General features: G+C 38.4%; 4 protein-coding genes and 2 long non-coding RNA genes across 13 annotated transcripts; 2 read left to right on the top strand and 4 right to left on the bottom strand.

Annotated features, from left to right (window-relative positions):
- Positions 1–96,938: 96,938 nt before the first annotated feature.
- On the bottom strand, positions 96,939–118,181 carry NSUN3 (NOP2/Sun RNA methyltransferase 3). 2 transcript variants are annotated; one of them, XM_048958496.1, is made up of 7 exons: positions 118,051–118,162; positions 115,251–115,360; positions 113,900–113,922; positions 113,476–113,819; positions 111,815–111,969; positions 110,892–111,013; positions 96,939–98,294 (listed from the first exon to the last, which is right to left on the bottom strand). In XM_048958496.1, the coding sequence occupies exons 2-7, from the start codon at positions 115,263–115,265 to the stop codon at positions 98,033–98,035; spliced, it is 921 nt and encodes a 306-aa protein (XP_048814453.1). In that variant the 5' UTR covers positions 115,266–115,360; positions 118,051–118,162; the 3' UTR covers positions 96,939–98,032. The 2 variants fall into 2 exon arrangements, with proteins under 2 accessions (XP_048814453.1, XP_048814444.1); XM_048958487.1 differs by lacking the exon at positions 113,900–113,922 and having other exon boundaries at positions 118,051–118,181.
- A 3,150-nt stretch (positions 118,182–121,331) lies between these two features.
- On the bottom strand, positions 121,332–168,627 carry ARL13B (ADP ribosylation factor like GTPase 13B). Of its 5 annotated transcripts, XM_048937071.1 has the most exons (12): positions 168,497–168,627; positions 164,274–164,364; positions 162,139–162,209; positions 157,886–158,135; positions 135,153–135,258; positions 131,967–132,169; positions 130,186–130,282; positions 129,145–129,373; positions 128,295–128,411; positions 127,787–127,855; positions 126,883–126,926; positions 121,332–122,136 (listed from the first exon to the last, which is right to left on the bottom strand). In XM_048937071.1, the coding sequence occupies exons 2-11, from the start codon at positions 164,330–164,332 to the stop codon at positions 126,919–126,921; spliced, it is 1,209 nt and encodes a 402-aa protein (XP_048793028.1). In that variant the 5' UTR covers positions 164,333–164,364; positions 168,497–168,627; the 3' UTR covers positions 121,332–122,136; positions 126,883–126,918. The 5 variants fall into 5 exon arrangements, with proteins under 5 accessions (XP_048793028.1, XP_048793010.1, XP_048793018.1 ...); XM_048937053.1 differs by lacking the exon at positions 126,883–126,926; XM_048937061.1 differs by lacking the exon at positions 126,883–126,926 and having other exon boundaries at positions 164,274–164,444; positions 168,497–168,610.
- Positions 137,201–155,517, top strand: STX19 (syntaxin 19). Of its 2 annotated transcripts, XM_048937100.1 has the most exons (3): positions 137,201–138,444; positions 153,012–153,121; positions 154,128–155,517. In XM_048937100.1, the coding sequence occupies exon 3, from the start codon at positions 154,215–154,217 to the stop codon at positions 155,088–155,090; it is 876 nt and encodes a 291-aa protein (XP_048793057.1). In that variant the 5' UTR covers positions 137,201–138,444; positions 153,012–153,121; positions 154,128–154,214; the 3' UTR covers positions 155,091–155,517. The 2 variants fall into 2 exon arrangements, with proteins under 2 accessions (XP_048793057.1, XP_048793065.1); XM_048937108.1 differs by having other exon boundaries at positions 153,012–155,517.
- A 522-nt stretch (positions 168,628–169,149) lies between the features above and the next one.
- On the top strand, positions 169,150–201,396 carry PROS1 (protein S). Its single transcript, XM_048937044.1, has 15 exons — positions 169,150–169,315; positions 173,904–174,061; positions 175,203–175,227; positions 175,556–175,642; positions 179,030–179,152; positions 179,311–179,433; positions 181,504–181,629; positions 186,478–186,599; positions 189,350–189,468; positions 191,775–191,964; positions 192,913–193,080; positions 194,119–194,287; positions 195,850–195,998; positions 196,732–196,945; positions 199,081–201,396. The coding sequence occupies exons 1-15, from the start codon at positions 169,237–169,239 to the stop codon at positions 199,224–199,226; spliced, it is 1,998 nt and encodes a 665-aa protein (XP_048793001.1). The 5' UTR covers positions 169,150–169,236; the 3' UTR covers positions 199,227–201,396.
- Positions 201,397–211,924: 10,528 nt separating this feature from the next.
- LOC125689659 (uncharacterized) lies at positions 211,925–280,836 on the bottom strand. Of its 2 annotated transcripts, XR_007375383.1 has the most exons (7): positions 280,683–280,836; positions 218,766–218,859; positions 216,309–216,480; positions 215,876–216,031; positions 214,964–215,044; positions 214,264–214,384; positions 211,925–213,024 (listed from the first exon to the last, which is right to left on the bottom strand). It is a non-coding gene; the product is annotated as an uncharacterized LOC125689659 (long non-coding RNA). The 2 variants fall into 2 exon arrangements; XR_007375384.1 differs by lacking the exons at positions 218,766–218,859; positions 280,683–280,836 and adding an exon at positions 216,671–216,844.
- Positions 218,918–233,019, bottom strand: LOC125689662 (uncharacterized). The gene is made up of 3 exons (XR_007375387.1): positions 232,958–233,019; positions 222,921–222,964; positions 218,918–219,925 (listed from the first exon to the last, which is right to left on the bottom strand). It is a non-coding gene; the product is annotated as an uncharacterized LOC125689662 (long non-coding RNA).
- Positions 280,837–288,358: the final 7,522 nt, after the last annotated feature.

Here is a 288,358-nt window from a genome sequence, read left to right as displayed (position 1 = left end):
AGCAGCTTCTGAGTCAGTACACTGCTAACAACATTTTGTGCTGCTTTAAGTTTTCTCATCCATCTCGGTTCCCGAAATGAGAGGGCTGACTATTCAAGTAGTAATTTATTGCCATGACCAGAGATCTTTATAAGGAATGAAAAGTGTGAAGAGCAAACATAAAGTACATTCAACTGTACAAAATCCAGTAAAATAGCTGGGATTTTCCATTATTTCAATTCAATTTACTCAAAAAATAATGAACGCTTAAGAGAGACACTTAGGACCAAACAAAGCTGTGGAGACCACACGTTACAGGTTAAATTCAACAACCAGCTGAGTTCCACATAGACACACAACCACTTCAGCCGATGAGGAAGAGAATCAGAAGGGCAAAAGGTAGAAAACTCATGTGTTGAAATAAAGACAGTTTGTTGGTTTTTTTTAAGCTGGGGAAAATAAAATGAAAGACAAGTGATGCAAAATGGACCTGCTCACCACCTGCTGACTGATGCCCAGCCAGTCCCAAAGCAACAGCAACCATCATGATGTTTATTGTCCAACATGTTGCCATACAGCACAATGTATCCTTTAGGTCAGTTGTTCTAGCTGTGACCTCTCCCAGCTTCTTGTGCCAGCTTCGTGTTGGCAGAGCAGCATGAGAAAAGGCTTTGATGCTGAGTAAGCACTACTGACAGTAATTTAAATATTGGTGCTGATTAATGGTGTTTTCATCACAAATCCAGTATAGCACCCTAAAAGCTACTATAAAGAAAATTAATTCTATCCCAGCCAAAGAACAGCACACCATCACAGAAAAGCAAACAGAAGCCATCATTCAGGTCACCTGGTAAGAACAGGGCTTTAGCTGGCACAATTTAACACTAGCATAACACACACAACCTACTCAAGAAACAGAATGAGAAACTATGTCTGGAGCATCTCTACAATCATTTGATTTCTTGGGTTCCTCAAAATTCTTCACGTGATGGGACTGTATTCCTGCTCCAATAGTTACTCTTCAAACTCAGTCACATATCCCTTCCACATCAACTTCTCATAGTTCCCTCAGGACTAGTATCAGACAAACATGGAACAGCTTCCTTAAGCTAAATGCAAGCAGCAAAATCTCATACAGCACATCCCAAGCCATCCCAAGCTCCCATCTCCTTAGCCATCCCAAGCAGAACAAGCACTTGATCTTCTGTTAGATACGTCATTGCTCTCACCTTGGATCCAGCACTGCTCTGTCTTGCTCCAGCTCTTGAAGGCATGTCATTGTCTATTGCTTCTCTAGTGGACTCTCACAGTTCTCTTCCCAGAAGTTTTCCTTTCCAGCTGCAACACAAAAACTTTTGTGAGCCTTTTCTACTTAAAGAGGCTGGGGCAGTATCTGCTGGCAGTTTTAGGCACAACTGGTACATCAGATTGCGGTAGTACACATTACTTCATATTGCACAAGTCTGAACCTGAACACAGAATGGAATTTGTACATATTTGCAATGGTTTATCTGATATAAAAACATAAAACAGTTGATGTCACCTTGAGCAAGACAAGTATGCAGTACTTCGTAAGGGAAAAAAAAAAAAAAAAGAGTGACTAAAGAATCAAGAGATCCCTTGATATTTAGATGGTGCAAGTGAAATCAGAAGCTCTTCTAAATCCAAGTCAACATGCACCAGGGATATACGTGTCTCCAAAATACATCTCTGCAATTAACCTGAAAAAAGATCAGGAGTCTGTGGGTCTTGGTTTTTAATTCATTTGCACTAGAAACAAAAGGTAGTTGGGCTCCTTTGTAACATTCCATTAACTCATGATGTTGCTAAAGGCTGAAAGATTTAGGAAGACACAAAAGGGAATGTAAAAAAAAGTAAAAAGCAGAAGTTAAACAGTGAAAGAATATCTTTAGAGGCGTAATAGCTAAAGTCTCCGTAATACTTTGAAAATAGCTGACACCACTTTCTCTATGTCTTTCTTACAACAGAAGACAAACAGCAGCATAATGATGGCATTGTATTAGCATCATTGACAAATATATTAATATTATTGACAAATCTCTCTGCAATGAAGAAAGCACCTATACTTAGATTTTCAGCTGTGTAAGCCCTGAAGAGACACAGATGTCGCAAAGCTTTGCTGAATTTTGTAAGGTAATTTTTTCTTTTCTGAAAACATTACTAGTAGATTTATTCTGTAGAGGACAGAAAAGGACAAAGGGAGAGGTTCCTGCTTTGGTAGGCTCAAACAAAACAAGAAGCGGGCATTCTTCCTGCTGCCTTTTTCACTTGCTCCAATTTTTATTCTCACCTAGAAATGCTTGTGCTTGCACTCCAAGAGGCTGTTTGGAAAGTGAGGTTAGCTTCATACTGTAAGAAGTATGATGCTAAGCACACATGAATCAACAATGCAGGCCCTCTTAATAATTTTGAAGAGAAGGAAGTTGCCTGTAGATTTCCTAAACATTTGAAGTACCTTGCTGAATGTGTTACAACAGAAATGACCATGTGGAAGATGACCACATTTTTGCAATGATTTTTTTATTATTGTTTTTTTTTTTTTTTTTTTTTTTTTTTTTTTTTTTTTTTTTTTTAATGTCTTGTGCATGCAGGATATAAGATGTAAGTGCTCCAGGAGTAAACCAGGAACTCCATCTATTTAAACTTCTGTACAGTCATAGCTTGCCTATAAACATTATGTTTGGGGAACAATCTCCAGTTAGCTCAAACAGGAGTCAGCAGGTGATCAGTCCAGATGAAGCTAAAGGAGGCTAATGAGAAGGGGAAGAAAAGAGCTGAGCAGGCAGAAAGAATTCAGCAATACAGAAGAGAAGGTGGCTAAAGCAGAGTTGCCTGACACACACACATAGTACAACAATCTTCAGTAACAACAGTAACACTGGATGCATTTTTAGGAATTTTACTGAAGTTAAAAGAATGCATCATATGTAAAATGGCACAAAAGTACAGTCAGCTGCATCTTTCAGCATCCCTTTTCTACTAACTTAAAACACAGAATGGGAGGAAAAGGAATCCTCTGCTTTCCTTCACAGAACAGTATCTCTGAACACAGCTGACATGAAGCAGTCAGCTGTCTGCCTGATTGCTGTCACTCTGAGGATTGATTTGATACAGGTGACACCTGTATGGCTGATAGCTGCAGCTGCAGGTTCAGCCAGACATCCATGACACACACCTCTCCTGGAAGCATTTTAAATACACTGCTGTTTTAAGTCCCACACTGGCTAACAAGGTCACAGATGATAAAGGAGCCAACCTGAGGGCGCTGTGCATATGTGTGGTATGTTATGGTCAGAAAGAGCCACGCTCTCACCAGACATAAAGAACCACAAGCTCATGGACTTTTACAGTCTCTAATTTGAAGACTCCAAGTAAGTTTCCGGCCAGGAGCCAGACACTGCAATCCCTGCTGAGAGCTACAGATCCTGGATTTATGGCTGCCTTACATCACCACAACAGCCATTAATGGTTGTGAGTTACCAGCAAATTTGGTCTTGAAGAGTTATTTAATGTACTTACTTCCTAAATCATAGTGAAATGTGGAATAATGGAAATCTTCCAATCCACCTTAGTCTCTACCACACTATCTCCAACTATTTGGTGTACCTGGGAAAAAGTAACTGCCCATATATAGTAATATAGCTCACAGGGCCAATTTTCACCTTTTTACTACCATTTATGCTTCTTCATAGCAACTGTATCCTGGACAGCCATGTGATTTGCAGTTTTTATATGCAACTGTAAATCAGGCTGCATTTACTACTGGGAATGAGAAAGGCAGAGGAGAAATGAGCACTCAGATATAAAAGAAGCCATCCATTTTAATAATAAAGGCAATTACACCAAATTTTCTAAGAACAACAATCTATAGCACCTTCTGTTCAGGTACTCTATTGACTTACATTTTGCTTAATAGGTATTGCAAATACTTTGCTTAGCAGAGTATGCCCCCAGTGCACTTGATATTTCCACATTCATCTTATTGCCATTTCATTAAAACAGCTGCCTAATCTGCCTCCTGTAATAATGGCAGCACATCACACATGACATTGAAGACTAGCCTCTGAAATGAAAACTAGGTTGTGGAATATCTGTTAGCTTCTACTTATCCTTCCTACACGAAAAGACAACATAAGGTTAACTCAGCATAGATAGAAACTTTTGAAACATCTGATCATTTGTTGGAACTTCCTAATTTTATAGCAATAAATAATAAATGATCTTTAATTGAGCACGTACATGCCTTGAGCAACCTGGACTTTTTAGATATTCGTAGGATTTTGTTTTGTTTTCTTTTAAGGGTACGTGTCTTGTTATTAACAAAGAGTAAAACAGCACTGAACAAAAGCTGTGTATTTATTCTCAGTACAGCAGAGCTTTGAGGATGGCATAATCTTCCACTCAAATTGCCTCAGTGTTTTTGACATAAAAACATGAATAATTAAACATTCTCTAATATCATGACTTATACAGCCTCTGGATATAGCTCTCAGGATTACTCAGATTGTATGCAGTTCTTACACCTGCTTTAATATCTACTGAAAGAAATGATTCTCCAAGTGATTACACTGGGCATAGGATCAGATGTTAAGACTTCTATCTCCATTAAGACAACATGTGTGAAAAGGAAGCCAAACTGATGTATTTATTTCAATGACATAGGCCACACTTCCACAGACAGTGGTCTGGACTTGCCAAGTCCGTTCCATTCCATGTCCTGTACAATCAACAAAGAATAACAACTGATGATCTTTGCCAGGTTGGACCTGATTTAAACTGATAGCCTGGAGCTGACAGACTTATGCACCCATTAGAGCATTTCACAGTGCAGACAAATGGTTACAAAAGCATGCAAAAGTAAATGAATTTAATTTGATGAAAACACCTTCTTACCCCCCGCTGATGTTGATTCCTTCAACTATGCAGAAAGAAATCTGCTGCCTGCTGATGAAAGATAATATATAAAGCAACAGAAGAAAAAAAAGAAAAAAAAAAAGAATTCTAATGACACAGGCTCTCAACTCGCTGCGTGGGGTTTTATGGTCACAAATCCAATTAGCATTAATCAGCGTATGGTGATGGGCTTTCTAACGTGTTTGGTCTGGCAGACAGAACCTGCCCAAAGCTGAAAATTGGAACTTCGCAGAGCAGAGAAGAAGAAGGAAGCACAGGTGAAGACCTCTCCTATCTACCAAAATACCACAGCGTAATTTGGAAAATACTGAAGAGCTCATTTCCTATGCTGACTTGTCTAAAGCACTGCACACTAATAAGCAGCTGTCACAGAGGTGGGTAGAGCAATAAAATCCCAACAGTCAAGCTGAACTGATGCAGTCCATTACCTATTGAATCGTGTCCACACAGGTCTCTCAACTGAATGATTATAGCAGTACCAATGGTCTGTGCACTGCAGTGTTGTATTACAGCTCTGGTTCATAAATTTTTACAATGTATAAGTAAAAAATTAGATGCTACTGAAGACATAGGCATTTCTCTTTCACCCATGCAGCAGACACATCCAACGATGGCTGATGAATTTCTAGGAAACTGGCCAAAATCTAATACAATACAGCCACATGGATCTCCTAAAAAGACATCCAGTGAAAGTCTTGCTTTTGAGTATTTGCAGCTGATATTACAATTATGTGCTTATGGCTGAACTACTGTTTATCCTTATTCTTTATTTTGGAAATAGTTCAATGAATTTATAGGCAGATGAGCCAGAACCAAAATGCACACTTGCTGGCCTGCGTTTTCATACAATCAACACAGAAATGAAAATTCCAGCCAGAGCTACTTAACTAGAAAACTACACAACACATATAATTCTGAGCATGCACAAAATCTAAACACTTCCTTTAATGACACAGGATATCTTTTCCTTAAACACGCTTCTGTTCAAATAATATCAATGATTACTTTTGTTAGAGCTGATCAAATAGTATTCCTCAAATACTGACTCTGGTAAATCTGAGTGTGCTTTTAAATGTGAAATATTCACAAACCATCACCATCTGTTTGCAAATCTTCTTGGAAATACGTGAAGAAAATGACAAGCAAGCCATCTTGTCTGTGACTATGCAGAAAGTATTAGGAATTAGTATTTGCTTCTTGAAGCTTAACCTTCTAAATCAGTAATCAGCCAGAAGTACATCACACCAAAATACCCAGATTTTTCAAACTGTGCTCCTTACTCTTAAGGCTTGTTTTGAAAAAAATCAAGTATGGTTAAACAACATTGCATGTCTACCACTCTTGCAGTATTTATGCAGCAATATGAGGCCAGCCTGATAAAATGAACTCTAGCACATACTCATATTTGCTCATCACCTCAAATCCTAGATCACACTTCCAGCTGGTATAAGCGGACTTAATCTAACAGTTTTCACTCATTTATCACAGCAAATACTTTGGCTATGGCAGGTAAAAATTTAAAAAATTAAAAAAAAAAAAACAAATTAGGTGTGCTCTGATGTGCTCTTAAAACTTTGTTCTTCATTTGTTCCTGTTGAGAAGAACATTTGCCAAATGTTGATATTCCATTAAAATATTTGAATCAGAGAGATTTAAGCACCTAATTTAATTCACTGGGCTTCTGAAAAAAAATTGAAAAAAGGAACTCTTTGATAACTTTTGCTAAGAAAGATCTTAAAGAAAACATAAGTAGTTTTACAGCAATAGGAAATACTCATATCAACAACTAATTTTCTGTTGTTGTATTTGCTTAAATGTAAAATGAGCTGGGCAACGAGAAATCATACTCCTGAAAATTAAACATGCATCTATTCTTGTATCAATCCTCTTGCTAGGCTGTAATACCCAGACATTTTGCATACAAAAACTGAACTATTATGATCACACACATCCTAATTGCCACAAAGCTCAGCAGAAGTAGATAGAGCAGATCTCTCTTCACCTGGATACTCTTGCCTCAATTCATCAAACCAGCTGGATTTGAAAGCTGAAGTCTGCACAGACATCAGAATATGCTGCAAACCACATGCATCAATTAACTCTTGTGAAAAGGTACACTCTGGAATCATAATGTTAGTCAGCTTTGTCAGGTCCAACTCTGGGAAGTCTTTGACTATTTTGGATGAAGTCACTATGCACACCAGTATTCACTCCAAAATAAGTTGCATAGCTCATCACTCATAGACTACACATATTTATTACTAGAGTCTTCCAAGTACATTATCCATATGTCCTTAAGTAATTTCTCTGCCTTTATGGGCTTACACCAATTAAGCATAGAAGTGTTGTTGACATAATTCTGCTTGAAGTGGTATCAGTTGTCAAAATTTGGCATTAACCTATTGTTAGCTATGTATGAAAATCATACTGTAATTATTTAGAAACTGTGTCCAAAACTATTACACATTGAAAAACAACAACAAAAACTCCTAAAAGCTGCAGTTGTTACAACTGAGCTTTTTGTTTCTGCTTTTGTAACTTTATATTTAAAACAGTAAATGGTACACACAGAAAATACAGAAATTGACTCCTATTATGAATTCTCCAGAGAAATTAAACAATTTTTAAACAAAAGTTAGATTTCCTTGCAATATCAAATAGAATATTTAGCTTTTAAGTAAAGAAAATAGTGAAATAGAGACATCCGCTCTCTTCAGATGGTTGCATCCATGCTGACATTGCTTTTACAACTGCTTTCAGTCACTCACTGATTTTCTGAGTTGCATCAAATTCCACCTACTCCCCTCTGGTTCCTTTTATAACCCGTTAAGATTGCTGTTATTCAGTTTCTCAACCTACATCAGCTCCTTGAAGTACTCAGGAAATTCCTGCCCTTGTCACACTCAGTACTCGTTCCAGGGAAAACCTGTTCAAGCTCCAGGGAAATCTGGTAAGACAAAACCTGTGTGTAGGCTAATTAGACATGGTTTGTCTAATTGTCTAATAAACTTGCATTTATTTATATAACAAATGCTTTGTACAACAGACTGCTGTTTCTGTAATTAAGTTATTTCCCGACTTTTTGATTAGTAAAGGATTAAAGTTGTGAAATGAAAGCAATGCAACAGGTTCCAGCACACTCTTTCTGAAAAAAAGTTGTCCTCACCTCACAGGAAAAAAAAGCCCATTTTGAAACATGCTGTCAGTTGATTGATAGGACTAAACTGTTTATGTGAGTGTAGAAACAACACTGAACAGCTGTGTTTCCAGAGAGATCCCTACAAGGACTGTTTCAATGCTAATTAACTTTATCAGCAGTGACCTTATTTTCTTCCAGATCACTGATAACAGAGTTGGTAAAGGAGAAAGATGGAGAGTAGATAGTGAGAAGGTGAAGATGCTGATTCACAGCAACTGAGATAACTTTGTAAACTGGGACACAATCAAAGGGTACGGACTGTAAATGTCAGGTTAAATATCTGGGTACTAAGAGAAGGCATTTCAAGAGGCTGCCATTACCTCAGGGAGACTCATGCACACTATACTTCTACAGCAAGTGGAGAAAGATGCTTCCACAAGGGAGGATTCAGAATAATTAAGAAGTTTTCATTCTCCTTCTGACACATCTCCAGTTTCCCATTCATTTTCTTCACTCCTCAGTGGAAGATTAGTGAGCAAAGATCAAAGGGGCCTGGAAGGCTCAGAGCAATACTAGGTCTGAAGAGCTACATCTGTATCCGCTTGTTCAACTCCACATGGTCGCTGGAAGTCACGAGTGGTGGGAATACACTGCAGAAAGTAGGCTTTCACAGAATCACAGGGGTTGGAAGGGATTTCAAAAGATCATCGAGTCCTTCTAGCCACAGAAAACCCTGAATTATCTGTCTCTCATATCCAAAATCTCCTTCTTGCTACATTCTTCTCAGTCTACCTAAGCTGACCTATGCTGTTACTCATATATGCTAAACAATGACTCACAATTGCGTTCTATACTTGATGGTCCTTGTTCAGTACTTCCTATATAGTTTTACATACACAAGCATTCTGAAAGAGTTGGGATTAAACTGGCACCGAGCCTTCAATACAGATAATGAACAGTGGGAGGAGGTTCAGAGAACCATGAAAAGAAATGGATATTAAAAACATGAGATCAGGGTAATGTAATTTATTTTGCTTTTCAAAGATAAAAACAGAGATTAATATGGGAACTTTTGTGTTACAGTGTTAGTCATCTTTTTTTGTCTAAAAAACATAACATAACATAACATAACATAACATAACATAACATAACATAACATAACATAACATAACATAACATAACATAACATAACATAACAATGTTAAAGGCTTCAAGTGCAAACCAGATAAATGCAGATGAGAAATAAGGCTCAAATCTCAAGCTGCAAGCACAATCAATCAATCACAACAAATTACTGTTTAAAGCAGCTTTTCTTTCACTGCAAATCTTTGAATCAATATCAGGTTTTAGAGGTTTTGAGGGTGTTTTGCTCTCTCCTGTTGACTTTTTTTTTTTTTTTTTTCCTACCTTCAAAGATCACCTAATTTAGCCAATATGCTGGGCTCAAAAGCAGGCCACAGGACTTCAGAGACACAGCTGCAAAACTACACACAAAGTCAGACCAGCTAATTTCGGGTCTGAGCTCTGACATTTACAAACTAACCAATCCACAGGTTGTATATTCCTGCTCATGGTGATCTAAGCCAAGCAAGATCTAAGACCAGGTAATCTACATAAATTTTGGAAGGAAAGGCCCTGACTAAAACAAATAACATTTTCCAATGGTAAAATACATTTCATGTTGTAGGGATACAAACATGCAAAAAAGAGAGCTTGACCAGTTCCAGCATTGACCAGTAGTTCCAGCTTTCCCCAGATGCAGATCATCCCAAAATATAAATTGTCTCTCAACACTGATGTTGCAATAACTCTTGATTTATCAGAATTAATTAACAGAAAACCATAGACTGTGGTCAACTGAATCAGTGCTGGGCAAGGGCAACAAAACATTCTAAAGCCCTTTTGTATCACAGCTTTACCTATATGGCAAAGAAAAAAGAAACCAATACATGCTTAATTACAGTGTATACATGGAAATAATTCCTTCAACTCAGATTCCCTATTTCTGTGTTAACAGATGAAACATCTCCATTATGTTCCATATGCAATAGTTATCATTTCCAGATATCACCTTCCAGAAGCTGTCCCAGAATTTATGTGACAACGTCTAAGCAAGCTCCATGCACCCACTTCATTCCAGACAATTAAAAATACAAAACAAAACACACACACACAGACTCCTTTTAACAGAGCTTTACAGTTTTCAAGCCACACCTTGGAAAACCCAAGGGCCAATAGTTTCAAAAGTTGAATTAACTAACAAAGTATTGATTGAGAAGTATATTTTACCCTATGATCTTACATTGTCAAAAGTCATATCTCTATCATTGTGTGAAAACTAGCACAGTCAGCAGATACCACTTGGAATAGATTATTGCCCTGGGATGTCCAAGGACAGTGGATGTATTGTCTTCTGGGTCAACAGCCTGCATATTTCCTTTCCTACTCTTAAGTCAACAGTAGAAATTAACGATTTATTTCTCTTTGAAAACATTTATTTTCACAGTCAGGGAAAAAAGATTTGTGTGCCAAAGGCCCAACAGCATAGTATAAATATATTTATATGTTCTTGTAATTATATTTATACTGTACCTAAGGGATTCTAACTCAACAAATAAATCTTATTTTCTACACTATGCAAATAAACTTACTACAGTAGAAATAAATCATTTCTCCCACGACAGAATTATTTTCTCCGAAAGCAGATTGCTGGTTTTGATAACAAAAGTTCCTATCAGACAGCGGTGGTCAAGTCCCACCAAACTGTGCCAAGTTGTAGCTTCCACAAGTTGGAAGCCACAGCTCACTTCCACAGGAAAGACCAGGAAAACAAACAAACAAAGAAAAATTCAATGTGCAGTGGGACTGGTTAGCTGTGTGTAGGCTCCTAACAGTACTCCGCTGGGACATGTGCAGGGAATTGCCCACATGCATGTTGTGGCTTCAGAGCCCTGCTGTTCGTTCTACTTAGGCTGCTTTTCCTCCATGGCTCAGTGCAAATATGGCCCTGATCCAGAAGGGACAAGATAGCACTGTATCTGTAGATAACAGAGGTGGGGTAAACAAGGCAGTTTACTTCTACTCAGATCAGGGGGCAAACAGGTTTGGGGAATGTTGATTTTCTGCCAAGCAGCATTAATCTTAATCAGCAAGGCAACTCTCAAATTTGAACATTTATAAACTGTGAGAAGAATTAACCCTGAGTTTAATTCAGTTTCTTCAGTGGAACCATTTCAATAGCATCCAAGCATCCTGCACTGTTTAATTGCATTTATATTCACTACAGCCTTGCAAATGGGAAAACACTATTACTGGTTTGATAAGTGGAGATCTGAGGCACAGAGAAACGAAGTGACTTGCTCAAGGTCACGTGGAAGTCTGTTTCAACATAAGCATTAAATCCTGAGTGTTTTGACATTACAACCCAGAAAGAAAGTCTGCCTATGCCATTCTCCCCTCACTTAGTACCTCACTTAGGGTACTAAGTATTTCCCTTGTAATCGTTTAAGCAATTTCTTAAAGTTTCAAAAGAAGTTAGGCATGTGGGACAAATAAAAAATAAACTAGAAAACAGAACTTGACCTCAGTGATACTCTACGTAAGTCTCTAAGTGGTCTTTTTTTTTTTTTTTTTTTTAAAGGGAAAAAAAAAATCACTTTTCTACTTCACAGAGGCAGTATTTTCTTCTTTTCAAATATATTCTTTCTGATGACAGCAATGCAGCATGAAACAGCACGCCTTACATTCTGTAGAAAATTCTTTTCCTTCTTTTTTTTCTTTATACATATTTCATCTTTCCTCTTCTTGATTCTCCTCTTCCTTTCCACTAAGGAAGATAAGTGAAGTTACAGACAACTGTTTTCCAGTTAATTGCTAGAAAAGGCACTTTTACTATTTCCCTAAGGGTGACGCAGCTCAGAATAAAAATACTTTATGTTCAAATAGGTAGGCCTGGCTCTACAGTTACTGAGCGGCACCTTGCTCAGGGCTAGCCCGTCTCCTAAAGGATCTCTGTTAACAGAGTAGTACAGATTCCAGGTAGGATGCTGAGACTCACTTGAGTTATGCTTTTTAGGAAAAGTAATGTGAATAGCAAATAAGGTAATTGAAAAGGTAACCAGACATATGTCTCACAGAAGACAAGCACAAAGAGGTAAGTTAACTTACTGAAAGGTCAGAACAGAGTAAGACTCTTGTTCTCCCAACACAAGCACAAGGGAAGCAGATACAGGGAGAAATGCACAAGCCAACTAAATAATCCCCACAATGATTGCCATAAGGAACTGGCAACTTGTACAAAACACAGTGCAGAGAGGGTAAGGAGGGCAAAAGTGAAGAGGTAGGTGAATGAAGCATCAGTTTGAATTCAGGAGATACAGATTATATTCACATTTGCCAGTGATTGCTACGCTAGTTTCAACAGTGTCCCCCATCCACTCTTCAGCATCCATACTTGTTAAATACAGCACAATTATTATCACAATAATTGCAAAGTAATAAATATGCTGTGGCAGTGGAGCTCCATGCGGTGGAGCACTTGGATTTTTGCCATCAAAAAAGCTAAATATTACTTATCAAGGAATATGTTTAGGCATCTTAAAATTTAATTTTACTTCAATAGCAAAGAAAAAAAAATAATATTTAAAAAATAACCAAACAAAAACACTAATTAGTGTTTTTTCTGGCAAAGTTTCACGCATAATGTCAGCTCACACCAGCACTACAGTCCTCAATGTCAGCTCTTCTGTGACCCTCCTAAGAAGGAAGCTCCTGAACACTGCCCATGGTGAAGCAGGTGCAGCTGCAAGACCAGCTTGTGATCCCTGCTTGTGATCCCTGCTTCAGCCCAGGTTAGGAACCAGCTGGCAAGGCTGCAGCCACTACAGAAATTAACTCAACCCACTGGCTTTTGACAAATGGCCTCTTCAGGACTACTGGCAGCTGCTACTGCTTAGCATTTTGAAGCTGCTCTAATCAAGCAGTCAACCAGTCAAAGAACTGGCCTTAGGGTCAGAGAGATACAGCCTATCCTCCAATCTCCCCAGTGATACTCAGGGTACAGTTTTCCTTTGTATCTTACTGGGTAGCACTTATTTTTCTGTAACCGCTTCAAAGATCATTTACTGATCTGATTGATTCAAAATAGCCAACATTCAGATGAGCAAGATTAGCTAAAAGACCTGACCATTTACCTGATTTTTTTATTTTTTTTTGACAGCTGATGATATTCTATATTATATGATGGACCATCAGATCCATTCTATTTTTAGGAGTTTGCTACATGGTGACAGCCCATCAGAAACAGCTCCAGCCTGTTCTCCTTATTCATTTTTCAGTGCCCCATCTCTTCCAAGGCAATTGTACAGTCCTCCCCAACCAGCTCTTCTGACCTAAGTAGCATCGCTCACACAGACAGTGCCCACAGGTGCTCCATATGGACTAGAGTTGGTGACTTTTTTTGACATTACTCTTCACCATAGGCCATCAATAAACTAGCTGAATCAGAAGCATACTCCAATCAGAATCAGAACCTATTCCACCTTATGAGACTGGTCAGCAGTAAGCAAGGTTGTTTGATTTACAGATTTCCAGAAGTTTTCCAGTGGAAGTATGGAACCAGAACAGTAGATTAAAACTTTCTTTTAACAGACCTGATTTCTTAGACTCCTTTTATGACTGGCTTAGAAATAGTTCACAGATTGAGGAATTCACATATAATCCTGAAAATTAAGAAATCCTAAAATACACCTCGACAATATTAGTCTTACCAAAAGAGTGGAGCTAATAATCTTTCCAAGCAAATTAGACTTGCAATTATATGGTTCAGTTTCCAAAAAGGAGAATATAAATCTCTGTAGTATATGGGACATCCATATTAGTTCATTTCACACTGCATATTTTCATTAGCTGGCACCATGGAACACGTTCCCTGTCTCCATATGCTCAAATTTCCAAACTGCCTGCTGATTTATGCAACTTCGGCAGGTGAGTGATTCAGACCCAAATTTGGTACATCTTTGTTCTGTCGTGGCATCTTGGTAATAATTCATCTCAATTGCTTTTGCAAGCAGTTTCCTCTGGGGCCAAAAGAGATACCCCCGCTGTTGTTGCATAACACTCTGGCATGTGATTTTTTCTTAAGTCATGCAAAAGCCTGTTTGTGCCTAGGTAAGGATACTACAGTTATTACTGCATTCATCCTTGTGATGACCTTTAAGCTTATCTTGTTGCAGTACACATAGTATTTCTGCTCAGTGAGCCTTCGTTTTGAATTAAAAGGTGAAATTTTATGTTAGAGGTTGACCATCTATGTCAGCTTTTGTAAAAAGAAAACATAACATTTACTTTTTGTTTTGGAGCAATGAACTTGGGAAACAGCCATCACACTTGAAATATGAAATTCTGTTTGTTCAAAATGCTGCTTTTGAGCTAGAAAAGAATACAGAAGAATTGAAAGACCATAATAAATGTTTTGTGATCTCATTTTTTGTGAATCAAAGTCATCATTACTAGCTTTCATTTTCAAACTGGTAATCCAGAAAAAAAAAAAAAAGAAAAAAAAACTGATTACATTTAACTTTAAGCTAATTCTTAGTATAATAACACTGTATTTAACAGAAAACAATAGCAAGGCATAATTACCACATGGGCCAATCAAGGAAGAACAAGCCTAGGAATTAGTCAACAGAATAGGTGACAGGCCACAATAGAAATGACCACGCAGAAAACACCAGTGCTGGTCCATGGTTTAGTCACTGTTAACTACTGCTCTAGGTTTGAAGGCCACTTAACACGGCCTTGTCAAGACTTGGTCACTAAAGCCTTCTAGCTGGAAATTTTGCTGAAATAAATATATTCCCCATTATTACTTCATTTTGACATCACATATTTTTGCAAAGTAAAAGTCTTGCCAGCACTACCTTTCACACCAGATGTGTCTTAGAGAGAGTTGTCTCATTTCATCACTTCAGCTTAGGTCTTTGATCCATTCTTGTGTAATCCAGTTTTTTAGCAAGGTAAACAGGACTATACAGCACACAATGCAGGATTAGTCACACTGGAAGTCTTAGAAAGCAACACTGCATTAGAAGAGTCTAAAAAAGAACTAGAAAAGCTTTTCCCAAAAACCCACAATAACATATGGATTTTGAAAATTCTCATTTTCAGTAGCACTGATGATACTTGAGTGACAGGAAAGCAGTCTCCAGTACAACGAGCTTATTTCTTCTGAGGTTATCCCTTCATTTCTGGTAGTTGTTCTGCTATATTTAGATGAAAGCTGGTTCAATCTAACCACTAATTCCATATGTAACTACTTCCAGGGCTGTCCTCACATGTACCTTGAATGCTACTGGTCATCTACGACCTGAGAAACCTGAACAACTATAAGTCTATGGATCCCAATGAGATGAATCCCAGAGTCCCAAAGGAACTGTTTACTGTAGCCGCCAAGCCATATTCAGTGATATTTGAATCGTCAAGGCAGTCAGTTGATGTCCCTGGTAACTGGAAAAAAGGTAATGTCACAAAGCCCTGTTAAAGAAGACCTGGGGGTACTGGTGGATGGCAAACAGGACATGAGCCAGCAATATGTCCTCATAGTCCAGAAAGCCAACCATATCCTGGGCTACATCAAAAGAAGTGTGGTCAGCGGGTTGAGAGAGGTGATAACAACCCCTCTATTCTGCACTGGTGAGACCTCACCTGGAGGGTTGAGTCCACGTGCACACTCATGTCAGTATAGAACAGACATGAACCTGCTGAAGTGTGTCCAGAAAAGGGGCATGAAAATGGTCTAGGGGATTCACATAGCTCCCCTACAAGGAAGGCTGAGAGAGTTGGGGCTGTTCAGTCCAGAGATGAGAAGGCATCAGGGAGACCTGTGGTTTTTCAGTATCTAAAGGGGGCTATAAGAAAGGACATAGACTCTTTAGCAAGGGTCTTTTGTGACAGGACAAGTGGAAAAGAGGGAAGATTTAAGTTGGATATAAGGAAAGAGGGTTTTCTATGATAAAGGTAGTGAAGCACTGGAACCCAGAGAGGTGGTAGATTCCTCATTCCTGGAGACTTTTAAGACAAGGCTGGACAGAGCTCTGAGAAACCTGATCTAGCTGTAGGTTTCCCTGTTCATTGCAGGGGAGTTGGACTAGATGACCTTTAAGGGTCCCTATCAACTCAAATGATTCTCTGATTCTATGACTTTGAAGTTAAGGGGAGAAAATTTACTCTCCCAGGCTCTCACAGCATCCAGCCTCAGCAGTTTGCAACACAGGATACTGCTGGGCAGCACATGCTTTCTGTTACATCACCTCAAGTTTCTGCAATAAAGCAGAGAAGTATTCTTGAGGTACAAAAATCTCTCCAAACTGATAACATTGGTTTGGCATCAGTATCTATATGTACTCCCCTTGCAACCTTCAGTCCTCCAATTGTTATTTAGACAGGCAAAAAGAGGGAGGGAAAAGAAACAAACATCATCATCATCACCACCACCACACACACACAAAAAAAAAAAAAAAAAGAGCAGAAAAAAAACAGCTAAAAAGACACAAGAATCTGTCTGGCACCTTATTAATTCCTCTTCAAAGTAGCCAAACACATGTATCAATAAATCTCAACCATTCTGGAGGATGGTATTTTTCAGCCTTATTATTTCCAATATTTTGCCTGTCATTTCTGAATGGCTTCTCAAAAATAAAAGCTTGTCCTTGAGAAGCCAGAAAAAGTTACTATATTTTCAGTCTGAATCACCTCGTAATATAAGCACTGAAATGCTAGGAATAATGTAAACTCTACAGTAAAATACAATGATATAGTATACCTAGAAATACCTCAGCTTAATAGGTGTTGTGCCATTAACACTGAATTTTATGGAAGCTAGTAGATGTAAATCTGTCAGGTAGACAAAGATTTACAGTAATATCCACTGCAGTGGATGATTTTTATCACATTTAGGACAGTCAGGCAACTAGTGTGTTTTCTTCGGTTCCTTTAGCCATGAAGGCCCCTTCATTTTATTTAAAGGCTTGTACTTTCACCTTCAGGAATTTAGCACTGATGAACAGAGCTCCCCTATGCCCTGTCCCTTTCCATGGATATAGCCTAGAGCTGAGGTGATTTTGTACATTCATGCCACTCTTTTCCAGAGAAGAGCCATGGTCCCAAGCACTGGACATTGTCACTCATTCAAAAGGTGAGACCCAAATTTATGGCATATGCATTTGCAAAAAAACTATAACAGGATTGACTAGGGCACTCTGCTGATTCAGATTCAACTTGTCGGTCAGAACCACAAGATCCCTTTCCATAGGACTGCTCTCCAACCTCTGTCCCCCAGTCCTTACATACAACCAGAGTTGTCCTGTCCTAGTTGCAGAATCCAGCACTTATTCTTGTTAAATTTAATATGCTTGGTGATTGCCCAGCCCTCCAATTTGTCAAGATCTCCCAGTGTGACCACTCTATCCTCAAAGGAAATTAAACACCCAAATGTTTATCCTAGTTCAGTTGCTGACAAACTACTTAAGATACCTTCAACTCCTGCACTCAAATAATTGATGGAAATGTTAAAGAGAACTGGTCCTAAAATTAAGCCCTATGGAATCCTACTAGTGACAGGCCACCAGTCTGCTGAAACCTTATTTGCTAGTGGGTCAACGGGTTATTGTAAACTGTTCACTCATCAAATTCTGTCTTTGTCTAGTTGTGTGCTGGATGTTTTGCACAGAAGGATAGTGTGAGAAACAATATTGAAAGCTTTGCTGGAATCCAAATGGTCACATCAGCTGCCTTTCCTTGGTTGACTAGATGGGTGGCCTAGTCATAAAAGGAGAGTAAGCCTGTTAAACAGAATGCTTTCCTCATGCACACACATTGGCTGTGACCAATAACTGCATTTTCTTTTAGATGTTTTTCAATTACTCCTAGCATAATCTTCTCCATAATTTTGTTGGGAAGTGAGAATGATAGGCCAGGAATGATCTTCTTGCCTGCCTTTCTTGAAACCTGGAACAACATTTATTAGCTTTCAGTTGACTGGGATACTTTCCAGATACTCAAGACCATTGAAAAATAATTGAGAGATCTTGCCATGACAACAGTCAAGATGGCTCCCAACAGCCCTTTCTCCCATGAGACCCTTGCTGTTTATAAGTTACAAATCTTGGACAGCACCTCACCTCATCAGCTCCCTAAGTACCTGTACCAGTAAGTTATCTCCAAGATGTTTGAAGGAATCTCCTGGATCTTTATGCATCAGCTGTGTGGTACTCTTAGTTAATATCTGGCAAGTAAAAATCACCCTTAGGACAAGGACAGCTGATTAGCGGTATCTCTTAATTCCTTAAAGAACAATTCATTGGTGTCACTATCCTGGCTGGGCAGCCTATCGTAGAATTCCATGAGGACAGATTCTTTATTTGCTTGTCACTTGTTCCTAACCCAGAGGCTTTCAACTGCATCATTGCCAACTGCAAGCTCTGTACAGCTCAGCCCCCCCCAGACAAGAAAGACGACTCTGGTAATTATAGGCCTGTCAGTCTCACTTTCGTGGATGGCAAAATTATGGCCAAACATACCCTGGAGTGTCTCAGATCCACCACTGCCAGACAGGTTAGGGATTATTCTGTTCTGCTCTATGCAACCTCACCTCCAGCACTGTGTGCGTTTTTGAGCACCACATAGTTTTAGGTCCTTCCTAGAACTAGAGGAGGGCTACAAGGATTCAAAGGAGGGCTACAAAGCTGGGGCAGGGTCTGGAGAGCAAGGAGTTTGAGGAGTGGCTGAGGTCCCCTGGTTGGTTCAGCACAGAGCAGAGGAGCTGAGGGGAGGCCTCATGGCGGCAGCAGCCCCTCACGAGGGAAGCAGAGGGGCAGCGCTGTGTGACAGCGACAGGGCCTGAGGGAACGGCATGGAGCTGTGTCAAAGCCCCAGACTGCTGCTCCTCGGAGCATTGCTACTGTGCAGCTTCAGTCTTAAGGCCAGATTCTGCACATGGGATGGTTGGTAGCAGACAGAAATACCTGGAGTAAAGAGTCTGCAAACCCCGACAAGACTTTCATGTTGCTCCTGGCTCAGTGTAAGGAAACTATTGGTAAACCCTAGTAAACTAGGGCTATTCAGCCTGGAGAAGAGAAGGCTCCAAGGACACTTTACAGCCACCTTGTCCAGTACCTGAAGGGGGTCTAGAGAAAAGCTGAGATGGGACTTTTTATAAAGGCAGGTAACAACAGGATGAGGGAAAATGGCTATAAACCAGAAGAGGGTAGATTTAGACTAAATACTATGAAGAAATTATTTACTGTGAGATTGGTGAAACACTGGAACAGGTTGCCTAGTGAGGCTGTGAATGCCCCTTCCCCGGAAGCATTCAAGGCCAGGCTGGATGGGGCTTTGAGCAGCCTGGTCTAGTGGGAGATGTTTCTACCTATAGTAGGGGAGCTGGAACTAGGTGATCTTAAAGGTCCCTAGCAACACGAACCATTCTGTGATTCTACATCCACATAAAAACAGTGTATTGGAAGGAACAGTGGCATATGGGAAGTTGGGAAATTACAGCGCTCAGGTCTAGAGCCGCAATTGCTCCTTCTTTCTGCACGCTTCACTCAGTCACGCATGTATTGTGATGAAAAAAAAAAAAAAATGCTATTGAAAGATTTAATTTCTTCTGTTATGGTTTACCTTTTACACAAATACCCAAATAAACACATCCAAATTTCTGCCTTATCAAACATAACAAGAAGCATTTTTGCTGGGATGAAAGAAGTTTCACAGGAGTGAAACTACAATAACAAAGCATATCATACTTTTAATTATACTTCACCATTTCCACAGTCCTAACTGTCATCAGTGCTACAACAGCACAATTATGTGACACACCATAGGCTACCTAACTATTCAATGCTTGCAGAGCATATTCTGAAAGGGGAGACCTCCGGCAATCACTGCTAAATACAGTCTAACTGTGCTAATAATGGAGGTGAAATATCTTCATACTGCAACACTCCAAATGCAGGAAATCTTTTGCCAACAAACTCCTCAAAAGCTGAGCAATTACAAGTTAAATCTACTTCCAATCAAGAACTGCAAAAGCACCTGATATCCAAAAGGAAGCCTGCCATTTGCTTCCTGCAGAGAACCCCCTATCTTCTTCAATTCTAATTAATCTTTCAAGCTGCTTCATTTCCAGCTGGAAAGCAGCAGCAACAAAATACCTACATCTTGCAGGCTAAGAGCTGGAACAGCATTTCCCTGAACCAGTCAGTGTCACTGTTATCCCTATAGCCTCTGAGTTTTGGCGGAAAAGCCCCATACATCATCCCCTAGCAGTGCATCCTAAATAATGCTTAGGGAAACATGCAGTACACTCAGTTGTATCCTATGGTAATGAAACTAATAACAATGCAATCTCTATAGTATCTACTAGATAAATTCAAATACATAGAAACAGTAGCCTATAAATTAAATTAAAAGGCTTCAAAGCTTTATTTCTCACCACATGCATTCTAGTGTATATTCTGTTTACAGGCTTATCCGTACTAAAATTTCACCGTTTAAAATTCTGTTTTGACCTTGGTCTGTCAAGTGTCTCCTATCACCTTCACAGCATGTTTTAATGGTATTGAGTTATGATTTTTACAGTTTACTAGATCAGAAGTGTTCCTTACAATCTCTAGTCTTGCCTTCTGCACAAGATGGCTGAAATCAAAGGCAGAGAATGGTGACAGCTTTGCTGTATCCCTAGACAGATAGCTCCAGCAGTTTATTACACTCAGAATTAAAAGTCCATTCTTTATTTTGATTTTTCTAACTGTCCTAATTGCATTCCTAGAATCCTATAACACCTTTGTCATCCAAGAGGCCTCTGGAGAAAAGCAGCCTTTTTTCATAGCCTCACCAATCATGTTTCCTCTTTCTTCCCTGAACATAGTTTTAGGAAAATGTTTAGGAATTAATTTCCCCATCTTTCTTGTTTTATGAGTACTTCATTTGAAGCATCAAATATGCTAGAAGATAATTAGATGTCATTTCCTAAAGATTTCTTAAAGTAGTGGCATTGATTACAGAAGGAAGAAGTTTTTGACCAGTCCTAACATTTCAGAAACTGTTAATTGATAATTCACTCAAAAACAATGAGAAAAGAAAAAAAGGACACACATAAACAATCACATAAACATGGATATTCCATAAATGTTGTTCATAATGTATGTTTCCTCCTCCACATTTTTCCTGGGATGTAATTTCGGCCATTTTTTTTTTTGTTAGGAAAAAGAGCAGAAAATATGAGTAAGTCTAGCCATAACTAAAACATTTTTCTTAAAACATTTTGAGATAAATTTTGCTCTGGAATAAGCAAAGATAGGATATCAGCTGTAAAGGAGACTACTTCCAAGGGCTTAAAAAAAAAAAAAAGAAAAAAAAAAACCCTCACTTCTGAAGATAGATTTACAGTAATGCTCTCCACATAGTGCCAGAAACCCACACTGAGCTTTGCTTTTCAAAACAGCACCACTTAAATCAGCAGATCCATCCACGGGTAAAGTGCAGATCCAAGATGAAGCCACATGGGATGAACTAGAAACCAGGTCAGCATTTTCTGAGCTATAAATACATATGTATTTTTACTAGCACAAGTAATTAAAAGTATCTGTGCTAGTATTCCCTCTTATTAAACTTACCTGCATTTTTTATATTGACAATCTTGTTTTTCTGGCATCCACAGAGTCTAAAACACTGAAAAGTTCAGCCAGACAGACATTTCAATGCAGGAAGTATCAAATTTAAAGGTACACAAATTTAGGCCAAATCATAAGTGTTCTGAGAATAATGGATGGTTTATCCCCAGAAAGGACATGCTTTCACAGCTAAAACATTCAAGGAGGCAAGCTTTGCATTTGAAACTCGTACAACCTTACTAGAGTGTGAGCACTACCACCTCATCACAGCAGAGGAACTGGCTGTACCCTTTCTAGCTCTGAATAACTGTATGAATGTTTGCACAAGGACAGTTTGTTAATCACTAGAACCATAAAGCTTAATAAATGGCCCATGGCATATTTATATGCAGGAACTGCACATCACGTGAAGACGCTGGACTTATCCACTGCTACATGTTATTTAAGGAAAAGGGATATTGAAAATGTATATTGAAACCTTTTATCACTCATCACTTCTCGATAATTAATTCCTTCTCTGAGTCTATGAATATTTCTAATGTTTAGGGGAGACTCTCCAAAAGAAATATGGTTTTCACATTCTTGAAAATTAATATATAAATTAATTTATACACTGTCAATAAATTAACACTACAGGTTGTGTTCATGATTCATCTCCACACTTAAAATATCTGTGATATTTTATATGACCCTGACTGGATCACCACAGAACAAATAGGAGTGGAGCTCCTTCAACTTGGCGTATGTGTATTTGCAGAAATTCTTCATGTAGGTATTAACGTCAAGTAACAATTTCCTGAACTACAGTGTAGTTGAATTGCTTTCTTTATTGGTCTGAAAAACTCCAAAGGATGTGGGGGAAGAAGGAGGGGGTAAAAAAACTGTAAGGAGAAGAGGAAAAAAAAAAAAAGGAAACAAACAGAACAATAACAAAAGAAAAGAACAACAAAGCACCATGATCCTTTCTATTCCTTTGTATTAACTGTTCATAGAAGGAAAGGTTGTTGCCCTGTTAAGGCTGAACTTTGCAGGTAAATTCTCTTATGGAATTTTTGTCTGCGATTATATCCCCTGGAGCATATATTATAGAATAAATACATGGGAGCTGCTGGGATTTAGCATCATTTGTTGCAATGACTGGGTGGCTCACTCCATTGGAAAACTACAGGAACATGTAGCTCTGTATATTGCCCTTTAGGAATTGCAATTTCACAGTTTGATTCCCAGCACTGCCTTGCGGGGCTGCTACCATAATGAGTTTCTGGATCTTCACACACCATGTGAAAGATTCTCTTTGCTGAAGTTTCCCAATAGGGCATGCAAAAAGCAGTAGCAGAAAAGGTAGTTGAGGCAAAGCATTTCTACACCAAGAGGACATGACAGAATGCTCCAAACACTTCACCAAAGGACTTGTTTTTTTCTTTGCTGCACTGTCATTGTCTTTTTCACTTCTTCATGGTTTTTTCAGAGCACCAACAGTTGCTTTTAAACAGCAGAAGTTCAGGGATCACAGGAGGAATGTTGTATTTCTGCATGGGTCATGAGCACTAAGTGCAAACTGTGGTTTTAGGCACTGGCATGAACAACTAAGTTGAAAGAGTCAGGAATAAGTGAACCAAGAAAACATAAATGAGGAAAAAAGTGATTTTGTGAACATAAGCTTTACAATAACTTGGTTATCAAACCATTCACATTTCTTTTCACAGTACTCCAAACATGATTTTTATAAGTGCCCTTTGATCAGAGGAAGAAACATCACACTTGCTACAACCTCTTTCATTAACTGCTTGTCTTATACATTTTAAGTTTTTAGACAGTAAAGTGACATCTTAATAAAACAGGACTGTAAACCCCAGTCACCTTTCCTAATGGTTGCTAAAATACCAGTTTCAAGAGCATTTGTCCAGGACAACTATATTTTTTATGTAGACAGCAGTGTGTTTACCTTCAAAGCTTTTACTCTCCAGGAAAAAAATCTATATATAAAAAAGATAAAGAAACCTATGCATGAATTTAAGGAAGATGATGAGCAGACATTTCATTCTTATATTCTGGGAGCTGTTGTAAGTTGTTGTTTCGAAAGCACTTTCATTATTTGGAAAAATAAATCCCATTTTTGGACTTGTCTACAAATGACAGCTGAAGAGCATAAGCAATTCATTCAGTAAGATTAAAATACGAAGGTGGATTCACAAAAGAGTGACTGCAGTTAAAATGTGCAAAACTGTCCATAAAAGATTCCTCCCACACAGGAAAGGTAGAATAAATCCAGTAGGGATTACTATGAACTGTTTAACTGTGCTGATAAAAGTTAAATGGGTAGGAGAGAAGAGCAACCATACTCCTCAGAGAAACAACTATACCAGCAGAAAAACATATATCTGTGTGTATATATATATATATATATATATATATATATATATATATATATACACAGATTAAGGCTCCAAACCAAACACTACTCTCAGGGAACATTTTTAGAAATGCAATTAAAAAACAAAAATCCTCAAATCTCCAGCACCTTAGTGCCTGTTGTTCTGAGGAGCTCCAGAATGGTCATGAGACTCCAGGTGCAGTCTCACCAATGCCAAACAGAGGAAAGGATCACTGCTCTTAGCCTGTTGCCCACACTCCTGCTAATGCAGCCCCAGGACAACGTTGGGTTGTTTTTTTTTTTTTCCCCTCCAGAAAGTTTCTCTTGCTAAGCTGCATGAGGCTCCTGCTTCCCCATTCCAGCCTCTGAAAGGTAGCCCAGCACATCTAACCACCCCCCGGTTTAGGACTGCAGATCAATTTCCTGAGTGTACTGTACTTCATCATCCTGTTTGTTAATAGAGAGATAAACAGTATTGGAATCAGTTTTGATACTTTGGGGAGATCACTCATACCCTGCAAAATTTCCACTTCATGTTACTGACCATCACCATTCAAGCCTGATAATATAGCCAAATTTTATCCACTGCTCTAAACATTTGTACAATCCATATCCTACCAACACAGCTGTAATGGTCCTGTCTGCTCCAATTACATGAGATGGTTTGCCACATTTGAGCCAGATGTGATATTCCCTTGATATCTCTGCACTGGCTGTTTCCATTCACCTTCTCATTCTTCATGTGTCTGGAAATGCCTTCCAAGTGGATTTGCTCCACAATCTTGCCCAAGGCCAAAGGCAAGGCTGACCAGCATGTAACTCACCATACCCGTATAATTCTTGCTCTTTCACAACTGGCATGAAATTTGCTTTTCTCTAGCAAACAGGAACCTCCACTGCTCACTGTGACTTTTCCAAGATAGTAAATAGCACTCCTCAGCAACCTTGGGAGTGTCTTAATTAGTGCCCATAGGCTTGTGTGCATCTAACTTTCTTCAATAGGTATTACTGTTAGGATTGGAAATGGCACCTCCAGAAGAAAAGGGCTTTGCAGTATGAGCTTTTTTTCCACTGGCAATTCTAGAAAACAACTAAGCTTTCCTGGAAATCAAGGTATAGCAGTATTTTTTTAAATTGCTCCTCAATTTGGTCAAATCAATACAGCAGGGCAGATAGATGGAGATAATGCAGAAGAATGGATTAAATTCCTCACTTAGCGAGCAGTGCAATAACATTTTTTTCTCCCTATATTTGTCATGAAGAAAATCCAGAGGACTTGAAACAAACACTGCCATTTTAGAAACATTGGTATCTCAAAATAAAGGTATGAAGAACTCCCAAAGGAATATATTAGGATCTTGTTCAAAATCTTCATCTCCATTTCACTGCTTTTTCAAAGGATGATCTCTTTCACACTCTAACTTCCAAGCACAGCAGACTTGGGATTAGAAACAGCAGGAACAGCACTGGGGAGAAAGGTGAAGAAAAAAATTATGAAAATAGAGCTTGCTCCTGCTGTGACCAGGTAATATTCTGCCCATTTCACCAACTGTATCACATACACAGTATTCTGTATGGACTTAAGACATTTTTAGTCTCCGATTTCAAATTACACAGCACAGAATGGTTTGTGTTGGAAGGTACCTTTAAGATCACCTAGTTCCAACCCCCCTGCTGTAGGGAGGGACACCTCCCTCTAAACCAGCCTTCTCAAAGCCCCATCCAGCCTGGCCTTGAATGCTTTCAGGGAGGGGGCATTCACAACCTCACTGAACAACTTGTTCCGGTGTCTCACCACCCTCACAGTAAATAATTTCTTCATAATATTTAGTCTAAATCTACCCTCTTCCAGTTTATAGCCATTTTCCCTCATCTTGTTACCTGCCCTTATAAAAAGCCCCATCTCAGCTTTCCCATAGGAGTACCTGTGTTAGCCTTCAGGTACTGGAAGGCCGCTATAAGGTCTGTTGAGAGCCTTCTCTTCTCTAGGCTGAAGAGCCCCCCTCTTTCAGCCTGTTCTCACAGGGCAGGGAATGTGCTCCAGCCCTCCGATCACCTTCGTGGCCCTCCTCTGGACCTTATCCAACAATTCCATTTCCTTCTTATGTTGAGGGCCCCAGAACTGGACATGGTACTCCAGGTGGGGTCTCACAAGGGCAGAAGGACAGGATCACCTCCCTCCAACTTCTGGTCACTTTTCCCTTGATGCAGCCCAGGATACAGATGGCCTTCTGGGCTGCAAGTGCACAATGCTGGCTCACGTTGAATCTTTCATCAATCAATATTCCCAAATTCTTCTCTTTAGGGCTGCTCTTAAGCTATTCTCTACAAAGCCTGTATCTGTGCTTGGGTTTGTCCTGACCCAGATGCAGGATCTTGCACTTGCCCATGCTGAACTTCTTGAGGTTGGCATGGACCCACATCTCAAGCCTGTCCAGTCCTTCTGAATAGCATCCCTTCCCTCTCTCCGCTGTATCACTCAGCTTGTTGTCGTCTGCAAACTTGCTAAGGGTGTATTCAATCCCACTGTCCATGTTGCTACAACGATGTTAAATAACACTGGTCCCAATGCCAACTCCTGAGGAACGCCAGTCCTTACTGGTCTCCACTTGGTCGTTGAGCCATTGACCACAACTCTCTGTCCTATAAGGGCCCACCCTCACTTTAAGAAATGCAATATAATTAATTGTCTGAAGTTATATTTGAAGAGGCATCATCCCTTTAAGGATAAAAGTGCTGTCCAAAGGAGAGACTAGAAGAAAAACAGAACGTTAAAAGCCTAATTACAGCTTTGTGTATTGTGCAGTGAACAAAGCAGCTGAAGACATGCTGGTCCACCAGCTTTACAGGATTACATATCTTATTCTTCATTAATGTCACTCTGAACTGCCTCAGCATCTCTAAAATTTGCAACTTAAATTGCAGCATGCTGCTTGTACTAGTTTTGCCAACTACACTGGGAAGATTCCTGATTCTCTTTATTCACAAAGTTGAGGATGGAAGTTTTGGTGAGGATAACATATGAAGAGGTCAAAAGAGAAAAACTCCAGGCAGACAGACACCTGCAGCATATCCCTTGCACTGTAAGGAAATGTCATTTTCCAAACAAGTCTGGACACTGGCATTGAGAGTATGATATCCAGCCTGCCTAACACTTGGCATCACTTAATTCATACTCCATAGTCTACAGTTATTTAGGTTTTCAAATCTGATCTGGATTTTACTACTCCAAAATCATTAAAGCACCTCATGAAATATTCAGAAGATCACTAAGCCATCAGTCTACTGTAGGAGTCAAAACTGCGTTTACTTTCTTTTCTTTAATCTCCTGGACCTTAATTGCCATATTGACAGTAAAGAAACACTTGTTTACCTTCCAAAGTCTCAGGAGTGCCTGCCAAATTAATCCTTTTAAGCAGTGTTTCTTTGGCTCCAGAAACAACTAAGCAGCATGCAAAGCAGGAGATAGTCCCTTAAGAGGCAGTAAACAAATGCACTGCTTCAGAATTAACCTTGACTATTACAACTTGTCAAAGGTTCATTCTTCTCCATTTCATATAGTCTAGAGGTTCTAAAAGGTGGGGGTGGTTTCTTAGAGTACAACCAGGAAGTTTTGAAAATTGTATTCAAAAGCTTTGTTACCTAGATAGGTGCAGTGGTCAAAATGCACAGGGGAGTATGGAGGAGAGGTATTACCTAAAGAGTGAGCTCACAGAAACTGAAAGCACCAAAAGGAGAAAAAATGTTTAGAAACTGGCTCCTGGAAAACATGAAAACAAGCTGCACATTGCAAAGCTGAGCAATGTGTAAAGGCTATGAAAGAGTGCATAGCACTATTAGTCTGTGACAGTACGTCCTACAGTCAGTACTGTGCATTTTAGGACATAATTATTTTTCCTCCTGCAAACTGACATGCCACCCCTTCTGTTGATAAATTTGACAAAGCTGGAATTTGCTATAAGAATTGACTCTGGCTTGATAACAGAAACAAAACAAATGAAAAAAAATATCTCTTTTTTTAGTATTATTCTTAGATAATGCTTATACTTCATTTTCAAAAGAAATGGAAACTCCAGAAGAAACAGCAACAAGCAATTCTCAAGATAAGACCAGGAGCACACATATAGGCTTCTGCTAAAATCAGCACCTAACTGAAGCATTCTGAATGATTTGCCACTGTTCTCCTCACATGTCCTTTACTTGCCATGTCCCTTGGGGAAGAGCCTTTCTTACTATGTCTGTGGCGGCATGTAAACCCAAAACGGTTCTGCCAGAACTGAAGGAGCTGGCCAATGGAAGACTGTTTAAACCAAGAGGGCAGCTCCACTCTTAAATGTACTTCAGCACACAGAATGTAACACAGTTTCTTTATAGCTGAAGGATCTCAGCAGAGGCTTTATATGCTCCCCTGTTGCCACCTCTAAATTTCATTGTTGTTCTCTCAAGAATTATTTCAGCTTGGGAAATTTAAGAGCATGTTTGCAATGATGAGGCTATAACCAAGGCAAAAGGATAGCAAATTTAAGAGGAAATAGGGCAGAAAGGAGTCTCACGATGCTAGCTAAGTTCTGAGTAAAATCAGTGGGAATATAAGGGTGCCAAATCTTATACAAGATGTCACAAAACCTTACGTGGTTGTAGCCAACACAATGGAATCGCTGCTCATTTTTAGAAGTACTGCTGCTCTTAATGTAGTTGGTCTTACAGTAATCACAGCATTGTTCTAGATCCAGCAGTCACAAGTGTGGCATGATTGATGTCAGGACTGAAAAAGGGCATGTTTTTGAAGTGCCCTGCTTTGTTTAAACAGGTATGCTCAGTCATGGAATGTGCTATTGAAGAGCTGAAAAAACCTTCCCCCACATTCTTAACTCTCTCAAAATACACAAAAAGATGCACTGAACATAAAGATAGAGTCTCTCATCTTCTTCTCATGATGAAAATGGAAGCTGCATCTCTCTTTCATTCTGAGGTTTGCTACATATTGTACAGAACTTCGCTAAAACTATACTGATTAGTGTAGAGTGCCGTAGAACAACTTCTTAAAATTAGGTTTTTCATTTTTCATATTTATCATGCCACTCCTTGAGATTATTAACAGAAAAATGAGCTGTTTTGGAAAAATAATTTGGGATGGCATTTCATTTTCACATCTACTCCTTAGCTGTTCATTGGTAACGCTTATATGAAAGAGTATGACATTCCCGCCCCGCTACTCAATATTAATCTTTACTTACATTGACAAACAGTAGAATTGATTGTGCTACTTCTACTTTGGATGGGCTAATGTTTACAAGGAGAGTGTCCAACTGCATCCACATTAAAAAAAAAAAAAAAATCAGCAGTAGCCAAAAGCCCATATCCACGGTGGCTTCAAGTATTGTTAATAGCAAGTAGGTTGAACATGAGGCAGTAGCGAAGGGAAAAAAAATCCTCATTGAGGACAGGCAGAGCACAATTTCTCACTATGGAATGTAACTTTTCCTTCTTTATGGACTTCTGCACCTTCAAAGAACACACAGCCATTTGCACTCTAACTCAGAAAGCAATTGGCTAAGAATCCACTCTGTGGATACTGAATGGTACTCCAGAAACCCTATAAGTTAAGCCTTCCTTTTTTTTTTTTCCTAGCAATTATATGCAATGTTCAAGAAAAAACAGAAGAAAAAAAAAAAAAAGGCTTATCATTCTCTGTAGAGGAGGTGGTTGCTTTTGCAAGAGAAACCATGCATCTCCCATACATATTAATGCATCGGCGTGCCAGTGCATATTCACTTCATATTCTTAGTAGCCTTCCTGCCTTGATATCTATCCTTCAGTCAGAAAACAAAAAGAAAAAATGAATAGAAAGTAGACATGCAGTTGCAGAGATCTTCAATGAAGACTGCTCCTCAGTATTTCTTAAGCCCCAGGTACAACCATTTCTGAATGTAATTCCTTCTATAAGAACCCGTTTTGCATAATGCATTGTGATAATTATGCATTGAGATAGATGCATAAATAAGCACTGTGCGAAATAGCTTTACATAAGCACAGAGAAGTTCACAAATCCAAATGCAAGGTACAAATGGGAAATAAGATCAGTTTGGCATGACTGACAATGGAAAGTCTATCAGTAAGCGAGATGTGCATAGAAGCTAAAGCCATCAGTCAGAACTACAGACTGTTCTGCAAACGCACTCCTCAAATAACCTATGCTCATTCGAAATGTTTATGTTTAATGCACAGGACAAATGGTGCAGCACATAATGACATGGAAGTTATGGCTAAGCTCCCTAACATAAACCAGAAATATTCCCTCTTTTCAGTGCCACCAACGTCTTAAGGAAATAAGGCTGTTCTCCCCTCCATCTCTCAGCAGAGGAGTCGTTTTCCTGAAAAGATCAAGATCAGTGTCGTATTTGGTTGTTTCTATCTGCCACAAAGAGAAGAACACAATCCTGAAGATACCATCAACGCTGCTATGCAGCAATGGAGCTAGAGTTTAAAGTGCAGATGATACAAGAGGACCAGTTCCAGTTTTACCAACAATTCTCATTGGCTGGCAGAAAAACTTTAAGGTCTATCCATCAGGGCAACCTGAATGCAAGTTTGATAAAATTTATAACACTCCCACCATAAAACACTTTCTGACAGCAATTCCCATGCACCTGCAGCATTTCTGTCATTCTTACAGGAAACCCTCAACTTGGGAGTCAGTAGGGGCAAGAAAGGTCAACTTTTCTTTATTTGCCCGAACCCTGCATCTGGTGGTGCTGAGGAAGACAAGCTTCCCACCATCACTGTGGCAGAGACTGGTGAAGCAAGCAGCTCTTAATGTTCTGTGAGTTTCAGAGCAGAAAATAGGAAGTAACTAATCTTACAGAAAGAAGATCGTGTTTTGTGTCACTTACTGAAGACTTTCAAAACATTGTACTCCGAAGCAGAACCAAAACCACTCAGAAACCAAACCAAAATCCAACTCATCAGTAATGTAGCAACTAGAAAATAGTTAGGGCTAAGGCTCAATCTGAAGGAGAAACAGCCACGTCATGTCAGCTAGAAAAAGATCCTATGATGCCCTCTGTAAAAAGCAGTGGATAGACTGAACATCCCAGCAGCAAAAAAGGTTTGTAGTAGTAGTGCAACTGTTCAGTTTTCTGTAGAGAGGTTTTGTTTGCCTGGATGCTACACTATAAGCACTTAACTAGTTACTCTGTAAGCACTTTGGACTAAAGGCCTCAGGCATGAAAGGAACTTGTCCAATCCAATTATTATATGTACAGTCTGTTACTTTGCCCCACCACATTGCCATATTACCAGCTATTTCCTCATATATTTGTGCTTCTAGCTGTGCTTCCAGAAAACAAATCCCTTGCAAGACTAGTCCTGTATTTAGTTTCATCAAAGAAGCCATCTGCTTGATGCAGCTCAACAGTTACATTCACTTTCAGTGACCAGGCATCCTTTCTCTCTGCCTTCCTGTGATTACATCTTAGCAAAAGCAAAACAAATAATCTCAAACAAGTTCCACAACTACAATCCTCAAAATGCCTTTCACCACTTATGATCCATTGAATGTGCTGCTCTTGCCCTCTCCTTTTCAGAAAGGACAACAACCATTTATGAGCACCTAGCTAGATGTACTGTCTCCCAGAAAACCAAATCTCTCATAGCAGACAGCTCTCCTTTGGGAAAGCTTGTTGCTAAATATTAGTTCAAACAGCAGTGCTATATTAGGTTCAAAAATATCACCCTTTCCTGAGATTCAACACCTATTCAGATCTCAGTGACACTCTAAAGTCAAGCCATCATACCAGCACTGAAATATTGTTCTTTTCTGTGTCTCTTAGCTATAAACATTGTTTTAGTTACCTTTGTCAAAATATATTATTAAACTTTACTGCAAAGTGATTGAAAGGTTAACAATATATTATTATTATTTTAGAAGAGTTAAGAAAAACTCTTAAGTATTAGCTCATTAACAAAGTTTATACTGGGGGTTGAATCTCCTGAGAAGATTGATTCAAGTACATGCAAGTGGACAGTGGTATATCTCTGCTAGTTCCAATGATCATCAGTTTTTCCATTTGTACTGATTATCTCTGTAAGAGCTGACTCCTTATATCTCAACTAAACATTTTAAGTTACAGGAAGCAAACCCACCAAGTACATTAAGTTGCCACTGCTAGAACAAAATACTAATATAGTGCCAAAAGAGTCATTCTTACAGCAGAACTGTGGTAGAAAAGGGCATGTTCCGTTTTCTTCTTCTGTACTAGTTACTTCTTAACCTATCTGACATCAAATAGGAATGTATTAAACTTTTCCAAGAGGAACAATGTCTGTGCCAGCGTCCTGAGGAGTGCCATAAAGAAGAGAACAGGAAATGTCTACAGTATATGACATGTTTTTGTTTTCTTCATGCTCCAAAGCTACATCTCTTTTATTTTTGTCACCAACAGAGACAGGAAGACTTATCTATGCTGTTGTGCTGAGCCATTTCCAGAACTAGAAAGGAGGGCACATGGCAGACCAGAAATTTCCCATTTCCTCCCCAGATGAAACATTAATATGAGAGACGAGGTGCCATGCGAAATTACAACTCCACAACTGATTTCCTAACACATCACATCAGAATTTACAAACTTGAAGTTTTTTTGAGCTCTTCTGAAATCAGCAGGTTAAGAGACCAGATAGCAGGGCACTTTTAGAGTAGCATATCTTAATTCACTGATATTGACCGAAACAATTTAAAAACTTCATTAAGCCATGGGCACACAGCTAATTCTGCAAATTTGAGACAACTAATTTAGAACACTTACAGATGTCTGGCAAATCATAAGGTCAGATTAGCTTGTCTGTCACAACCTGATGATCTTTAGAAAGGCAGATGCATACCATGCAATGACTTTGCTTTGAATCTACTAGCTAGAAACCATTCCTTCCATACAAATTATTTAATGTAAAGTAAAATATACTTTTATTCCTCTGTTCATACAGTACACTAGAGAATTTTAACTAGTCCCCTAACAGAAACAGCCCCATCAGGAAAGGGAGAGAGGAAAAGGGAAGACTTAAAAAAAAAAAAAAATCCCTTTTATTTTTAAAAGCATGATGACAGTGGTACGAGTATTCCTAACAATGAATTTTTCTGCAAAACAGAATGAAAAACAAAAACAAAGCTATAAACACTAAAACAGACTGTATAGCATTAATGGTTTCCTCTGTCCTTTTAAAGATTTACTGTCTTTGAAGATATTGCCTCTCAACAGTCTGCCACAGTAATATTGTATAATGCTGAGGAGCCAGCCAAGGCTCAGAGTAGAAATAAATATGAGAGTAAAGTTCTTGAAACAGAGTTGACAAACCAAAACTCCCTTGACTTTACAGTTAATTCCTCCACAAGGATCCTTATTTCTCTTTCTGGGAATCATGTGACATTAGAACATATTGTGGAACCTGTAGATCTGTTGGTCTGTATGTAATACTTTCTGTTTTATTCATTATGCCATTGATGACCTTGCTGGTCCAAATGTACCCAGATATTAAACATCTTGCTAAATAATCACAAACTCATGGATTCATAGAATATCTTGGGTTGTAAGTGACAGGCTGTAATATCAAAATGAAACCACATCCTTCTGAAAACATTTCATGAACGTGGCCACACTGGAACAAGAGGATCAACAAACAGTACAGCATCTTCCACTTAAAAAGAAAGTAATAAAAGAAGTGGTATGTGTATTCCCCATTTCATAACACAGACTGAATCTCCAGGAGGAATGAACTGTTCTATTGGTGATTTGACATCCAGCTCTTTTCCTGCTAGGAGATTCAAATCATCTCACTGGTAATTGGAAGATGAAGCAAAGAAGAATACATGTCAGTTAAGGCTGAAATGCTCAGCCAGCCTATATCCCACATTAGACTTCCAGGTGAGATATTTTTCCCCCATGTTTCTCCTACATATGAGCCTGAAAAGAAGTTGGATGGATAAAGTCAGAAAGCAAAATCACCCTCTTAACTGAATCAAAATATTAACTGCTTCCCAGTATCTCTTCTCCTTCCCCATCCTATATTGCTGCACATAGCATACCAGTAAAGAACTGATTTTGTGAACAAAGATCTCTCTTCAATCTTTTCTTAAGTCTACTACAGACTTTGGTCCTGACATAACATGGGGTATACCTAGGAGAGTTTGTTTGTTGTGTCCTCCAGTTCCTCAGAGAAATAAAAATATATGTAAAAAACAAAAGGAAGAGTTAAAAAATGTATATATTACATACGATATGAAAGAATCTTGAAGCTGAATCAATTAATACTTGTATTAATCGATTTTTTTTCTTATTCTTTTTTAATAAATCACCGTGGAGATCTTTGGAATGAAAATTATATAAGAAAAAACTCCATACAACTGGCCTTTTAAACAGATTAAAGTGAACAGCACCTGAATAGTGTCCACTGGAAAGAAAAAAAAATAAGTACAGCACAGATATGGGGAAAAAGCATTAATATGATGGCTCATCAGGGAGCTATGGAAAGTGAGAAACAAATATTGAAGTAGCTAGCACAGCTGGCTCAAGAGCTTTCTCTCCTTTCGCCCCTGTGGTCTCAGGGTTCATCAGTACGTTTCTAAGGATGTCTCCTCTTCGGGGAAGCCAACAATATAGTAACAGGCCCTCTTACACCCTCTTCAGCCTATAACATATAACTGCAACTAAAGGTTAGAACATAATTAACATAAAGAGGATTTGGTGAGCCTGTGCTAGTTCATAGACAAGGGTAGGTAACGTACCTGGGCTTCGGAAGACCAGCATTCATGAACAGCGTAAGTGGGAGGGTGAAAGCGCACTCTGAAAATGAGCTGCATGTCTTACAAATTCAAGGAAGGGGAACTTCGCATGCCTAACCATGACTACTCCAAGCTCTGGTTGCAGGAAATGCCTGAGCCTGTTGCTGCCAGTAAAAGGCAGCAGGGATTCCACCTGTGTGGGGTGTGAGCAGGTGGATGATCTGCTCAGTATGGTGGCAGGGCTCAAGGAGGAAGTGGAGAGATTAAGGAGTATCAGGGACTGTGAGCAGGAGATAGAATGGTGAAGTAACTCTGTGAGAAATACACCAGGGTGATACCCCCTAAACAGTGGTGGACCCTCTTCCCTGTCATAGTGGAGCAGAGGGAGCCAATTTGAGAGAAAAGGAGAAATGGAAACAGGTCCCAGCTCAGTGACACAGGCAACTCCCATCCCAACCTACCTTGGTTCCCCAGGTGTCTCTACATAATAGGCTTGAGGCCCTGGAACCCAAGAGAAAGGTGAGTGAGGATGCAATGGGAGGTCCACCTTAGAGGCTGTCTAGTGTGAAGTCATCAACCTCACGCCTCAAAACTACATCTGCCAAGAGGGACAGGAGAGCGATTGTCGTAGGTATCTCCCTTCCAAAAGGAATGGAGGGCCCTATATGTCAGCCCAACCCTGCCTGTGGGGAGGTCTGCTGCCTCCTTGGGGCCCAGGTCAGGAATATTTCTAGAAAACTCCCTAGTCTGATCCACCCTTCTGATTATTACCCTTTCTTAATAGTTCAGGCCAGCAGTGATGAAGTCACTGATAGAAACCTGTGGATTATCAATAATGACTTCAGGGGACTGAGGTGGTTAGCTGATGGAGCAGGCATACAGGCAGCATTTTCCTCTATTCTTTCAATGGCAGGGAAAGACACTGAGAAGAGCAGGAAAACCCATCTTATAAACATGTGGCTGAGAGGCTGGTGCAAATGCAAGAATTTGGGGTTCTTTGATAATGGGGCAGTTTACCCAGCACCTGGCCTGTGGTCTGCAAATGGACCTCACCTGTCTCAAAGGGGAAATGGATCCTTTCCCAGGAGCTGGCAGGGCTTGTGGAGAGGACTTCAAACTAGATATGAATTGGGACTGGAATAAAAGCAGGCCAGGTAGAGATGAGCCTGGGTGAACGATAACAGGATTAGGGGTGAGGCAAGGGGCTTAGCTGAAGTGCATCTACACCAACGCACGCATGGGCAGCACAATGCAGCATGGGCAACAAACAGGAGGAGCTGGAAGCCACTGTGCCACTATATAATAGCTGCTATCATTCTAGCTTTCCTTTAGAGCAATCAGTTCATGTAACCATGTCCCGCAATACATTTCGTTATTATTACTGCCATTCAAGGCAGTGCAGCATTGCAAAATTTCTTTGACTGTAATTAAACAGATCATTTCCTTTTATTTAATATTGAAAAGCAATAAGATGTTATTAGAAGGTGGAAGCTTTAATGCCAGTTTATTAGTAGCAGTGACTTGGTGCCTGCTGATAGTTACCGTAAAGTTCAAAAGGTTAACAAGAGTTGGCTGGGATCAAGTAGTTGCCAGGTGTTTTCCTTGTGGTTGATGGAGTAAAGCCAATTGAAATTATCAGTTTGAAAACTAGCCACTAGCAACTCTTCATTTCAGCATGGAAACATCATTTCATGGGAAAAAAAAATATCATTTTTCCTCTTTCTAAAATAACTCTCACATAATTTGTAATAATTAGAACCAACAGCAGCCAGCTTTCTTTCAGACTAAAACAGCTTCCTCACAAAAAAAAAAAAAAGAAAAAAAAAAAGAAAAAAAGAAAAAAACCAATAAAAGTGTAATGCTTTGCATTAAAATAATAACAATCTTTTCAGAAAAATAAAGTCATACAGCTTTTGGAATTTAGTGAGCAATATTTAAGGTGTAGAACAGGTGTTAATCTCCCCCCTCCCCCTCCCCCTCCCCAGAGGACTTTTAATTACCTAATTTGTATCTGTAAAAGGTTATAATAATATAAAAATATGCTTAAATATGAGTCAGACAGAATGGATAGTTAAAGAAATGCACATTGTTGATTTGGACTGAACATACATGTATTTGGTCCAAAATAAAGCAGATGGCAAACCAAACAGGAAAGCATCCACTTCATCTTGCAAATCCTGTGGTTCTCTGATTACTGTTATTTATTTGGGGGTACATCAATATATCTGTAAAATTAGACAGACAAAAAAGATGACATTCATGTTGCACAAATTCATTGCCAGAAGATAAAAAGACAAAAATTGCCAGATGTGTTAGAAAACACAGCAGTCAAACCCAGAAGATACTGCCTGAGTTGCTAGGTTATTCCCTTGCAATTTGTCCTGCGTAGGGCTGTATCCTAACCAGAGCTTACTGAACCATGAATTCAGTCTTTTAGGGCAGCCCTTTGAACATCTATGTTAACCTGTTAGATAGGTATGTGAGCATGCACATAGCTATATACACACACCACATACTCGTTTTTATCAGTTTTTAGCTTCAATGACCTTTTACCACAACAACACAAATAGGAATTGTGATGCACGTTTTAACTGCTTGTAACTTCATCTCATTTTTAGAAATATTTCAAAACTTCCTAAAGGCAGAATTAATTTCTGCCTACATTGAAATCAAAAGTGGTTTTGATCAAAGCAGGGTTTTACCCTTGATAGCTAATTCTGAATAAAAATAATAATATTTCCAATTGGGAGGTAGGAGGGGAGAGGGGGAAACAGGGAGTTTCTGTGCAGCAAGTACATTAGAGAACTATTTTTCTAGGTGAATTCTACTAAGGAGGAACTTCTATATTTAGGGACTCGCCTTTCCTCCATCACACAGCATTTCAGGCAATTTGTTTGAAAATTCTTATATTAAACTGTTCAGCCTCATTCCCTGCCTGTCCATTCTACTGCATTTTCTGTTCAGAACCCTATCATTCTTATAGTGCTGCTAATGACAACAAAATGCTCCATTCCATGTTGAAATTTCAGAAAGATGAAGCTGAAGTATTCTGCAAGGACAAAGGGTACATTAAAATGAGCTGTGGAGTGTATGGTAATCACGACATGAAGAAAATATCCTCTCTGGCAACTTGTTCTAGTATTTGTCCTTCTCTGTGGCAATAAATAAATAAATAAATCCTAATATTGAGTTCACATTTTCCACGTTCCCCCTTCTGTCTCTTGTCTCTTGTCCTGTCACTGTGCCCCTCAATAGAGAGCCTGCCTCCACCTCCTCCTCCTCTTTTCATCAGACAGCACACCAAGGACTCCCTGCCCTCAGCCCGCTGGCTGCATTCCTGTGAACGCAGCCCAGGATGCGGCTGGCATTTTTGCTGCAAAGACACATTGCTAACTTGTACAGCCTGCTGTCCACAGGGACTCCAAGTTTTTTTCTTATTTTCTCTGCTGTGGGCTCAGACCATGGTTTTGCATGGGGCTCACCCTAGCTCAGGGGCTGGATATCAGACTTTCATGTGCTGAATTCCTGGAGGTAGCAGTCAGACCACTTACCAGCATGCTAAGGTACCTCCAAAAGGCAGTCATGCCCTTCAGCAAAGCAAACACTTCCCATAACTTAATATCATACATTTACTGAGAGTGTGTTGTATTTCATTATTCAGTTTGTGAACAGGGAGGTAAAACATTGTTAGCATCATTATTGGTGCCTGAGAGATGCCACTAATGATCAGCCGTGAATTTGTGTCATCAATCACAATGTTTTGAGTCTAACAATCCAGCCAGTTTTCAAACACCTTATCATTCTACACTTGTGTAGGCTGTATCTCACCAGTTTATTTACAAGAACACTAGAGCTTTTGCCAAAGGCTTTGCTAATGTAAGGTAAACAACACAACCATTTATCTCATTGCAGGACACATTTGGGCTAGACAGGAGTTGCTCTAGTTCAGTCTGCACTCTGTTTGGAGTCACATTCTCATTCTTCACATGCCTAGAAATGGCTTCAAGGAAGATTTGCTCCATAATCTTCCAAGGGCCTGCAGCGAGACTGATCAGCCCAGAACTCCATAGACCCTCATCTTTCTTACCTCACTCTTCTTGACAACGTATATGAGGTTTAGTTTCCTGAAGCAAACAGGAAGTTTCCTTGATCACTATGACCCTTCCACAGTAATATACAGCATCCTCCCCATGTAACTGGTCAACTCTTTCAACCACCTCAGATGCAACCTGTCTGGTGACATGGACTTCTATACATTCTGTCGCATATAACCATGGGCAGTGAGGTCAGACAGTGTGGGAGGACTACTTATGGAGATAGTTTACTGTTGAAGAGGGAAAATTTGTGCAGTCGAAGCTCAGAGTTAAAGCAGGCCAACACTGAGAGAGGACAACAAAAAGGGCTTTTTAAAACTTGTTAACAACACAGGGATATTGTTGACATTGTTGAGTATCTTTATGAGGATAGTAACCTCACAAATAGGGATGGAGACAAAAGAAGAGACATTAAATGCACTCTGTTTCTGTCTTCAACACTAGTGATGAGCATTGGGAACCCAGGAGCCCTGAGTTCGAGTACAGTGACTATGGCAGCTCCTAAATTTTGACAGATTTGCTGCTCCAGCTAGATGCATGTAAGTTGAGGAAGCCCAATGGAATTCATCCCAAGGTATTGTATGGACTGACTGATGTCATCACAAGAACTCTCTCAATTACTGTTCAACCGTCTCAGGAATCTGGAGAGGTCCATTTGACTGGAGGGTGGAAAACATTGCTCCAGTTTTCAAGAAGAGCAAGAAAGAGGGCCTTAGTAATTACAGGCCTGTCAGTCTTACTTCAGTGCCTGGTAAAATTATGGAGATGATGATGATGAGAGTTATTGAAAAATACCTGAAAGAAAATGGAGTGACTTATCATAGCCAATGTGGGATTCTGAGGCGAAAGTCCTGCTTCACAAATTTCATCTCCTTTTACAAGGTTACTCACCTATCTGACCAAGGGAAGCCAGTTGATGCAATACTTCTGGATTCCAGCAAAGCTTTCTGTACTAAAATTATCCATTTTGGCAAAAAAAAAAAAAATAAATAAAATAAAAAAATTAAAAAAAAAAAAATCAAACAACTACATTTTTAAAAATTATTTTTAAGGAGATAAATTAGACTTCTTGGATTCTTTCTCTTCTCCTCCACTGCCTTCTTTCCTAACCAGACGTAAGCATAATGGACACTCTCTAGTTTGACCAGTCAGAAGAGCAGATAATCTCACCAATGCCAAGTATCTTTTTCTGTGCTTTCTCTAACTATTTAGGCTCGGTAATACATATTAATACTCTCCATATCTAAATCCGACTTTAAGTTAAGAAGTATTTGCCTCCTATATGCCTCATTCTCCTCTAGTAAAACACTAAAGCCTTTGTAATGTTTCCTTCAGATTAGCAAATACAATTAAGGTCCAATTTGTTGCTATCATAATTGCAATCATATATCCATCTTGAGGATGAATCCCTTTTGTTTCTCATGAAGCAACTGTTTGTTATTAAATTGGTTGAAATACAGCATTAGCACTATACACTGCATTTTTATTAGCACACTAGCCAAGAAATGATTAAAGAACATAACGGCATTTCTGAACTGGATCTAAATTACCATCGATCTTCAATAAACTGCAACAAGATTTCCCTTTCTTGCACGTTTTGTCAAACACCACTGCATGTTTTCCTGACTAACGTCTATGGTGGCAAAAGGCATCTCTCAGAAGAACACAGTGTTGGACACACAGGACACAATATATGCTTTAAAAGATGAAACTACATGTGTAATTTATCCCTTTCTCCCATTATTTCATTCTTTTTCAGTACTGCAGTCTTCACAAGAGTGGCATATTGTCATCTTTCAAAATGTGTTTTGACATACTTCTCAAGTAATCACAGCAACGGTTTTCGCAATTTACTGGCATATATATTTTTATTTTTCTCACTATTCTTTCATGTTCCGCTGCTCAGTTTAATCTACTGGTTTTTTTTTTCTTTGCTCTTTAATGTAATCCAACCCCATAATAGCTTTCTTTACATGCAAAAACAATTTTTGTTTGAATTGCCCAGGAATCCAATTGAATGTGCAGTAATCCTATAATTACACGATAGAAACACACCACTTTCCCTAGCTAATCCAGAAACAGTCCTCCTCCATAAAGTTATCAATAAGCAGAGCACACTTACATGTGGTTTCCAACTGATTCATTTCAGGTAAATGCTAAAATAGCCAAATCTATATCTGCTCTGTAGCTACAGAAAGTGCAGGACAGTCCAAAAAGGCAAGTCTGAGGGATTTGACAAGTCATTACTTACTCTGCTTTAAAGTAATTCTAGCTAATTTTGATATGCCAAATCCAGACACATTCAGTAATCCTGAATTAACATCAGTTACTGTGTCATTTCAGGGCACAAAACCATCTTTTCCTATAATTCTTCACATAAGAAAGACAGAAAGAAATGCAGATTATTCACAAACATTTTAATTATATATAACTCAGTCTGTTTCCTCAGGCATTTAAAAGTTAGCACCTGGACCCATTTCTGTTTGACAATAGTCAAATGCTTACGGCTGAGTGCAGCCTCACATGGTAAAATAAATTATGTTAAATAAATAAATTATGTTTAATAATATAGCACAGGCCATACAGGCCAGAAGAATGCATTTCAAAAAAATTGTATTTATATTCTGTGAGAAGATGATATCTAACTGCTTCACAAGTAAGCAGCAATACAAAGGCCAAGTCCTGTTCATAGCAGTGGAGAAAATACACTCTGCTTCCAGATCAGGAGGTATTTTGGAATTTCCTTTGCCATCCAGGCATGTTGTTTGCATTTTTTAGTCCAGTTAGATTCTCTTGAGAGAAACTAATTACATAGAAACATTTTTTTGACTGCAGACATTTTAATTTCCAACTATTATATGATTCTCTCAGTGTCCAGAAACCACATATTCTCTTTAGAATCATAGAATCATAGAATCACCAAGGTTGTAAAAGACCTAACAGATCATCCAGTCCAACTGTTCACCTATTACCAATAGCTCCCACTAAACCATGTCCCTCAACACAACATCCAGTCTTTCCTTGAACACCCCCAGGGTCGGTGACTCCACCACCTCCCTGGGCAGTCCTTGCATCTTACAAGACAGACAGGAGTGGGACATAAAGAGTGTGAAGATGTTGTGATATGCAGATTAAACACTGCTAGTGTGAGGAGCAAAGTGTATGCCAGTAAAGCTCATTCTGCTCCAAAAGCTCTGAGAGAACTCAAGATTCCCAGGTCAAAAGCAGTTCAGCACACACTATCCCAGAACTATGTAAGTGAACACTGTCACAACATATGCAGAGTACAGGGAAGCAGTTATGCCTGTACACAAACCTTAACATAGGAATATCCAGGAGTACGGCCTGAGACCCCCCAGTGTTCTTTTAGATGTTTGTTAGTGTCTCCATGCACATGGACATATATGTAAAAAGTTTGTTTATGTGATTAAAAAAAAACAAAACACCCTTAATATCCTATTAGCACTTGTGTGGTGTTTTTGTTTTGTTTTTAAAAGATATATTTGTATCACTGTATAACCAGGATGAGACATTCAAAAGCAGTCAACAGAAATAAGATGCTTAAATCTGTTCTTATTGTAATTGGTGGCACTGGTCTTCCAGAGAAAATGGTTACACAAATTAGTTTACTGATTTAAAACTCCTCACTGGTAAGAGGCAAGAAACCATGAACAGCATCAAGGATGAGTTAGTTGAAGAAGGTTGGTGGGGGAGGAAAGAAAAAAAAAATATCTTTCCAAAGAAGCCCAATTACAAAAGCAATGGAGAGGACAGATACAGTACGGTTGGATTTGAGTAATGAATTTCACAGAGTGCTTCATAAACATCTTACAAGAAAGAACTGGTTCAAGCTTGAATATGAATGCTGAGGCATAGAAAGTCTACTTAAAGAGTATGGTCCAGAGGTAACAGTGCAGTCTAGTAGGGAATTCCCTTCATTTTTTTCAATAGTTTCTAAAGTTTCCCAGTTACAAAAATAATATAATAATAAAGCTTAACAGTTTAACAGCCCAGGTAAAGAAGATGAAATTACTGAGCAAGATCTAGAATCAACATGGCAGTAAACTGTGCAAGAAAATTAAGCAGCGCACAGGGTCTGTACAGCACTATAAAGATGCAACTATCATTTGTATCTTTCCAATCCTTTTTGTTGGTCTTTTCAATTGGTACATCTTGTTTTCTAGATAGTCTTATCTTCAGAACAAGACTTGTTATTTTGCGAGGTGCTTTATTTAGTGCTTAACAAAATAGGCCCCTGAATGGCTAAGATTCCTTGCAGTATTACTTCAGTATAAATGTTAAGCAACAATATTATTGTTATGCTACATAGCTGATCCACATCAAAGGATTTGGAGTTGATTCATTCATCATTGTCAGACAGGCAGTTTAAATTCCATTTGAGCCCATAAGCAACAACTTGAGAATAATGTGATCACTTTTTAAGGTTATTGAAGGGAAAGGGAGTCTTGGGAACAATTCGAAATGAAGAAAGTTCACGTAATAACTGCAGCCAAACTGGAGCTCAACAACTTGATGCAGCCCATAACGTACAGTAGTATGAATCTGTGAGGCTCCATGAGACTTCTGCAAGACCCTTCTCAAGCTGATTTACTCATGTGCTAGTAATTCCTGGGAGTGAAACACCAGGGACAGAGTTCCCCATGGTCTCCTGGACCTACTTATACGAAAATAGCTTAAGTTGTGATGCCACCTAACTGGTTACAGAGAGACAAGATGACGCATTCCCAAAAGCATACTTGCCACTTGCCACAGCGATCAGAGACATTTTGTAGGCTCTTGGCACTTGGGTTCTTCACAAGCTGTTCCAGTCTTTCCTGCCTTGCAATCCAGCAACACCCAGTAGGCCCAACGCAGCAACAGAAGCATTGCCTCATCAGATGGGACATCAGAGGTAACATTTTATGTCTGAGTTAGATATTAAGACTAAAAAAGTTCAAATAATACTTTCTAGAAACCAAAGGCTTTCTTTGGTGTTTAGACACTCTTCCTACACTCACAGTAAAGCTTCTGGGCACTCCTGACCTCAGTATTACATCTTCTCTCCTGCAAGAATATGTATAGTCAAGCTTTTCCTTTTGCATTCTTGTATCATTTCCAACTTGATTAAATGTTTCAGAAAGTCCTGCTTTACTCCATCATCATACTTCTATCTGAAGTGACAGGTCTTCCATCAAACTCAAATATAGCAAACCGCATTAGGCTCCTACGCCAACATCAGATCTGAAACGTCCAGATTCTAGATATTCTGAAGCAAGAAGATATACCTTGATCTAGCTTCAGTTTCACTCTATTCATTCTTTATGTTATGCAAGTAACATAGGTGCAAACCTCAGAATATACTACATGATGATATCACAGAATCACACAGACTCACAGAATGGCCAGGGTTGGAAGGGACCTCAAGGATCATCAAGATCCAAACCCACTGCTGCATGCAGGGCCATCAACCTCCACAACTAATACTAGACCAGGTTGCTCAGGGCTCCATCCAACCTGGCCTTGAACACCTCCAGGGATGGGGCATCCACAGCCTCTCTGGGCAGCCTGTTCCAGCACCTCACCACTCTCTCTGTAAAGAAATTCCCCCTGACATCCAACCTAAATCTTCCCTCCTTCAGCTTAAAACCATTTCCCCTTGTCCTGTTGTTATTTACCTTTTCAAAGAGTTGATTCCTCTCCTGTTTGTAGGCTCCCTTTAGGTACTGAAATGCTGCAATGAGGTCACTCCGCAGCCTTCTTTTCTCCAGGCTGAACAAACCCAGCTCCCTCAGCCTGTCTTTATAGGGGAGGTTTCCAGACCCCTGATCATCTTTGTGGCTCTCCTCTGGACCCTCTCCAACAGCTCTCTCTCTTTCTTGTACTGAGAGCTCCAGACTTGGACACAGTACTCCAGATGGGGCCTCACAAGGGCAGGGTAGAGAGGGACAATCACCTTCCTGTCCCTGTTGACCACCGCTCTTCTGATGGAGCTCAGGATACCATTTGCTTGATATCAAGAAACTTAGTTCCTGTTCTTAACAGTGGATTTCAAAATCAATAGCAGAGAGAACTGCATTAGGATAATATGTATATATTTTCTTTGAATATAGGTAAATGGAATACCTTTGCATGGCAGCCAGAGATCCAAGAGAGTTTAATTAGAAAAGATACAAAACCAAGGTCTTGACCATCTGCATTCAGTGAAAATCTCAAGGGGTTATCACATGTTTAAGCATTTAGCGTTTGTTTCTCCAAATGACAAATCAGTCTCCGAACCTAAATCATTTTGGGTTATCTGAACAGGTGACTTGCACTGTACTTCTCATTTGGAAAACTATTTTGATTGTATTCCAGGCAAAAAACAGAAGTATGGAAAACCTGCTGGATTATTTACAAAACCCTTCACAAGGAAAGGCATGACAAATGCAAATTAAGATTTACCACTAGAAATCATAATGTTATTGTTAAAACTCCTTTCTAATAACATTTCTCTATTTTTAAAAAACTTAGAAAGGTCATATTTAAAAGCATGAGTTCAAGATGGGAGTGTTCTCTTTGCATGATACGATGAATTTAATGGAGGAAAGCATATATGCTCCTTTACAAAAAGATCTCTCAATAGAGAGATTTTTTTTTTTTCCTTCCCATTTTAAGTAACAGCTGTGAGGTCAACAAATGTTCCCTGCAGAAAAAAAAAAAAAAATGTTTTCTTTTACTTCTAATTGCTGCACTTGCTCGCTAGTTGCCTTCACTTAAGAAAGTGCAGCATCTAAGCACTCAGCAGTCCGTGAACTCTTGCATCTTTCACATTGCGTGACTGGCTACCCAAGGGCAAGAAAGCAATCCTCTCAGATGCCGAACAAGTGCACTCGAGGGGAAAGAGGCATGAGTGTTGTCATCAGCCTCTGGAATCAGCTTGCCAGCTATGGGGGCAGGAGGAGAAGAGAAACAAGCACAAGGAGAAGGAGAGCGAGACAGAACACGCTGTACCCTAACTCAGTGTCACAATAAATGCAGTGTTTGTTTACTAACAAAGATGTCAAATGCTTTTGTGAAGCTTGGGAATTTTCCTGTTCGCTTCAGGTGTCTGGCTGCATTTTGTCTTATGAATGAGGAACTTGCTGAGGGTTGTTTTGTTCGTTTGTTTGTTTTCCATTTTGATGATATGCTTAAAAACATCCATGAAATTGTGATATTATTAATCTCTGTAATTACCTGTATTAAGGCACAGTACTGCTCAAAACTGGCCAGAGAGAATTCTCCCCATGGCTATGCACAGCCTCTGTGTGTTTTGGATGACCACACAGAAACCAAGCCTGCAAAAGGCAGGCAGCAGGGCCAGGATGTCATTCTATTTCACCATTGCAAGAAGTGAACTGGAAGTTAAGAGATTCAGTCTTTCTGTTGAGACACATTTAGGGCAGAATTTTAAAGCTGGGTGATAGGAGGTGGAGAACAACATTGCTGAGAACAGGAGCTAGTTCTCAGCAATTAGCCTAACTTTCTGAATATCTCAGTCCAAGTCTTACTTCAGATTCATGTGTCCTTATCCTTGTCAAGCCGGGTAACACACTGCAGAAAAAAAACTGTGAATAGAAAATGAAGGGCTTCCTTACAGTAATCTCTGCAAATTTCCAAATTACTCATTCACATTCATCTCATTGCTATTATCCTCTTATTTGCAGCTCAGCAAAGTGTGAAAGCCCACAGAGCTTTCTACAGATCGTGCATTTATTTCCTACATCCCTAGGGATGTTTGGTCTTCAACTCCAAGCATTTTGGAACCGAGACTGTAATACTTGTTGTATGTTTATGCAGCATTGCTCCATGGCCTACTGGCCTTCAGTTGCTACCTTCAGGATTAACATGAAACACACTTCCACATACTCCATGCAACTTACATTTCTCCTTAGAGCAAATTATGCTTCCTCCCCCCAACACACACTTTTTTCCTTAAAGATTAACTGGTTTAAGAGCTAAGATAACAGTAAGGTTGGGTTGTTTTATTAGTAATGACAGACAGTAGAAACAAATGCAAGATATGAGAAGTAACAGCACTGACACTGAAATAAGTATAAATTTCATAGCAATGTTTTGAGGCTGATTACTGGTATATGCTCGTTGGCTTAGTGAAAACATGCAACACCACTTTGATCCTGTAGATGTTCTCACCAGCCACCTCCGCAGCAAGGGATAAATAACATCAGGGAGGCAAAGAACATTATCCAGTGGAAGATCATTTAGAAAAAAAAATCCCCTATCTGACATCTCACAGAACAAATACAACACATTATATCTCATCTATATGTTGGAGAAATAACAAAGTTTTCCTTATTCCTAGATGTCTGAAGAGAAAACCAAGCCAACACAAACAGAAAAAGACAAGCTTTTGTCAGCAGTCCTTCTGGAAAGATAGGTTTTTTAAAAGCTTGTGGCTGAGTCACAACCACTGTCCCTCACTGACGATGGTAAACTGTGAATCAAAGCAGCAGTGAGGGATCACAAACCCTGAGCACAGGAGCCCTGAATACCAGCTTTAATTCCTCTCCATTCGCAGCTCTTCAGATGGTACTGCAACGTTGATTTGACTGATGTGTGCCATCATGTGGCAAAACTCAGCAGTACGCAAGCAACGCAAGTCTTACTTCTTTCAGTGCCGCAATTTTAAGCACAAGATGAAAGTGAAATAGAAAGAGACATGATTGCAAAAATGTATTCATTCGGGCCTGCTTCTCCATCAGACATTTGAGATTCTTCAAGTGACACTGCTCTTTCTATTCCTGAAACGGTTGCTAGCAAGTTGAATAAGGATTATAATCCTTGCACCCCTGGTAGGAATATTGCTGCCACAAAAATTAAACCCTAATGCATCTTCAGAAAGTTCTGCATTTTCTAGTAAATGTTATCATATCCTTGCAAATCAGCGAGGAGCTCAATCCTGCTTTGCAGCTGCAGAGAAGGTGCTGACTGACCCCCCTGCCAAATGAATCAAGCTGATGAGCTGTCTGCAGCCAACTGCCGGGGGCCCAAAACGGAGAGGTCACCTTTACACATAACAGCACAAGAAAATTACAATTTCAAAAACATTTAGACACTTACACTAAAATAGCAAATCCAGTCATTTTCATGAGTGTTGCTTAACGCAATTTCATGGCCTTGCAGCCTTGCTGAGCAGCGTTTTCTGCTCCTTCCTCTTCACAAGGCTAAAGTGAGTGATTAAAGCTGGCAGAGCTGACTTGCCCCAAACACAGCAGGCTGGGCTGCGTGGCACTTAAAGCCACAGCATTGGGTATTGTCTGAAGGCAACAAGGACAAACCAGTCCTTGAACAAGCAGTCACAGGTCAGGCTGTCCTCATCACAAACGCAAGCCACAATGTGCTTCAGGGATGAGCAACTGCAGAGTCACCTCTCCTCAATTCTTGTATATAAATATTGGAGGCAATAAAGCAAGGCTTGTACTAGAGAATAAAATGGAATTCAAACAACCTATCGTAGTCTACAGAATGAAGGATGAGAGCTTGAGTTTAACTTAAACATTTATTGATAGAGCTTAAAGGCAAACAAGACCATTACAATCATTTTGAGTGACCTCCTGTATACTACGCACCACTAAATTTTACCCAGTTGCCCATGAAACAAGTCCAGTAACTTCTGTACAGCTAAAGAATGTTTTCCAGTGTAGCACTGAATCTTGATTTGAAACATAGCACCTAAAATCACTTCCCTTGGGAGCTTGTACCAGAGGTTACAAAGTTAAAACTTTGTCCCATTACTACATTAGTTTGTCCAACATGAATTTACAGCCACTGATTTCCCGCATCCTTCTATGCTGGGCTGAAGAGCCCATTAGTACCCAGTATTTTCTCTCCTCGAAGACACTTAAGTTTTGCAATCAAATCATCTTAGGGTAATCTTTCTGATGCCTACATAGATTTAACTGTTTTTGTATTTCTCATTGCTGAGAGTCTTCCAGGATGACTTCAGAGCCTGTTTTCTAAACTGGCCTTAATTTTTAACATCAGATCATAAGATAATTACCAAAATTAAGCAAACTGCTTCAACAGACACTTTACCAGTGCCCCACAGAAATAAAATTCTGTCTTTTTTCCTCTGTTTCTTAGTTCCTTTTCACCAAGTGTTCTGACAACTGTTTTCACACCTTGCAAATTCCTAATAAGTTAAAGGTACAGTGACAAACCCAAAGAGTGCTACATCTTTAGGCAACCATAATATTACAAACTGTTGATCAAGGTCTATTATATCTTCATAGATATCAAAGTGCTTAATCAGTAACACCTGTTTTGACTGACATTCTTCAAAGCTCATATCTATTAGCATTTACTTTTATGTAAATCCATCAATTCTTTATAAAATAAATCTATATCATTTGCCTAATATAGTCTGAGATAGACATTATGCTAACAGGATTTTTACAGTCCATATCACCAAGTTTATCTTGAAACAGCGATTGTAAAACTTCCAAAATCCACAATGTATGGAGAATAATAAATTCAATTTCATGCAACTCTTTTTTGTCATTGATGAAAGTCACCTTAAATCAGGAAGTCTGGGTGTTCCTCTCTAAGAGATATCATTCAACAACCTCCTCAAAATTATCATTGGATTAAAAAGTACCTCAACAACCTCATACAGTATGAGCATATTATTTCATTTCTTTCTCTACATGGAGAAGATTTAAATCAAATACATCTGCCATTCCTGCATCAGTTATTGACATCTTCCCTTCCACTTACTAACAGGTGTGGTGGGTTTGCCTTGGCTAACAGCAAGATTTCTACTTAAAACAACTGCTCTGTATCATTTTCCTAATTTTATTTCTAATACTCTTTAAAATTTATTGTAGATATTAACCTGTGAAACTCTGTTGATATAACATAGATTTCTCCTAGTAAGCAAAAAGTCTCCTCCCAGTTTTCTGAACTTTGTAGTGTCTTTGATTGCTTTGACTGCCATGTTGCCTCCTTTTATCTTGTGCATATTAGCACTTTCTCTTCATTCTAAAATAGGTTTTTAACTAAAATTCCATTTTACTGTAGAATCAAGGTACTATTCAAACAAGCATCTCTTTCAATAGTTAACAGTTGTCAGTGACTATGTACTCAACATCTTCCAGGCCAAAAATTAATATTTACAGAATCACAAAATCACAGAATTGTAGGCGTTGGAAGGGACCTCCAGAGATCATCGAGTCCAACCCCCCTGCCAAAGCAGGTTCCCTAATATGCAATCCTGAAGTACAAAAATACAATTAGTAGATCCTGAACACCACACATATGACATAGGAATATTTTAAACTCTTATTTCAGAAATTCTAACAAAATTGCACTATTGTTTGCATGACACATTCAGTATATGTCTCTTAAATTGAAGCTGGCTATAAACTATCTGTATTGCAGAAAGAAGCTTAGGCAGTCATGAGTGGTATTCTATGAATTGATAAAGTAAGCTAAAAGGGAGAATTTTGCAAGTTAGAACACCAGTGCTTGTGTGTTTGAAGATCCTGCACTTAAGTTACTAGTCATATTACTACTACTACAAAAAAAAAAAAAAAAAAAAAAAACCAAGAAAAACAATCTGACCCTGTATTCCCTGTATTGCAACTAAACAGGCCCTAGTCAGTCATCTTAATGTGCGTTATCGTTATCTCAGTTTTCAGAAATCCCTCATGGACTAAATTTTACATCCTAGTCATTACTCATCATCAGGGCTTCAACAATCAAACACAATAAACACAGAATGCACCTAAACACACAAGCTCAAAACTTAGGGTTTAGCTGAGCTGAAGTCAGTCCCAAGAGAGAGAAAAGTTATGGTTTATGCACCCTCACCACTATTCAGACATTTGAAGTTGCTCTAAATTATTCTTGTGTTTTGGCACTTCCTGCTACCAATGCTCCATGTAGTCCTGAGACCAAGTGACATAAAATAGCTGGATGGACTGTAAAGCCTCAAGTTTCCTCGCTCTGAGAAGACCTTGAGCCAGGCAGTTTCAGACAGTCTTTACAGCCTCCTCAAACCTCTGAAGCACAGATAATCACTGGAGAATAGAGACCATGCCAACATAACAGGATTTATTTCCTCTAACACATAAAACCTTTTCCTCATATACAAAAGAAATAAAATTTACACAAACCACTGACCAACGGAGCTGTAAGCAATGCAGCACTGGTCATCAGATATAGTCTTGGACAAAAAAAAAAGTCACATTCAGAGAAAATGAACTCCAGAACTGGAGACCTTTATCACATGAAAATTAAGAACTCACTAGCAAAGAAATATGCCCCACCTCTGGATGTCTGGAATCTATTCACAACTAAAAAGGTACCATAAATAACTCTTCAACTACATAGAAAGGGCTTCAGAACTAAGGGATTCCAATTAATGCTTTAGGGGGTAAAATAATAGGTTTGTCAAAGTGCTCATTAAAAAAAAAAAGGCAGATGGATATCAAATTAACACATGAAAAAACACTAGAAATGGATTCACAAGGAAGGATTTGCTATCTATTCATCAAAGGAACAAAATGTTAACTTACATGGAGAAAAATGCATGGCACAAATTCACAGTACAATACAGCAAGAAGGGCCCTTAAGAAATCATTAACTCCATCCTCCACAATCCTGACACAGGACAACTTTCTTCACAAACCTTACCTTAAACACACACACACACAAAAGCAAACACCAAATAAAAAATAGTAAAATAAAATAAATCAAACATCTCTCCCCCCCTCCACACACAAATAGTTCTGGTGCGTAAACCAATCTTTTTTGATAAAGCATAAATCTCAGCACTTCCTGTTCTATCTACCAGGAGTACAAAAGATTGACCATTACTTCCCTCCTCATAACGATTTTTATACCTCTGAAGTCTTAATGCGGTCCTTCCTTTTTTCTTCAATGTCCCTTCTCATTGCTAAATAAACTTATTTTACAATAGGATAGAATTTCTAAATAAAGGCAATTCTGCAGCCTGGGTTTTGTAGAAGCAAGAAGCTAACTTTTCCACTGAAGATCTCCAGAATCTCAATGAGTGAAACAACAAAGCTATGAAGATTATATCATGTTTATTACATTATGTTTATTACAGTATTGTCTGTTTTGCTATCATATATTTAACTGGTCAGTTTCTGCAGCTGTTATTTTCCACAGAAAGTCACAGTATCCAACCTTTCATCAGGAAGAGTCAAAACAACAAAAAATCATCCTACTCCTAATTGAGTAAACGACATGGAAAGTCATGTTGCAGACAGTATCTGACAGAGTGAAGAATGTCTTTTGCATTTCTGTTAAGTTTCAGCATATCAGGTTGCAATACTCTCACAGTATATCCAATTTAGAGTGTGATTTTTGTCCATGAAATATCCCATATTTGTCATCTGTCGCGGGCCATTTTGCTCAGACAGGATGATTTTAATAGGAGGAAAATGCAGAGAAAAAGAATGTTTATGAGTCATCATGTTGACAGTGAAGGACAGAAGACATGTTATTTTGTTTCATCTTTCACCATAAGATAATTCTTCAGACTTTGTGCTTTGTCAGGTTTAGGATATTTCAGTAGACTTAAAGATAAGGGTGGCAGCACCATGGCCATACCCATACCTTCTACTCAAGTTTAATATCACATTTATGGGACAACCACTGAATCCAAATCAAACTTATTCATGAAAAAGATGAGGAGACCTTTCCATGCTTTAATATACATTTACTCTTATAAATGCGTACATTTCACACTGTTATATACAAATATTGAGCTTTTTTGTCTTCATTGGCTTTACACATTTGGGGATGTGTTCCTTTTATGATACAAGCCAAAGTGAGGAGAAACAAAACATTGGCTTGTATGGATCCAAGTTGATGAGACACGTTTATCTTAATCCTTAGTTTTAATACCACCATTTCCACTAGTGGGATCAAATCCTATGCATATTTATATACATATTTATTAGCCTTTCCTCACTGAATGATCAACAGTAGTTTAAGAACTAGTTCAGCTAAGACTTTAGCTACTTTTTCTGTTGTAATCAGATATTTATTTGATCATCAAAATTGGCCAGCTTCAGAGGTAACATCCTACAGAACTTTGAGGCACGGTTAAGAGCTATACTATATGAATCCTTTAAGGTCTTAGAGTAAGTCATATCTGACATTCCATTTGTCATCCCAAAATCCTGAGAACAGAAGACAAATGGCCCTCAATGTTGAAGGGAATCCTTCAGACAGACAGAAATCACTTTAAAAGTAATAAGTTAATAAAGTGTAGAGATGCTTATGCAGAATAGTCATCAGGCTCACGGGCTGGGGTTTTGCTCAGATCTCTTTGAATAACTTCCTAGATAAAGAAGAGGATTTAATTTTCCTGATAAAATTAGACCAATTAATCAAGCAGCATAGCAAAGATGTACTTCCCTTCTTTAAGGGAAAAACCAGCTAAGTTATGATAAAGAATTTATTAGTAAGAAGCGTTCTCCTTAGACTTCTTCGGGAAATGAAGGGCAAGCCAATAGTAAAATATTTTAAAGCTCATTGTGGGCTTTTGGAGCACTGGTGAAATGTGCACCATCTATCAAGATTATTAAGATGAAACTATTAACCCTTTGACAGTTTAATAACCATTCTTTATGTTATAATAACACAGGGCCCCTTTGGGATCAGAGTTCCAATTTTGGAGGTAGTGTCCATCATTTGTCAAGGAAATTGAACCTTTGTGTTGAACAATACAGCAACAGGACTAGCCTCCCTCCCACCTTTTCCTCCCAAAACAATACAGCTGTGCAGATTCAGGTTGAGGTTTTTCTCTTTACAAGCTTTTTTTCCTGTAAATATTGTCATTTGGTCTTTACACTTCTTGGGGGAGTCACAAATCACTGGACTATAAGAACAAAAAAAAAAAAAAAAAAAAAAAAAAAGAACTTAAGAAGATTGGTTTTACAAACCTGAACACTCCTGAAGCTCATAAGGCTTTACACCTCTTACAGCATTGACATGTTATGGTACCACATAAATGCCAAATCCCAAGCGACTTGTATCAGTTACTCATCATAATGTACAAAACAACACCTCAATGCAGCAACTAGAAAAAGACCTTGCACCTTCTTTTACACACACTTTGCAGTTGGATTCAAAAATAAAAGCCAGGACTATTAACATTTATACCATGCACGGCTGATACCATGTATATCTGCATTCCTAATCTGTCAGCTTTAACATTCACACACTTGTTGGCACACATGGGCATTCTGGAAGTCACATGAAAACATTTAAAGAACAAAAAACACCATAACACAACAACAAAACAAATATTAACAAAAAAACTTTACTAGACAACACTGCAGCACATCAGTCAACACCAAGGACTGTAAGATCCAAACAATGCCAATTCTAGTGCCAGCTGAGGGTTTGCTGTTACTTTGAGAGACACCTGTCCCATTTTTGGCTTTGATTTTTCAGTGGTCCATTTTCAATAACTTTACTTCCTTGGACTCGCTCCCACATCATGTATGAGGATAACACACATAAAGATGCAAAAGAGTTTCCCCATGTACAGTTATACCTCAGGGTACGACTCAACCGAGTGCACTCAACCTTGCTATTAACCTGTACTTTTTTACACATTAGTAAATGATATGTCATAGGTAATAGCATTTCAGCCAAAATGCAGTCAAAGCCAGGTTGGATGGGGCCCTGGGCAGCCTGGTCTAGTATTAAATGTGGAGGGGGAGAGGGGAGGGGGTGTTGAAGATTCATGATCCTTCAGGTCCCTTCCAACCCTGGACATTCTGTGATTCTGTGAAGCTACCTTCAAGCAGAATACTCTTTCACTATGTCTTTAGGTTGGCTCACCCTAACTTACAAATATGAGAGCTTCTATCCTACTGCTTGTGCACTTTAGCTGAAAACAAGCTTCCTGTAATACTGTTATTAAAGCCATTACACTGTGGTACAGTGCAGCTCTTGTTGATTAAGACTATTATGGGACTCAAGACTTTTAAGCTCACTATTGGGCACCTTCCCAGAGTTGCTACATGACTGTAGGCAAACCACCAGGGAAATAACTTGCTAAGGTACGTGAATTAGGAATTAGGAAAGGGCTTCAGTTCCTTGCAAGACTTGCACAGTACCTTGAAGAGGCTTCCTGTTAACTGCTTCTGTTTTGAGTTTTCTTGTCATTTACAACATGGCTTTGGTGAAAAGCCGAAGTACAAATGCCTTTGAAGGGAAAACTGCATGCTGTAAAATTGTTGCCCAAAAGTACCAAAATCTAGGAAAGAATACTCTCACATGCTAGTCAGCCACTTATTAATGGGAACAAAACACTTAAGTATGCTATAAAACTAAGCCATGAAGTATTACTTCTTAACAGAATCACAGAATTGTAGGGGTTGGAAGGGACCTCCAGAGATCATTGAGTCCAACCCCCCTGCCAAAGCAGGTTCCCTACACCAAGTCACACAGGTAGGCATCCAGGCAGGTCTTGAACATCTCCAGAGAAGGAGACTCCATGACCTCCCTGGGCAGCCTGTTCCAGTGACCAATAATGACAATTAAATTGACAATTAAAACTAAATATATATACACACATATGGATACATCATATAAATACTGAATACATGCTTGCAGAAATGTTTTCTTACACACTTACCAATCATTTTGAGTACTTATGGCTGATTTTGGAAGCCACAGAAACTTCTCATTTCTGAATTAATTTTGTAGGAATTTATTACTCTATATTTGATTTGTCTTCCATTGTATTTTGAAGACTAAAGTTCTATTTATCCTTGAAACTTCACCTATATATTTATTTATTTATTTACATAAAGTTGAAGACCTATTGGACTTGCTCGATTCTAAACAATAAGGATCGAGAGCTTCTTGGTCCATCCAGTTCCCAGTGACTTCACCAAACTTTTCAGAAGTAATTGAAATTGCAATTGGAATCGTATGGACAAAATAAGCCAGCCATTCCAGAATAACACAATAGCAAGAATTAAGCTCCCAAGTCACATCAGAAAATTCTTTGGTTTTGTAAAGCTGGAAGATCACTGAAATCTGTAAGAGTACTTATATGTAGTTTTCAGAGATCATTTGTAATATTCAGCACTTAGAATTTCAACAAAATCTCAGAAAGCTAGCACAGCCAACTTCAGAGTAACATGCTGATATCCCCAAAAGCCTTGACATACTGTGACCAAGAAGTAAGCATTTTCTCCAGAAAGTGAATAACTAGTCTTGACATAAAGAGAACATTACACAGAAATCTCACTTAGAATCTCACTCCTCCTAATATACCTATTATAGCTATTCCATACCCACATTATAATCTATATAATCTACATTTTTTTGCACTACTCTTGTGAGTATAAACGTTTGTAAGGTAGCCAAGTATTCTGCATCCCCATGTTTTAGGGAATCACAATCACCTAGTGAGGAGTCTTTTGCAGAAATAATGTATGTAGCCACAATGGGGTTAGCTAGACAGAATTTCAAGGTGTTCTTGTATCAAAACAACGTGCACTGTTATCAGCATAGCTTTCTTATCCACTTCATCCTCAGCTACAACAGCCCAACATTTGTAGTATAGTATTTTGAAGGGACAACTGCCCAGTTCCTGTTTCCCCACAATGCTGGTGATTCAAATCTGAAGTTTGCCAGAGCCCATAGTAAAGACAGCTCTCAGATCTGAAGGTTGTGTCAGATGCTTCACTTCCCCAAAATGGGCAGGTGCTCAGATCTGTGCCTTGGCTCAGGCACAATGAACTGCACACACCTCTCTGGTGATGAATTGTAGTGCTGTAAACAACAGACCGGATCAGAAGGCTAAGATTAATTAACCAGGAAGAACAATTTAAAAGACTATGAACAAAGACAAACAAAAACAAACAAACAAACAAAATACCAAAAAAAAAATCACAGACTATTTTGCTCAAACATCCAAACATCATAGCTTTCTTTTTCCTCCCTTCCCGGAATTTCATTTTCTGTGTCAGGTTGTACAGGGAACATTCATTCAACACTCCACAGAGGTCTGTTTGTGAAACACTTTCTACCACATTTTGCAGACCAATTCTTAGACAGGCAGGTCCTCAACTGGTATGCGAAGAATACTATGATAACACAGAAGTCAGTGTACCAAAACCATAACATTTTAATGAATTTATCATCGACTGCGAGGTATTTTCCTAGTCCCTGTGAGCAACACTCTCCAGCAAGTCATCAGCAAAGCCTACGCTAGCAGTCTGGTCAAGAGGTGGTAACAACAAACATCAAGAAACAAAAGAAGAATCATACCCATGGACTGAGTATTCTCGAATGCAGAAAATGACACTTTACATGGGTTGACGGCAATAGGACAAGGAGGAATGGATTTAAATTGAAACAGGGGAGGTTTAGGTTAGATATTAGGAGGAAGTTTTTCACACAGAAGGTGATGAGGCACTGAACAGGTTGGCCAAGGAGGCTGTGGATGCCCCATCCCTGGAGGCATTCAAGGCCAGGCTGGATGTGGTTCCGGGCAGCCTGGTCCGTGACCCTGCAGACCGCAGGGGTTGAAACTAAGTGATCGTTATGGTCCTTTTCAACCCAGGCCATTCCATGATTCTATGACAAAGGAAATCAGACAGTATGCTAAAGACAGAAGTCTCAATAAACAGAGGTGGTTATATTCACTGTCTACTGGAGACCATTGATTGGCATTTCCTTCAAAAGATGGTACACTAACACACTAACTTTTTGCCTTGTAAATTTTGCTGACACTTCATGTTTAAAGTCAGAAAATATATAGATTTTTATAAGTATGCCCATTTGAGCATATTTATATTATTACATATTTATATATTTCTAACATACACTTTTGGTCCTGTGCCTAATTTGATAAAGTTCACATCTGCAACCTTGCTACTTTTCAAGAATTCAACTCTGATTTTCAACCATTCCTTCTCCTACACAGCTCTGTTCATCCTATCCCAAACTTGGCAAAATTGACTTTGCATTAGCGACTGACAGTCTTACCGGATGTCTTTGAGTGACCTCAGTACCCTTCATCAATTGTCAACTCTCCCAAGTTTCTAATTTGAAACATCTCCTCCCAAATCTCATCAGTGTTCTGTGTCAGCACTCTAGTAAGGAAGAAAAAAAACAAAACAAAACAAAACTGATTTGCATTACCTTTTTCTTCTACAAGTGAGGGACTAATAATACACTGAAAGTTTTCATTATGTCATCTTCTCTCCCCAGCTTAGGCAAGGTCAAGCTTGGCTTTTGTACAGAACTGGAATCATTTAGAAGATGTTGATGCTTCTTCTCCTCCTTTCCACCCTTGGGAATTACGTGCATCTCCCCATAACTCTCATCACCTTACCAGCTTAACTCACTAATTCTAGTCAGAACTTGTTATGTCCCATACAGATGTTGAGATTTTTCTTTTCTCTGCAATTACTGAAATCACAGACACAAGACAAATGCATGTCAGCCCTGACGTTGCAGGGAAAGTCATCTACACCACCCTAGAGGAATGCATATTCAATTTAATAATTTATATTGAAATATCAATATTGAATATTTCATATTCAATTTGAATATTAACTTTGTGAGCTTTTGAATGCTGCCCTGTTTTTACCCGAGTATTCCAGTTTCTGTCTATTGACACCAATGTAAAATGTGCCAGTGCATCACACACTGAATGATGCTGCTGAAGAAAATACCACTGTGTTTCCTACAGTTCCTAGTATCAGAGGTGAAGCTATCTGACACAGTCACTGCCTGCTTCTTCTGTACTGGAAGATTAGAAATCCTCTTCTAGTACCCTTACAATGTTTGATGATTTGCCACTAGATTTAGACTAAGGAAAGAGAAAGTATTTTTTAGTATTTAAATTTTTGACAGTGTTAGCTGTGTATAGAATTCTTTACTTGAGCTCGGTCACTGCGAGTTCATGCTTTATACTCTTTTCAACTTGCATTCAATTAAGCTGCTTGAGAGCTCTGTGATGAACTCAGGCATTTATTTCCAATTTCTCGTTATTCAAATTTCTTTCTTTTAAAGATGTTTAATTTCAAGCATGCATTTAAGTTACAGGGAACTCAATGGCTCTTAAGAACATACTTAGTACTCAGTAACTTACTGAATACAAAAGGATTTGAAAGCAAATTTAATTACCCAGATGAAATTGGAGCTGGAAAGAATATACTACTTTAAACTGCAGCCCTCCAAGAGCATTTGTAGTTAGTAGAGCGTACACTTTTCAGTAGAGGCACAGGAACCTTGCCCTATAGAACCCCTTCACCATTTGCTGTCATATGTCTTTTATACTGTCATAATATATGAAGTATCCTTAGAGTAGGAAACTAGAATTAGCTTTTGCAGTGGTTTAAAAATAAATCAATTAATTAATTAAAAAAAAAAAAAAGTATTTTGCAGAGTATAAAACATTATGGAGAGAAGTAGCATCCACGTTGTAACGACACCACGGGTAAGAGTGCCAGCAATTTGTTTACATTACTTCCTTAGCACTGCCAATGGCTATTGTCAAGTTTCCCAAAGCAATTCTATATTAAAAGTGAGTCCTTGGTCTTTACAACTTACTGCAAATTTGTGTTGAAAATCTGATATTTCTGTAAAGTTTAGAAAATTATTTCCAGCCTTTTGAGAATAAGGACAGGAAAAAATAGAAGAAAATCACACACTCCACATAGATCAAAGGCCTGTGTTTCACCTATTTCATGGGTTGTTACCAGTCCCTGAAACTGTTCAAAACTAAGTTATTTGTTGCAGTATCACACTGAGAAAAAATAAAAAAAGCTTCCCTGTTTCTTGAGTCAGTGGATGCCAAGATCGCTGATGCTCAGACAGAAAATCCACAGATGAAGTGCAGCTAGATCAACAGACTCTCAGTCTGTGCTCTATGGATTAGGCCAATCTTCTCCTTATAAAGATAACTATTATTTGGCAGTATGATGTAGTCTTATAGCCACAGTGATAAATAACAACTAAACCCTCTATAACTCTACAGAGTCCACGCAGCATTTTCTGTAGAGTGGTACTACTACAGACTAAAAGGCACTGTCTGTATACTTCTTGACATGTGGGAAAAATAAATCCCTCCCTTCTTAAAAAAAAACCCTCAGAAGTTTACTATATATATTTCATTAAAAAGAATAAAATAATTTGATAAAGGGCAAAAAAATTCTAATTATCAGCCTAACACAATAAACATCAAAATTAGCCTGATTTTACAAAATAATAATTTGCAGCAAACTCCATCAAAGCATTTCATTTCCCGTGGAAACTTTCAAATTGCCTAAAGGCACTCTTTGACCAGCTGTACAACACATTAACTAAATATCCTCTGAGTAAAAAGATTCCCACATCAGAGGCACCTGCACAATATGCAACAACACATTTCTTTTTTCTTTTTCATATTTGTTGAAGGCAGCTATGCAGTTCCACTGGATCATCATTTACATTCACAATGGACAGCTGGCATCATCTAAATGAAACATTAAACTTGTTTATGCTTTCAGTAAATAAATAAATATCAAAAAGAAAAAAAAAAAAGAAAAAAATCAGAGCTGCAACAGCAAAAAAAGGAAAGGAATGACTTCAAAAGTTCTTTCAGATTCAGAAATGTTTAATTGCACTTTCAACTGGCAACCAATCAAAATATGCTTCTTCTCATATATTACGAACACTAAAGAAAGCAAAACAAAACAGAAAAAAAAAACCAAAAGCACCCCAATTTTGCAATCCCCCAAAATACTTCTAGATCTCTGCCAAATCAGGATGATGGGAGAAAGAAGTGTAATTATTGCAAACAATCCAACAGAAAATTTAACCATAGATTGTACTTCGCTATGGAAGTAGTAAGAACAAACCAGAAAGCCTTATAGTTAAGCCCTCTAAAAATGTATCTATTTGCTGAATTCTGCCTGGTGAAATCCTACCCTTGCTTATGCTAGCAGAAACATTTTTGCTGATTTTAGATGAAGCCCTGGCATTTAATTACCCAAGTCAATGCCTCTTGTCTGAGCTCACCTGTTTATGATGTTTCAGCAGGTTCCCACTCACCTGAAGTTCTGTTGGTCCACAAAACTTCACATCAATTACTGCTTTTATTATTCCTGCTGGAAAATTTCTTAAGCAGAGAAAATATTTCTTCACAGATTAGCTTCAAGATACAACTGCTTCTAGCTTCTTACCAGCTGAGCACAATCTTCCTCAAACTCTTACTTCCTACTCACTGTGTTTTACCTCACCAGGCTACAGTGAGAGCTACTGCTTTATCGAGGAAGCAGAGTTGAGTGCTGAGACCCAATAAGTAAGTGCCCATTCACATAGCACTCAAATGAGGTGAGCAGAGTAAGTCCATAGACTGTAACTAAAATCAGCTGATCCCAGATATCAGCAAGCAAGTCTGTAGGTCAAGCTGATAACTCACATTTGCAAGTTAAGGTTGGGATCAACAACCTGGACACAGGAATACCTGTAGTGTGGCTCAGACAAGCAGAAAGTTAATGCAGCTCCCAGGCACTGTACAGGAGGTCCCTAAGAATGCCTCAGCAAGCTTTTCCCCAGGGCTTAGCACCTAAGTGCTCAGTTATTCTTCCTTTAGAAAATTCAATAGTCACAGTCGTGGAAGACTACCAGAACAACTGAACATAATTCCCTATCTTAGATTCCCTATCCTTTTTGAAACTCTTGCAGACTCTTGAAGTGTTGCCAAATCCATCCCTTTCACATTGAAATTCACAATTTCTCTATCTAGGTCTCACAGGGGCCATTGTCCTTGCCTGTCTAGGGCTCTCAGTTTGTAAGCTTCAGGATCTATTCAATGTTTTCACTGCTCTGCTGGCAACGCACCAGAACAAACTTTTCTGAGACAGTGCCCCTTCTATTTACCATTTTTGTTAATCTTGAACGTTCAGTATGAACTGGGAAAAAGATGGTTAGGAAGTCTACTTTCACCATGAGAAAGATTTTTTAATGGACAGGCTAGTATATAAAGCTTATGCAAGTCTATAGTAGCACATATACACAAACGACTAATACGTAGGCCACTCCAAAAGTAACACTTCCTATTTCTTTCTATGGAAACTACAACAGATACAAAAACATAATAACACTATTTGATAGAACAAATTCTCAGCTACAAAACACTGCTCTCCAACATATTTACCACCATTAACTAATTCACACAGATGAGCTGATCGAGACATTCCTGGCAATCCGGAACATGGCTTGTCTTTCATGTCACTGTCACCACTGCTGAAATGCACCACCCACTGCCTCACTGGGCTCACATGTGCTGGTTGGTCTCTATAAACGTTCAGCAAGTATCAGTGAATGTTAGTGGGTGCCATTTTTTCTTCATGGAGGAATTCAGTGATGCATCTTTGCTCTGTATGCACTTCCATGTTAGATGCCATTCTATCAGGCTGCCCCTCTGCTGCCATCTGTCACACGGCAACAAAATATTATAGAATATTGTCAGGAAGGTTCAACCTCTACTGCCATACCACCAATATCTGCCTCTGATATCTGGGGCACTACTTTCTGAGCAGCCCTCAGAATTTGAGAAATTATATATAAAGAAGGTGTAGAAGCTCTCACTGACTCCAGCATCATCACTTCCAGAGCTCGCATTGTGGTAAGCATGCTTGCAGCACAAGGGATCCCAGTCAGCTGCTCTAAATTACCTTGAATTGTTCTCCTGTCTGACAGCAGCTGCCTGACAAATTTCAACCCTAAACCTTCTGGAATGATTTTGACATTGGAGAACAGTTCTCGGCTGGGAAACAGCAGAGACTTCTTTAGGATGTTTCCAATGAAAAGTCTTCATTTCCATAATAAGTTGCATCTCCTGTTTGTACGACAAGCCTTTACCATTAAGTGTGCTCCAATAAGAATGGCCCCATTTTGTACAATCCTTATGTTGCTGAATTCCCAATAGTCCTACTAATTCCATGGTGCTTTTCTCAGCACTTTGTACAGCAGCTAAAGTGAGCTAGTTAAAAACTATTTCCTATGGATTTTTGTGTGTGTTTTTGTTTTTGTTTTTTTATTTTTTTCCTTCAGTACAAAAGAAGTTTCAGTTGGAGAGACTGATGTAAAGGGTTGCAGTGTCTTGATGAGAAGTGTAAAAAGGGATTGGAGTTTTAACCTATTCCCTCAGAAGGTCAAACAGTGCAAATTAAAAGTACTACTGTGTTTGAGTTATGGAGATTTGTGCAGAATCTGAGTTAAGAGACACACTTGCAACTCCATCAACTTTTGCATTAAAGGCAAGTCCTACAACGGGTCATTTACAATTTTCACCACAAACATTGGTTCATCCATCATGCCTGCATATCGTGCCACTCTGCTTTGAGAGAGCTACCATAACAGGACACATTAGTTTGCCACTCCATTAAATTCCTTCTTTGCCAACAAAAGAGTAAGATTTTTCTCCAAGATACTGTGATGGAAGAAAGCCAGATGAATGTAAAGCATTTTACAAGCTTAACTGATTAAACAAGCAATGCAGCCTTCGTACAGTGGAGATGTTATCGTTCTCCTTGATGGAGAGAGGGACAGTGAAACAATAAGAGATTTACAAGGCATGTAAATCTCATAAAATTACATATTTGCTTGGACAAATAAGGAGGAAAAAAATGATCTCTGAACTCATGAGTCCCATAACTACTTTTACAGGTTTGTCTTTCACACAAATGTGATGTTGCTTTATGTGATTTGGATACCGATCCTCAAAGAAATGAACTCAAGCTTCTTAATGTTGGGGTGGATAGTCAGTAATAGGGAACCTACTGAGTGGATTTATTGCTTTAATGTTGCTGTTGGTCAGAGTGACTGAATTTTCAAAAACCCATCACAATATATGACTACACCCTATCTCTCCCAAAAATAGTTATGATGTATTCATGTGGACATTTAATATTCTCACTGTATTTAGTAGCCCAAGTCTTAGAATGGCTTAATTAGATGAATGTGCAAAGAAAATGCAACCTTAAATAGATGGGCTAATTATTGTGCTGTAAATGCAAATTTCCAACCAGACAGGAAAGTAAACCTACAATTTCATTCAAAAGAATATCTGTGAACGTCTCTTGCTCACTATTACTTGAAAGCTCTTCATTAGACCAAATCTAAGATTTGCTTGAGTCTAAAACTTGAAGCTTAACTCTTTGTTTGCCAGTACTGATCCTTTGAACTTCATATTTACCCCTCTTACTTAAAAGTACATCAAAAATAATAGGGGAAAAATAACTGAATCTAACGTTAGACAGTACCTGTTGAAGGCAAATTTAATGATGTTATGCTTCAGGAAAGAAAACTTCACCATTTGTTTGGAACTTCTGTCAAGCCTTTTAAGCACCTATGCAATTAATGAAAAGTCCATGCAGGAAATATTTAATATCATACTGATAGCTACACTTTCTTCCTCTGAGTTTTCAGTGGAGTGTGGAATCCAGATTAGTTTTGTTTCTTGAATAAAGACCTCTGAGATCAGTGCAAATCTTTGCACTTCTTTGTTTCACTTTTCATGACTACAGTGGCTAAACATACTTGTGCTTTCATGGAACTGGAAATTTTCAGTCTATTAATGCAGATCTGATTTCTGTGAAGAACTGCTAATTATTATCATCTTTCCCTTTGGTGTTATAAACAAAGGTTTTAAAAAGTTTAAAACTTCTGGAAAAGTGAATCTATCTTAAACGCCACTAATTTTATCCTGGAGACAGCAGAGAGTGCTATCAAAATAAATACTGTATTCCAGTTTCCAATCTGTAGCTATTTCTAATGTCAACTGCCAAGAACTTGTTCAACAGTGGGAGCCTATTTATCTGCACAATGCATATTCTTGTTTACACATTATCACTTGTTAAGCTTAATGGCTGTAGACAAAAAGAAAAGCTGTACTGAAACTGCATGAGTCTAACAGGGGAACGCTCCTGACAGAATAGAACAGACTACTGATTATGGTTTTTAAACGCATCATTTTATGAATTGCCAAGTGATAACAATGGTCAGAATTTGGATAAGGTTTATAACCAGCACTGCCTGCACTCCCTGGTTTTAAGAAAGATGGTGTAATCATTTCCGTAATTGATACAGAATTCTAGGCAGGTTAATTCTCACAATAATCGAGTTGTTTTATTTTAGGAAAAAAAAAAAGAAAAGAAAAGAAATAAAATCCCAAGCTTCCTTCCAGTGTGAGAGGAAGCACTGAAGGTAAAAACCATAATTTTACAGAATCAGTTAAGCCTGTTCAACCTTGAATTGGTCATGAAATTTTTGGAATAGGACTTCACAGCGTGTTTACTACTGACAAAGTTCTGTTGCCTTTAGAATCAACGTTTGACTTGCTTGACTTAATCAACATTTCACCTATATTCAATAACAGATTTTTCACTTTCTCTGAAGGCCACTTACACCTGGATCCAGACACAGCGCTTTCATTACCCTTCATCACTGTGATAGATCACTTCCACTGACACCTTTAACTGGATGATTCTGATGACTACCTGTAAGATGTAACTCCTTGTTTCCTTCAGATTTAATGGCTCAGATACTGGCTCAAGATTAAAGATCTGACCTTAAGCTCAAAAAGAGAAGTTTAATTTATGAGAGTTCTTCTCCAAATAGAAAGCATGTTTTAACACACACATAGGGATAAGTTTTCATTGTGTATTTTGCTACGTTACTGTAGCATAGGATAAAACTCACTGTAAGGCTTTACTAACCATTTGGTAAACACCATCAATATTCATATGTCATTTTTTCACCACTAAACAAAATCCAAAGCTGAAGTGATTGGTAGTGAAATTTTCTGGTAAAATTGACAACACTGTTTCAAATATTGTATTAAATATATATATATATATATATATACATATATATACGTTGTTGTTTTTTTTAATGTATGTGTAGCATTTTTGTTCACAATGCAATAAGTCAGAAAGCAAGTTTTTTGTTTGCCCATACTATTTCTTTCCAATATACAGGAAATATACATAATCCTCTAATTTTGCTCTGAGCAAGAACTGTGTAGCCCAGTTTTGTGTGATACTGCAAATGTATCTTGAAAGAAGAATCTGAATGTATTTGTATAAATGGCCAACTTCACCATGAACTGAAACTTGACAGGGTTATGATCTTCAAATTTTGTACTTCCCTTCCTTTAAGTGCAGCTATCCTGAGCTCCTTGTCATGTCAGAAGTGATAGATAGAGCCAGAAAACAAGATCAGAGCAATTTCTGCACCAGCTACTCCATTTAACACAAAAAGACTCTCTTAAATGACAAAGAAAGACAAATGGACATCAAATTGATGTCCTTCAGGTGCTAGTTCAGCCAATGACTTCTAATAGAGACGTTTTCTCTACATGGAGAGGGCATTCAATATTTAAAACTATTCTTCAAGGAGGCCTGAGTCTGCTAAACAGCAGATCTTCTTGGCTTATGCCTAAAAAACCAAAAAGTTGAAAACCTTCTTTTTTTTTTTTGGATCAATTATCCCAAAAGTTGTACTAGTGAGTGTATTTATCTCTGTTTAGAAATCCTATGTTAGCAATTGCATCACATTAAGCATGTAAGTGCCTGTTAAAAACAACTACCACCATCCTGCAGTCATTGGCGCATCCGTTACAGCTTTCATCTGTGTTAATGCCACAGTGTGGAACATTACCATAGAGCGCAACATTTCTGTGTGAGGGAGCAGATGGGAGCTCAGCGCTGCGTATTTCCTGTTCCCAAGTGGATTTTTGAGATCAGTCTGTTCTCTCTAGGGAATCCCACAAATGACCTGTATAAATGAAAAGCCTGTACACAGAGACTGTACCAAAAGCAGAGACCAGAGGGACAGAACTACTAGAGAACATCCAAAGGAGGGCTATGAAGACGGTGGAAGGGTCTGGAGGGCAAGACGTATTAGGAGGAACTGAGATCCCTAGACTGTTCAGCACAGAGCAGAGGAGCTGAGGGGAGGCCTGATGGGGCTGCAGCTCCTCGCAGGGAGCAGAGGGGCAGCTCTGAACTCTGCTCTGGGTGACAGCGACAGGGCTTGAGGGAATGGGATGGAGCTGTGTCAGGGGAGGGGCAGGACAAGGTTCTTCCCAGAGAGTGGTGGTACATGGAACAGCTTCCCAAGAGCAGTGGGCATGGCCTCAAGATATTGATGTTCAAGGAGACAATGCTTTCAGACATGGGGTTTGGATTTTGGGTGGTCCTGTGTGGAGCCAGGAGTTGGATTTCATGTACCTTGTGGGTCCCTTCTAGCTAGGGATATTCTGTGATTCTGTGACCATTTAAGCCAGCGATACTGAGGTGAAAAACCTCATCATCTTGATTCATCCCACGTTATTAGATTCTTTTCAGTTTTATTGATTGAACAGATTTTTTTCATATAGATTAATTGGAAGAGATGTTTATTGTTTCTTCTGCCTTGATTAGCATTTGAGAGACATTTGATGATGATAAAGTGTTATTAAATCCATCAGAGAACATTCAAAATCTGGCATTTTCTAATGTGTGAATCAGATGGAAATTACCTTCTGAGTTATACTATAACAGACCATGTGTATCTAATATTAATCTGATATGCCTGTGGATATTAGTTCTGCACATGCCTCTTTTGAAATCAGTAGATTTGCATGAATTCAGCCAGAGCAAAATCTGGCCTTCACCAATTGCCTCACTAAGGACATAAGGGCTGAGGGTCTTTCCAGATGACCATTTCAAGCATGAAAGATGGTACTCAGCCCCTCACGCTTTCCAGTCGTTGTGTTTCATATGTGCAACAGGGTGCCACCACCTGTCTAGATTCCAGGATCCCACATGTGCAGAGATACAGCTAACCTGTGACCAAACAGACACACTGTGCTGGGAACACAAAAGACAGAGAAACTCCACCAGCACTGAACTCTGCAGCTAGAAAGCCTAGTTCCCAAAGAGTCCAGCTCCACACAAGAGCTCTGCCAGCTGGTAGATCTGAGGGTCTCACTCAACAAGGAGCATGTGGGTAGCTGTTACCATCTGGTGGACATGAGCATGTAAAATCTTGCCACTGCCTGCAGCAGCCCTGAACAGCATTCAAAGATGGCAGAATGGTTTGTGCTTCATTCTTTGCTTTCAGAATTGTCAGTGCAATTCCCATCTGCTTTTTTTTTTATACAAATATTTTACTTTCAGGAAAGCAAACTTGTTTGTTTTTCTTGAGCAAAACAGTTTTAATCTAGAATCTTGCTGATTTTGTTGAGTCAAAATACATAGGTACAGACACCTACTTTAGATGATCTATATTAGATGAGCTGTATTAGATATGATTGATTCAAGAAATGCTATGCATGAAATACTACTGTCAAGTTTAGCTAGATTATGCTCTTTATGTTTTTTAAAAAACATTCTTTTTTAAAAAAATAGCTGGAGAGGAGTTCTGCAGAGAAGGGCCTGGGTGTCCTGGTGGACAACAGACTGGCCATGAGGCAGCAGGGTGCCCTTATAGCCAAGAAGGCCACTGTTATCCTGGGGTGCATTAAAAAGAGTATGGACAACAGGTTGAGGGAGGTTCTCCCCTCCCTCTACTCTGCCCTTGTGAGGCCACATCTGGAGTACTGTTTCCAGTCCTGGGCTCCTCAGATCAAAAAGACAGAGATCTTCCAGAGAGAGTCCAGCAAAGAGCCACAGAGATGTCTTTCCTCAATACGAGGAAAGGCTGAGAGACATAGGACTCTTCAGCCTGGAGAAGGGAAGGCTGTGGGGAAATGTTATCAATGCTTACAAATATCTAATGGGAAGGTACCATGGATGGAGCTACGCTCTTTTCAAAGCACCCAGTGACACTACTGGGCAAGGGGCGAGGGACACAAATTGGAACACAGGAAGTTCTATGCAAATATGAGAAATATATTATTTACTGTGAGGGTGACAGATCACTAAATAAGCTGCCCAGGGTCATTTTTGGAGTCCCCTTCTCTGGAGATATACAGAATCTACTTTCCTGTTTAAACTACTCTAGGGAACTTACTTTAGTGAATAATGTTCAGAGGTCCCTTCCAATGCCTAAGATTCTGTGATAAAATTGAGTCTGTGGAAACACATAAAGCATTAAAGCAGTTACTATAGCACAGAACAATGGAAAAGCAAAAATGCAATTATCAGGTTGCTTGTTTTGACACATGCTTGAGAAATACCTAATGCCATCATACCACAAAATTTTAAATAGCAAAACCCAACATTAAATGAAAACACAAGAAATATCTAGCATCAGTTTCAATAACTACTGTTGCTGTGCAAACATGTACATGCAGAAACACGCAAATTATTTAGGCAACATTACCCTCAAGATACTATTTTAGTCCTAAAAGTACTCCTACATTTGAAAACCAATACATCAACACCAAAAAAAATCACAGAACTTCAGCTACAGAATCGACTGAAATAAACACAGAAATGAATGTCACTGTAAAATTATCTTCATGAATTATCAGTGTATGGATTGTGATTTATTTATTTATTTTAATTTACAGATTCTCCAAATCTGTTATTCTCTGTGTTTGGAATTGGGAAGTCAACACACATATTTGAACTCAGCCAAAGCACTTTGGCAAACCAAAAGAGAATTCTTAGTAATTGGCTTCCATTCATCCAAAGTCCTTGGGCTAGGTTGGCAGGGAAGATGTGCCAGCATGTAACCCTACTCACCTGCCTCAGTCTCTTTTCCACACACACTAGGAAGCCTTCAGAGGAAAGAAAAGAGAGAGAAGAAAGGGCAAGCAAGCATTAAACCATTATGGTTACATAACCTGCTCCTTTTGTTTTCTGTAAGCTGCAGAGGAATGGGACTCACAGTGGATGGCACAAGGCGTCAAAGATCAGGACCAAGGAAAAAAAGATGGAGAAAAATGAGAAGACAGAAGGGCATAAAAGTGGAGTCACGGAACTGTTGAAGAAGAATCAAAAAATAAAGAAATGTGGAGCATAGAGATTTTTTGAAAATCTCCTTCTTGCTTGGCAATGTGTTTTTAGATAAAGAAAGAAAAAAAGAAAAACTTTATGAAAGAGTTACTGCTATGTATAAGTAAAAATGAGTGTTAGATACAGCTCTAGATCTTGTAAATTAGACACTAGCCTTGGCCTAATTAATTCACCCTTTTCCTCCTCAATTTAAGCAGGACATAAGATTAAAGAAACTTGCCTCACAATAGTTCAGTCAAAAGGTTTATGAAATATTTGGAGATCTCAGTGGATATGTCAGCACATAAGAGGAGAATATTTTTATGGCAATGGTAAGGATATTTTATCACCTGCTGGATGAATTGGTGTGCAAGGGATTAAAGAAAGTGCATCAAAAGAAAACTCCTCATGTCCGTCAGCTGCAGTCTATGTAAATGTATCAAGCTACAGTCTCCTCACGCCTCAGCTACTTAATAAAAGGTACGCAAAGAAGCCACCACTCTGAGCTGAATGCTTCTAGCTTATTAATTCCTCACGGACAAGATAAGGAGATAGGAAGCCTCTGAAGCATGTAAATTTCATTGTTCATAAGTGTGAGCTCTTCTAAAGTGTAAGCTCTTTTAACCCTGCATAGTCATGCCAGGCGTTTGAAGCACTGTCACCACCCAAATGTCACACAGCCTCCTGATTTTGCTGTTTTACCTCAGTTTAATTTGTATTGAGCAGAGGAACAGCTCTATCCCAAAAGCCAGCTAAATGGCTCAGTGGTGAAGATAGGGAAGAAAAATCCCCAGGCAAGGCTCCACACTCTGGTAATGGAAGAGAATGGGTAGAACAGAGGGCAGCCTTGTCAGTTACTGATAGGCAACAGAACAGGTACTTACAATAATGAGACTTTCATAACTTCTGCCAGAAACGAGCCTGCAGAGGCACCCAGCTTTTTCAGATTAACTGGGAGCATAATGGGTCTGCAATCCATTATTATGGCAGCCAGTTTTTCCAGAAACACCAAAGACTCCTCAAAGCCTGGAGAAACTGTTTTCCGTCCCCTGACCTCCAACAATATCTTCAGAGAAACTCTAAAACTTGGAATAATCTTGGTTCTTCCTCAGTAGTGCTTTTTAATTAGCAAAGCTACTTAAATAAATTTTCACTCAAGCTGCAGTTTGATTTGTGGTTTGACAGAGTTCTAAAAACAACAGAAGATGTGTGTTTCTGAACAGTATTTCCTGAATACTTGACCAGGCTTTGCTGAAAGCAGTATTTGACCCCCTTAGATTGTAAGAACAGAAGCAGGAATTCACCCAGAAATATGAGTTTGTTGCTGGTAGCTAGCGAGACTGTGAATTAAGCACAATTCTCTCCTCAGCTGTAGTGGTACTGCTCAGCTCCGGTAAGAAGTTCAGTGTAACAGCTTCTGATTTACAATGGCTGGGAAAAGAGGCAAAAATGTTTACAGGATGCCATGGTCACCACTAAGTGCAATTAATAGGGCAGTTTTGCTGTACAGAAGCAAAACAGGGATAAATCACACTCAGCTTCTGGATCTTAACAGAAAAACACCCCGATCTGCTCCAGGACATCTCCCCATCAAGGTTCATTGTAGATGAGTTTCACTGATACTCATCAGCTCTAGCAAGCTGCTCCAAGCAAAGGTAATAACAATTATTTGAGGGGTGTTGCTTTTTTTTCTTCCTTATGTCTCCTTAATTTTCAGTAGCAGTTACGTTACCAATTCAACAGCTATTGCTGAGATGAAGTGGTTGTTGAGTGGAGAGACTGGAGAGAGAGCGTACTGCTTACCAAGCTGCAATCAATTCTGGTGAATCAATGTTACCAGAATAAAATATTGAGTTGTAATTAGATGCTCTTTCTTCAGAATGGTAGATCAAGTGCTGATTATACTTGTTAAGCTCATTCTTTGGACACTGACAATTTTAGCTTGTGCCAGAAGGGAGTATATAAAGGCGCTCACCTGCCAGAATTTATACAACATGGAGAGGAAGTAAAACCTGACTGAAATCCCCTCACTATAAGCAGCCAATTCAGTGAGTCCATTAGTGTCCCCAGAAAGGAAGGAAAAGGCATAGAGAAGAAAAACAATGTATGTTTCCAGGCACATCACAAGCTGTTGAAAGCAAAACACCATCTTTGACACTATTGTGTTCTGGAAGGCTTTGGTATTTCTATTATTCTGTGAAGCTGGAATCACTCAGCTCATTTTGACTGATAAAAGTCTAATGTCCCAAAGAGGAGAAAATTTTAACACATTAAAAAAAATGCAGAAAATACACAGATGAATGCAGAGAAGGAAGCAGATGCCAGACGAGGTAAAGTAATGGTGCCAAAATATCAACAAAGTCTTGTGGACAGGATAACTGGGGCACACATGAAGGTCTTCAGTGAGTTTGCATCAGTATGACTTCACTAATATTACGTTCCAATGGCAAAGCCTCATCTGAAGCTGATCATCAGTTTCTTTTAAGAAAGAGGTTACTCATTCAGCTCTCGCTATCTCAGAATAGACATCTTTCCTTCCAATACACGGGGTCTATGTGAATATTTAAAAATAGGTAGCAGAATGACATGCCATTGCATATGGCAACTCTTCAAGCAACATTTCCCTCTGCAGAAAAAAAAAAAAAAAAGTGATAAGAGATACATCAGTATTTCTGTGGGATCAGCAGAGAACACTGGAAAGTTTTCTGAAAGCAGATTTTATAACAGAAAAGAAATTTACAAAACATCCCAGGAATACCATCAGGAGCCTCAGTGCTGTTCTTCCTACCAAATATTCACTGTAACAGGTGACAAAGGCCACACAGCCTCCTTTTTTTTCTGCTAAGAGTCAGGAAGCACCCAAAAAGAGATGGAAATAATATTCTCCAGCTCCCAAAATACGAGCAGTGACATCACCAAGAGTTATTCCAGAGTTATTCCCTGCACTAGCTATTCCCAAGTAGTCAGTGCAAACACAGTATCTTTAAATCTTTTTTTTTTTTTGCTAGTACAATATAAATGTCTCAACTCTCTTCTTTGCTTGTGTCCTAAAGTTGAACCTGACCAGAATAATTGACTCTCAATCTTCCTGATATAGCTACTGAAAATAACTTCATCTAATGTAATCTCTTTATTACTACTGTAAAACACTTTTTCTCTTACTTCAGGTCACAGGCAGACGGATAAGCTGGTTGAATGCCTAAGCCGGTCCCGGGAATGCAGAACTCCAGCAAACATTGTCAGAGCTTCATATATAATCAGCACTCTTTTCAGCTGCAAGGAAATCTGATTTACATCAAGCTGTGGCTGCAGCAAAGGCAAGAAGGGTCCTTCCGAGATGCACAGTTCTAATAAATCTAGGAGCCATATCAGAAATTAAACTGAGGGTCACATTCTGCTCCTGGTTATGCCAGAGTAACAGCCCTGCAATCAGTGGAATTATTCTTGATTGATATCATACCTGATAGCAAAAATCTGTCCATAAGCCTCCAGTACCAGGCTCTGCTCTCTAGAGAGCTTTGAAATATTTCTAAGCCTGCTGTTTTTAAGCTTCCAATTACAACCAACAGCATAAAGGCTTTTGGAAGCAAAATACAACTCCTCACCTCAGCAAGGGTATTAAAAGCAGATCTCGCTTTTGTGGTTCTCAAGAACATCCAAGAGCATGCTGGAAAAAAAAAAAAAAAAAAAAAAAAAAAAAGTACAATCTCCAGAAGATTGATGGGCCATGAAACATCTTTTTCTTTTTTTTTTTCTTTTTTTTTTTTTTTTTTTTCCAGGTAATTGATCAACCTTGATCACTGAGGTTAAGAGAAAAACAAAAACAAAAACAAGAAGTAAAACAACAACAAACACCCAAACTCACATCATATTATCACCGACACAGACACTTTGGATTGTGTATGAAGTGCCCAGGGTCACAGGAGCATAAGGAGGCAGAATACAGGAGTATCGCAAAGGCTGAACTGATCTTTTATGTTAATTCCTAAGCTCAGTTTATGGTCTGAGGTAACAGATGAGAGCTGCTTTCACAAATAGCAAGCCTCATCTTTTCTCTTACAGCAACACTCTGCTGGTTGCCATCTATTTATTTATTATACTAGCTAGCACCTTACAAATGCATTAGTTAGATTCAGGCAAAAACCACCAGGCAGAGCTATTAAAATAAATACAAAATCAACGCGCAGACACAGCAAAAAGCCTGTTCAAACTCAACTTTCTTGTGGAATGAGTAGAGCAATAAAAGAAAACCAAATTGCTTTCTGGAGAGCACTGGTGTAGAGGAGTTTTATGTCAGCATCCCAGCCTGATCTCTTGCTTTCCAGGAAAAGGAGATAAGTCTGTGTTCTCCATTGGTGCTGGGAACTTAAGCACTCTTACAGGGATTGCCTGCAGCAAAACAAGATGAAAGCTGCATCAAGATTGATTCAAGCTATTCTGTCTGTTCAACTGTTATGACTTCTTCCAATTTCTTGAGCCATTTGGATGGTTTCATCCATCCCTTTGTTGGAAAGGCAAACCTTTTTTTCCAGCCACTGCAATCTGCTAAATTTCTCCCCGAGGAGAAACTCATCTTCAGACATTCAGGGCTTACAATGATGAGTCCCATCTTTGAATCACAGACAAAACAATCCCAAAGTCAAACAAGCAAGCAGAAACAACAGCTCTGAGGTCAAAGCACATCCAATAAACAAGGGAAACTAAAGCTCCAGAAAGAGTGACTCACTCCAAGTAAGTTGACTTCTCTCCTGAAGAGTCTATCTCCAGGTGATGTTGGACTGTCTCTAATATTGATTTGTGCAGGACATTTTGATCTTACCCCATTACTCAGTGGAACAAATGCCTACTTTTGTACCAGAGGCTGCAGAGCAGCAGACCTCTATTTGGATGTGGGATTTAAAGCAACGCTGTGCTACAAATCATTATGCAATTAAAGTAATCCATCATAAGTGACTGTCAAGATTTTACTGCAGAACACTATGAAATAAAAATAGAAGTACTTGCATGCGGAGACTAGAGAATTGCTGTGCCAGGACTCACACATTTTGAACAGTAGTGTGTTTTAATCAATATTTAACGTTTACAATTTTATGGTAAAAATATATCTAATGCAAATGTAGGGCCAGTGCTGAGAAGAGATATATGAAACTCACAAAATACTACATCAGGGGTTCAATTTAAGCTCAAATATCTTTATCCCTATGATGGGGCATTAGTAGATGCCGTATAAAGCAAAATAATAATAATAATAATAATAATAAAAAACAAAATGTAGTCAAAATGCAGACTGTGTAAGCAAAGACCTGAATACAGTCTAAAAGGTATTAAAACAACTGATCCTAAAAACATTCCTTCCAAAAAATATGCAGTGATGAAACAAAGCACGGAACAGTAAAGTAATAAAAAGGGAACAATTACAACAGTATTTGTCTGAAATTACTGGCTAAGAAGAATCAACCAGGAGAATATAATCCTGACAGTGAAATTTATACAGCATGTATACTCCAAGAGACTAAATGGCAAACTTGGGCTATTTTGATCACCTTCATATACTGATACAGATAGGGTGACAGAACTGACTCCTTTGCAACTGTTCAGCATACTACCATAATGTAAATTGCAGCAATGTTGAAGCCTCTTAGAATCATAGAATGGTTTAGGTTGGAAGGGACTTTTAAGATCACCTAGTTCCAACCCCTCTGCTGCAGGCAGGGACATCCCCCTTTAGACCAGGTTGCTCAAAGCTCTGTCCAGCCTGGTATAACAGGATTTCCTTTCAGATGCTGTGAAAAGGAGGCAGTGCTCCATCTTGGAATGCCTCCATCATAACAGAACCACTCACTGCAAGCACAGAGATGAGAGCCTATTGGGTCACGGTTGGTGTAAGTGGGAGGAAAGTAGGAAAATAAACTACAGGCTAATTTTAATGGGAAACAGACAACTGGAGATACTTTTCACTACTACTAATGTCAGCAGACATTCAGCAAGATCTGTATTCCACTTCTTATATGGCCAATTCTAAGGTGATTACTGAGAAACTATCAGTTACTGAGCATGCCCAGGTATGCTGGCTGGTAAAAAAATAAGATAAAACGTTTCAGAACCAAGCCAGTGAAGCTTTATTTCTACTGCAATTTGCCACTGATAAAACAAGAAGAGAGGGAGTAGGTATGAACAGAAAATGAAAGTAATATGAAAGAAGAAAAATATGTAAAATCGGGAGTAAAGCAAACCTAATAGGAAAATTATCCAATAGAGCAGAAATCTTCCTGTATTTCATCAACTAAGTTTCAAGAAGCATTTTGAAACTACAAGTAGGAGCCTCTCCAACCACAGAGTTTCAAGGACAAAGCACTATTATTATGATGCCAAATCTGCCTTTTATTACGTATATCTCGTTATTTTAATTAACCATATATTGATCCACATGAAGAAAATCTTACATTTATTGGTGACCTAGCTGTCAAGATCTTTCTTCTGACCTTTTTGATCATGGAAAGGTACAACTGTCTGTCACCTCCAGTACTTCCTTATCCTGTAGCTTTCACACAGCCTACAGAAAAGTTGATCTAAAATGCATAAAACAGTTGCCAATAGCTACCAAGCTTCTATTAATAATTTTATGCCATGTGAAAGAGTAAGGATTAAATGGAGGGAGTCACTGATGCTAAGTAAGCTTCTTTTGATCACATTGGATATTACAAACTGCACAGAACTCTTTCAAACCAATCTGTCATATTGGAGTAGGCACAGGTTTTATTTCTCTCCAACGAGTAAGTACTCACTGTACTTGGAGCCATCTGCCTCATTCCTTGTAGAAGCAATTCCCCCATTCTGTCTTTCAAAACAGGGGAATTCATGCCAACACTGGGGTGACTTTGTCCTGTGGGCTTGAGAAAAGTGGCTCTGTGCAGTCTCATACTATCTATACTAATCATTTGTACAGGAAAAGTGGTCTAGTGTGGAAAACTGGTGGATCTCAGTGAGAAGAAATGGTTAAGTAAGAATGGCAGACAGCATGAGTTTTAGGAGAGAAGCAGTGAGTAATTTAGGAAATAACACTAAGCTGGGAAGGAGTGCAGCCATGTGAAAAAGAAGAGGGCAAGTTTTCCATTTGTGACCATGAGAGAAGACCAGGTCACAGGCAGAGGGGATACAAACTGGAGAAGGAGCACTGGGAAGACAGAGCAAAGCTCTAGACTGCAAAGGAAGAGAGAAGGACATCATATTACTCCTTTCTCATAGTGCTCCAGGAGGCAGTTACAGGTACTTGGTATTCCAATCAGTATTAAAGCAACTCTAGTTCAGTGTATGTGAGACTACTACCTTCTGATCTTGATTTAGTATAATGTTTCTAAAACAGAAAGCAGATGTTTCCTAGCTTAATTCTCTGACAAAAGCAGAACCTTTAAAATGATGCCACAAATGATGCTGTCATTTCTAAGCACTTACCTAAATAGGACTCCTCATTATTTGGAAAAAAAAATAGCATTTGTGGACTCTTCTCACCTTTCAATGATAAAGCATATGCTGTAGTCAAGCTTCTCATTATTATGGCTCCATTATTTCTGCAGACATAGGACACAATATTGACAAGTAGGCTATGAAGCATCATAAACAATTACAGGAATACTAACACTGATGAAAACGAGAAATAGAACATGTTTCCTGAAACAGAAGCTGTCCTTGTAGAATGGCTTACTTGCTAGCACACAAAATTCATTGATGTACAGTTTTTTTTCACTCACTAGAGCAGATCAGCAGAGATTTATTGGTCTGATGAATGAAATGAAAATTTTGCAGAGTATTAAAAGCCAAAGGAAAAGCTTTTCCTTCCAAAAATGCCCCAACATTTTAATATCAAAAACACATCAGTGTAGATATTTCCCCAGTTCAGCCATTTCTAGAGCACACATTATGTGTTTGGTTTACTGAAATGCAAAGCACACATGCATCATCATACATAAAGCATATATCGTACATGAAGCACATACATGTGTGTATAAAACGAGATGAAGAGCTTCAGGTCAGAGAGAGGTAGTATCTCAGTCTGTAGTCTGTATACCTGATGCAATTCACCCAGTTGCAGATAATTATATACAATAACCAGCTATAAGATCCACAAAGTAAGATTTCATAACCTGCACTGCAAATTCTTGTATTAAAAAGTTGATTCCTTCAATGATGGGCTGTTCTAACAATTAGAGTGTTTCCATCCACACATTTATGCTCATGGATTTGAAAAGCAGGAGATGTGTACATAAATTTATTATTGATTGCTTTCATTGTCTTTTGACTTCTTATCTTCTGCTTACACATTTTCTGACAAGAAGTTCTAGTAGTAAAACCTTATTCTAATTTGGCAAATGGATTATCCATTATCACGCTTGAGCACAGTAGACCAAATACTAAGCTAACAGCCTGTAAGTAACTCTTCCACAAAACTAATAATCATTTTTCCTAATTTGCTTTTTCCAGGTTAGCTCAGAATATGGTAGCAAATTACACAAAGACAAATCTTGATACATGGAGTATCTGTGTATACCCACGCTCTCTCCAGTTCCTGCTAGGGAAACTGTGTTACAATCTGTATTTAGAAGCTTCTGTGGGCAGTTAGAAAAACTGAAGGCTGGAAGAAAAGTGACAAATTCTAAGAGGCCCCACACTATTTACCATGGTTCTCATTATGAAATATAGTCAAATCAGGAAAGGGTCAGGAATGATTCACTATAAACTGTTGAATTACCTTGATGTAGAACTAGTGGGTAAAGACAAGAAGAAGATGTTAAACAATAAAGAAGTAAACCAAGCTCTATGTCTACACATGTTATCAGAAAAATGGTCTGTCTCTTACCAAGCATCTGTTTTCAGGAGCATGTGAAATGAAGTGCAGAACTGAAGTGCATTCATCATACTGTTATTAAACTTCATTACCTATCTAAAATCAATTGTTCAAATCACCAGGAGGTGTGTGAGGAGGGGAAAAGGTTAATTCTTTCTCTGAACTTACTTAAAAGGCTTCCTATATTTAGAGACCAACCATTTAGCTGACTACTTTCATCATCAAACCTGAAATATCAGAGACCTACAGAAGATGCCAGGGGAATTTCTATTAGACCACGTACACCGTAAAGCTTGAAAATACAAACCTCAGAGATCTGAAAGTCCTCCAAGGAACCAGGGACTCAAATAAACTGCTGAGTCCTCAGCTCTTACTGCACACATCTTCTTCTGTTAAATGTACCATTTGGGAATGCATGACCATGAAGCCTGCTTCTCTGACATTGAGGTTCTTCACATTTCCTGTGTCTTCTGAGCTAGACTTCCCACTTTCACCATGCATGAGTTTCACTCCTCATCTGAAAGCGCGTTATTAGCGCTTAACACTGCTGTGTTTTGCTGCAGCTCCACAGTGGATTAGAAACCATCCACCCACAGGTGGCCACAGGTTCAAAGCCTGTATATTAGCAGGGAGTTCTGGTTTTCCAAACCCTTCAAGTTTTCTGTTCTCTGACGCGTAAGTGCAGCACTGCATCATAAAATAGCATGAGATTATTTTGTTAAAACACAAAATCTGTAGAAGTCTTGTGCTATGCCATAGAAGCCTAAGACACGGTTCCACTTTAAGCGTATGCAAAGTACTCATTTGCACATCTCTCCTAAAACAGTGTCCTGTTCCCAGAAGAGTTTTTGCTTATGGTCTCAATCTGTAACACTTAGGACAGGTTACTTGAATGAAAACAGGGCAGGGGTGGTTAGGGGAAATAAGCTACAATGAGGAAAAATAAAAAGTTCCTAGGAACGAGTAGGAGATTTAAGTTTGAAACTTGTCCACTTCTGCTAAGCCCTGGATAATCAACAAACTCTATGGCAGTGTGACAGCATTTCATACAACAGGTCTGGACTGTGGTTTGCAGCTGTAAAAAAAACAAGGATATTTAACCAAAGTCTGAAACAAGCACAACTGAACATGGGAGAAGCATGCTCCAAAACAAAGGGCAGAACAGGCAGTTTTTCAGAGAAAGATTTCTTAAACATGACAAAGGGATGGATTTGGGGGTGCTGATTGATGAAAGACTCAACTTGAGCCAGCAGTGTGGACTTGCAGCCCAGAAGGACAACTGTATCCCGGGTTGCATCAAGTGTGACCAGCAGGTTGAGGGAGGTGATTCTGCCCCTCTACTCTGCTCTTGTGAGACCCCACCTGGAGCACTGCATCCAGAACTGGGGCCCCCAACACAGGGACGTGGAGCTGTTGGAGCAGGTGCAGAGGAAGGCCACAAAGATGAGCACCACAAAGAGTACCTCCCCTATGAAGACAGGCTGAGAGAGCTGGGGCTCTTTAGCCTTGAGAAGACTCTGGGGAGACCTTATAGTGGCCTTCCAGTACCTGGAGGGGGAACAGGAAAGCTGGGGAGGGGCTTTTTATAAGGGCACATAATGACAGGACGAGGGAAAATATCTTTAAACTGGAAAGGGTTATTAGGAGAAAATTCTTAACTGTGAAGGTGGTGAGATGCTGGAACAGGTTACTGAGCAAAATTGTGGATGCCCCCTCCCTGGAAGCATTCAAGGACAGGCTGGATGTGGCTTTGAGCAACTTGGTCTAGTGGGAGATGTCTCCACCTATAGCAGTGGGTTGGAACGAGGTGATCTTAAAGGTCCCTTCCAGTTCTAACTATTCCATAGTTCTATGAAGTCCTCTTCCTCTTCCTCCTTCCTTGTTTATTCTGTTGCTCAAAACATTTTCCTAGCTTTCACAATAGATAAATAATCTACTCCCTCTTCTCAACCCTACTGCCTGGACTTGAAATTATCCTGCTTTTTTTTGTTTGTTTTGCAAAATAACTTTTGTCCTTGCAAAATAACTCTTCCTTCTACATCATCTTTTCCACTCACTTGACATAAACAAAACATTTTAAATGTAAGCTATAAATCCAATATCCATAAAAATGTTGCTACTTCAAGTGTTGGCAAACAACCTATGTTGTGCAGGAAGTCAGATCATATTACTTTCTGGCCTTTGTGTATAACAAAAACACTTGGCTCTTTCCTACTCACCCCCACAATTAGCAGGCAGAGCATCAATCAACAACTTACACGTATAGAAGGCTCGGTGCTAAACCTGCTGAATTCCTGTCTGTGCTCAACTCTCAGAGAAGCTTAGGAGAAAACATGATTTTAAGCCGCATCAAAATAACTTTATGAAATCACTCTTTGCTTTCAGATCCAAAACCTATTTCGTATACTGACAGAGTATAAAAATCCTGGAGGGCTTTCTTTTCCTTCAGTAAAATAATAGCCTTACCTTTAAGAGAAAAAGGAAATCTTATATTAGGCTGGTGGTTGTCACGGTATGAAAAGTTAGCTTGTCTAACTGAAATCTGATTCAAATGGCTTCAATTCTGGAGATACGATATGTTGCATCCTTAACTATAGATATAACAAAGTTTTTATGCACAGATTTATCTAAGGTGTGTGATTATTTGTGTGCAGAAGTGAGTGAAGATGAAGCAGATTACAACACTGCTCAGCTAGCTCAACATTAACATGGGTCAAGGGTGCACGTTTCATTTATGTGTGTAGTATTTCAAAATATATGAGGGCTGCACCAAAAGTAATGCCTCTATTTTATTATGTTGGTTCAGAACGTCAGAGGCAGTTGTTGGTGGTATGGCACTAGAGGTTGAACCTTCCCACCAATATTCTCTTACACCTTGTTGCTGTGTGATAGATGGCAGCAGAGGGGCAGTCTGACAGAATGTCTTCTGACATGAAAGCGTAGATGAAGAAAAAACATGTCATTGGATGTTTCAGTGCAGAAAAAAATGGTACCCACTGACATTCATCAACACTTACGGAGCATTTCTGGAGATGAAACAGTGGATGTGAGCACAGCGAGGCAGCAGGTGGTGTGCTTCATCAGCAGTGACAGCAACATGAAAGACAAGTCATGTTCCAGAGAGTCACGTACAGCTGTTACACCTTGAAATGAAGAATATCTTGACCAGTTCTGCATGAGCCAGCTAATGGTGGCCACCAAGTTGAAAAAGTGCTTCATTGCTGAGAATTTCCTCTATGAAACAGTCTTACTGTGCTTCGTATTTGTTGCAAATTCCATGGATATAAATAAGGAGCATTATTTTTGGAGCAACCTACATGTATTTAGGAGTATCTATAGGCCAGTACCCAATGTTAGACCCTGCAGAAGCACATGGAAATGAGGATAAGATAGCAATTGGCCTAGACATCCTTCTAATATAAATGAAGTGGTTTGACCACAAAACCAGCTTACATATGCATTGGAGTATGTGATTTTACTAGCTACGATGGTTTGCTGCTGCTACAGTCTACCATGAGAGCTTTCCTTTTGTATAGGGAAAACATAATGGCTTCTTTGAACAGTGCCACCATCTTAATGTTCTAAGGACTCAAACTGGCAGCACTTCATGCACTGTAGCTTTGTTCCGTGCAGCCTGATCGGACGATCAAGGCTATAACAGGCACTTCATCACCCTGCTTAGATCACTTGTCTGATGATCCTGAGACAAAATAGGAGACAAATCTACGACTATCTTATTGTTGGCCAATGCAGCAAGCGAGTGAAATATATCTCAGGAAACAAGGCAGATGAGCCATATCTGAACGTCAGGGTTTGCACCCACATTGTCACCTTCAGCTCTTGTCCAGGTCCTTGTTCCATTACATGCTCGCAGGACAGAGAACTTGCATTTGACCTGATTTGAGCTGACCTGGAACTGAGGTTGAACATATTTCCATATTTGTGTTATCTTTTTTTTTTTTTTTTTTTTAATAAACTTAGATTTAAAAATGTACCCCTTGCTATAAAATTCTTGGATTAAGGTAAATAAGGCTATAACTCAAAATATTTTGCCCAGCAATCTGCAGTGAAAAAAGAACTGTAGATTTCTGGTAGTGATGACTGGATGTACTAATAATGGTATTATTTTTTATTCATGTCTAAAACACACAAGAGTTATTAACTTCAGCAAACACAAGTCAGAAACATAAGCACATAGAAAATGGAATACAGAAACTCAGCACTAAGAGCAATTTTATATTAAAATGAAGACTGTCATGCTTTAACCACAAAACTAGAAAAAAAAAACCAACAGTTTATACATCTCAGCCTACCCAAAACAAATAAACACCAACAAATGCAGCTCAGCTCTGATCTCCTCTGGACCTTTTAGATTTCTCTATTTTGTACCAATCAATATACTGCCATTATATGACAAGTAGGCCTGCTAATTAAAGAAAATAACCTGCACCACCAAAAATACAATAGCACTGAATATTCATGTGAGTGTGAAAGCTACTTCATGCACTGCTTGTATTACTTGTGCCTGCTCACAGCCCAGAAGGCCAAATACATCCTGGTCTGCATAAGAAGAGGGGCTGCCAGCAGAGAAGGAGGGGATTGTTCCTTTCTACTCTGCCCTTATGTGGCCCCATCTAGAGTACTACAACCAGATCTGGGGCCCCCAGCACAAGAAAAGCACACAAATGTTGGAGTGGCTCCAAAGAAGGTCACAAAGATGATCAGAGGGCTGGAGTATCTCCTCTATGAAGACAGGCCGAAGGAGTTGGGCTTGTTCAGCCTGGAGAAGAGAAGGCTGCGCGGAAATCTCAGCTGCAGCCTTTCAGTGCTAAAAGGGAGCTTATAAGCAGGAAGGAGACTGACTTTCTATGTGATCAGGTGGTGACAGGACAAGGGGAATGGTTTTGAGCTTAAAGAGAACTAAAGATTTAGATTAGATGTTAGGATGTTAGATGTTATTACTCATTAGCAGTCTGCACATAGTTATTATTGTGTGTTATTGTTTTAGCAGCAGACCAAGAAGGTATTCAACATACGTGTGCCATAAGCAATAGAAACAATTTCTTGAATTAAGGTGAATGAATTGATATATATGTGTAATAAATAATGTTCAATAAACATAGACCTAATCCTGTCAAGAGCAAATTGCTTTTGCATTTTGTACCACAAGTTGCTTTCAGACTTTAGCAAATCATAAATACAAGATACAGAACTACATTATGGGAAATTTTTATGCAACCTAAAAAAAAGAGTAATTGAAACAATAAAATCCCATAAATATGTCATGGATTTATATAAAAATTGTCATGAATATGACAATAACCCGTGGAATTTGTTAGAATCTTTTTTTTTTTTTTTTTTTTTAATTGTATTGAAGTATCCTATATAAATTAATGTTACAGACATTACTTTTAATTATAGCATGATCCAATTTCAGGTTGAAGCTTTCCCATTAATAAAATTCTTCCAGAAGACTAATCTGCTAAATCACTGCATACCATATGAAACACTATATATTTTTACTTATGGTTTACCTGTATGTTTTACATATATTACAGATATGCTCTAAATAATATGTGTATATATTTATACTCCCATATTTTGGGCTGCTTTGCAACACAATATCCAACAGCAATTACTGGTATGCAAACAGGTTTACATCAGAAGGCAACATGTCATTAAGCTATTTCCTACAGTAGATGAAGCACTTTTTAGCAATCCTAAATTTTGTCTGATTCAAAGAATGCATTAAGAAGCAGAGAAAATAAAGGAAAGGAAAGAAGGTGAGGAGGAAGGACAGGACTCCTTATCCTATGAAAAGTTGAAGTTCCAGTCTGTGATATAAATTGTCATCCTGAGATTACCTGGATGGTAGGAAGAAAGGAGGTAAGAAAGATTCACGTTATCATCAATGCGAGAGAACAAATGTTAATGGTAGAGAACTGAGTTGCATCCAGAGAAATGAATCAAACCCTATTAAATAGCAATGAAAACATATAGAAATACAATACCAGATCTTAAATAATGTCATTTATAGAACAATATTTGTTGCAGATTTCCAACCCACTGTAGCAGGAAAATTCATGAATAATAATAGTGGCATTTACATGATCCACTTTCTACCTGTACAATATTTGTCTAATCTAATGAGATCCGGGCTGGCTGAATATAATAAAAATTTTAGAATGTTACACCTGAAATTGATCATGCATGTATTAGAAAAGAGAAGAAAAAAGAAAAAAAGGAAAAGTGAACATTTTTAATCCCTGCAATACTGTGTTAATATTGACACTCTACTGTACTAATATAGGAAGTTATTGCAACTGAATTAGTAGTGCTCAAAAATTAACATTGCTAGGAGCCCCACTAATTACATGAACATCTGTACAAATCTAGTTTTTTCATTCCTGCTCAGGTCAAGGCCATGATGTTCTAATTTCACTTGAACAATTCAATTTTTATTCTACTAGGCAGACAATGTGGGAGAAGTATGACCGACAGAAGACAGATTTGCTATATTTACTGAAATTGAGGTGAAAATTACTTTTGTGTCACTACATCCTAATTCACTCTCCTATGAATATCCACACCAGATAGATGCCACTTACTACTGTACAAGAAACAAAAAGCTGTGTCATATCGTAAGTCATACTGACAACTCCACAAATTCAAAAATAATTAGACGAAAAAGTTCCACTTTTGTTTGCAAGCACTGCATAACTGTGTACATACCATAGTTTATGTCTAGAAGAAAGTACATTTTGTGAATAAAGCCAAAAAATTTAGGCAGGATAGAACTGGGCTTGCTTCAGTATAAATTAGAGAGAACTATGTTTAACAAGTCAGCAGCTTGCTAAATGTTGTCTAACATTTCCCTTCCCTTGAGTCTTGTTTTCCAAGTTTTTACTTTTTGTCTACTTCAGCCACCTTTTGAATAGGCAGCCAAATTCCTAGTAGCTACAAGTATGTTCATACCACCTGAAAGTTTCCATTTGCAAGGCAATCCAAGGGACCACATTCCCTTTCCTCTGATGAAACTGGCCATCACAGTTCACTGCTCACAGCACACTGCTTACACCTGCTCAGGTTTGTACATCCAGGTGGTCTAGGGATTACAGTCCTAAACCGATCGCCAGGACAAGGCAACATGAAAGCCCAAGTGTTGTGATCGAAAGCTTTGGGACCAGATTGCTGCTGAGATCAGCCACCACTGCTCTGTTGAAGCTATAAGAATTTATTCCAGCAGAGCACCTGTTCACAGGCAGTATCTCTGACAAGGATTTGCTCCAGAATTCTGCTATGTGTCACAGTCCCAGTGACTGCAATCCCAGGAAAGTTGTCTTGCTTAACATATAAAGGATCTATGCATTTTTCTCAGTTTTTCAAGCACTGCCTTTTTGCCATCTCCTTTGTAAGGGGAAAACTCCAGCTGACGTGTTTATATTTGCATCAGGCACAATGGTCTCCAGGTAATTTCTTAACAAATCATTTATAAGCCTGCAAGCTACACCTGCCAAACTCGATACTAGAAATACAGCATGCAAGGTACAATGGGCCTGTAGGGAAAAAAATACAGAGCAAAGCATCTCTTGACACAGGCAGGAGAAAATGTTTTCAGTGTGCAAATTCAGAACAACAGAGACTACTACAAGGTAACAGCAGTCAGGAAGTCTTTAAGCCTAACATACATATTGACATCCTCTAATGAATTAGGTTTGCGAGATAAATGTGTTATAATACAGGTGGAGGGCCATAGCTGTGAGTTGAAAGGAGTTGACAGGTCTGTACAAGAGGTAAAACAGATTGATTCATCCAGAAATATAGAAATTAAACTAAGAGGGATTAGAACAGACCCCATATCCAAATGTGGTAACAGTCATAACACCTCCATTATAACAATGGCTGCAGTAGCTCAGATCCAATAAAAATTAAGCTAATGAACTGATGACAGATTTCATTTTTACTCCAGTTTGCATGCACTCTTAGCAATAAATGACTACTTTAACTGTTCTCCCTCCTTCTCCAGCATACTTATGGACTGACTGACATTCATAGTAGACATGCTTTGCATTTGAGTGCAAGCGTAACACAATTTGGAAGAGATGGGGAAAAATCAGCTATTCAGCTGAATAATATTTAAATGCTGCTCTCTTTTGAGTAGAAAATTACTCGACCTGAAGCCCCAGAGAGACATCAGGTACACATGTCCTGACCTGAGTAAAAGAGCATGAGTTCAAAAATATCATTGCAGACCTGTCATTACAGAATGAGCTGAAGAAAACAAGGAGATAGAATCGTATCGCACTCTCACTGTATTACAGTCATGGAACAAACAGCTACAAAAAAGGTAAGGAAGCTTTAACAGCGATACTCAAATATTTTCACATTTGCTAACTTTTTCCAATAGAATATGCCAAACCGATCGCTCCTCAGACAGCATTTTTCACATTTTCACATTTCATAATGCTCTGAAACAATGATTCTGAAAAGGGAGAGCACACCAAGGAAAGAAGAGCAAAGATTCAATCTTCTGAAATCCTCCTGTTTACTTTTTACCCACAGAGAGTTGAATATCAAAAGAAGCCTGAAATCATGAGATTACTGCATATTCAGTAAGAGTTGTTTTTTGAAGAATCACTTAATTTTCGTTAACTGCTGCCTTTTGTAGGGAGAAGCTTAAATGAGCCATCCCCACTGTAGGAACTCCTAAAACCACCACGTGTTTATAAAGACAGACAGATAGCTACGCAAATAGCTTGCCCAGTACAGCTGCTAATGGGAGAAGAAGAGCAGAGAGAACCAAGTAATATGCTTTTCATCTTTCCTAAAAATCAAGAGAGTAAGCTTTACCAGTGCTTCTGATTGAAATTATTTTAGATACTGATTTAGATTCTTAAGTACTCATTCTCTTCCCCCTAGTACGAAACCAACCTGCTGGTTCCTCTTTCCAGAACTGTTTTTGCCTCTCCTGCAGTTCTTCATAGCATCATAGAATGGCCTTGGTTGAAAAAGACCACAGTGATCATCTAGTTTCAACCCCCCCGCTATGTGCACGGTCACCAACCACCAGACCATTTTTCTTTTTACCTTCTCTAAAAGTTAGTACAGAAAAAAACCAAAATGCTTCTCTTTACAAATGTCAGGATCTATCTAAGTGCAGAGAAGTAAGAAACAGAAGTAACAGCAAAGGGAGGGGGGTAACCCAAGGTGCTGGGCTTCCCTATACACTCAGTCCAGTAGGGCGATGGAGTGCCCCGCAGGAGTGACTGACCATTCTGATGAGTTACATTTAGCAGAGCACAAGGAGAAAATTACAGATAAGCTTACATTTTTTCTGAAGGTGAAACCCATTTGTTTGCTTGTATGGGCTTAACCTCACCAAGACCTAAACATTCATCTTTAAATACATTCTGGAGCCTGAATGGAGATATCAGCTGCAACCTCTGAGACAGACTTAACCCAAGTAAGGATTTGCAGTCTGAAATTATCTTTGTCACTCCAGCGTCAGGAATTTGCACACTGATGTCTTTCTGTTTGTGTCCTCTTTATAATGCCCTGTCATATCACTTGAGTTAAACACGAGCATGCAGGATGTTAAAGATGAACTAGTATGATGACATTTTAAGCTCTGCCTACATCACTGCTGCAAAATTTCACATGCAGGAGAGTGAAATGCAGTTTGCGTGCCTGATCCCACTTTATTCATCCTAACAATCATCAGTTAAATGGCATAAACCAGTTGCAGGTATTCCAACAGAAGTTCACCCTTTCCAAACTAAGTCTACACAATGTTTTGATTGAAATCCCCTATGGAAAAATCAAATGCACTTTCCCATTTACTATCAGCAACAGCAGTTGTGTACCTGAAGTAAACATTGGGAAAATGAAAAGTTGTACACAACTGACTGAAATCTAGTCCATTTTGACCTTTAAGTTAACATTTTCAAAGAGCTGAAATGTTTTTGAAAGCCCAAATCTCCAAGGAAGTGAATATGACTTTGACACCAAGGTCACTTAGCTACTGTCAACCTTACTGCATTTCCGACAGATTAAAGTCAGTGTGTAAAGAGTGAAAGACAGTGTTCTAATTTTCCTTTTAATGTAGGACTCAACAGAGAATGTGCTGCCTTAGAAAACCTTTCACAGTCTCGTTCTCTTATATCCAATTTCAGAAAGAGCAATTTTTTTTTTTTTTTAAATGGGAATAAAATCTTTAGAAAACTTTAGATTAAGACACTTATCTCTAGTTTTTTCCTACTGCTTATTCAAAATCATACATCAACAGTGCAACAAGTTCAATAAAAACAAAGCGCTGTCTATTGCACATTATCTGTGATCCTGAGAACCAAATCACACTCTAGCCATCTCTAAGCCCTTTCAGGTAGAAGAATTTAAAGAAGCCTCTCAGCGTATGTACCGAGGCATTAAAAACGAAACACAAAGAAAATCAAATCTCTTCAGACTTTTTCCCTACCCTTCATTCCCCATAGGAACACAGATATTTCCATCTAGCATAAAAAATATTCATAATACCTGATCTTGAATCTCCGCAGAATCATTGCAGAGAAGACAAAGAACCTCTCCACATCAAGAACTTGAGCTAAGCATGGATCCATTCAGTTGCCTCGACAGAATAATCTCACACACGCCTTCCAGTGCAATGCATCTATTCTTCCTCATACATTCTTTCACCAGGACTATTATCTAATTTCCCTTTCTGGAAAAAAACAAACCAAAAAACAAACAAACAACAAAAAAAAAAAAACAAGCAAACTTATACACAAAATCCAAAGGCCTATTACAGTACTCCTTTAAGTAGCAGTGTAGCCTTCAGTATGTTAACTTCAATAATATCCTCCCTTTGATATCTTCTGCACTTGCAACCCAAGTAAAACTGTAATTATTTTTTTTTTTCAAAACACCTTCAGTTCTGCATTGAGAATCAATTTGTATGATGCAATTTGAAGAAAAATAAAACTTGTTTTGTGTTTCTTGGTCAAGCATTAATAATTTAAAAAAGCCATGTTCCTCAGAATAAAGCAAAGCTGAGCTTAGAAACTACAGCATTTTGTACTCTGCAAGAAGGCTAGAAGAAAGCATAAGGGGACAGATTATATATATATATATATATATATATATATATATATATATATATATATATATATATATATTTCGCCTAAGAAAGAACTCTTAAGAGAGGATATAGGAAGAAAAACTCTGGTGGAAAAGCTGTTCCCCATCTTCTGTTGTTAAAGCTTTGCATTTTTTTCAGCAAAAGCAATGAAATTTTTCATCAAAAAATTGGCCACATAATTTAAAGAAATCAAGTCCCAGGCCAACTTATGTCTGGAAACTGGTGGAGTAAGTAGTGCGACATTTATAAATAAGTAAATGCTACTGGAGCAAGCTTCGCTTTTGTTGACAGATGGAAAAACGAGACCCAGAGAGTTTAAAGACAAAGCAATTTATGCACTTCATTGTATCTTAACTCTGTTCTCAGACAAACCAACAGGAATGTTTGATATGGATTGGAGAGTTAGTCCTCTACGGAGCGCTTCTAAAAATCAAAACAGAAGAAAATTGCCCAAGGTAAAAACTGCAAACTGAACTCTGGCCTCCTGAACTTCAGGCTAGTGCTATAACAACAACAGTATCCTCTCCACAAAGCCATACTTATGGCATACGATCCAACACATGGTGGAATATAGCTCTGCGTGATCCTTTCAGCACTTGAAGTGAAGGTCAGCATGTCCTTGAGAACAAGGTAAGAATATGTATCACCGCCTAAGAGTTCAAGTCAACTTTGTATCTAGAATTAAAAAAACAAACAAAAAAGCAACAACACCATGACTACTTATGTATTTAAACAAGGTTAAAAAATAAAAGGCAATGAAAACCAACTGAATCAGATAATTCCTGTTTGTCTTGGGTGACAACTGCTTTACATGAGTTGCTATGTAAAGGACTGCATGAAAATTGACTGCTTGGATGGTTAGATGACATTAACATGCTTCCGGGTGGTGGTATTTTCCTGTGTCACCCCACCACAACACAGCTACTTAAATTCATTAAAGACACACTCTTCAGTGTTACAGCCCTAACCAAAAAGAGGCCTACTTCAAAAGGTGCATATACTCTTGCATACAGCCCAGTCAAAGAGATCATAAGTCTTTGCATACTCCAGTTCCAGAAGGAGTAGCATATGCTAAGTGAAAGAGCATGTTGTACAGAAAGTCACCTGCAGTAGAGTTTGCTGAATGATATCGTCTCTATTAGTACATGACTCACAACTATGCTGTAAGGCTAAGCAACACTGCAAGCTTCTCATTTGGGTCCTTTACAAACTCTGTTATCTCATTAAGCTAGGAATGTGAATGCTACCCAACATACATACGTACATACAAAACTGTGAAAGAAGGAAGATGCTCAAGTGAAGACACAGGTCTATCAGATAGCTTTATTTCTATCACACCCATGCTGAATGCTGTTATGAATCCACATTTTTCAAAGCAAAAGCAGCAAGAGTTTAGAGTTACTAAAACACAGCTCATACATTGCACATTTATTTCGAACAGGCTCAAGGATGATGGGTTCTGGAAGGAGTATGTACCTCACCACTGTCTAATGTGTTTCTCAGTTAAGAACGCTAAGATAGCCGAAGAGTCAATAATGACCTTTTTATTTATTTGTACCCTGTTAATTAAGTGAATCTATTCCATTCACACAGGTGATATCCAAAAGGGACCTTTCTAAGCCTCTGGAGCTGCAGACTACCAATAATGTACAAACCCAGTGATCCATGCTGCCTTCATTTCTCCTTGATGCTTCCTATTTTTCGGTGTTGAAGCATAATGGTAACCTTGCAAGTACGACATGCATTTCCAATCTAGTTACCTCCAGCAACTCATTCATGGAAATTTTCCAAAGATGGCCCTTCACACATGGAGACCTTCTAAGTGCATACTGTGCCTAAAATAAATAAATAACCAAATGCCAACTTCTAAATCTCCTTCTGAAGATTGATCACATTATCAGTTGGAGGCGACATGAATGGTTTTGAATTAACCGCTTTGTAAAACATTCTCAGAGCCTCAGATGAGAGACACATTATACACGGAAAGTAGTGTGTGCAGGAAATATACATTGTATATCTACAAAATGGGCCATATCCCACTGCCATTAAAATTGATGGGAGTTTTGCCATTCACTTCAATGGGATCAGCAGCAGTATATAAAGATGAATTGGCTATAAGCACACACACTGGCGCTTTATGGGCGTGACAATATAAAAGCCTTGTGTGAAGTAATGAAATGAATTATAACAGCTCTGGGTATGTCAATCTTCCTTCTCCTACCTTCAGATGCTGTATCAGGAACATTAAACTTTTCCCCAGTTAGCCATAGATTCATAAAAATTACAGATAAAAAGTACTATTAAGTCTATTTCCTGCCAACACAAAATTATTCCTCCCTGTACCTTTTATAATCCTCTGTGCACTCTAGATTTAAACGACTCAATGTTCTGACTTCTCCTTCCTATAAGGAATTATTCCATCACTTGATCACAGATTCAACCAATCTAGTTTTTTTTTCCTAGAAAACACATCAACAAAGCTAAAACCATTACAAAACACACCACGCATTGCTCCCAACTCTTATCTTGTTCCACAGAGAGACAACTAGAAAAACACTTGAGAATTCTATCAGTTACATATTTGCTTACTTTTCATAGCCCATCATACCCAAATGAAGGCACAGCAATAGCTGCTCACTTGTTCCCAGTGTGACAGCAAACACAAAAACGGGCAGGGATGTGAACTGCTCATTTGATGTCCTAGATTTTGAGTAATGCAACTTGATTCCATCGTTTAATTCTCAGTAACGCATTACATGCTTGTCTTATAGTTTCCAGCAAAACTGAAAAATTTTAAAAAGTTACTTTCACATTGTTGCTTACCCACTCATTCCCACCTGCCTCAACACATTTACCTTGTTTTAGGTAAGTAGAGAGCACCAGACCTTCCTCTTTTTGGGCAGAATATTTAATATACATACATACACACACAATTTATAACTTATAGTTACTGCCTGTAGATTTAGGGGAGCACAATCTGTTTCTTTTTCCTCTGTGACTCTGAGAGTTTACACCACCACAGCACGCTGACAAGTGACCAGGTCCACAGAACTACCACTAAGTGAAACAGCGAGGAAGCACTTACGTAAGTGACCAACCTAAACACAGCTGCATAGAGTAGAAATTCTTCAGTGAAACATACAAACCATCATAAAAACCATATTTATGTTCTACCCTTTCCTTTCAAGAGCAGTTGTCACTTTTTGAACAGTGTTTTATTTCCACACCACCTGCCTTTTTTTTTTAAATGAAGCCAGGGGAGTTCTGTGATGCTTCTCTCTGCAGAAGACCACATACTCTGTCAAATAAAATTCAACCCCTCCCAAAGCTATTAGACCCTGACTTTAAATCCCAGGGCACTGAGGAAGATCAGACAGGAAAGGCATTTTCAGACAAATGTGTTGCTATGATCAGCCTTATAAAATCCTACCTTTAGTCAAATATCACATGGTGGGGGCACAGCAGAGCTATCTAAAGCCTGAGATCAGTGACTGCGTACACTCCAGGCTCTCTGATTCAAGTTTGACAAAAACAGTAATTGAAAACTTAAGAGTTTCATCTTTAGCTGAGTTTTATCTGGAAGTTGACTACCAATATGCAGTGCTCAAGTTTCCTCTAGAAATAGAAAAAAAAGTCTCATTTATAGACAATATTGCATGAGTTACCTAACAGGCCAAAGCAATTTTACCAACAAGAACACAACACCAACACAATCATCCATTCTGCTAAAACAGGTAGTCAGGTTCTATTTAAATGCTCATAGCTGATTTAAATACTTGATTAATTTAAAGCAAAACCCCATCGCTTTCCTGGCAACATCCTCAAAATAAATTTTCCTACTGATAGTATTGTGATAGCCAAATGAGCTAGGCAGGTCCTCCCCCCCCCCCCAGCACACAACTGTGGCCCCAAGTAATTTTTATTTTTTACCCCTCTCATCCCAGGAATTCTCTGTTCCCCATCACTCACTCACTCACGGGTCATCTGCACAGGATTCAGCATCACTGCTGTTCCATTCAGTTCAGAACTGCAGAAAGCCATGGTATCTTTCCTCCCATATTTTACATTATACTTCCATTGCTTTTCACACATCTTAGTGAGGAAGTCAAGAGGTTGCTAGTCCCTGAGTTGACTGTAACAGCCCAGTGTCATTTGTGTGTAATTTGTTTTTCCACTCTGCTCCACAGTGGAGAATGCTTTTGACAAGCTGTAATTGAACTGTGTAAGATGTCATTGATAAAGGATAAGATCTGCCAAATACTGAAGCTTCCTCTATAAGAACATCTTATTGTACCGTGTGTGTATATATATATATATATATAGACATATATACACACACATACTCAGACACTAAAAAAAGTCCAAACATCTAAACAGAGAAAATATTTCCTCTGTGTTTGAAAAAGGAATGGCAGAAAAGCACAACCAGTTGAGTACCAGTTACCTCTACTGTCTCTGAAATCTTCTGCACCGATATTTGCTATATGAGATACATTTGCAATGAGATGAGTCATTAAACAAGCGCAATCTTAATTGTCTGCCATGAAGATAAAACAGATTTTTCTGGCTACTCAAACACACAACAGAAGTGGCCACTTTCTTGCCCTCAGCTTACTCACCTGCCTGTTCCTGAGGCTGCCACTTCCATTAAGATGGAGAGGCCAACTTATTTGCCACCTCATTTCCAACAGTGTTGCATGTTAAAGAGGAGGCAAGATATAGTACACCTCAGGGAAATGGATGTAAAAAACAGAAAAGTATTGCTGCTTTGCCCTGAAGGTGAGCAAAGGAAATTCTAAAGAATCACAGAATGGCCTGGGTTGAAAAGGACCACAATGATCATCTAGTTTCAACCCCCCTGCTATGTGCAGGGTTGCCAACCAGCAGACCAGGCTGCCCAGAGCCACATCCAGCCTGGCCTTGAATGCTTCCAGGGATGGGGCATCCCTCCTTGGGCAACCTGTTCCAGTGCATCACTACGCTCTGAATGAAAAACTTCCTCCTAATATCTAACCTACACCTCCCCTGTCTCAGCTTAAAACCATTACCCCTTGTTCTATCACTATCTACCCTCATAAACAGTCGCCCCCTCCTCCTGTTTATAAGCTCCCTTCAAGTATTGGAAGGCCACAGTGAGATCTCCCCATAGCTTGGAGAAAAGAAGGCTAAACGAGCCCAGTTTCCTCAACCTTTCCTCATAGGAGAGGTGCTCCAGCTCTCTGATCATCTTAGCGGCCCTCCTCTGGACCCGCTGTAACAGAAAATACTTCTAAAGACATTGGAAGTAACCAAGAAATATCTGAACAGGCACACGAGCTTTCTAAGTACCCTTGCTTTTGGAAGCTACTTCATGGTGTATGCAAACGATCCCCCTTACCTCCATAGGAATGTTTTCTCCTTCTTTTCCTCCCTCTCCCACCACACGTGCTTACCAAATCCCTGTCAGCAGCCAGAACTAATTAGAACATAAAAAAAATTCTCCACAGTACTCTGAACAAGCACTCGTCTGTTACAAAGCAAAATAAGTATCACTTCACAGTGAGCCTCTTTTCCTCCTGTCGTTTTGCTGCCTTTGTAAGCTAGCTGCAAAGAAACTCCAGAAGAACAGCAAAGGGTGCTGCAGAACTCAGTGCAGCTTTTATATAAATCAGGAGGCCTTGCTGCATAATTTAGATCTAATGCAATGCGGTTCACAGGGACTCGCCCATATATTGAGACTGAGCAGAGTTCAGTTTTCAAGCATTCCTTTATTCATTGTGTGATTACCTAGCTCACGTTTTCCTCAACTATTCAGTTTAATCACATATTTTAATTCCATTCCTGAATGTTACATTCTAGGCTTTCCATTTCAATTTCCACAGGGCAAATAAAACTGATGGAAAGCGTTTTGACTAGGGTATTGTTATTTCATCCAGTCGCCTGAGATGACTCCAAATTCAGATATTACATTTAATGTTTCTGGGGCAGATGCTGTTAGTTTTTTTTTCAAAGGAACACAGTCTCATCATCTGCACACATTAGTGACTTCTCTGCCTCAAGTTGCATATGCTTCATACAGTCCTAAGCTTTCAGAGAGACTGCTGAAAATTTAATACTACTGGGGCCTCAAACATTTTTCCTCACAAAGTAAAGGAGAGGATAACTGTGGAAATTCATGTATCAAAGGAGAAGAGTACTTCATGCATTTATTTGCTTCAGCAGCAGGAACAGCAGCGAGATTCTATTTGAGGGCAAACTGCCCCAACCATTTTTCTTCTCGGTCACAGGAGCCTAAAGAACTAAAGCTACTGTTTATGATCAGCATCTGTTTTTAAGCAACAAAGATTTTTCTACAGTTTAGCTTCCGTGGTTTTGAACATTGCCATCTCACTGCTTGAGATACTAGGTCCAGGAGGCTCCCAGTAAACATACAGCTCAGAGTGGGGACAGACATTAAGCAATCTATGACAGGACTGCTGTGAAGAGTTAAAGGCCATCAATATAACAAGGTGAGCAAAGAATAAAAGCATTAAAAACAAAATTCATTCCAGAGACAAAAGGTAGTTTACTCATAATGGTAACAAGCATTTTTCAGCTTGGCACAACAGAATTACTAGAGAAACTGAAGCAGAACTACTGCATTTCCAATGGAACTTCTGACAGAAGACCTCACATCATCAACATTCTTCTCACCTTTGTTAATGAGGTGCTGAATCAATAATCATTTTAACTATTTTTTTCCAGTATTTATGAGCCAATGTCCTTCTGTTTTCAAGAAGAAAAAAAATCTGCATTAGTCTTGGTTTTGATTGGGATTGATTGTACATGCATGTACACAAATACGTACACACAAAATATGACATCCATATCTACGCAATGACGCAAACTTGAGACATGTGCCATACACCCCCAAAAAAATCTCCACTCTTGACAACAGCATTCCTTAAAAATTCACTATAAGTTTCAGTCAGGGAAACGACTTAATTTCTTTGCTAAGAGTGGCACAGGAGGACTCCATTCTATTTTAACACAGGCATCCAACCAAACAGATACACTGTTACATGATTTATTCAGAGGCAAAAGCCAAGCACTGACAAATCGGTGCTTTATACACTCAGTCCATCGACAGTATACGTGAAAATACAGTTTGCATGTGTATATATGCATGAACATGTACATACCTGCCTATACTGCCATATTTCTCTACAGCACTGCACAGCAGAACTGCGGAAACCTAAGAGAACATTAATACGTATTCTTCTCACTGAATCTCCTGTACACACCACAGATGTACCATCACAAATTCATTTAAAATTCCTCAACTTGGGATATAAGCCACCTCTTCAGATTGTTTTGTTCATAATTACTGCAATCACGTAATAGAACTGTCTGAATACGATACCACTACTGCAGTTATTAATCATTCCGGTTCTATGTGCCTCATAGCCAGCTCGATATACTGCATTATGTCACAAACTAAGTATTAAAGCTAAGCACATCTAAGTCAACTGTTACAGAGACCTTTCAAAAATATAAATTATTTTTGCAAGCTAAAAAAGGCTGGTGCCGATATACAGATGCAAAGGTCAGCAGCTAAACATAAGACAGTTTTCAACCATTAAACAACCTAACTAATATTAAACCTGTTTTGCCACTGCTAGGAATAGTCAGAGCTTAAGATGACCAACTTTGCATACAAAGCAGCTCTTACAAGAAAACACATTTCAAGATAACACATTTCAAGGTACCTTCAAGAATGAATGCAGGATTTCCGAGACTTCAGAAGCAGGCACCATTCAAACCATTTTTGAAAAATATACTCTATTTCATCAGAATTAGTAATTTAAAAACAGTACAAAAAGAACCACACAGGCCTCTATTCAGGAATACAAATCCATTTAAGAGCATCACCTGGAAAATACTGCCAGGCTCTGATTTTGCCCACACGCCCACGTTAAAAAACACATTTTGTATTTTTAGGTAACCAGGTTACATTTCATTTACATTTTATTAGGGAGCTCCATACACAAAACAGCGAAACTCGAAATTCAATTGACTTGGACATGTGCGTGTTCAAACACACACACAGTAGAAATAAATGCAGTTTCGTTGATTAGTGAATAAACTAACGGGCATCAAGCGGACTACATTTTCCTTAATTTAGCTACATACATTGGACCCCACGCTCTCCCTTTCTCTGGCAGAACCAGAAGTTCATGCTGTTGTGTAGCACTGTGAAAAGTGAATTCCTGGGAAACAGCTTTGGCAATTTCACTTATATTTACAGGAATAACATTAGTGCAGGAGTTCAGAATGAGATTTATTACATTGCTGTTCTCTTCCTTTGAGAGAGTGCAAGTAGAGTAGACCAATGATCCACCAGGACGCAGTGCTTTAATAGCAGACCTGCAAATAATGAAAAAAAGTTAAGCATACATAGTGAAATACTGAGGGATAGAATAGGGGAGGCGAAAAGGAGGAAAGGTGTGAGAGCTGTAAATCTAGATTTACAAATAGGTACACAAATAGGAAAAAATAACATCATGAAATATTAATAGAATAATTGACAGTTCAGGAGAACACCTGCATCACAGTTTTGCCTCCTCATTCATTATTGTATTATCAGTTAATTAAGAGTGTGTTGGTTTTTTTAATGTAAGAATGACAAGTAGATAACAGCATTCATTCAGAGTTGCAGAATATACTTTGGATCATTTATATGCACAGCATAACTGTGAAAATGCTGCAACTGTGCATACAAAATGGGTGAATACCACATCAAAAGTGCTAGTTAGATACTTAGCTGGCTGCTGGAGTGAACAAATAGCAGAATGTACTGTTGCAGTAATAGCCTGGACTAATTGCTCTGCTCTGCTCTAATTAGTGCAATTTCAGCAACTTATTCAGCATATATCAGGGCTGGAGATTTCACTTAGACACTACTTCTCAATCTGATTTCCTAAGGAAATATGATTTGTTGCATTATATCATCTACCTGTGTCTACGTGTTTATATACCCTTATTACCCTGTCGACAAATACTGGCTAAATAAGGGCAATATTTCACGACTACTGATGGACAGTACACGGTATTCCCTCCCCTCTCGCCCCTCCTTAATTCCCCACTGAAACTGAGACTGAACAAACTGCTTACTTTCCATTAAACCAGATTCCCAAGATCCTTCTCATAAAGAAAGAAAGACTATAACTTGTAAGAGTAAGAAAATGAGATATGCAATTCATAGACTTACAGCAAATTAAAAAAAGAAAATAAAACCTTGTACCACAGAAGACTACTGAATTATTAGATTGGCAGGCATCACTGAGATGACTGCATTGACCAAGAAGAAACAAAACCAGCAACACGAAGACACTAAGTGGAAACGAAAAACCCCAATCCTCAAATCAGGTGAGCAGCCCCCCGAAGCAGTGAGCCTGGTTTCAGGCTCAGATGAATAAACACAATGCCACTGAAATAGCAATTCCTCCAGAGGCAAGCTGAGGATCTGCTAAGCATGATACCAGAATGAGAAAAAAGAAAGAAAGAGTGAAGGAGGGAGAAACCTCAAGTCCCTTCTTTCTTTTATAAAAACAAGATTGGGCCTTTTCAGTACGAGAATCAATAATAAAAGCTTTATCATAAGCAGGATCAAAGCAACTCTGAAAGTCCTATAAATAATAGGGAAACACCCGGACAAATGACTGAGATAATACATCATTGTTAACCTTCCCAGGTGAAAACACCTTTGTAATATACTCTATACTCTTTTCATTATACCATTAAACTTTGTATTGTATTTCTCTGAGGAGTGTAAGATCATCTTGCTCATTTCTATTAGTCTCAGTAAGGTTCATCAACAAGCCAAGTACATAGTTAGTGTAACTACACTACTCCAGTTTTACTTAGCATAAGGGAACAGACCTCTGACAACAGATGATGCTAAAAAAAAATTAAAAGTCAGTGTTTAATGCCTTTGTTGTATCAGTTCAATAAAAAGATGGTGAGTGAGCAGATGGCTCACATTTAGCATAAGTGAGAGAACAGGTCAAGATCAGCCTGTTATAGGTAAAGAACAGGTTACAGGAAACTTAAGTAGTCTGAATACTTTCAATTTAACTGAGCCTAATGGACTCATTCTAGGACACTTCCAAACTTAGCTAAAGCCTGTGAAAGAGCAAGCTTATCTCAGACTTCTGAGTAGTTTCTGAGGATCTGTGAAAGTGTTTAAGAATACTGTAGATACAGTCTGATAACAGATGGCATTAACCACATCACTTTGAGACAGTAAATACAGAATGGTTGTCATACCAACATTTTTCCACGTGATCACAGAATGATTTATGTTGGAAGGGAACCCTGAAGGTCACATTGTCCAACCCAGACCTTACTTTCCAAATCTGCAACTGATGGGTTGACAGTTGGATTAGATGATCACAGTGGTCTGCTCCAACCTTAATGACTCTGTGATTCTAATTACCAGCATTCACTTCAATTACTCAGTCCTGGATAGTCCCTTCTCTTCCTCCTGCACCCCAATACACATACACCTTATAGCAGGGTTCAAAAAGTATTGGAGCAGAGAGCCTCAGCTGTCTGTCCAAATAATTTTTTGTTTGCCACTCTTGCGCTATGGTGACAGCCGTCCATTTTAATGGGCAGAGTTAATGCTACTTCTGCCTGGCTTGTCTAACCAACCAAAACACACCCAGATGCACGGAAGACAGTCACTGTAAAGCAGAGCACGAAGCCACAGTATGCACATCACAAAATATTTGCAAGAAATTCAGTAATATTCCATTGTTTCACAACAAACAAAAGTTTTAAGATGTCTTGAATTGGCTGCCTTTTTATTTAGATTTCAAATGCTAGAGTGAAAGCAATCTTTATGAAATTATCTTCTTAAGGCATAATTAATTGCACCATTTTCTAGTTCAGAAATTTTGCAGTAAAGCATCTCTTCAGAATTTTGGTGTAACGCTCATTGCCATTTTGCTGTGTCTTGGTATGAAACAGCCCAGTGCCCAAAGTGTTACCTGTTCATAGTTTCTAGTAAGGAATCACAGGGCACATTGCAAATCCTGCACTTTTAAACATATGAACAAAACAGTTAAGTGCCACAATGAGTCACTATCAGGAAGCAAGACAACATACCCACTTTCTTTGACAAACGTAGACACTGATAAAACAGCTGTAAGTGTAGTTCATGGGCAGTTCCTCATTCATATACAAAGTTGATTATACGTATCCAAATTTAACATGTAAAACATGATGTATGAAACATGAGCAACACTTCACAGAATTGAAAAGGTCACTGAAATACGCAATTTTGCCACAGGCATAATTGTTTCTGCTACTACAAGAAAGGAAAAAAAAAAAAATGTTCACAGTTCAGTTACTCTTTCTAAAAGTATGTAGCTTTATAGGTGTGCTATAGCAGTATCTGAAGATCTAAGACCTTAGTAACGACAGCGTACCTAAGTACTGTTCCGAAAGGCCATTCTGTGAGGCCATTCCTGAAGAGTGTTCTGTGTTTAATCACAAACAAATACAAAACTATTAAAGAAACAGGAAAGTATATTCTTATTCTGAAGATGAACAACAAACAAGGATCAGTGCACAGTTCTCTGTTTCCTTAGGGTTCTGGAAATCATAAAAGCATTTTTCCCACATCTAATAGTTGCTCATTTTCTAGCTTTTTATCAGAACTTACTGAGAAGAAATCTAAACAGTGTCTTAAAGTGTAGCACATCTTCATAATATTATAAGAAACCAAATAGTTTTCTCATTTTCATATTTTCTCCTTCAATTTTACACCTTCTCTATATATCCAGGAATGCTGAGCCACAGAAAAAACAGCCAGTCAAAAATGTGAAAATATTTCTGCACAACAATCAAGATGTACTTTTAGTACACCTGATAAAACTGTATTCAGAGTTGATAACCACAGCTGCATTCCTATAACGCATATACTATATGAGAACTCAAACAAGTGAGAAGACATTTTTACTGTTAAAAATTGGAAAAGTTAAGAGGTAAGTACTGAAAAAGGAGGCCAGCCTAAACACCGCTAAATGCTTTTCTCCTATGAAGTAACAAACATTCTATTTGTTACTTCACTATTAGGCACTAATAGGCACTATTTCCAAAGGCACCACGCTCCTACCATGAAGACCCTGGTGCAGGATTCAGAGGAAGGAGCAACACAATTTCCAGAAGAAAATCAGAAAACCTCACAACAAAAACCCAAGACTCCTTGACAATTTTCACTACCCCGTAACCCAAAAAAGTTGGGCTGCTGAATGCAAAGTCATCTTTACTCTGAACCTATGTCATGAATTAAAATACCTAAGGGAGATTACTTGACACTGCAAGGTTAAATCGCTGTATCTATCCATCTTGACAAGCTCAGCAACAGCTGTTTCAGCAGCAGCGTTCAATGTCAACCAACCGCCATCCTTGATTAAGCTGCGCCTGGCTTCTGAAAAACCTTCAAAGAGCTGCAAAATTCAAAGTGAAAAAGAGCTGGGCTCAAAGTCACAGAGGGATAATGTGGTGGGTTAAGCTGATTCAGAGAATCAGATCCCCTCATCGTCAGCATGATAGAGAATTCATTCATAAGAAAGCATGCACAAATACATTTAGGAAACTAATCTTCCATAAACAAGGGAGGGAAACAAGTCCCATTAAAGGGGCATATCAGAGCTGGACCATAACATACTGACACCCCGCAGAACCCACTATCGCTGCTGTGACTACACAGTTCAAGGATGTACAGTTCCTCTTACACAAGGTGTTATCACTCTGATTCTTATTCAAAGCTTGACTCTCAACAAAGCAATCCAGTGCTTGTCATGAGGTACTTGGTAACTTCCAAACATGAGCTCCAAATGTGGATAACTAAAAAAGACATGAGGGCAGAAGACACTGATGGTTTTTTCACCTTTCTTTTATAATAATGTGTTGCTTAAACATAAAATATATTAGGTAATTAAACCACAGTGATTCTTCTCTTAGTGCTACAGATGTTCTTCTTCCAACTTATTAAAGAAGTAGCAAAACTTAGTTGAAATATGAATAGAGTTACAGTTAATTTGATAAACTTGAAGATAGCCGTTTACCATACTGAATTTTACATGTGACATGCACTAACACTGCAGTTTCAAGCTTCTCATGAGAATACATATTAGAAGGACAGGAAACTTTTCCTGGAGCCTCCTATGTACAGTTTTCCATACAACCAATTTTGTTTTACTATCCTGTCAACAGCTGATGTGTGTAACTCAGCTTGTGTTGCACCCTATCATATTGCACCATTGCAGAAGTGTGAGGTTGTTGTTTTAGTTCTGTAACCTGGCCAACACACAGCAGAACAAAAGAAGAATAAAACTGGTAAAACACAAAGCAATCAATTAACACGCACCATTCATCATATAAGGCCTGAATCCAAAGGTTCCACTCTTCCAGGATGCAATATAAAACAGCATGCAAAAAGAAGTATATTATAGAACTGCAATTACTACTGCACGTTTGTGAGAAAACTCACATGTTAAACTAAAGGAAAAAAAGTCAATATTTTCTGAGATAGTTAATGCAACTTAGGAGATATCAGTTTCGTACAATTAGAGAAACTCACTACAATATAAAAATAGTCAAATCATTGTAATTACAATAGCTAGAAAATTACAGGTTATACTGAGATTAACTGGCACATTATTCTGTAGAAATTTGCTTGATGCTTCTCCTGTCTGCCTCAGCTTACTGACATTATTACTTTCCAGTCACTGAATTTGCACTTATATCTTTCCAGTACATAAGTCTAAGCCATAATCCAAATATAAGTTGCACCTCTTCTCATTCTAAATGAGTTTTGTCAACGAAAAAGTTTTGCTCTTTGCAAGATGTTTTTTGGATACAGGTTCAGTAGCACTCATCATACCACAAAGTCAGAGGTCCAAATGGTGCATCAGTCTCTTTCAATCCCTCATAAATCTTGAATACTGGATAACATTTTATTTTAAAGAATACACTATTTCGGAACATTTTCGTTTAAGTTTACTTCTCAAGAATTTTACTTTACTTTAAAACTAGAAATAGAGATGATGCTATTAGAGGAAACAGTAGTATGATTATTTAATACCTCTGGAAATAAAGGCAGCTCTAGAGCCAACTCTAAAAGCACTAAAATACAGTTAAGCAAGAACCCTAAATTAAGATTTTTCACATTAAAAGAAAATTAAACATGATAAGCTGACATTTTAGTTGTTTTAAAAGTCTTGGCATTGCCAATTCTCTTTTAAAAACAGGCAGACAATAAGTTTGTAATTCAAAATTACAGCTAACACCTGTATGTTCAGCCCACTCCTCCTATGCTTAGGTGTATGTTGCATGCCACTGGAAGGGTCAGCATTAATTACATTACTCATTTAACCTTTTTCAGTGTTTAAAGAAAAAGATAGGGTATATTTTAGGGTATTTTAAAAATAATAACACTTCAACAGTGCCATCTTTTGGTAACCGGAATGTATTTCTGCTCAATATGCATGACCATGATCAGAATGAAACCTGCTAACACATACAAACTATTCTAGAATTAGAGTATTTGAAGTTAAGCTTGCTTTTATCCTCAATTCTATTCTTTTTGTTGACAAAAGATATCAGGCATTTCTTTCTTTCTCTTACAGTAGTCCAGGTGCATCATGGTAATATGGACTGCACGTTAAAGGTTTTGCTTAGCTTTTCCTCAGATAAAGCCAAGATGATAAGGAAATCCCTCTTGTGATGACATGCCCAGTTTATAATAATTTGTGAAGAGCAGTGACAGAGGTGTACAGGAGAGAGACAACTTCAAGTATCACCACACAGTATGGTAAGAAACAGCTATTTTGCAGAATTAAACTAAACAGCCTTCAAAAAAGGAAACCAAACACACCTGCTCCAATATCTTCCTCTGAAAATTCCGATCAATAATGTTTCTACAGCAAATATTTTCAAGTTCTTCTGATAAGTAAATATTAAGACCTCAAGAATATTAGACCTCAATTTAACATTATTGAGCTTCCTCCTGTGATGCACACTGAGTCCTAGAACAATCACTATGTTAACACAAGGCTACGAGATATCCTTTGCTATACTAAAATTGCCTTACTAAAATTACTAAAAGTACCCTGACAAGGACAACAGATTAGGTTATTTCTATACATATATTTAAGAGTCGAATGTGTCAACGCAATACCCATCAACTTTTCCCCCACTTTCAAACGTTGCAGCTGCCTCATACACATACATGCTGTGCCTCCACTGACAGTAAGGCTAGGTGTAGTTACCCTGCAGCAGCCAAAGTCAGCTCACTTCAAATCAGAACTTCAGTCATTTCAGTCATAGCAGGATTAATGCTTGCAGAGGTCCATTCCTCTTCCAAACTTCACAGTTTTATTTGAGAAATTATTAACGTAGTCAGCCCAAATAGTTTCTATGAAAAGTTTCTTTTCAACTAGAGAAGGCAGACCAGTAAACTTTTGAAGCCTACTGTGACTTTACCACACAGGTTCTGAAGTAGTAATTTTCATTACAACTTACGAATCACGCATATATAGAAAAGAATGAAGACAGAAGTAATTTTTTTGTCTTCATTTGTTCAGATTTGTGAACCCAAGTATCTAGCCACTGAATAGATTTTTTTCTGTTTATTGATTCCAGACTTTTTTTTGCAACCCACTACTTGATATGTAAATTACATAAATATCAGGGACTTGTTAAGTAAGTTATGAACAGAACACTCAAAAGGCTTTAGGAACTAGGCAGTACATAAATTCAGAAATTATTTCATCTCTGAAGAAAGATGAAATTGGGCCACAACAGCAGCCTCTGAAGACTGAAAAAATGGAAACCAGTCATAATTCCAAAAAACCAACCAGAGTCTATTCTAAAATAAATAAAGGCATTCTTTTGTTCCCTGCTACAGGTGTTACCTACCGATGAAAGACTGACTTTTAATACGAACAAAGAGGCAGTATGTCTCTCACACTCATTCAGACACTTACTGATACTCAATTTTCAAACATTAAGTGTTTTAGTTAACAGCTATTTATATAAAACAGATTCTGGTCTGGTTTTCCAGGGACTGACTGCTCCCACCTTCCCTACGCTCAAACATTGTGCTCCCTTTTGCTGACACATCCCTACTTTTGTCTCATGGCAGTCTCAACGGAAAGGAATAAGACTGACTTGTACTTCTAGCAGTGTAACCAACAGTCTCTTGAGGAATAGCATGGAATAAATACTGACATATGCATAATTAGAACAAAATGTAAAAGCTCACTGTCCAGCCAACAGCTACCAAACCACTTTCAACCAAAGGGACAAGACAGTACAGAAAAGGAACCTGGTTTTGCTCAGTGAAATGCCCTGAAGAGCACACCTGATATGAAGCCTTGGGCAATCACTCTACATAAATTACTCAATTTTTCAGAGACGGAAAGCGGTTAAGGAAAGAACCATCTACAGAATCTGCCAGAACAATAGTTACAATTCTAACAGATTCTCAGTGGAGGTGAGTAGATGATTACGGAAAACAAGAGGGAGTACATAAGGAGGAACAGGAAAAACTCCAGGGAACAAGCCAAAAAACAGTACAGATCAGCAATCCTGCACATGACATACCCCTCACTTTCCTACATGTCTTCTCTTCCATTCTCCACAGAACACAGCATTCATTTCCTCTCTCAATTCACCACTGCATCACTGACACCTCAGTTAAGCATTTCCTCAGATCATTTGAAAATGCTACATAACTAACCCAAAGAGCTCTGATGTAGGAGTCTAGTACTCTCAGTCAAGGCTGCCATATATCATTACATGTCCACGTGTCATAAAGGCTCTTGTCTTAACAAAAAAAAAAACAACCAACCATAGAGTATGGTGGTATCCTACCCTGATACCTCAGTCATATGATTGCATACTACCTACTTAAAATAAATAATAAACCAGAATTTGCCTTCACTTTACAACAAAATAAGCAATTTGCAGCACACATACATCAAAAAAAGGGTAAAAGAAACATTGCAATTCTTCACTGAAGTACATGTGGAAAACTCTTCAGTGAAAACACAGAAGACACATCCAAAATCAAAGGATTAATAGTGGAGTTGCTGTATTTTTTCAGTAATTCAGAATATTGAATACACTTTTTTTTCCAATTCTGTTAATAAAAAAAAAATCTATGATGAAATTCTATGAGCACATTTATTCTATGAATCTATGTCGCAGATTTAATTACAGAGAGCAGCTTGTAACTTCAATTGTTTGCATCCTAAGTTTTCATGAGAAGCTTTATTATTCACTTAATTTTCAAAAGACTGGGCTTCAGAAAATAATGCTGGTCTGCTGGTAAGCAGGTTAGCCTTTAGAGACTTAGGCTGCCAATTTTACTGGTGACTTAAGGGAAAATGTCAATCTTATTTTACAGGCGACTAAAGCGTGCCATGCACATTGACTCTGGTGTTCAAGAGGGAAGACAAGACATTGGACATTCTGCTAAAAGGTATGTGGAGTGTTTAGAGGCTGTTCTCGTGGATAGTTATCAAACAGTCAGGAAAAAAAGTTCCTTGTTTGATTGCAGTGAGTTGCTGACATGCTTTAACAAACCATGGTGATGCTGGGACATGCTCATTGTCTTGATGGAAGCATTTCATTAACTAAGGGCAATAAAGCCTTTTTCTGACTCCTTAATCTAGATACAATGCTTCATTTTGAATTCTGAAAAACAAGAACCCATACAACCCAAAAGATCAACTAGTAAAACAAGTATTTTGTATTACTGACTTTGCCACCAGTAATCAGAAGAACGGAATAGTCGTGTCTCTTCAAACCTCATACACTCAAAATTCTCTCAAACCTTTTAGCTTTGTGCATGCTTGCCTTACACGCTCAAAACTAACACATCCTCTTGTAGTTATTAACTACTTTCAAAGAAAACTAGGTGAAAAAAAGTCAGCTACATCTTTTAAAGTCAGTTTGAGTTCCTCTGGACCAGAACTGTATGAGACACCAATTACAGCTGTTTAACTCCTGCAAGATGTCGTGTACAGAATTAAAGTAGTCTGAATGCCTTTGCTGCATTTTCTGAAGTGCATCCTGTTTGGATTTATTTTCAGCTGAATCCTAACAGTTTATTTCAGCTGCAATAAGTGATTCAGAAATAATTACAACATCTGTAACAGTTTCACCATCAAGTTATTACGCACTCGACCTTAACCCCCCAGTTTAATTTTCATCTGAGAACTGATAAGATTGGTAAATTCATTTGTGGGAACCACTGCCTTTCACGCTAGCATTCACTATCAGGAAATGAACATTCCTTACTTTGCAATTTGTTTTCTGCATGAACACTCCAAATAATAACAAGATTTGCAGCATGTTCTTGGATTATAGCACTCCGCAGGGATGCTTTGGTTTTGATATTAACAATCACTATAGTCTCAATTTCCTTCCAATCAGTGATGCCCTTGTTGCTTATAAAATTTGCTGTTCAACATCTACGCTATTCATTTACATTTCAGATTTTGTTCAGACTGGTGGAGGAAGAACATTACATCAGTTTCAACTTTTTTTTTTTTTTTTTTTAATAGAAAGATTTTTTACTCCCTGAAGCCTTCAAGCACTTTGTACAACGTATTACAAAAACTTTTTCTTCCTCACTGATGTCCCCAATTCCCCCTCCTGCAAAGAATGATTTGCTTTAGCCAAAACCCCAAAACAGGCTGACAAAATTCAGAACAGGATTACGGGTGAGGCATCACCATAAATAAAAAGAAAGTAGAAATCACAAATTATGTGCTGAATGCCACTCAAAATAAACAAAGATTGCACTCCCTTTCACATTTTATAATTCTCATTTGTAGGTAACCTCTTTTGCTGTCTTCCTTATACAACAAAATTATTGCTATTCTGAAGTCACACTTGGCTTTTATATTTTATCTACAAATCACACCATTTCTTCCACTACTTTCAACAAAATTGCTGACATCTAGCTTTATATTTATTTTTGTTTTACAGATAGAGCAACTGAGTTGAGAGATACCCATGAACATAAAGCACAAGGCAGCCTGAATAAGTAACCCAGAGCCAGCGCTGCGTGAGCTGACTCAAAGAAAGTGATTTAGCATACGTTCAGCCTTCCTGGATATTACTGGAAGGTATCTATTACCAGAAAGTATCAGAGACTGAATTCAAACTGAGTTTTTAATTTATAATTACGTACCCTGGCTATAAAACAAAGGCTCAAGTAGGTAATATTCTAAATCTTAGTTTTGCAAAAATTCTAATGCACTTGCATGAATCATTTAGCCTTTCCTGCTCTCATTTTATAATTTCCTTTTTCTCCTTTCACGTACAATCTGATATGCCATTAATATTGGAAATCCTTTCTAAAATAATCAGAAGGAGCAATAAAAATCCACCAGACACATACAATGCTTCCAAGTACATTATTAGATTAAGTGTGCAATCTTTACAGCATGAAACTCACCATTTAATTATTGTGCCCCAAAATCTTTTAGAGGAGAAAAATAATATCCAGCGTGCATAACAATACTATTCAATCTACAGAACTGCTCAGATATATCTGAATGATAAAATGTAAGTCAAAGTAAAAGGATTTTAAACCCCATATCAAAACTGTTCTAGTCCTTACAAAGCTTATTCTTGTTGCTACTGTGAAGTATGCTCTCAACAGACAAAATTCTTTCCTCAATTTAGGAATAATTCAATTAAACCCTATTTGGGGGTGACAGGTGCGTATTTCTGGTTTGTTTTGTTCCTAAAAAAAAGTTCCTGTCGTCACAAGTCCTTCACTTCAGCATTACAAATTCCAATGATTTATGCAAATTCTCCAAATTTCACTGCATGATATATGCTTTCTTTTGGTTGGGAATCACAAATTGGATTTTGTATGTCAAATATTGAAAAGAAAAAAACTGAAATAGGTCAGTGTTTTAAATATGATCGATTTCTTCAAAGGAAATAGATGACATGATGCATTACTGCAATAAGATACTCATATTTCTGCTATAAATCACAGGCTTCTGATAGGTCTTTTTCAGCCAGAACTTGTGCAAGACTACCTGGAAATGCTGCAAAGGGAACTTTCCGTAACGACTACTTTTTTTTTTTTTTTTTTTTTTTTTTTTTTTTTTTAAATATGTTATATTTCCCCTCAAGTTGCTTTGACAGATAGACTTCAGGCATGGTTGTTTCTTAGTTAAAAACACTGAAGACTAGAAGGAATTACCGAGAAGTCACAGGACAGTTTTTCCTCATTGGAGAAAAATGAGTTTCAACAGTTTCACAAATGCTAGCCAGCCTATTTCTGGTATTATTAAAAAAATGTAATACATGACAACTTTGATTTAAGCTACAAGGTGGAAGCTCCTGAAAAATAGCCTCCCCCAGCCTGATGCCCCCATAAACCAGCATTCTCTAACTTTTTTTTTTTTCTTTTACCCAATTAGTTATGCTAAGTTGTATTTTTGGGCTAACAGTAATCAAAGGGGTATACACACACACACACACACACACACACACACACACACAAAAATAAGACTACTCTCACAGTTTAAGACAAAGAAGCAAACCAGGAATACTGTGCAAGTTTTTTCACTTCAGATAAAGAACATTTATGAAATCAATTTAGCTTTATTCACTAAAGATATACCAGACTGATCTGAATCATCTGAAAATAGACATAGATACAAGTTAGTTAAAGAGCACCATGCAGAAGCAGCACAGCAAAGGACCCAGACCTCACCACTTATGTTACACCATGCAAATTTCCATATTCAAATTAATTTTTTCATCTAAACAATAATTGCAACAACATACTCTTACGGTTTTTTTTCCTCATGCAGTGAAACTTAGGTTTGGATTCTAAACATGACACATCTTGACCTCATATAATTTTCATTAACTACAAAAGCTCCTTCAACAGCTCCTCTTCACACTTCTCACCTTAGCAGCTGGAACTGCAGAACAGGTAACTGATTCCTTTGTAGTAACCTAAGTGTAGCTTGCTGAATATCAGAAGAGAATAACCAACTTCTGTCATTTGAACAAGGAGCATCAACCAGTATCTATACAAAAAAGAGCAAAGAAGACAGTTCACAATGCAGATATTCACTTTCTGAGAACTGTCTATCAAAGTACTTTTGCAAGCACTGATAAGACCATATTTTACTTTCCATCTTGTATGTGGGAACAATCTAACTACTATGCTGAGATGTGGCATTCTTAAGGAATCACCAGGTAGGAAAACAAAACATAAGAAGGTGCTGCTCCAAAACTACCCTCTACCTGGATGGATCTTTCTTGTTCCTCACGGTAACATGATGGAAGGTGCAACAATGGCAGAGTAGCAAGACTCCAAGCTGCAGTGAGTGAGGATCTGCTCAAACATGACAGCAATAGGCAAAGAAACAAAGGAAAGAATGTACTTATCTTCAGAAGGCCTCAGGTAGACAGGGATGTCTGGCAAAAGATACCCTCATCTCCACCTTCAACCCTTAAATGAGGTCTGGGAAGGGGTGGGTGCTGGTTCCATCTCTTCTAATCGCTCAAGTGCATTGCTTGCAACTGAGCTCCCCTGGGTTGGCCCTGCCTACCCACCAGGTGCTCAATCACTGGCTCAAGCCGTGACTTTGCACTTCCACTACACACCTGAAGCCACAAGCTCTTCGTTATCAAGGCTCCTTGTCAAGACTAACTGGATAACATCATCTAGCACATGAACAAACATGCAGTAAGGTTCATCAAATGATTTCTGAGGCTCTGCAGATGTTTATATAACAAAGCTACAAGGTTGTGCGAATGTTCTTCTGAACCCAACAAAGTAAGAAAACAAAGGGAGCAGCATAGGAAAAGTAGTGGAATGTTACCTTGTCATAGAACTCAGGCTTCAGTTCTCCAATCTGTCTACCGTCTAGGTTAGAGACAGTTATTAAGTTAAACAGAGGATCTGGGATGAAGGATTCCATTGTCTGTTTCAACCATCTTGATCTCAACTCATCATACTCGTTACAGTGAAATTGACCTTAAAATAATGAAAAGAAAGTAAATGTTCTTTAAAAAAAAAGTTACACAATTCTCAGAAATTCTACAGATACTTTTTGTGAAAGCCACTGAGCTTATAAACTATGTGCTTATGTTATCACACGTTTTATAGCACTGCTTGTTTTTTATAAACCCTCACAAATTTCAACACGTTCCTATAAAGCAATCCATGAATATTTACTAGGAAAAAAATAAAATACTGAAGTTAGCAATAGACTTCCACAGTAAAACAAACTTTAAACATAAGTCACATCCAATGTGCTATCTGAAGATTATTCTAGGCTCCTTCCGTCATTGTGCTTAGATAACCAAGTATATATCTCTTATAAATTAACTGCCTTTTAACTGAATGAAAGCTCAGCTGACTGCACCCCACGCTGCAACGTGTCAGAGCAGTCAGAGCTTTTGAAGAAAAGTCACTTGTATTTATCAAGCGCAACAATACATTTTCTCTTACTTCCTGTTGCTATTTTATTAAAGTTTTTCCTTTCCCAACTCTGGACACCCATCTGTAGTTCATCCTAAATTCTATGTCTGCTATAGACAGCAGAATACATCTCAGCATCCAGCCACTCACATAGAGCCACAGTCAACTTTCCTTGAACCCTACTTTCTCAGCAACAAACTGATACCTTTAGAAGCAGAGGTAAAAATCAACAAACGTTCCCCCTTAGCAAATTTTTGAAAGGGTAACCCACATTTCATTTAGCTCATCAGCAGGATTCCTCTAAGTGAGAGAGAATGAGAACCAGCTGTAATCAGTGAGACAGGTGGTTCTAATTAACATTCTCATCTGTAAGAACTTAAGTTGCTGCAAACATTTTGAGATAATTACCCAAACTAACGGACAAACTTGGAAACAGCAACCAAGGCTTAGTTGAAACCCCCAGCCTAGCAAAACTGGGCAACATCAAGCAGCAGCTTTCTAACATGTTAGGGTTATCTCAGAGCTCTCTTCTGCAACATGTAGGTAAATCAAGACTGGAACTTATTAAATACTGGTATAGACCAATTTCTTGCCATAAGCTTTCTTCCCCTGCCTAGATCTAGCATTTAATCTATATTCTATTTTACACTGGTTCATTTATTTACTTACGCTATTTGCATAGCACTGCCCAGAATGGAAGCAGGGGGGAAAAAAGTACAAACATTCTAGAGTTGTAAATTACTTAACTTCATGGGTCAACAAATCTACAAAGGACTTGAAGTAAAATTCAGTTCTTAGAAGTAATATAAAGAAATTAGTAGGAAAAAAAAAGAAAAACGAAGCTACTCTGCATCTGTCTGCCAGCATGCAGTAACCTACATTTAAATAACTTCTGCCATTTTTATCAGTTTTAGGTAAATAGAATTCAAAAGAATGTTAGCAAACAGCACCGAACTAAAAACTTTTATTAAATACCCACCACCCCATTTCCAACTCTCATATAGAAACACATACACAACTCAAATAGCCCAGATGCAAATCAGCTTCTTGATACAGTACCTGGACGGGCACACTGTAGGATCACTACTGATTTACCCCCTGGCGCAGCACAGAGATCCAAAACATCTTCCCCATCCTTCACCTCTAAAGCCAGCACTGGTAACACAGAAGCAGCGTTGAGTAGATAATATTCTTTCAGTTTACCAGTCTGGTGTTTTTGTGAAGGGAACCTCCTAGGAGTTCTACTGACATAACACTTCAGTGATCTTGGAAGATAGGGCAAAGTTCCTCTGAAGGCAGGATGATATCCCTGTGCATTCAAGGTGTCCTCCAGGTCAGCAGTGTGGCTGAATTTGTTGAGCAGGACGGCGTACTGCCAGTACGATGGGTATGTGAGTACCTCTCTAGGTTGGAAAAAGAAAAATCTATTTAATAACTTGACAAGTAAGATGAACTTCCCACCACACAAGAAGCCTCTTCTTACATATGGATAACGAGATGATTCTTCTGCAAACAAAAAAGAATCATCCTGATTAGATACAGTTGTGAAAAACAGGCAGGAAAAGAACTTCAACAGGAAATCAAGCCATCATTTTCCTTAGTTATTGCATTAAAACACTAACTTCTTTTAAGTAAGGTGTTCTCAATTTTTCCAAATTCTTTAACAAACGACTGTGGAAGTTATAACATATGAAACACAACTTTTTTACCTCTCTAGGGACAAATAGCAACTGTAACGTTATTCATCAGATATCACAGCAAAAGCAATCCCATCGGCTTTGCAGTGGTCATTCCAGCCAATGCTGCATACATGCATTAGTAAAATGCAATTTTTACAAGTGTCCTTTGCTCAATTTCTATGTACGTTCTACAATTGCTGCTTCAGGAAAAAACAAAAAACAAAACCTAGGTGAGGAGACATTCTTTGAAGATAATAAAAAAGCAGTGCTTAAATACAGGGATGCAACTGTTCTTATTTCAATTTGATTTTTTCAGGCTTTTCTTCAAAGATTTCCCATTTTCCATTTGAATTCCTATCTGCAATATTCACTGACTAAAAGCAGAACATAAATTGATCCAGCCTAAGAGTTTTTAGGTTGATTCAGTTCAACTAATGCTGCACTTTCATGCTTTTATTTACACGTATATATTTTCAAGAGGTCATTCAGAGTAGTAACATGGTTACTAAGAATATAAAAGAAACTTTTCCAGTCAATGTGGCAAAGCTCACGTGAGCATTCATCTTGAAGCTAACTGCTTTTGTTCACATTCCTTATACACAAGCTAGGCAATAAAATCCCCCAGAAGTGCTCTTCTATGGCTTTTTTTATGAGGAACTACCATCCAGCAGGGAAGGCAAGGTGTCCTCTCTGAATTCCACTTTTCCAGCTGCTGTGTGATCAAGGCCCAAGTTAAGTGACACTATTCTCTGTATAGATACACAGCCAGCTCTCAATTTCTTCTAACATCTCAACTATGAAGCTGTAGAAAAATACTAAGAGCAGCTGCAAAGTAAAAAGGGTTACTTTTTTAACTGTTCTATAGAACAGCTAACAGAGCATGCAAGACAGTAGTATTCTGGCAGTGCACACACACACACAGGTGAACAGAAACTTAATCACCACATCAAAAAACCAACATCAGGGAAAAATGTAACAATTCCAATATCTAACCTTCTGTTTCTTCCTGTTTTTACTACAGTTCTAAATGACAAATAAAGTGGAACAATTGCTATAATCTATGCAAGACTCTTTTTGAAGTTAACTCTTAAGTGCTTTATAAATTATCAGAACCTCTCCCATTCCCCTATCCCCAGTCTGCCTCAAACAACAGACCTGATGCTGCTCCATGCATCTCCCAGCTCTGTTGAGTACTGCTTCTCGAAGTGGTCCAGAACAACTTGACAGATTTGCTTTTGGAGCTTCCCTTTGGTTTTATTTTCCAGCTTCGGAGAAAGGAGTTAGAAGGGCAAAAAAACAAAAACAACTATTAAAAACTATTACAATATTTTTTTCACATTAAATCAATTAGTATCAGTGATAATCAAGATGTCGAGGTGGTATGCCACACATATTAAAATGTAACAAACTGAAGAACTAAGCTAGGTCCTCTCTCCTTCCTCACCTGTTAACGAGCGCAATCAAAGCCTGACAAACATATTCCCTCACCATCCACACTAGGATAATGTAGTGGGTCCTGTGGCTGTGTGATATCAGGAGCGAAAAAGCAGAGCATGACTGAAAAGAATGTCTTCCTATTGCTAAGGATGTGAAAAACAATAGGAAGATGTTGTACAGGTACACTGTCCAGAAGAGACAGACTAAAATGAGTGTACCTCATTTGGTAAATGTTAAAGGAAAACTGGCTTCAATGGACAAAGAGAGAAGGCTGAGGTACTGAATGAGTTCTTTGCCTCAGTCTTCACTGGTGGCCAGGATTCCAGTATTTCACACATCCCCGAGCCCTGTGTCCCTAAACCTCTAGGTGGTGACCAGGGCAGCAAATCCCCCCCCACTGTGAGGACAGAGCAAGTCATGAGACTGAATGTGTACAAGTCTATGGGGCCAGATGGCGTGCATCCCTAGGTTCTGAAGGAGCTGGCTGAGGTGGTTGCCAAGCCACTCCATCATATTTGAAAAGTTGTGGCTGTCAGGTGAGGTCCTGGATGACTGGAGGAAGGGTCACATCACTCCCATTTACAAGAAAGGGAGCAAGGAGGACCCCGGGGAACTACAGGCCGGTGAGTCTCACCTCTGTACCTGGGAAGATCATGGAACAGATCATCCTGGATGACATGTTTGATCACATGAGGAATGAGCGTGTGATCAGAGACAGCCAGCATGGCTTCACCAGTGGAGCATCATGCTTAACCAATCTTGTGGCCTTCTATGATGGAGTGATGGCATCGGTGGACAAAGGAAAAGCGACCGATGTCATTTACTTGGACTTAAGCACGGCCTTTGACATGGTCCCCCACCAGGTCCTTATCTCCAAATTGGAGGAATGTGGATTTGATGGGTGGACCACTCGATAGATAAGAAACTGGTTGAAAGGCTGCAGACAGAGGGTTGTCATCAATGGCTTTATGTCTAGGTGGAGGCTGTAATGAGCGGCATCCCCCAGCAGTCTGTCTTGGGACCAATGCCCTTTAACATCTTTATCAGTGACATTGATGACGAAATCGAGTGCAACCTCAGCAAGTTTGCTGATGACACCAAGATGAGTGGTGCGGATGACACAGTTAGAAAGAAGGGTTGCCATTCAGAGGGACCTCGATAAGCTGGAAAGGTAGGCCCGGGTGAACCTAGCAAGGCTCATCAGCAAAGAGCAAGATTTTGCACTTGAGCCGGAGGAATCCTAGGCATTTATACAGACTGGAAGGAGCAGTCATTGAGAGAAGGACCTGAGGGTTCTGATGGATGAAAAGCTTAACATGAGCCAGCAGTCTGCCCCTGCAGCTTGGAAAGCAAATAGTATCCTGGACTCCATCAGAAGAGGGGTGACCAGCAGGGACAGGGAAGAGACTGTCCCTCTCTACTCTGCTCTTGTGAGGCCCCATCTGAAGTACTGTTTCCAGGTCTGGAGCCCTCAGTACAAGAAAGAGAGAGAGCTGTTGGAGAGAGTCCAGAGGAGGGCCACAAAGATGATCAGGGGACTGGAGCACCCTCCCTACAAAGACAGACTGAGGGAGCTGTGCTTGTTCAGCCTGGAGAAAAGAAGGCTGTGGGGTGACTTCATTGCAGCCTAAAGGAAGTACCTAAAGGAAGCCTACAAACAGGAGGGGAAGCAACTATTTGAAAGGGTAGATAACAGCAGGACAAGCGGAAGTGATTTTAAAGTTGAAGGAGGGAAGATTTAGGTTGAATGTCAGGGGAAGTTCTTTCCTGTGAGTGGTGAGGTGCTGGAACAGGCTGCCCAGAGAGGTTGTGGATGCCCCGTCCCTGGAGGTGTTCAAGGCCAGGTTGGATGGAGCCCTGAGCAGTCCAGTCTAGTAATAAATGGGGAAGTTGGCAGCCCTGCCTGTAGCAGGGGGGTTGGAGATTCATGATCTTTGAGGTCCCTTCCAACCCAGGCCATCCTGTGATTCTCTGAAAAGACTGCTTCCTAGAACCTGGAACTTGGCAATCACTTCTGCCAAGGCTTACCTACACATTTAAGTAAAATCCATTGAAATCATCGTACAAGTTCTCTGGAGCCACAAAGCACTGCAACAATGAAGTTATTCCAAGAATAATAATTTGAACCATAGAATTGCTTGAGTTGGAAGTGACTCTTAAAGGCCACTTAGGCCAACCCCCTGCAAAGAACAGAAACCCCTACAGCTCCATCAAGACATAGACATATGTTTCACTTCACAAGAAAGAAGAAAGAGCTTCTGGTTTCTGAACAAAGCTGTACTATTCACAAAGCGGACACAGAACTTTGCCGGGCTTTCCTCCTTGGGGCCGTGCCACACCACCCCCCTCCAAGCTAGGACCATCATTCCTCCACTTCCCTTAGAGCCTTTCACGGCTCACCGTTAAGCACGCAACCCCGAACACACCACCACCACCCCCCCGCCGGGCGGTGCAGGAAGGGGCCGGTCGTTCCTCCCCGCCCACTTCCGGCCCCGTGCCGCCGAGCGCGGCGCCTCACCTGCTCCGGCGTCTGGGCGGCCCCGCGTCGCCGGAGCAGACCGACCCCGGTGGGGAGCGGCGGCAGCAGGCGACCTGCCGCCTGGGGCAGCCTCATGGCCGGCTGTGGGGCGGGGCGGCCGAGGGCTACTCCTCCCAGCTGGAGCACTGCACTGCTCTCTACCGGTCAGCTGGCTGCGTGCTGGAAGCAGGTTGTTTTCTTCTTTCTTTCCTTTTTTTTTTTTTTTTTTTTTTTTTTTTAAAGAGACATTGGAACTACCGTTCCATTGCTCAGCATCTCCCCGTAAAACACTAGAGACAGAATCAGGGGTTGTAAAGACTACTAAGATCATCGAGTCCAACCACCAGCCATCACCACCAGTACTGCCCACTAGCCATGTTCCTCAGTGCTGCAACCACATGGTTCTTCAACACCTCTAGGGATGGGGACTCCACCATCTCCCTGGGCAGCCTGTGCCAATACATTGCCACATTTTCTGAGAAGAAATAATTCCTAGCATCCAACCTGAACCTCCTCTGGTGCAACTTAAGGCCATCCCCTCTCATCCTATCACTGTTACCGTGAGGCCTACCCCACCTCACCACAGCCTCCTTTCAGGCTTAGAGAGTGGTAAGATCTCCCCTGAGCCTCCTCTTCTCCAGTTCCCTCAGCTGCACCCCATAAGAGCTGTGCTACACACCCTTCACAGCTCTGTTTCCCATCTCTAGACATGCTCCAGAGGCTCAGTTTGCTGAAACAAGACCATGGAGACCTGCAGGCTCCTTGTGTGAGGAAGGACATCAGTTAGTTCTTTTAGCCTGCTTTTGCTGTTGTTGCTGTGGCCCACTTAAACCAGTACACTGACTTCTTCAGTAAGAGCAATTTGGAAACAGCAAGTTCCTCTAGCAGGGCTCTTTGTTAATGACTGCTTGTGCAGCTCCTCTGCATTTACACTGGCCTCTAAAAACCAGAATGGAAAGGGGTGCAAAGGTAAAGGCAAGAGCGCCAAATAAATATTTGAGTTTCAGGCACTGACTAATGAAGACTAGGAACATTCATGCTCACCTCATGCAAATGATCGTCAAACTTCAAAGCTAGTTTAAAGTGTTTCAATCAATATCCTGAGGAGCCAGTGGGTGAAACGGAGTGCTCCTGCATACTCAATTGAAAGGAAACCAGAAAGGTTTTTAATAGATGAGTTGTACCATCAGATATGAAATAAAGCTGGTCTAAAAGTACAGTTCTCTGCAGCTGTAGATCTGCCAAGTCCCATTACTAACATACGCAAGAAAATACATACAGTTGAATTGTACTTTGCCAATAACACAAACCACAAGCCTGCCTTAGTGAGGCATTAAGTGTGATCAGTACCATGCTCAATACCTGCCCTACAGTCATGGAGTGTAATTAGTACTCTGCTATTTATGTGCCTGAGAAAGGCTTTATGTGGAGAGTCCAGGATGAAGGAGGAAGTTGTGGGATGAGGGAAGCACACCTTACAGCTCTCACTCTGCACTTCCCTCAACCTCGGTCATTCCAGTAGCCCAAGAGGAAAATAACTTGATGTTAAATTCATATTCAGTGAGGCGTACAGACAGAACGTCAACCTTTCCATGGCCTATTTCCCTAAGTTTTGTAAGAAGTGCAGGTCTTGTTACCACAGAGCAGTTACCAAGAGCAATCCTGGGTAAGGAAACAGTTTATCTGAAGGGGGGAAGTTCTTCTATCTTAGGATAAACATCTCCAAACTACATTTGCTTTTAAAATTTAGAGCTTTATATACTAGCAGTGCAAATGAGGCTTGTAGACATAAAATATTTTTGACTATTTTTGCCTCAAAAATAAAAATTATGATAATGTGGGAAATGTTGATGCTGTACATTAGTTTTAGTGTGGGTATAAATGCAATCTTGAGCAAATAAAAAATCAAAGTAACATAAAAAAAGAAAAAGCTGCTGTGGTCAATACATTTTCATAAACAAAACGGTATGAAACATTTTCAGTACTTTGGTCATTTATTGGTACAGATTATTTTAAAAGCAGAAACAAAACTGATACGCGTGTCCACACACATAAGACGCTTAGCACACATTCCACACATAAGTAACAACATCTTACCTTTTAGTATCCCAAATTTTGTTTCCACAGCAGTATTTAGCTTTATTTTTTTAATAAAGACTTCAATTAATTTATTTTTTATTAGTGTTAATAAAAAAGGGCAATGCATTTCTAGAAACTGAAACTGGGAAAAAAAAAAAAAAAAAAAAAAAAAAAGCAAAAATGGAGTCAAAATAATGCAGCCAAAATAATGAAGTGGTAACAGATTAAAATTGGTTAAGATTGGGATTGTATTTATAAAAAAATATTCAATCCTTCCTCCAGTAAATATCATGTTTGTTTGAAGTGAAAATGACTAAGTCTCTCAAATCATCAAACTGAACCATAATACAGTATTAGAATATAAGAAAAGTATTCTCATTCTGACAGTCACATACAAATTGTTTTGTCTGTCTGCCAAATTTGCAAGCCTGGAATACTCCTCTCTACCCAATTCAAACTTCATATTTTTAAGACTGATTCTTTTTTCCACTCAAACATACTCTTAAAATCTTAATTACTCATGTCATTTCAATATGGTATACTTATTTGTGTAACTTACTGACACTGCGGGTATGCAGCAAAGATTTCTAATGTCAAAGTGCTGAATGCATCACATTAATGTAATTTCTTCTCCAATCATTAAATAATATCACTTTATGGAAAACTGAGAGCAGAATGGAAAATCAGCAAAGAGCACTTCTTAAAAAGACTCTGAATAAGGGTTCTGTCCTTGTAATTAAGTGGCACGGCTATATACTTTTATATAATATACCAATGGTTGCCTCGGAAGTAAAAGGAAAGACGGCATATAGAGCATGTCAGTAACCACGTAACATAACCATTTCTAACCTGTTTTACATATTCCTTGTATTTGATCTTTTTAAATGTAAAATTAAAACACTACACAGGGACATTATATAACTTCTTAAAATTCTGGAGATTCTTTTATTTTCAAGATGGCATTTTACTGTTAATGAGATTAAAAAGTGCTGGAGCTTAAACGCATATTGGATGATTCAGTTTTTCATCAGAACTGATGACTGAATTAGTGCAAAACTTTCACAGTGTGCAATTTTATTGTATGTTGTAACAGACAAAACAATATTCAGCTCTATTTTTCAAACTGAACTTATTACCTACACCCAACTCAGTTAACAAAACTAAAACAATGTAAAAGAAAAAAATCAGGCCATTCAAATAGCTTAATTTTGTAAAAAATGTATTTATATTAAAGTTTCCTTTCTACCTACCTCCCTTCGGATTGCCAGAAATAAGTAATAAAGGTAATGTAATCCCTAATAAGAGATATTGCTACTGTAAGAAAAATGTTAAGCCAAACACATTTTACTTGCATGTATTTAGGTATCAGCTTTCTAATGCTTTCTGGGTGTTGTTTTATTGATAGTAGGTAGGAAAATCCACATATATTTTCAAATAGTTTTATAAAAAGTTAGAAAAATATACTTGATATTTGTTGTTTAACCTGCCTGTATTCACCCTAACATACATAAAAAAATGCATTAGAACCATTTATTAGCTGCAAAAATATCAACCACTGCACAGCACCTGGTGAAAGGTGTCAAAGAGAACATACAATCCAATATTTTATCATCTTGAAGGTATTTTTCTTCGGGTTTATAGCTATGGATTTTCACAAGTAAACCCAACATGTATTCCGTACTGTGTTCATAGGAGCTTCCATGAAAACACAGATCTTCCTTGCTTTCATGCTTTCTTCACCCTGAAGTGCTGGTGATGTGAAAAGTAAATGACAAAGTAGAATAGAATGAACTCTGTGTTTAATTGTTACCAAATTTTTACTTTGCAAGAAGCTCATAGACTGTCATTTTAAAAATTTCCCTTCATGGACAAAACCCATTTTACAATACAATTTCTTGACCATGCTTTTTCATTGTTATCTGGGATCCAGTTAAGCAGTGACATCATGGGCATCACTGTTTGGTCTTTGGCGTACAGTTAATGGTGGCAGAGGTTTTCCATAGAAATCTGTATAAAAAATGCCAGAGAAGAAAAACACATTAAATGGATGTTTACCATCTCCTTTGCTTAATAAACTGTTTAAATAAGGCCAAATGTTGTTTCCATAGCTGACATGTTTAGAGCTAATTCCTACAAAGCAACTTTCAGGCATAGTGCTCACAGCTGCTGGTGTAATGTCCAAAAAAACCACATTTAATTACATTTTGTTAAACGTGCATCAGCACTTGGGAGATCACGTCCAGAAGTAATCTACAAACATCCTGTAAACGACTGTTTATAAGGGTGGATAGTGATAGGACAAAGGGGAATGGTTTTAAACTGAGACAGGGAAGGTTTAGGTTAGATATTAGGAGGAAGTTTTTTGCACACAGGGTGGTGACACACTGGAACAGGTTGCCCAAGGAGGCTGTGGATGCCCCATCCCTGGAGGCATTCAAGGCCAGGCTGGATGTGGCTCTGGGCAGCCTGGTCTGGTGGTTGGCGACCCTGCACAGAGCAGGGGGGTTGAAACCAGATGATCACTGTGGTCCTTTTCAACCCAGGCCATTCTGTGATTCTATGATCCTAAATATAGAGCATGAAACATGCAAAGTATAGAACTGGCAACAGAGAAAATGAAGTATAAAATTTGAATTTTGGTGTATTCAATGCAGCCGTTGCAATCAAGTTTTAAGTGATACTAACACTAAGCAGCACCCAAAATTTTGTTTCCTTTTATGCATGGCATCTATCTTGAAAAGCATACTAATTTTCTAGAAGAACTATATTATGAATTTTTAGATATAGGTGTAACATTACCTGTTGCCAATAAAGGAATTTAAAGGAGGAAAATCATTCAAGACTATTAAGTACATTCAAAGCTATTAAGTACACCAGAAGAGAATAAGCATCATCCTTAAATATTTGCTAGTGATACAAAAGAAAAAAGGAAACAAGAGACAGGTCATGCAGAGAGGTACATACAAAATGTTTCACAAAAGCAAAAAAAAAAAAAAAAAAAAAAAAAAAAAGATGGTAAGAGGAGGCAGGTATCAAAAAGAAAAACTAAGTAGCTTTTTGAATTATTCAAATCTCAACTTCAGTTACATGGACAATTTTCTCCCCAGCAAAGATTTAACAACACGCCACCAAACACAAAATTCAACTTTAAGAGAGCATAGTTTTCCAATAAAAGCTGTATTACACTTGTTCTAAACATGAAATAACTTGAATTAAAACTGCATTTCCGAGCTAAAGCTAACAAAAACAAGTTGCATTACGTTGCTCTAAGAATCTAAGAATATGTATACATGTGTGTAGGATCAAGCTTTTAGCTATCACTGCATAAGCAAAATGCATAAGCAAACTTCTGTACTCTTGGAATCCCTTGACTTTAATGGAACTAACTCAGTATTCCATCAACATCTGAAAAGCAACTGAACTGCTAAAAATGATTGCAGGGTAGATGAAAACCTGCACAATGGATGTTTTATTACTGTCAGCTCTTCGAGGTCTGGCAGACAACTTAAGGACTGGCAGACAATTTTAGCTCCTAATATACATAAGACAGGTTCATCATTCCTGCAAATGCATTCTCTAGTGGCAATAAACAGATACTACCAAGTGTTGTGCTAGAATCATTACCATGACAGGAAAAATTGCAGTCCTTAGTGGAAGTAACTAATTAAAGATTGAAATAGTTTACTATACTGCTTGTTAACTTTGCCTTAAACATCCAGCACAACGTTCTCTGCTAAGAATGACACAAAATGACACAATCTATGTCCTACATAGCCCAATAATGAACACACTTCAGTTTGCACATTAAATTATTAAGATAGATTTACATCTCTGATAACACCTCGTATTAAAAACAGACCTTTGCATTGTTGTTTTCACCTCATACTACACTAGTTTTGTGTATTTCTGCAGCAATACCAGTACTAGAACTGTGTTCAGTTTTGGGCAGCTCAGTACTGAAAGGACATTGAGGTGCTGGAGCAGGTCAAAAGAAGGCAACAAGGCTTGTGAAGGGCTTGGAGAATGTGCCCTATGAGGAGAGACTGAAGGAACTGGGGCTGTTTAATCTGGGGAAGAGGAGGCTGAGGGGAGACCTTATTGCTCTCTTCCAATATCTGAAAGGTGCTTATAGTGAGAGTGGGATTGGTCTCTTCTCACTGGTGAGAGGTGACAGGACGAGGGGAAATGGCCTCAAGCTGCACCAGGGTAAGTTTAGGTTGGGTATCAGGAAAAACTTTTTTACAGAAAGTGTTGTTAAGCACTGGAATAGGCTCCCCAGGAGGTGATTGAGTCACCATCCCCGGATGTATTTAAAAACTGTTTGGATGTGGTGCTCAGGGACATGATTTAGCGGAGGGTTATTAGTTAGGGTGGTATGGTTAGGTTGTGGTTGGACTTGATGATCTTTAAGGTCTTTTCCAACCTGAGTGATTCTATGATTCTACATCTCTGCCTCACTTAAAAAAAAAATAGTAATAATACAGAAGCAGAGAAATAACTACTATCCTGAAGTCATAAACCTTACACTAGATTATACACGAATTCTGGGAAACATCTATTCCTGTGTCTTTTCATTGACTAGCAGAAACAAACAATATAAAAACTTGTTTTGAAGCATAAGAGGGCTGGTTTCTTGATGTATATTGAAAAGCTATCAAATGATTCAGTTATATACGCTCTTGGACATGGACTTTGAGAGTACTCCTGAAAAAATTCTCTGTGCAGAAACAAAGGTCACTGAACTTTTAAATGCAGTCTTTAACTTAAATACTTAGAATCTCAAAGAAATAAAGCCTTATCAAAGTCTCAGCTGAAGGAAATTAAAAAAAAACAAAATCCAAAAACTAAAAACCTATAAGCCTTCATCACAAATTGCGTCTTCAAGACACTTGCCATCAATTACCATGAAATCAAGCTAGGAGCCTTGGCTCAATCCCAGAACTACAACATAATCAACAGATGTGGAGCGTAGCTGGAAGAGTTGTGTGATCAGTATATCACAATGGACAGTTCTGGGCTCTTCAGCAGGGACAAGGATGGCAGATGAGGCAGGAGATGGCTGTGTGTGAGGGACGGGATAGACTGGGTAAGGATGAAGGGTGAAGCAAATAAAGCAACTATCAGTGTGGAATTCTGCTATAGGCCTCCCAGCCAGGATGATGATGTTGAGGAATTGTTCTTCAAGGAACTAAGAGATACCTCTAGATCATCCACCCTCGTCCTAAAGGGTGACTTCAACTTGCCAGATGTTCACTGGGAATACCACACAGCTGATAGAAACAGGTACAGGAGATTCCTAAAATATCTTGATAACTTCATGATACTGGTTCTAAGGGAGCCAATTCGGCAAAGTCCTCTCCTAGTTTTGTTGCTTGCAAACAGAGAGGGTGAAGTGGCAAATGATGGCCATCTTGGCCATAGTGACCATGAAGTAGTTGAATCTAAAATCTTTTATGATAGGAGGAAAATTGACATTAAAACTTCAATCCTGGATATGGGGAGAGCAGGGTTCAGGCTGCTCAGTGAACTACTTGGCAAGGTCCCCTAGTAAACTATTTGAAGGCCTTGGTGTCCATCAATGATGGACATTTTTTAAGTATCCCTTCTTAAGAGCACAGGAATAAGCAGTTACAATATGTTGGAAGTCATGTAGGCAGGAAGGAAGGCTGGCTTGTCTAAGCAAGGAGATTCTTATAGAGCATAGGTGGAAAAAGAAGGTATATTGCCACTGGAAGTGAGGCTGGAAAAACTGTTGTTATCCATTCTAGAGAGAAAATTGTGTGGCCAATATACTGTGAGGGACAACAAAGCGGGCTTTAAAAAATATTTTAACAGCAAAAGAAGGACCAGAGATAACATTGGTTCACTATGTGATGGGGATGGTCACTTCATAAACAGTGACAAAGATAAAGCAGATATGTTTTATGCCTTCTACACCTCTGTCATCAACAGTAGTGATGAGCACTAGGAACTTCGCTCCCCTGAGCCGAAGAAAGCAGTTGCTGAAAAAGTAACAGTATTTATAGGTGCGAAGTCCACTATTAAAATGGCCTTTAGCATGAAATTCTTATTCAGAGTAAAATGGCAATGTTCAAAAAAGATGAAGAAAGAGAGAGTCTAATGACATAGACTTTTTTTTGTTTTTCTTTAGCATCCAATTAAAGAGAAAGTGAAGATTTTTTCAGTGTTCATTAAAAGAGTATCCATTCAGAGTCCATGCTGACTCATACATAGCAGGTTATTGAAAATAACTTTTAGCTTTTACCATGTTGGAAATAATTTGTGTGACAAAAAAAAAAAAAAAAAAAAAAAAAGCTGAAATAGCTCAAGAAATACATGTTACTGCTCTATGCTGTTTCTGTTATTAACAAAATTTCTGACAAAACAAATCTCTGGCAGAAGCCCAGGCAACGTTTTTAATCTGCAAAGTGCTGAGCGCTCTAAGTTTCCTCTGACCTCAGTGGTTACCTCTGGTCATTAGACTGTTCCCTTACCGATGTGTTTTCTATCTTTAGATCCCAAAATATTTTCATTACTGTTTCTATTTTACAAATAAACTAAAGAAGCACAGGTCTCAGGTCACTGATCTTACACACCTGTGAGTAGAGAAACTAGCTTAATTTTTTTTTTCTTCCTTGTCCACCCATGCTTTTCCTACAAAACGTGACACCTCCCTTAGGCATAGATTGAGTTAAAAAAAAAAAATTAAAAAAACCCACAATTATCACCCCTTCCCTTTCTTTCCCTCCCTACCTCTCCATCTGGATTTTCTGTCTTGCCTTCTTTTCTCTACATTCCTTTAAAAAAAAAAAAAAAAAAAAAGCAGAAAGATGGCTTTGTGATTAAAATTTTCTGAAATGCAGACTAAAGACTACATTTTATGTACATTCCTTTGGAAAATGTGTAGTCTCAGAGATTTTAATTCCCCTTTAGGCAACTTTTGATTATTTGTGTGTTGGTTATCCTTTGGCAGAGAAGCTGCACATTCTGTTGCTTCAGAAATTCGGCAGGTATGTCCACATGGTGCTGTACTACAGGACCTTAACCATGACTTGAAACGATTAATTCAAGGATTAAATCTGATCTCTTTTCTCTATAAACTCCTGAATTAATATTTTCTTTGATCAAGTGTGTCCATTGCTTTAGTATGCTTATCCCCCTCTCATACTACTCCAAATGTCTTCATGTTTTTTGGAAAACTGAAAAATAAAAACCATAAGAAAAATGAAGACTTTTTCATCTAAAACTAAGAATGTATGGTTTGCCCACTTATATCCTGAATGAAGTATGTGTTTGCACACTTAAAGTAACTATCCTAGTACTGTCTGTAATATGCATTTTTATAATATTTAGGTTCATTCTGTTTGAACAAAGAACAACTAGCTTTTAACATCCCATACAATGTTAAATTTTGCAAGGGGATCTGAAAGAACTTACATCTTTAGTCAAAAAAAAAAAAAAAGGGAAAAAAGATATGAGACTTGAAAAATCAAAAAGATGCTTTCAAGTAAATTATAGGATTAGCTTTTGGTCAAAGAAAACTGACACTGAAAATTAAAAAAAAAAAAAAAAAAAAGAAGAATGAAATGACTGTAGAAGCAAACAAACAGTGGAGAATGCTTTAAGAAAGTTCAAAACCCAAAATATTTTAAATTACCAGTATGATGTGTTTCACCAAGAGGCTCGAGTTTTCGAAGTCTATTAAGTTTAGGAGTTCCCCATCCAACTAAAGAAAAACAAAAACTGTCAAAATACATCTCTACTTGATTCTGAGAAAATTTATGGACACCAGTCTCTTTTTGGAGAATTCACAGCATTTAGGAATGGAAAAAAAAAAACGTATTATACATTTGATGAATTCCACTTAGATAATTTTAAAATAAAATGATCTACCCTTAAAAATACTGATATTTTGATTACCCACTGATATTAGTCTGACTCCTTTCCTGTGCATGTGAAAATAACAACTTCTCCCCGTGGTATGAATGAAATCAATACTGCTAAAACTTCAGATTGTGAAGTGGGAAACTACATCAGAGATTTCTTAAAGAAGTTTTGGCAGTGTATCTCTGTGTGCATACCAGTTTCATCATTGACAGATAAATATTTTAAAAGTTTAAAAACCACAGATTGAGACATCAGTTATTGCTTATTAGTACGTTTACCTGGTGGAAGAGCTGGTGGTGGTGTAGGATTTGGGGGAACTGCATCATCTCCATTAATGGGTTCTACTCTGTGGCCTCTTTTTAATTTTGTTTTTTTATTTTTCTTCTTACTGTTATCTATACGGAACAGAAATAATTAAATGAATATATAATTACATACCACATGGTTATATTCAGAGAACATGTTAAATCATCTTTTAATATGATCACTGGGGTGAGATGCATGAGCGTTTTCGGTCTAGATTTGCACAATACAACAAAAGTTTGTGAAATGTGCAATGTACAGAGCACACTTTGTTACTGTAAGCATAAAATATATGCAAACTCTACATTTTAATAAACAAATTCATCTTAGCTTGGTAGCGATGGCAACTGGATCACATATTAGATTATGATAACAAAGGACTCAGTTTCAGCTGTAATCACAGAATCATAGAATCACCAAGTTTGGAAAAGACCTCCAAGATTATCCAGTTCAACCATCCACATGCCACCAATATTTCCCACTAAAACATGTCCCTCAGTACAACATTTAAACATTTCTTGAACACCTTCAGGGACTCTGATTCCACCACCTCCCTGGGCAGCCTGTTCCAGTGCCTGACCACTCTCTCAGAGAAGAAGGATTTCCTAACGTCCAACCTGAATTTCCCCTGGCACAACTTGAGGCCATTCTGTCTAGTAATATCAGTCAAACTAGCAAATACACACTTTTTAAAAGTAGATCTTTCAGTTCAATAACTGAATGGTGTGCTTTGAATGGATTCAATTAACATGTAGCATCTTGAAAAGTAATGCAGACATAGGGAAGAAATGTGTGAAAAATAACATCAGAAGGAAGCAGAGTTACCTGAGTCAAGGCTTTCTGAGGTTTGCTGCTCATTTTCTTCATGCTGCAAATGTTGTGCAGTAGTAGAATTGCATGTTTCTAGTCTGGTATCATTTGTTTCTTGACTACCGTTAATTGATAATTGCTGAGCATCCACTTGTTCCTGTTCTGTTCGAGATGCTGAAACAACAGTCGCCTTTTCAGTCTCCAACCTTTGCCGCTTCTTTTCCTTCTCAATTTGTTTTTCATTCTAATAATAATAATAATGATAATATTTTAATTTGTTTTTATAACTTTTAATGCTGTAAACTAATGATACAAGGAAATTTTCCTGAAGTACTTTTTTTTTTTTTTTTTATGCCTCAGATATAGCATACAAACTTTTCAGATAATAACTGAAGAAGGTAACATCTCCATTACGCCACCTGGAGTGGCACAAGAAGAAAAAAAAGACAAGGGACTTACAGCAAAAGAAATTATCTTCACATTTATATCTTGACATCCACTTACATATGAGTGACAGAGCTTTACAGCCTGTTTTCTTGCATTGTTTTTATTTTTTGGTTAGATGAGGAAGAAAAGACACTACATATATATACAAGAACAATAGTCCTAAGCAAATTTTTTTCCAGTCTTAATTTTCAATAGAAAACAACAGGTTATGCTGAGAAATCTAAGAAGTTGAAGTAGGCAGGAAGATTCTATCTAAGTAACTACAACACTAAAACTCTTTACAAGAAATTGGCAGACTTGGAATATTTTCCAGTCCTGAATGTCCAATAGTTTAATCAGGAAATATTTTCAATCAAGTTTTTACAGTGTGATTATTTTACTGTGTCTTCAATTTTTTCCCCCTTAAACCAATACTAGGGAATTTTCTTAACAAGAAAGCATTGATTTGTTGCACAGAAAACAAGACTGCCAAGATTAAAAAAAAAAAAAAAAAAAAGTGGTGTGTGTACTGACTTAGAGCAATTCTTTCAAAGAAACCACTTTTCTTATTACCTCTCAGACATTTGTTAGAAGGTCTAAAATGATCCAGATTTCCACATATTCCCATACCTCAGAGATTACTGCAGCTATAGGCTGGAAAGGGTTTTCAGAATTCCCAGGCTCAGGGTCCTCCTCATCTTGTACACTTCTTCCTTCTTCTCTTTCCCTTTTTAGTTGATATTATTTTGTTGTTGTTATAGTGTGTTTTGTGGATAGAGGAGAAAGATGAACAAAGAATTATCAAGTAGCCAGGTCATAAATTTTACAAAATAGAGACCAGTTATTAGGTCATCTGACTCATCCTCCAGGATATGCCAGCTGATTTTTACAGCATCTTTCTCTATTTTGGAAAACACATTCTACAAAAATCATAGTAACAGGCTAACATCAGTAGAACATAAAGACACGTTATAGCACAGGTAAAAACACATGTTGTTACGTGCCAGAATGCTCAAGTTGCACTTCAGAAAGCCTGCAGTTTCTAAGGATCAGACATGTGACAGAATACTTCTGTAACAAAGATTTTGATGGTTCAGCAGCATGACGACATATCAGCATTGTTAATCTTCCACAACTATTATTTCACTTCAATATTCAAGAAAATTGACATGCTGAGAAACCAGACTATCTAAAACATCTTCTGTATTTCACAGAATCATAGAATCACAGAATGGCCTGGGTTGAAAGAGACCACAGTGATCATCTACTTTCAACCCCCCTGCTATATGCAGGATTGCCAACCACCAGACCAGCCTGCCCAGAGCCACATCAGGCTACACACTGAGCCATTGCTCGCCCAAATTAATCCAAAAAAAGTGGTTTGGATTTCTTTAAGAGGAAAATCACAAGTGAGAAGTGACATTCTGAACAGGAAGTAAACGGTTAATATTGCCCAAAAATGAGCACCAAGTCAGTCGTGCATTTAGCACATTTTGTTTCTCATCGTTCTAGATTCTCTTAACATATGGAAAGGAGAACAGCTGACAAACTACTCAGTACATATAGTAACAGTTAGGGAAAATAATTTGTTTCAGCGAGAGTCAGAAAAGTCGAGAAAATCAAACCAAATAAGTAAGGGCACAAATCAAGGGACTTCACAGAAGCTTCACAGTTACTTCTCACAATAACTCAGACTTGCATGTCTCTACATTTTTAGGGCAGACAGAGAGAAAACGGGCACTTAGAGCATTTTATGATAATTCCCCAGTAAAATGGTTCACAACAGTCTCTAATCGGAACCCTGGTAGGCTGCTGACAACTGCAAAAGACCTTGGAAGAAAACTAATAAATGCTCAGATCGTTTGAGTTGGAAGGGACCTTTGCAAGGACACCTACAGATAGATCAGGTTTGCCAGATCATGAGTCCCTACTTCCCTAAATCATGTTAAGTCCACTCCGTGCCTTGTGGGCTGGATACCCTAAAGTTTATTAGGCATAGCATCAAGTAAAGTTTAATCTTGTATATTCACATATGGGTTAACAAAGTGTCATTTAAGTTAGTAAAAGGTTATTTTAGGACACACCTGAAGATATATTAAGATTAAATGATTATATATACATATACATATATATACATATATTTATTGTTAGCATCCTGTGAAGATCTATCAGCAAGACCAAATTTATTCCACAAATGGCTTTGCAATTCTCACTCCAGCATGAAAAAAGGGACTGAAACAGGCAAAAATTTGTAGGTCTTAAAGAAAAGGTTTGGCATTCAGGTCCTTACTTCTAATAGGTAAGCCTTGACTTGAAGCCTTAAATCCATCACATAAGCTCTATGAACAAGAATTAATCAAATATCCTAGAGAGGGAGGGAAGGGAGGTAGGAGAAATAGCAGAAAATGAACCTTTCTTCTCGTATCCTTCTCACTCGCTCAGCTCGTTCTCGTTTCTTTTGTTCCTCATATGCCTTTTGTTCTGTAGTATCTCTTTGGATGCGCTCATTTAAGGCATCGAAATCTTTTGCTATGATATGCAGAAGCCAATATAAACCCTTTTTAATTGATTTATCAATTTTTTTCCCATAGCCCATGACAGCTGAGCAAGGTTCCTGTAAATATAAGAAGGAAATTAATTAATTAATTAATTTATTTGCAGTTCAGATTACTTCACCAAATACATGGGCCCAGCCAAACCAATACTGTTGATCTTAAGCTTGCAAAACATTAAGAAGTATGAGAAATAAATCTGCATTTAGTTATTGTGTAAATGTAGATGTATTTTTTTGCTAAGATACAAATCACATCAGGTCTACCAAATTCCTGTATTTCCTGTCCCACTTTGGCAATACTACCTGCTGCACAGAAAAATGTTTGCATGTCAATATCCAAATAAACATACATATACACCAGTTATATAATATCCATTATTCATTTACACATCTATTTATATTCCTATTTCAACAGACAATCTATGCATCTTCATAGGAATACAAGCATTTTATCAAACTCAAATATGTATTTTTTATCTTGCTGGTGCATTATAATAGCCTAAATTATATTTATCTAGTAAAATAGGGGAAAAAAAAAGATCCAAGGAAATCGGTTTAGCTTCAGTTCATGAAATAAATGTTCAAGTTATTCCCAAGCATTTAGGAGATTAATAAAGTTGTATCTGAATTTGTCAGAAAAACTCAAACCTCTTCAATTTCTCAGATCAGGAGAGGAGTGACGTAAAACATCCATTTTGACTGAAATAAAACTTTTGTTATGATATTCTCATAAACAAAGAGACACAAGTAGGCAAATCTATTGGAAAAACAGGTGCAAAATTTTGCTAAACTATTTTAGAATACTCGATACAACACTTGAGGTAAGAGTGGTTGACTATAAGGAAATAAGAGGAACAGAAAAATAATTTAAAAAATATTGATTTTAAGTACATCTAGTAGGAACATGTTGAAAGGACAGGAGTGAGCTTCTCCTTGAAGTGAAAAAGCATCCAGGAGTTATGATAATAGTCCTCAAAAGAGGAGAAAATTCAAAATAGGAAAAAAATAATTTTTTGTTTGTGTTTGTAATCAGGAAGACAACTATAACTGGCTCTAATTGGAACAAAAAAGATGTGGCTCAATTCTAAGGTTCAAATATGAGTGTTATTTACTGCAGAACACCATAGCATTCTCTAGAAAAACCTTATCAGGGAGAAGACGTGTAGACTCTCTAAGAAACTAAGCTAATAGACCGGTCTATTTTCATCTAGGCTTGCACAAAGGTTACTTCTGTAGTAGTTCAAGTATAAAATACAGAAATTTAGAGATACAGAAAACATAGAAATATTACAAAAAGATGATGGTCATTCTGACTGACACTGTATGACTGCTAGACAAATGACTCAAATTGCAGAGAAATATAAAAATCCAAAAGAAAACTGATTGAATATAACAAAAAAAAGTTTTTTTTTATTCCTGCCTCATTTTATTTAAATCTTTTTTTGTTTTATAATCCCATATTTAAATTTATCCCACGAATGATCATACTGAAAGAGCTTGCGACCATGTTTATCTTTAATGATCCTAGTAAAAGCCTTTCCTTGGGGGCTGAAAACAGATGATCATTATGGTCCTTTTCAACCCAGACCGTTCTACAGTTCTATAATCCATACTTCATAAAGAGGTTTGCAAGATTCTCACAGCTGCTTTCAGCTGAAATGACTCAGAGTACACAGTCTAGTTTCAAGATAAAAACAGAGAATGGGAAATTAAGTAAATCTAAAGTACTGGAAACATGCATTAGAATCTTTCAAGTATTTTCTATTGTTAATGATTTGTAAGAAAATAATATTACCATAGAAATCCCTCAAGAACAATACTGTGATCTTTTTATGTTTATGATTGCTGCTGTATACTCAGTGCAATGTCTGCTGAATGAAGAAAAGGCTTCAAAGGGTCAAGACACAATGAATCTAGGGGGGCTATGCTATAATACAGCTTCCTACAAAATAACATTATATCTGTGCTACTGAATATTTAAACTCTTCCTACAGAATTAAAAATGCTTTTAAGTTTAACACCCACATATCAGATGGAATGTATATTCAAAATAATCTTCCAATATTGTTCAATAGTTTCTATATAATCTGTAATATTCTTAAAACATTTATGTGGCAATTACAAAAAGATCGTACACTTAAAACTCACAAATACTTGAATTAGAAGATTTGTTGATTAAAAAATGACCATGACTACTACATCTAAAATGTAATTATTTTAGGACAGATATTAACTAGATCTTACTGTGTCTACTGGGCTGGGAATTAGAATACTTAATTTACTTTACTCTTACTGTTTCACAGATGATAACTCAGACTACATGAGGCTTTAGCTATGGACAGAAAGGAGACAAACATTACAACTGAACAGTGGTCCCTCCTGAATGTCAACATAAGCAAATTTCACTTTCTACTCCTTCAAGAAGGTGGAATACTAAACTTGCCATACACCCACATTACTAATTCATTATTTTTATATGGTTTCAAGCTGGAGTAGTAAATGACAACCTTTGTAGCAATGTCTTCAACAAATTCAGAAGCCAAGTGTCAAGGTGAACAGTAGATTGCTTGAAAAAAATAAAAAAAAATTAAAAAAAAAAATACAGATGTATATACCATATCTTTGCTGGGATTGCAGGCATCTTGTTTCATTTTTATGCTATATGGCATAATCCCCTATCTCCTTGCAAGCATTATGTAGGCTGCAGAGCTCAGTACAAGCATGACTCTAATGCCCTATAACTTGCAGTACCCACTGATTTTTAACCTCTTATATCTTGAATGAATTACACTCTAGCAGAATTTAAACAAGGAGAAGACGTATGGCAGAAATACCTTGTTTCTGTGAGGATTAACCTTGCTTCTCTGAGAAAAACTAAGATAATAGACAGAACTGGTGTAAATTTCTTCAGGGTTTGCATAAACGTTATTCTTGTTGCTGGGATTGCAGGCTTCTCATTTCAATGTTATGCTAAATGGCATAATTCCCTACTCCTTACAAGCACGTATGCATAAGAAAATGAAGCATCTTAAAATATACTTACAATCTGACACAGACATTTGTGTTCATTGACAAGCTTTTCCAGAGATAAGGTCTCGATTACATCTGCTTCTGACAGAGCTCCTTCTCTGTCCTGCTTATTTGCCAGCCTGAAGAAAAGATCAAAAGAAAACACTCAGCATCCAGAAATATGGAAAAAAACTAATCTTAAAAACTACATTCCAGACAAAAGTAGGAAAACGTAGGAGAAAGTAAAGAGGAAATGCATTACTCCAGCTTTAATTCTTAGTTCTTTCTACCATACACCATTTTCATCAGAGATACTGATATTAATGACTACGCATCCACAGATAAAGCAATCATATTTTACAGCTGAGAAGACAGCAACTGTACTGCTCACCTATGGCAACCCAGTATAACCTGCTGGGGTCTGTGGATCAAAGTTCAGAACTTTGCAACTTCCCAATCCACATGCACTTTCCACGTGCACATAATACTGCTTCACAATCACCTCAGGTCTGCCTGAGGTGGACAGAAAAAAAACTGTGGAAAGCACAATTTTTCTCAGCTGCCAAACAGTTTGTTATGTAGTATCTTGAACCTGTTCTTCATAAGTAAAACTCAGAATTTGCATGAATAGCTCTAAAAAACATATTTTATTATTAAAGCAAGAGAAAAAAAAGGAAGGTATACAAAATGCATAACTTACAAAATAAGTATTCTGTAAAATGAAGTGCCTTTATTGTCTTATTTTTTATTCATTTCTATGAATGTCAGTGGGTACTATTTTTTCTGCATGGAAAAAGACACATCTTTGCTTCATCTGCATTTCCATGTCAGACTCCATTCTGTCACTCTGCCCCTCTGCTGCTATCTGTCACATGGCAACAAAATATAACAGAATTCTGGTGGAAAGGTTCAACCTCTACTGCTATACCAACATCCACTCTGACATTATGAGTGAACATAATAAAATAGGAGGCATTACCTTTGGAGCAGCCCTCAGATCATTTTGGAATATAACATATAATCAGATTTTGATTTCTACAAATACTGGTAATAGTCCTTTCTACAGTTGTCATAATCCAGACAATTTAAGTGCAAAAGCTGTAAAAGGAATTTTTCATAGTACTAGGAAAACAGAAAACTGCACTTGCTTCTCTCTAGTAAAGCAATTCCCCTAAAATAACTTTTTTGTAATTTAGCAACTCTTCCACTGCCAAAGAATTCTCAATCAACTTTCTAGACAAAATCACAAACAATTTGGCCTCCATGAATGCAATGGCAGATTGGTTTAAAACCAGACTTCACGGTCTTTCTTCTAAATCTGAAGTTGTCATCATCACTTTTAGGGAATGTTTGGCCAAAGCTTATAAGAATTTATCATACTCCTTACTGGGAGGAAACGATGGTAAAGAATTCACTCCATACTTAGAGAAACTTGTCAGCATATGAGGTCCACCCACAAACTTACTTAATCTGATTTTTCCAGAATTGTAGTATCAGAGTCTCAGTTCTTAATTATCATAATCCTAAGAGATCCTTTAACCTCAAAGAGCCACAAAAAAGCTGTATTATATTTACAGTTCCAAAAAACATTCCTTGTTGTTCCATTAATCTCATGTGCTGTGATTCATTACCTGACCTTCCCTTTCAAGGAGTGTGTATGAAGGAGACCATGGAAAGACAGCTTCTTAAACATCCTGACAGCTCAATTCTCTTTTGTTCTTCGTTAGTCTTAAAAACCACGTGCAGTCAAAAAAGTTTATACATTTACCATCAGCTTGGGGAAAGTTTGGGGAAATAAAAACTCCTATATCCTACCTACGATCAAAACTTTGCTAACTTGCTTGCAGCGCTAGAAAGAGCACAGAGTTCCCCAGTATGTTAACACTTGATTTGATAATCCATTCCCACTTCTTGACAAAAATATTAATTCTACAGTGCCTTGTACTCTCTGTGGTTTAGTGCAGACAATACTTCACGCTTCCTTACGTCACATACAGAACTAATGACGTTTTCAACGTGTTTATGTAACTCTGGCACTGTTTCTTAACAAACAGCTACAACAAGTAACATTGTTCCAGTATTTGGTTATTAAATGTGCCTGAAACTAAACTAGAGAAAAACTGAAATAGAATTCAAGAAAGTTATAGGGAGAAATCAAAAGACTGGAAACAGTTATCTCTGCCTTCTTTTTCTTTTCCCCTCCATTTACCTTACCTTTGTCACAGTTTAAAAATCCTATTGCACTTTTCCTAGTCTCAAAAAGCATTCCTCAGCAGTGCTGTCAATTCCTATCTTGATCTGATTTAAGAAAATATTTCTGAGTACATACTTTGTTGCCACAGCCTTTTCAACCTCAAGATTAAATAACTATAGTACTTACTGTTTCTCTGGACTGTACATTCTACAAATCACAGATGACGCAGAATGTAATCTTTGTAAAATGCATACCTCAGTTTGACAGTAATGCCCTATAACATGCAGTATCTGCTGATTTTTGACCTTTACTACTTTGAATGGCATACAGTTTGCTTTTTTGGACAGTTACCTTCTGTTTCCAATACAGAAATCCTGTAATAATACCAATGTATTCAAAAATTGGAATTGAAGTTCTGTACCTGGCTAAGTGAAATATCCAAATAGCAGTCTCCACCTCGTGCTCCCCAAGAATTCATTTAATACAGGTCATACATTTCCTATTGTTCTAATCCCTGTCCCACTTCAGTTTGTAGATCAAACTTCAGGAATAAACATATTGTTCAAATACGTTTAAGACACTGACCGTCACACTGTGCATTAACGATGCCTCATGTTTTTTCCTTTCAAGTAAGCATATGAATAGATCCACAACACACTCTCACTTTCTTTTTCCTTCTCACTTCAGCGTAGAAGAAAGCAATTACTGCGCTTACACTTGTGCTTCAGAGGCAGGCAGTGCTATGTTTGCAGCTGACAAGGTCTCTACCTAGGGAGCTGGTCTCAGACACTTCCTACTATTGGCCAACTCCATGAGAGTGATCCGCCTTGCAGCAAGGCTGGGCTGCAAACAGGCAGAACCAGATTCCCCACGTAGAAAGTAATCAATTTGCCTGTCTACTGCAGTTGCAGAAGTCAGCTTCTCTCTCGCACTGCTGCACTTGAAGATGAACCCTTGGACAATTATTTAAGGACTAGGAGCAGAAAGCGTGCTGAAAAGACTTACTGGAATGCCACTCAAGACACAGTACTTGGGAAAATACTCAAAACAATATTTGTCTCATTATACTCAAGCTTAGCCTCCAGAGCTCCTTTCTAAAGGATAACGTGTGCCATCAGCACTGGATTCAAAGGTAAAGACTTCTATTTTACTTAACGTTTAAAAAGTTGCAAATATCAGAAAAAGGCTGTGTGGTCTGTGTCGAAAGTGTCAAGACACGCAAACAGTAAATGTCGACCCTGAAAATAATTGGATAGAACTCTGGGTTAATAATGTCTCAGAGCTCCACTGCTCATGCACGGGAATGCTAAGCTTTGAAGCCAAATTTTATGCATAAAACCTCATTCTTTACTGAATACACTGGGGTTATCTTAAAGGACAGAGCTTGGTTTTAATTTTCCAAAGCAGCAGAACTTCATATGTAACAATCTTCGGTGTTTCAGAACTATAAGAAGTATTGATAAACACACTTAAAAGCACTGATGGCATATAACATTAAGTTTGCCAACTCCAAAGCTTTTGTAAATTAAATCATGCTTTACTTACTTCAATTTCACAAAGTATACTTGGAACCCTCTTAGTGTCACAAAAAGTGTTATTTATAAAAGAAACAGAGAAGAGGAAAGAACCAAATGCTTTTATGTCATGTAAGACTTTTTTTAAAAAACAACTAGAGCGCTTTGAACTTTATTTTTAGAGTCATGGGAAACAGTGTGGAAAGGGAGTGTATGTGTGCATTGGCACAACTGACATCTACACTTCAGTATTTCCCTCAGAAGCCAGAAGAAATACCAGCAAAAAAGTCTCTGAACATGAACTACGTGCACTCGTTGGCTTGCTTCTAAAATGTAAATTACCCAGCAAGTAGTGAACAAATAAGCATTAAAACTTACTTTACAGTCCAAGAGATTTGGTGAAAAAATCTGGTATAAAAAGGATATATTTGTATATCAGTTTTCTTAAAACAAACAAACAAACAAAGAAGAAACGTTAGAGAAAAAACAGATGTTTCTTTCACAGAAGGTATTCTGTATGAGTGCCTAGATGTGTTTATTTTCTTGGTTTGCAGGCTTGGACTTTTTGTTTTAAATACATTTGCTTTACAACTTGTGCATTTGGTTCTGGATTACCATACAGTAAGAACACTGAAAACTAAACAGTGTACAGGCAGGCCGTTAGAAGTAATATGTGAAAGTAGCTTATACATACTGCTTTTGGGTTTAGCCAGTTATCATAGACTCGAGAAGTTTGGTCAAATCTGCATGTTGGCCATAAAAAATATAACAGAGCACAGTATACCTCCAGGGTACTTTGGTCAAAATACTGCAGTATCAAAATTGTCAATCTTGAGTAGAAGTAACTTCAGGAAAATGTATCTTTAAAAGAATGATTGATCTAAGATCAGGAATACTAGGCTTGAAGGTTACTTCAAGAAGCCATAGCTTTGAGAATGACTGAGCCACCGTTCCTCAGAATTCAAAGGCAAGAAGGAGAAGCTTTCAACTGCGCAGCAGTCTAAACAAGAAAGAACAAAGCCATATTTTTCCACCCACGGTTGAGCTTTTAGAAATGATATTCCACATATTTTCTTCAGCATTTCATCTCATCCATTTTTTTTCCCCCTTAGACAGTCCTGTGGACAGCAATTACTAGCATGACAATAGAAAACTGAGGCCTGTGCAGTTATATGAAGAAAAGATTTATTAGTTTCTTTGTTTTCCTCATGTTACTGACCATGCAGCTCAAACTCTTGATCGAAAGACAGAAAGATGTGAGTGTTTCAGATAGTTTTTGCCCTTCAATTATTTGCAGTTCATTAGCTTTTCAAGAAAAACAAACTTACTGCTAATTCAACAAGCACACATATAGGAGAACCAGCAAATAGTTTCAGGCCTCCCACCGGGACTGAGAGGAACTCCCTGCTCTCCCTTCTTTGTGTAGACTTTTTGCAGATTGCATTTAACAGCTTTTAACTATACAAACAGTCCAAATGTGGCTCTTAGCAAATCTTAAGCTACATTCTTTGGCACTCCAAGGAGCTGCCTTAGCATTAGGCACTTTCTGGATTGTTGATAAGAGTTGGAAAATCATTGGTAACTTTTTACTGATTGACACTAGGGTCTTCCTCAAAAACACAGAATATTTAATTTCCCTAGTTTGCTTTTTATGCCTTCTAATGTTACATAGAACAACACTTTGAATATTAGGGTAAGATATAATGAAAAACTAGTGATGAGACGCTCCAAGACCATCTGCTTACAAACATCAATTAAGAAAGAGTTTGTGTACATGTAACTGCAGGGAGATCAATTTCTCTAATTCACCTTTTTCCTTAACTAGCTCCTCCAGGACACTTCTAACTATTATTTTATTTAAATGTAAGATTCTAAACTCATCCTGTTTATAGTATCTTTAGGCAACTCTAGAGCAATCCCATTCTCATACTACCTTTTGAAGTGGTTAAAAGAATGTCAGTTATCATTTGTTTCACTTTAGGTAAGCAGCCACATTCCTACCTCATACCTGAATCCTATTCTCATTTACCAAAAGTGTATTTCTCCAACACACTTCTTCACTATCTGTTTATTCCAACCTACTACTCAAATGGGCTTTACACAAAGAGATCTGAGATTATAACCAGAACACCGTATTTAACTTCCAGGTGCTTAACTGCAAAAGCAGTAACTTATGCTGCTATGTTTTTGTGTAAGAATTTAAAAAAAATCCCTGAAAATATGTATTATTTTCATATACTTTTCATGTATTTCACCTTAATAATAGACACCAAGACAAATAATGAAGTTTCTTTATGGAAACTGCCTGTAAGATACATTGTGGTTTCTGCCTTCCCTAGAAATCCTTACATTTATTACAGATGAGTTGCAAGGCTGCAGTACTTAGCCATATGACATGATAGATGAAATGAGAATGAAAACTAAGTGGGACTATGAATTTTGCTCCTGCAACTCTACTATCAGGATAAAAGAGAATCTGGAAATAGATTTATACTAACAGAGTTCTAGAGAAAACTAGAGTTAAAAATATATGCTCTATTAAATGGAAATGATTTCAGTTGTCCTTCATCCTGCTTCAGCCTTGTCTTCTGTTAATTTACTTTCAAATTCTACCTTACGATATATAAATATCTAAAGCCTCATTATGTAACTTTTGGTAGAGGAATTTATAGTCTTCTTTCTGGATTTCTATGACTTGTAGGTGACCACCATGTTCATACCAGCTAAACAAGTGAAAGTGCTGATTACTAGCATTATTCTTGTCTGAAAGAAAAACAAAACCAGGAATCTAAGTGATTTTGTTGTTGTTGTTTTTGAAGTTTCCTAAAGAGCACTACTTTCAGTAATTCTTTAGTACACGAAACATCATAAACACATTAAATAAGTTCTTCAGTTTTAAATACGAGATATTCCAGTCCTTTACCAACTAGAGGGTATAACACTCAGTGATGTATGCTGCACCTGCAAGTGTGACTTATGCCAGTGCAAAGGCATGACCATAACACCTTCCAATACCCACAGTTTCAGTGGACAGCCTGAGAATCACTGTCTGTACACATGGAAATAATGACAGATCGCTATCCTCAAATCTCCTACAGGCAATTCAGAACAGGTTACAGAACTCCAAAGTACAAACCCAGCTTTGCCACTGATTCATTATGCATCACTGAATCACATATTTCATAGAAATAGTAACATCACCACATCTCTGTAACTGATACGGAAGAACACTGGCAGCTGTAGAGACTTTGAAAGTACAAAATCTTCTAAAACAGATGATTCAAAACTTACCATATTCTCCCATACCTACTGATGCCAAAGTTCATACTTCTATTATTTGCCTATCATCTTCTCTGTTAGTATGCTTTTCCCATATGCAACACCACAGAACTGCCCTAAAAGCAGTGTATCTCCAGCATCTTGAGTGTGTTACAGATTTCTGGCCAAGAACATCTAAATTAAAATAACTAAAAATCTATTTTCTGCCCTTACCTCTCCCTTGAAGTGCTCACTCCAGCAGCACAGCTTAATGACACTCTTCCAGCAATCTCTGAATCATTTTCACCCATGAAATTTTGTTGTGCAAATCCCCTTAATACTCAGACCTGTTTTGTTATATTTGAATCAAACATTTTTATTTAGTATCTGTGTTTCTCCCTTTCACATCAACTAGAGAACTCCCAAGCTACATAGCTTCAAATGTACCATTTCTATTCTCCTTCACATGGGTCGTTTTGGGTTTGCCCAGTTGTCTTCTGGCAGTGCTAGTATGGGATATTTTCTCAAGAAACAAGATTCTATTTCCTCAACATCACATCACATAGTGGGCTGTGATGATACAACATGTTACTAATTATACAAACAGCCTTCGCATGTTAGCAGTTCTTAAAAATATTGATAGGGATCTCATTCAAGTCCCCTGCATTGAAAATGCAATTGATTTTGCACTGTCATATGATATACTTTGATAGTACTTACCTACCTTGCAAATACAAATGGTATGCATTTTTAGGCCTATACCCAAGGCAAACTCTCCGCCTTTACTGTTTTCTTGTTGAATAACAACCATGCTGCCCACAAACAGAAACTTGAACTTACAACTAGTCTTAAGTATGCTTTTCCAAGGAATTATCATCTTAAAACATGATGATTTAAGAGGACACTTTCATCCTTGCTTTAAGCATGTGTTTTTACAAGACAATTAAGCTAAAAGAAACTTTTTTATTTTGAAAAAAGGAGAAAATAAATTTAATCTGCAACAAATTTCCTTACTTCAGTTGCTTAAAACGTATCTTGGAGTAATAACACAAGATTCTAGAGCACATATTATTTCTTTTCTTGAGAGAATAAATGAAAGCACAACTTTTTCAGAAAGCTTAAATTTCGATTCAAAACCTCAGTCTTTCCCAGAAACTATTAAGAGTTAATATTAAGTTTAAATGACATAAATACTTCAGTAATTTTTTTATTGAATTGCTAAGACACTCAAAACAGCAATGAGGTTCCAGACCAGAGCATGACTCTGAACATGACTCAAAGCCAATGCTGTCAAAAAGAACAGTTACACAGGTTTGTTTTTTTTTTTGCACAATATAACAGAGATGCAACTTCACTGCAGCCTAGAAATGTATTAAATAAAAAATTACTTTTAGCTGAAATTCCTTTGGGATATACGTTGCTTGCAAGTGTCTTCTACCTAGTGCCCTTCATTGTATCATAACTAAAGGACAGAAAAATAAATCAACCCTTATTTTTATTGCAGGTTTGTTTCGGTTTTGCTTTTTAAAGCTGTTTCAGCAGAGGTAATGATGTGATCTTTGATAAGAATTTAAGGCATACTTTATCATCAAAACAAATTAATAATGGATAATAGTAGCCCACTTCTCAGGATCTACTGTTCTCCTAGGCAGGGTGTAGATCACAGAATCACAGAATTGTAGGGGTTGGAAGGGACCTCCAGAGATCATCGAGTCCAACCCCCCTGCCAAAGCAGGTTCCCTACAGCAGGTAGCACAGGTAGGCATCCAGGCAGGTCTTGAACATCTCCAGAGAAGGAGACTCCACCACCTCCCTGGGCAGCCTGTTCCAGTGCTCCGTCACCCTCACTGTAAAGAAGTTCTTGCGCATGATTGTGCGGAACTTCCTATGCTGCAGTTTCTGGCCGTTTACCCTTGTCCTGTCTCCACTCACCACTGAAAAGAGTCCGGCCTCGCCATTCTGCCCCCCACACCTTAGATATTTATAGACCTGGATCAGGTCCCCTCTCAGTCTCCTTTTCTCAAGGCTGAACAGACCCAGTTCACTCAGCCTTTCCTCATAGGGGAGATGCTCCAGGCCCTTCACCATCTTCGTGGCCCTTCGCTGGACTCTTTCCAAGAGATCCCTGTCTTTTTTGTACTGGGGAGCCCAGAACTGGACGCAGTACTCCAGATGAGGTCTTACCAGGGCAGAGTAGAGGGGGAGGATCACCTCCTTTGACCTGCTGGCCACGCTCTTTTTAATGCACCCCAGTAAGCCATTGGCCTTTTTGGCCACAAGGGCACACTGCTGGCTCATGGCCAACCTGTCGTCCACCAGGACACCCAGGTCCCTTTCCGCAGAGCTCCCCTCCAGCAGGTCATCCCCCAACCTGTACTGGTGCATGCAATTATTCCTCCCCAGATGCAAGACTCTACACTTGCTTTTGTTAAACCTCATCCGGTTTCTTTCTGCCCAGCTCTCCAGCCTATCCAAGTCTTGCTGAATGGCAGCACAGCCTTCAGGCGTGTCAGCCAATCCTCCCAACTTCATATCATCGGCAAACTTGCTGAGGGTGGCCATTATCCCCTCATCAAGGTCATTGATGAAGATGTTGAACAAGACCGGACCCAGCACAGACCCCTGAGGAACACCGCTGGTTACAGGCCTCCAACCGGACTCTGCACCACCAACAACGACCCTCTGTGCTCTGCCAGTCAGCCAGTTCTCAACCCACCTCACTGTCCACTCATCTATCCCACACTTCCTCAGCTTTGTTATAAGGACGTCGTGGGGGACAGTATCAAATGCCTTGCTGAAATCAAGGTAGACTACATCCACTGCTCTCCCCCTATCCACCCAGCCAGAGACAACATCATAGAAGGCTACCAGGTTGGTCAAGCACGACCTCCCCCTTGTGAACCCGTGCTGACTACTCCTGATAACCTCCTCTTCTTCCAGTTGTCTGGAGATGACATCCAGTACAAGCTGTTCCATCACCTTTCCAGGGACAGAGGTGAGGCTGACTGGCCTATAATTGCCTGGGTCTTCCTTCTTGCCTTTTTTGAAGACCGGGGTGACGCTGGCTATCTTCCAGTCTTCAGGCACCATCCCTGTCTTCCAAGACTTCTCAAAGATGACAGAAAGCGGTTCAGCAATCACCTCTGCCAGCTCCTTCAGCACCCGTGGATGAATCCCATCGGGTCCCATGGATTTCTGAACATTGATGTTGCCTAGGCGCTCCCGGACCACCTCTTCCCTGACAGAAGGGGGGTCTTCTATTCCCCAGATCCTCTCACTAATCTCCAGGGTCTCAGATTCCCGAGGGGGAGCTTTTCCACTGAAGACAGAAGCAAAGAAGGCATTCAGTATCTCCGCCTTCTCAGCATCCCCCGTTACCAGAACACCCCTGTCACTTAGCAGGGGAGCCACATTCTCCCTAGTCTTCCTTTTACTGTTAACGTACTTGAAAAAACCTTTTTTATTATCCTTTATCCCCTTTGCCAGATTTAATTCCAGGCGGGCTTTAGCCTTCCTTGTCGCATCCCTGCAGACCCTGACAACATTCCTGTATTCTTCCCAAGTAGTCAGACCCTTTTTCCACATTTCATGGGCCTTCTTCTTTCCTTTGAGTTTGTGCACGAGCTCCTTGCTCATCCACACAGGTCTCCTACCCCCCTTTCCCGATTTCTTCCTTACAGGGACGCACCGATCCTGAGCTTGGAAGAAGAGCTGCTTAAATGCCGACCAGCTCTCACAGGCCCCCTTGCCTTCCAACACCCTAGCCCATGAGACAGCTCCAAGTAGGCCCCGAAAGAGATCGAAGTTGGCTTTCCTAAAGTCCAGGATAGCAATCCTACTTTTTGCTTTACTTCTTCCACTCAGGATCTTGAACAAACCTGTCATTGTAAAGGCCTGTACCTGTCATTGTAAAGGCTTCCCATCCACATAAGCCATCACTTTGGAGAGACTCATCTCTGGTGAACAACACATTAAAATTATCAAAACGCCAATACTCCTGCAGTACCCTTAAAATATTTGACAAAGATGTGAAAATTGTACTCCTAAACCTGTCAATAATATATAAGAAGATGACTACCAGAACAAATACAAACTGAATCACCAGTGAATCTGAATAACAACTATGTGTGTGCACTGGGAGAGGGGGGATGGAGAGCAAAGCCTTCCTAGGAGATGAGGCTTGTCAGCATGACCAAACTGAAATGCAGCATGCGCATTCCTACTCCCCTCTCCTGGCCAAATATAGTATGCTAATGAAAGCTGGTCAATAATCCTTAAGCTCTAAGTACAGCTTATGTACTGTAAAATGTACTGCAAAACTGACCCTGACTTTTTCTCTTCTGTAGACTATCCTGTTCCCTTCCTTACCCCTATCCACCTTCTGCCCAAAATCATTCTGCAGCCTTATCTGTTCTTTGGCTATGCTTTCACTATTACATAACTTTTTTACTGTACATAGAAAAGGCACAGTGCCACATGAATTCGACTGAATTACCACAGCTGTATCATCTCCCTGACTACACAGTATCTTTTAAAGGCCTACAGCTTGTGATTATGGTTCTGAATAATGCTTCAGTAACTCAAATGCAGCAACATTTATGTCTGAGGAATGGCAGGAAACGCCGACAGATCTCACTGATGCTCTTCACATTTGTTTATGTCAGAGCACTCAGAGCTGTTTCTAAACTTAGTCAACAATTTGCTGCTGCAGTTTAGCAAGCTAATGCTTGTTTCCTATTACCATTACTGAAGTCAACCTCCTGCTCTTAGCTGTTGTAACCCAACTTCTCCAACCAGTGAAGAAGAAGTCTGACATGGATGCTAACAATGTTCTAGGCTATGCTGAGTGGAAGGTTGCCTTGAGCATAAATTAGCAGAGGGAGTACAAATGTGAGTAATTGGGTATGAAGAACAGGAAAGCTGGAATTTCTATTCCTACAGTGATTGCCAGCTGTAGTATTTCATCACTTCTGTAAGGCAAGTCCTCTGTTTCTGACAGTGCTTCCAGATTCCTTCAGATGAAAAAAAGAAATAAATTGCCCCATCCAAGTTAAGCGTTAAGCAAGTGGGACATGAAGCAATATATTACATACCAGAATAAGTTATTTAAAAGTAACCTCAAAATTCTAACAGCACTTTTTGAAATTTGTGGCTTTTAGACACAAACCTGGTTTTCCCTTAAACACTCAAGTGGGAGTTTAATGGAGAAATTTAGGAATTTAACAGAGAGATCTTGTGTTTTACACTGAATTTGTATATACTAAATTATCCTTCAATAAACGTTTCCTACTGCATAACAAGACAACACCAAAGGAGCAAACTTTAGCACAGTTAAGTGTCAATATCTTTCATCAAGAAAAGTACAGGACTATTTGTTTATGTGAGAGTTAATACCAAGGCAAAACCTCAAGTCGGAGTCAGTCAAAGGAATACTGGGAAAGAGAAATCCAATCCAAACTAAGTAATTGTGTGTTGATTTCCCAGTAGGAAACCTTTCTCCGAGTTTGAGATTGCTGAACAACGTCAGATAGCAGGATCAGGCTTTCTTACATGACCTGGAAAAAACTCAACACTTCACACACCTCTTTTCAGGACACTTGTGGAATTAGACCACGAATTACTACGTATATAGTCTAACGCATAAAGGCAAGGAAAAACAGATTCTCAATCACAGTCTGGTCCCTGGCTCGCTTAATTCATGGAAAAGATCCCAGTGACTTCTGTAGACTGAAGATGGTGCCTCCAGGTGTGATTTTGACCAGAAGCCAAAGTGCTGCGTGTGTTGGAGAAAACAACCTCCTCAATTTCAGTAAGAGGTATTTACTTCTCTTTACCACTTGGATCTGGACGATCCAAGACACAATGCCTACCTAAAAGGAAACAAAGCTTATATTCACAGCGTGCTTAGCAGCTAAAATAGGTATCAGTATGTGAAATACACACCTGTCTTAAGAGAAGCTTGATGTTTTAAAATACAAACCTCCAACAGTCTGAAATAGTGAGAATTCTTTCCTTTCTAACTTAGAAACATGGTGCTTGGCTGACATTAGCAAGTGAATTCTTATTTACAAAGTGCCCTTATGGTGCCCTGTGAAATTCAGCACTTTTCTCCATGAAAATTGGTGATATGTATCATGAGAACATAATCCCCCAGGACAGAAGAAACAAACCTCTCCTCCGCAAACAGATGTGCACACATTCCCCACCTCTGTAACTTAGGCTGCCTTTTGGCAAGGAACTTCAGCAGCTGCACATCTGCAGAGGTGAAAAACTTTCAGCAGAAAATACAGAGGATCTTATTGCTCCCACACCTGCAAAGCAAGCTCAGCATTTGTTCCTCTCCAGATGACACCCTGATGAGTTGATTAAATCATTCAGAAGCATGCCTATTCACATTGCTTGCAAAACACCATGGTTATGACAGCATCTCACCTGAACTGCTTACAGCAGTAACATGGTTTGTCAGCAAGAACTTAGCAAGCGCTCTCACAGAGTATTAAGGGAAAAGTGCCTTTCAAGGACACTGTTAATATAAAATAATTCTACACAATAAAACTGTGAGACCACTTGTTATTAGGGAAACACCTAAAGACCTGTTTAATTTTAAGCACATGATCAAAGCCCACTATCTTCAATTAGACTTGAGCTTATGCTGCCCGAAGTCCAGTCTCAGCTTCTCAGAGCGAAAATGACATACAGTATTGGGAAACAGAGAGCTCTTCTGGGGAGGTTTAACCACGTGCTCAGATCTGTGCATCTACTTAAATGATTTGTCAAACTGGGAGCACTATATAGAATTTTTAAATATATAAGGATCACATAAAAACTCCACTATTCTGAAAGTGAAATTTAATCAAAACGTGGAGCACCTAAGAATGTTAAACGAATCTGGCTACAAACATCACAAGTCTTCTTCCCCTGAAACACTCACTCTCAAGTCAAATTAACCTTTGTGCAAATGACTAAAAAGGCAAACCTGGTAGCATATCTGTGGCAGGACAACGGCCTCATGATAAATGGGAAAGAAGTCTAGTTGATGTAGAAGATCACAGGATGTTTAATTAGTAAAAACCTTTACTCATCACTGTTGCTATTGCTCTCTGTCCAGCTCCCAGGAATTAATATTATTCCAGCTTCAGACTGGTTTCCATGATCCAAGAAGATGAGGTAATACTCACATGAAAGATGAAGACAGTATCAAGGTTCACAATGCTCATTCACTGAAGGACATAATTCCTTCAAACTACTGTCTGACCAGCTGTGCTTGATTTGCCCTCAGCATTACTGTGGGGCGGCATTATTTCCAGAAAAGGTAGAAATAAGGTTATTGACATACATCAATACTCTAAAGAAAGAAATCCTAGTGTTAAATATCAGATTAAAAATGGGTTTGAATGGGTTTGAAAACATCAGATCCTTTTGAAATAGTTCGAAACATGAAGAATTGGTTTAAACTCGGCAGAGAAAGCTGGAACCAGTCTGTATTCTGAATGCAGGGGACTTAGTCACTCAAGAGATTTCCATCTATGAATTCCCTTAACTCTAAAAGGGCTGGCACATTCTCCCTGTGTTGGCAAAAACTTCAGTAAGTCTTTCATCTCAACCGAAAGAACAGCAGGATGCACACCTATACATACAATCCAACACAAAGGACAACAACACAAAGGACTCCCTATATGAACCAAGTTAGTTAGGAAACACTCAAATAGTCAAGCCAACAATTTCCAAGGTTATCTATGTCATGAAGACATCCTTGTTTATTTTAAACCAGCATGAGTTTCAGTTGCAATACAATCAGCCACATTTACTGGCAAGCAAGTTCAGAGGCGGGTTTTGAAGGCAATCCAAATAGGAGGTAGGATACGAAAGTAGGGTTCCATTGCTTACATTCCACTCCCTAGTGAGTTCAATAAACAAGACAAAAAAAAAAAAAAAAAAAAAAAAAAAAAAAAATTAGCTGCTTGAAGTGTTTTCTGCTTACTTCTTCTTATGTCTGAGATTTGAGAAGAAACTGTTCCTTTTGTGGATAACTATATGATTCATACTTTGCAAAGAGCCCCCTAACAGTCATGCAATTCTGCTGCTTTTTAGTTTCTTCTCTCCCTCAAGGAATTCAAATATTTTGAGATCAGTGAACCCAAACCATCAAAAAGTAGATTAATAATTGTTAATAGATACACAAATTGAACAGCAAACCTAGTTCTCATGGTCCTCTGATCAACTCACTTCAAAGCCACAGCAAATTGAACATAAGAAAAATCCGTAACTGTCCTTTTGAGAAATTGTGCTGTGTTCTGATGGAACAACTGGATGACCGTATGCATGTATTACAGCTTTCCAGTAATTACTTGAATTTCCTTAGATACAATAAAGTCTTGCCACCTCACATAAGCATTAATGGTGCCATTAAAACTTGCTTTTGATCATAGGATTGCCAAGCCATGTTAAATTAACATGGGTCAACAAATGCGTTAGGCTGTACTAAAACAAGATTTTCAGGTCAATTCTCTACAGCCTTGTTCTTTCACATGCCCCACGCTGAACTTTCCCCACAGCAGTCATGGTGGTGCCAAGCAGTTCTGAAACATTTCAAAAGAATGTTAACCTTAAAGAAACTGCTTCTTTTTGCTGTGGGAAATACCACTAGTTAAGCAACACTAAGGAATTACTGTAATAAAATAAATACATGTTGTATTTTTCTCCACCCTGAAGTAGCATTTTCCACAAAATTACTTGGAAGTTTGCCTGTTAACTCTCAGTACAATATGGTAACTTTCACTATCTACCAGTTCTTTTTTTGTTTGTTTTTCTTTTTTTTTAATTATTCTCTTGCAGCAAATGAATAAACATTATGTTTGGATCTGAAATCATAGAAGTGGGGGGTGGAGTTGAGGGTTTTAAGGGAAACCAATTAAAAAAGCAGTAAGGGAAATCTGTACTACGGTACAACATCAGCATTGTTTCTTACAATTGATGTCTGTACGTTTAAAGTTTTTTTTTTAAGCTAATCTTCCTGTAGATAGCAATGCATAAATCTATGGAAAATATGTTCACAATGTACAGCTCCATGACTTAGATAATGAAAAAAAAATATTTAGGGACCTTAAATATGGGTAAGGGATCAGAGAAACCACAGAACTATTATATGAAGTTATTCTAATGTAACAAAATTGTTTGCATATTGACAGGTTACTAGATTGATTCCTTGTAGCTATTACAAAATGCACTCTTTCGGATACTGGAAAGAAATAATGCATTTGCTTACCAAAAAAGATTCTCTAGAATTGGGATTTCAGACAATATGCATCTATAAAACACAGTCACTTAGAAGACTATCCTGAAACCTCTCAAAACCAGCTAAAAGATACTACTGCACAGTTTAACATTCACGCCTGAATAAACCCATGAAAGAAACACATTTGACTTGACCAGAAGACCCTAAGTAAAAATTTAATAGTCTTCTAGTCCTGAACACTTCACTTTTAACAGATTTTCAGTTCTTGATTTTATTTCAAGAAAAACATTCATGGGAAGTTTAAGAAAATACTTTCATCCCTGTAATTAAAAAAGATTATATACTCAAAGGAAACTTTCTTTTAATTAAAGAAAGAAAACTGTTGAATTACATAGTATTAAACATATGCATACACACCAAATTTGTGGAGTCTACCTAAAGAAATCAACAAATACCTAAGAGAGGTGATTCACCCTCAGTAACATGTGGAAGTAACATGTAACAAAGTAACACCCTCAGCACTGTCAAATCAGAGGTATCTCATGTAACTAATTCTTGCTCTGAGTAACTGAGAGTCACTGAACAGTTTGCAAGCTAATCACAAACTATTTATTAGATTTATACAAAAAACTTGAAAAATAAGAAGTAAAACCCAGTGCCAATCAATTGCAAAGCAGCAACAACTGATACTTTTGACTTCTGCAGAATGGAGCATCCCTTTTGTTTACAGAGCAGAGGACAACAAACAAACAATGAAAAATAGCAGCCCTAAAACAGCCATAACAACAATAACAAAAATAATCCTACCAAAAAGACAAACTATGCAGTAGATATGCAAGAAGGTGCAGAGTGTGTGCACTAATTCCATAAACTCAGGTTCATTAATATGATTCAAAGACTTCTAGAAGTTGCCTGCTAGTGTGTAGGGGTTATGCTCCATGTAATGAAAATGTGCAACATAAGCATCTTACTACCAAATGCCCTTCAGTATATGAATTTTGAAAAGCCAAGTTAAATCTTCAGAAATGTTTCAGTGAAAAAGTACTTTGATGAAAGAGCTGTTTTAGTCATTTTAAATATTCCCTTAAAGGTCCATATCATCCACAGTGTTCCAAACGACTTATTTACCTGCACAGAGATCTCATAAAGAAAGGAAATATTTGAAAATAGACAAAAGGTCTTGCAAACTTAAACAAATGAGCTGTAATACTCTTCAAAAACAATTTAATGGCACTCATAGGAAGAAACGCCCACAACATTCACATTGTGTGTGTCTAAGTTACAGATTTTTTGGTCCAATCCCCAGTATGTGGTACAGAGCACTATATCCCAGAAGCATGCCATCCCACATAAACACCCACAAACAGCCCTTTCCAAGCTCTTATTCCTTGTGGCATTAAAAGGTTCTTTCTTTATCTGAACTTAAAGAAGAAATATTTGCATTCAGAAATACTAATGCTTATCACTCTTGTTTTTTGGGGCTTCTTAGTTAATGGTTCATCTGTGTGCATTACAGGTTATAGATACCTCTCCATGGATATTGCTGCATTCAAGAAGATAAGCACACATTCAACAGAGGTCATTTAAAAATATATACATATTTTATTGTGGCCATAAACCAACTGCAAAAAGCTGCCAATTTTTAAGATTTTGTTTTTAATTTTTTTTTTTTTTTTTTTTTTTAAATGGAAGATGTCTTCAAGCAAATCCTTGAAATACTTTCCTACGTTCAAAATCAAACAGGGAAATTTAGACTGACCGCAGAGGCCAGGCTGAAAGCTATGCCCAAAGCCATATGAAAGGTACGTTTCTCAGATTTGCTAGAAAATCATTCCCACTAAAAAAGTCCAGCATCACATTAACAGATCTCTGTTAATATAATTCTCAGAGTGAGTTTAAATATCTCCAGTGAAGCATGCACAACAGTTAAGGTAGAAAACATAACTAAATCTACTTTCTATTAAATAAGAAACACTACTGAATTGTGTGCTAATATGTTGTATAAATATGTCAGTAAAAATTGTATTAAGTTCACAAATGGCAATGTAAAGTGACAGAAATCCAAAGAAGCTTATAAAATCTTCAATACCTGATGTTAATTATACTGAATTCACTTCTATTTAGTATTTTCATACTGAACTACAAGTTCTTGCTTGCTGTAGTTCAGTAATCATCACTTTAACTCGACAGATAAGGGAAGTCAAGGAAAAAACGGAGAAAAAAATTTGTGTGGCTGAACTAAGAGCTTAAAACGTATATTCAAGCCAAAATTCTGACCCCTAGGCAGATTGTCTCAAAGGCCAAAGTGCTTGCTTTCAACTGAAGATGAAAATTTTCTAGTATTTCCAAAAAGATTTAAAGTTATTCATTTTCCTTCATCAAATAAAGAATTATGATAAAACAAGAATTTGAGTTTCTCATCTCTTCCTTCACAAAGTCCCCCCATCCACCACTCCCCCCCCCATGCCATGTTCTTAGTTATTTTAAGTTCTAGATAATAAGCCATAATCTACCATAAAAATTGGATTGGACTACAAATTACTGTCTATGGAAACGCAAAAGATAACAAAAAAGCCAAGGGAAGACTTAACTGTGCACATCTGAAGATAAATTAAAAACTTTAGGTTTTGATTAAGCCCTACAGAAACTGGGTTAAAGGGGAGATTGTTCTTACATCACCTTCCTTGAACTCAAAACACTCACCTGCTAATTTTACTACCGTACAAAGTGAAGTTGCTGAGTTCCAAAACTACTTTTAATGCCTATAGACCACTGCTAACATGGATTGTCTTTACACTTTGATTACAGAAAAACAAGCTAAAAGAAACTAAAAGAGCTAACTCCCTGAGTTGCAAGAGAGGTAAAGAACAAAGAAAAAAGCTGAGCTCAAGAATCATGAGAGATCGCCTTCAGGAGCTTAAGCTCCGAGCCAAAGAACTACAGATGGCTGGAGAAAATAACTGTCCACCTGTACGAGATGAGCAGGAAGAGTTTGAACAGCAGGCCATTATTTATGAAAGGGAGCCTATAACCGAAAGGCACTTCCATGAAATCCAGAAGCTTCAGAACGAGATCAATAATTTGGTGGAGGAAGTTCAAAAATTCAGTCAACAACAAAAAAGTCTAGTATCTTCAATGAGAAGGTTCAGTGTTCTTAAAAAGGAATCTAACACAGCAAGAGAAATAAAAATTCAAGCAGAGCATATACGAAAAGGTTTGGATGAACTGTCGAAAACAGTGAAAAAAGTTGAAAGTGAATATGGGTTATCACGTGCTATAGTAAGAATTCTAGCTTCCCAGCACACTTTCCTGTCCCGGTGTTACCTAAATGCTATGCTTTCATACAATGAAGCTATAACAGCCAAACAAGAGAAATGCAGAAGATTTATTGTTCGTCAGCTTGAAGTAGCTGGTAAAGAGGTATCTGAGGACGAAGTCAATGATATGTTCCAACAAGGAAAATGGGAGATTTTCAACGAAAATCTACTCACCGAAGCCAAAATTACTAAAGCTCAGCTTTCAGAGATTGAACAGAGACACAAAGAACTAATCAGCCTAGAGAGTCAGATCAAAGACTTGAAGGACCTTTTCATCCAGATATCAGTTCTGGTAGAAGAGCAGGGGGAGATGATCAATAACATTGAAATCAGTATGAACAACACTCAAGAATACACCCAAATATCTAGAGAAAAATTTGGACTTGCAGTCAGGTATCGAAAAAGAAACCCTTGCAAAGTAATATGCTGCTGGTGTTGCCCATGCTGCAAGTAACAAAGCAGCAGCTCTTATGCAGGAAACTGAACCTATCAACCAACCCCAGGATTCTTTCATTGCTTCATTTTTCTTCTCTTTTCCCTTTCCACACTTCCACTGAGGAAAAAATTGCACCTGTTTTTCCAAACTGAGTTCAAAGACTGGAATGAGATCTTCATCTGTGCCTAAATTTTTATGATTTCCATTGAAACACATACACTAGAGGAAAAGATCAAAGGAGACAAATAACACTTCCTTGTTTTTCCACTCATAAGAAGCATCAACAAAACAATGTACCAATCATGCCATATGTGCTTTTGGGAAACATCAAAATTATTGTAAATCTCAGGATTCACAAGACCAGTTGAATTACCTGTTATAAAATAATCAGTATTCTTTCAATTGCTGGTTTTTGTTGTTGTTTGGATTGGTTTGTTTTTTTTTTTTTTTTTTTTTTTTTTTGTTTTGTTTTGTTTTGTTTTTTGTTATTGTTGTTCTTGTTTGTACAAGTGCTCATATTTAGTTGGTTCAAGTTTCATTTTTTCCTCCCAAAATACAAATAAAGTACAAATAAAAGTAACACAAAGCAGGCAATCCCAGTAACAATCAAAAAACTGATGCATAAACTTTTCTGGCTTCTTGTTTGGTTATCAAGACTACATACCGCCACCTGTCTAAGAAGAACTGTGCCCCATTTTCTCTGCACCTCCCTATTATGTAGTGGTGGGATATTGTATACTTAAATCAATTTAAAATTATACTTCGCAATGAGATTTGGATAACTAAGATGGTAAACTCCCGTAACTTCATTAAAATAAGCAAGCAGTTTTTCCTCTATTTTTGCTGAATGTAAATCTTCCTTAGAAAAACAGTATAAGGTGCCTAAAAATGTATCTGCTCGATTTCCATATACATAAAAGACTGATTAACCACTTAAGCGCACCACAGTTAAAGCTGAAGAAATAGTTGAAGAACTAATGAATCCCTTCACAAAACTAAGATACTGCACAAGCAAGTTCTGCTCAAAGACTGCAGAGAGTCAATTAGAAGGAAATAACATCAATAAACTTAGTTTAGTAACAATTAGGCTCAATTAACACACACTGTCTCCTGATTAGCCAATGACAAGGATTGGAACCAGGACTAAATACCAAGGAAGTGCGTGAGCTCTGTGGATGTTAAAATAAACACCCACGTAAACTCTATCACAGGATTAGGGCAGAGATTTATATGAAAAAAATAAAAATAAAAAGTTATATGTGTTTTGAAACACTGCACAGTTGTCAGCTGCTCATTTTTAGAAGAACAGATTTAAGTTAAACTAGTTGCATTAAAATGGTAACAAACACAATTTTCATAGCTTATTTTGCCTTCTCCATCTATTAACACAGAAATGGTAGTTAAAATCTAAACTGTTTTTCAACATACAATTAGCTTTCTTAACTGTAATCCATTTCATCAAAACAGATAAAAAAGCTTCACTCTCAAACCACCAGAATATCACTACTCCTTGGAAGGCCTCTCTTTTCAGCTTTAAGCATAGATTATTTATAATACAACAGAAACGTACAATTACACCCAACAAAGATACTGTTCTGAGAAACCATTTTCAACTTTAAACTTACAAAATAAGCTATGAAAATTGTGTTTGTTACCATTTTTTTCATTGCTGAATTTAACAAAATATTACTTCCAGTGTATCACAAAAGATAGTTTTTAAGGAGATAAATTTATGACTTTTTCTCTATTTTGTGAAAGAATATCTAGACCTTTTGAAACTTCAAACAAAATTTCCCACCAATTAAACTTAAAACACACACCAAAGCAAAAGCAAATACCAAATACTAACGAAATAAGTTTTCTTTAATGAGATATTACTGATCATGCATCATCAGCAGCACCACGTGTTAGGTGAACAAGATATTAATTACTGAATCTTTACTGGCATTGCAGAATATAAACAATCGTTTACAATTTATGGAATGGATGTAGGTCAAAATAGAATTATAGAATGGCTTGGGTTGGAAAGGACTTCAAGGATCATCAAGTTCCCTGCCACATGCACGGTTACCAGACGCTAGATCAAGTGCTACAACAGATTGCCCAGGGCCCCATTTAATCTTGCTTTAAACACCTCCAGGGACAGAGCATCCACAGTCTCTCTGGGCAGCCTGTTTCAGCACCTCACCACTCTCTCAGTAAAAAACTTCCCACTGACACCTCATCTAAATCTCTCTTCCTTCAGTTTAAAACCATTTCCCCTTGTCCTTTCACTATCAACCCTTGTAAAATGTTGATTTCCCTCATGTTTGTGAACTTCCTTTAAACACTGGAAAGCTGCAATGAGGTCTCCCCACAGCCTTTAGTAACAACATTCTTACAAGAAGTTGTAATTTCAGATTTGCGCAGCCTTTAACCTACCATATCATTTGAAATATTACTTAAATTTTCAAGAGTTAAGAAAATAATTTAAAAATTCAATGTATTTTTATGAATACTGAAAGAGAAGATAAAGAAATATCCCTGAAAAAGACTAGGAAGTCAGATGCAGTTAATGTGAAACCACATACACTTCAAGAGGGAAAGCAGGAAACAAGAAAGGAAAAAAAGAAAAGGCTCTGTTAATTATTATAAGCAAATACTTCAGAAAAACCATACAACTAGTTGCAATATTGTTTAATGCTAAAATATACTGTTATTGTACATTATATTTACACTATACACATACACTTCATCAGAAGGTATACTGAAGGTCAAAATGGTCAAAATCTACATTTCAGATTACGAACAAAACATTTATAAACATTACTTACACTAACACGGGTTTCCCTGATATCTTAGGGCTGTTTAAAACTTCAGTCATGGCTTCCTTTGTTTCTTCCATTCTTTCAATGTCACTAGAATCCACAACAAATATTACACCATATGACTCAGCATAGTAATTTCTCCATATGTTCCGAATTCGTTTTCCACCTCCTAAATCAAAAATGGTGACTTCAAAGCGTCCCTGTTTAAGGTCAATCTTGGAAAACCCCACCGTTGGAGCTACGTCTTCAGGAGACTCTGTCAGAGAGATCACAGAAGAACTTTTTACTGAAATTTCTTCACTCATTTAAAGGGAATTTTACATTGTAATTTCTGCAGAAAAAAAAAAACCAACCTATTTTTTAAACACATGGAGCAAGCTTTCAATGTTACTTGACAGCATGTTGCTAACTACATATTTAACATTAATATTTTACTTCTTCTCAGGAAATTTTATATTAACACATACTCTCAATCAATTATTTTACATCGATTGAGATAGAAGCACCAAGGAAGAAAAAAACAAAAAGCAAAAAATGCATTCTTTAATATTTAACACTACTTTTGAAGGGAACTGTGTTTTTTCGTTTTAATAACAGACCCATTCCATCCCAGGTGCACCCATCCAAACAGTACAGAATAGCATACAGCAGATGTACGGTATTAAACCCAGTCTGAGAAGCAAAACAAAACAGTCAATGTATTATGACCTGGGAAGCCTTCCGAGTGAGAATGTGCTCATCACACTCCACATGAGGATTCAGAATAGACAGACCCTTTGCCAGAGCAGCTTAGGCCAACACTCCAACAACAGAATGGAACACCTGTTTGTGAAAGATTCCAACTTCAAAATTCAGTCTTTGTACTTACCGTACTTGCCTGTACAAGAGAACATTGAGAGCATGAAGGCTTGCTAAGGATGAAAGTCACTAATCATGCAAAATTTAAGATGATATTTAAGGTTGAAACATTCAGTCCTGTTGTACTGCAAGATTCAACAGTAAACAGTCTGTGTGAAAAAACAGCATCTGCTGTATAAGCTGCAAATCCATTTTGGCAAATATAACTGCTGACTAGCTGATTTGCCCACATTTAAGAACCAAAATACGTTTGGAAATGGTTTCTGCTAAAACCCACCAATCGTAACTGTTGGTGATGATCCTGTTTTTACCAAGCTTGAAACAAACAAACAAACAAACAACACACACACTTGAAGGTTCTAACCTCTGCAAGTTCTGTTAGAGAACAATTTTATTCTTTTCCTTAAAACAAACACTATTCAAGTCCTGTGAAATAGTCACAGAAGTCAGAACTACCTTTTTTATGGAGCCTCTCTTTAGAAATATTTGTATCTTCTTTTTTCCTCCCTCCCAAAAAAAAAAAAAGAACTTTCAGAAATAACAATAATTTTTAGCTGATAAAGACATTAAAGTTGATCTTGAAACAGAATTGAAGGCTAAATAATGTACTCGTATTTTCACAGTAAAGATTCAGGAACACAAATGAGAGAACCCTAATACATTATTCCTAACTTTAATCAGAATTGAGCAAGTCACTGAACTTGCATAACAAGTGTAAACAAAGTCAATGCAAAGTCTGTCAAAACAATTTTCAGCAGTATTTTGTGTAAATGAGATGGAAGTTAGTAAAAAAAAAAAACTTCAATCTCATAAGTAAAAAACACCTTAGAGACTATTTATTTTCATAAGCACAGTTTTTATCTCAGATCTTTTCCTGCTTGAAAGTGATATCGGGCAATGCAAAGTACCCTCCAAAATCAAGTGGTCTCTTAAGGAAGAAAGTGCCTACAAAACTTCTAGTATTTTTCTGGAAACAAAAAAGAAAGTGTATAAAACATATATCACTAAAACCATTCCTTATGTTATACACATACACTTTCATTTTTTCAAATTTTTTCCTATTTTCTTATCAGAGATCACACAGCATGTGCAGGACAACCAAGGGATCAGGCCCAGCCAGCATGAGTTCATGAAAGGGAGGTTCTGTCTAAACAAATTTATCTCTTTCTATGATGACCAGCCTGGTGGATGAGGGAAAAGCTGTTGACACAGTCCACCTAGACTTTAGCAAAGCCTCGAACTCTATCTCCCACAATATTCTCATGGAGAAGCTGGCAGATCATGGTGTGTACTCTTCACTGGGTAAAAAACTGACTGAACAGCAGGGCTCAGACGGGGCTGAAAGGAGTTAAATCCAGCTGGTGAGCAGTCAGTAGCAGTGTTCCCCAGGGTCAGCACTGGGGCCTGTCCTGTTCAATATCTTAACTAGTGATCTGGATGTGGGGATTGAGTGAACCCTCAATAAGTTTGCAGATAACACCAAGTTGGGAGGAAATGTTAATCTGCTTGAGAGTAGGAAAACACTACAGCAGGAATTGGATGAGTAGGCTAGGCCAATTGTATGAGGTTCAACAAGACCACATGCTGGGTCCTGCATGTTGGTCATAATAATCCCAGGCAACACTAAAGATCTGGGGCAAAGCGGCTGGAAAGCTGCAGGGAGGAAAAGGATTGAAGAGTGTTAGTTAATTAACAGCCAGCTGAACACAACCCAGCAGTGTGCCCAGGTGGTGAGGAAGGCCAATGGCATGCTGGCTTGTAAGGGAATAGTGTAGCAACAGGAGCAGGGAGTTGATTGTCCTTCTGTACTCTTAACTGATGAGGCCTTACCCCAAGTACTGTGTTCAGTTCACAGCCCTCACTACAAGAAAGACGACGATGCCCTGGAATGTGTCCAAAGAGGAGAAACAAAACTGTGAAGGGTCTGTAGCATACATCTTATGGGCAGCAGCTGAGGGAACTGAGATTGCTCAGCCTGGAGAAGAGGATGCTCAGGGAGATCTCATTGTTCTCTACAACTGCCTAAAAGGAAGTTGCGGCGAGATGGGAGTCAGCCTCTTCTCTCAAGTAACAGTGACAGGCCAGGCAGTAATGGTCTCAAATTGTACCAGGGGAGGTTCAGGTTGCATACTAGGAAAAACTTCTTAGAAGTAGTGGCAATGCATTGGAATAGGCTGTCTAGGGAAGTGCAGAGTCACTGTACCTGAAGATTTCCAAGAAACATGTAGATGTGGCAATGAGGGACATGGTTAGTGGTCATGGTGGTGAAGGGTTGGCAGTTGGAATACAAGATCTTAGAGGTCTTTTCCAACCTTATATAGTGATACCAACCTATAGTGATTCCATATGACTTGGAACACTGGTGTTATACAAAGTTTACTGATACTTGCATGTTACTGGATGATCACCAGAAAGCTACTTCTGCACATATAGCATGAAAAAAACACAGTCCACCAATTTTTCCAGTCTAGGCTGAGATATGAAACACTCCATTAACCATAATATTCTCCTTCTTAATTCAAACTTACTGTGAATTTGAACATTACCTACAGACTTGAGTCTTTCTCCTATACTTTCTTCTATTTAAATCAAGCAACAATGTTCTTTCAGCTCTTTGTTGAAATACCCCCAAAAAATTCTTCCCACTCAAAAACATTCTATGATGCTCATTAAATCAAAACTAGAACCCTTACCCAGAAGAGATTTTGGTGCAAATTCGCATTACAATAACAATACAGGGGTGTACTCGAGCAAGTACTAAGGTACTTACTAAAAGTAAGTACTTTCTTTCTAAAGTTACTTTCTAAAGTAAGTTACTTACTTTCTAAAATAATTAAAAATGTCTCTGAGGATTAGTTTTCCGTGTGAGTGGATCAAAGGCTCTAGTGCTGCATGGATCAATGTATTATGAGGCAGCTCTCTCCATTATATTCACCTCACCTCTATAATGTACTCTTACTCTTGAACAGTAGCAATTCTGCTTGTCAGCTGCTGCTGGTGCGTTAAGCTACATTATTTTCAACTCAACATTTTCTTAACTACAGCGGACAAAAAGCAGAGCTTGCTCTACTACTTCCCCTGAGCATAGTGTACATGACTAGAAGCACCTACTTTTTTAACGTCACCCCAGCATGATGTGCCAGGTATCAAAAATCAAGATCTTTATGTCTCCATACAAGACCATTTAATTCTTCCCTTCCATGTACTGGAGCCTGCAACTTGTTCACTTTTGCTACCAGACTCCTAGAGAAGTGCATAATCAGCAAAAATTTAATTTCAACAACGTACAAGGAGAGGAAAAGATAAATCAAGAGATGATGAAATACATTAGATAAAAATGATACAAAGCAAGTAATTACACTATTTCAACAATACATTTAGATGATAAATTAATTGCTTACCTCCTTGAATTCCTCGGACTGTAGCAGTTTTACCAGCATTATCAAGACCCACCATTATTAATGTCACCTTCCTCCAAAAAGAATGAAAAGAGAAAGATATTTCAAGCCCTTTTCTTCTCTTGCCAAACATCACTTTTTTTAATGTGCTTATTTTTTTTAAGAAACTTATCAAACTTCCCACAAAGTAGTAGAAAGAATAAATCTCAAAATATCTAATTTGCAAACATTGTTACATTTGTGTATCTGCTGTTGGATTTGTCAAACTATAACAAGGTACAGTTACAAAGGACAAATTATATTTGCCCGCTGAATTTTAATTTCACGGTACTGTAGATTCTTTTTCTTCATAGTGTTTATCTCTTTAGTAGTTTCTTCAAGTTACTTTCCACTCCTTGAATTTTTATCATCTCTGCCACAGACAAAACTGCTGCTATAAGCAAGACTACAATTTCTGTATCAACCAGTGAAACTACACAACACCATAAAAGAATTTAAAAAGTGGGTCGATAACATAGGACACTATAAGCTAAGTGGCTCTGGTACTCATTGCGTCTTCTTTTTTCCCCAAGAAATGTGCAAATCAGTGGTGTTACTAATATACTCTGTATAGTCAAATTAGTGCACAGACTAGAATTTGTAGTAGGACAAGATTTTAAAGAAAGCCATAGGAAAAAGATACTTATGAGTAGACCTTGATTATTCCTCAAATTCACAAATACTCAAACAACTAAAAGAAATTTGCTGAACTTTATGCTCCTAAGTGAAATAACACTAAATGCATCACTATTTCTAGTCTTGAAACTATAATAACATCATACATGAAGTATAATTTATCTACAGTTTTTGAGAAGAGGCTAAAAGCTCTGAGAAACCCAAAAAACGAACAATGGGATCCTATTAAATTATACTTTAAACATAAGCCATAACTGGAACAGCCATGAACTTACAACTGTCTACAAATAGGTTGTATCAAAAAGCCGTTTAATTCAGTATACTCCTTTAAGCAGCAGCGCAGTCAGCAAAACCTCAACTTCTCAAGCACACAAGATCAAATCCTCATACATGAATGAAGTTAAAAAAAAAAAGAAAAAGGAAGGAAGGAAGGAAGGAAGGAAGGAAGGAAGGAAGGAAGGAAGGAAGGAAGGAAGGAAGGAAGGAAGGAAGGAAGGAAGGAAGGAAGGAAGGAAGGAAGGAAGGAAGGAAGGAAGGAAGGAAGGAAGGAAGGAAGGAAGGAAGGAAGGAAGGAAGGAAGGAAGGAAGGAAGGAAGGAAGGAAGGAAGGAAGGAAGGAAACAAGGAAGGAAACAAGGAAGGAAACAAGGAAGGAAACAAGGAAGGAAACAAGGAAGGAAACAAGGAAGGAAACAAGGAAGGAAACAAGGAAGGAAACAAGGAAGGAAACAAGGAAGGAAACAAGGAAGGAAACAAGGAAGGAAACAAGGAAGGAAACAAGGAAGGAAACAAGGAAACAAGGAAGGAAGGAAGGAAGGAAGGAAGGAAGGAAGGAAGGAAGGAAGGAAGGAAGGAAGGAAGGAAGGAAGGAAGGAAGGAAGGAAGGAAGGAAGGAATAGTGCTGTACCCCTTATTTCCCTTCTTCCCAATTTGTAAGCAGTTGAAATAAAGTCTATGCACCTTTGCTAACTGGAGCAAAAAGAATGCACTGTGTCAAAATAAAACTAACATAAAGGAAAAACAGTTTCATTCTAGAAGCAGGAATGGATCATGAAGTTGATCACAAAATGCAGCATTAAGGTACTTAAAAGAAGGGACAAGAATTACACTGGGGTTACATTATATTCTTGACAGTATTTTAACAAACTACACTTTATAATCTCTAAATGCAGAAACCAAATTGATTAAATTTTACATAAACATTCTAGCATCTCCCCATAAGAAACTTTATGCAACAAATTTTGAACTTCATATTTTCAGTCAGAAACAAAGTACCTTCATTATGAGTGTACATGTAATTTGTAAGTTCAGAATACACATTGATTATCACTTGGAGTTAAAAACACATTGAAATTGGAAAAAAAAATACTAGGAATTAAAGTAAAACACTGGTGAGATTATGTGAAATAAAGTTTGGGAAGAAGGTCAGCACAGAAGTGTAAATAAATACTTTCATATGTTTACCTGACAGGCTCCTGCCACCGTTTTAACCAGGTGCAACAATTGGCCATTAGGTTGAACATCTCTCTTCACTAGCCATTCAGAGCCTTGAAAGCTACAGAAATGACATGAACAGGTCAGACCAACGCAGGAAGACTGGGAGACAGCAGAGGCCCAGGTATTGACCTGTAACCCCTAGCAAGAAAAACAAATGCAGTTAGTCCCAACATGTAACCAAGACAAACCATCTGCATGCACAGCACACAGCAGCAACCTGTTTATTCTGTGTTACTCAACCCCAACAAAGTCCCACTGCGTCTTTCACCCCTTTCGCACTTTGTTTGCCCCTGTTTGGGGCATCTGGGTAGCAACACCACAGCACTCACACAAAATAATAATGCAAGACCTGTGCACATCAGGAAAACAGCAAGCTAGAGCAGCACAACATATCAAGCTATGAAATTCCAGTGCTTGTTTAGCCATTGCATTGCACAGTGCCCCTGGCTATGCAATAACAGCCAAATTCAAGCACAGGTACGGCCTAAGAACGTAACATAATAAGACATCAAATGCAAACAAAATGTCATACCCACTACATATATTCATTTACCATCAGTTTCTTTTATGCATCAAGGAAACTGGGTTCTCTAGAGGGTACTTTGAGAAATAGGCAACTTAGTATACTACTTTTCATGAAATTAAAGAGTAGAATCAAGTATCTGTCATTATACAATTCCATTTTCTATCCTGCAAGTGTGAGAAAAATAAACAGAACATTCCTTTTGATGCTACTCTGTGGAATAAAATATGGGGAATGACTGCCTGATTGCATGTATGTCTAATAAAAACAGCGTGGCTTACACAAATCATGCAAACACCCAAAGATGCAAAAGCTACTAAAGGCCCTCAGTCACCTCAGCTACAACAGTACTACTACAAATAATAGCAGTATAAAAATGTTCATGGAAAGTCCTTCATTGGCAAGCCTAGACAAATGTTAGTACACGGCTTCAAAATCACTATGCTCCTCTTGGTGTGCTCTACTGGCTCTGGCTGGGACGACGTGTACTTTCTTCACAGCATGGTGCTGAGCTTTGTATTTTTTGCTAAAATGATGCTGATACCGCAGTTGCTGAACAGTGCTCATGTGGCATCAAGATTTTTCTCTTTCCCACTCTGCCTTGCCATCGGAAGAAGAATAGTTTTAAGCTCAACATATTATACGTAGGTCACTCCAAAAGTAATGTTTCTTTATTTGCATGGAAATTACAACAGATACAAAGAGCACTGTAACACTGCTTGGAAGAGCTAAATGTCATCTAGAAAGCACTCCTTTACAACATAGTCACCACTATTAGCTATGCCTCATTGTGCTGACATCCACTGGTTGGTGTTTGTAAACTTACAGCAAGCATCAGTGAACATCAGTGGGTATAATGTTCTCTGCGTGGAGGAATTCAGTGGCACCCCTTTGCTTCATGTGCACTGTTATGTCTGGCGCTATTTTATTAGACTGTCCCTCTGCTGCCACCCATCACACAGCAACAACATGTAACAGAACACTGGCAGGAAGGTTCAACCTCTACTGCCATTCCACCAACATCTACCCCTGATGTTATGGGCCAACACAAAAAAAATAGAAGGCACTATTTTCAGAGCAGCCTTCATCACTGTTATCAGCAGGCTCTTGTGCTGGTCACAGAGCTTGCTTACTTTACTGTAGATCAGAGACTAGAGCTTGCTAGTGGCTGGGAAAGGCAGCATGGGGGTTACTTCTCCCTTGGGAAAAGGCAAATCTATTTGTGGGATAATCTTTGCACAAATACCCAGGTGTGCTTGATTGGTAATATAGGGAAAATTTCCTCAAGGAGATGTAAACCTGGGGGAAAATAACACAGTATTCTAGTTGTGTATTACAAGAACTATTTAAACCAAGCCTTTTGCAAGGGAACCAGGACTGTGCAGCAGCAAATCACTCCAAGCTCATCTTGGCATCCCATAGTCCAACATGCCACTTGTCCTGTACTGGACAGCAACCTCCACAGATAGGGCCCAACTCATCAACTCTTCTCACAGACATTTGCCAAGGGGAAGGGAGGGAAACAGACTGAATAGAGGACTAATGTCTGTGCTACGTCAAAGGGCAGGAGACGGTGGTTAATAAAATAAAAAAAATCCTCTACAGGTTGTCACAGATGTTCTCTACTGGTAATTTGTCTCCATGTCATCAGAAAGTAGTAACACTTTGAACTGCCACAGCAAATTTCCTGAAGCTCATTTCTCAAAGTTCCTTTTTTAACCAAATTAATTCCTTTGTTATTTTCAGTGATAACTAAACTCAAACTCAGCCACGTTCAAGAGAAGCAGAAAACTGAGTAATTAAGGATAACTTTCTAAACTTCTTCCTAATTTAAACTAATCAAAGTGGGGAAAAATTGAGGAGCTATCCCTGACAAACACACATTATCCCTAACAAAGAATGATAGTTTAAATAATTTACACAGGTAGTAACTGTAAACTCCTGACCTTACAAAGCTGTTGCATTCAAGGATGCCTTTGTACGAGCCCAACATCATTTAATATCACAAACAGATCAGATTTCTTCCAGAGCAGACAACAGATATTCTTTAAATATTTACATTGTTATGTATAAGAGCTCCTTAGAATAGCTTCTCCACAAGACTTAGTGTGTAAGGAACAGAGAGGCTCCTTAAGAAGAGAACAAGATGATTACAAGTATTCCAGATACAAAAACCAGGCTCTGAACAACCATAAAAGCCTCCAAGAAAACACATGCCATGGAATACAGTGCCTAGACCAACAAGCAAGTACCAACAAAGTTAGTCTTGAGAACATGGCTACACAAATTCATTTTCAGGACATAGGTGTCACCACTGAACAAATCCTTTCCCACATTATACATGCTGTCCAGCTTTACAGATTCTAACAAAATTGCAGTAAAGACATTGCCCACAGTATTCAACAGACATGGTGTTCTGCTATTTTGCAGATATGGAGAGCTCATTAACAGCACACACATGTTGCTACAGCTGTAACATTTGTTAGTTTGAAGATGATTGCTTCCTCTTTGAGATGGAGCAAAACCAACAAGGCCAGAAGCTCAGAAATCAATAAAACTGTATAGTTAAGCTATAACAATTAGGTAGCAAGCAGGCATAAGTATCAGGGACAAAAGCTGTGAACAATTCAACTTTTACGTAAGAGAACATAAAGAGTTAGCACAGAAACTAAGAAAACCATAATAAAAAACTGCATTAATCCTTGTAAATCTATATTAAGATCAAGAGCTACTTAGCAGCCCATATGTAATGTGATCCAAAATACCAAGTACCAGCAAGTACAAAACTCAGAGGAATCTGTTAATCAGATGATTTTATTTCCACATCAAAGTATCTTTTAGATACTTCACTGTCAAGAGTTTTCATGAAGCATTCTGCCCTTGGTAGAGAATTTTTCACTGTAATATCAATCCTTCATCTTCCTTAAAGAATAATTAAGCAAAGCATTTAGAGCTTACCCTTCTCAGCAAGTTTAACTGTTTCCTGCTATGCTGCTTCTTAGAATTGTTTGAGTTAGAAGGGATCCTAAAAGGCCATCTAGTCCAACCCCGCTGCAATGAACAGGGACACCCACAGCTCCTTCAGGTTGCTCAGAGCCTGGTCCAGGCTCCCCTGAATGTCTCCAAGGATGGGGCACCCACCACCCCTCTGGGCAACCTGCTTCATAACAACCCTTACCATAAAAAAACTTCTTTCTTAAGTTCAAAATAAGTTTCTCTTCTTTTAGTCTGAAACTATTCCCCCTCGTCCTATCACTGCAGACCCTGCTAATGCGTGCTCTCTCGTTTCTCATAATCCCTCTTCAGATACTGAAAGACTGCTGTCAGGTCTCCTTGTCCGACTTGTTTGAATTTTATCAATAAAAACAAAGAGCTCTACTTGAGTTGCATTATGTTTTGAACAGCCAGCCAAGCAACTGAACAGTGACGGAGACATGCTTCACACAAGCCTGAATACCATCATTTCAGCCAAAGCTTCAGCGTAGCCAGCAGGCACACAAAGTACAAGCAGGAACAGCGCTGGGCTTGCTGGTGCCTTTGGATCACGAAACGGGACTTTGGGTCACCTAACACCTCGCTTGCTCTTAAACAAGAGTTAATGCAGTAATGCATTAAGCTCATACACATCCCAACCGAGTCTCAGAGACCCTCCCGGCCCCACACTTACCAACAGTCGTGGCGCGGCGGTGCGGCCTAGGCGGGCCGGGCGGAACGGTGCGCTGTTGCGGGGGCGGCTGCAGTGCGCCCCGCCGCGCCGGGGTCACGTGCCCAGCGGCCGCTAACGCCAGGCCGCCTATTGGTGGAAGCCCCCATCGGTAGGGACGCGTAACCAGGCCGGTAACCCCAGGTTACCGCCAACGGGCGGGGATATAGGACAAAATTCTCGCAGACCGAGAAACGCGGAGGAGGGCAGAGCCGCGCCGGGGAGGAGAGACAGGCCGGCGGTCGGCCAATAGGAGCGCGACGCTCCGCACCGCCCGCGGCGGGCCGACCGATCAGCAGCGAAGAGGTGCCGCCGGCTCTCTGCGCCTCGTCGCCCACGCGGGAGGACCCGAAAGCGGCAGGCCGGGTGGCGATGTGCCCTTCTGCGCGGGCGTCTCTCGGCCCGCTCCTGCCTAGAAGAAGCCTCGCCGCCCGGCAGTTCCCGGCGATGCGTCCCGCCGAGCCCGCCCGCTCGCCGCGCTCCCTGAGCCGGGCGCAGACGGCGATCGTCGCCGCGGCGCTGCCCCCGACGCCCTGCTGACGCTCGGGCCGGGCACGGTCGTCGGCCTCGGCCCATCCTCCCCCCCCCCCGCCCCGCCGCCCCGCCGCCCCTCCCTCCTGCTCCCAGAGGCTCGCCCGGCCCCGCCGCCCCGCAGAGGAGCCGTCGCGCAGTCCCGGCGCCGCGCCCGCTCCCCGCCGGCAGCGATGAGGCCGCAGGGCGGGCGGTGCGTGCCGCTACTCGCCGGCCTGGCGGTGGCCATCGCTCTGGCGGAGGCCGCGACCTGTGAGTGGGGCGGGGGGCGCGGGCGGCGGGGAGAGGGCTGACCCGAGCTACAGGGCCCTCCGGATGGGAGCTGTGCTCTCGGAGTCGCGGTCCACAGATACGGCGAGGGCTGCGGGGCCGCAGGATGGTGACCAGAATCCAGCGCTGGGGATCAGAGCCTCTCCTCACCTAGCGCTTGGACCTCTTAGATACGGTTGTGTATCTGGGGCAACTAAAATTAGGGCTCAAAGCAAGCGTGCTTCTGACGTGTCTTACTAATGATTAAACGGGCAGAAGAGAAAACTAATGTTTACTAATCAAACTTCTGTTTGAATGGCAGGGATTCAGACTAGGAGGAGAATAGTATAGAGAGATGAAAATTCATTTTAGAAATTAAGTTTGAACTGGCCCTAAAAATAGGCATTTTTTGATATCTCCCTTTCTCCTGCTTTTGTAACACGTCCATAGAATGATTTGAGTTGGAAGGGATCCTTAAAGGCCATCTAGCCCAACTTCCCTGCAATGAATCCACAGCTAGATCAGGCTGCTCAGAGCTCCACCCAACCTCACCTTGAGTGTCTCCACGGATGGGACATCCACCACCTCTTTAGGCAACCTGTTCCAGTGCCTCACCACCCTTATTGTGAAACACTTTTTCCTTATATCCACTCTAAATCTCCCCTCTTAGTTTTAAACCATTTAGCATTGTGCCATCACAGCAGACCCTGATAGTTTGTTCCCTTCTTTCCTATAGCCTCTCTTCGGATACTGAATTTATATACTTTATTTCAAAATATTATTCCAAAAATAATGCTTCCTACTATTAAAATGACAACAAAGAACACAGTAATGCTATTTGATAGAACAAATTCTCAGCTACAAAACACTCTTTTTCAACACAGGCACCACCGTAGCTATACGTTTTCACCAGTGATGAACAAGAGCATGCATGCCCCACTTTTAAACATCCACACCAGTGGAGGTGACCCACTGTCACTTTGCCCACTGCTGCAATGCACCACCTACTACCTGACATCCACTGTTTGGTCTCCCTAAACACTTAGCAAGTGTTGATGAATGCTAGTGGGTGCCATTTTTCCCACAGGGAGAAATTCATTGACACACACTTCTGCTTCATACACACTTCCATGTCAGATGTCGTTTTGTCAGACTGGACATATGCTGCTGTCTGTTGCACAGCAACAATATAGGATGGAATACTGATGAGAAGGTTCAGCCTCTACTGCTATAGCGCCAACATCTGCCTCTGACATCATGGGCCAGAATAAGATACATCAGAATAAGATAGGAGCAGGCCTCATATGTACACTATTCTTTTTTTACACAAATGGCTAAACTGTAATAACATACAGCAGTGAGCAATGCTGGACTAATTGCAAGCTTTATAAATGTTCTTGTTGTGCAGCATAAGGATGTATAAGTTTTGGGCAAGACAGAACAGACAAACATTAGCAGTTAGTTGACTTTAATTTGTTGGTTGCGTAAAGCTTATGTCACTGATGTGCTTTTCTAAAGACTCTAGGAACTATGGAGCTGACTGCAATACAGCAACTGTACAAATAAGGCAATTCCACTATCTACAGTGTCATCAGTTTTAGTTTTTATTCATTGTATTGGGTCTGTGAAGTTCCTCTGATAGCAGTAGCAGGCTACAACAGCTTTCCACAACCAGGGTATTCGATAAGCAGCTCTAAGCTGTGCTTAACTAGCCCACTTAAGGCAGGTTTGTGGCTGTCTGTGCACTACAAATTAGCTTTAAGTAACCACTCAATCTTATCCTCTCCTCATTTTTTTCATTTTTTATCAAGAGTATTGCTTTTAAACATGCATTTGATAACTAGACACTACACTGTGTGTGTGCAGAGCCTGTTGGTTGAAACTGTAGCCTGGATTTCCAAGAGGCTTCAAAGATATTTAAATAAAATACACTGAGTTCCTTAAGGGTTAACTACTGGTTTGGCAGGGTCAGGAGTTCACTGGAGTTTCCTGTAATCAAACTGGAAGCAACAACAGGGAGGATTTTTTTTTTTCTAATAAAAGTCCTGTCATGATCCTTGTAAGGAAAAAACAGTTAAGTAAATACACTACTAAGTCTGTACATGTGAATTGAAATATTTTCAATAAGAAATTTGCACTAAGGCATCTTAATTAAACTTAAAAGCTTAGAGAAGTACAAATGAAGGCTGAACTACTTACTGTAAAATAATATACCCATTTCCACTACCCCACTGTATTCAAAGCAGGTAGTTTTATATCTGGGGTCATGTTCTCCAAAGCACTGTACTTGGAATTTTATTGCACATTATTTATTGAAAACATGTGTTGAAATGAGAATGATGGTCGAAACAAGAACATTTAAAGTCAGCAATGAATTAGGCCTCATCTTCACCACAGAGCCTCTGCCCCAGAGCTGTGTCAGCAAGCTTACACTAGTGCTAACAATAAACAAAATTGGCAAGAGTTTTTCTGCTTACACACTTACTTAGTTTTTCATGGTAGCATATACCAATGAAAGCTCTTTTCTATCAGCATAATCACACATAGCAGAGCTTTGTACTGAAGTCCTGGCCTCATTCCTGTTGTGGATCAGTCTCCACCTTACAGAGATCTTTCCAGTCTCCAATAAGACTAACTCATAGATAATGTATGTAAGAAGAAATGAATCCTCCAAAACCAGGCTGATGCCTACTCAAATACTCAGGGCATAAGCCGTCCTCTCCTCCTTGCATTTCTGAGCAACTTGCTGGTTACTTTCTGAGACAAGGATGTGCTTCTGAGCTTTAGAGGTATGTTGTAGTAGATCTATCTGCCTTCTCAGAAAGTTTTACCTATTGCCATACTGTATAAACAACAAATACACAGAGTGGTGTAACTAGGCTAGCATCTACAGATCATATAACTAGAAAGTTTATCACAGTGGAAAGGGATAATTGAAAATAAATGAAATGTTCACCCATGTCCTAGGCTTGCAAGAAAACTTCAAAGGGAGCAATCTCTAGGAAAAGAACCCTCCCTCTCACAGTCAGCCCTTAAATGAGGTCTGAGAGGTGCAGCCAGGCTCCACCCCTTCCAGTCACCCAGCTGAATTGCCTTCACCTGTGCTCCCTGGGCTGACTCAATGCTTGCCTCAGACAATCAATCAGAGGTTCAGGCCGTTTAGCAGTTCCCACATACCATACTGTGAGGATTAGTCTTATCAAATACACCAAAGAAATCAATTTGAGGCTACAGTCTTATTCCATATCAAATACATTTAGGATGCTATAACATAAAGGTTTTATCAGGTTACTGTTCATGTTGAAGTTCTCCAGAGTGCTTCAGCTGTGTTTGCCATCACTTGATTGAGAGCTTTGTGTTCAGGATGCTATGGCTTTAAGTTAGATCTGTCACTTGAAAATCATTCTGTCTTCAAGTTCTGTGTATCATTAGCTATTCTTCCTAAAAAGCCTTTTAAGTTTTTCCTCTCTTAGTGCTTTGGGAGGCCGTTCTCTGACAGTTGACTACAAAAGTGCTCTGTGTTTGAGGTATTATAAACTCATAAACAACACTGAATTGACTATGTCTGTTTAAATTGATCTTCACAGACTAGTGATGAATATTTAAGTACACTGTATCTGGTTTGCACAGTAGGTGCCCTCTGACAGTTATGCTAGTCAGACTTGTGTAAAAGCTTGTGTAAAAGCTGGTAAAAGAAGGGAAGGTGCAGAAGTGCCATGCTGTCTAGTTAGCATCTGTCAGCCATGCTCTTTAACCCTGTGAGCTGGAGTTCTTGCTATTATGCTCATCCATTTTTATCTTAATCACAAGGTATATCCAAAGATAAAATCAATGAGGCAGTCTAATTTGGTCTTTTTCCCCATAATATTGTGTGCTCTGCAAAGAACACTGGACCAAATGGATATCTTTTTATTGTAATACAATTTCACAACTCATTTCTTTGCCAATTGTCTAAGTGTCAATAAAATAGCAACAATAAGATATGTGAAAATTAGGAATGACTCACAACATGATCAATTTGAAATAAAAAAGTTAAGTAGGATTCTGTTTTACCTGTGTCAAATGTGAATGTAGTTTCAGTTGTTAGCCTTGATATTTTTTTGAATGTCATTATCTTTTACTTTGTCATATTCTTTGTGATTCTGAAAAACTAAAATGACTTTGTGTTAATTACATATAACAGGTAGCCTGATTTCTTTAAGACACATTTTTGATCACACATAGAATCAGAATATTTACTTCTAGGTCAAGGAAACAGGTAATAGAAAAGTCTTGAGAGCATTTTTCCATTTATCAGTCACATATCTCATTTACAACATCATAGCTAAAAAAAAAGACTGAATATAACATTTAAGTTGTGCTTCAGACACACAGCATTGCATAAGTTTTTTGTAGTGACTTGGGACTTTTTTGGTCAGAAACAGCTAGGACATGTACCAAGAACAGAATCCTGGAATGTTTGTGCCTAAATCGTAGGAAACAGCCACTTCATGTGTAATCTCTTAATTCAGACTTTTGTAAGGGAATCTCATGTTTATCTCATATTTCAGCAGTTAAAAATAAATAACAGAGCTCCTTTGTTTCTACCAAGTTCTATCCCACCAGTATGCCTCTGAGTTCCTGGTGAGGAAACGTCGAGCAAATTCTTTTATGGAAGAAAGTAAGAAGGGAAATTTAGAAAGAGAGTGTGTTGAAGAATTATGCAACAAGGAAGAAGCCAGAGAAATCTTTGAAAATAATCCTGAAACTGTAAGTATGTGAGGAATATCTGTGAGATAAATAGTAGTTCTTTGCAGTGGGATTCTAGAAGTACATAGAATTCACACTGCAAAGCTTAAAAAAAACCCTCAAACATTGCAGACCAAGAACTGGGCTGAAAGTCTCCTGCGTATAGAATCAATTAATACTAAACGACATATAAGCAAAGAGAATAGTTGAGTAGATATTATTTTGATTGTAGGTATGGATCACCAGTTTTAGACCACAGTTGTCTGCGAGCATTCCATGTGGGGAAAGCCTGTTAGCTTCAATTAAAATTTTACACAGAGAACACATGGCAGTGCAACTCTTTTAATGAAAGAATTGAACTATGAGTTTTTTTCCTAGTGGAGATAACTGTTCCTCAGCTCATTCCCACTGCACAGTATTTAGCATTAGGAATATTGTAGTCAGCTTCATCCTGTAAAGGGGTTATTATGTACAGAAAATGTGATTAAGATGAATTCCTGTTTTGCAAGCCATATATTAGTTCTACGTTCTGTCTTTGATAACACTGCATATATTTGGAGATACTGTTTGTTGATATTTAAGTAAAAAAAAATTAAATTGTTTCAGTAATCAGTTGTTTATTTAAAAAAAAAATCTAGTTTAATAAGACTTCACTTTATTTGGAATGAAGTTCCTGTAAAATATTCAACCTATTCCATGTTGTGGTGTTTTGGGGGTTTTTGTTTTGTTGTTGTTGTATTTACTTTTTTTATTTCCCTTCTTTATCTGAAGATAAAAAAAGGAAGCTTCTCTGTCTCTAGTAAAAATATTGGGCAAGATCCTCCTATTCTAAGAAAAAAATTTACAGATTTTCAATTTGACCTCCAATTTATTATCACATCCAATTCACTGTCATTGCCTTCACTTCAAAATTGTCAAATTCAGTGCAGAATCTTAACCTTCTCTCCACTGAGTCCTTTGTTAGAAAATAATCTGCTATCTTACCCTAAAGAATAGAATACATGCCAAGTTTTATATGTATCATTAAGAATCCAAGTGATTTTCTTTTTTGCTTCTTTTATAGTCATAAGACAAATATATTTTGAACATTTTCAGTGTGTTTTGCTGTAATTCTGTCTACCTTCAGTTTTTCTTACCCTTGGTTTTTCTTTTCTTTGTGCAGGAGTATTTTTACCCCAAGTATTTAAGTAAGTACAAGAAACCTGAGCAACTCTAGTGTGTCATTCACTACCCTTGCTATTTGGATAATGTTAGTTTTGTTATTCTGCTCACAGCACTAAAAGATTTGCATGCTTATTATAATGCATAGTAGCTCTTTGGCAGTTTGATGTGCTTAGATCCCAGCAAAGGCACTAAGAAGGTTGGTCTGTGATCAGCTGTCTTTAATATGCCCAGACAAGTTTTCTAACTTGTTTCAAACTGTGAGAAGAGAGTCTTTGAAGATGCCATGTATAAGCTGTTGTAATTTCAGTCTAAATGAGTGTTTGTATCCTATGTGTGGATTTGCATTTGCAGGCTGCCTTGCCTCCTATCGAGCAGGAGTTTTCAGGGTTACTGCAATGACTCCAGATTCTCCAGCTGATCTGAGGGCATGTGTCAATGGTAAGTGCTGCTGCTGGATGCTTTACCTACTGCACTCACACTTGAATGCACAAACATGTCTAGGAAACAGTTGTTCTTGGCAGAAAAATACACAAATCTCTATTTAACTCCAGCAAACAATTATCTGGGAAAAGAAATTGACAAGAAATTTAGGTGAGAGCATTTGCAGAGTAAGCGACTGTTTTCAATTTTTACAAAGCATAGCAGAAAAGAATCAAACTGCAGAGTGGAAGGAAGACTTTCCAGAAGCATAGAAGTGTGTGCTGTGTCAGCTCACCAACATTCCCTAGTATGGCCTCAGTACTCTGCCTTATCTTTAGTAACTGTACTTGACTCAGCCCTTCCAGCAGATCCTGTTTAGTGAATTGAGCAAAGAGGCCACCTGGCAAATTTGCCTTTATACTACTCTTTAGCCCATGGTTACACTGTAGCCCTTGTTGAAGGGTATAATGCCACCAACTGAAAAATTCAAACATAAGATGGATCTAGATATTTACTTCAGATACAGGAAGGCCACAAAGTAAAGAGTTTGTGATGCTGCTCCAATGTGTAGTTTTCTATGCCCATACATTCATAATGCCATTGTGAACTGTATTTTTTCTAGTAAATTCACAGGAAACATCTGTAGCTCATTCCCAACTCGTCAATGTAGAAATATCTCTCTGAATTTATTAAACTTTTACAGCCTAGATGCATCAGAGAAATTTTCTTATTCTTGATCATCTGTCCCTGTTTTTGTCACGGAAAGCAAAAGAAGGTGAGAAAAATCCTTAATAATGACAGTATACATGGTCATGGATTAACATATTTTCCAGATCACGTAGCCAACGTGCCTGCTGTCATAAACTAAAATGTACTCCCATTGATGTCACACTTTCTCACTCATTAGAGGTTCTGGGAGGAAAGAATTCAGCAGAGTTGTGTGAGTGCACAGTGTTTCTGTATTATCCCGTGAAAGCAGCTAGTTAACTTGTTATTGTATTTCTCCATTTGGATTCATAATATTGAAGAAAAATGTGTTACTGCTGTTGGTCAGTCAATGGGAGAAAGGACAAGTTAAGAGAGTTAGCATAACCTTTGCAAGTGGTTCAAAGGCTTGACTGTTCAAAGGACTTTATGCAGAGCATTTCTGAAAAGGAAATACTGCTGAGAAAACAGAATAATTAATTCCCATTAAGACTATGACATTTTTTTTTAAATGTATTTTCATTGACTCATGCATCTTATGATACTGAATGTCAAGCATTTTTTCATTTTTTCATTTTAAAAGTTTTGTGTTTATTTATTTAATTATCCAAATTGCTTTATAGTGTCAAAATGAAAAATCCAATTTTCCTAATCAGAAAAAAATTAATTATAACAATTACTTTAGAACAATACAATAACTAGTGTGAATCTCAAGATAGGAAATAAAAGAATAAAAATAACAATGCAAACAATTTTAAAGTAATTTGAAGTTGCTAAACATCTGTATCACATAGTTGCATACTTAACTGCTTTTGAAAATAAAGGCTTACAAAATCCCAATGTTTACACTTATCCTGCTCACTGTGGCGCATCTTCTGGATACCAAAGACTTAAACTGGGAGAGGATAGAGGTACCAGCATGTTTCTTGCCACCTATCTTTTCAATGAAGGCTGAGTACATCCAGATCAACTTTTTTTTTTTTTAATATATTAACATCCCCAGTTCTCTTCCCATTTATTTACTTAATTCATCTTATTCCATCTATGTATATTTTGCACTGACAACATAACCCATATTCTGTAAGATCAGACTCACTCACATGCCATCATCACTTTCTGCTCAGAAGCATTCATACTCAGTTTTTTTCTGCAGTTGCACACTTCAATGGTACCTTCCACATCCGTCATTTATAAAACTCTTTGCTTGTTCCAAGCCTGGTTCACACACTTGTTCCTTGACCTACAAAAGCAGAAACTAGCAAGCAAGAGAAAAAAAAATGTAGGTAGTTAGACAACTTTTTTTTTTTTACCACGGGAAACTGCTGTGACAGAGTCATATATCAGCCCCGTTCCTTCTATTTCTTCTTTGCAATTTCTTCTGCCAATCTTACCTGAAACTGGAGTCCTTTGGTCCGCGACATGAGTATTAAGTGCTATAGAGTAGCTATTCTAGACATGTTGTATGGTTTTGGACCTTGTCTGGCCTCTGAGGTTTGGGATTTGCTTGCAGCAGAATTTAAATATTAAGTAAATTTAATTGACAAATATACTAACAGTTTTTTTTAAACTCTCTTACAGAACTTTAAACTTACTCTTTTGTGGGCCTTAACATAAAGAAATTCAGTGAGGTCTCTGGCACAGAATCACAGCGAGTTTCATTCTGCAAGATTACTTGCCTTTCCAGCCACTTTTTTTTTTTCTTTTTTTTTAATCTGAGCATCCCAAAATCCTGTCTTCATTCTACCTGTTCTTTTATAATATCCTTTTTCATATTTATTTTCTTTTTAGAAAACATGAAATAACATCCTAAAATATGTACAAAAACATATTTTTTAAGAAGAAACAGTGTATTTGTGACTTCTATGGGTTTGGTGATAAATAATCCATAAGAGTACTGACAGACTTAAGAGAAATAAATATAAGGACACTTTACATATTATGCTGATAAAAATTAGGAAAATCATGGAAAAAAAAAATTGAAGAATTTATGAATTTTGGGCATAGCAAAAAGATAGTGAGCCTTGTGTTGTCTGTCCCAATTATGTATTTTGAGCCTTGCCTCTTGAAATCTTGCCAGCATACATAAAGAATCTTCCATTGATTTTTCCAATTTTTTTTTTTTTCCATTGAAGTTAATATTTGTGACAGGTGACAGCATTAAACACTTATGTATCCAGTCTACATACAAGGCTTGGTCAGCCAAAACAAACTCTATGAACACATAGCTATAAGTCTCTCTATGAACACAGTGCAGTTTCTTGAACAGAGAAACTGAGCCCTTGAATTTTATTCTGGGGTACTTGTTGAAAATTAGGAATTTCTACAGAAATTTGTGTCAATGTAATGAGACAGAGCATTGTTCTTTAAAGGGTTAAATATGTCTCTAATACTAAAAAAAAAATAGTGTCAAGACTTTGGTTACAATCTGCAAGGATTATTGTGGTTTAGTGAATCACTTGTTTTCTAGTTGTTTTCTGTCTGATGAAGAATACTGGTAGCTTTAGATTTTTTTCACTTGCAGATTCTGGCTGACAGAATTAATAACAAGAGTTTTGTGTCAATATCTGATCTTATTCATCAAGCCTCTCCCTATTTATTGAAAGGTAAAAGGTAGCTGTGGAAGACGAAAGGAAAGATTAAGCTGATCCTTGAGGGAAATATCCTCAAGTAACATGTAATTCTAATGTTTTCATCCTGCAGAAATTTCAAACCAGTGTAGCCCTCTGCCATGCCATAGAGATGGATATAAGGATTGCATAGATGGACAAGCCAGATATACATGCATCTGTAAACCAGGATGGCAAGGAGAGAATTGTGAAGAAGGTATAATCTTTAATGTCATTGCAATATTAGTTCTTAGGAATACGGTTATAGTTCTACTAGTGCTGAATAGTATCAGATCTTGAAGTATACCTACATGCACGCTGTTGTCTGTGGTTGCTTTTCCCTGAGCAATGATTTTTATTTTGTTTTCGTTCTAGATATAAATGAATGTGAAGACTTCAATGGAGGTTGTAGCCAACGCTGTTCTAATTTGCCTGGAAGCTACCGTTGTTTATGTGAGGATGGCTACTTCATGCATTCAAATAAACGAGATTGCAGAGGTAGGAAATAAGGCTTAAGGAGAGTGTCACAACATAACAATCCATTGCTTATTGCCTATTGACTACAGGGGAAAGAATTTAGCCAAGTAGTTCCATAAATGCTTTAAATCAGCAGAAGCTTGCATTGCCACTGGAAGATGCAGGCCTACTTCAACCAGGCTGCTCATCCTACTTCCTACCTTACACTGCTATAAAAGAACATTCGGACAACTGTTTAGTGAACAAGATCAAGGAAAGAAGATACTGAACCAACTAAGGTTCAAAGAAAGTTTTAGTCACTAACCAGTTTCATATCTCCTTTAAGCTTGTTGAAACAGAAACATAAAGTGTTGCAACCAGCTAACATTGTTATCATGCAATTCCTATCTGGCAAACATTGGCTTAGGCTGAGTCACTCCAAATTTGCTGTCTTCTTTTGGGAGTTTGTATGTTCATTAGAGAATAAACTGTTAATGAAAGTGAAAATGCTGTACATGAAGAGAAACATTTGTCTTTCGCTCACCCAGCATATTTTTTTCCCCATACATGGATAGTAGTTGTCAATTTATTATTGAACATGGCCTATGCATTTCATTCCACTCCAGATGAAGTCTATATATTAAAATAATTATCAAATCTTACTTCAAAAAAAAAAAAAAAAAAAAAAAAAGCAACCTCATTTCATTTTCATATCACATATTTCTGAACCATGCCAACCATTTCAGACAATGTTAAATAATTCAAGAGGCCAGACCTAAGGGTTGTCTGCCACTGTTTCTACTTTTAGTCTAAATATATTTGAGAGTTAGTAATGCCTCTGCAAATACCAGAAAAAAAATAAATTCTGTTATATCAAGTAGGGAAGACAGGTAAGCTACTTAGAATCTCTGCAGTTCTTGGAATGATGTTGAAAAAATCTTTTAAAACACATATTGGAGCTAAAAATATATGAACATACTTTAACAATTTGGATCAATGACGTAACTGACTCTTTGCAAAGGCTTAAAAAGAACAAGTTATTTTTAGTTATCTAACACTAGAATCAATGAGTAGCAGACAAAGTAAAATAACCAAGCAACTAAAAGAAAAAAATCTCAAAAAAGATTTCTTAGTGAAGATTATTATTAGACTGAGATATTTCTTCTGGAGTTCTACTCTATCTTCAGTAGTGATGTAAGTACAGATCTGGGTGTTGATCATTCAAAGACTGTCAGATTGAAAAATAACTTGAAAACTAATCACAGTACTAGTTAGGTCATTTAAAAACTGGATTTAAGTGTTTAATTACATCCATCTTCAAAATTATACACCAAGGAATTTAAAATACACAAGATAACTCTCAAAAAGTAGCCTGTATTTTGGACAGCTATGACTTCAAAATGTTCTGAATCCTCCCAGGCAGGTAACAGAATCAGTTCTCCCCAGTGCAGCTACTACAAAACCATGGAGAAAACTAGAATGATCCTTGCACATACAGGTGGGAATTAAAATGCTACCAGGGATTGGATATTTTTCTATCTACAAGACATCTAGTTAGATTTATACTATATGTTGTGTCCAGTTATCACATTGACATTGAAAAATAGGAAACAACACAGAAGATAAACACTGAAATGATTTGAGGGATGAAGAGACAGGGAGCAACTTGAAAATCTGTCAGCATAGACAATTAAAAGAAGATTGTGACGTGTCAGAAATGGATAGGATTATTTCTTGTCTTTCTGGATGTTTTATAAAAGACGGAATATTATTATGCAGTGTAACTTAGTTTATAGGAAATCCGCAGACTATTTCTCTTACTGCATTCTTAGATATGTTTCTCTTTTCCTGTTTTCCACTAGACATGTGAGAAGAGTTTAAAGGTAGACAGGCAGAGAATTCATTTTTCACTGAGAGTATGCAGAAATTGCCTTTCAGGGACCTCTGGAAGTCTTTACTGCTATAGTTATAGACTGCTATAAAAGCACAGAAAACCTAACTAGCAAGAGACAGTTTGCCAGCCTCACCGAGTTCTTACAGTTTTGGACTAAGTTAAGAAAAAATGATATGCAGAAGAGTGACTTATTTTTAATAACTTGTTTGTATTTCTAGATATAAACGAATGTGCATTACATCCAAACATCTGTGGGACAGCTGTCTGTAAGAATACCCTGGGTAAATATGAATGTGAATGTGCAGAAGGCTACACATATAATTCAACTTCCAAGAACTGTGAAGGTAGGACTTCCCTTCCTCCCTCTCCTTCCCTCTCATATTCCCCCATTTCTTTCCATTTTTGAATCTACTGCTATACAAATTCCAGCATCTCTTATATGATATATTGATTACTATGGAGTTACTCACTTGTTTGTTCTTTCAGGGGTCCAAGCTATACTGCAGGCATTGTGCACAATTTCAATGACTTGCTCTGGAATCTTAGGGTATCCAGCATATTCTTGTGTGTTCTCTTGTAATGCCAGATGATTTTGTCAGTTCATGGGACATTACATGTCCCACTGTAAAAAGGACTTTCTGTTCAAGCTCTCAAACCAAGTAACAGGTTTCTTCTGGGTAACATGGAGCAATGCTTTTAGGATCTGGACATTACTAGGGTGTCTTGTATCCTGTTTCTAAGCACCATTATAGTTGTGAAGATGGAATATTTCACATTTGTCAGTTTAGTATATGCGTCTAACTTGAGAGAGGTTATAGGAAAAGCAATTAAAAGTACTCATTCGTCAGTTCCTTACCGGTTGAGACAGAAATATTTGGAAGAATAAATAAAAAGAAATGAAAACAAAGCTTATTCTGTTGGTGCCAAAATGCTAAAAAGTTTTTCTTTATCTGTCTAATAGGTTGTTTAGTTTTATTTAGCCCTCCTGGCCAGGGACTGAGTCTCTTTTTATATGTCTTTACATTTAAATTACATTAAAGAGCTTTTCGCTGGGGTCAGTGAAATTTAACATTAAATTCAACTGTCTAATCCCTCCTTGAAGTCTGTAGTTATGTTGAAAACTAACAGCATAAGAGTGAATTGATCTCCATTGTAGGCTGGATGTGACAACACGACAGTTGTATAAAATACCCAATATTTAAAATGAAAAATACTTTTCTACGTCCAGAAAAAGAATTGTGGGGGAAAAAAAGGACCTGCATCAAGAGACTATTCACTCTTTTCTGAAGTGTAAAGACAGAAGAAAGAAACACAAGACAAATTTCTGTAACAATTACAACAAAGTTGAAAAGTGTTGATTACTTGTGGTAAAATGGCAAGAAGCCACTCTTCCAAAACCATCATGAAATAATAACTATTTCAAGCATTGAAAGTATTTGCAAACTTGTTCTACAATGTATTTCACTCTGTTAAAATTTCGGTTCATTACACGTATCAGAAATTCAATTTCAGATATAAAAGAAGGATATGAGCTTTTAGAGTTTTACTATGAAGGAAAAATTTCTGTCACATACAAAAAATAACGTCAGTGATCGATTTTTATTTCGAATGCTAGCTCTATTTTATTGCTCAAAAGGAAGGAAAAGCAGTTTATTGCTGGTTACGAATCTTTTGCTCCATGCAGCATTCTTGTGACAAAGTTTTTCATTGTGGTAATGATTACATATTCAGACATCTGCTCTTTATCTAGTTACTGTGGGATTAAAACTTAACTGACAGTTTTATGCCCCTTTTTGAGCTACATGCACTGGAATGAGAACTCATGGTAGTTTATCTAATTGTCACCCCTTTCGCTACTCTCTTCAGATATGTGGATTGCATCAAATTGAATTGAAGTGTTATTTGTCTTTTGAATACAGTGATCCCTGAGGGCTGCAAGATGAGAACATAAAAACAGCAAAGATTTACCTCCTGTATGGAACTGCTAACAGTGCTGATAATAAGCTTTTAGACATAGTTATAATGACATAAAATGAGTCACCAAATGTACAGAAATGTAGCCTTCCAAAAAGACTAAATGGCATTAGTTTTTTTGCTGTCATGTTGCATGTAGGTGATCAAATCCAATTACACTTGCTAAAAAATAAGGTTTGCATTCATTTATACACACTTATATTGATGATGACTGTTACCATAATGAGGAAGAGATTTTTTTCCACCAGTTCCTAGGAGAATTTTGCTACAGTTCCTCATTCCCACCTTTTACAAGACATCATCGGAGGAAGAAATCTGTACAATCCAGTCTTTTTTCAATAGAAATCATACCATTTTAGATTCCAATTTATATTCTTCTCATGCTGAAACCACATTTTAAAGAACTACCTAATTATTTTGTGTGCCTATCTTCATATTATTTTACCTTCTCTGAATAGGGAACTTCTCCTAAGGAAGTGAATAAGCCAGTTAATCAAACAGGACAGAGTATTTCTGCATTTCAGATATTAGTTCTCCCTAGCACCTGTTCTGAAAATCTGAGACAAGGAGTAAGGCTTTCCCCTTCCCTCATGAATTGTTTAACACATACAAAACCCTGCTTATCCACATCCATGCTCTGGGGAAATTATTATGTTTCTCTAGCAGTATATAGAACAGCTCTCTTCTAGGGCATGGTTTGCAAATCCTTCATGGCTGATTTTAAGTCTCAGCAATTCAGCAAAAGCAACTTATTCAATCTTCCACTGAAAGCAGCTGTATGAACCCAGGATGCTGCAACAGATCCATGAGTTTGTCTGAGGAGCTTCTGATGACTATTTTGTGATCTGGAACTATCATTTGGACGGATCTGTGGGAAGCTCTTGAAATAGCTAAAACAAGCATGCAAAAACGTTGAATACAACTCAGAAGAAGAAAAGGATAATTTTAAAGCAATAAAAAACCTCCAAAAAACCTAATCCTCTCCTGATTCAGCATTTCTATAACAGGACAATTAACTCTGCATGGAGAGATTCTGCTATTTGGACTGATAGGGATTCCAGAGCAGTTGATGTGGAAGGTGACTTTCATAACTATGCATGAAGCTTGCTGTCCTCCTGTTCAGATCATACTCTCTGGAAACCTTACTCATGAGCATTAGGTTCATTTTGGCAATGGAAATTTACATCTCCCCAAGACTATTGCAAGTCTCCGAGTAATTGATTTAAGATAGAAATTCATCTCTCAAGCAGTGTGCAATAAGCTTTCATAATATGTTCATAAACTTATGTTTGTCTGCAGGCTCTGGGCCTGAGGAATACATTCAAAATGAGCTACTGCTTTCAGAGAATTCAATACTCTGATTTACTCTATTGCTACTGGCTAGCCAGTGCTCATAGTTTTATGTTTTTGTATTGGCTGTTGTTCACATGCTGGAAGGGGTAAAGAATCTTCCACAGGGAACAATGCCTCCTAAAGCATCTCTACAGAGTCATGTTTCTCTGGAAGGCCTTGAGAAAAGTTGCTTCTCGGAATCTCTCTACTTGCATTCCTCTCAGGACATGTTGAATTTTGTGTTTCCTTTCATATCTTCACTGCAAAGCAGGATATAGGGGGTTTTTTTTTTTTACCTTCTCTTCTCCATATGCTCAGGCCTAGGCAGATTTCTCACCCTCTTCTGATCCACAAGCGATCACAATAAGAATGAAATTTGTTTTTCCAAAGCAAGCTGATAGGAAAATATAGATAAAGCATTATTCTTACCCAGTGCATAGTATGTGTAGATTCTGTTTGGAATTTGTCATTGCCTCATTGGTATGTTTGATAAAATTAGAAAAAACAACCAGCAACAGAACCAGTTTGACATTGTAATCAATGGGTTTGTTGTCAGTTTTAAATAGACTTGAGATTGCCAGTCACTGGAAATTATTAGGAAATGACTTTCACAGTAGAACCCCTTTTACCAAGCTGAGCTTGCAATCTATTGGGATAGACAACAGCCATCAAGACCATCAATAGTTTAATGATTTCCAACTGGGAAGGAGTACATATGCCAAACAAAGGAGAAGCGATCTAACTGTAGATGAAGGAGATGGAAGGGTCAAATTTCAGTTCTGCATCAGCAAAATACTTCTTAACAACTGACTAAATTCTGCTGCATGAATAATTTGTGACTATTTTCTCTGAGGCATATGTGGAAATAAGTATGAATAAGGCTCCAAAATAAACTTTTAAGCATTTCAACCCACCCTCATATCTTACTCACGCAGAACGTTTATAGTTTACAATTGCAGGAGTTTGCTTGTTTGTGTATTTGTACATTCAGAGTAACACATGTTAATAGGACAGCTTTCTCAAATCCAAGCAGTGAAAATTCTTAACACTGGCAAATGTTTTCTGAAGACTGCAATTTCAGGCACGATTGCATGGTCACAAGTGAATTTATACAGTCATTATATAAGAATAATTCAAGTTATGACGCTGCAACACAAAAGCATTTGCAAGAAGCTACGTCAGATCAATTCATGGCAACATCCAGTACTATATTTCTGTATTAACAACTTCTTCTATTTACTTATGTGAGATTTTGGATTTGTAAGGCATTTGAAGAGATTTGAAGAGAGAAGCAGAAGTCTGCTATGCAACATTTTCTGCAGCTATGTACCTGAGATCAATTAGAACTTGAACAATCCAAAAAGCTGTAGTCATCGACTGTCATCAGCTGATATTGCTGTATGTCATTTTAACAGATATTTTGCTTTGAAATGATTTTGGTCTTATGTGAATAAAACATGTTCCTTTACCACATAGTTGCCATGTATACTTCTAACACTCTAAATTTTGATTATATCCGTAGGAAAAGGAAGAAGTCTGACCCAGAATAGCATTTCTACTGCAACAGTAGTGATTTATTGAGGTCTCCTGTGCTAATGCAACCACCTTGCATTTCAAATTGTTACTGCCTCACAAATCAGACAAAATTTTCCCCAGCTCTGAGTACGAGGCCCTTATCACATTGCTAGGTTTTAAACATGCAGCAGGTAATTCTGGATTCAAAATTTTACACAGGGAACATCCGTTAGCATTAATTTAGCTTAGCGGTAGTCACCTGTTGGATTCATTTTATGCTGGAGAACTCGTCTATCATTCCAATAATTTAACATTTGTTTTCAGTCTGTTCAATGAAAAATCTTAAAAACTCTTGCTTCCATCTCTTGTAGATATTGATGAATGCGCTGAAAATACTTGTGCTCAACTTTGTGTAAACTCTCCAGGAAGTTATAGCTGCTATTGCGATGGCAAGAAAGGGTTCAAGCTCTCTAAGGACATGAAGAATTGTGAGGTAAAACTGCACTGCATAAAATTCCATGTGGAAAATCACAAAGTTGGATATCTGTTGGCGACAGGACGAGTTAGCTTCAAGAAAATAATAATAAGCTATTTGAGAACCAATTCAAAATTGCTGAAAAGTTGCTCATGACTTTGAGCTATGGTTTGACTCACAAAGCAGACCCAGTAAAGTGTTTGGATGCCATTCCGTTCAGGCATACTCATTTACACAAACCTTGTCAAGAGAAGCTAGCCTTAGCCAGTCTTCTTTATTTTTTGCTGCCTCCAAAATAGATCCCAGCTTTCTCCTATCATACAAATAATTTCTGTTCAGTTTACTCAGAGCCAGAATATTCCACTTGCCCACATGTTTCCAGGTTTTTCTTAGACTGCACAAAAGTTTTCACTCACTCTTGCGGAATTACTGCAAGATCCTGTTTGGATCAAAAAAACAAAAGCTGGACTGTTTTCCACAGTTTTCATCTGCAACAGCTTAAGAAAAAGGATGTAGTAATACTTGCCAATTGAAGAAGCCTCTCACAGCAAGAATGGTCTGTTGTTGCTCAGTTAGAAAATTTACACTTATTAGCAGAAGAAAATTTGGAACTCTGGAGAATCTCAGTACGAGGCTTTTCTCGTGAATCGTTCTTTGTATGTTTTGAAAAATTCATGCAGGCTGAGACTTGTTTTATGAGGTGAGTGCAGATAACTGCTAAGAAAAAAGAAAAAAGCAACAACACCTCTAACAAAATACAACAAAACTGGACCTAAGCCATAGGAATGAGGTCTGGCACAAGCGCTAGCTTGTATACGTTAGAACTTGTCTGTACTTGCTAAAATTTAATATCTGAACAACATTGGGAGTCACTACATTTATTTTTCCTTTTTCATCAAAGGAGAAGAGTATCTTCTAGCTTCATTACATGTTCAGTACAGCTGTTTGGAAGTGATTATTTGTCTATTTGGAAACTAGTTTCAGGCCTTGAAATTGAAAAAAATAGTTTAATCAGTTGAGAATATATGCAGTCCAAGGACTATTGGCAAATGTGAAATGGAATAGCCATAAAATTAATCACATTTGTACATTCAATGAAACTGCTGTGTCATGAATGCACTAGAGTTTAGTAACTGTATTCAGCTGTTTACCAAATGAATATCTTGAAGAAGAAGAGCCCTTCACACACATTCTTGTCACTTCTATTCTATATACTGCCATCATATAAAAGATACACAGTGTGTTTTGAGGGATACCTTCATAGCAAATTGATTTTTAGGCTCCTACTAGTCAATGTATCTGTGCTCTAAAGTACATTCTGCATATCTTCCCACCTTTCTTCAATGCAGAACTTACTCCCTCTACCAGAAGACATTCTAAGTGCTTTACTTTCAAGAAAAAACTGAACATATTATTTTACTTGTACAATCACAGTTCCAGAACACAAAGAAGCCAACAGTGCCTGGAAAGGGTAGTTTACATTTGTTTGTTCATTATTTTACTAGTTTAAATCTGTACCACATGTAATTCCTATGTGCAGAAGCCTGCTTAAAAGTTTAGGTAGCTGAATATCTGAAAAATTAGGTGCTGCTGATTTTGATGTTGATTTTGATTTTTCCCTCCTCATTGTGGCTGCAGCTATCTGACTGTGATTATTCATATTTGACTTTGGCTAGAGAACTAGGATTAATCCCAGCTTTGCATACTGTTAACGGACTTTTAGTTCCCACAAACACATAGAACTCTTCTTTTACACATTTCCTGAGAATATTCTGTCTCAGGACCTTCCCATTAACAGTTCTCAGAAATATTAATTCAATGCTGTTCTAGCAGGAAGTGATATGTGTTTCTGATTGCATCAACATCCCCTTCCAGAACTGAAATAAAATAACTACATTCAGTGAACAGACAGACAGAAATATTTTGTACCAATCTGTTACTGTATTTACCTGTAATTTGCTTCTTTTTATTCCAGGTGAATTATTCTAGTTGTACTGGAAGTTGTTCAGTTATGAATAGTTGTATACTGGTATTGATAAAGAGAAGGTGATCTTTACTTATTTATTTTTAAATCTACTCAAGTCACAGCTCTGACCTCCTTCCCTTCTAACACCTGATTATGTTTAGATTCCACACAGCTTTAATAATGGAATTTGTCTGGGCTCTAGCAGATGGATGTCATAGGTCCCTGGTGACAGAAAATGACATGATGGAAGATGAGAAATCTTGATTAAAATAATGAATATTTAAATAGTTGCAGTCCACCAGAACTTTTTCAAGCTATCTTTCAACAGCTTAAATAAATGGACATTTATAGAATCATAGAATTATTAAAGTTGGAAAAGACCTGAGATAATCTACTCAAACCTTCCACCTACCACCAATGTTGCTCACTAAACTATGTTCTTTAATACATTTCTTGGACACCACCAAAGACCGTGACTCAACCACCACCCTGGGCAGCCCATTCCAATGGATTACCACTCTTTCAGAAAAGTTTTTCCTAAAATCCAGCCTGAACATCTCCTGGTGCAACTTGAGGCCAGAGGCCATTCTAAACAAACAAACAAAACTAAACAAAACAAAACAAACAAAAAAAGGAGAGTTATCAATTTATGTATAGATATTCAAGTTTTAAAAAATTAGTGAAGTCGTCCATTGCTTAAACAAATAACAACAAAAAGGAGCCTAACAGGAAACAATAGAATTTGCTTAATGGAATTTCACAATACAATGTTAACAGTTTTTTTCTTTTCTATTACTTTCAGTCTGTTCCTGTGTGTATCCCACTGAATCTAGAAAGGAATTACGAGCTGCTTTACCTGGCAGAGCAGTTTACAGGGATTCCTGTTCTGTACTTAAAGTTTAAATTGCCAAATGTCACCAGGTAAGCATTTGCCATTGATAAAAGTATGCCTGGAAAGCACAGACGTTTCCCTTAATTTTCTGAGGATGTAGAGTGGACTGTGTGCATAAGTTATATCACCTTCTCTCTTGGGTTTGGATACCCTTCTATGGAGAATAGATTAACTCAAGCTCCTGCATGTACAGTCACTTAAGGGAGCATGGAGTCATTTGAAAATGACTCTAATGCGACTAAGATGATCAAGGGGCTGGAGCACCTCCCCTATGAGGACAGGCTGAGGGAGTTGGGCTTGTTCAGCCTGGAGAAGAGAAGGCTGCGGGGTGACCTCATTGCAGCCTATCAATACCTGAAGGGAACCTACACCCAGGAGGGGAGTAAACTCTTCAAAAGGGCTGACAACAGCAGGACTAGGGGAAATGGATCCAAGTTGAAGGAGGGAAGATTTAGGTTGGATGTTAGGGGGAAGTTCTTTACAAGGAGAGTGGTTAGGCCCTGGAACGGGCTGCCCAGGGAGGTTGTGGATGCCCCGTCCTTGGACGTGTTTAAGGCCAGGTTGGACGGGGTCCTGGGCAACCTGATCTGAATATGTATGTTGGTGGCCCTGCTAGGCAGGGGGGTTGGAACTACATGATCCTTGGGGTCCCTTCCAACCCGGGTGATTCTGTGATTCTGTGATTCTGTGAAAATGGACAGGCAAGAGTAATGTGCCTGGAGTTGTTTCACAGCATCTCTTAATGATTGTACTGTGTCCTTGAGACACCTCATCCAATATATAAACAGAACCTGTCTGATGTGGCAAAACTAAAAGGCCAGCAATTTTCTTCCAGACGCCTCAGAAGCAGGTAGAGCCAGTAGCAGCTGAGTACCAAACAGGAAACAGTGCAGAGCTAGGGCAGATGTGAACCACTGGCGTTGAGGGTATAATAGGCACTAAGTCCTATTGGCTTGTGCACACGAGAGGAAAAAAAAAGTGGTGTATCTTTGTGACAGAAGCTTATTTTTCCCTTGAAAGAAAGAGCAGGGGTTAGGAAAAGTTGGAGACATTGACAGAGATACAAGAAGTCAATTAGAATCCTCAAATAAAATTCAGATGTTATAGGAAAAAGAGTTAGTTTATAGCTTCTGTTCTCATACATGGCAATGGCTTTAAGTTTGTTGCTGCTGCTATTTCAATAAAATCAGGCTAGGGCTGGTCCAAACCCGTGCTTCCTTTCACAGCTTTCTGAGGACACTGATAAAGCACAATACCTTGTCTGAATCACCACCTACATGATTTCCTTTATTGCTGTTAGAGCAATTGACAAAGATAGTGACCTCTGTATTACCCTTGACTTCTTCATAGTGGCAGCCAAAATTGCAGTGTTTCTTGACTTACTGAACAATTTCAGAGTAACAGAAAAGTAACAGTTAAGCTGATGATCCCCAGAGCCTCAGAACCATACAGAAAGACATAAATATTGAGAAATTTTTCCTCTTTTTTTCCTCTGCCATTTTTCCAAGTTGACCTGGCAGTAATGCTTTCCTGGAAGACCTTCCTAAGAAGATAAATGTTTGAAACTATCTTAGTAGCCTCTGTAAATACAGAAAGCTTTTCTGTGGGTCTGCGCAAGAGACTGACATCTAGTGGACAAAGAACAAGACTGGGAATTAAAATGACCTAAGTTCTAAATTACTCAAATTTGTTGTCCTCAGCAAATCCTTATTTCTCTATGCTTTGTTTTCTCCTCTCATTCTTAATCTGTTCTATCTGGTCCAGAAGTTCTGGGAGGTGTGAACTATTTTTGTACTCTCTTTCCCACTCTAGCCTGTCCTATATATGTAAATTGTAATTTTGCTATGTGTATGTTTAGCTGCCAAGACACAGACAACAAGTGCTCAAATTAGAGAGAGATGCATAAAAGACAAATTGCTAAGTTATAATTGTAGGACAGCACTTGGCAAACCCATTTTACTAAATTACACTGTAGATCACTTATTTTTCCCTACATCATATTTCCGTGCAGTGCAGTAGAGATATTGCCTCTATCGTCTTAATAAACAGGATGTGATGTCCTTCACATGCAATGCTCTTATGAGTTTTAGTGACTGAACAAAAGCTTTTTCAAATCCTAGCTCCAGGAATCAGTTGCTAAAGTTTTCCCTGGATTTAGATAAACAACATTAGATTCTGCCTTTGTCTAATAGGATGCAAATATCACAAATGCTCAGAAACAGAATTACCAAAAGGTGACTATCTATTAACTTACTTACTAACAGGCTTTCCTAGGCTCTTCAGTACTTCAGTATTCCTGTCTTAATAAAAAAAAAAATTTTTGTTCATAATTCAGATTTTCAGCAGAATTTGATTTCCGGACGTACGATTCAGAGGGAGTTATACTATATGCAGAATCCCTTGACAATACAGCATGGATTTTGCTTGCTCTTCGTGATGGAAAGATTGAAATTCAATTCAAGAATGAATTTGGAACAAAAGTTACCAGTGGAGGAAAAGCCATTAATGATGGCCTGTGGCATATTGTAAGTTGGATTTACCTGTCTTTCCCTTCCTTTAATCCCCTAATGGAACTACACCATATGCAGAATCTAAGCAACAATTCTGGAGGCTTAGAATGATGTTTCCAAATCACAGATTTAAAAAAATTAACCATGAAATGTGCAGGGATCCCCTTCCTCAGGGAATTTCTGGCACCTGTTTATCATCATTGATAAAGAGAGAATTAACACTAGCTAGCAACACAGGAATTCTTTGCAGTCATGAAAAAGGAAGCAGTAGATTATTAGAAAGTGTGATTGCAGAGTGAACTGCACAGTAATAAGACACTTTGCCTAGAAAGCAAAATTTACTTTCAGTAAACCAGAAGTCCAGCTTGTTCTTCAAGCTCGCACAGCCAAGATGAAAGAGCTTGCTCACCATCTGTAATTGACACCGTATTATCAAGACAAATTTGTTTTTAGGGAGTGAGAGAAGAGAACCTAGAATTCTGCATAGACCTGTTTCAGTTCAGTTCAACTTGCTTGAGATTAAAATTCTACTTTGATGCCTAACAATAGCAAGAGCAGGTGCTGAACCTCTTCTGTTTGCGTTCTATCTCACTCACTCCATCCTCTGTATCAGCTTACAGTGAAATGGAGAGCTGTATGCCAAATGTAGAAATTGTACAATTGTAGAAGTCAGCATCTTGCAAACTCTACAGAGCATGAAGTAAACTAATCAGCTGTGTAGGCATTCTTGGGGCTAAGATGGGAGTAAAAAAAGATCATCTTTCTATGGGATGTCATGGATATGGACAGCTGTGATGATCCAAGTTTAAATGTGCTATGAAGTACTGAATGCGTTAACACTATTTTACAAGCCAGATATTTAGAGATATACAAATAATACTTCATACAGGTATATATAATTAGCATTTAGAAATATACTACTTGTTGGTGTGTGCCTATTTAAATATTTTCGTTTCATTCTAGATATCAGTTGAAGAACTAGAAAACAGCATCAGCGTAAAAATAGCTAAAGAAGCAGTGATGAATATTAACAGCCCAGGAACTCTCTTTAAGCAATCACACGGTTTCTTAGAAACTAAGGTGTACATTGCAGGATTACCTCGCAAAGTTGGTGACACTCTCATTAAACAGGTAACTAAAAAAGTAATGTTAGTTAAGACTTTTTGTATTTTTTCTTTTGCAGTTATTTTGCAGGAAAGAATAGCTTGAAAATTGTTCAGAAGATGAAAATTCGGTTATTAACCACTGTTTTGAAAGTAAATGTGCAGAGAACTTTGCAGTCTATTCTCTCGTTTCAGTTACAAAGACAATGTTTAAAGCCTAATCCCTTAGGATTCTGTACCTTATTTTTTTAAAGATATACTTAAGATTCCCTAAATCACCTAAATTTTCTGCTGCATGAGTATTTTGGAGTGACTCACATTTGTGGTGTTAGCTTCTGCTATGCCCTGAATGGGTATGGATATCACTGTGCAGGTAGCACAGTGAGCTTTCATTTCTACTATACCTATATATACTATATACACACCTTAGTAGCCCACATTAAACACCACCAATGATTCAGTCTTCCATTCCAAGCTGCTCTGCTTGTTGATGAGGGGGGCACAACCAAGTTGCTTCAGCTATCTGCTTCTGAGTCCAGGAGCCCTCAAACTAACTGAGGGCTAACAGAGAAACAAAAAATAACTGTACACCAGTTTTTTAATTCTTAATTTTTTTTTTCTCAAAAGCAAAGCAGAGAGAAAAAAATATGAAGCAATATAACAGCATCTCCTTGCCTAATGGAAAGTAATTACAGAAATTTCTTTTTGCTTTCATACAAGTAGAAGACTAGAGAAACAAGAAACAGTGCTATTGTCATTGTCCTTGAGATATAGAAAAACTATGGTAATCTAAGCAAAAGAAGAGCATAAGCTTTAAAAATAGAAGCAGTGTCTTTTTTTATACAGATAAGTAACATCAAAACTGGAAGTATTAAATCAGGATAACTTATTGAAGGCTGAGGTACTAAACGCATGCCATTTGTTTTCTCTCAAGTATCAGTTCTGTAACATGTAGCATTGATAAAGTTATTATTGGCTCTATGTTGATATGTAAAGTAAGACTTTCTTATTAACTTTTTCAAAATAGATTTGAATTCACACCCCTAGTGCTGTAATTCCTCTACAGATTAACCCTCGGCTGGATGGCTGCATTCGTGCCTGGAACCTGATGAATCAAGGACATTCAGGTGTAAAAGAAGTTATTCAAGAAAAACAAAGCAAGCACTGTTTAGTAACAGTTGAGAGAGGATCTTTCTATCCTGGCACTGGCATGGCAAAGTTTCATATAAACTATAGTAAGTATTTTTCTGTCTGTTCTTATACTTTTTACTGGACTGTTGATAAGAGGTGATGAATTGTAAAGGAAAGTAAAAAAAAAAAACAACAAAACCCAAACCAATGCTAAGCTATGTGCCACTACATCCAGTGGTGATTCCAGTAATTTTTTTGAGAAATATGTTTGAATGAGGGTTTTTGGTCCCATTGATGTCATCAGTTTAATTTTTTGCTTTAGATTAGGAAGCATACTCTCCATTTGCAAAAGATGAACACTAATTCTAATTAGATCTAATTCTGCTCTGTTTGTCTGCGGAGAGACCTACAATGGTATTGACAGAGAAAGTATACTGGGGATGTGGACAAGGATCATTATAGTTTTGTTAATGCAATTCATCTTTTAAATAAATATCCTATTTGAATGCTATCTTGCTCCTCCTTAACCCAAAACTTCATTGCCTGACTTCCTGGCCTAATTTCAAATTTTGCAAGTCAGAATCACCCTCTGTACTCTCAAGTTCCTGAAGTGAAATATCTCTAGTATCATTGCAAATCTTGTTGTCATTGCACTTTTATATCTCAGATGCTATCCTGCCCTTCAGCCCCTCCTTTGATTCCCAGTCTTTTTCATCTTAGGACTTGCTATTCCTCCTGAGGCCTTTTATTTATATCCCCTAGCCCACTTCAAAAGATTTCTTCAGCTTCTTATATCATGTTTCCAATCAACTCAATATGAGCGATTCCTATGCCACTGAAGGTTCCTCTGCTTCCCTCCCATTCGTTCACATCATGTTGACATGTCTCCTCCCGACCTTTTTATGTAGGGCTGCTGCTATGCCTTCACTCTCTCCACCCTCCATGCAGTTTCCAGCCCTGTACCACACTCCTCAGATTCAAGTGGCTGCCCACAGCTACCTTTCCTTCCCACAGGCTGTTATAGCCCACTGCTTCCACTCACACCTTCCTCTGTGTAGGGATCTAACCTCATTTCATGTTGTAGAATTTCTGTTTCCTGAAGAAACTACTAGAAAACAACTTAGATGTTAATGGGGAAAGGGAGGGCAGGTGCTAGAAGTTACAAAAGATCACAAATAGCTCTTTAAACAATTTTTGTATTAGCTTCACTGTGAATACATCATATTAAATGATATTCACACCATCTGCACATTTGTTTTACCCATCTGCATATTCCCATTTTAGTAGTGGAACGATTTGGGAATGTGAAAATGTGTCAGAACTGCCAATCTTCTACTCAGTGGCAGTAATTTATGAGTTAAGCAGCTTTTTAGGTTTGATCTTAAATTGACCTATAATAAATACGGCACCTGTTCCATGTTAAAACAGAGAAAACAGCATTAAAAAGAGTCTGAAGTCCTAAAAGAGCACAACAGCAAAGTGGGTTGTTCTGGTGGTTCAGATTAGACTTGCAGTTCTTTCTAGCAGTTCCAAAATTCACTTAATCTGGAGATTAGTACCAATTTTTCCACAACATGAAAACAGATTAAGTACTAATTTTTTAAGACTATGTTAATTTTTCATTTGCAGGTAAACTAATTAATTTCAATCTTTTCTTTTAAAACAGATAATCTTGACAGTGCTGAAGACTGGCTAATAAATGTGACTATGACTATTCGCCCATCCACAGACACTGGTGTTATGTTTGCTCTGGTTTCTAATGAAACAGTGCCTCTTGCTTTGTCCATAGTGGACTCTAACTCTTCTGATTCACAGGTGATCTTACAGTTCTAGCAGCTGGAACATCAACTCACACGAATCACAGCTCTCATCTTTGTCTCACTTAACTTACTAGTCATTTGTGACAAAAGCCAAACTAAAAAGAAGTTACTTACACACAGTGGAGGTGGAAGGCTGAATTAATATTTTGCAAAGCGCTTACATCATCTTTTGATGTGCAGAAAATGAATTCCTATTTGTGATTGTTACAGCAGAGACAAAGCACTAAGTGCTCCTCTGTTAGGTGGTATCCATTATATCACATCTCTAACCTTTTCTTCCAAATGCACAGAGCAGAAGAGGAGGTATGGCAGAGACTGAGTTGTGATATTATAGCAATGATAGTATGTTAGTTTCAATTTATAAACAGATGTTTTTGTTTGTCCATACATCTGCCTGAAATGAGAGCACATAAGGAAAACTAGGTTACCTTTGAAGCTGTAGCAGTACTCCCTTTGACTTTAAGAGAAGCAAAATTTCACCTCCGAACCACAACCAAAGAGTTTTTACAGGAAATGCTCTCACTTATAAATTTCAGAATCATTTATATTTACAAAGGGGATGCAGCTATCAACTTCAGTATCTTTTCCAGCTTAAGATACAACTTTTTAAAACATCTCTCAGATTCCTTTTCTTTCTACTTCCAAATGTAAAATGTATCAAAATTAAGTATAATTGCATGTTAAAGTTACACATAGCATGTTTTGTGACTTTGTATTCTCTTGTTTAGGAAATCATTGTGACTATTGGAAACATCACTGTGGCAAGTCTGGAATCAAAGAAGCTATGTACACCCAGAAAAGTGCAAGTTGGACTTCTGGTAACCAAACAGCAACTTCAGCTGTCTGTTGATTCCCACACGGACCAAAGCAATTCAGAGCAACTGTCTGTCCTGCATCAAGCAATGATGACAAATGTTGTCACCTACTTGGGTGGCCTGCCAGGTGAATTATATTTATTTTCCTTCATTTGTTCTTTTGTACAAGCCTCATTACGTTCAGCCTTGCCCAAGCTGTACAAAGAATACAACTGTACAAGAACCCGTTTACCCTTTTCACCGCCCAGATTCTTCTTGTTTCATCCAGTCTATGCAGCTTTTGAAGGAGCTCAGTTTTCAATAGGATCATTATTAGGTCCATTAAGAGGCATAAGTCTCTCTCTAGAGGTTTGAATTTGTGATTTCTTTTTTCTTTTTAAGCTGGGAAGGAGTAAGTATTGTATTTTCTGAGATGCCACCAGTAGGAACTGTGTCAAGTATATAAGAAAACAAACAATTATGAGTAAATTTTCAGAGATGCAGAAGCTTAAGTCAGAAATATTGTTTCAACAAGTAGGCTCTGAGCAACCGTTGACTGACAGTCTTTGTGAGATGGAAAATACACTGAAACAGCAAATAACATTTTGTTTAAACAAACCACAAGTGAATCCTCAGTGTTAAAACATGAGGAAACATAATTTTGTACACGAAGTGTACACATGCATATTTGTACAGCAGTTTGATTTCGGAGTGAATCATGCAGAAAAAAGGCATTGCCACAGACAATGATTTTTCAGAGCCTGAGTTCCTCAAACTTAAAAATTGGTAGAGGAAAAAGACCATGGTTATGAAGTTAAATTGCTAACAGCAGAGACTTTCTATTATCCTCTGTTAAAGGTATTTTAGGAAGAGTAAGTCACAATTTCTACAGAAAGCCTTGCAGTTTTTATGAACATAGTCTTGAATTGACATCCACGTTACACATGGGCTGCGTTGTCAAAGCACTGCCACAGATAAAGCCAGTCTTTATCTGCAGTGTGTTTCTTCCATGGGAGAAAATGTACACATGAGCATAAAGAAGTGAGAAACTGTGTATCCCATGGAGATGATCTGTTTAAGCATTTTTCAAGGCAGAATACACTGGGGAAGCTGGAATTATGATTTCACCCTCTAGGCTTACTCGTCAGAATTGAAGCAATACTGGGGCAGTACTGCAGCCCCAATCCACAGCTGTTTGAAGTGATAGTTGCTTCTGCATCCATGCAGAGGCAAATCTTTATACAGTGGTAGTAGAGGATATAAAAAATTGTAACTAAATGTGACTTTCTCCTATAATTTTGTTTTTGAATGGGTATACAACGTCATGTAATCCAGCTAACCAGACAAGTTTCATTCACATAGAATATGTAGAATAAGAATACTCTAAGAGTACAGTACTGTCAGGCACCACTACAGGTAAGTGTTTTTGTAATGCCTGCTGACTTTTCAAACAGAGATGAAGTCTGTATTTGCTTAGTAGATGCAAATTAGTAGATTAACAGGGCCGTAATAACTTGAATACGATTCTAGTCATTTCAGAGCCTTCTTCATGTTTGTGGTATCTGACTCTTCCTAGCGCATTGCCAACACCAAGGCCTTAAGAGTTAAGACCTTAGCTAAAGTCAAGCATCCTAAATAGATAAGATGAGTACATATTGTATTCTGAGGCCTCACAGCAGTTCTTGCTTGATCCTGTGCCTAACATATTGAACGCTGGAAGCACATCAGTGATCTGATTCTAAGAAAGCTAAATGAGCAACAGATAAAGTGGGTCTCTCACAGAGATTTCACATGGAAGAAGTAGTAAGGAAGCAATAAAATGTGTGCAGTTCCCAGGGGTCCCCTATTTGAAAACGTGCAGATCTTAATCCAGAATAGCTTTCTGGCAAAAGTCAGATTGTTCTTTCCATGACCTCTAAACCTATAAGCATCTGTTTGTAGGTCAAGAGAAAAACAGTGGACTCCATGGCACACAGTACTAGTTCATTGTATTTAAGTGTTTCTCATAGCAGCATTTCCTGCATTATGTATAATTTTCTGATTTCTGGTTGGAAGAACACTTAAAATACATATTTCAAATTGTGTTGACCCTACTCAGCTTTGCAGACTTTATCTCAAGGAATCTTAAACAGAAGGGAGAAGAACTTAAAAGCCAAATTGCTGTTTTCTCCCACGGATGACTAACGGAGGCAGACTGGAGTGTTCCCCATGATTTTGCTAGTCTGAAAAATACATAAGACATTGCATGCCTTGGCCTAATAAATTGAATGTGTTTCTGTGCAGATGTTCCTGTGGGTGCTACGTTAGTAACTGCTTTCTTTAACGGCTGCATGGAGGTGAAGGTCAACAGCAGACAGCTGGATCTGGATGAAGCCATTTTGAAACACAATTCCATCAGATCTCACTCGTGCCCACTGATTATGGAGTAACCATTCAATTCTTAATTTAACTTTTTTCCTTCCAGATATAATTTGCATAATTAGTCTCATGTCATAATGAAGCCTGTACTGTTTTATTCAAGATGTGCCAGGAAAATAATCAACAGCGTGTTTTTCCACCCTTTTATATAGAATATGGGTGAAAAAAAACCTTCTCTTTTCAGCTCTAAAGAGAGACAATCAAGATCAAAATTCTGCACTGTTTTCTTTTTTTAATTCATATCAGTGATAAATCTTAAAGCCAGATTTATCTTCCATGCTCAGACTATGACCTTCATATATTTAGTTTGGAAAGAGAAATTTTACATCTTATTTTTCATATATCAGCACGAAGTTACAAGTTGTAAAAATTAGCAGTGTATTAGAATGTAGACAAAATCATTCTCATTAAGCTTTTCCAAATATAACATACAAAGAGAAATCTGTACAGGTTTTGTAGTACATGCCTTCAGTAAAAGAGAAAATGCCCTGGAATCCAGAGCCCAAACTGTCTGTGGGTATGTTTACATATTTGTACCAATGTTGGTAAAGCAACTTCCAAACTATTATTTTTTCTTTTTTTCTTTTCTTTTTTTTTTCTTTCTTTTTTTTTTTTTTTTAAACATAGTTCATCTTTGCAAAGTAGCTTATATTGTACCAACTTTAATTCTCTATTTTAGGAACACAGCTTTAGACTGTTCTGGATTAGATCAGGTAATTTACTTCTAAAGTGGATTAAAATACAGGCGAGGCAATTTTAGAAAACAGAAAATTGCATGAAGGAAGGAGCTCTGGTCTTCATCATGGGAGAGCAGACTGGAATTTCCTAAGTAAAACTGAGAACTTGCAGCAAACTGTTACTCAATTTATGACAAATTTGGCACTCCTCAATACGAGCACCCTCTATGGTCCGTCATAAATTCCATTCACTTTTGTCAACTGTGCATTCACAGAGCCCCCAGAAGAGATTTATTTGCAAGCCCTAATACAGTTTCTGACCTACTTGAAAGTCTCGATTTTACTAGCAATATCAGAATGTAAAGCCATGTTCTGCTCAGCCAAGTTTAACAAAACAAGTGATTAGAAGAGTACTGTTTTCCTCATGTTTTAATTTCAAGTGTTTCTGGTATTTCTTTCACATTCTTAGTGTTCTTTCTGCTTCCAAGCTCATTTTCACGCAACCAGAAGCCTCTCTCTGCAGCTCACATATGGTTTTGTTAACCCCAATACAAATAAATTGCAAGAGAATTGCTGTAAGCAATGAATATATATACTCCCATCCATCATCTAGAGAGACATTTATCTGTCAAATTTTTAGACCCAGGGTTTGCTTTCTTTTCTCAAGACAATGAAGTGGAAATGTATGTAAAGAAGAGTGGATTGTGACAATATTCATTTTGAGGATAGTCTTTCTCCAGAGATGCTCCCAGTGACATTAGTGAAGTTTCTTTCACAGCTGAGTACGAACAGTAGTGCATCACACCACAGAATCTGAGCCCATCTTTCAACATTATTCCTTTGTCTGTGGTTATTGTTAACACGGCTTCCCACTTGTACCCTCAGATATAACAATATTTGCTCTTCTACACCAACCAACTTCAAAATGGCCTCTGAGTCTGTCCAGCACTGATTTGTATGCAGCTGCTTATCTGCATGAATTCCCTACATCTGTCAGCTTGCCAGTGAACTGCAGGTTCCATTTGCTAGGAACATGTGAAAAAAGCCCTTTCATTTCTCCAGATTTCATGAGAGGGAAATCAGTGCAGGAAAGCATCCCCCCACCTCCTTGCTGTCTTCCCATCTCAAGAAACATGTGCTTCATTTGGGCCTAGTAACCACCGAAATAACCACTGAATTCTGGAAAGCTCTTGGCCAGTATCTGTCTTGTACAAACAGAGAGGAAACACAATCAAGTGTCAACAGTACTACAAACTCTTATATCAGCCTGTGTGAGCAGCAGGAGAAAAGGCTGGTGCTTTTTTTCTGTTTAAGTGTAAAAATTGGTATAGAATTGAAATTAAAGAAAATCCTGTTTTCCACACAGACACCACTTCTTTTTGTTGTCATGCAAGAATATTTTAGGATACTGTAGTTACAATGAAATGTCTGCATTTTTAAAATGTAAAAGTGCCTCCCTATTGTAAAAATTAAATGAAGCAGCATTTGCAAGTTTTTTCTCCCATTAAGTTGTATTTGTCTGTGTTTGTTCATTTTCACTGTGCAAGACTGGTTCTAGCAGTCAAATGGTTGACTTTAGAGCTTGTGGTAATCTACAGCATCAAAGACAAGAGCTAGCTTAAATTAGCAGTCTGTCCAGGTAGTATTCAGTGGTGGCTGTCAGGTGAGGTCCTGGACAACTAGAGGAAGGATCACATCACTCCCATTTACAAGAAAGGGAGCAAGGAGGACCCAGGGGAACTACAGGACAGTCAGTCTCACCTCTGTACCTGGGAAGATCACAGAACAGATCCTCTTGGACGAGGATCACGTGAGGAATGAGCGTGTGATCCGAAACAGCCAGCACGGCTTCACCAGTGGAAGGTCATGCTTAACCAATCTGGTGACTTTCTATGATAGAGGGACGGCATTGGTGGACAAAGTGAAGGCGACTGCTGTCATTTACTGGGGGTCTTGATGGATGAAAAACTTAACATAAGCCACCAGCGTGCTCTTGCAGCTCAAAAAGAAAATGGTATCCTGGGCTCCATCAGAAGAGGGGTGGCCAGCAGGGACAGGGAGGTGATTGTCCCCCTCTACAATACCCTTCTGATGCCCCATCTGGAGTACTGTGTCCAAGTCTGGAGTCCCCAGTACAAGAAAGAGAGAGAGCTGTTGGAGAGGGTCCAGAAGAGGGCCACTAGGATGATCAGGGGACTGGAGCACCTCCCCTACAAAGACAGGCTGAGGAAGCTGGGCTTGTTCAGCGTGGAGAAAAGAAGGCTGTGGGGTGACCTCATTGCAGCCTTTCAGTACCTAAAGGGAGCCTACAAACAGGAGGGGAATCAACTCTTTGAAAGGGTAGATAACAACAGGACAAGGCAAAATGGTTTTAAGTTGAAGGAGGGAACATTTAGGTTGAATATCAAGGGGAAGTTCTTTACTATGAGAGTGGTGAGGTGCTGGAACAGGTGAGGTGCCAGAGAGGCTGTGGATGCCCCATCCCTGGAAGTGCTCCAGGTCAGACTGGATGGGGCCCTGGGCAGCCTGGTCTAGCATTAAATGGGGAGATTGGTGGCCCTGCATGTGGCAGGGGGGTTGGAGATTCATCATCCTTGAGGTCCCTTCCAACCCTGGCCATTCTGTGATAACTTGTTCTCTAGATAAATGTTTAACTTTATTAATTGTGTAATACTGCTTGAAGAAATTAAGCTTGGCTTAAAGCACATGTGGAGGAAATTAGATCAATGACACTTATTGATCCCTATCTTTTCTCCTTCATCAAATGTATGTAATTGTATTTTAGGCATAATCATTTCAGCAAAGGCTGTTCAGTGTTTACATGGAACAGCTGTAACCTGCTGTATGCACCAAGTGTTACAAATCAGCATGTCCCAGTTTCCTTGAAAATGCAATCTAGCCACGGAGTTGGTTCTCATTTATACCAAAGCAGCTTCCTGCTTATGTGCCTCATCCAAGCAGAGTGTGTGTGCTTTAATGCTTCACATCTCTTGGAAGAGAAAACTGGCCGGAATGGGTGTGAACACCTCCATTGTTGATATTCAAAGTTAGCTCTGGCATTGCCATCTTCAAAGGAAGAGCAGCCAAACATTTTAGACATTCCAGTCCTATTTATCACTGAACAATGTATTGAAGGATCAACAATGAAGGATGTCAGTCCTTCAACGTTATTAGTTGTATGTATACGCTAAATATTTTGCTACCTCAGCAATCTTAGGATACCAAAACACCTGGATTTGGGAGCATTTTATCTGCTTTGGACAACATCCGTCCAAACTAAAAAAAAACTTAACAGGAATAGGCTTTACAGTTTATGCTTTTAAAACAATGCTTCCTATCCACCAAATGAATATAGCCCCATTGTTGCATTGGTTGTACGCCTTTATTATATATGATAGGTTGTAAAATTATTAGTAGATGGATTTCAATTGGAAAATGTGAATAACCATAGAAATCAGGTTGTTCTGAGCAAGAGATACTAGCAGGGAGCCAATATCTTTGGCTTTTTAAACAGATATTTGCACTGAATCAATCAAAGTCTGCACAGTTGTAGGTACTTCAGGAGTTAATTATATTGCTTTTTTAAAAATTATTTTTATTTTCCTCTTTTGTAATATCTTAAAATATTAGGAAAGTGAAAGAAAATCACAAGTAACAAGAAATGAATCTGGCAATGTAGGCTTATGGAGCTACAGGTATTACACCCTTGCCATACAGCTTGTGAGGACCACAGAAAAATGCAACAATGCATAAAGACAGAACTTCCCTCTCTCCATAAGCAGTTACGTGCTGAAGACACAAAGTCCAAAACTCATCTGTGATACCAGACCTTCTGTAGACCAAGCCTCTCATCCATGTTTCCTCAAAAGCAAATTATGTCCTTCAAGTAGCTCTAAAAACCTTGCTTTACCTAAAAACCTTGCTGTTAAGTCTCAACGGCTCCACACAAAGCAATGCTTTTTATCATTAGGAAACTGTGTTTCTCTTCCTTCCTACCACCTGGTTACAAGAGAAATAAAGGCCAACTCAACAACATACCACCCTGCAGTCACAAAAAGCCATACAGTTAGCTTTTTTTAATTAATTAATTTATTTATTTTTTAGATAGAGGGCCTGAATCAGCAGCACTTGTCTCTAACTCGGCCAAGATTCCTCTACTGAAGGGCTACCACAGCAGTGGGGAAGCTCATCCAGCAGCAATACCACTGGGGTGTGGTGAAAGCCACTCCACAGAATGAGAGCTACACTTCGTGAACTTTTCCAAGGTCTTACACATGATATAAGAAACAAGAGTTTACTAAAGGCAAGGTTAACAGGATCTAAGAAGGTCACTGAAACACACAAAGTTATATGTGATTTTTGCAAACTTGGAGTACTATGGAAGGTAGAGAATAAAAATGACTTTGTTCATCTATAAAACAGAAAATATCCTGCTTACAATTCAGCATTGTCTTACCTTTCCAGGAAAAGTTTTCCTTTCATCAGATTCTGGTACAAGTCCCACCGATCAAACCAAGAACTTTCCCCTGAGCCAGCCTTCCTCTTTTCCAGCCTATCAGGGCCATATGCTCATTCCCACCAGCTGGCCACAGTCTCCTGCTAAGGCACTCAATTGAAAAGCAATCTTCCCTTTTAAACCTGGGCAGAAGCCAGCCTTTTGTTTAAGGGGTTTCTTCTGTAACAGAAGGTCATGTAGATTTAACAAACCTGCTTGCCTGGAACAGGAAAACCCTATCACCTTGTAATTCATGTCTTCATATTAACGCACTGGGCAGCAGAGGCACTAAGCAAGCTGCACAGAAAATCTGAAACCTGTATCTCAGTGAAGTTTTATACAAGGTTTCGGGGTCTTTCCAGGGGATGCGTAAGTAGTTTGCTGGCAGCCTCACAAAACCCTCATAATGAAGTCATTAGTCTGCATTTGCCATTTTCCACAGATGTGAATTGGAATGACATCAGGATCTGCCCCAAGCCATCCCTCAGCCTCTGGGACTGGCTAAGAACACGGACTTCTTGGGGTGCTCTGTCCTGAGTGGGAAATGGGACCAGCCCGGGTCAGGCCATCAGGAGTGATGCTTTTCCTGCAAAGGCTGCTTCTGTAGGCACTTAGCTTTGCAGATGAAGATAAATGAACAACAGTTCCAGGAATGCTCCACATAAAAAAGGCTGTCCTGTTAAATAAATGAGGCTGAGAACAAACATTTTAAGTAAGAAGTGTGTTGTTACTGCCTGTCTTTTTAAAGCAAGATAAACCTCATGTTGTTATTTTCCAAACATTATTTGCAAGAGAAATACCTCAAAGAAATAACCCGACAAAAAAAAAACCAACATTAGAAATGCAGATTGAATGTTTCTCAGAACACTGCCGTAATCATAATAATTTGGGGCAAGCTGCTTTGCTGAGTTCTCTATAAGTTACTGCAAAGCCTAACTGTGGATTTTGACTATGTGGCTGTTATCATCATATTTTGTTCCTGCAGGAAACAAAATGTTTTTTACTTCTCTCTAAAGTAGGTAACTGAAATTGTTACTCTCTCACCTGTGTACAGTTCTAGCAACATTTCTTCCTGCACTGACTTTGTGCTGTTATCAGAATACCAGGAGCTCCAGGTTCCCCACCATTAATGACATTCGCAGTTGAAGCATTCAGCAGTCCCTTGCTCTGCTTTGGGTGTCAGTGATGTCAGCAGCTGATGCTAGCAAAGCAGAGCTGTGACCTATGATCTCAAGGGCTGAAAATGTAGTTTAGCTCATCCATAAGAAATTAAGAACCAGCTTTGCCAATATTTCTACAGTCCTTTTACTGAAGCCTAAAGAAACTGCCACTAACCAAGGATGAAATTGATTTAACCAGGCTTACCTTGCAGCCTGCTGTAGGTCTTGACATAAAAACCACCCTCCATCCTCAGAAACTCCAGCCAGTGAAACTTTAAAAGCGGACACTGCTTCTTGGGGGATATTCACAATGAATACTAAACAGATCCCTGAAGCACTTCATACCTTTTGTCCAGAGTCAATGCTTTTTTTCCTGTTATGTGCACTGTTTTTCTGCTGCTAATGTCTTTAATTCCAAACATGGAGAGGAGGAGCATACAGGCAGCTGGCAAAACCATAGCTGGAGGAATGTTCTCTGAGAGTGCAAAGGGACACCAGGCACTCACCTGCCCCTCCATTCCCTTAGTGCCTCTGAAAATCTGCCCTGAGCCCATTAATATACAGCCAGTGAACCTGAGCTAGATGTGATATCCCAGAGCAGAAATTTAAATTTCACGCTATTCTTTACCAGAACAAAATCAACTTCATGCTTGCAGTCAGAGGAGAAATACAATAGATCTGAAGATTCTTCGACAAACAAAAATAACACATGCTTATGACAGTAATATGCTGGGACACCCATTTTAATCTGTTCCTGTTAAATACAGCATACAGAGAATGAGAAAGGCATTCTCCAGCAACCCAGAGATTGAATGATTTCCCATGTCTCTTGTACACTGCATTACATAAATGCATAGCTTAATGTCTTTTTAAGTCCTAAGTTCTTAACGTAAGTCCTGCTGGGCTTATGCAACAACGCAAATTTAACCTCCTGGTAGAAACTTTCTATCCAGACTTTAATTTCCTAGTGATGAAGAAAGCTGCAATGACACTGATACCTTCTGCACATTCCAGCTTCATTTACAGACCACTGTCATGGTGAGAGAATTTGGGGATCCCAGCACACTGCTGAAAGTCACTCCCACACCTTCTCCATAGAATCATATTGTAAAGGACTCAAAGATCATACAATTCCAACCCCCCTGCCTGCTAAATCAAGCTGCCCAGGGCCCCATACAATCTGGCCTTGAATGCCTCCAAAGATGGGCATCCACACCTTCTCCAGGTAACCTCTTTCAGTGCCTCACCACCCACTCAGTGAAAAACTTCCCCCTAACATCTAATCAGTTTAAAATCCCTTATCCTATCACATCTATGCATGTAAAATGTTGACTCCCTCTTGTTTATTATCTCCCTTTAAATATTGGAAGGCAGTGAGGTCTCCCCTGAATCTTCTCTTCTTCAGACTGAACAAACCCAGCTCCCTCAACCTTTATTCATAGGAGAGGTGCTCCAGTCCTCTGATCATCCCCATGTCCCTCCTCTGGATCCTCTCCACAAGCTCCACTGGAGCTTGAAAATACAGTCTCTTGGTGTGGCCATGCCTGAGCCTTAGAGGAGAGCTAGTGGGCTGTCCTGCACTAGCAGGAAGAGATGCTGGCAGCTATGCAAAGCAAGCAGAGAAGGAGCAGATGGTATGTGCCTTGTCTGGGGCTACTGTTCAGCTGCTACTTCAAAGGCCTGCTGTCTGGAGGTACAGTTGGATGCTTAGCCGTTGTGTTGTGCAGAGGGCAGAGGACATGTATTTCCTCAACTTACAGATGATATATTTACACTCCAGGAAACCACACTATGTTACTGTAACCCAGCTTACTTTATACAAACTCTGTTTGGTACCCACACAGAGCATGGTACAAGCTCTACTTCACAAGGGGAAAGGAAGGCTCAGGCCTCCCTGTCTGGCTTCTGTTTCCACAGACATGTCAGTGTTTATGGGCTGATTTACAAACATCCTTACAGCAGCTCTCTGTGTTTGTGCTGTCAATAAGGATCACTGCTCAATAAATTCATGGTTTTGCTGCTGTTCACAGGTTGACTTCAGTAGAATTCAATGCCAAACTTGTTCCCCTGTATAGAACAGAAGTCAATCCTACTTCCTGACAACTTTTACCTTGCCTTTACAATAGGATATACTTTCTCCAAACAATACACTGAGGATATGTTCTCTATTTGATGTCACTCTTTTCCTAAGCATCTGGTTTCCCATCCATCACGATCTGTGGACATGCTGCTAGTCACTGAGCGTTGATGCTGAAGTTTGTCTTAGCACAAATGAAGCATTTTCAGGTCCCAGTGAACTTACACGTCAGATCTGCTTAGCTTAGCAATAAAATAATGGCTGTGGTGGCTGCCAGCTCAGCAGCTTCACTTGGAGTACTGTAGGCATGCCACGATCTCAGGCTCAGGCACCATCTGCACTGCAGCGCCTGCCACTGGTACTTAGCTATCAATTCCCTGGCTGCTTCATAAAACAGAAGAGAATCTGTCTTGCTTCCTTACAAATAAGTTTCAGTAGAAGCCTGTGAAACCCAAATATTTTGAGATTTATCTGGATTTATATTTTCAGGTTTTGAATTGGTAATTTACAGACAAATTCGGATTTTGTAGTGCTACCAGAGATTCAGTCGCTGTGTCAGCTGAGCAAAACAACACACTATTCTAAGGTCTAGGAAAAGTTGAAGTTTGGGTTAAGAACTTGAGATTCCTCATGCTCAAAATCCTTTCACTAGCGCACAGGCATCCAGACTTCCTGTACTTCATGGTCTTCAGCACTGGTCTTCAGGCAAACAGGAATCGACATATTAGTTACTACGTGGACCTTCCACTGTTTTGCTTCTATGCATTTCCTTAGCACTCTGTCCTTGTGTAGATAGAGAGATATGCTCTTCCCAGGAGAAGCAAAAAAGAAAGAGTGGTTAGGTCAAAGGCTTCCTAAGCCCTCGCACCTGTGGGATGCGAACATGTGAACAACGGACTGGTTTCATCTGGTCTCTAACTACTCCTCCACTGTGGCCAGGCCCTTGCACCACTCTCATAGGAGACTTTGCTTCTTTCACTGTATTTCTGAAACCTCCTCGTTTCCGGACCCATTTTTCCCATTTTTCTCAATTCCAGACTCTTCCAGTCTTTCATCCTTCTGGATGATGGAATGCGTATTCGCACCTCAGTTTCTGCTTCTTGCTACACATTTCTCTGCCTCCACTGTTTATCACAAAGTGGCATTCAAAATGTTTCAGTATTAACAAACCAGATGATACAGCTTGGCCAGCTAAACTTGCACTTGCAGAGAGCATGATCCCCTGCTATTCTCCTGCACCACCCAATGATCTAACACAGGGGCATCCAACGTTTTAGCTTGCCTGGGCCACACTGAGTGAAGAGGAATTGTCTTGGGCCACAAATAAAACATATACTATGGTTATAGAGAACAAACCTCCTTTTTTTAATATACATTTTTACTAAACTGTAAAAAAAAAAAAAAAAAAGAAAGAAAGCAGCAAAAGCATAAAACTAGTGGGATATGTAACCTTGTTTTTGTGAAACTAATGCATCAGTTTGGTTTGATGGCAGTGACTCTAGGTGATCATCAGGGATTTTTGATGAAATTCTACTCCGCCTGTACTTCATCCTTGACAATAATTGTTCACTAATGTACATACAGCCAAAAAGAGATGAATTCCTGTATCAAAATGGAAAGCATAACTGCATATTTTTTGCTATTCACAGGGCACTCTGTGATGACTTCATGGACATCACGAAGTGCTTTCAGGTTCTCTGTCACACACTTTTGGAACCTCTTTTGCTTTGCTCAGTGGTTAAGCCTTTGTTTCAGAAAACACAAGTCTTGTCTCAACCCCTCCAATACTCTACTGGCCAAAGAAACCCTGATGTCAATCCTGGTGTTAGAGGGGCTCCTGAAAAGCTCTGCAGGAGTGAAGCATGCTCCTGCTGTTACCCCTCAGAGCCTGTCTCCACGTGCACTGCTGGTTCCAGCACTGCCTTCAACAAACAGAGGGAAAAAGCCAGCAGCACCGACCCCTTACTGGGAGCAGTGTGGAAGCAGTTTGGCTGGCCATCAAGTCGTGTTGTTGCTATAGTTATTGATTATCTTACTATGTGCTTTGATAGACTGTCACTGAACCTGCCCTCTGCTTCTCCTACCTGCTGAGGGCAGAGGAGGAGAATTAAACTAAATATTCTGGTCCTTCCAGGAAATACACATTTGAAGATGATGGTCTTAAGGAGGTCCCGACCAGCTGCTTGTTTATTATTTCTCTGGAAATCTTTGTCATGTTTCCAATACAACAATTTCTATTATGGGTTCACTACATTTCCCTACGAGCAGGGCACTGTTTTTCATTTGTATTCTCTGTTTCCTGGCCAAACCTTGCATTACACCCAGAGGAAGCTTGCAAGAATGTAGCAGCGTGTTGGGCTGGAAAATAAACATTCTAGGGACATTGCAAGTATTTCCAAAACAAGCAATACACTCTCAGCAGGGTCAGAAATAAAGTTCAGCTGAAGAGGAGCACAAACACATAATGGCCTGAGACAGCACAAACAAGATTCCTTGCACGAAGCACTCTGCACTGTGGGGCAGGAGACTCCCTGCTTACAGCGTGGCAAAAGGTGATGGCCCATGTTAAGATGCACAACCTGTCATGTTAATACTTCTGCCCACGTACACCAGCTGCAGCAACTGCTATTTAACCACTCTACCTTTGCCTCATTGGTCAAATGCATTTAATTAGAAACAGATGATAACTGTGGCTTTGATGTCAGCATAGCACAATCAGATATAGAATCATAGAATCACAGAATTGCTCAGGTTGGAAAAGACCTTCAAAATCATCAAGTTCAACCACAATCTAACCACACTACCCTAACTGTAACAACCTTCTGCTAGATCATGTCCCTGAGCATACTTTAAAGACAAAACTCGCACCACTGCCCCCTGGAGAATTTCTACCTTTGTTGCTCAAGGACAAAATCCCTTTGCATGCAACCTATTGCCAGTTTCTCATCCAACACTTTGATACTGTGTGGTACACCAGATTTTAAAGAAGTGCTCATACACATCATGTTTATGTAAGCTGTTAAAACCAGCACAGTTATCAGAGAGCGCAAGGGCTAGTTAGGTTTACATGAGCTCTTTCTGGGAGCTGTGGATGCCCCTGGAGGCACCCAAGACCAGGTTGGTTGGGCAGCCTGAGCTGGTGGGTGGCAGCCCTGCCCAAGGTTCCCTCCAGTCCAAATCATTCTGTAATTCTACAGTTCTATGATCAACCTGGCAACATCAGTATGGAATCTGGCGATCTCTCAAGGTACTTCTTCGGTCCTAACTTACATTCTTCCCTGAGGATCAGCCACCCACCCATTCTGGAGGAAAGACGACGCTGCGTTTAAAAGGGATTCTGCTTCCAGCAGAAGAGGTAAGAAACTTTACAGGGCGTTGCAGCAACAGCTCTCTGCGAGCCTCCAGGAGCCGAGCCGAGCTCAGAGCGCTGCAGGCAACGGCCGGGAGCCGCGCAGCGGCGCTGCCTGACCGCTCGAGCGGAGCCGGGGCCGCGCCTGCGTTCCTTCTGCTCTGAGGCGGCGGGGGGGGAGGGGGAGGGAGTGCGTCTTTTTGTTTCTCTTTCCTTTTTCTTTATTTTTTTCCTTTTTTTTTCCCCCTCTCTCTTCATTTTTACAAATTTATCTATTTATTTATTTATTTATTTATTTCCCTATTGGCATACAAGATTTCTCCCCAGAACAGTAAAAGGCAGAACATCTAATTTGGCTTGCCCATTTGAAACAGCATTCGAAGATTTTGTGGAGTGGCATCTGAAGCAATGGGGGTAAATTCACTGTTATCTTTGAGCTCAAAGGTATTATAAGAAGGTCTATCTCAGAGTGTTAACAATTACAAGTTAGACATAAAATCAGAAGTAGCAAATGCGGATAAGAGCAAGGAACATCATTGGTCTGGATAGGTGTGGTTTTCATAAATGAAAAATGAGTATCTGAAGTGTACTGGACAGAACCTACTTTTTTATATACATTTTATTTTTTTAAATAAGACAAAATATTTCATAAAAAAAGTCAGTAATATATGCTGATGGTAATTTCAGGTAAGCGAGTTAATCCCTCTAGTTGTGTTTTCAAGTATCTGTCTGGCCATTGGCAATTCTGGCTCCCATAGCACCTGGATTAAAGTTTTGTATCCAAGCAAAGGAAACTGAAGGCAGCTGTTCACATTATTAGAAAGGACATGACAGCTTATCTGAACTCTATGGATACTCTATATAGAGTTAAATGACTCTATATGATACTCATCAAAATGAGCACAGAAATACAAAATGTGAAAAATGTCAACAAACAAAAAACCCCAAATTCACAACCAATCAACCAACCAGAAGACATACTATATAATGTGTGTTAGGGGATTGTAAGTAAAAGCCTGAGATCCTGTTACATACCACCGGATTCCCATTCACCATTTCTTACAGAGATTTCCTATACATTCAGATAGCCCTATCAAAGCTTGAGCACTGAAGAAACTACCCCATAGCTGGGGACTACAGGGAGACTCAAGCATAGCAAATAAAACCAAGTCCAAACTCAGAAAGAAAGTCATAAGTCAATATATAAATATCAACACCATCTCATGTAGACAACATGTGATGGAATGAAAAGCGCGCATCTGCTTTATATCAACAGGCATCTTTGGCAACATCTTGACATTCAAAATACTTCTGAGCCACAGCATAGTATGGCACGGATAAAAAGAATTTTATTGCACAGTAGTCAGAGCTTTGACTGGGCTATTATTGAATGCAGCTCTACCAACATAGATCTTCCCAAGTTATAGGTCAGAGGACAGTTTGAGTATAGTCTGTTTATATCACTGATTATGAAAAAGAAGGCAGAAATGGCCACATTAAACTATATTCTATGCAGAAGCCCCTTAGGAGGCACAAGATAGGCAGAAAAGCATCTCTTTCCTCAGTTATGCTTCAGGCCCCAACACTGATGGCAGATTTTGAACCGAGGAATAGAAGAGGAATTGAAGAAAAGATGATGTGCACAGCTCTACCCTTTTTTTTGTTACTTTCCAGAGCTCCAGAAGGAGCAGGGGAAATGGGATATGAACTGGCTGCTCTGGTTTGTGCTGGCGATCAGGCAGGGACCAGGTGGCCGTTGTACGTATTAACCAAAAATATCACTTACAATAAACTTTATCCTTATTTTTCCCTTGAGTACCAGGGATGGGGAACAGAGCTGAGGCCTGTCTCTCAAATCAGCCAGACCAGTTCTACAGAGAAGTGGGAACACCAGCTTTTCTTCCAGACATATGAACAACCAAATGTCTCACAGTCCCCATTTGATTTTCAGGTACTATTACTTCCTCCCTTTCACTCTTCATCCCAACTGTGCAGTGCTGATTTAGACTCAGGGTCTGGTAAGGCTTTAAACTAGAATAGAAGGCAGTTTCCTGTCAAAAGCCAAGCAATGATAAGAAAAAAACAGTATTAGTTTTAAATTGAATTTGAAACAATTACATAGGAATAATTGTTTTGCCGTAAAAAAAAAAACAGACATAGTACTGTCTTACTAATGTGTATTTTTGGTTCATCCTTTGTTATTTGGAAGTAGATCCCTACATGTATCTTTTGACTTAACCAAATTATTGAAAGCTATTAATTAGTTTATCTTCTGTAAGAATCTTTCCTTCCTCATGACCTTACATTTCAGGTTGAGAACTTACCACAGTTTGAAAGTAAACTGCCTTGAAGCATACAGGAAACAGAACTGTTCCATACATAGCACAGAGCTACGTTAAAAAGAATGAAAAACATTCAAATCCAATGGCATCTATGTAACTATGCAGAATATTTTCAAAGAACTTCGTTCTTATATGCAAAATGAGTATACATCTAATATCACAGTAAGCGTCATCAACAAATGACCTCCCAGAACTCGCTCTTTGCCTTATTTAAATTACCTGTAAAAAATAGAAGGGCCTCAAACTTGATCTCTTTTGCTCTCTGATAAGCTTAGGTTTGTTTCTTTTTGTTGCCTTGCTTTTACTACATTAAGGGAGGATTATAGGAGTATGGAAGTCGTCTTCAAATCTGTTCTTTCCTGATTGTCCAAAAGACTTTCATAAAAGCAGTATCACACACAGATTGTCATACACCCCTAAAACAGGCTATCTTAAGTGCAGAGATACAAGAATAGTTGACTACTCTTTGAGATTCCTTAGAGTTTTTGTGCAAGTTGCTCATTTCCACTGTAGCCCTTATCCCTTTGATTAATTCTCATCTCTGTTACTATCAAACCACTAAACAGAACAGAATCATAAAAAGGTTTGGGTTGGCAGTGACCTTAAGGAATATCTAGCTTCTCATGGCAGACCTCAACAAAGTATGGCTCCAACAGAGAAACTTCCTCAAGCCTCTCCATAATGAACATCTGTGCTTGTGATACTTGTGCTCCTTTTTGCTAAAGACCTATACTTCTAAAGTGGTCTTTTTTCATTCCAGTAATATATTGGCTCCATCAATTTGCTGGCAAACTTCCTGTTTCTGATGTACTTGAAAAAAGTTTTTATTATCACGTCTTACACCCTTGCTCCTCAGAATCTTTTTTGTCTAGTTTTAATTTGGCTTCAAATTTAGATTGCCAGAAGCTTTATATTTTTTCTATGTTCTTCATTTGGATTTCCACTTACTGAACAATGTCTTTTTACTCCTAATGACCCCTTTAGCTTGCTTTTAGCCATACAGGCTTCCCTTCTTACCCACAGTTCTTTTAGACTTAGGGAGTATTGGATCAGATTCCAAATATTCTCTCTGAAATTGAGAAGGAAAAAAACCTAAGTTCTTCAAAGTTTGAAATGGAAAAGCTTGTCCACCTTCTGGTAGAAAAATTAAGGCTCAGAGTAAATTTCCCCATCTTATTTAGATGCCCCCTAAAGTCATCATAGTTTTCCAGAATGTATTTAAAAAGCATCTGAAAAGATTATGGAGAATAACTTTCATTTGAGGAACCCTGGAGGTAGAAACATTTAGGTATGAGATTAAGTTCTTCAATATGCAAAGAATCTACTTGCAGGTCTAAAAAGTTTAATCAGGTCTGATGAATTGATACAAGTTCGAAGAATTAAACATGAGCATGTACCAAGGCACTTAGGAAAAAAATACTGCAAAATTGATCATGCAAGAAGCTCTGAAGTGAATAATTCTCAAAGTATGTGCGTGGAGCTGGCAAAGACCATGCCCTTAAAACAGTGGCTGAAAGGGAATGTGTGATTCAGTAAATCATTCAAGCATTAAGCTTTCATCTTTGGAGCCCTGGTTTATACCCGACTGAAGCATTAATTATAAATGTCTGGGGTATGCCTTCTTCACTTAATTAATCTCCACACTTACATGAATTGTGAATCCAGATCATAATCAAAAGCTCCTCTGGCACAGAAGACCTCAACTAACTGGAAGAGAAGGAAAGCCATTCTGGTTCCAAACACAGCGTAAAGAAAACACATACATAAAAGCGTATAATTAATTTTGTATCAGATATGTTAAAAGATTACGTTTTTCAGTCAGCAGTGACCTAAACCTGAGTATCCTGATCTAAGGCAGGATCCTTATCTAGGATCCTCAAAACTACTGGACAGTGTAACTTCCCACTGAAGAAGGTCTTGCAAGACTTTGTGTGCATCTAATTTGCAGAACTTTCTTACTAGGTTACAGGAACACATGCTGATTCATATGGTGGTCTAGACCTGCACTGCTACTGAACCTAGCCAGTTTAAAGCTCGTGTGGATATCTACATGATTGTCCTGTGAGTGCAGTTAGACCTGATGATGATGGTGGTGTTAAATTTCTGATTCAAACAGTATTGTCCATTGAAGCTTTACTGACGAGGTGAAGGCTGGAAGTACTAAGAAAGATAATCTGAAGGTGAAAGAGATCAGATACACAGGGAGAGTGAGGCAGCAAAAATGAGAAATACACCTTGGAGAGAAAAATATGAAAAGCAGCAGACGTCAAAGGCAATTACATTGACTTAAATGCTTCAAAACCTGAACTTTGCTCGTAAAGCACTTTAAATGGAGAAACTCTAGCAAGCACGTTTGTTTCACTGCACTACACAGAGCACTTACTAATTAAAAATAAGTAAATGTAGGCTTAGATTTCTATGCACATCCCTATCATGTTACCTCTGTAACTCAATTTGTAAAGATTTTTGATGTCTCCTAGTGATGAGTTCAGATAGAATAAAGCATCAGTGGATTAAAAAAAAAAAAGCAAAAAAAAAAAAAAAAACCTTTTTGACTTACTATTGCATTGTTCTTCTCAACCAACTGCAGCACGAACATTCTTCATATTAGTTTTGCACGTGAGTTAAAGATGTAAAGATATAATTCCATAATGGACTCTTCAAGTGATGAGAGTTTCTACGCGTTACACATATCATTCCTGCAATCAGGATATTTCTGAAAAGACAGAGATGCACATACATTATTGCAAAACATTATTAACCACTATAACAATGTATAAATATTAGGTGATAGTAGTTATTTTGTTTTTTAAAGATTTTTCCGGGTTAGTTATTTTGCATATAGTCAAGTTTAAGATTACATTTAACAGGCACTACGGACTCTGTCTCTCTTTCATTTCAGAATACCATTTGTGTCTACCTTCTAGAGCATTATAACACAACACTATTCAGAAGTTAAAATACTGTAAATCGCAAATTATTATATGGACTACCTGGCACTTTTTCCTTTATAGGACAAAGAGTATTTCTCAGATAGTACAGTTTCTGTCTGCAGATTCATTGAATGTGACTCTGTAACTCCTTGATAGTCTCATTTAACATACTCACTCCAGCTTCACTTCTTCTCAACATTGGCACCAGGAAAAGTGTAGTTAAATAACTGTGCTAAAAAAAAAAAAAAAAAGCAATTTACAGAATGAAACTATATGAACAGTGTTATCATGACAATTTTTTTTAAATTGTAATGAAATATAAGCTACTATTTATTTTATTTTCAAATCGCAGTTTTCTTGACTTGAACCAAATAATGACTTCAAAAAGGCAAAGGGGTTGCTGTAAAGCTAAAGCAACCTACCATTCTATGCGGGGCAAAATAAATGGGAGCCACTCTTAAAATCTAAAATTTCATGTAAATGAACAGATGCTTGGCCTCAAGTTGCGCCGGGGGAGGTTCAGGTTGCATGTTAGGAAATCCTCCAAGAGAGTGGTCAGGTGCTGAAACGGGCTGTCCAGGGAGGTGGTGGAGTCACTGACCCTGGAGGTGTTCAAAAGAAATTTAGATTTTGTACTGAGGGACTTGGGTTAGTGGAAAATATTGGTGATATCTGGATGGTTGGATTGGATGATCTTGGAGGTCTTTCCCAACCTTACTGATCCATGATTCTACTCTGCAAAAAATGAAGATATCAATTATATTTTTTTCCAGTTAAATGAATTACGTTGAATTATTTACCAAAATACATTTCAAATATTTCATGTAATCCACCCAAAACATGAGCTTACATCCTACAGTCTTCATAAAAATTTATTTTATTTTTATTTTCTTTGAGTCTGCATTTCCACCTGTTTTTTTCATGTACCGTGTGGCAGCCGGAGGGATGTAATGCATGGAGTTTTCTACCAGTGGCAACTTAAGTAAGAGCTATCACTGAGTAAATAGTTTGACAGTCATTTCAACCACATTGCATCCTGGTGGGGATAGACATACGATCACCTAATTTCCATATAGGAAAGCCTACATTTTAATAATCACCTCATTCTTTACTATCAGACTATGAACATTCAATAAAAAAAATACTTCCTGCATTATTTCTTATCCTGGTCTTTTTTCCCTCCAAATGAAATAATAAAAGAATGTGGGGGAAAAGTTACAGCTGCTTTCTCTACATTCCTGTTTTCTTTCTTTTTATTGCTGTTTTTCATAATACTACAACTGCCCAATGATCATGTGAAATCCTCTCTGTTCCTTTAAAAAAAACACCAAACAAACCAACATTGCTTTTCTCCCTGGGACACTTTGTCCTCATTATTTTTCAGAAAGTCCTAAAATCTAAAAATAACACACCCAAGCCCAAACTACACAAAGATCAGCCCCTTCCATATTTACATAGAAAGGAAGAAACCACTTTACGACCCCTCATTGTGTCTGGCCAGCCTCAGGGTCCCTGGACCGCAAGTAACAAATATCACGAATTTTGCTTGCTCTAAGTGTTTACTCTTAAAGATTTCAGTAAGACCCAGAAAGCAAAAAGCACTGCTGCTGGATCTGTCACATTAACCTCTTCTTACCTCATGATTGCTTGAGAGTGGGTAGGAGATGGTGTTAATTACCTTAGCCTAACACTATAAATGGATAAAATACAGAATTAATCAGAAGAAAAAATAAAAATAAAAACAATACTTTGGTTCCATTAACAGCATTTAATCAGAGAAACCAGTGATTGCAGCAGCACAGCAACCGATGTCCATTTGACGTCCAGCTGTTGTCCCTCAAGATTTGTACTTAAGCAATGAAGGCAGCCCTGTTTTATCTCTAATATTCCATGTGAATATGTAAATAGATGACTACTGCCAATATAGCACCTGCCAGGAACTACAAGTATTTAAGGTCTGGAATTATTCCTACAGAAGTCAGTGGGAGTCATACTGACAATTTCAATCACAGCTGGACCAGGTTCAAGGACAATGGAAGAAAAGGTTTGTTCCTATAACTACCTTAGGCTGCAACTGTTCTCAACTCCACCATGTTTTATTTTTTCCAACAGTTTAATAGGAACAAATATTTGCATAGGTGTTACACAATTGTGCTATGGGGAAATGCTGAATTACAAAATAAACTGCATTCCTGACAAATTGTAATTGCTGCCCAGGAGAGTGAACACCAAGAAACAGCTTCCTCTCAGCTGTGGGAACCAGGCTTGTGCTGTGCACCTGATCAGAAAAGACAAAAAATCCCACAAATAAAAAGATTTTCATGCAACCAGAGGACTTGCACAGTGTTCTCACACCAGCATGTTTGGAATTTCAGAGTTCTATATGGATGACAAACAGAAGGTTGGGATAAGAGGGATGAGATTCTAGTAATTCTGGTTACATGAGCTGACACAAAGGAAATTTGAGATTAGAAACTCTCCCAAAATCCAGATGCCAGAAGTGCACACTTTATTTACCAGAAATAATCCCTTTCACTTCCACGATACAGCTCCAGATACACATACAGATGCAGAGGGCCTCTTCTCTCTTTTTCTATAGTGTTACTATTGCCTAAAAAAAGAAAAAAAAAAAAAAAAAAAAAAAGAAGAAGAAGTCAAGGTTCAAAATTTCTAAGTTACACTAAAAAGTATGCCTTGGACTCAAAAATAATAAATCTTGGCTCTTTTTATTTGTCCACCCTCTTTCACATTATGGAAAGTTCACATATTTAAGATTTTTTTCTGAAGCCACAGAGGCCAAAAATGCATTTCTTTTCCAAAAAAAATTGAGATTCTCGAATGAAGAACACATTGCAGTCCATACAGTGGAATTCGTGGGGCTGGAGAACCCAGCAGCGGTGAGGTGGCAGACGAGTCAGATGAGAGCAAGAAGTGTGTGGCCAGCCACAGTTAGAAGGACTGTTTCCTCCAAAGAGCCAGACAAAACTGAATTAGATCCAGGGGTTGCTGTGCAGTAAAAGCATGACACAAGGTGCCCTGGCATCCCACCACACAGGAAGAACTGCTGCTGCCATCACCCGATATGTGCCTCAGCCTGTTCCAGCATACAATATTGCTCTCTTGTGGATTAATGTGCCCTGATTTTGGTGTCCACAGTCCTCCCAGAGCCTGCCACCTACCCCTCATGGGTAATGCTGCCTTCATGGAAATGGGATCAGAGTTACTATGTGGGGCCCCAATGATCCAGCTACAACTGATTCCACGCCTGAGGCTTACACACCCCAAAGCCAGGCCTTGCACTTCTGTGTACCCCAGGCTTAGAAACAATCCTTCAGGGCAAAATGAGAGTCAAGGGATCCAAACTATCTCTGTGAAGGTGTCTTCAAGAAAAGACTCTTATATGTATGTGAGATATTAGGCTGCGGATCAATAAAATCAGCACATCTGTTTCTGTTTCCTCAACAAAGTGGAGCATCCTTGGGTTTATGGCACAGTCTTCAGAGATGTCCTCAGTATTTCTCTTACAGTTTATAATTTTTCTCTAAATCGTGGAGTCAGTCAGACATTCTGTCTGTTTGTCTCCCTCCTGTCCCAGCTAATTTCCTTTGATCTTGTCTGGTCACGCAGTTAAATTGAAAGCAAGTTCCTCAGCAAATCCTTCCTGAGGTACTTTTTTCCTTCAAAAAAAAGAAAAAAAACATCAGGAGGCTTTACTTCTACAGACATTCGTGATTTTTCATTTCTATTACTTGAAAGGGAAGAGGTTTACACTCTCCACCTGCCCACTTCTTGAAGAATCTATGAGAATCAGTTCTCATAGCTTCAGCCATTTTCTTATCTTCCACTCATTCTTTCAGCTACATACGAGACCAGTAACACTCATTGGTCATCATCATTCCTATCTTCTCATTTGGGAATCAGACTAAGAATAAAGTGTTTTAGCAACAGCAGGAGTCATGCTCAAAAACCAGTCATATTTTATGAGAGTCAAAAAAAAAACAACCTCCCCAAGTGGGCGAAAAATGAAGTAAGGGTTTTTCTTTTGTACCATAAGAGTCTCTTCCAACTACCAGCTCTCAACTCTTTTTTTTTAATAGCACCATTCATACAAGCTCACACACCTGTCTTAACTTATTCATCCTTACAGTATTCCCAGAAGCAGTGAAGAATAATCTTAAATGAATGGGAAACTGAGGTACAGAGAGAAGGAGTAGCACAGCAAAGGTCACATGCAACATCTGTAGAGTGGCAGAACAGGCTCTTGAAGGCCACACATAAATGCCTTAACCACAGACCACTCTTTCACTCAGCTTTGGACCTTGGAAATAATGTCTGAACATCCATTTAATAAAAGGCAAAACAAGCTAAAACTTTTGGATACAGACCCAAGACTCAAGTCTTAATTTTCTGCAGAACAAGTCTGTAGTTTGCTCCAATTCCAAAGCAGTAATGGCTAAGAAAACGTTTTGGGCCACGTCTCATACTGATTTAGCCCTGCCAAAATCACTGAAATGAAGGCAGCTTCATGAAAATGTTGCTTGCACATCTTACTTATGTTTTATTTGCTTCTCACTCCTTAGATATAGCCCTTACCCAGATCAGACTTAAACATGTTAAGCTCTAAAAGGCTATGCTGGTTATGGAAAAGGGAGAAAGAGGATAAAAGATCAGTTGCATTTTTCTTCCCTTTTTCCAGAAAATCTTGCCTTTGCTAGCGTATTACTAACAAACGAAGATCCAATGGGCAATTTAGGATGAAGTTTTTATTCAACCTCCACCTGTAGTCAGTAGCTCAATTGATTCTCCAATGCAGACAGTATGTTAACACTCATAGCTCGTCACTATAAGGAAAAGTGCACCAAAGACAATGGGGAATTCAGAGTTGAGGCTGAATGACATGTATTTAATAGCTTTCCAATTCAATGAGGCATTTAAGATTTTCATTAGCACTAATTACGCAAGAAGTAGAGGTCAACACTAGAAATTTTACAGAGATTAAAGAGGCAAAACGGATTTAAAGTTAGAAAATTAGATTTTACATTAACACAAGAGACAGAGACATGGAAACTATTGCTACTGTGCATCTACTGCCTTTAAAAACAATCGCCTCTTTGTTTAAAATATTCTGTTGATTTCTGCAAGTTTTGACTATTAAAGCACAAAAATTTTAAGTGTCAGGTGCTATTGTCAGGGCTCAGTGAAATAAATTAAAAGAAACATCTTAGTATCTGGCAACTAACTCCATTTATTAATTTTCAGAAATGGAAAAACAGTAATCCTGTCTTTTGGCAAACAAGATCAATTCCTCACTATTCCAGCCTACAACTTCAGGCCACACCAATCCAGAGAGGGCTAGAGATTTGGTTTGAAAAGTTTTCTATTCCAGAGGTTCTTTCATATAGTCAGTCTGAGCTGTGACAATATAGGATCACAGTCCTTGCGTATGATGCTGCCTTTCTCTCCAGTAATATACCAGGAGAGGCAACAGAATATCTCAACACAGCTGGAGGCCCTTGGAAACCACAGTGATTTACTGAAGTGGTGGCATGCAGCACTGTGAAACTGACCCTCGTGCTCCTTGAAGAATCAACCTGCACTTATAAAACTCATCTTTCATTTTCACACTGCATGAATCAGAACCCCTGAGGGACCACAGACATTCAAACTGCAATTCAGGTGCTCTTCGAAGGATTGTGGTGTACAAAGCCAGGCTCAGTGCTCAGTTGGAGTGCTCATGCCAGTGGCTTTCCACCCAGCATGTCTTCCCACTCCAAGGCAGGTATAGGCTCATTAAGAACAAATGCTGACAGTGCTCTTGAGCAAATTTTGAGCAGAAAGATGAAAGTAAGCAACGACTTCTTCAGCCTCTGCCCCCTGGCCCACATGCCTGTAGAGGTTTTTGCTGCCCAAGTCAAATTCTCAAGAGGTATTTGAACCTTTACCTCACCAAAGTTTCACAGAGAGACATAAACTGATGCTCTATTAAACTGTAGGTAGGTCACAGATGGGAAACAGACTTCCTGAAACATAGAATCATAATTCTCCAGAAATACACTCACAAGCTGTTTGCGTTTATGAGCATACAACTTCTCTAGAGAGCAGACAAGTTACTCACAATGGGCTTGTTCATCTAAATGTCCCTACTGCCCATCCAGAACTTCAAATATTGGCAATATGATTATTCTAGATTGGCAGTGCTGAGGTACAACCTGACATGTTAGTTTGTTTCGCTCAATTTTTTATTCAGGAGTTGAGAGTTTTAAACGGCCAAGCAACTCAGAAATACATATTTGAAACTGTCAAGTGAAGAGTTACAAAACCACATAGCTGAATGCTCAGTGTCTTTCTTTGCAGGAATGAGAAGAGGCCAAGTCTTCAGCAAACTCTACTAACAAATGAAACTCATTTGGCTTTGAGAGCAATGTATTAGTAGCTGCCAAACTGTCCCAAATGGCTTTAAAATACACTGTAAGATAATAGAAGGAAATTCATAAGATAATCTTAAAGAGCTGCAGAAGCAGTAATTTCATGTTCAAGCTGCAAGAGCCTGGAATCCTTTAGAAGTGGATGCAAGTTCACTTCATGGTCATGGTAGTAAAAGATGTCTGTGATTATACTGCACAGAAGAAGAACCAACACTCTGTAACCATACAAGAAATAAACTTTCCTTACCTGAATAAAAGAAGGCTTGAATCTTTCCACTTGGACTACAAGCTCTGGTGGCACAAGTTAAAGCAAATTGTGAGTTAGTTCATTCAGGGGTGCTGCTGGATAAATAATAGATAATAGTGGCAAACGACACTTCGCAAAGTCCATGCATTGAGTTAAATAACGTGGATTCCTCAACTACAGAAAAATTCCTGTTCATATGAAATCCTTAGTTTTGATTAATCATTTGGATTCTGCTCAAATGGAAGGAAGGAAGAAATCTGCCTGCTGCCAATGACTATTTTCCTATTTTTAACTCCTGACCAGTGAATTAACACCCTTCTGATTGAGGAACAAATTGATATTACTGAAATAACAAGAAAGCATTTAAAGATTGAAACTGACTGCACATGTAGCTAAAAAGTGGGTTAAGTAGCAAGCAATTAGCTGTATATAAATGATGAATCAGTCTGTTTTGATGATATGACTGTAATTTCAGCTTTTGCCTTTTCAAGCATGTTTCACAAATACAATAGGCAGGCTTATACTGAAATGTGAGCAAATCATTACTCTTCTTTTAAATTAATACACATTTTTTCCCCTCTTTATTTCTCTCTAGAAATTAGAAGCAATGTTCAGGTAGTACTATAAACCCTTTATGTAGTTATGTTTGTATCATAAATGCTTTCAGAAAAACAAACAAAAAAACAAAACAACAACAACAACAACAAAAAAAAAAAAACAAAAACAAAAAAGCCATATAAAAATCCTCAAAATATAAGGAAAAGATTCACATTAAAAATTGAGAGTCCCATTGGGAAATGAAAAACATCACTGTAAGATCAGCAGATCAGACTTTTTGTGTGGTACTGTGCTTTAAAGCTCAACATGATCATCCAGGAAACATTGCTGAGTGCTAGCCAGATGATTTCTTCTAGACTTCTTTTGCTATTGTACCAAAATAAATACTTAAATCTTTCTGAATTCGCAGAGTAGAATGATTATTGATGTTTTAGAAGGATACTAGAGGTAAAACAAAAGTTCAAGAAGTGCAAAAAAGAGGAATGCATTGTAGAATGTGGGGAATGCAAGAAAAAAAAACAACAATCACACACTGTTCAGACTCATCTTAGAGTTTCTAACATGCACTATTTTAATTGGAACCATTTTATGGTTCAACTCACTTGCACTCTTTGAATTGAAAGACAGTGTCAGACACTTTGCTATGTGTCTATGCTTTGAATAGTAATATAAAATCTGATCAAACACACTGGGTCACACAGGGATCAGCATTAAAAGAAAGTTAAATGAGAAGAGGGCATGGCCATGGCTGTTTTAACTACTAACCACAACATTAGGTTAATTTGAACAATCATTTCACAAGGATTAATTCATTTTTTGTACATTATGACTTGTATTCTTTGGACTTTCTCCCACGTTTCCTTCTCACAGTTTTAGGTTAGAAAGTGTCTGCCATTTTGCTGGAGGGATAGATGGAAGAATAGAAGGAGAGGTAAGAAACAATTTTTGGAAGTAACAAAGTTTATGTTCAAATCTGTAACCTTTACCTCTGCTTCAGCCTCTCAAACATCCTTGGCTAATTTTTGAACTCTACCTTCCTTTTGCTCCAACTCCACTAAATAATGATGCACTTTCAAAACGCTAATGACAATTATTTACACTCCAGTACAGTTTTGAGTCTGCTACTGGCAAGATCTAACAAACAGACCATGGCATTTCAGCACATTATCCACAGTTATGCTGAGACCAAACTGAAAATGGAAACTCAAATTCTCATGCAGCATAGCTGTGGCCCTAACTCATGTTACAGACCTGAGTTGTGTTTTCAGAATGCAGTGCAAAAACTGTCTTCTTTTTATACACAAAATTAGTGTAACTAGAATACAAATAAACCATGACACAGATTAAGCTTCTCAGCAAACATATAAATTGGGACTGGAGGACAGGAATGCTCTTTTTTTTTTATTCACGCATTTCCTTCTGTTCACTGAACTTTGGGACAGCAATACCAACCATAAAGAACTATAGTATTAACATGTTAGTGGGTAAGGGGCAAACAGCTGGTTAAGAGAGCAAGAATGCCTGAAGCAAAAACTAAAATGAAGACTTCCTGGCTGCAGTTGATATCAAACTTCTATATATTAGTAACATGTTTTGGCCAATTTTATCTTCTGTCTTAAGCACAGTTTTCTGTGCCTCAGTCAACTAAAAGGTCAGATCACTTAGTGAGAGGATAGATACACTGATTCCTGATCTCTTCTTAAGAGTTTTTGCCTGCATGTTTGGATCATGAGATGTGGAGCAAAATAAATGATTCATCTTGAGTCTATCTTCTCTCTAGTCATGACTATACAACACCTGAACCTATATTGTCCAGAATTTGTTTTTAAAATTGATTTTATCCTATGTGAAACTGAGTTAAGCTTGAATGAGTGCTGGAACACACTCTGATAGTCAGAAGGAGCCAGAAACATTTGGGAGCTGGCCTTTTTCCTTATCACATATAAGCACAGACAAATTAGCTACCAGGAAAATAAAACAGAAATTTAGTACATACATTCTGTTTTGTCACTGGAGAACTGATCTTACCTTAATAGCATTTTAAAGAATAATTTACAGAAGAAACAGAAAATATACAACTAGCTTTGGGGTATTTTTCTTGTAGAAGAGACTTATGAAGGATAACAGGATTTAAACATAATACTACAGGCATTTACTACAGTTGGCTAGAATCAAAGGCTCAAAAAGGAGGTGTCTCGGCTGAAAACAGCCATCAGAGCACTCTTGCCTCCAATGGAGATAGACCAGCTGAGAGGCTGTCCGCATAATGAAGTCATTTCTCTTTTTAACCACCCTATAGACTCCTATGCATGTGATGTAATTCTCTATTCAATTCCATAGAGAAGTTATCATTTCCTATTAGAATCCATCGGGTGTTTCTATGTGGGTTTCCTTTCACAGTCTCCTTAGCATGGCCAGAAAATTCATTTTCTCTGTGTAAACTAAGTGGTGTAGCAATTTTTCCTCTGAAGTCATATGATGTCTGTCACCACAAAAGCAGCCTACATGCAGCTGTATCTCGTTTTGGAGCATATACGCTTGCATATGGCTTCTAGACGGAGGCAAATATCACTGCAACAGAGTTATTTAAATAATATATTGTCACACAATGATTAATTTCTGTTTTATTTTCAGCATGAAAGTCTGTGGCATAGACCCCCATATGGTAAAATAATAGGCTGAAAGATTAGCCACCATCACCATCTGTTACTCATCCCTGATTTCACTCCCTCTTTCAAGAGCTGATTGCAGTTTCAAAATCTTTCATTCAGAGTCTATTTTCTTTCAAGTTATTACCTAGATGACTTCAGTAACTCTATATAGCTGGGGCCTGAGAAACAAATGCTGAGAGCAGGAAATGCACAATAAACATTTACATAGAGGGTGCTGTGATAGGAAATTCACTGGGCTGGTGTCTCACTTCACCCATCAGTGTTACAACATGTACAACCATTGCCTGCTTTGGAATCACTCCAGAGGGCTATGCTACTGCAAGAGAGAAATTCAGTGCTCAGTGGCCCATTTCCTACTGATGTCACTCACTCCATACAGCAAGTGAACAATAATAAAGCACTTCTTTTTATATGACTATTAAAAATTATTTTCTTTAGAACAGTCATATCTATATCTATCTATCTATCGTATCTATATAGGTAAACTACATTTTTTATGGTGTCCCAAGGAAGTATAAGAAAGTAAAACGGGGATGGGAGTAAGGAATGATAAGGAAAGCCAAACAAATATGAATAAATACGTCTGAGGTAAGCATGCAGGAGAAATAAACAATAAGAGTATTTTGCAATCAAGATCACTGCTAATTTATGTGACAGATTCCAAGACTAATCTAATATGCAATACACTTTCACCATGTATTCCTTCAAATGCAAATCAATCAGAAGCACCTTTGAATGCCTGGCATCCACCAGAGGGGATATGGTTTACACTGAGCTGCCCAGTGCTTTATGGTAGGGAACATTATTGAGCGTCTGACTTGCATTTGCTTCACAGGCTGACTCAAAACATAACTGACCTGAGATACTGAGTTGTGGGTATATCACAACTATGAAATCGCACTCTTTGCCTTAGCCCAATCTCAGGTCCCTTAGCCTGTTCCATCAGCTTCACTTTCTAAATTAAATTTCAGGCACATGAAATGAGTACACTACTAGTTCAGTGCCTGGTGTATCATCAAGAAACAATAATAACAATAAAAAATAATCAGGGGTTCTTCATGCACATGGTGTCAGCTTTGTTTTCCAGATCCATCATTTCCACTCTTCACTGTGGGACGTGAGGCCAGATTCTTAGTGGAAGTAAATCCGCACTGCTTTGCTGTGCATGACAGAACTGTCCCAAAATGGAGCTACCGACGTTTATGTGCAGGAACAGTCTAAATGTCACTCTTACGTCTGGCTCATGATTCAGAAGACCATAACTGTTTGACACAGCCCCTATATTTGTTATTTTAGGAGGCTGGTTGGAAGGAGATGGCAAAGGTTTAGGAGTCAATGATCTCCATCAGCTCTACAAACAAGGCAAGACTGCTGGGCTTTGTTTTCTTTTGGGAACTTTCCAAGCATCAGTACTTTACAAGTTACCCCCATAGGCAACTTAGTGTCTGTTTCAAGTTAATGCGCTTTGTTTTTCAGGCCACAAATAAAATCAGAACAAAGTAAAAGTTCAGATTTGTTTGAAAACAACCCAAATTTTGTACCGTGTGAAAAGAAAGGTAAAAAGAGGGTCAGAGAAACTGAGAGTAGAGAGGGCATGGGATAGGAAAAATCTCTCCAGAGGAGAGAAAGTGATTTTTATGGCACAGATAAAGAATGAACTGCAGAGAGAAGAAAAAGATGATAGTCAAAAAATCTGTGAAAGTCACTTCAAAATACTGAAGCTCTCTTTCTTCTCATGAAATCTTTATCTCACTCTTATGAGGGTCAAAAGGACTGAAACTGCTAGCTCTCATATTGCCTTTGTATTAGAGCTATATGAAGCAAATGATAGCAACATACTCAAGATGCCGGGCCAAATTCTGCCCTTCATTATGATCATTCAACTAATCTGGGAACCCTGCTTGACATGATATTTTAATTCTTTGATTCTTTGAAAAAAAGCTATAGAAAAAACAGAGGATTTGCATTCATCAGGTATCACACACATGTCATTAGTTAAACAAACATAACCATAAAGGATTTAGAGGGATATATATATATATATATTTCATATTAATTTTTGTATACTCAACTTGTGACTATTCCACATTGCTTTCTGGAAAGCCTTAATGTGATTTTTGAACATTCAGACTTAGAACTGCTCTGACAGAGGGCCATGGAAATGTCTGCTCATTTCAGAGATAGGGAAACAGAGAGAACATGCTGCTAAGGGAGATATCTTCATTTCTAAATCTGTGAACACGTTGCTATGTTAGTAGATTTTTCCTGTTCCTTTTATCCTTTATTTCATCTCACATATCTGTTCTCAAGGATGGCACTAGAATTAAACTGCTAACTTGGTATTTGGAAGACCCAGTTTTAAAATTCTCCATCCCTTTACAAATATGGAACAAATCTGAGGACAGCAGTGGCCATCTGTTAGATGGAGGTTACAGCATTTTCCCTACAGCACAGAGAAAGGAAAAGAAAGTGTGCTCTTCAGTGATTTTCTCTCTCCTTTTCTGAATGTTCTGCTCTGTGAAATCAGCCTCAAAAATTTCCATTGACTACCATGGAAACTGCATTGGGCCAGTAGAAGTCACAGGGATGACAGATGGTAAGAAGTTATGTATATGACCACCATATAAATTGCTCACCGAATGCTGAATTTGGATTAGGGTATTGGCACGTTATGTGATTAGAGTTGCACTCAAAGGCAGATAGGGTACCACTGGCTAGAACCAAATTAAATAGATGCAAGCACTTCATGAGACACTAAAGCAGGGGTGAAAAACATATTCAGTGTTACAACATCTTATCAACCATCAGTGGATTACTTTCTTGTCTTGCTCCACTGTGTAGGTTCATCAATCCATAAAGATATGCAAAAGAAAGGAAAAAATGAAAAAAGCCAATTTGACTAAGATGATTGTCAAAGAAAGGAACTGACTGGCTCAAGGAACTGGAAATAAAAGATGAAACCTTTGAAATCTATGTCACCACCTCAAGACTGGCTCAGATCTGCATTGACCCATAGCTATTATTGTAACTGTGTGAGATTTTGGTACCCCCCATGTAATGGGATTGGGCTCTTAATCCAGTTAAGAACAGATGTCCACATCAAGCAGCTCAAAATCCAAAAACCACTCTGTCACTCAGTTGGAAGAAATGTGAAAAGAAAATCTCATTTGTGACATGGAAGAAATTGTCCCCTTGTTAAAAGTTGGAAATTGAGGGAGACACTACTTCCTTTCTACCTTGCACTATTTAACAGTAAACCGCAGTCCCTGGATGTTACAAGAAGACATTCTAGGCAGGTGAATTAGTCATCTGCACAAGCAACTTAGGCCTCTCTGGGCAGGGAAAAATTCACAATGTCCAATTCTTATTTTGCATTTTATCTTCCTTTTCAAGTGATACAGAAATAAGTCAATCTTTCAAAAGGCCACTTGCTACCAACAATGAAAAGATGCAATTGAAACTGAAAACAGCGCTTCGCATAGTTTCCTTTCATTATAAACTCTCAAAATTTTTTCATATAGCTAAAAAGCAGTGGTAGGCAAGGGGGAAAGCGTGCAACACTCTCATCTGGATGATTAAACAATAATAGAGAAAGTCATTTCAGTAAAGCTGCAATGAGAAAAAAAGAAAGCTTTACATTGAACAGATACAGCTAGAGGAGCAGTCAACAAGACGTGAGCAATGGCAGACTGGAAATGTTTCTCCGCACACAAATTGAATAGATGAGGGAATATATTTTCACCATTGCTCTTAAAATTAGCATGAATAGATCATTCATCCCAGATGAGTTAGGCACCCAACCGATGTCCAAATTTATTTCCACAAGAAGTGACACTGACAAAATGGCAAATGTGTGCTACACAAATTACACTCAACCATTGATTTTTTTAAGTTCAGCAGCCCATCTTGTGCGACTGCTTATAAAGGCAGACAGACAGACCACACCGACTGCAGCAGTAAACTGAACTCATATCTCACACTGACTCGAAGATGCAGTTTGACACGTGCTGCCTAAACAAACCTGAGCACGTCAGTTACTTTCAGATGATTTACTTGTTACAGTGGCTCACAACATAAAAGCCAACAATCAGTCATTAGCACGCAGCAGAGGAAATTTTCCCAGGGTATTATGTAGCCTATTTGGACAGCCAGAACTCACTGCTATTATTTATTCACACCACTATAAATTATTCTTCCCAAAATGAACCCGAGTCACGTAAATGCTGACTTGGAAAGCACCAGAGCCCTCTCTTTTCCTGCTGCATGTATTTTCCCTTTTTAATAAACTTCCTGCCTACAAGTGAAAAAACAAAGTCTGGCGGGGTTTACGTGTTTCAAATCAATGCCACAGAAGCAAGGGGGAAACCAGTTTGGTTAACATTTCCTACGTCCCTTTTAAGGCTGTATATTTGTTGTGGGCTTAAATTGTTCCAGCTCTGCAAAGCTGCTAAACAGAGTACTGATGAAACATATTGATACCTTAATATTGACATGAGAATCAGATTATTAGGTACAGGCTTTTCCTTCATCTTTTTTAAATACTTATTTTTGTCCTATCAAAGGATGTCCAACCAGGCACACTAAATACATAGTAATTTTGAATAGCTGTATGTGGGGTAATATAAAGCAAGGAAACTAGCAGCAATTGATGAGATTGAGTTCACACTGTAGAAAGGCTTCTAGGACACAACTGCTGCTCATATTCCCCATATGATGAGGTCTACTAGAAATGGCGTTGTGACACCAGTTCATTTTACACAAGCTTCCAGATAGGCAGTGTCTTGTAGACGCTGTTAACAAGCGTTAACCGGGGAAACTAGGACTGAAAAGCTCCTTGGGAGTCATTATAACCAGCCAGACACTGGTGCCAAATCATTACATTGAAGCACTTCAGGGCAACTCTGGGGTGGTTCATTCCAACCACAGATACAAAAAAATTGATGAACAAAAGGTTTTGCCCATTAAAAATGCAAGCAAACAAAAATTTCTCCTGCTTTGTTTTATGGTGCATGTAATTTTGAAGGGCAGCTAACTGGAGGTACGGAATATGAGCACAGGAGAGGAACTGAGCTATGCTCATAGATCCAAGGGCTTTTCAAGGGCTCACCATTTTCCCACTAAGACAAATGAGTGACAGAAAACCCCCCTAAAATTATCTACATTGCTGCAAAGTTTAAGGCCAAGGTTATTCAACGGATAGCCCTTAAGCATAGCTCTTGTTATCCCCTTCAGCTTCCTCAATAGCTGTTGCTGTACTCCAGTGTGCTGTGGCTATACTACTGAGGCTGTCCCTAATCACGAACAACTTGGATATTTTCAGTGGAGAGTTATGCTTCTCACTGTGTTCAGTACTTCCCCTACATTGCAAGGAAATAAGATATTAGAAAAGCATCGCTCAACCACAGTTGACCACCTCAGCTCTTGCTCTCGGAGATGCTTGTACTACAAGTTCTACATCCGACTTATGCAAACACAAAGGTCAGAACTGCTGCATTCTGGGGCCAACTGGCTGCTCGAGTCTATGACAGCTTTATTGCCATACAATTGGAGAAGTAGATATCTCCTTCAGAAATAGCTTGAGAATGACTTTTTGTTGTTGTTATTTTAGGCGTAGCTGATGTTTCTTTGGGATTTTCTGTCTGCAGCTCTACTAGACATTGCTGAGAGAAGCAATTCTGTTGACAAGTTGCCCCAGAGCATGCTGTAAATGGGATACAGTACCTCACTTGTGGGTTCCAGAGATACCTCCTTGTGTCATTTTTTGGTTAAATGTTATCTCTCAGATGCAAAAAACATGCATGTTGAAAAAAATTATTGTTATTCAACTCTCACAAACACAGTTGAAACTGCTGCCAAACAAAAGAGTTAGCTTCCACTGCCAAATAAAGAGTTAGCCCTTAACTGTTTGCTGCTGCAATAAAATAGCTCTGGAGATCCGTTTCTCTGGAGCCTTTGGTGATATGAGACAAGCAATTTTGATTTAATCTTAAATATATATATTTAAATGTTTTGACAATTTCTTCTACACTTAGACACATCTTTATCCTTTTTGTTTCCAGACGACTAAAACCAGCTGGCCATTTTTCTATTGTTATTTTATCTGCCTTTGGAGCTTGAAGAGACTGAAGTTCTTACAGACTAAAATCAATTTACGTCAGTTTCTGCAAGCTCAAGAAGATCAAATAATTTGAACAAGCATTGAGAGACAGATCTTTGATGTACACAGGTTGTAACCAATGGTGTATGCCAATTAAGGGCATGGCCTTGGGCTTTGGTATTTCTTCTGCGGGATTTTAGCTTTGAACTCCTGAGGTCCCTCGTTACCAATTTCCTTGCAGAGCATGTTTCCCACTTAAACAAACATTCCCAGGGCTCTTTGCATAGGACAGGATGTCCAAGATTCTGATTCACTCGTGATCTTGCTGAAATGAATCATATATTATTTCAGTTAATTACTCAGCTAAATGTATACGTTTGGTATTATTCTATAGGATTTTGGTCTCTTTTTTTCTATCTCAAGATGTGTTCCTTGAGGGAGCAACCAGGACAGCTGCTAAGGAATGATGTCACTCATTAGCTTCACACTGGAAAAGTAAACATGTTAGCTAGCAAATGTCTTACCCGTCTATGTTTATTTGTGACCAATAACTAGTTTGGAGAATGTCTACAGCTGTGACTGAAACACAATAAAATAAGACAAGACAAATGTCAACACCTTTGTTGCCAAACACAAAGCAAAGCAAATGGCTTTATCCTAAACTGAAAGTCCCTTTTTGCATGCATGAAAATGCTTGTGGTTCCACTTACTGCAGAGCAAAGCCAGGAGCACAGTAACCGATGAGATCTCCAGCCACCTCTCAGAGCTACAGTTTGTCCTCCCATCACCGACCTGGGTGGGACGCAGCTGCCGAGATATTTGTTTATGAAACTCCCAAACTTTGTTCATCAAGCTACGCTGCTTGAGCTAACAGCCAAACCTCCTCCCCTTAGGATCCATTCGAGTGACTTGGGGAGCCCATGGGGAGCCAGGAGAGGGAAGGCATTTTTCCCCTATGTTAAATAATAGCTCAATTTTCAACACATCATTAACTATTGCAGCTGCAGCAGAATCAAGTTAAGTAGGGAAAAGAATGAAAACAACAACAATCCCCCAAACTGAATTATAGGCTCTATGAGGTGGTTTAATCAGTGGCTCAACTCTACTCTCCCTCTTGAAGAGCTCTCAAGGATACAAGGATACACGTGAGACTGCACAGAGCTCAGCTCCAGTGCTGGCTCTGGCTGTGAGGAAACCCTCCCTGGCCACAGCATGTTGCAGAGAAGCAGAGGGCACTTGGCAAAGTCCCTTAAAGAGACATAAGCAGCACTCTGAGCTTTAAAGAACTGGGAGACACGGATATCGTCCTGCTAAACCAAAGCCATCTGAAATGCGTTTACTTGCAGGACAGACTTTGTCAATACTGCATCAGTTGTCACATTTGTCCCTAGGGACAAAGTGGTTCTTTGTGCCTTTTCAGAACTCTTAAAAACACCGTTTTCATCCCCCTATTTACAGCTAGCAGACACACGAGACCCAGCAAGACATCTCTTACCCTCATCTCTTCAAGTTTCTGGACCAAACCTGTCACTGTGATCTGGTTTCCTTGAAAATTCTAAATTCAGACCGTACCAAACCCCCCTCTACTCTGCTCACCCCACTGGCACGCTTCCCATAATCAAAATCAGACTATGCTCTTGATGGACCTGCTAGCATATCTGGTTTCCTTCTCATCTGGTTTTGAATTCTCCCTAATCCCCTAGACCTTAGGCCATAAAATAACTCTGATCGTTACAGACAAAGGCAGCACAAATGTGCACACTGCTCTCATGCTCTCCTTCAAAGGCAGCTCACCTCTAACCTGTGAGAATCGTCTTCACTGGATGCAGTAAATCAGACAGCAGCTCCATCTATACCGCTGTTCTGGCCCTGGCTCCTCCATTAGTACTGCCAATGGGATATTAATTCAGAGTTTTAATAACAGCGTTTTGCAATTTCCTGGCTACTCTGCAGCTGAGGTAAATGGGACATGTGAGTGCATAATAGCTTTAAAAAAAAAACAGTGAAAGAGAAAGGAAAAGATCAAGTGACATCAATCAGGTAGGATGGTCTGAACATGAACCATAATTGGGTTGCTGCTTCTCAGGGTAATGCAGCTAAAGGGGCCTGCCTCAGAGCAGGCAGTTACCTGATGTGCACACAGAAACTGAGCAGAGATCTCTGAATTTTCACAAGTTAACTAAATAGTGAGCAAACTGAGTTTTTCTGCAAGGGTATTTTTGCATTGTTATCTTAAGAGTTGTTGCTCAGATTGCTCAATTTGTATTGGTAAATTAATGATGTGCACTAGTTGAGAGTCATAATGCGAAGGCATGCTTTGATTAGAATGTAGGATGTACTGGATTAGGAAAAAATTAAATCACACAGCATCTCCACTGCTTCTTTCAGAATATTTGCTGCAAAAGGACTTTTTTTTGCCCTAACAATAAATCCAGCTGAGATTCTCTGAGATTCCTTCGTGCTGTTTTAATTATTACATAATAAGGCTAAAAATCTCATAAACTTGAGGACTTCCCTCTCGCTTACAAACATACCTTTTTAAGCTGCTGTTTAAGCACTCTCCAGAATTTCAGCAACATGTGGTGCTGGGGTTGGAAACGTCAGGGCCAGTGTTTTGCATGTTGCCATTGCCAGCTACCAGCAGCACTGGTGATAACAAAAGCAAACCACTTTCAGGAAGTCTTAATTCTCTGCTCAATTCTGAGTGATGCAAGTATGTAACCACAGTTCCATATATGTGCACGTGCCAAACTATGGCTGAAGAAATGAACTCCTCTTACAGCGGGCTGTGATACTCAGTGGATCCGCCAGGATGAAAGATGTAGATGGTGGTGATAGTTAGGGAAATGTACAAAGCCAGATGAAATGTATACCAAAATTCGAAGTGGACCCAAGTGGAACAACCAGTTAGTTATATTAAGTTGTGCAAGTACCCCTTTAAACGACAACTAAATGAAATTAGAAAGGATATTTATGGATATTTATTGTTATTCACTCAAAGGAAAAAAAAAATAAAAAAGAAAAAAGAAAAAATACAACCAAAGCAAATTCAGCTGCACTTCTTTCTATTAACTTCTTTTGGTAGCCCAGCTTTTTTTGTTTCAGTTTGAGTTTCACTGCAAGCACCCAACTGGCAGCTGTCAGAAGGTGAGCATCCCACTACCCAGGCAGTGGCCACCTCTTCTACACTGACCTAGAGGAAATCTCATGGAGGAAGTGGGTTGAATGCAGTATCACACAAACGCCGTATTTGTGCAGCTGAACTGCACGTCATTCTCTGCACTCTGTGTTTTTGCAGCTGGAATATCTAATTTGTCCTATTACCCGCACACTGTATAGAATCTCATGCAAAATGCTGTTGTGAGTCTATCAGAGCAATAGAGACGTACATAAGTTATTACAGCAGATTTTAGCCACATTCCTTTGTTGTCATGGGGAAAAAAAAAAAAATGCCTCATTCTGTCTGCTACAGGGCAAGGATTCCTCTATAATAGGTGTGTCCTTGCTGCAGTGCCCTGGCCAGCCTAACCACCTTACCAAATAAGTGGGCCAGTTATGAAGACTTCAGTGCACTCACTAACCTGGTGTTATGAATGCCAACAGCTCAACGAGGGGCTCTAAGCATGCAACTCCTCTTGCAGCTAAGAAGCAGCAGGAATGAGGACAGCTGGCAGAGAAGAACCTGTCTCAGAGATCATTAAGTGGCAGTGCTTTAGGAGAAACACTGGACAAGACTTCTTCCCTCACTGAAATTCTAGATATGCAGAGGAAGTGTGGCTCAGAGGAGAGGAGGGCTCGCTTCCGCAGTACAGAATGCAAGCTTTTGCATCAGTGATACTCCATCTGCAGAAGCAACCAAACTTTGATCAGGGTTTTCCTCTTCTAAAGGAGTACATGTCAATGTAGGCATTGAACAAACATGCTGTAAACTCAACCATTTAAATGTCACATTACACAAAACCATCGGCTCACCTAGCAAAACACAGCACTCCTGCTCACCCCAAATCTCTGGGTTGAAGAGCACCCAAAACAGTTTCACACCCGGATTTATCTGCCCAGGCATTGCCAAGCATCTTTCAAGTGAGGATTACAGTCTGTTCTTCAAAATGTTCTTTAGGGAGGGAAAAAAAAACGAAAAAAAAAACCAATCCACATCACAAATATCTACATTGCTTTCAGCTTATCTTCACTTATGTCAGCTTCTCTTCACTCAGATTCTCATCTTGTTTAAATCACTATGGAAACCACAGTTTTAATTTGCAAAGGGAAGACTGTAATACTAAATGCTAATTGAATAGTGACAGCCTGGGAGCCTCCCAAATGTCTTTTTACAGACTCATATAAATGTTTACTAGGAATGGGAAGAGACTGAAACCTGTGGAAAACAGAGGGAAAAGAAATTACCTTCCCCTGGCTTCTATTGGAGGAAATGTAATAAATCTTAATCTACAAATAACTTGTTTGAGAAGCATAATCACGTTTGAGGGTTTTTTTCCCTCTACTCTTTTCCAGATTTTCCCACTAAGGTAAGACCCTCATGGACATAGTGAAAAAACACCCTCAGATTGGGGAAGGAGGGCTGTTTTTCTTTGCTCCTCTTTGAGAGTGAGTTTCTCTAAGGACTTCTATGCTCAGCCTCACTCTCCTGTCCCTCAGCTGCTCTGATATGCCTCTGCCTGATGTCAGAAGCTGCATCTGGCTGTAGATGCAAGAAGTGGTATAAAAAGAAGCAAATCAGGCTCCTTCAGCTCATGAAGGTGGGAGGACAGATCTTACACAATCAAATGGAACACTGAAAACACAAACAAATCAGGAGATGTAACAGGTTTTCACTTTCTATACTGCCCTTATTAATCTCTTTAATAGAAGCAAAGACCTTCCAAGGCTTATGTAGCCATGAATTTTGCAGCATTCTCTGCTGACTAAGGATGAGGGCCACTAATTAAAGGTCTCCAGCTATGTGGCAGCCTGGACCCCTGTGGTTATCAGCACAGCAGTCCCAGTTTATAGAGGCAACACCAATTCATTAGATATCATGGCATCATGGGCTCAGCTCTCTAATACATGGTCCCATGTCCAGGAGCCAAAACCTGAGAGCGCTAGCATCAGCGAGGCCGGTTCATTAGCATGATGCCAACACCATCGTGTTGTTATTGGTTCAGCACTTTTGCTTGCTGAAATAAGGCCTACACGTGAGTCTTGCCCAGACTCTTTGCTCAGCATGCTCATCCCTCTGAGTTAGGGCAAAGTGCTGGCTGTTTCTTGCTGAGCACGTGTAGTTTGCTGTGTTGATGCCAAGAGGTTAACAAACCTCAACAAGCTGCTAGGCATTCCTGATGTCTGATGAGCCCATAGACATGGCTAGCATGCCTTCCTCAGCATCATGGGCAGAAAATGTTTGCTAGATTTCAGAAAAAGGAACAAGTGTCATTTCTCACCAGTGCATTTTTAACAAATCAACAATTGCAGGCAATTTGCTTCCTGTGACAGCATGCAAAACAAGAACCCAGAGCACCTTTCTCTTTACTCATTTGCTTCTGATGCTTGATGCAATGACACTCATTGTATCCATATATTCAGGCTGCACTGGCAGAAGGACTCCCTGCTTGTCAACAGAGGATGGAGTATGTTCTGAAAATTCCTGCAGGACTGGAACCCACAAGGGTCTGCATACACATGTTCCTGCTGAGTGCCAGCATGAGGCCAGGCCATAGCATCACCTCCTCAGGCACACACTGAGGAACTGGACGCTGGGCAGCCTGATCCAGTGAATGGCAGCCCTGCCCACAGCAGGAGGTTGGAACAGAATGGTCTTTCAAGTCCCTTCTAACCCCACACATTCTATGATTCTATGAACTGCCACCACTTCATGCTGAAGGCAGCTTTATACCTGCTGGTAATGGATAAAGACTTCACAGATAGTAAGGCCAGGATGGACAGTTAGAGTTGTCTGGTATATAACCTAATAACCTAACCATTAATAACCACAATAGAAGGATTTCTTTAAATACATTAATTTCCTATTAAACTATAGCAAAACTGTGTTAGGAAACTCTCTAGTCTTGATTTGAATGCATCAAGAGAAAGAGAACAAAGGAAAGATGACCAGTATACGAGGCCTTTCCAGCAGGAAAGAAAGAAGACAATACTACAAACTGTAACATTTCATAGAGAATTTGAGAGAGAAGGGACGAAAAGCATTCTGGAGTTTTCTTTGGGACAAAAAAGATACATTAGCTCAATTTTCATATGTAGCTCTGCAGAGAAGGATCTGGATGTCCTGGTGAACAACAAGGTTGGCCTTGAGTCAGCAGTGTTCCTTTGCTGCCAAGAAGGCCAATGGTATCCTCAGGTGTCGCCAGCAGATTGAGGGAGATGGTTCTCCCATTCTACTCAGACCTGGTGAGGCCACATCTGGAGTACTGTGTCCAGTTCTGGGTTCCCAAGTTCAAGAAAGAGAGAGATCTCCTAGACAGAGCCAAATGAAGGGCCACCAAAATGATGAGGGACCTGAAGCATCTCTCATATGAGGAAAGACTGAAAGACCTGAGACTGTTCAGCCTGGATAAGAGAAGGCAGAGAGTGGATCTTATCAACACTTGCAAATATCTAAAATGCAGGAGTCAAGAAGATGGGGCTGGGCTCTTTTCAATGGTGCCCAATGACAGGACAAGTGGCAACGTTCAAAAACTGGAACACAGGAATTTGCATATGAACATGAGCAAAACCTTCACACAGGGTGATGGTGCACTGGTACAGGCCTCCCAGAGCAGTTGTGGAGTTTCCTTCTCCAGAGATATTCAAGACCTGTCTGGAAGCTTTCCTGCATGACCTGCTGTAGGGGATTTCTTTCACAAGGCGTTGGATTCAATGATTTCCACAAGTCCCTTCCAATCTCTATGATTCAGTGATTCTGTGATTTCACCTCTAAATATTTTCTAGACCACAATGTGAGACTTTGTCTCCTCACTGCCAGCTCAATTCTCATGGCATTTTCCCAAATATCCCATACAGAATATTCCCCACTGAATACCTGCACAGATCGAGCACAATGCTGGAACAGAACCGAAACTATGAGGCAGATCCTCATCCCCTTTCCTGTTCAGCTGGAAACGGCACATTTTGAGGAAGAGGGCGAGAGAGGAAGGTTTGAAAGTGGAAAGCAGAAAACAGTAATGGAAAATACTTGATGAATTCCAGATGATACGCCAACCACTACGCTGCAAATGTGGAGAGGGAGAAGGCAATGCAAATGAGATAAGCAATAAAGCAGTAGAGCCGCACAAATTCTCTTCAGATTCCTCAGAAGTCAGTGTGTTTAGGCTTGACTTTGAATTGACATAATGGGCACACTTTGCTTGATGTCTCACTCGCAACTGAGCCAAATCACAGTGCACTTTAGTGCTCCAGCGTTCTAATAAGCATTTGCTTCAAAGCAGCAGTTCAGATCTCCCTGTGAATTTTGTCAAGTACACATCATATCAAAGGATAAGTATTTGCCAAAGCCTTTCTTCAGTCACAAAGCAGGGGGAAGGTTTGTTTAAATAATGTCAAGTTGCACCTGCTGGCTCACACTGGGAGGATGAAAGAAGCGACTGGAATTTCTGTCACTGTTGAACCTTACTTTTCATTTCTTAAAGTATTTTTATCAACGTGAAAGGATTTGTATTACAAAAGCAGAATGTTGCTGTAAGGCCATTCAGAGCCCTTCAAACGGGAAGATAATAGATTCGTGGCTAATAAAGTGGTACTTGTCTGTGAAGCAAAAGAGTGGGATTAGGTTGGCATGTTAACAAGATGCCGACGCCATGCATGCAAAAACAGCTTAACGTATGGCACAGCGCTTGCTTGTGTCTATGCTCAGGCTTTCAGTGTCTTAGCCCACAGACTTATGTTCTGTTTACAAGACAAGAACTCTAAGATGAGATCGTTCTTTTTCTTGCATGGGGAGGGCAATCGAGGCCACAGCCTTCGTGGAGTAAGCTTCCTCTCCCCCACCACATCCTGTGGGAAGTTTTATTTCATCCTTTAGCTTCACTCAGGGGAATGTCAGCAGCAGGGAGCATCTGCAGGCTGTATCCCCTCTGAGGGCAAACAGTAGAGCAGGGTTCTATGATACAGCAGGGCTGAGATCTACTCTCCGCACAGAGCACATTCAAAGACACATAGTGAAAGCCATTGTTCATCATCAGATGTCCATGTTCCCTAAGCCCAGTATGCTTTCATGGTATAAATTAAGAGCATGTGCACAGAATAAAACAGTTGCTACAGTAGTATTCATGGAGAGTCAAAAAGGACCTATAGAAGGGTATACTCACATGAGCAGGTACACCATAGCGAGCCTTATGGGCTTTCTGTGCCCATCTGCATTTTGCTAGCCAGGGAGAACATCACCACCTCTCCAAACGTGTGAGTTTGGAAGTGCAAACTCGAAAAGGAATGAGGTGCTGAGATCCTTTCACAGCTGAGCTCAGCTTGATAATGAAGAGGCACATTAAGTGGGATAGGCAACAGCGAGATGCAGACACTCGGCCTATTTAACAAACCTCAGCTATTATCACAAAAGCACATGGAAAATCAGGGAGCAGAAAACAGAGCTGCACTGTCTGCAGTCCCACAGCACTTTCTCCTTCACTGTATTGCAAGGGATTAAGTATACAGTAACACCAGACAGCACAACCCCCATCAGACTGAGAATGAGAGACTCAGAAAAACAGAGATTCTCTGTTTTGTGTTATCTATGCTAACAAATATCTCCGAAATTATTTTTCCAGTTTTGTCCTCTTGGCACCAACAGGTCCACTGTCAAAATGGTGCTCCTTTTCCTCTGTGCAGTGCCGTAGGAATGAACAAGCTGCATGTGATTTGCAAACACCTATGTAAATGACACTGATTGCTTCAAAGGTTTTCTTACATTAACTTATCAGGACACTTGTTCATAGAAAGCATGTCCTACGTCCAGCTGGTTATAAGGAGGTGAGTAAAGTACTACCAAGCCAAACAGCATCTTTTTTCACTTCAGGTGTCAAAACAGTAAGCCACAGGCAACCCTTAGAAACCAGTTGTGCCCTGGAGACAGTTTATCTGTCCTAAAATCTCAGCACAGGAGATAGGTAACACAGAGAGGCTGTTGGCAGCACACAGAGCATGTCTCTGTCAAGTTACCAGCCTTAATTAGAACTTGGCTCCAGCCAAGCTCTTGGATCAAGTACAGCAAAACTCTGGTGAGCTCTGAATCCAGACACAATGTTTAGACACGATCCAATTCCCAACTCAGCCTCTCATTGTACTTGCTTGGAAGGGGATGGGGCTCATCTCTAATTGAAGGCAGCCTGATCAGAGGACAACCAAAGTTGCCATCTGCTGCCTGATCTGAAGCCTGATGAAAAGTTTGCTGTTCTTTCTTGTTCTTCCAGCAAATTCTGCAGCTAGAATAGAAAAATGAAAACCCCACACTAAACAATTATGCTGAGATCTAGTTTATTCAGCATTAGGTTTCACTGTTTAAGGTTTATAAAGACGGTAAAAAACGCCTAACACTTCCACATCATGAATAGTTGAACTCCCCAACATCAACATGTTTACATTCCTAACCATGTATGGGAAAAGATACAAAATTCCCTCAGGAATTATGTATTTCATTCATCCACATCCCCTTCATCTTCTTAAAAACAAGCACTATTGCAAATGCCTAAACTAAAGACTACTGTCACGGATTTGCTTAGCTAACAGCATTATAGGTTGTCATGGTGAGGGGTGGGGAGGTGAGGTTTGCTGCCTCTCTGGATCCATTGCCTTAAACTCAGCTCAGCTTCCTGTACCATCAGCAGCTTCTGTGAGGCATAGCCTTCCCCCAGCCTTCCCACTGCACAAAAATGATCTTATTTTCACTCTATCTCCCGCATCCATACTACCTTAGTCTTTGCTATGCACTGCAGTGCACTGCCTGATTTACACCTTACATGTTATTTCCCTGCATTTTCCCCTTGGTGTCTCTCTGCCTGGAGGAACAGCCCCATCCCAGACATTGAACTCCTGCTGCTCTTCCCATTCTGAGTTGTGGTCACCTAGAAATCCCCAAGTCCTGTACCTTTTCCATGGCAATTTGTGACCAGAAGAATCAGGGCAGAGTGGCTTCTGCAAAACCTGTTGTTAACAGTCAATAATAATTGCAGTAGTAAATGAAGGTAACAGAGTCTGAAGAAGGAAGGAATTTGAAAAGGACAAAATAGCCAGAAACCATGCAACTGCTCTTGCCCTACTGCTCCAGGCTGTACTGAAAAACAAGATGTGGAGAAATAAGTTCCTCTGCAGCTGATGTATTTGCTCTATATATTTATATATCTTTTTAAGGGCTACCTTTTTTATTATTATTATTATTGTTGATGGACTAGTATGCTGAATTACATTTATTCATCCTTCACATTTGTAATGTAAATTCCTTCAGTTATAAAACTTACATGATTCAGCATCTGAGTACTTGTTGTTCTCAGGCTGCTTTTAGCATCCACCAGGAAGTTTCACCACACTGTGCCAACGATGACGGAAACTGAAGGTAGTGACGAAGGTGCGTATAAACGAGCTTTGTGACACAGTGAGATAGACAAGAAACTTTCTTAGCATCCCTAGTAACAGAAAGGATGAAATACCAGCCCACAGCTTAGAATGCTCAGTGCAGCAGAGGAACCTTATCATGACTTAATCATGGGATAAGACAAAACTAAAGATCAGATCATAATAGATAACAGCTGGATCACAGGCCCCAAACAGATTTGAATGGATTTTAATTAACATTAATCTGCATTGAGGGGACAGGGAATGGAAAACAGGAAAAATATAATGGAAAAATATAATATGTTTCTGTTCTATCAAGCTTGTCGTCATGATAACTGAACTTAGTTACCTGTAGTCACACCAGGTTAACTGTGTCTCCTACGCCACCTCTACATTCCAAAACACGTTTGGTTTTGGAGGGTTCTTTCAGAGAGGAATATTTTCAGCATTTCGTCTTGTAGTACCACAAAAGAGCACATCAGAAGTCCTGGCAGAGTTTGAAAATCAGCAAACTGCACCATGGGATTTGGAATCCACAAGCCAGCTTCTTTAATAAACCATATTTCCATAGAAGCACCTCCTGTGGCAAGTCCACCATCCACAGGCATTCCCAGCTTGTACAAATTACTCCACTCCTCTTAATACTAGTACGTTTTGATTCTTCTACATTCCTGGATCTTTATGGCATAACTAATTTTGTGGATAAGTTAGAGAAGTAGACAAAATATTATGACAGCTCTAATATTTTCTTTTAATAATCTCCAAGCATCTGTGGAAATGTTTCTTTTCATGATACCCTTTTCATGCTGTTTGCTTTTCCTTACGAATCTCTAAATAAAAAATACTTAGTTCAGTCTTGCACTCACTCAACAAACTTTTTCTCAATTATTACTACTACAAATTACAACTCTTTCCAAGAACCTTAACTTCAGCTATTTAATGGTGGGCACCTGGATAACAATTTTTGACTCCTGCTTCTGGCAGCGTCAACCTAAATATTCAGAGATTATTCATTTACAATTTCTGTGGGTCTGGCACATGGGCCAGAGGAAATAGCAAAGTACTTTCACCTAGACAAAACTTCCATCTGGAGGCTTCAGTATAGAAGCCCAGAAAAAAAAATGAAGGCCATATTTGCACACATTTCAGAGCACATACCAGAATGTGCCTATGTATACAAGAATGCCCAGTTTTACACATAAATCAGATACCTACACATTCACACAACAAGGCAAGGAGCAAGGCTCCTGTAAGCCCAATTGGTAGATACACAGAGGGTATTTGTGTATGTAAGTTAAGAATATGCAAAGTAAAAACAAAAATTATAGAATCTGCCCCAGAAAACACAGCTTGTACTGGTTACTCTATACAATTCTTATGGAAGACATTTTCTGTTTTTACATTGAAGAACCTCTCTCCTGATAGGAAGCACTTGTTTTCTCTTGGTCTGGAATAATTGAGTCACATTGTAAGAAATCCCGAAAAATCAAAGGATTCATTACTTTACGAACGTTATTTAAAAGAGTTGCCAAGCTCACACTGCAGTGAAAAAGAAATTAGCCCGTGGCAAAGCAGGGGAGGCATTGCTGAACTAATTTATATGATATAAAACCATAGGCAAAGAAAAAGTTTTTAAACACCAACTGTTGTGTCTCAGACAGTACTTAGAAGCTGATGATCTTGTGAATTCATGGAATAAAAAACATTTCACTGATTCCATTATACCATAGACTAATTTCAGTAATTTCTAGCACATGTGAAGAGCTCCCTTCAGAGATTTGTTTGTTTCCCTGACTTTCCAACAACAAAATATCATAAGTCAATCTTTTTAACTGAAAGATAGAATTTTCTTCTGTTTTCAATTACCAAAGGTCTTTTGGGAAGTTAAGATCAGAACAGATCATGAGCGTATCTTAAAGTGAAACTCAAAAGTAGGGTGGTAAAATGACAACTTGGAAATCTGATAGGACAACTGAAGGCTATAACCTCTAAATACTTTTAGCATTTGTGGAAATTTTTATGAAAGCAGATTTGAAAAAAACCCACTTGATACTAAGTGTTACCATATGAATTAAAAAAACATGATAGATGTCTTATGTTTATGAATTCAGAAGTTTGTATTTCATCTAATTTATTTTGGATGGCTTACTGGGGACAATTACTTACTGATCTTTCATACTATTTGAGATTTACTGAAGACGACTTTCCTACAGTGTGGTTATACCATTAACTGGATCTGTAATCATCAAAATCAATAATAGGTTAAGCTATAAAAATTAATGTTAAACCTCTCTATGGTAAGCATTCTTTTCTCTGTTGTTCTTTAAAATCTATACCACAACTGCATGCCTTTTTCTTTCATTGTATAAAATTGAATGATTTCTACATCCTTCCTAAAGGATTTTACTATCAGTTTGGCCATTACAGGAAACTATAACTGTTATACACTGATGGCATATTTCTTGTGGATCACTCGTGGACCAAGATCCTTCTGAGCCACTAAAAGGGATTTCAATGTTTCCTAACTGCTATCAACAGCTATATCAGTTTTCTTTATTTTTTTTTTTTTTCAGACAGAAATTAAAAATTAGTAAAGTTAGTTCACTTCTGTTATGGGCATATACTTATTTTAGCACTAATATGTATCTGCTTTGGTCTCATTACTTCTACTGGAAGGTATCAAACAGTTTCACTGCTCTTCTAATTTTCAAAACCTAACTGTAGACAGTTCATTCACTTTTGAGCACTGATCTTTCATCATTGAGAGTTTTTCAATTTTGTCTTGTTTTCTCTTCATGAATTTAAAGTCAGTAAGGCTATAAATAGCAAGAACAGAAAGAGTAAACAAGATTAATCCCAAATTAATCCGGAGCTCCACTTCTAATTTGCACTGTAATCCACCCTTCAACATTACTTGTCATCTGTTTGTGCTTTATTTACCTTACAATTTATCTTAAAATCATCCTACCAAATATGCTTTCTATCATTTTTTACTAGCTCTTTTGTGACTGATAAATTTCTGAATTTCAGATTGTTGTGTAGCTCTAGCCAGAGGATGTACAGTACCTAGATTAATTTTTCTGAGGGATGAATCTGGTTTGATTTATGTTTCAAAGCCTGTCCAGTAGTAAAGACATTTGCTATGTCTTACAATGCTCTTTTCCTAACTGCCAATTATCTTTATTTTTTAATCCAACCATTCTGCTGAGGTATGTAGATGCATATTTATTTACCCATTTTACATACAGGTATTTTATTTGCTATTTTCCAGATGTAGCTGGCTGTCTCACTCAACCTAGTTTTGACTACCAGAGCTCTTCTATTTTTCTCTTGCAGTTGTTTCAGACTCTTGGTTTAGAAGTTTACCTGAAATCATTGCCTCTTTCAATTTTGGAGGGAAGGGGAAGACAAGGAAGATTTTCTTTTTCTTTATTTTTAAATAGCATGTCTAAATTGAATTCTATTACTATTATGACATCACCGTAGGAAAGTCATTGAATTTAACTCAATTTATTTTCTTATTTATGTATCTGAAAAGCCATTTCTTTCTTCTTTTAACATGCAAACTCAACCTGAGTTAGATTTTTACAACTCACACTTTATCTTTCCATTTTGTGATAACACAGGCAAAAGTTTTCAAAATGAGTCTCCCCATATCCCTACAACCACATGTGGATCACCACATTGGAGTAATTACAAACGTTCTGGGTCCACTCAGTATTATAATTTCAAATGTTAAATATTCCAAGTTAGATTTTTTTAAGCCCGGTAAAGATTGCCTTTCTGAAAAGAGCGATCTGCTATTTATTAAATTTTCTGTTTAAATTAAGAAAAAGTCAATGAATCATTGAATCCAAAGCTATTTGCCACATCTGACACTTTTAATGCTCTCATAACTATTTGGCAAAGGCTTGTGAATTTTACAGGTGGGCCAGCTTTTTCTATACAGCAGTGAAATAGAAATTATCATTTTTAAATTTAAGATACCATTTGTTCCTAGAAGTATTTCATATCATATACTTAATAGAAGAGAAGCGATGCACTTAGACTTTATTTCCATCAGAAAGCAAGGTGGTGTAAGGAGTTAAGCAAATTTTCTTCAGGAGTGGAAATTATGAAAGTTATGGAGTGGTTCTTCAATGGAGTACTGCATCTCTTTACATAGAGGTGATAGCGGAGATTTTGCGTGTGATAAACACCGAAGGAATAAGACACAATTGCAAAATACCAATATATATTGCATACAGCACATTTCCCAAAGTACAAAGTTATTCATCTAATATATATTCATATAAATATAGGAATACAACCTGAGTTTTGTAATTTAAATGAGTGCTTAGTTATGATGAACTCCACATAAACAGAGGCACACATAATTCCCCATCCTGACTGAGTCTCCACGTAAAATGAGCAAAAGCTAAAGAGCAAGAAGAGAAAGAGAGAGCAGAGGGTAGTCATAACAGATGTGCAGCCAGCAGCATCAAGGTAGCAAAATCCAGTTCAGGGCAGCATTTTGGTGCCCTAATCCACACACATCAACAAAACATACAAGGCACTGTCAGCACTGCAGTAAACAGAGTACACTACAGGGTGCATGTGCTTCTGTGGTGGAAAATTTATGTGTCTGCTGCCAGGTAAGTTAGGATTCTTTATGTGTTGTCGATAACGTTGCACAAAAACATTTGTGAAAGCTGTATGTACCATATATATTCTATCAGTATATCTCCTCCTCTATGAAGTTTATTTATTTGGGGGAAAGTTAAATAAATTAAAGGAAGCCATTTTCTTTTGCACTTAAACTAAAGATATCCTAATAAATTCCAGGAATAAACGCCACAGTTCAAACCATCTGAGAGAAAGCTCTGTTCTGACTGCTTATTGGTTTCATTGTGTAGCTGGTATTTCTGTTATTCTGTCATGTTCTGGCATGGTCCTGTAGAGGGAGGCAGCTCCTCAGGTATTTGGAAACAGTTTCCAGAAGGGTTTGGAACAGGACCTAATACTTAAATTCAATTTCTCGCTCAGGTTTTGTCTGCTGCTGAACAGGATGTGTGTTGTGATTTCTGCATTCTAAGACATGTATTATTTGATATACTGTTGTGATTTGACTTGTCTCCCTTTTCAGGATATACTAAGAGGCAGAACAATGTTTTATAAAAAAGATAATTTGTGTGGATTTTCTTTCCACCGTAAGAATCTGCATACCATTCAGATTCGGTGCTTAATGTCATAAAGTAAATGCGTGGAGCATTAACTAACTCAACAGATGATAATATGGCAGAACAAGTAGAATACTGTTTTCCCTGTCCAGGCGGGAGACTACTTCCTTGACTCTTAAGAACTAATAGAAGAAAACAATCTCTATATGTATGTTGGGGGAAGTAGAGCAGATTCAGTACCAAAAAACTGTATAACTCCAGATTACATGGAAAATTCACACAGTAAAGGCCAATAGTCGCTGGCAGCATAAAGATAAACAAGAAGTCATACATTAAAAAGTAAGCCAATCTCCAGCAGAGCGATGGTCTCCTAGACACACACTAGCAAACTAAACTGGCTTCATTATATGATCCTTACTACATTCAAGAATCCCTGTATGGGACAGCAGGGATTGATAATCATCTTCAGGATTTACACACAATTTCCATGAATGCTTCAATTCATGAAGAGCATTTTATGCAAGGAAGTAAATATATCACTGAACATATGACAAACATTTACAGAATTGGCTACCGTGCATGGGCTATCCTGTCACATCAGTATTAAGAACCATATTCAATGGCCAGTTAAAAAACAAACAAACAAATTCAGTTATAGCTGACAAAATAGAGCACTTGTATCTGTGAACTTCACAACACTGAGACAGAACAACAGCTTAAGTCAAAGTTACTGTATCTTGTTCATATACCAGGAGTGTTTCTGACAGCTGGATTAAGGATAACTGAAGCTAATAAATACATAATAATAAAAGAACAAGACAAACAAGCACTAAGATTTAATAATAAACCTAATATTAGAAACTAAAGGGTAATGACTGACCAGAGTTCACCTTCAGAATGAGAACTAACAGGTTGCTAACTGAAGAGTAAGTACACAAAAACTCATTTCTGTTCATTTACCCTCCCTTAAACTCCTAAGGTAAATTTTCCAAGGGTCAGAAAGCAGAGAAGAACAATGCTGTCTTCAAGAGCAAAAGAAACTACTTTTCCTCAAATGCACATGCTATCATACATATGGATTTTATGTCATTCTTTTTCTGCACCACCTTTGCTTTCCTGTTACTTAATTAACACCATGACTCTGATGTCAAAACAAAAATAAAACATTTCTGCTTATGGGGAATACAAACTCTAATTGAGATGAAATTTTGGATATAAGACAAGCTTCGTGTTTTCATCAGGAAAATAGTCCAGTTTATAAAATATTCCCAGATGTGCTTTTGACTCTCTAAATCTCTCTATCTTGAAAAACTGCAGCTTAAATTAAAAACTGAATGAAGGAAGTTTCCTTCTTGGAATTTTAGACAATATTTACCATTGGCCTGATTCCACCGACTTTGGGGAAACTTAGGATGAGATGGAGCACACCATCTTGAAAACATTAAACTCGTGAGAAATAAATTCAGACATTTTAATTTTTTTTTTAATTTACAATAAAGAGAAATGACCTTAGTTTTGGACACTTTGAATCCACCTCTGGAAACTTCAGAGATAAGAAATCTGAAACAATAAAAGAATCAACATTCAGATTTCAGAATCTAACATTGGATCTACTTCCTCTATCCAAGTTCAGAAGGACCCCTTTTGAGTGAAATATTACTTAGCATGAATAAATCAGGTTATTTCATATTATTTTACCCACTTGAAAAAGTAATAATTCATGTTAATGTAGTTAGTTATTTGTATATAACTGATTGCAAGCACAAAGGAAAAGCAAAACCCAGCTCCTCTGCTCAAACTCAATTGTGGAAATGGATGTCCAAACTTTCCTTTAGGTTCAAGAATAACCCCTCCCTCCCTTCCCTCCCCCACTTCCCCCCCCTCCCCATCAGAAGCGTCACTGTATCAGGTCTGAAAGTATGCAGGGTTCTGTGCAAAGATCCCTTCTATGTTATTATGAAAGCAACTCAGTGGGTATTCCTGCGAAAATATCCTGTACTGAAAAATACTTGCAGTAAGTATATTCTGTGTCCTATAGGAGGAATAATTATAATCAGTTACTTGCCAGAAGAAAACAGAGGCACAGCATCCCGAAGACAGGGGGCAACAATTATTTTATTTATTCAAGTATGAAGTACAAATCTTGGGCCTCCTTTACTATGCTGAGACCACCACCTTAACCATAACAAGGTCCTAAGCTCAGGGCAAGTACAAAAAGGCCACCATACTACTTGGTTCTTTTTTCTCTCCCTATATATACACTAAGTAAAGTTCAAACATTTTGCTAAAACACAGGAAGTAATATCTACATTTCGGGTGACATTTTGTAGTGAAACATCAAGTAGCAAATACACTGTGATTTATTTATATGTTCTCCCCTTGACTTGCCCTTCAGATGGAAAAGTAAAAAACTCCACGAGGACATGATAGCGTCATCAACAAACACAGTCTGAGCTTTCTGCATATGCTACAGGACACCCAGTCAATCCAGCAATGCAATTGTCTGAGAATCCCCAGGGCAACCTAACAATTTGACTTGTGCCCTATATCCTTCTTGAAAAAATAACTCATGTAAAGCTCTGTTTTTCATCAAAGCTAGCGGGAAATATTCCAAATCTTCAAAGAGATTTTGGTTTGACGGGGATGATGAGAGCATCTTGTTGGATTTATACTCATTTTATCTTACTGGAGAAGAAAATATTCTCCTAGATACATCATATAAATCCTTTTGAGAACAAAGCTGAGAACAAGCGTTTAAGAACAATGCATTTGACATTAAGTTCTGTGTCCCAGCCAGTATCTGTACATGCTTGCTCTTACACCTAGCATTTTATAATTGGAAGCAGAAACCTGTTTTTCCCCATTGCTTACAGTGTGATATGGCAATTACATAACATTAAGAACAGATGAACTGAAGGGACATTTTGGTCCCAACTCATACATATAGACTTTATCGAAGCTAGAAAACCAGAGGGAAAAAAAGCTTGTCACATCATCCAGTGTTGTTACTGCTCGTCTTTGCCAGAGTAAAACATACATTTGCTTCAGTCTTGCCTATGCTAATTGTCCATCTTGCCTTTCATGCAAATTATGGGAGATGGATTCCCAGTATGATGATAATTTTGTCCGTCCATGGGATTCTTAAGCATCTGTAAATCACGTATACCATCTCCGAACAATGATAAAGAGCTCAGAGAAATTAAAATACAAATCTTCCGGGCATTTTTAATATTGAACATTTGGCTTTGTATAATTGCTAAATTGGGGAATTCTAGAAATTAATGAAGGGAATATAATTTGCAGTTAGAAATGATTTAATGTTCAGCATCTGAGATTGCCCGAGGATACAGTTTAGTCTGGGGTCGAGTTTGTAGGTACTGTATTTGAATGCTATTGTTGCAGAGACGGTGACCTAAAATATGACGACTCTGATGAGATCAGACCACATAGACAGAATTTGATGATTTTAAAGAGCATAAGCAAGTTGTAAACACAGCTTCCTTTATAAGATTTTGAGCACACACGAGTTTTAAGATGGCTTAAATTCAACAATATTATAAACAGACTCAATACTTAGCTTCACTGCATTAAAAAAAAAAAAAAAAAAAAAAAAAAGGTTTTGATTTCAGATTCTGGTTTTGATCCATCAACCAAGTGATGTTAATCAAACCTAGTAAAATATGTGTTTTTCCAAGAACAGTTTTTCTGCCCTCTCTGTCCCTTTAAAAAACAAAACAAAAAAAAAAAAAACAAAAAAAACAAACACACATACTGGAGGACTGCAGGAAAAAAGGTATTTACCGATCCAAATTGACTCTTGACAGCAATATTTTATGCTAGCTGTATAGAACAGAATATCAACTCTGTGCTGAATAACCTACTGTTCAAGGCTGTTCTGAATCAAACTGGGAAAATAAACCAGTAGGGAATTTTCTAACAATTGCTCTTCTACAAATTCAAAGATTAATGTCAGGCCTCAAATTATTTTTTGACTCATTCCTCTTTGAATTAATACCAAAGGCACTTCAGAACATCTCCTACAGCTACTTCTATAATCTTCACGTAATTGAACTTCTCAAAGGAGAAGTGAAAACTCTGCTCTGAAACCAGAGATCATTATAGGAGTTCATTTAGAGAGACCTACCCTTACTCTCTCAAAGCATCGTGGATATCTCTTGCAATAGAAAAGCCTTAACAAGGGGACAACAGTAGCACAATCAAATTTAAGTTGTGTAAAGAGCCGTTTCTTCTGTCAAGTTCCTAAGTGCCTAACTCCTGGAATCACTGTTTCTCTTCATGCTCATCACCTGATTAATGTCTGTTTTTGTTGGGAATGCTGAAGAAGCACAAAGCACAAGATAAACCTGGCCTATTTTACCACAAGACATTATAATGCAAGCCATCATTCCCATCAGAAACAAGTCAGACCTTGACCTATAAAATATGTACTGCAGCGTAAAAGAAACTGTTCTGTAAGACAGAACAGCTCAGAAGCAAAAATTCATTGCTACAGCAGGCATGCCTAGTTACCTCTAGTTTGGAGCTAGAAATGGCTGGACAAATGGAGGCATGCTATTATTTTTAATACAACCATTATGTATTTTAGTATATTTTCAAATTTTGCATCTTAAATTTTAAATAATTTCTACAATTATAGCTACATCAGCTGCTATTTTATTCACTGAGTTAGAATTTGAAAATGACATCTTGTAACACTACAGGGCAACTTCAGTTGGACACTGGTGTGAATTCATTTTACACTCAATTATAATTTTATTGAAATTTATCTTTTCTTGGTCTGTTGCCTGTTTCCTAGAATCACCAGTATCTTGCAGCAGATCTCAGTTATAACTGGTCCTGTCACAATGTGAGCTCAGAAAAATCTATCAATGAATTTGGAGTGTATAGATCCACTTTGTGTGCCTGAAGGGATGAAGAAAGGCACAAGGGAAAAAACAGTCAAAATTCTGGTTTAATTTGCTCCCTGTCTGGAAGAGAGATGAAATAATGATGAGACCACAAATTTGGTTATGCCCCTTACCTGAACTGTGACAACTTCCAGGCAAAATCAGAGATCTACAAGTTCAAAAACAGAATAGACCCTAAAACAAAATAGGTATTCATTTCTAGGACATGCAGATTAAATTTTAATAAAAGTTATATTCATTATTGAATCTTAGTGGCCAAAGCTCATTCTTTTATAGAATTCTGATCTTTCAGCTATGGATTAACTTTAGTTTCAAACAACAACATAATCTCTAATTACAGAGAATTGGTTTTCATTAGGACTTTACCAAAATGACAAAATAATTAATGAGAGATAATTTGTAGGAAGACAATAATCTCCCAATGTACCTAATTGGTAAAAATAAATAAATAAATAAATAAGTAATTGTTTAGGCTTGCAAATCATTTCTCAGGTCTTCTAGATCTGGACAAAAGCATAACATTCACTAGCAAATCTTGTTTGTCTTCTATTTCAGATATAACAACAAGCTAATACAGCATGGAAAATAATTGTCAGAGAAATTACTGACTAGTGATTGTAATTGCTGCCTGTGTATGGGTCAGTCAAAACACGTAACTCAAATCAATTTACAGACTCCCTTAATCCATACTGAGCACGAAAAATTGTAAGCTTTCAGACATTTTAACTACTGTGAATAGATTTAGAGAAAAAGAAAGTAATTTCACGATGGCAAAATAAGTTTAATGTATCAGATGAATATAATTTGCCTGATTGCAGAGACAAAATCAGGCCAGGTAGAATAAATTATTTCATTGTTCAGTTATGACTCTAGAAGATAGTCCACACCTATTTCCTTTTGGTTAGAAGGAAAAACAGTCTAAGTTACTCTCCTGATACAAAATTCAGTCATTTGTAATTGTTCTTACAACTTGACTGTGGACTAAATTGCCTCTGAGATTATACACAGAATTGACCTTTGCTACAAAGGAGAAACACGTAAACAAAACTTATTTTTTTTCCTAGATTTTTTTTTTAATTGTTTGGAAAATTACCAATTAACAAGACATCCAAAATTAAGCACAACATTGTGTCTCTCAGGGTGACCACCAGTGAATGTTCCAGGGGAGTTACTTAAGAATCAATGCAAAAGTATGATGGCCTTTATCTTATATCAAACAGCAGCTTAGGCACTCCTTGCAGGGAACCTGTGTTTAATAGTTCATGACTCCTTCATAAATTTGCCTAACTCATTTTTGATCCCTTTGACACTTTTGGTCTCTCAAATACCTTATTGTAGTGAAGTTAATTTGCATTCAGCAAACTTACTTCTGTTTAATGACAATAAAACTTGGACGTGCTCAGTGCTATCATAAATTCCCATCTAGCAGATGTCTACATTCAACACAATATCCTCACAAGAAAAACTAAGACAATATGCCGTAAACATTTATACTTGAAAAAAATAAATGTAAGAACTCAGGAAAGTGTCAAAGCTAAAAGAATGTGCTTCATTTTATCCATGGCTTGAGCATTCTCCAAGCAGGAATACACACGGTTGTACTAAAAAGATAACTAGAAGTCATATAGTTCATCTCATGTCACTCTGAACATGGGTGTTTTATTGAGTTCAACTGGTGCCTGAAATATTCTTCACTGAATCAGTTCAAATGTCACCCAAGATGAAGACTTCATCAATTCAGCTGCTTTTCCCCATTCCTCTGTGATTCATTGTGAACATTTACTTCCATAGTTTTGGGCAAAGGTTGCAACTAATTGCAATTAATACAGAAACAAATCCATCTCCTGATGCCAAGGATAGCAAACTTATGCATATGAGTGAAGTGGGACAAATGAGACTAAGTTTATTCAGTAAAAGCCTGTAACAGATTTAGTAGAGTGTAGGTGACACCAAGAGTGTACTGTATTACTTTGCATAGTCTTGATCATTTTACTGGATCAAGCAAGAATACTCAGCAGCTAGTCAAATTCAGTTTTAAGTAATAATACCGGGAGAACTCAAGTAGGTGCCTCAATGCTAATCCAGATTACACAAGATAGTGCGTGTCTAAGTGGTTTGTGTTTGTTGTATAAAAAATGATTTTTTTTTCTTACTGTACTTTCTTCCTGCTCTTTCAGAGATTAGTTATCAATGGTTGTCTGCTTTCTACTTACACAAACTATAATCTTATTGAAGTTAGTATTCGAAAATATCGAGAAATAATGTTTCCCACTGACTGCGACACCTCATTTTGACTCATCAGCTAGGTACTTACATAAGGCAAAATCTATTTTGCTCACTTTGTTTGGACAGCTTCACTGACATAATATGTTATAGAAACCTCATTTTGTTGGGTACAAAATAATCTGGAAGATGAGACAGAAGTGGTTACCAACTTTTGTCATTTATTGCGTGTCTTGTGTACTAACATGACAGATATTTCTATAATTAAAAATGTAAAGTTTATCACTTCCTACATATATTTTTAGTTGGTCCTGGTCCTAGAAATGACATGAACTGAGAGAAAATTCTGTCTTGAGACTGCTTGTTGGTTCAGTTACACTTTTTGGATTCTCTGCATGCAAAAATTAAATTGGGTGAGAGTAAGGTTTGTGCTTTCATTTAAATAAGCTTTAAACAAATGGAGACTAAAAGCAAAGAATTCCTTCTCCACCACCAATCTAATTGTTAATTCCTAAGGAAAAACTGATTTTGGAATAGATAGCATTACATTTGCAGGAAATAACAGTTACAAACAATTAATTTGCTTGAAGAGAGATATACAAAATATCACCTGTGAAATGATGGAAGAACCAGTGTTTGAGCTCAAAGTTTCTTTGTTCTACTCATCACTCTCCTGGAAAATCCTGTATTTTGAAATGTAGCTAGTAGTTTGGGATGAATTAGGTTTGAGCATATTGAGATTTTAAGATTAAGGTTGATATCAGCACTGCCAATAAAGAACTAAGTGGAAGAGAGAATGGTTGTATAAGACCAGGAAACCTTTTCCATTTTCCACTGCCATATAACAAAACTGTTGTTTTGCTCTCACTAGCCTTTTCCTCTCGAATTCTTTAAGTGTTCTCAAGAAGCAAGTGAGGTTAAGTGTTGACTGAGGTTGATTTTCCACATACATGATCTTTATTTCTCGACCCTTTTTTGCTGGCTGTAAAACAAGGTTGTCTAATAGAAAAAAAATCTCTTTCCCATTCTTGTATTTAAGTAGAGGTTTACCAGTGTACTACTGTATTTTTTGAGCTTGCATCTAGGCTTTCTCTTTTTCTGTAAAGTAGTTAAGATTTAAATTTATTCAAGACTGTTCTCTTCATTACTGCAGCTTTCTTGCCTACTTTGTTAGGATGCAAAAGTGGATTTCTCAGGTACTCTTTGTCAAGTAAAAGATGGGGTGATATTTCTCTTACTTTCCACCTCACAGTCTCTCATATTTAATGTACAGTGAGAAAATACAGTAGTCAGCTCCCATCATTAAATAGCATACAAAGATTCATTTCCCAGAAAAAGACTGCAGGAATGGATGCCAGAATCTGTGACTACTCTGGATCAAGAACAGTTGAATACTGTTGTATATGTTTGCTCTTAAATAAAGACCATTGACAACTAAAAACAAATACATAAACAAAAACAAACAAACAGAAAACCCCCAAGAAACCAAGTATAGAACATTCAATTTTTTAAAAGGGAAGCAGTTTCTGAATCCAGTACACTGGCTACGCAGGGAATTTGAATATCCATGTTAACATGCATGCTCTTTGGCAGTACTGCTGCCCATGAATATGACAATTGTCAGAGCCTGGAAAGTCATTCACTCACTACTGTCACAAATCTGCCTAAAACACAAAGCCACCATATGTTTATGCAAAGAGATGAGTTACTCTCTTGGCTCAAGTGCATAAAGATGAAATATAGAGTATTCATCAAAAAACTATAACATAATGCTTGGCTCCCTCCCTTCTTCCTCTATTAAATTAACTTTTTCAAGATTAATATTTTCATCCATTTTGCAGCATGTCATAAAACATAGAGTAGTACTTACTTCCAGGGAAACAAAGATCATGGGTCATGGCATAGAGCAATTACTTAAAAGACAACAAGAAAATCCAGATAGTGCATGATTCAGAGTATTGTATAGCAGCTGGAATTTACTTCTGCGATCACAGTGCTGAGCTGTCTTTTACATGGAATTTAGATGCCCTGTTGCTTTTTTATTTAAATGAACACGTGATCCTTTTCAACTTAGCAACTAGCAGCCTGGCAAAAGGAAGCATAAAAATAATGCAGTGGTAGAAAAACCTTATCTGACTGTTTTTTAGTATTTATGGAAAATGACTTTCTGTTACTTTTTTTGCTTTAATGATTACAAGTCCACATATATGTTCAGGACAGACTTGCATGGCTTTGTTGTAGCTACTTGTTTCCATCAATCTGCAGGAACTAACACAGTAATATGCTGTCCAAAATGATTTATGATCTCACTCTGTGTATGCAAATGCCTAACTTTGAGATGTGAATCAAACTACTGTGGTAACATGTCAACTTGCAAAGTATTTAAACAGCTGAATACACCTGTTTCCACTTTATGGATGCTTTCAAGTTTTGGCTACTTTGATTCAAAGCAATATGTTTAGCTTAGAGCATTACTATTCAATATGAAAATTAAAATTGCCTTCTCCTGGGTATAACAATGTGATGAGGTCTAACAACACACAGATTTATTAAAATGCTGAGGCCCAACCATCTAACTGGGTGGTTCTCAGAGCAAATGAAAGCTGTGCAGCTCACACTGCTTCCAAAGCACCCTCCTGGAAACAAGCACCAGGCTAAGCTGTATCTGCAGGCCGGATCATGCAGGCAGCTGACAGTAAACTTGAAGTCTTACAGTCTTAAAATGGGAGTGAAGGCTAAGTCACAGTCTACATTATCTCTAATTCAATTGAATTAGTTTGATAAAGGGGCATCACACCCAGCACACATTTATTATCACTACACATGAGAGAGGAAGGTTGGTAAAGCTAATGGGAGTCTACACAAATTTACTGCCATGGGTTTAGCTAGTAGAACACCCCTTCCCTTGGCAACAGTACTGTGGTCTCCAAGAACACCCAACTTAGTGGCTTAGGGCAACCACTGACATGACAGCCACCGGAGCAGTGATCACTTGCATTGGGCACAACCTGCATGCAAAGGAGAGCTTGGACAAGTGCCTGCTGCCTTAGCAAGCACAGAAAAGCACTTATATAAGTACTAGAGCTTGAAAGGTGAGCATGCAAATGCCCACAACTTGGACTTGGAAAAAGAAACTCAAGGTTAATTGGATTACACAGGTAAACGTGGGTTCAGACATAATGGCATAAAGAAGAGGGATTTAGCACTGACTGTGGCTCCTCACTCATGTTGCTGCTGTGTTTAGTCCTAAGAGAGCCTGTGCACCATTCCACTTTGCATTTATGTAGGGACAGATTTTCCAGAGCTGGCTACCCAGTCCAGATACAACCTGAAAATGTAAGCAGAGCACTATAGATACAAAGAAGATGAGGAAGTGAAACACCTTCAAATTATAGAAATCATGCCAATTGCTATGCCACCCATTGACTTGGGTAACAACATTCCTATGCCTGACATCAATTATTACTTGAGAGCTATCATTCCTGGAGTGCAAATGAAAATATAAGGCTTTTTCTAAAAGTGCGTTTTAACTTCTGTGCACAGGAACACAGCCCAAATACAAGCCCAAAATACTCAGATACTAGAAGATATGAAAAGAAGTATCAACATTTCTCAAGGACAGCAAATAATCCAACACTTAAATTTCATTCATGATTTGGAAAAGCTTCATGCTGTTGCCACTTGGATTATTCATGGAAGCTACATCAGATAAAGTTTTTTTCCAAATCATCTGAAATTTGTAGTTCTAAATTCTATGACTCACATAAACCTTTTTAATAAGAAAATACCTTCCACAAGGCAGGTTACAGACAGCAAGAGCTATTAAGAAATTGAAGAGAAATGTAAGAAAATCAGATGTGAGGAAAAATAAGCATACACAGCATAACACAGAAGAAGGATAAAGATTCCATTTTGATTTGTATATCATTTTCTAATTTGAAGTTTTCCTGGATTTCTACACTGTTACTTGTTTAGTAACAGTTGGGTTATTTGGGGGTTGAAACTGATACCGTGCCTAAACTTTTGAATCACTAATTATCATTATAGTTTAAATTTTAAATTTTATTTATTTATTTTTCTGAACTGAGCTTTACCCACAAAGTTAATGAATATTTAATTATTAATTCTCAATGTTCTCTCCCTTACAGGAATTTGGAGATATTATCCACTTATCTTTCCACTGCTGCATGGGGTCAAACTCAGTTTGCTTCAGGACACTTCAAGCCTCCTGTAGTCAGGCTAAGCAATTCATAACATTGAACAACAGCTACAACACAGGTCAAAGCATCAGCTCTAGAGCAGAACAGACAAGGCAGGAAACGTAGCTCTCAATAACCAGTCCCCTCAGTATGACTAGCAAGCCCTCCTGAGCAGCTGAGCCCAGACTTTATATAAGAAAGGGGAGTGACAAATCCAAACATCTGACTCAACTAGATTTAGCAAGCCAAATGTGTATCTCCCTTCCAAATTTATTTCTTGATGACTGCCTCTGGGGGCAAAATGGTTCCAAGAGAAACATTCAAACTAAGGCAAAGGATTTCCACATAAACACAGTCATACAAACATGCACTTATTTTCCATAATAATTTGGAATTTCATCTGGTGGCCTATTTGCAGCCCCATGATTCTGAATGACCTCATTCCTTTCTCACTCACTCCAGGGTGAAATTCTCCCTTGTCAAAGAGAGTCTCCAACTGCCATTGACTTTTAAGAGCCTACAGAACTGAAAACGATCCCTCTATAATCCCACCTCTTCTAGACATAGCATTTCATTGAAAGCAGCTATTTCTGCTTCCAATCCATAAAATTATGATTGAATTAGAAGTTGTTCTCCTCCCCTAGCTCTCCCTGTGACACCCAGACATGGTCTAGGTATTCCAAACAGTATACATTTTACCACTTTCTTTGCTCTTTCATTACAAGGAAGAGCTTTTTTAGTTCTATAAGGAGACTCCTCTTAAGCATGACTTTTGTTTCCAGCCCTGCTTCAGGCAACTAAGATCAGTACAAGTGAAGTTACACTGTAATAAGAGCCATAGTTCAGAAGTGGGCTTTCTACGTGTTACAGTCGTACATGTAGACAAGAATGCTTACTGTTTTTGTACAAGAAGAAAATCTTCACCTTATTTCTGCTATAATAAGGCAAATTTAACAAAATTGATCCTTATTTAATTAATGTAACAGAAAATTATGATGTACAATTTAGCCTTTTCCATATCTGATTTAATAACTGACAACCATATGTACAATGTACATAAAAACTTAATGAAATAAGTAGAGGGAAGTATTGTGTGAGCTGCTGTGATGTTAATACCTCCTATTTTATTATGTTGGCCCATGAAGTCAGAGGCAGGTGCTGATGTTGTGGCAGTAGAGATTGAATCTTCTCACCAATATTCCATTACATTTTGTCACCATAGAATCACAGAATCCTTAGAGTTGGAATGGACTCTGAAAGGCCATCAGGTCCATCTCCCCAGTTTGAAGACCATGGTGCATTCTGCCAGTCTTGGATGGACTGTCCTACACACCTACTGTGTAGTCTGGATTTGGTTCCTTCTGACTTCCATCTAATTGAGCCGATGAAGAACTAGGCTGACAAACATACCTAGAGCCAATCCAAATCCTCTGCTACGACTGATTTTTCTAAGCAAGAAAAGTTAATTTTTCTAAAGCTAGAATTTAAATTGCTTTAGGTTTTAAACACAGACAGGATCCTTTAAATTGTTGATAGGATAATTTTTTAAAATGTTACTGGAAATGCCTGCATATCATCCTTCCTTTTTCATTCACAGTGAGACCTGAACAGCTGCGATCAGTGGAAGGAATAGTGTACCTCAACATAAAATTAATTGCTTCTATCAATATTGTTCTCCTCAAGTTCATAGCCCATTTGCTGCTGGGTCCCACACCACCATCTTACTCATGTACCTGATTTTCCCTCATATGTGGCCCAGAATGCAGAACACAAAAGGGAATCAGATCCTGGAACTTCAGATGAGAACCATTAAGCAGGGTTTTAACAGACCTAGGGGGTGTGTGGAAACAAGTTACTGCAGAAATCTTCACAAAGAAAATAGGAATGATCTGTCATATAGTGAACGTACTCCAGTACCTAGCTTTGCTCTAAATCAAACTCTAACAATCCTTTTTCATAAATTACTATATTTCAGATACCTGTCAGAAATGCAGAGCAGTACATTAAATTATTTTAAGATTACCAATTTTGCTTTTAAGATTCTCTCCATTTTATGAACACCTGTATGCATGGGTTTATATTTTAGGTAGAAATCATACATTCATGCACAACATACATATTTACTTGATTTTTCCTTTCAGAATTCAAAAGAGTAGTTGTCTGTTCTTGAAAATCCTCTCAGAGTAAAAGAACTGAGAGCTTTAGTTCCCTTTTCATATTTCTGGGGAAAAGAATGGGTTCACACATCAGAACAAATAAGAAGCATTTTAATAATTTGAGTAAGGCGGGAACATCCTTCTGCATAGGAGTCACTGTTGCATTCAGAGAACTCTATCCACCTACCCGCAATCAATGCTTCATTTATTCTTTGTATCCTTTAATATGGAGAGCTGACTGAACACACGAGTGAATTAATTATTCACCAGTCCTTCACAATAAATTTAGTAATTTTACGGATAGTGAGATTAGTTCAATACCCCATATGTAAATATCTATTTATTATCACATTGAAAACCATTAATCTTCAGATGCAAAACATATCCTGATAACATTTTCAAGTAATAATATCCTATTTCTTTAATGTTGTATGAGGACTTTCCCACTTGCATTATATAGTTCTTCTAAAATTTGAAGAGTGCACAACTTAGTGACACCTAATTTATTCTCAATATGTGCAGTACAAAAATATTGTATTAGACTCAAGCAGCTGTCAAACTATTCTACCTGGCAGCATGCAGCACTTCTTGCACGTGATGTAGCAAGACTAACTATTCTAGGAACAAAGAAAAAGCAACTCTTAAGATGAAAGAAAATGTAGGAAGTAAAGATACATTTAACTAAAATATGAGATTACATGCAAGTTCACTGCATTTCCTCTTCAGTTTGATATTTTTCTGTTGTTTTTGCTTAAGAGTGTTTGATATATCAACACAAAAGTTGTTTGGAATAAAGAATTCCATGTCCATCTAAGACCTGATCAAATGTCTGTTAACTGCTTGGCAGCAGTCAAATCCATTTCCACTTGTTTCTATCAAAGGCACAAGCACAGTTGTTATCACTCAATGTTCTTAGATGTTACTTAGAGGAATTCCAACATCTTACGCGTGAAACTCTACCTGCAATGCCTTAAAAGAGAAATCATAATCTGAGTAGGGCTGGCAGGCACATTAGCCTTGCAGAAGACTGATTGTTGTAATACCAAGATATTGGTGTGTGGTATGGCACTAGCTATCCCCCATGGGGGCAGAGGGGATTGATAATAGGAACACTACCAGGGCTGATAATGGCAGAATTACTTGCAGATTCAGATCCCAATTTTCAATTGCAGAAGAAGATTGCTAAGAATATTAGAAGGCAGAAATAGAATGGACTTTTTGGTGTGTGCAAGTTAAACAAAGTAAAGATGGTTAAGGGACTGGAGTATGTGACTTATGAGGAGGGACTGAGACAGGGGAAGGAGAAGACTCAGAAGGATCTTATCAATGTGTATAAATGTCTGACAGGACAGCACAGATAAAATGAACCTAGGCTTTTGTTTTTTTCTTCTTTTTTCTTTCCTCTCCAGTGAGGCCCAGTTAAATTTATGAAATTGATGGTAATTGAAACACAAAAGGGTGATCAGACACTCACAGGTCAGTCAGAGTTGTTCTGGAATATCCATCCTTGAAACCGTTCAAAATCAGGCTGAGTATGTTCCTGCACAACTTTGTCCAGATGACCTTACTTTCAGCAAGACACTGAATTAAATAACCTCCAGAGTTTCTTTACTGTCCCCACTAATTTGCAATTCTGTGAATAGGCACAACTATGTTTGATATTTTCTCCCATTACTAATCCTGCTGTATCATTCTCATGTATAAATCAAAGCTTCATGCACAGAAAGAACCAGTCTGATATCTTTCAGCGCTGCAGTCACAAACTGAAAACAAGCAACTAACACAAAACCAAACCCATTTATGGTGATATATTTATGACACTTCAGTATTTAAGCACAAATATGTTAAGGAGTGATTGTTGTTTCAAGCTCTGCTTGAAAATTTATAAGGTAAAAATAATTTTTCATTATTAGGTTAAAAAAAAAAAAAGCACTTTTTTTTTTTTAATCTGCTTCAGTAGTAAAGTTTTCTCACAGTCTTCCACTGCAGAGGCAAGACTCTCTTGTATGTTAAAGATGCTACCCAGTTTGATATCCTGAATTCTTGCACAGTCCAGTGGAAAAAGCAAAACTCACTTAAAATGCACAAAAGTACATCCATAAATGCTTTTAGTTATGATTTCAAAAGTATTGGATTTGAATGTGTGCATGCTTTTTCCTCTCTTTTTCTTCCTCTCTTCTTTTTCCCACTCTTCTTCTAAGCCAATTATTAGTTATTCTTGTTCAAAAATAAATACATAAATCAGGATTGCCTGATTGAAAAATAAAGAAAGGAATTGTGGAATCAAGGGCAACAGAAGCTAAAAACCTCAGCCAACCTAAACAGGACAAATTTTGAAATTCAATTTGATCTCAAAAAATTACTGTTCCCATTCTAGAAGTAAACACACTGCACTGTGCAATTCTGTCCACTCCAAGAACATCCCTCCCCTGCTAGGGGCTTCTGCCCTTTTCATTATGAATCAAAATTCTACCTATGCTTGCTGAGATTCCATAAAAACTGCACTTCATTTGAAGAATGGGAACAAGGGAAAAGCAAAGTCATCAAAATAAAATCCTAGTGGCTATATGAACTGGCATATTTTCCCGTTATTACATCTTAAGACACATTCAGTAAAAACTTTAGGTCAGATGAGGAATTTTAAAGTAAAGCTTAACCACGAGAGCACTTGCAGCTCTTACCTCACACTATTCATCCAAGACTGACTGCAAATACAAATCATACCTTCACAGAGCTCAGTAGTTCTAGACTTTTAAATCATCTTATCCTTTTTCATAAGGGTCTACCCATCCCCCCCCAAACACACGCTTTCTTGATGGCTGTCTTAGACCACTAATTTCCTCTTTCCATCTGGTCCTTCCACTTAATTGTCTTTTGTATGCAAGCACTATTGAGACCTTCTTCTCATCTCTGCTGATTGCTAAAACTCCCCTCTGGAAAAAGAACAATCCCCAGCAGCCAAGCCCAGGCTCTAACAGCCAAGTTGGGGTTTCCTTGTGAAGAAGAAAAGCTCAGTAATCAAACAAATGCAGCACTTACAAAAGACCCTTTTATACAGGAGAGGAAGGAGGCCTTGAACAAATAGATATCTATTGAGCATAGGACACAATGCAATGCCACATCCTTTGTTGGCTTCAATAAGCCCCCAAATTTTCATATGGTTTCCCCGTAGAGAGAGCCTCCGAATGACAGGGGGATGGAAAGGCTAGACGAATTTTCCTCAGGTTTGTAATTCCCACCACCTATTCCCAAAAGCCATGTGATACTCTCCCTTTTCAAAGAAAGACAGACTCTTTAGCAAGGTGTGTTGTGATAGGACAAGGGAAAATGGTTTCAGATTAGAAGAGGGGAGATTTAGATTGGATATAAGAAAAAGAGTTTTTCTATGATAATAGTACTGAAGCACTGGAACATGTTGCCCAGAGAGGTGGTAGATACTCCATCCCAGGAGACATCCAAGTTCAGGCTTTATGGGGCTCTGAGCAACCTGATCGAGCTGTAAGTGTCCCTGTGCACTGCAGGGGAGTTGAGCCAGATGGACATTAAGGCTCCTTTCACACTCAAACAATTCCATGATTCTAAATATAACCTGCAGCATCTCAAAACTTCATTTAGAGGAAGTATTACAAAGAAAACCTTATTCTTAAATAAGAACTGAAATTACTAAAAGCTTTAAAAATATAGAATAAATACTAGCAGCAAAAGTTAATAAAGGCAATGTAATAATTAGTAGTAAGTGCAATCTAATTGGGTTGTTTAATCTCTAGAACACTGGGACATGAACTTCTTTATCAATAAAAGTTACCTCTCTCACAGATGACTCAGGTAAGACTGATGCTCTTGTAGCAAAGTAGTACTAAACACCAGCAATCAGCTGATGGTGGCAACACGAGGCCAACAAGAGTGATCAGGACACTGTCAACCTGCTTCACACAGCAAGCAGAGCCAGGGAAAGTCGTTGTGCAGCCAAAGGCAGCTCTTCAGAAGTGCAAGGGTGCAGCTAGGCCATGTTTCTGCCCAGGGATGTTTTGCCTCCATCCACTCCTTGTATTTTTGTCTTACTTTCGGCAGATAAGTTTTAATCACTTTGCTGCCAGGCACACGAACAGTGACACTTTGGAACACATTCCTGTCATATCAAATGCAATGTTTTGTTTTTCCTTTAAAATTAGAGGTGCTTGGCTTTATAGCCCTCAAAATAAAAAAGTGTTTAAAGTTTGTGGGGAAAAAAAAAAACAATCATAAACACACACACACACACATACAGTCCAGACACAGTAACAATTTAAAACTTAAATTTGTGCATTAAGGAAATGTGTAAGCAAGTTTTGATAATAAGCATAAGAACAGCAGTTTTCTAAGCCAACAGGTTGAGCCTTTCTTAACAGGAACATCCCTTTGCACAAACATTTATGTATCCCTTATGGACTATGATTACACTAACTATGTTGTGCGATTTTTCCATGAGTCCAGACTTCCTCACTGCTCAGTAGAGCATCCTTTTTAGCTACATATGTAGCACTAAAACTCACCCACACATTGCTCTTCAGTACTAGAACAGTCAACCACTCCAACACTTCCTGAATTTTTCTTTCTGCTTCACACAGCTGAACTATGAACATGTGTTTATTTTCTCCTATTGCCAAAATTGTCAAAAATAAAATTTTAAATCCTAATCTAGCAGCAGTACATAAATATATGACAAATCCCATTGATTCACTGTGATTCCAAGTGCTTAAGATTAAGCATCTACTAAACCAGATACTGCCTTTGTTGGACTTCAATACCAATTTAAGCTCTGTATAATCATAAGTCTCTGCACTCAGGGTTTTCTATCTGTTGTATTCTCTGCAATCAGAGATGCTAAGGCACTAAACAGCATTAGACCCACAATCTTATGTAGGCGTCAGTTTATAGAGATGTGAGCCTTAAGAGCTACATACCAAATCCTGAGGTTTTAAATATTCCATCCCATTAGAAGGTATAGATTCCACCCACCAAAGTTGCTCTTTGCTGGGCTTGGAGATGCATTGTAAACAGGAGATCTAGTTTTGATACAGGAGCTCAGGTGGTAACTATGACCAAATAACGTGATTATCTAGACATTTCTCTACAGTGGGTATAGAGCCAATTTTCACTTGGAAATAAGATATTCGCAAAAATATCTCTGTTACCAAAGAGAAATATGTCCATCCGTCTGGACATATGTACATCACCCAGGTCTTTGGAGCACTAACTCAAAATAAATGCTGTTATGCACAAGAGATTTTGACTCATATACAAAGCTCTGCCCTTGTCAGGTACTGTCAGAGGTATATTGCTGTCCTTTCTTCAAGGAAATACAACATTTGTATGGTGCACACCACACATCCACTTTTGGATGGAAATTTCAGCAATGCTCGATGAAGGCTTCTATTAGTTCTTACCTAAAGGGACACTCCTGCTAAAAACTCATGTACTAAAAGCACGCTTTGACAAAGATGTCCTTATTCTTTGACCTACTTATTCCTACTTGCTTACACCCTCTCTTCTTCTCTACTATGGTTTCCTGCTGCTTAGCCTTGCTCCCTTGTTCTTGAAAAATATGGGAAGGAATCTCTTCCCTGGAGCAAGGCAGGCCACCAGAAGAAGCAGGTGGCAGTTATGAGCAAAGGATGAGAGAAACCCAAAAGAGAAAGCTGTTTGGGAAGTAACGAATGCAAGCACTAATTTATATTTTAATGATTAAAGAGAGATTAAAGCCAACCACATCATGATTTTAACTCTGCAGCTGGTGGATTTCTTTGTCTTCTGGTCAATGAAGCTGAATTAGGGGACTGAGGGAACTTTAAAAGTGTTAAAAGATGTTATAATAATAATAATAAGGGGAGTTCTATAATTATAGAGAGATTATTGCATATAATATATAAGTGGCTTGCTCTTAAAGAGCCTCATCAAACTGATTTCCACTGCAACTCATTGATGCCACAGATGAGGACTTCAGGTGGGAGGATAAGCTATGGGAATGGATGCACACTTAAGAAACAAAGTCCTCGTTTTCATGCAAATGATCTTGTGCAGTTTAGAAGAAGGGGAGAAAAATGTCTTTTTAGAGCATTGTGACAGCAATACAGTGTGGTGAGGAGGAGGAAACTGCTCTGGTGCAGTGATGAACTGTTTCAAATGAACATTTAATAAAGTTGTTCAGAAGACAGCAGCTGTAACCCTTCTGCAATCCCAGCATATTTTACTATGATTGCACAAAATAAGAAAGTCAGTGTCTGCATGGTATAAGTAGAATGACAGAGCCAGCCATTGGAAGATTTTGATGTTACTCTTTTCATTCTTCTCCTTTTAGACTGGGAGAACAAAGTATATTCTCATGGTATGGTTCACAAAGACTTGTTTCTACTCAAGGGGAGTCATTAGTTGAACTCACTGTAATACTAGGTGTTATTGTTTAAGTTTTATGTAAGAACATGAAAGAAGTTCTCTCCTGAATAGCCCTCTTGCTCAGCTTTGTATGCACTTCACCACTGAAACTCGTCTTGTCATCCTCCTCCATACTACCTTGGTGAAACCACTCTGCCTGGCAAAGACAAAGGCAGGTACACTCTTCACTCCTTTTTCAAATGGCTGGATGAACTTTATAGCCAATGTATAAAAACTTACATAGTTGCAGAAAAAAATCCCTCTGTATTCTGAACAAGGGGAAGAACAAGGGATTAAATATCTTGACTTCCCTCCCCAGTTTTCAGAGCATGCCAGCATTGTGCTTTGCACGGAGCAAATGCTTCACCTTTCCCACTAAAAAGACAAAGGTATTGTTCACAGTATTACTGTTTGTTTTTGCTGCTGTTTGCTGCAGGTACACAAATCCTGCAGGTAAACTCAGTGCAGAAGTAGTGTTGACTCCCCCTATCACATAACCCTCAGTCACTTTGAGCCTGGATCCAAAAAAATGACACTTCTGTTTAAGATCTAGATTCAAGCTGTAAGAAAACCTTTTCTGACTTCAGAACATTTCCAGCCAAATATATTGTTAACTGAATTTCAAGATCTCATGAAATGCAGAGAGAGAAGTAAGCACCAGAAACAATCCAAAGCAATCACACTAAAGCGTTATCTTACTTTACCAATACTTGACGATATCATTTACGCTCTCCATGACTCCAGAGCAGGAGTCCAGGAAAATCAAGATCTCATTCTTCAGAGAAAATGCAGCATTTTTTGTCCCATTGAAGCCAAATTCTTCTTTTACATTCTTTAATTATAGTAGGAGTGAGGTGAGTTTTTAACTATGATCATGCTACAACAAATTATGCTCCGTATCAAGTTTGGATGTGTGCAACTTTATTTATGTACTCAGAAGTCACTTCTTTCTAAAACTAAAGGTCTGAAACCCATTCAGCAATTAAGAGAGACAATGTTCACCACCACTATTCCTGGTCAAACATCACTCAAGTTAGTGAAACTCTATGTTACTTGCTAAATAGATTCCTGTAAAATAAATAAAGTATTGGGATAAATTTTATTACTAGCTTTAGATAAAAGATGGGATAAATAAGCTACTCTTGCTTTGTACATCGAGCATCACATGCTTCTGTTCATCATAGCATACTAGTTTATCTTTATATTTTATATACCAGGGATTTAGTTCACACCACAAAATGTCCTGTTGAGATTTTAGATTTTTTCTTCGGGCTTTTACAGAGTAACATTGCCTGTTCTCATGAGAAAAATTATACAACCTCAGTTTCAGTAAAGGGACAAATTCTCAGCTGCCATAAACTGATATTACACCAAGGTCATTACAACTGCACAGATTTACAGCATTGTAATCATTCAGATATAGGACTCAATCCCATCCATCAGTGTTTTGTATCTTGCATCATCACTTAACACTCACTTCTGAAGACAAAATACAAAGATGAATTAAGCCCTCTGGGTTTTATAGCTAGTAGAAGTTGCTCTACTTAATGATGTAATTAATCTTTTCTATTGTTTGTCCCACACCCTCCCTCCTGCCCCCACCCTGAGATAACAGAGTTGTTAAAGCATCCATTTCTGCTGCTAATTTTTTTCCTTTTACTTGCTTGTCCTTTGCGTACATTTTCTAGTTTACATTTAATGTTCATTTCTCTCAATTTATTTCATGCTCTTGCTAACCGGCTGTCTAAAGTCAAGCTTCAAATGGTAGTAGCCATTTGGAGATAGTCAGTTCAGTGGGGTGAAAGATTAATTTCAGCTTTTTCACAATAACCATATGGTGTCTAGCACAATGTAACAGACTTTTGCTGAGCAGTTCTTAAAAACCACAATGATAGGCTGAACACTGAAAAATTGAAATATAATCACATTCATTCAAATACTTGCAGACCTTACTTTTACTGAAGGATCGTAAGAAATCACTAGTCATAACAAGCATTTCAGCTATTTCACTTTATATAGGGTGGATTGCAATCCATACCACCGTACTGGTCTCAAACAATTCTGTCTTTCAATTGTTTTGTCCAACAATAATTCAGACAACACTAAAGTAATAAAAGAACACAACTGATCATCTCAGGGTGGATTTATTTTTGGCACATCTTGGTCTTTAGACTGATTTTGAAACATTAGCTTTCTCTTTCCCTTCTATTGTTTAGTATTCAAAGAGATTACAGATTCCACTAGAAAGGAACAAAAAAAGCAAAAAAAAACCACCCCAAAAACCTGTGACAAAATCAAACCTATTTTCATTCTTGAGCGATTTCTGCGGGTCATATTCTTTTATATATTATCAGGCCTCTCTGATTTATACTGATGTTCAGAGATAAACTTCTATCTCAGCAACATTTCTACATTTCCTTATATCAGTGCCCATCCATTAAACTCACAGTGATGCTGATCACACATACAGAATTAATCCCATGCTTAAGTATTCGTAGCAGCTGGGCCTTAGAGCCAATTGCTTTCCCAAGGTATTTAAGCATGCCTCTTCCTTAATCATTTTTGGCAGCATACAAATAGATGCAGATTTGCATATATTTACCAAAAGCATACGGCAGCCCACAGCTACAGTAACTTTACTTGCAGAAAAGGTATACAATTTTTCAGAATTGCAAAGCATCTCAGCTACCAGGTGCCTCTGTGTATTTAACAAAAGCTAAGCTTGAACGAAGTATATATAGAGAGATCTGCAGCATCTCACTTGACACATGCTGATGTATCACCAATCAAAGCTATCTGTAACACCAGCTTAATCAGTTAGTCCCCAACCTTGGAGAATAACTCATTAAGGAGAGGCACAAAAGAGAAGGCAGCTCGATAGTGTTTCAATGATACATAAATAAAGCCGCCCTGTCATGGTAAATTCTGTGTAACAGGGAAAATGGTATAAAACCTGACATTGATCTAGAAGCTTGGTACCTCAGGGCACAGAAAGGGGAAAAGACATTTAATCACTGATGCTGACTGTCTCCATGATCTGGTAAGAAGCTCATGCCACTAGCTATGACCCATCAGGTGACCCTAAGTCAAAGTGGATGAGCTCTACACCTGAGGGAGCATGGCTGAGCAATATGAAAGCTGGTTTGATGGAAAATGAGAAAGGAAGCCCAAAGAGATTTAGCCAGCATTCAAATGCAGAAACATTAATTCTCTACACATTCCATTCAACCCTGTGGTTATAAACATTTCTGAGAAGGGGAAAAAACAAGAACTTAATTGAGATTCTGTTTGCAATAATAAACTACTAAGGCAAGTTCTCTGCAGACTACCTATGTTGCAAGATCACTTAATGCGGAAAGTACATTCATTATCATATTTATCAAATAATCCAACTATTTTGACTTTTCAAATGCTATTTATTTCCCAAAAGCCTCCTAAACTTGAAAGAGAGGTTTTGAAATATTACGTATCCTGATTGATTTCTCTCCTATTCCAAAACATTCCTGACTAGCTGTTAAGAACTTAATTTCTACTGTTGAAGACAATAGATAATTAAAACTAGTTTTTCCTACAAGAACTTAGTTCTTCTTGGTTAATGACATTTTGTTAGTTTCAGTTTTTTATTCATTTGATTTTAAAGTAACATATTTCTAACTATTATCATATTGTTAATGTATTTGGTTTCCCTTATCTCAGGTGTTTTATGAAGCATATAGCATTAGTATTATAGTGACCATGACAGGTAGGATAGTAAAAAGGGAACTAGAAGCTTGAGGAAAAAGAATCAATGAAAAAATCTTCCATTCACTGTGCAGAGATATCGGTCCTAAAGCAACTATACTGAGTATTTATTTCCCTCACATGTTAAAGAAAATAAACTAAACCATCATGCTGTCCAACCAGAACAGCTGAGAGCCTGTAAGGGACTGATCTGGTCACACAAACAATGCTAATACAACCTCCATATCTAAAATAAGCACAAAGGAAGATGCCATCTTCCCTCTGCAGAAAGTCTTTACAAAATATGACATCCAGAACTGACAACTGCAGGCCCAGAACAAGAAGGGAGAACAAGACCAAAATGAGAGTAAAAAACAAAAGCCTTGTAATGCGAAGCCTCAAGGAACGTCACCCATGCAGTTCATCCACTGTGCGTTAGATTGACAAATCCAACCTCAACATGAAATGCAAAGGTTGTTCTTGCAGGGAAGACTGTCTTCCCCTTATTTGTTAAACCTTAATATATATTTCAGTTGATCTTCCCAAAAAAGCATGGAACATGGGATGAATGAAGACAAGCACAGCTATCTGCTGTGATGTCAGAGCATAAGTTGAGCCAGTGTGGATTCTTAGTGTCCCAAGTCCAACTTTTAGCCATCAAATAGCTTCAAATAGTTCTCCTCAAATTCTGAATCAAATTCAAGTAAAAAAAGAAATTAAAAATCATATATCACATACTGACTTCCATGCAAGAAACAAGATAATTTTCTTATACTGAGCAACAAAAAGCCTTAATTACAGTAAAACTGCTATTTGAGTGAAGATCAGACCAGAAGCCACACAACAAATTAACAAAGTCAAGGTACTCGGTATAACAATGGGAACTTTCAGCCTTAGAAAATTCATAGCAGAACATTCCTGCAGTACAAAAGCATTAGACATGCTGGTGACTTCTTCAGAAAAAGAAGAGATGGTTCTTTCCTCTAGTCCCATCCCCATAGACTCCTCAGTAAAAAATCTCTTGGTTCAAATGTAAAAGTGGGATTTACACCTCAGATGCTAACATAGTATAAAAAAGTCACAGGATGCAGTCCACTAGGGTACAGCCTAGAAGACAGACCCTAACTTAGTGTTGAAAATGGAACTCCAAACATTTTCCATTAGGACATACATGACTGTATCCATATGGATACCAAACCATATAGCAGACCAGGCACTGTTTTAGGTGAGCCCAGGTATTGTAGAAGTTCTTTTTTTGTTTGTTTGTTTTTAAATAATCACAAAAAATATTCCCTTTTATTTTTACTTGCAACAGAGCTAGTTAGCTAAATTTAGTCTTGTAAACATCTAACTTAACAGGCTGCATCTATTTGCCTCAATATTTTAGCTGACTTAGGAATATACTTTCAAACCAAGTCTCCTAGTCATCTACACTGTCTGAATTTTGATTCACATTTTGCAGCTGAGTTTGTGCCCATAAATAGGATCAATTTCAGATTAAATTAAACCAGAAAATATACTTCAATGCCTTATCTGATGCAGTCTAATTTAAATGGTGTGGGTGCCAGGGTGTAGCTAGTATGAAGTAGCTTCCTGAAGTTGGAAGAGAACAGATTTCAAGTTGACAGCATCAAGTGTTCTGCTCTTCAGTAGTGCAACTCAGTAAGAGCACCACTTACTAATGTACATAAACTGATGTGCATTTCTGAAAAGGGAGTACAACAGACATCAATATTTAAGCAGTCTATAGTGCATTATACTTGCGCTTCATACAGGCAAAAGCTCTGGTCACTCTTGTGACCTCTAATCCATTCTCTACAAAATACAGAGCCAAACCACTGAAGAGCTTGAAAATGAGAGCACGCACCCTGAAAAATACAGGATTCAGGACATAAGGTTTGTTTTGTGTTGTGAGTAAGTGTGGTTAAGGAAAAAGTTTACTGTACTTTAAAAAAAAAAAAAATTGTGACAAACAAGAGAGGGTTGATAACAGCAGGACAAGAGGAAATGGTTTTAAGTTGAGGGAGGGGAGATTTAGGTTGGATCTCAGGGGGAAGTTCTTTACTATGAGAGTGGTGAGGTACTGGAACAGGCTGCGACCTGTGTCCAGAGAGGCTGTGATGCCCCATCCCTGGAGGTGTTCCAGGTCAGACTGGATGGGGCCCTGGGCAGCCTGGTCTAGTATTAAATGTGGAGGTTGGTCGCCCTGCACATGGCAGGGGGGTTGGAGATTCATGATCCTTCAGGTCCCTTCCAACCCTGCTCAATCTGTGATTCTGCGAACTTTAATGTTGAAATTTAGAATGCCCTTTCCAAATTTCATCTTGACTCAAGGAGAGGAAGGGAAAGAGAAATGCTTTTTTTTCCACTGTTATTATTTTTTTTTAATGCTCTGGTCATTAAACAGAAGTTGCCAGTAGCTGCCCTGTCAGCGGATGCATAAAAATAAACACATTACTCAATCACCATTTTCTAAATTTCTCATTACCTAGTTTGAAATTTATAGCAGCTAAGCTTTTTGCCTTTTTTTTTTTTTTTTTTTTTTTTTTTTTTTTTTTTACAAATATATCTTCAAGTTGGCTTTTCACTTCAAAAAGAGCACAATAGAATGCCAGATCTTTCTGAAAAGTCATTTCACTGGATTATTTTCATTATATATCATGTTGGATTGCTTAAACGTCTACTCTGATATCAATCTCACCTGAGCCCTGCACGGTACTGATTTGCTCTCTGACATTACATATATCCCTAAGGCTTCTAGCAACAACAAAAAAAACCATGCTGCTGCGAATATAGGAGAAAGTGACAGCCTAAGGATTAACCTGCTTGTTGATATTCATGTTCTAGCACATCCTCTGACAAACAGAATACTCCAGGGGTCAGGCTTCATCCTAATCAGAAAAGAGAGAATACAGATTGTTTTGATCAGAACTACATGTGTCTGAAAGGCTAATCCAAAATTAATTAGATCTGGGCTGCATAATATTCATTTGGATTTGTAAACATGGTGACAGGGGTATGAGGATTATGCTGATAGAGAACAGATAAGGTAACTAATTTGTAGGTTGATGATGCTTTAATAATGTCACAAGTAACACTTCTTTGTCTTAATAATTGCTAAAAATAAGGGATTTTTTTTCTCTGTAAATTAGCATGTAGACAGCAATTCAGTCAAAAATGAAGACATTTCAGCAGTCATAACATGCGGAAATTATTTTAGCAACAATACTCAAATATTTCCACTCTGACACAGCAGTCAGTTTAGAGCAGAGCAGCCTTTTTAAAGACAGACACCTTGGGCAAAAGGAAACGGATACTGAACTGTTTTGAATTTTTTACTTATGGCCTTTTAAAAACCATAAGGCTGACTTTCACACGCGGAAAGCTGACACAGTACTACTGATCTCAGCCATCACACAATAGTTTAATTATTAAGTGGCTTCTCCCTACCCCATAATCAATCTTCATTTACCAGTAAAGAAAAAAAAAAATCAAACCACTGTACAGTGTTCAATGATTTAAAAAATAAAAAATGCACTAAGTTACAAGAACACCAAGGCTGCTGTTAATACTGTCCAGAGAAACAGACATTGTCTGCCTAATTTCACATAGACAGGGAGGAGTGGTGGGGAAAAGTCCTCTACAGGACTTACCTGAGGATATGAGATAAACTGCAGACAAGTTCACTGCCTACCTAACACAAAGTGTTGATCAATTTGGAAGGAAGGAATGGGAATGAGAATGCATGAAAATGGAAACTGGGAGCACTTACAAATTCATTAACTAAAGTGTCTTTCTACAAACCAAGGTCATCCCTTATTCAGCTCCTAGATTACACATCCTCCCCCATTGCTATCAACGTGAGCTGAACAGGATAACAATCTTCCCTTGTGTTATGAGAATGTCACAAACAGATCATTTCTCATTTTCCTTTTACAAATGGATTAGCACTGTGCCAATTCATGACCCTATTTCAATCTGTGCTGCAGGTGAAGACTTACCTTATTAAAACTATACTGAGATTTTGTTATGTTTATACAGATATATTAAACTTCAGTTGCTCTGCACATGGATTTTTCAGATGAAACTATGAGTGTTAATATTTCAGAGAGGAAAGACTGGAAACCACTTCAGAGAAGTGCACGTTTGACAAAATGTCAGACAATGGCCTTGAAAGCTAAGAGAGAAGATGATAAAAATGCTTGCTTAATGAATAAACCCTCTGGGAAGCAATTTTTGCTGTATCTGTTACAATTCTAGTGGTGCCACAGTTTCCCAGCTCGTGACAGTCTTCATCGGTACAAATGCAACAAACCACTATTTTAGAAGAAATGCAAGTGCTGAAGTTCCACATTAGGGAAATTGTATCAGAATAACAAGGAAGTGATAATATTAAGATAGGAGGTGCTCCCTCCTTGTTCCCTGAAGGAGAGTAGAACTGTAATTCAGAAACCATTTTTGGTATGTGACCATGGTTCCCCCACAGAATTTGCCTTTGGGAAAATGCATTCCTCAGTGTTGCTATTGTCAAGAGGCCATTTCCTTCCTTGCCTGCTTACTGGAATTTCCTTCAGCACTATCTTTATAACCAGTTTGCAGCTGACCTCTGAAATACACACTTTGGTTCATGGCAGGCTTCAGGCAGAAGCCTTGAATAAGGTATGCTTAAAGCAGAACGCTCTCAGAAATAAATAGAAAAAAGCTAGAACAAATATTTGCTATTTTAACATCAGCAAAGTCAAGGAAGTACGCTGCTGTGATATTTAATACCGCTCAACATATTCCAAAGGGGATTGTGCAGCATCTGAACAGACTGCTAACAATGAAAGGGATGTTTGCAAAAGAGAAGAAAAAGACGGGGTGGAGGAGTGCTTACTATATACAAGATTAAAAAAAAAAACACTTGAAAAATGTTACTCTAAAATTGTTCTTTCTGTATTTATACCCATTAATTTTATCCTCTGAAAGAGTGGATATCAACTCTTAATTTACTTGTAGCTTGCCATCCATTTACATCCAATGTTTTCTGCCAAAGATGCTTAGAATCATGGAATAATTAATGCCAGAAAAGACCTCCAGGATCATCTTCTCTAATTGTCCACCTACAGCCAATATTTCCTCAGTAAACCATGTACTCAGTACCACATCTTACCATTTCTTGAACACCTCCAGGAATGGTGACTCAACCTACTCCCTGAGCAGCTGTTCTAGCACCTGACCATTCTTTTGGAGAGACCTGAACCCCCTTGCTGTAACTTGAGGCCATTCACCAGCTGGATTTAACTCTATTCCCCACCTCTGTTTGGGCCTGAAGATGGGAGTCACGCTGGCAAGCCTTCAATTCTCTGAGACCTCTCTGGTTGACCAGGAACAATGATAGATGTCAGAAAGAAGCTTGGCAGTCATTTCTGCCAGCTCTCTCTACATCCTTCAGTGGATCCCATCTGAACCTATAGGCTTATGTCAATCTCTGTTTCCTCCTAAACGATGGGTGATTTCTTCCACAGGAGGTAGACTCTCTTTATCTCTTGGAGCCTCCAAAAAAGTTCCCTGTTCACCTATGCTGATCTTCTTCCCTGTTGGTCTATCTTATAGCACAAGGGGACAGCCTGCTCCTGTGCCTCTAAAACTTTCCTCTTGAGAAGCATCCAGCCTTCCTGAACACCTTTACTCTTCAGGACTGAATCCCAAGGGACCCTCTCTACCAGAGTTCTGAGTAGTTCAAAGTCATCTCTCTGGAAGTCCAAGGTATCTTACCTCATTGTGAAACTGCAAACAGAACAGTGCTAAGCAGCTCTGACCAGGACATCAGCTGCTAAGTGCAGAAACCTTGATTTGTGCTAGAGTTATTCTATATAGTTATGCCAGAGTAAAATTAATCCCAGCAGATATCCCCAAATATCCATACAGTTTGGAATAAAACTTAAAGAATCAGACAAGAACCTCAAAGCTCATCAGAAATATAAAAACCTTGGGGATCAAAATATGCTCAAAGTAATTAAAAATATTTTTGCCTCTTTGGCCTAGAAAAACTGCCAATTTAGTGTCAAGAAAGTCAAAAGCAGGAAGAAATATGATGGGGATTCAGTGTCACATTTCTTCACTTAAACACAATAGCCCCAAATGGAGAGACAGGGTTCTGCTCTGAAACTGTGAACTTGTTTTGGGAAATAAAAGATTTCTCATCACAAAGACTTTTAAGCCAGTGTAGTATGAAAGCTATAACCTCACTTTGAAAAGGGAAACTAGTAGAGAAATAGTTCTTTAAAAGGACAAGCCTTAATTGCAGGTAGAACAAGCAGCTTAGGGAGACAAAACAGATAACAGCATTCCCTTGATATTTGGTGTAGGGGGAGATGAATCTTATGAAGGCCTTTACTTTCCCTCTGGAACAATAATATTAAAAAAAAAAAAAAAAATCCAGATCCCACCACTGCAACTTTGGAGTCCACTTTGGATGTTGGCAAGTACTTGCTAAAAGGAGAAAAGAGGTTGGTGCAAACTACTGGTCTCCTTTGAGAAAACTGCCACAGAGCAAGTGGCTGTTGACTTCCCCATGAAGTGGGCCACCCAAACCCAGCCAAAGTGTCACTAGTAAAGGTGAGGAAGTGCTCAGGCTCAAACCAAGTACTTGTTTTTACACTTCTTCCATTCAAAAATAACAGGTGCTTCAGGGTTGACAGTATTTAAAGGTTTACAAAGGTTATGCTTATGCACTCTAGAGCATTTGCCCAGAATACCCACAAAGTTACTACTTTCCTGTCTGCTGACATTTCCCAAGCAAACTCTTTCTTCTAAACTTGTACTCTACAAATCTAATAATACATAAGTAAGTGATCTAAAAACAGCAACAACCTTAAGTCTGATTCATAGCAGCCCCATAGACAGTTGTGCCTATACTCTCTGAAATAGGGGAAGAACAAGAGCAGATGGGGCTGAACTAATTTTATCCTCAAATCATTGCATGACTCTAATAGAGGAACATCCACATTTTCCTTCAGACTTTCCCAGCTGCACTGATTTTTCCTTTGTGGCCATACTTCTCAGCCAGCATGCAAATGGAGCCAACTACCTAGCTGTTACAACACAAATACTATGAACTAGCTCTAACATGAAGAGTTTGGGAAAAAAACACTATATGAAGTTACTGCAGTTACACAGGCAAGTAGCTGAAAAACCCTCGCTTTTCAGATTCATCAAAAACTTCTTTTTCCATAATATCATTGCTCTAAATACATGGCACATACCAATCAATGAAAGCACAGACATACTTTGGAGAACCACTCCCAGCCACCACTATCACCAACAGATAAACATCAGCTCTTACCTTCACTTGGGTAAGTGATATCAACAATCATTTCCAGTGTCATGGTGTATATCAGTTTAAATAGAAGAAAAAGAAACAAAAGGAGCACAAGCAGACCTGACTGAGAAAAGTTCACAATTTGACTTGTAAAGTCACAGATATAATAAGGAACAAAGTCATCTAGGATAGAATTTTGGTTCATGGCAAAACACAAGGATTAGATAAAGAAAAGCGTAAGGATTAGAAAGAAGTCATCAAGTAACAGAAATGATCCTGCTGAAAATCATGGAAATCCAGCGTACTCACAGCAAATCCAAAATTTAAACAAGATAAAGAAAATCTAGCCCCTAGGGAAGCCAGGTCAGTAGTCAAAGGTAAAGATTTAACATAGGAAATCACATTACAAACAATTGTGCTAACATAAAATTGCATTATATATACAATAGCAGTAAGGAGGATATAGACTTTAGCATGGTTTTCTTAAAGAAGCATAGTTTTCTTTGTTGGGAACACATGGGATCAACCATTCCAGTGAACCTCGTTAACATATAACTTGTATGAAAACAAATTCATTAGTGTTTGAGAAGTATTGTGACCTAGATCAACAAATCCCACTGAAAATACAACAGATAAAGAAAACATCTTCTGAAATGAAAAGCATGAATAATAAAGGAAACCAAACAAACACAAAACAAATGCTCAAGTACTAAAGATAGTGAAATACAAAAACACTTCTGACTGAGTACTATGAACAGCAAAAAAAGTATTCCATATGAAAACATACAAGAAAACACCTTCATTATATATGCATTATGCACAACAGAACATAGTGTTCATCTTTACCTTTCTTTTGGGAAAGTGAAAAGTTTTGCATGCTAGAGGCATAGCTCCAGCATAACAGCTGTGAGCACACACTGTTTTTGCACACCTTAAAAAAAGAAATAAAGTACAGTAGAATTTTCCAAATTGACTCATGTCACATTTTAGAAATACAAAACACATTTTTTTTTTCTTTTTCAAAGAAAAAAAAGCCTGATTGTCTTAAGTGGTAGGTTAAAAAAGAGGCTTATTAAAAGATAATATCAAATTTTAACAGGATTAAACAGTTACATTTCACTCCTGAAATACATTCTAGGGTCCTCTAAAAACCATTTATAAACAAAATAAACCAAAACAGCAACAGAGCAACAAGGAAAAGCACACAGTCGAACAAGCGGAAAAAAAAGACACCAATCACTCAACTATATCAAAGAAAAATGAAACTCTTCACAGGGGAGATCATCCTCATACTGTTTTACAGACAAATCCTAATGGCCATATCTATTTTTCTTGAATACTTTCCTAATCTCAATTGTTGAATGCTACAAGAAGAAAAAAAACATTTTACAAGTAGCCCTCACTCCATCATCCTTCTATTATCAAAGTCAGTAGGCATATAACGTGATGGAGGAAAAGACATAATAGAGCATCAGTGCATTAAATTTTTGTGAGGAAAATTTTTTCTTGTCCTCAGAATATTTCTGAAGTTTCAAAAGTTATATATTTTACATTCTTGCACTGAGAGAATTGAGATATTTTTGTAATATCTAGATGAACTAGGACAGCCAGTTATCTGGTACTACCAAAAATCCCCAAAGGGGAAACATAAGAACATTTCCAAGCTTCAAACAATTTTTCTTCTACAAGACTTTTAGCAAAATTCCCAACAGCGAGGCTGCGAGGCTGAACACAGCAGGACAAACTACAATGAGGAAGGAAAATGTGTGAAAGATCACTTACAGCCCTTGCAGAAATAAGAATCCCATTGGTGGAGGAGGAATTGGGACCTTTGAGAAACTGCTGCTTGCATGACACAGAGCTTCAGGAGCACATAGCGAATCTGTCCACATTAAAAAGATTCTCCTCAGAGCATTTTGCACAGCATCCTCAGAACCAATGTGCTCAGGAGTCCAGGAAACAGCTGGTGAGTTCTCCGAAGGGCACAGAGTGGATTGGGCACTCAGGCAAGATGCAGAACACCTGAGTTCAGCTGCTCACCTGCTGCAAAATTATGGGTAGCTTGTTCTCAGCTAGTCTCCTGTATAGGTACTCCCAGTCACCTGGTACGTCATCAGTGAGCAGCTTCTCTTTTGATCAGAAGTACCCCTGAAAAATCATTCTTGAGGAAGGATCTCATATTTCTATGTGAAATTGAAATTATTTGCTCAGAGATTCCTCTTGAACTGAGCAACTTGTAAGTTATAAAAAGAACTAGATACATCTCTAAGATTTAGGATGAGCAGCCTCGAACTGCTGGATGGGGACACCCAAAGTATGGGGGGGGGGGGTGCAGAGGCTTGACTCAAAGGCCACTATGAGAAACCTGTCCTGAAATCAATGTCAGTGACACTGCAGCAGTAAATTAAACATCTTCAGTTGTAATGGTTACTATGAAATGGTTAACTGGTTCTCAGTAAAGCTGACTCCAGTTTTTTAATTTCAGCAGTGATGAATACATTATTAATGGATCAGGCTCCTCTAGCCTAAGAAACAGATTCTAAAGAACCTGCTGCTCTTCTGCTTGTAATTAATCCATTTTGAATTTTATAGATGACATGATACCAATAACCCAGAGAAGTAATGCTTATTATTATTTTTTCTTAATATACTAACATAAAGTTTCCACTGCCACATAAACCAACTTATTTCACTTCTACTGGTTAGCTTTCACTTCTATTGCAAATATAAAAGACACTGTAAAGAAAACTCACTGATTAATTTCTATCTTTACCATTACGTATAGTCTTGATAACTACTTTCAGTCCATACTGGCAAATGAAAAGGCATTCTGCATCATTGAAAAGTAAGGTCTGTCTTGGAAGAGCTTACTTATACTCTCTCTCCTTCTGTCACCACCCTGGCCTATTCCCAGGCCTCAGCCGGTATAAATCATATTGCTTAGACATCAGCCTCCTCTTTCACTAGTAATGATAGGAGAGTCATTTACTTTCTGGGAGGGAATTCGCCATGTGGTACCTCTGTCAGAAGACTGCTTGGAAGAAAGAGGCTTTGCATATAGGCTCATATCCAAGCAAAGCACTACAGCTGGCTTTCACAGCAAGTTTCATGAAGGGTGGGTTTTGTGGCTGCCTCCTTCTACATGTAAAAACACTTGGAATTAGTCTTTTAAGTAGAAACTGGCTGTGTCTTTATATTCACCAAACATCTGACAGTGTCTCTGAGAGCTTTGCTCAGTGAGGATGCTCTGGCACACAGACAGGTAGGGGAGACGCACATTGAGCTTGAAGGTGACGGAGATCTATGTAGGTCACTCCAAAAATAATGCCTTCTATTTATTTCTATTGAAATAGAAAAAGCAGAATAACACTATTTGATAGAGTAACTTCTCAGATATTAAGCAGTCATTTTCAACGTAATCACCGTTGTTAGCTATGATTTTTTCACGTACAATGAGCCTGCATGCTACATTTGTAAAAATATGCACCAGTGAAGGTGATCCACTCACCGCATTCACATCCACTATTTGTTCTCCATAAACATTCAGCAATCATCAATGAATGTCAATGCAATTTTTTCTACATAGAGGAATTCAGTTCCACACCTTTGCTTCATACACACTCCCATGTCAGATGCTACCTCTTCACTGTCATCTGTCACATGGCAACAAAATACATTTTGTAATATTGGTGGGAAGGTTTCAGCTCTACTGCCATATGGCCAACATCCACCTCCAATACTGTGGGCAAACACAGTAAAATAGGAGACATTACTTTCAGACCAGCCCTTGTAGGTCCACTAGAGACAACTGCTGTTTCTGTCATATACATTTCTCATATCAAATGTCAGTTGATCACAGGAAGAACAGTACATTGACTTGGCTTTGAAATGAAATAGGTACAGTGGCTTTAGGCTTAATTTACACAGAATCACAGAATGTCCAGGGTTGGAAGGGACCTCAAGTATCATCAGGCTCCAATCCCACTGCCACATGCAGGGCCACCAACCTCCCCATTTAATACTAGACCAGGCTGCCCAGTGCCCCATCCAGTCTGACCTTGAACACCTCCAGGGATGGGGCCTCTGTCTGCAGCCTTTTAACCAATTTCTTATAAACTATTCCTATGATTAAATTAAGTACTGGTTATGAATCAAAGAACAGTTAAGAGCATGTAAGTCAGTCTTTTCTAATAAATATTTGATTCATTTATATTTATTTTATAGTGTCTATAAACTTCTAAAATCACACGGTTTCATATAAAATAGGAAAGGAGTGGAAGAAAAGCACAAGACAGAAAACATGCCTAGCAATTTTAATCATTTTATACAGACTGCAATTTGATTTGTTTTCATAACTACTACTTTGCTACACGGTACCTGAATTACTGGAGTGAAATCAAAACAATTGCCTGTCCTTGTCCAGCAATTCATCAAAATGGTTTTATTCTACTTAAAAACAACTGAAACAGTCAAATATTTCTAGCAGTGTATGTTTCAGTGAAAATGTTAATTTATTTAAAATCACAGCTTCCTGTGACAGTTGTTATTTTCAGATGAAATATTTTTTGTTTATAGATAACCTGTTTTTTATCTTTATTGAACTGTGCGGTCTATACTATATGTCATAATTAAAAACCAAAAGATAAAATGTTTTATTTACCTGAGTACAGTAATTCAATGTACCCAAAAGTGATCATGATTTTTTGAAACATCTTGTGAAAAATAGGAGTTTTAGTTTAAATTCAGAATAAGAACCCAAGCATTAATAGCGCATTTCTTGTGAACTGAAAATCTTTGTTTCATCTATTGGTAAAGTCTTAATTGGATCCTCTAACAGTAAGATGAAAAAAGGTGAGATCCTATTAGAACAAACAAAGAAATCTTCTAAGCTACATGAACAGTGATGCTGGAAATATGTAGTCTTCACTTGTAGAAAAGAGAACTATTTTGAGAGGGACTGTGTACTTCATCTTTCTACCCAAGATCAGTGCACCACAAAATCCAGAATGATGTCTTTTCTCAATCTTACATCAGTACCCATTGTCACTCATAGTCATCCATGGTGAGTGATCTCCAGTGTGCATCAAGCATTCAGCTTTTCTCCAAGATTTTTCCAGATGATTCCAATACTATGAAATGAACAATTTAAGAATTCACAAAACATAGTCTCTTTCCTATTGTTTCATATAGAAAACACAAAAAAATTCATCTGATTGACCAGAAGTTCATAGACAAGGTCTTAGGAGGGGTTGAGAAATGCATGTCAAATCTAAAATGTCTGAGTCTTGCCTAGCTAGATGATGATGCTAGATTGAGAAAACCATCTTGATTTCATTAATTAGATCAAGCATTCAGCAATGGATTATTCAGTACCAGGCTAATGATCTTCCACATGATCTTAATGATCTTGCAGTAGATATATTCTACTCATCTCAGTAGAGTTTCCAAGGGCACTCATTTTACAAAGTAGACCTATTTTTTTTCAGATGTGTAAAAATGTCCATTGATCTCCATTCTTCAAAGACTCTGCCTTTTAAATATTAGTTACATAGACACAAAGCTGGAAGTTGTTTCCTTGCTCACTGCAACTAGATCCTGATTGTTTGGAGCCATGTTATAGAATTCCCTTCATAAACAAGCAAGATCTTAAAACAATAAAGGTTTTTGCTTTTACTAATAATACACAGAGTTTTAATTTAGCACTCAGACTGGTATAAACAAAATAAAAACAGTTAAATTAAGTTGCTTCTACTTTTCCTAGTATTTTGATTCATATTTTTAAGCCTCTCTCAGCTACTTAAAACACATAACCTTATCCCAATTGTACATATTCTGCTGTTATTGTCATGAATTTAAAATATTTCTAAAATTCTTCTAAGCTCAGTAATACATATTAACAAATTCCATTAATTGTGCTAAGGTAGGTTTTCCCTCTATTTATTATGGAAAATGAAAGGAAAAATAAAGAAAACCTGGCAATGTGTGTGGAACTGTCACATAATCATTCATGGACAATAACCATATACAAATTTCAAAATTAACTTCTTTTCAATGTATTTGTAGTTCTTCTACATGATGGGGACTTCACAACAAAGATTATGGTTTACAGAATTGACGCAGCTTCACAGTGGGAACTCAGGCAGATGTATTACATTTACAGACCCTCTAATTCGCAGAATCACAGAATCAGCAAGGTTGGAAAAGACCTACAAGATCATCCAGTCCAACCATCCAGCTATCATCAATAGTTCTCACTAAAACATGTTTTTCAACACAATGTCCAAACGTTCCTTGAGCAACTCTGGTGTCGGTGATTCCACCACCTCCCTGGGCAGCCCATTCCACTGCCTGACCACTCCTTCAGAGAAGTAGTATTTCCTAACATCCAGCCTGAATCTCCCCTGGCGCAGCTTGAAGCCATCTTTGATTCTTTACCCTAAAGCCACCTAAAGCCAACCCTGCAATTCTTTATCCTAAAGGCACCGCAGGCCTACAAGTCTTATTCTAGCCTTGTAGCTAGAATGGGCACTAACTTTGAGTATTATAGCAGCAAACAAACACCATTTGTCAGTTTATTTTCATTCTTCTCTAGTAGAGAAAATGGAAAAAAACAGAAAGGGAAAAAAAAAAAAGAAAAAAAACAACATTTGAGTATCATATTCTTTCCAATTAATCTACTAAAAAGGCAAAACAGTCTTGGAAGGTTTACTGGATTAAAGGTCAGAAAATGATAAAGCCCATGACATTTTAATAGTTTTAGACACAGCAAATTCTCATTCCTAGATATCAAGAATCTTTAAGTCAAGTCCTAAATATCACTCAGAAGAATAATATTACTTATGCCAGAAATGCAAGGAAAGCCTTCCACATCATTTTGGGGCACTTTCCTTTCTATTCCCAGACGATCCAATGTTTGAACTTGGGAATGAAGCACGAAGGAGTGTTTACAGAATGAGAGCACATACTCTTCAGACTGTCATGCACATATGCACCACATTTCACAAGGGCAGAGCAGAACACACACTGAGAGTGTACATTTACACACAAAAAAGAAGAGCTAGACAAGTAATTCACACCATTTCAAGTATTCAGTTGATTACATTCTTTTCTTTACATATAAGTTATTACTATTATCTTGATTTTTTTTTTTTTTTACTTCATAACTAAAGAGTTTCAGAAAGTCCTCTATTACTTCCCTCAGCTTATCCAAACTTACAGGGATTTCTTCTCCATGCTTGGGAAGTACCACACTCACTACATCCAGCCAGACCTCCAATTCATACCCTACAAGTGTAGTTTTTATATCCTGGTAGAAATAACAATTCCTTAAATTCCCAATTGTGTTCAGCCGGACTTACTCCTGAACTCAACACTTCCTCTAAAGCAAAAGCGAAGCAAAAAACCTTTTGCTAATCAGCTCAACAGCTTAGCACCAAAAACACCGTATTCGCAGCTAGACTAGACTTCTTCTAGTTCTTCTGAATACTGTGTACAAGAAATAAACCAGAATGGAGATTGATAGTTGCTTAAGTTATTTGTTGAAAACAGAAATTTAAGCAAATCATATACATCCTAGAGAGATACTTTCTTAGATTAAATGCACTTTTTTGGGGATGCCAGAAATTTGCTCTGTACAAACCCCAAAATTCTGAACATTTTCTTGATGTGGAACTTTGCCAAAATGGCTTTCATCAGATTAAAAATCTCATGCTTTCAATCACTTCATTTCTATTTATTTTGCTTGTGCCTTTTGTGTAAAAACTAGATTGAATCCTTCACTTCAAAAAAAAAAAAAAAAACCAAAAAAAACCCTACAAAAACAAAGCTGACCTCAGCCTTGATCAAATGACCTAGGAAATATTTGAGTATGATTAGTTATATTGCAATATTTAAAGTTTATCTATTTGATAGTGTTCTGGGTAGCTTCCAAATCTGCTTACAATTTGCCAGATTCAGTAGCTGATGATAATTAATTTGCTTTTAGACTTTCACCTGCAATGTTTTTGGTTTTTTTTTTTTGTTTGTTTTTTGTTTTTTTATTAAGGAGACAGCTTTTCTTTTTAATATGCAATTGTATCATCATTTGATAAACAACATGCAAGCAATACTCCAAAATCTGATTAAACACCAACTCTGACTTACAGAATGCACTCAGGAAGGGAGTATCTTCATATATATATATATATATATATATATATATATACACACTAAGAAGAGGAGTTCTTTGATGCTTCAGGAGCACCTGGAAGAAACACGGTAAACAGTAAAATGAAAGACGTTATTTCTTCTTAACTTTAAATTCCATTTTCTTTTTTTATTTTAATCCTTATTATTTACATATTAAGTGTTAAAGTAGTATCAATGGAAAAGACAAAAATGTTCCCAGAGTCATGAACTAATATTTAATAGTTGCTGCAGAGTCCTCCAGTCACAGTTGTATCTGAGGGTGGTTTCAAAGCCTGCCTCTGCTATATCTCTGGTCCTTCAATTAAATTTCTCTGCAGAGAGCTGAATGCTGAGTTTTCTTTCTCTCACCCCTCACAGTTCCCCACAATTTGGTTTGCTAAAGGAGGTTATTAGAGGTGTCAGCATCAGCATCTAATGTTCAACTTATTTCCTGTCCCTACTTTTAAATGTCTTATTGAAAATAGTCACATTTGCTCCTTTATTACAAGGAGCACATTACATTACTGCTTTATACGGTTCCTTTTAGAAATGAAACTAATCCTCTAAGCAAAGTGGAATAGACCACTTGTATTCAATGTTAATAGATAAAGGCTTCTTATGGCTTCCACCTGATGTTAGCAAGAGGTAAAAGGATTTATTTCTTTGGTATTTACATACTAAAAGAACTTGCCTTATCTTGTTCTTGTTTAGCCTTATATCTGGGTTTATAACATCAGAAAAGAATGGGAATGGAAAAATGAAACCAGGATTACATCCAGCTCATAGGACTATGGCAATACTGTGTTGGGAAAAAAAGTAAATTTCCATTCTCTCCTTTGTCCTGGTGAATCAAAGGCTCTCTGATTGCTGGTGTCATGTAATACTGATCAGAAAGGAATTTAGTGGCTAGTGAGAATGTGCTTTCTGTCAAAGGGCTGGCAAATTGCAAGATGTAAAAGCCCAAAGGTCAGTGTTAATCTCCATATCTGAAACAGCAGAATAAAAAGGAGAAAAAGAGGGTTGGGGGGAATTTATTACAGTCAGTCCAATCAGTCACATTCAGATTTCTGTGAAAACAGACATTCATGATCCCCTCTCACTTTCCAGTTATGCTGTGTTCTCCATTTACTATTTTTTTTTGTTTGTTTGTTCTTGTTTTTATTTTGTTATTTTGTTTCTCCAAAGACTTCACTTATTTTTGTCTTTCCCTAATTGACAGTTTTGTTTTTATTTTGCAGTTCAGCCTGAATATGAACTAAATCCGGTAGAATAGTTACCTGGGTAGCTGTCAT

The sequence above is a fragment of the Lagopus muta genome, chromosome 1 (assembly GCF_023343835.1).
Source record: "Lagopus muta isolate bLagMut1 chromosome 1, bLagMut1 primary, whole genome shotgun sequence".
Classification (NCBI taxonomy): Eukaryota; Metazoa; Chordata; class Aves; order Galliformes; family Phasianidae; genus Lagopus; species Lagopus muta.
Note: the sequence above shows the minus strand (reverse complement) of the source record. Positions and strands in the feature narration are given on the sequence as shown.

Bases quoted from the DNA above. Each gene is read 5' to 3' on its own strand.
- STX19 (XM_048937100.1), top strand. From the start codon at position 154,215: ATGAGAGATCGCCTTCAGGAGCTTAAGCTCCGAGCCAAAGAACTACAG.
- ARL13B (XM_048937053.1), bottom strand. From the start codon at position 164,332: ATGTTCAACCTAATGGCCAATTGTTGCACCTGGTTAAAACGGTGGCAG. The intron at 128,412-129,144 runs GTAACTCTGCTT...TGTTCCGTATAG, and splicing joins CTCAGAAAGCCTTGACTCAG to ATAACAGTAAGAAGAAAAAT. The intron at 127,856-128,294 runs GTAAACGTACTA...GTTTTTCTTTAG, and splicing joins ACCACCAGCTCTTCCACCAG to TTGGATGGGGAACTCCTAAA.
- PROS1 (XM_048937044.1), top strand. From the start codon at position 169,237: ATGAGGCCGCAGGGCGGGCGGTGCGTGCCGCTACTCGCCGGCCTGGCG. The intron at 179,153-179,310 runs GTATAATCTTTA...TTTTCGTTCTAG, and splicing joins AGGAGAGAATTGTGAAGAAG to ATATAAATGAATGTGAAGAC. The intron at 196,946-199,080 runs GTGAATTATATT...GTTTCTGTGCAG, and splicing joins CTACTTGGGTGGCCTGCCAG to ATGTTCCTGTGGGTGCTACG.
- NSUN3 (XM_048958487.1), bottom strand. From the start codon at position 118,146: ATGAGGCTGCCCCAGGCGGCAGGTCGCCTGCTGCCGCCGCTCCCCACC. The intron at 113,820-115,250 runs GTCTGTTGTTTG...TTTCCAACCTAG, and splicing joins GATGCATGGAGCAGCATCAG to AGAGGTACTCACATACCCAT. The intron at 98,295-110,891 runs GTGAGAAGTGTG...CATTATTTGCAG, and splicing joins CTGCAGTTCCAGCTGCTAAG to GTCTGCTATTAAAGCACTGC.